The 266,548-nt window shown below is 40.6% G+C and overlaps 5 protein-coding genes, 1 long non-coding RNA gene and 1 other non-coding gene across 17 annotated transcripts; 2 read left to right on the top strand and 5 right to left on the bottom strand.

The window, feature by feature from the left end:
- The first annotated feature begins 39,332 nt into the window (after positions 1-39,332).
- AK3 (adenylate kinase 3) lies at positions 39,333-60,644 on the top strand. 5 transcript variants are annotated; one of them, XM_076008673.1, is made up of 6 exons: positions 39,868-40,184; positions 50,013-50,132; positions 53,314-53,486; positions 54,157-54,275; positions 58,700-58,839; positions 60,551-60,644. In XM_076008673.1, exons 1-5 carry the CDS (start codon positions 40,034-40,036, stop codon positions 58,818-58,820), a joined length of 684 nt encoding a protein of 227 aa, XP_075864788.1. In that variant the 5' UTR covers positions 39,868-40,033; the 3' UTR covers positions 58,821-58,839; positions 60,551-60,644. The 5 variants fall into 5 exon arrangements, with proteins under 5 accessions (XP_075864789.1, XP_012593248.1, XP_075864788.1 ...); XM_076008674.1 differs by lacking the exon at positions 39,868-40,184 and adding an exon at positions 39,333-39,395 and having other exon boundaries at positions 58,700-60,644; XM_012737794.3 differs by lacking the exon at positions 39,868-40,184 and adding an exon at positions 39,349-39,430 and having other exon boundaries at positions 58,700-60,644.
- A 3,384-nt stretch (positions 60,645-64,028) lies between these two features.
- CDC37L1 (cell division cycle 37 like 1, HSP90 cochaperone) lies at positions 64,029-89,892 on the bottom strand. 2 transcript variants are annotated; one of them, XM_012737746.3, is made up of 7 exons: positions 89,573-89,892; positions 84,802-85,083; positions 81,070-81,163; positions 74,648-74,763; positions 74,009-74,131; positions 69,791-69,955; positions 64,029-66,137 (listed from the first exon to the last, which is right to left on the bottom strand). In XM_012737746.3, the coding sequence occupies exons 1-7, from the start codon at positions 89,702-89,704 to the stop codon at positions 66,036-66,038; spliced, it is 1,014 nt and encodes a 337-aa protein (XP_012593200.1). In that variant the 5' UTR covers positions 89,705-89,892; the 3' UTR covers positions 64,029-66,035. The 2 variants fall into 2 exon arrangements, with proteins under 2 accessions (XP_012593200.1, XP_075864787.1); XM_076008672.1 differs by having other exon boundaries at positions 69,896-69,955.
- A 1,520-nt stretch (positions 89,893-91,412) lies between these two features.
- Positions 91,413-100,851, bottom strand: LOC105856250 (uncharacterized). Its single transcript, XR_001147047.3, has 3 exons — positions 100,732-100,851; positions 99,938-100,048; positions 91,413-92,477 (listed from the first exon to the last, which is right to left on the bottom strand). It is a non-coding gene; the product is annotated as an uncharacterized LOC105856250 (long non-coding RNA).
- Positions 100,852-100,994: 143 nt separating this feature from the next.
- SPATA6L (spermatogenesis associated 6 like) lies at positions 100,995-154,837 on the top strand. Of its 5 annotated transcripts, none has more exons than XM_076008668.1 (14): positions 100,995-101,129; positions 101,315-101,363; positions 105,541-105,678; positions 109,702-109,750; positions 113,278-113,319; positions 122,145-122,269; positions 127,900-127,977; positions 130,425-130,664; positions 133,047-133,149; positions 135,903-135,937; positions 136,735-136,922; positions 148,844-148,937; positions 150,496-150,598; positions 154,636-154,837. In XM_076008668.1, exons 2-13 carry the CDS (start codon positions 101,325-101,327, stop codon positions 150,583-150,585), a joined length of 1,221 nt encoding a protein of 406 aa, XP_075864783.1. In that variant the 5' UTR covers positions 100,995-101,129; positions 101,315-101,324; the 3' UTR covers positions 150,586-150,598; positions 154,636-154,837. The 5 variants fall into 5 exon arrangements, with proteins under 5 accessions (XP_075864783.1, XP_075864782.1, XP_075864785.1 ...); XM_076008667.1 differs by having other exon boundaries at positions 154,600-154,837; XM_076008670.1 differs by lacking the exon at positions 154,636-154,837 and having other exon boundaries at positions 136,735-136,798; positions 150,496-150,592.
- PLPP6 (phospholipid phosphatase 6) lies at positions 102,302-105,196 on the bottom strand. Its single transcript, XM_012737754.3, has one exon. It carries the CDS (start codon positions 105,186-105,188, stop codon positions 104,313-104,315), a length of 876 nt encoding a protein of 291 aa, XP_012593208.1. The 5' UTR covers positions 105,189-105,196; the 3' UTR covers positions 102,302-104,312.
- A 13,888-nt stretch (positions 154,838-168,725) lies between the features above and the next one.
- SLC1A1 (solute carrier family 1 member 1) lies at positions 168,726-250,296 on the bottom strand. 2 transcript variants are annotated; one of them, XM_012737674.2, is made up of 12 exons: positions 249,681-250,296; positions 209,966-210,106; positions 193,398-193,490; positions 191,648-191,762; positions 190,367-190,409; positions 188,773-188,871; positions 185,628-185,812; positions 184,344-184,451; positions 181,960-182,082; positions 181,401-181,595; positions 172,536-172,670; positions 168,726-170,928 (listed from the first exon to the last, which is right to left on the bottom strand). In XM_012737674.2, the coding sequence occupies exons 1-12, from the start codon at positions 249,769-249,771 to the stop codon at positions 170,682-170,684; spliced, it is 1,575 nt and encodes a 524-aa protein (XP_012593128.1). In that variant the 5' UTR covers positions 249,772-250,296; the 3' UTR covers positions 168,726-170,681. The 2 variants fall into 2 exon arrangements, with proteins under 2 accessions (XP_012593128.1, XP_012593129.1); XM_012737675.3 differs by lacking the exon at positions 249,681-250,296 and adding an exon at positions 244,967-245,230.
- Positions 250,297-262,674: 12,378 nt separating this feature from the next.
- LOC142874733 (U11 spliceosomal RNA) lies at positions 262,675-262,808 on the bottom strand. The gene has a single exon (XR_012922367.1). It is a non-coding gene; the product is annotated as a U11 spliceosomal RNA (small nuclear RNA).
- Positions 262,809-266,548: the final 3,740 nt, after the last annotated feature.

The raw sequence follows: 266,548 nt of genomic DNA, 5'->3' as shown, positions 1-266,548 counted from the left end.
TCAATTCAAGGTGGATAGTAGTAATAATTTCTCTCTCTCTCTCTCTCTCTCTCTCTCACACACACACACACACACACACACACACTGCTTTTTCCCCTCTTTCCCGTCCTCCAATCCTGCACACCAAAATCTTCTACATACTGGGTTATTTCACTCCTTTACTCAAAAACCTTCAAACATGCGCAGTTAACTATCAAACGACCACAAACTTGGGAGTTCAGTATCGCAATAATGTGGGTCTGCAGCCATTCTTGGGCACTGTCACCAGATTATGAGTTCCAAAACACAAGAGGGGTGAGTGTCAGAAGGGGGTGGCAGCTCGAGTAAGACTAAAAATTGTAATGAGCCTTATGCTGATTACAGTCAGTTATGGGGGACCACTAGAGAGGTCTGAACTCTCGTCCTGTGACAGGCTGGTGGAGATGTAGGTAGAACGTGACAGAATCAGCCGTGAAGTCTATTGAGGGAGGTGGGTAGTCCATTTATATTTATGCCATTTCTTGAGATTGCCTTTTAGGGGACTGACAGTGGTCATGCCGGGTGTGTTAAAAATCTCTAGGACCCCTGAGGATCTTCCCTCCAGAATGATGTTCTGAGGGATGCCAAAACAAGAGGAGGAGCTGTCACACTAGGAATAGGTTTTTATATATCATCTCATGTAATTACCCCACAATCTTAAGAAAATAACTATTATCCTCTGCAGCAGACCCTACCAGTGCCCTGTTCACATCATCCTTTCATCTGTTACTATTTTCAGTGAAAACCTGCTTAATTCTCTTCCATCAGCACCTATATCTCTTTGCCTAAAGGTATTTCCCACCCACACAGAACTCAGCATGCCAATAGCACTGGGGAATTAATGCGTCCTCCCACCCCCAGAGTCTTCAACAAATGACTGACTGAAGTTGATATATAAATAACCCAGCTCCCTTAACCTTTTGGGGTGAGACAGCTTTGAGATGTCCACTCTACAGTGTTTCCCCAGGATGCCCCAGCAGTTTTATGCTCCAGTTGCCCACAGTGATAACTTGCTTGATTAAATGTCTTTTAGCACCTTCTTTCCCTTTCCTGTATCACTTCCCAACTCCCTTCTGATATGTCCTGGGATTAACTCCCAAATAAACTACTTACACTCAGATTCTTGCCTTAGAAACTTCTGAGCAACCCAAAAATAAATGCTGACTTTTAAAATTTGAGAACTGAGGTTCAGAAAAAATAAATTACCTGCTTGTGCACACTCTCTTCTTTCCTAACTCTAACCCTAACCCTTCTCTTCCTCCTTCTCCTCCTCCTCTTCCTCCTCCTCTTTCTTCTTCCTCTTTTCTCTCTCTCTCTCTTTCTCTCCTTATTGAAGGTTCTCTCTGGCATGGTAGCTTCATGGTAGCTAGATTCCATATATATGTTTGGAGCCATAATCCTTCAATTAGAAGTCTAGCTACCATGAAGCTGCCATGCCAGACAGAGCAAGCACACAGAGCAAGCTAGCTGTTCCAGCTGACAGCTAGCATCAACTGCCAGACAAGATCAAGCCTTCAGATGATTCCAGTCCCCAGCCAGCCTCTGACCATTCTTTGGAGTCACCCTGGCTGATGCCATGTGGAACACAGATGAGCCATCCCCACTGAGCTCTGTCCAAATTTCATAGCCCTAAACTAAATAAATGATTGTTACTTTTTAAGATGTGGGTTTGGAGGTGGTTAATTACACAGTAACAAATAACTGAAATAGACTTACTGTATGTATCTTGTATTGTTTCAATTTATATAAAATAGAACTACATACTGCTTAATTCCCTTGCCTGCATAGTTCTGGGTTAGCAAATCACAAGAAATATCTTGCATAAGATTATCAAAGGCCTGCTGAGAGACTGTATAAGAGTCTATGCAAGGAATTTATTAATACATACACACTATCTCTAGTTTGGTCCTTGCACCAACCAGCTCAAAAGTTGGATTGTAAGTAAATAGGGGGTTAGGAAACAAATCTTTCTACTTTTGTTTGTATTTGAAATTGTTCATTACAATTTTTAAAATCTGATCATAGAATCTTCTTTTACACTAAATTATAAATAACATATGCTTGCTTTGTAATCACTTCCACAAATACTTCTATGTTAATAAAGCCACAGGGCATTGGATCTAGGGACTGGAGTCTAAATGAATTCTCCGCAGTCCACAGAGAAAGTTGCCCAAGACTACACTTCCACCCACCCTGCTATCTCATCATCTCCTTTGTTCAAGCCATCATAGATCCAAGGGCTTTTTTCTACCACAGCCTGGAACTAATGTTTACAGTGCTCTGGTTTTAGGATGAATTTCTGTGTTTAGTGCTCCTCCTCTGTGTCTCCACAATAAATATTCACACCTATATTTTCCACATTATACCCTTTTATAATCTGTTTGTAGGGCAGCCTCTCTAATAACACTTTGTGATCTGATGAGGGCAGGGACCATACTATGGTGTATCATTTAGAGCAGAAATAGTATCTTATTATATTCCCAGTGCTTAGCACCTATTAGGAGTTCAATAAAGGTATGACTAGAATTAATTACTTAATCAATTAATTGAAAGACACATGGCTAGGCTAAATCAGTGTTATATTAAGCTTAGCCTAAAGCTGCCTTCTTACATATCTTAAGTTTGACCTAAAGGTTTCTCCATACATAGTGAACTATAACCCAACTGAATATGTAAACAGACTGTAACCTGCTCTTGTAATGAGCAGCCAAGTGTCAGCCACTTACAGAAGCCATACCTCAATCACTCACAGGTGGTCAAACTGCTCAAAGGGTGTTCAAATAAGGCAAATGCCAAGCTGTTACCAATCTGGCTCTTTCTGTACCTCACTTCTGTTTTCTGTACATCATTTTCCTTTTTCTGTCCTTAAATCCTCTCTGACCCATGTGGCAGCTTCAGAGTCTCTCTGAAGCTATTCTGGTTCAAGGGGCTGCCCAATGCACAAAGTGTTCTTTGCTCAATTAAACTCTGTTAAATTTAATGTGTCTAAAATGTTTCCTTTAACATTAGTGAACTCAAAAATGTCTAAATCATTGGTCAAACTTTAGCATGCATTAAAATTGCCTAGAGTGCTAGTTAAAACTCATATTGCTGGGCCTCATACTCAGAGTTTCCTCAGTATGTCTGGGGTAGAAAATTTACATTTCTAACAACTTCCCAGGAGATGTTGATGCTTCTGATCTAAGGACCATACACTGTGAGAAACTTCAAAAAAAATTAAAGAAACGAAAAATGTACTCTGGGAGGCCAAGGCGGGAGGATTGCTCGAGGTAAGGAGTTCAAGAATAGCCTGAACAAGAGTAAGACCCTGTCTCTATAAAAAATGGAAAAAACAGCCAGACATGGTGCCATGCACCTGTAATCCCCGTTACACTCAGGGCTGAGGCAGGAGGATTACTTAAGCCCAGGAGTCTGAGGTTAAAAAAAAGAAGAAGAAGAAAAAAGAATGAGAAAGGAAGAAATAGACAGAAAGAATATTTGAAGAAATAGTGGGCCAAAACTTCCCAAATTTGATTAACTACATGAATCTACACATCTAAGAAGTTCAACAAATTCCAAATAGATTAAACTCAAAGAAATTCACACCAAGACACAACATAAAACTGTTGAGAGACAGAGTCTTGAAAGCAGCAAGAGAGAAGCCTCTCACTGTGCATGATGGATCTTCAATAAGATTAATAGCAGATTTCTCATTAGGAAATGTGGAGGCCAAAAAGAAGTGGGAAGACATTTTCACAGTGCTATTAAAAAAAGACTATCACCCAAGAATTCTCTATCCAACAAAACTATCCTTCAAAAATGAAGGAAAAGGCCGGGCGCAGTGGCTCATGCCTATAATCCTAGCACTCTGGGAGGCTGAGGCGGGCGGATTGCTCAAGGTCAGGAGTTTGAAACCAGCCTGAGCAACAGTGAGACCCCGTCTCTACTATAAAACAGAAATAAATTAATTGGCCAAATAATATATATAGAAAAAATTAGCCGGGCATGGTGGCACATGCCTGTAGTCCCAGCTACTCGGGAGGCTGAGGCCGAAGGATCGCTTGAGCCTAGGAGTTTGAGGTTGCTGTGAGCTAGGCTGACGCCATGGCACTCACTCTAGCCTGGGAAACAAAGTGAGACTCTGTCTCAAAAAAAAAAAAAAAAAAAAAAATGAAGGAAAGACTGAGTGCAGCAACTCACACTTGTAATCCCAGCACATTGGGAGACAAAAGCAGGAGGATCCTTTGAGGCCAAGAATTCCAGGCTACACTGAGCTAAAATTATGCCACTGCACTCCAGCCTGAATGACAGAGTAAGACCCTGTCTCTAAAACAAACAAACAAAAACAATGAAGGAAAGCAAAGCTGGGCACAGTGGTGTATGTCTGTAGTCCCCTCTACTCAGGAGACTGAGGCTGGAAGATCACTTGAGCCCAGGAATTCAAGTCCACCCTGGGCAACATAGAGAAACCCCATCTCCACAAAAGTAATTAATTGATTGATTGATTGATTGATTGATTAAAATAGATAAAAAATGAAAGGGAAAGACAGTAAACAAAAACTGAGAAAGTTTGTCACTAGCAGACCTCCCCTACAAGAAATGCTAACGAGAGTACTTCAGGCTGAAATGAAAGGACACTGGATAGTAATTTGAAACCCCATGAAAAGATTTTAAGAAACCAATAAAGCTAACCACATAGGTAAATATAAATGATAGTATAAGCATATTTTTGCTTTTTTATTTAAAAAATAACTGCATAAAATAATAGTTATAAATCTATGTTGATGGACACAATATATAAAGGTGCAGTTTGTGGCAATAACAGCATAAGAAGGAGAAAAGGTGCTATATAGTGTGAAGTTTTTATATACTACTGAAATTAAATTGGAATTAATGTGAACTAGATTGCTTTAAGTTAAGACGTTAATGTTAATCTCCAAAGCAACCACCAAGAAAATAACTCCAAAATATATAGTAAAATAAATGGCAAAATAATTAAAATGATACAGCAGAAAATACCTATTTAGCACAAATAGGCATTAGTGGAGAAATTAAGGGGAAAAAGATAAAGACATATAAACAATGAATAGCAAAATGGCAGAAGTAAGTCCTTTCTTATCAGTAATTACACTAAATGAAATGGATTAAACTCTTCAAATAAAAGATATTGGCAGAATGGATAAAACGCATAATTCAACTACATGCTGTAAGCCAAAGATTCATTTTATATTTAAGGACACAAATAGGTTGAAAGTAAAAGGATAGGAAAAGGTATTCCATGCAAACAAAAACCAAAAGAGAGTTGGAGGGGCTATAATGATATCAGACAAGATAGATTTTAAGATAAAAATTGTTATGACAGACAAAAATGGACATATTATAGAGATAAAAGTATCAATCCATCAAGAAAATATAATAATTATAAACATCTATGCATCTACCAACAGAGTCCCAAAATACATGAAACAAAAACTGACAGAATTGAAAGGAAAAATAGATAGTTGTACAATAATAATAGATGTCAATACTCCTCTCTCTCTCTCTCATCTCTCTCTTCTTTTCTTTTTTTTTTTCTTTTTCTTTTTTTTTTTTTTAATAGCGACAGAATCTCACTTTGTTGTGCAGGCTAAAGTGCAGTGGCACAATCATAGCTCAATGTAACCTCAAACTCCTGGGCTCCAGTGATCCTCTTGTCTCAGCTTCCCAAGTAGCTAGTACTATAGGTACACACTACAATGCTTGGCTAATATTTTTATTAATTTTTTTTCTGTAGAGTTAGGGGTCTCACTATTTTGCCCAGCTTCTACTCTCAACAGTGAATAGAACAACCAGGCAGAAAATCAGTAATAAAATAGAAGATTTAAACAATACCATAAACTGACTAGACTCAATAGATGTATATAGAACACTCCACCCAACAACAGCAGAATAAATATGCTTCCACATGTGAGTGGAGCATTCTTCAGGATAGACTGATTTTAGGCCAAAAATAAGTCTCAATAATTTTTTTTTTTTTTTGAGACAGAGTCTCACTTTGTTGCCCAGGCTAGAGTGAGTGCCATGGCATCAGCCTAGCTTACAGCAACCTCAAACTCCTGAGCTCAAGCAATCCTGCTGCCTCAGCCTCCCCAGTAGCTGGGACTACAGGCATGCTTCACCATGCCCGGCTCATTTTTTCCTATATATATTAGTTGGCCAATTAATTTATTTCTATTTATAGTAGAGACAGGGTCTCACTCTTCCTCAGGCTGGTTTCTAACTCCTGACCTTGAGCAATCCGCCCGCCTCGGCCTGCCAGAGTGCTAGGATTACAGGCGTGAGCCACCACACCTGGCCAATAAATTTTAAAAGATTTAAGTCATGCAAAGTATCTTGTCTGGTGACAATAGAATAAAATTAGATATCAGTAACAAAAAAATTTACGAACAATGTCCTCTTAACCAATCATTCAAAGAAGAAATTACAAGGCAAATTAGAAAATACTTTGAGACAAATATGAAATAAAACACAACATAACAAAATTTATGGGATGTAACAAAAGCAGTGTTCAGAGGGAAATTTATAGCTATAAATGCCTACATTAAAAAAGGTCTTAAGTCAGTAACCTAATATCCCATCTTAGAGTAACAAGCATTGATGAGGATACGGGAGAATTGGAACCTTTATACATCGCTGGAGGGAATGTAAAATGGTGTATCCACTGTAGAAACAGTCTGAAATTCTTCAAAAGTTAAACATAGAATTTCCATATGACCCAGCAATTCCACTCCTAAGAGATAGACCAAGAGGCTTAAAAATATCTGTTCCCACAATAACTTGTGCACTAATGTTTATAGCAGCTTTTTTCATAATAGCCAAGAACAGAAACAACCCAAATGCCCATAAACTAAGGAGTGGATAAATAAAAATGTTATATATCCATACAATGAATTCAGTCATAAAAAGGGATGAAGTGGCTGGGTGCGATGGCTTACCCCTATAATCTTAGCACTTTGGGTAGATCACTTAAGGTAAGGGGTTCGAGACCAGACTGAGCAACACAATGAGATCCCATCTGTATGGAAAAAATAGAAAAAAAAATTAGCTGAGCAGGGTGGCGCATACCTATAGTCCCAGCTACTTGGGAGGCTGAGGCAGGAGTATTGCTTTAACTCAGGAGTTTGAGGTTGCTGTGAGCCATGATAATGTCACTGTAATCTAGCCTGGGCAACAGAGAAGACCCTGTCTCAAAAAGGGGGTGGGGGAGTAAGTGTTGATACATCTATAATGCAGATAAACTTGAAAATATTATAGTAAATGAAAGAATCCAGACACAAAAGGCCATATATTGTATGAAATGTATAGAATAGACAAATATATATATACAGAAAGTAGAGCAGTGGTCCTCAGGGGAGAAGAGAAGAGTGAATTGGGAGGCATGAAGTTTCATTCTGGGGTGATGGAAATGTTCTAGAATTAAGAAAGTCATGATTGTTGCACAACATTGTGACCATACTTAAAAAAGAAAAAAAACCCACTCAATTGTATATTTTGAAATGTTTAAAATTGTGAATTTTATGTGCATTTTATCTCCATAGAAAATATAATTTGAAGGTCAAAAAATAAAATAAAACAGGAAAAACAATATCTAGTCTAATACTGGGAACATAATAAATGCTACATAAATATTTGTTGAATATATAAATGAGATTGTAAATGAGTAAATCATTACCATGGTGCAGCTTTCTATATTTAACAGTTGCTATGCTGGATGCTACCACAGAAATCCCACATTTGACTTGTATTTATGTGGCATTAATTTACATATTTTATTATGACAATAATGAAAAAAAGAAAGGAGAACAAATGCTAGATATACTTTAAGTCAAGAGTTTCCAGTCTATTCCTAAGGAGGGAGAAGGAATTGGCTATTAAAATTGTCTATGTAGTTTCTCTGTACAGCTGACAACCTTAAAAATAAAATTTCCCCTATCCTTGCCATATATGTTCTTGGTGATTTGGAAGAGGAATCTTTTTCTTTTCTTGTTTCAGATATCAAGACCTTTCTGAGTGAATTCTGATCTTGAAGTGTACGAGGGCAGTTTGGAAAGTATCCAGCCGTTGTTAATATAAGGAGAACAGTTTGCAAGACATGGATGTAACCTGGCAGCCAAGGCTAGTGGACCAGAATGCGCATGCGTGAACTATGACTACGTCATTGTACTAGAGTCAGTGGGATGCTAGAGGCCATTCAGTGAGCATGTGTACTGTGTGGCCATCGCATTCAAGATGATTGAGTGAGTAGAGCTACAGATCTGCATCAAATTTTGCATTAAGCTTGAATATTCCTTTGGATTCAGAAGGCTTTCAGGGATGATGCAATGAATGCAGCACAAATAAAAGTGTGGCACAAATGCTTTGAAGATGGTCGAGAATCTGTTGAAAGTGATCCACATTCTGGAAGGCCTGCAACAAGCAGAACACCTGAGAATATTAAATGTGTACAGGTTAGGTTAAGAGATACTGGGAGAACTGCGGGGTCCCAAGGTGCCTGCTTTGAAGGGAATCAAGGTATCATTTTCCTATGCACAATGTTTCTTATTTCTTGTATCTTCTTCAATAAATGTCTCTATTTTTCAGATTGCATGGCTGGATAGATACTTTTCAGACCTCATATTTCTCTATTTAAAGTAAGTCATATAGACAAAGCTAGGGTGTTCAATATAACAGAGAGTAATAATGTTCATCATTGTACTGATCATATCCCTAATAACTTTAAATATACGAAATTAAATTTTATTGTGCATATATATGATTACTGCCTTTCTGTTCTGTGCTGCCTAGGGAGACTAGATGTAGTAGGACCACTGATTCTCTGAACTGATGCTAAATTAAATGTCTGTTCAGAGAACTCAACAACTGCTCTGCTGATGAGAAACAAGAAGGTAGTCTCTTTGAATTCAGCTAGGTTATTCCTTTCCTTGTTAGATGCCTTCTTCCATTTTTACCTGTTGTTCTTTTTTTTTTTTTTTCTTTTTTTGAGACAGAGTCTCACTTTGTTGCCCAGGCTAGAGTGAGTGCCGTGGCATCAGCCTAGTTCACAGCAACTTCAATCTCCTGGGCTCAAGTGATCCTCCTGCCTCAGCCTCCCAAGTAGCTGGGACTACAGGCATGCACCACCATGTCCGGCTAATTTTTTGTATATATATTTTTAGTTGGTCAATTAATTTCTTTCTATTTTTAGTAGAGACAGGGTCTCGCTTAGGCTGATTTCGAACTCCTGAGCCAAAGCAGTCCACCCACCTCGGCCTCCCAGAGTGCTAGGATTACAGGACTGAGCCACCATGCCCGGCCTACCTGTTGTTCTTAGATTTTTTAAAAAACTTAAATAACACTTTGGTGTCAAAACTATCCTTCCATTGTCTAAATTTATTTGTGGAGAATACTATTTTTCAATAACAGTTGGAATGCAGATTTGACTATCGTAACAAGACCAAAATAATAGTGGCTCAAGCATAAGCCATCTAGAGTTGATATGGTGATATAGTATACTGCATTGTTGCTCCTAATTAGTATTCCCAAATCTATAAAACATAGGTTCTCATCATCCATCTGTGGGAGGCATATATATCTCCATCTTATTAGTATTTTGCTTTGCCATCTGACTTGCTTTGACCAATAGCATGTAAGCTGACATGACATTTTCCATTTCTGAGCAGAGGTTTTAAGAGCTTTACATATTTCCACTAGCTCTCTTGCTCTTTTTCGACTGACCGTGACACTATGTCCAGATTAGGCAATGTTTCTCTGGCCTGCATTCTAAAATGAAGAAGACAACATGGAAAGATCCGTAGCTAAACCACAGCAACACTCAGCTAACATATTCTATAAATGGAAAACTTTTACTATAACCCTCTGGAAATTGAGGATTGGTTGTTACTGCAGCAAAGCTGCCTGATACAGGTGACGCCATCCTTGTATCTTCTTGCTCTGCCATTCTCACAATGCAGTTTCCACCTTGTGGTCCAACACAGCAGCTCTAGCTTCCACCGTAGGATCACGTTCTGCCCAGTGGGAAGGCAGAATGGGAAGTAAATGGCACATACATTCTTTTCTTAAAGTCACTACCCAGAAGTTCATATATCACTTCTGCTCCCGTTGGCTAGAACTCAAGTCACATTGCCATGCCTGGCAGCACAGAAAGTTAGGAAATGTAGTTTTTAGCTGATCAGTCATGTGCTCAAATTAAAACTGCATGTTCTATTTTTCTTCCACACCCAGATCATCATGGTCCTCTACCTTGCCTATTATATTAACTTTTGTTATTATAATAGAAAGAAAAAAACATAGTAGAAAGAAAGAAAATATACATTCTGGTATTCTGTGAGAAGGTGAGAAACTAAAATGTACTGAACTCCCTACTAATAGTTTCATTTTTGAGTACTGGGAAGACAACAGAGAAGTAAACTGACAAGGTCCCTACCCTCAAAGAGCTTACATTCCAGTTAGGGGAGACTGATAATAAACAAGTATTCAAACAAATAACAGGATGTTTTCAGAGTGTGATGATGTGACACAACAAGAAATATATATTTGGTCTCTGCCTCCATTTTCTGACACATAGCCGCTAAAACCCTTGTAATTTCCTAAGCAATAGGAGTAATAGGAGTATCTTTTGTTCTAATATTTGGTCTTTGATCCTGGTGCCTGAAACAGAGCTCCTAAATACCTTGGCATTTCCTGGGTGCTAGGAGCATCTTTTGTTCTAATGAGGCAACTTTTGGTGGGCTTTTGGATGGGAGCTGTCCCCCAAAAGACAAAGCCATGATTAGAAGCTTGGAAATTTCAGCACCATTCTCCATTCTCCAGGAAGAGGAGATGGTCTGGAGATTGAATCAATATACAATCAGACTTACATGATGAAGCCTCCATAAAAATCCCTAAACTGTGAAGTTCAGAGAGCTTCCCAGTTGGTGAACATATTCAAGTGATGAGAGAGTGACAAACCCCAACTCCCAGGGGGCAGAAGCTTCTGTGCTTGGAACACCACTGGACCTCACTCTATGTACCTCTTTATCTGGCTGTTCATCTGTATCCTTTGTAATATCTTTTATAATAAACCAGGAAATATCAAGCATGTGTCTCCCTGAGCTCTGTGAACTGTTCTCACAAATGATCGAACCTGGGGAGGGTGTCATGGGAACCTCCGATTTGTAGCCAAGTCAGACAGAAGTTGTGAGTAACCTGGGAACCTACCACATGTGATTGGTATCTGCAGTGGGGCGCGATCTTGTGGGACTGAGCCCTTGCCTTGTGGGGTCTGCACAAACTCCAGTTAGTTAGTGTAGTATAGATAGTGCCAGAATTTAATGGAATTGTAGGACACCCACTTGGTGTTCACAGAAAACTGCACATTTTCTTGGTGTGAGAAAAACCCACACACATCTGGTATCAAAAATGTTGTGCGTATACTGAAGAAAACAGTTTGTTTCTCCCATACAGGTAAGTTCTAAGAGAGTGGTGGATGACCGGCAGGTTGGTCAGAGAGAGGTAACATCTGAGCTGAGGAATGAGTAAAAGCCAGCCATGACAGCCATGACAAGCCCTAGAATATGAGCATTTCAGCATCTGGAATAGCAGGTACAAAGGCCCTGAGGCAGGAATGAGCTTGGTGTGATCAAAAAACAGTAAAAAGGTGAGTGTGGCTGGACATGTTAGGCAAGTCATAAAAAATAAAGTAGGAGAAATAGGCAAGGGGTCAGGCCATTCCTGACATCAGAACTTCTTGGAAAATGGCTGATTCCAGATTAGGGACAGAAAATATACGATTTGAACCTGGAACATCATGTCATTCAAAAAAATCAAGAAAGTTATCAGGGAATATTGGACTCATTCAAAAAGGCTTATTAGGCCGGGCGCTGTGGCTCACGCCTGTAATCCTAGCTCTTGGGAGGCCGAGGCGGGCGGATTGCTCAAGGTCAGGAGTTCGAAACCAGCCTGAGCAAGAGCGAGACCTCGTCTCTACTATAAATAGAAAGAAATTAATTGGCCAACTGATATATATATAAAAAATTAGCCGGGCATGGTGGCACATGCCTGTAGTCCCAGCTACCCGGGAGGCTGAGGCAGAAGGATCACTCGAGCCCAGGAGTTTGAGGTTGCTGTGAGCTAGGCTGACGCCACGGCACTCACTCTAGCCTGGGCAACAGAGCGAGACTCTGTCTCAAAAAAAAACAAAAAACAAAAAAAAAAAAAAAGGCTTATTAACTAAGTTGAAGAGTCTCCTTCTGGCAAGAGAGAATAATTTGAACATTATTACTAATACTAACTGCAATGGATTGAAACACATGAAATATATTTAAATTCATGGGCTCATAAAGACTCACACATCCAAAAATTTCCAGAAGTTCTGATTTCTCATATCAGTCACATAGTTATTTCTTATTTCCCTTTACAGCTTCTTTTGTTTGAATGAACTATATTCTATTCAACAGTCCACAAAAAAATACACATTTCCAAATTTTATGATTACAACACTGCAGCAATTAATTGCTTAGCTCAAATGTATTTTCATATTTTTGCCAGTATAACTTTGGGAAATATTAAATGCATCTAGAAGTGGGATTGCTGAACTCAAGTATAAATACAAATGTAATTTTGCTAGATATTTCCAAATTCTCTTTCATACATGTATTAGTCAGGGTCAGCCAGAGAAACAGAACCAACAGGATACATACAGATACATATAAGAAGAGATTTACTATGAGAATTGGCTCAAGCAATTATGGAGGCCAACAAGTTCCACCATATGCCATCTGCAAGCTGGAGAACCAGGAAAGACAGTGGTGTAATTCAGGCCAAGTCTGAAGGCTTGAGACCCAGGGGATCCAATGTCCAAGGACAGGAGAAGATGAATGTCCCAGCTCAAGGAGAGAAAGACTGAATTCGTCTTTCCTCTGTCTTTTCACTGTATTTGGGCCCTCGGCGGATTGGGTGATGCCACCAATCTGCTCAGGTGAAGGAGATCTTCTTTACTCAATCTACTAATTCAAATGATAATCTCTTCTGGAAGGACTTTCACAGTCACACCCAGAAACAATGTTTACCAGTTATCTGGGCATCCATTAACCCAGTCAAGCTGATACATAAAATTAACCATCACAGTATGGGTGGTATCATTTTGCATTCTTACCTGCAACATAGAAAATTGCCTATTTCTCCACAGTCTCACCAAAAAAGTATATTGTTAAACTTTCACATTTTTTCCAATCTGACAGGTGATAAACAGTATTTCTGTGCATTTTTAATTTACCCCAAATTGTTTTCTCTCTCAAAAACTGTAAGGACATATTTTCAAAATAAAGTACAGCCCTTTGAATTGAATACATTTAGATTTACGCAAACCCCACTCCATTTCCATTTTTATCATTTTCCTCTGGACTGGTGATGACTTGCTCATAGACCAGCACCAGTCTGTAGAATATAGAAACCATTGCTCTAGCCAGTACTTGTCAACCACACATATAAACTAATAATATCTATAAGTACTCTGGGGCAGTAGGGTGAGGCTGCTCATGACCAAAGACAACAGGTTTAGGAGTTTGATCACCCCAAGAATCAGACATTTAATATCTCCACGTACCTGTAATCCATACCTGTTCGAAAACTCTGTGTTAGAAAAGTAACCTCATCCATGTCACATGGATTTTTGCTAGTTTCCATCTCAGAAGTTTGTGTTTTCCTCTCTGTAACTGACATCTTCCTCTGGGGACTACAGTCTTTTGTTCTTTAACTGCAATTATGTGGAAACTGCTTAAAACAACAAAGACCACGTTGTTTTCAAGCCCCATGAAGAATTTAAAAAGTTGTATTCACATCTAGGTTTTTAAAAATTATAAATTAGGCCAGGCATGATGGCTCATGCCTATAATCCCAAGCACTTTGGGAGGAAGGAGGATTGCTTTGAGTCCAGGAATTCAAGACCAGCCTGAGCAACATAGCAAGACCCTGTTTCTACAAAAAATAGAAAAAATTATCTGGGCAGTGTGGGGGGCACACGGCTATAGTTCTAGCTACTCAGGAGGCTGAGGCAGGAGAATTGCTTGAGCCCAGCAGTTTGAGGTTGCAGTGAGCTGTGAGGACACCACCGTACTCTAGCTTGGTGATAGAGCAAGACCCTGTCTCAGAAAAAAAAAAATTATATGTTATTTATGGTATAGATCTTTTTATTTGCCTATTAAAATTAGGCATATGCATCTTGCTGCCCACCTGATTTGGGGTGTGACCATTAGTTTTGCTTTGGCCAATGAAATGTGAGCAGAAATTACTTGTTTCACTTTCAAGCTAAAGCTCCTCTTTCCCTGTGCCATGGCAAACACCATTTTCCAGTTAGTAGCTGCTCCATCAGCCTGGATCCTGGAATGAGAACCACTACGATGTAGCAACCAACCCACCATGGACATGCAGCTGGAGTGAGAAATGAACCTGGGTTGTTCCAACTACTGAAATCTGTGGGTTGCTTGTTAGTGTAACATAATCTAGCCTATCCTGACTAATAAAGCAAAGAGTCTTTATTTGTGGCTCTATATTATGGAGACCTGAGGTTTCAATGCAGTTGAAGATATTGGAAAGGCATTAGTTTTGAAACAGTACAGAGGTACCAAATGATTACTCTGTAACTGAAAGAACTACATATATAATATGTGGAATTAATATCAGCTTACAGGTCAATTAAGTTATTAATTATTCATGGCATCATAGGTTTTCAGATCTTGAGGGATTCTAGAGATGACCAAGTCCAATACTCTATCCAACGCACAATACTCCCCTCTAAACACAATCACCAGAGAGAAATCTTCCAGGGTTTTCTTGTAAACTGCCTTGGGCAGACAGCTTATGTCACATGAAACGGTTTGTTCCATTTCTTATTAACTTTAATTGTTTAAAAGTGCTTCTTTATATACTGTGTTGACTTCTTTCTTCATTTTTTTTTTTAATGCATTGGTTATGGGAGTACATTTAACCTCTCATGGTACAAAACCCTAAAATGCCACATTCTTATCCTGGTGAAATATAACCAGTTTTTTGCACTATTCCTCAATGTCATTCCAAGCCATTGTCTTTCCCTGTCATTTAACCAGGGTCTGTTTGCAAGTCTGGCGGGTCATTCTGCAGTCTAATAACCAAGAAGACTCTATATTTGGCATGCATTGTTTTCTATTCCTACTGCCTTGCCTCCCTGCCAACTTCACCATCTCCCAAGCTGGTTGCTGGTAGAATGGAAGCCCACCACAGTCAAGCAAACCCTTAAAAGACACTTTTGATGTGACAGTCCTCAAAAAATCAAAACCACATCAAGAAGACTGCCTAATAGTTAGGTATGGAACTGTGATAACAAAAAAACACAAATCCATGAATTTTGCCTTCAGGGAGAAGTATTGAAACAATTGGCGTATTGTATAATTCTGGCTGAGTGATTTTTTTTAGACCAAGGCAGTCTGAAACCAGAAAAGGGAAACCAGCTGCAGTGAATTCCAAGAAATATCAACATGTGTGTACTACTTGGAGGGAAATTTCCAGGGATTTCTGGGAACATTTCATAACTTCTGTGCTCACATATGTTTAGTGTGTATAAAGCAAGAGTTTTCATCAAAGATATTCATTCAGAAATTGACACAGTGAGGTTTTTTTCCTTAAAAACTGTCCTGCTTTTTTCCTGATATATAAAAATACTACAGGCTGTCTTAGAAAATTTAGAAAACAGAAAAATACACAGAAGTAGGAGTTAAATCAGTTCTGGCAGATGCTCTTACAATAAAATCTTTGCATTATTTAATAGATAATAGTGTACCTATTAATGGTCATATTTGATGTAAAAAAAAATGTTACGGAGCTAGGTGCAGTGGAATGTGCCCATCTATTGTCCTAGTTATCTGGGAGGCAGAGGCAGGAGGATCACTTGAGCCCAGGAGTTTGAGGCATTACAGCACTATAATCACATTTATAAATAGCCACTGTACCCTAGCCTGGGCAGCACAGTGAGACCCTGCCTCAATAAAAAATAAAATATATATATATATATATGGTTCAAAGTTACTTTGGCTGTGTCCTATAAAGTTCTTTAGCAGGCTTTAGAATTTTTAAAGCTTTAACTTTCTCCTTTCTGTTAGAATTATAGAACTTATTTCAATTTCTTAACCTCACAGACAACGAAATCAAGAATAATAAATTCCACTATTATTTTGTGGCTGACCAAAATGTCAAAGAGGGTTCCCAGTTGGGCGTTTTTCAGTGAACCATAGAAAATATTTATATTCATTTCAAACTCAAGGTGTCTAAAAACTGAGCTCATCTTCCACTCAAACTTGAAGTTCTTCGTAGTCAAGTCATTTGTTTGAAGAGACGGGTAATGTCATTTTTGTGGTCCACGCGACTTACAACATCAATGCCTCTCTCCTCTTATCAACATATTCAAGAAGATAGAAATTCTGTTGATTCTTCTTTTAAACTCTCCCTACAATTCCACCCCTTCCTTTAAAATTTTATGTCACTGCCTCAGGCCTTATCAACTGGGAAACGGTTAATAAAGGACCCGAATTAATGTCCAGCCGCCTCTGTCATCTCCCTAAAGCATCCTATATGTCATCATTCCTTTTTCTGTAATGTGCGATAGCTCCTCAGTGCTTATTGACTCGAATCATTCATCTAAAACCCATTCACTTATCTGCCTTGTGCCCAGCCCTGGGCTTGGCAGGAAAGACACAATGGTGAACTAAACAGACAAGATCCCCTGCCCCATGGTGCTACAATATGCTGGGGGAGACAGACAATAAAATGAACAACAACTACATAAACATGTAACGTATGATGAGTGCCCTGAAGGACAGTGCTGTGCCCAAGAATCACAGGGACAGTTGTGAACTAAAATAAAATCTTACGAAGCAGCTATGTCTCCCTGAATGTAGCATGTTGTGTGGCCTCTGGAACCTTCCCCAGACTGGCTACTCTCACCTCCGCCACCAGGGCAAGGCCCCCAACTTCCCGGGGAGATATATCACTGCCAGTGCTGCTGCCATCCTCAGCCAGGCGGCCCAGAGGGTGCAAAACACACTCTGTGGGGCTGAGTGCTCAGTCCAGCCTGAGACCATCAGTGCTGCCGGCAGCTAGGGGAGGCAGCTCAGCTCGTCTGCTTTGAGAGACAGCTCTTTATTCCTGGGTTGGGGCAAGAAACATTGTCCAAATACAGGGTCATCTGCCATCTGAGATACTCCCAACCTCCTGGCCACTGACACCATCCAGAGATAGCTATGGGATGACCCCGTATCATGAAGACAATCAAACTGCTCACAGGAGGTACTTGGGGGCTTGCCCATGACTCTGGCAAGACTCTGCCTCCTGCTGCAACTAGAGTGCGTCAGTCAGGGTGCCCCAGAGAAACAGAACCAACAAGATATATGGATATATATGATGTATCATAAGGCATTTGCTCATGCAATTATGGAGGCTGGCAAGTCCCAAGATCTACATGGTGAGTAGGCAAGGTGGTGACCCAGGAGAGCAAATGATTTAATTCTAGTCCAAGTCGGAAGGCCTGAGAACCAGGAGAGCTGATGGTATAGTTCCTGTCTGAAGGCTGGCAGGCTCAGTTCCCAGGAAGAGCTGATGCTTCGGTTTAAGTCCAAAGGCAGGAAAACGCTAATGTTCCAGTTTGAAGAGAGTTTGCAGGAGGAATCCCTCCTTACTTGGGGAAGGGTCAGACTTTGGTTCTATTCAGGACTTCAACTTATTGAATGAGGCCCATCCACATTAGGGAGAACAACTGGGTTTATTCAGTCTACTAATTTAAATGTTAATCTCATCCAAAAACACCCTCACGGGAACACTCAGAATAATGTTTGACCAAATATCTGGGCAACCCATGGCCCAATCAAATGGATACATAAAATGAATATCAAACCTAAAGTTGCAGACCAACTGTCTCAATACCCACTAATGGAGATGCTGAGTATATTAGGGTCCAAGGGGAAAAGGTCTTACAGTACAAAAAAAGTTAGGCCCACCACAGGGGCCTGTGGAGGGATGAGATGGAGGGCATTGCCTCACTCCAATCACCTCAATAACTCGCTAGCTTTATTTTTGATATGTTAATTGTGAAATACCTGTGAGTCCTCCAGTGTAGGCTGTAGGATGTTTGAACCTGGAGGTCAGATGAGGGTTAGGTTGCAGATAGATGTACACATTTGGAGTCATCCCAGGGTATTAAATCAAAGGTCCAGAATGGATTTCTGGAGAACTAAACCACTTGAGATTGAACATGAAAGGATAGATATTGCTAGGGGAAGAAAACCAAGAAGTGCCAGGGAAGTAAGATGAGGAAAACTAGGAGAATATGGTGTCAAAGGAGCTAAGAGAAGTGTATTTTAAGAACAATTGTACCAAATGTTACTGTGAGGTCAAGTAAAGAGGAGAATACAGAGAAGTCCATGGGGTTTGACCATTTTTATGCTGCTATAATTTGTTTAATGACCCAATTGTTTGCAAAGTTCTAACTAGAGTCACATGTCCCAGATTGCTCAGAATGATCCCCAAAAAAGTCATGTTTTGCTTGTGCCTAAATGTAGTTATTAATAGTGCTCTCTTTTATTTTCAAAAGCACAGGAGTTTGCATGATAAATTATGTGGCCACCCTCTTTATAACACAAGTCTTTTGTAGCGGGTGTGAGGGGGTAATTTTAGTTCTGATTTCTCCCATTCTCATTCCTGTCTTGGGGCTTTTGCTCAGTGAGCTTCCCACATGTCAGAAATGTCTTTCTGTTCCTTTCTGACAAATTCAAGTCTCACGTCCTCATGATGCTCTGATGGGTCCATCCCACCATGAACCTATTCAATCTTTCTTTTTATTTTGTAATGCATTTTTATTCTGAATCAATATCAGATTGACAGAAAACTTGGAAATCTATAGAACAAAAGATATTTTTATTTTTCATCTGTTTGAGAATAAGTTTCCAAAATGGTGCCCACAGCCTCTAAATACTTTAGAGTGTGTTTCCTATGAATAAGGGCATTCTTCCTACCAAAATCAGGAAATTAACACTGATGCATTATTCTCTATAATTCTCAAACTGACTCATTCAAGTTTCACTAATTGTCCCAGCAGTGTCTTTCAGCCAATGGGTCCAGTTCAGAATCATGCATTGCATTTACTTGTTATATCTGTTTTAGTCTCCTTCAGCCTGGAAAAGTTCCTCAGTTTTTTCTTGACTTTCATGACCTTGACTCTTTTGAAATTACAGACTAGTTATTTTATAAAACGTTCCTCAACTTGGGAACAAACATCTTTGTCTGATGTTTTCTCATGATTAGATTCAGGTTAGGTATCTTTGGCAAAAATGCAAAAGAAGTCTTGTTGCGTTCTTCTCCTTGCATCCACATTTCAACATGTCATAGCAATGATGTTAATTTTGACCAATCATTTTATTAAGGTGCCATCTACCAGGCTTCTCAACTGTGAAGTTACTCTTTTCCCCCTTGTAACAAATTCTCTTTGTAGGGAAGAACTTTGAGACTATGTGAATTTTCCATTCCTCATCAAAATTTCTCTTTATTTATTTATATCACATTATATCAGTATAGACTCATGAATTATAAATTATTCAACGGGTATGTTACTATCAATGGATATATTACTATCATTAATGTCGATGTTCAGATTGTCCCAGATTTGATCAGCAGGACATTTCAGGCTGGTTTCAGTGTCCTTCTTTGACCACTTTCTTATTTTCTGAGATATCCCAGACTCATCTCTTACTCCCTTCTCAACTCTAGAATCAGCCATTTCTCTCTAAGAGGTCTGGGTTCCTTTTAGTCTAAAACGATATTTAGAAACCAGGATTTATTAGCTTGTATGCCTAACGTTAAAAAAAAAAAAAAAAAGAAACCAGGATTGGGCATCATTGATCTCAGGTCCTCTCAGTGCACAGAACTAGAGACTGTACTGATATATGCACCTAAACACATTACCACACATGCATTTACATTTACGTTTCCCTATATGTGTTATATATGTATGGATCTTGTTTGTGTGTTTATTGAAAACCATGAGTTCACATCGATACTTCCAATTCCAACCCAACACAGGTTCCCATCCTAGTTTTCTCTCTGTCCATTATTTGTTAAGTCTCTTCTGTAACAGCAAGAAACTCTGCTCTCATTATCCTTAATACATTTCCATCCATGTCTTTGGCGATACCCTCCTCCCCCAACGTGGACTCCAACACCCCATGGCAGCCTGCCTCTCTGCCCAGACACCCGCTCACCCCACCTGGGCTCTGACACCCTGGGCTGGACCCCGCCCCCATGTATACTTTCCTCTCCTGGTCAGGTTCTGGGCTACACCACTCTCCCTGTCCTTGTCGTAGCCGCCTACCTCACTTGGGCCCCCACCTAATGACTTTTGCTCTTGATTAGTCAATGAAGGGAAAGGAAAAGGAAGAGAAAGAGGAACTGGATCTTCTCTCTTATTACTTTTAAGCACTTCCATTTCATTATACTCGGTCATTCAGAACTCGATAGTTGTCTTTCCATCATGCACTGTCCTTGAATCGCACCTCCCCAGTGAGCTTGCATCCATGCCCAGAGCAGAGAGGTTTGCCACCTCCCAATTCTTCCAGCAGACCCGTGAGAGGTGGGAGGGCAGCAAGCCCTCCTCTGGCTCCCTCTGGAGGGCCTCTGGCTGAAAGCTCGGGGTGTCTGGAGGACAGCGGCCCAGCCCCAGGCTCTGGCGGGGCTGATAGCGAGAGTAGGGGCCGGGCCAGCCGTATCAGAGCTTTGCACGCGGATGCCCTTAGGGGCCGGGGAGCCAGGAAAGGGAGAAGGAGGCGTCCGTGGGGCCCTGGGCCTTTGCTGCGACGCTCACTTCCAGCAGCCCAGGAGAAAAGTCTCAGGCTTTCAGACTTTGGTTTGTGAGTGAAAATGATTTTAAAAGGTTAGTCACGTAGGCATTTGACAGCCTGGGAAGGAAACAGTGGATGACTAACAGAAATTACAGGACGGCTCCACCCTCTCGCTGAAATGACATATTCATTTAAATGTTTTGGGTAATTTCACAACAGGCAGAGCTCGCTGGGAGCTGCTTCCCATCAAAGAGGATGGAGACACGGGTAATTACGAATTTCACTCTCATCTCCTTCAGTACCTGCCCAGCCTCTTTCCACTGGCTCTACTTGCCTACGGCTTCATGCCTTAAGAAATCAATTTATTCGTGCAAATGGGACAACTGTAGACAAACTGAGCAGGAAAAAAATAAATAAATTCAATTATGCAGCGCTTGCGGTTTGAATTCCAGTAAAAGAACAAAAACTAACTTCCTGCCTTCCTCCTCCCCCACGCCCCGGAAAAGCATTTATGTTGACACCGCGCCACCTGCTGGCTTCTGGAGTCGCAGCCAGTGTTGTGTCTGACAGCTGCTGTGCCTTTCTCTCTCGTTCAGAGCATGTTCCTGCTGTGCTTATGCTAGGTGCTAAAGTTACAAGAAAACATGACCACTTCCCCATCCCCACTTCAGGGTCTCGCTCTGTCGCCCAGGCTAGAGTGCAGTGGTGTCAACCTAGCTCACGGCAACCTCAAACTCCTGTGCTTAAGTGATCCTCTTGCCTCAGCCTCCTGAGTAGCTGGGACTAGAGGCACGCACCGCCATGCCCAGTTACTTTTTCCATTTTAGTAGAGATGGGGTCTTGCTCTTGCTCAGGCTGGTCTCGAACTCCTGAGCTCAAGCAATCCTCCTGCCTCGGCCTCCCAGAGTGCTAGGATTGATTACAGGTGTGAACCACTCCGCCTGGCCTGTGGTGGTTCTTAAACTTGGCACAAGTCAGAATTACCTCCAGGAAGTTTTAAAATGCTGACTCCTAGGCTCTGCCCTGCAAAAGAGTTGGTGGGTCTGGGATAGGTTCTAGGAGCTTGTGTTTTAAACAAATTCCTCAGATGATTCTGAAACAGGGAAGCCACAAACCACATTTTAAGAAAAGCTAAAAATGGAGAAGCAGATGATAGAATCCATTATTGCACTATAGTCTGCTGAATGCCTCGAAGTATGAACAGGTCTGCAAGGGACATGGAGAAGGGACATCTCATCAGACTAAGGAAGAGAATGGAGAAGGCTTCCCAGGAGGGAAGACTCCAGACAGACAAGAGTTGGTGAGATGAAGAAGGGGAGCAGGGGAAGCAGACAGGGTGTGGGATACGCAGAGGCAAGAGGGCATGGGGACTCCAGGGGCCCTGCCAGCAGTGTGCGGAGCTAGAAGGAAGGAAAATGTGGCAGAGTGTCAGAAAATGAAGGGCCTTGAATACTTTATCCTCAAAGCTCCAGGGAATGCAGAAAGTTTTTAAGCAGGAGACTGACTTGACCAGATCTGCACTTTAGGAAGATCCCTCTGGCAGCAACACTGAGGGTGCAAGACTAAAGACCTGGAGCAGAGGCTAGGGCAGAGAATAAAGAGGAGGGGCAGGCAGGAGAGGAGTTAGGGAGGTACTGACAGCAGAACGTAATGACCCACACATGGGCAGGGGGTAAGTGCAAGGAGTCTCACAGATGCATATAAGGGTTCTGGCTTGGGTGATCCAGTGTCATTTTCTAAGACAGGGTTGGAGGAGGATGCCAGGGAAGAGTAGGAGAGACACAAAAGGCAAAGAAAAAATAAACAGTGTTCTTTTCTAATATGATCATCACTGCTCCCCTCTGTCATTCACTGCATGATCTTAATTCTTCCTTAACCCTGCTGTACCTTGGTTCTCGCCTCTGTAAAAGGTGGATCGTAATAGAATCTGCCTCATAGGGTTGTTGTGAGGATTAAATGAGTTGATTCATGCAAGGTACTTTTTAAAAAAGTGCTTAGCACATAACAAGATTCAGTAAATGTTAACTTTTGTTTTATTATTTTTATCTATTACAATAATGTTTATTGCCATAGTACTAGCTGCTTATGGTACATTGGCTGTTGTTCCCAGTGCTTCACTCCCTCCATTACATTCACGTCCTTTGCCAAGTGACTCTACAGTACCTCCCACTGGAGTACATTCTCCTGTTAGGCATCCATGACTGGCTTTGGCCCAAGCAGTGTTGTCTGAGGCTTTAAATATACTTGTGAGAGTTGGCTTACTCTCTTGTGCTTACACCATTCACCAGCCATGCCCTTGTTAGCCTCCAGCTTGGAATGACAAAGACCATGGAGCAGACCTGGGCTGGACCTGCAGCCCCAAGCCAGAGGGGGCCAGGCAACTCACAGACTTGTGAACAAGAGAATGATTATTGTTGTTGTTGTTGTTGTGTGCCAGTGAGATACAAGTGGTGGTGTTGTTACACAGCATTATCACAACATTGATATGGGACAAAATTCTCTGGCCAAAGTTTTACACTGACTCTTTTTTATATGTAATTTGTTGAGATGATCAGACACTCTTCTGTCTCTCCACTGGGCTCTTTGCAAGCAAAGGCATTCTGGATCTCTGACAACACACAGGCCTTCTCAAAACAGCAAGCATTTTATGCAGCTTCGTTCACAATAGCCAAGATATGAAATCAGCCTGCTTCCATCCACGGATGAGTGGATAAAGAAAGTGTGGTATATATACACAATAGAATATAATTTAGTCTTAAAAGAGAAGGAATTCCTCTTACTTGCGACAACATGGATGAACCTAGAGGACATTATGTTAAGTGAAATAAGCCAGGCACAGAAATAAGCCAGGCACAAGTATCATGTCTCTCTCATATGTGTAATCTAAAAAGTTGAACTCATGGAAGTAAACAATAGAATGTGGATCCCAGGGGAGGGGGGCTTGGGGAACGAGGAGGGGCTTGGGGAGATGCTACTCAAAGGACATAAAATTTTAGTTAGCCAGGAGAAATAAATTGAAGAGATCCATTGTACATTCCAGAGACTATAGTTAATAACAATGTATCGTATACTTGAAAATTGCTAAGAGAGTAGATTTAAGTGTTTTCACCACACACAAAAAAGTGAAAAGTATGTGAGGTAATGCATATATTAACTATCTTGATTAGATCATTCCACAGTGTGTGCATATATTAAAACATCATGTTTATGCCGTAAGTATATAAAATTTTTATTTGTCAATTAAAAAATTTCAAAAAGCAATCATTTTAGAGCTTTCCCAACTTGTAGCCACTAAGGGCTTACTTTGGGTGTCTTTATGTCCATGGGGAGAGAGACTGAGCAGGAAGAATGGCAGGTGCCCAACTCGCATCTTCTGCTTATGCCCTTCCTTCCCCATGACCAAGCTCAACCCACAGCCCTGACCACAGAATGACCCATCAAAGCTAAATTTAATTATGTGTTTGAAAACTAGGAACAAGTATGACTTGACCTCCACGCTCCCTAAGGGCAGCAGCATTCCCAAGGCCATTTGCTGTGTGTGGTGGACACAGGAGTGTGTCTTCTTCCCCTTCATCAGGGAGTTTGGGGGTCTGTATTTATTTCTCAGTTGTACTTGACAACCCTGTTTTTATTCTGGACAGCAGAGTGGGAGAGCACTAGGCCAGGAGCCCAAAGAGTGGCTCTGCTACCAAATTGTCTGACACTGAGTAAATCACTTAAGCTGGTTGCCACTCTGTTTTCTGTCTGAAAAATGGGAATAATAGGTCCTACCTCTAATCATTACTTGGTTGTTCTAAGGATCAAATGACAAAGTACTGTAGGAAGCAAGGCCCTTGGCCCCTTAAAAGTTTGCTGAAAAATCATTGACTTGAGGCAGATTGATTAATAAGAAAAAAGACACACAAATTTATTTAATGTGTATATACAGGAGCCTATAAAATGAAAACCCAAATACACAGGGGAAGTGGTCTGTTCTTGTGCTTAGGTTTAACAAAGTATAGACAGCATTGTAGAAATATGATTGGACAAAAAGGGTATGACCTAATGTTAATAGACTAGGTAGGGTGGGGAAACCCAGCAAGGGCTGTCTGTCTAGATTTTTCTTGGCATCTCTGAACATGCATTCCTACCTCCTCAGTGTGCAGCAGGACCCTCTCTGGAATAGGAGTCTTATGACCTACAGTCAAACAAGGTAGGTTAAATAATTTCTTTATGGCCAGTTTTTACGCAGAATAATTTTAGGTTTAATGGCTGGCTTTCAAGAAAAGGGGTTCTGGCTTTGGCTTTTCTTTTTTTCTTTTCTTTTTTTTTTTTTTTTTTGAGACAAGGTCTTGCTCTGTCACCTGGGCTAGAGTGCCATTGCACTATCATCACTCACTTCAATCTCAAACTCCTGGGCTAGAGCAATCCTCCTGGGTCAGCCTCCCAAGTAACTGGGACTACAGGCATGCACCACCACGCCCACTCTCAAAACTGTAAAATGAACATAAATGTTAGATGCTATAACTAGCAGGGTCATTACTGGGGGTTGGAACAGAAGGAATAATACTGGAATGGCGCCTCCCTCTGTGAAGCACAGGAACTGCAACACACCACTGGAAAGCAGCCTTTATCTCGGGTGGCAAGTGGAGCTGCAGCCATCACCAGGCTGAAGTCTTGTTTCAGGTCCCCTCCCTGTCAATTGTTTTATGACTTTCTTCCTGGCTTTATTTGCACCACTCTCCCTTCCCTCGGTGTGATCTCCGTCAGGGCACGAGATCTTCACAGCAGCTTAGAATTCTCAGGCATGACGACTCGGCCCTGTAAATCATGGTGGACCTTTCCTGCAGGAAACCCCAGATGTGATATTTAGGACAGATTAGATGGTAATAGAATTAATCTTTTTTTTTTTTCTCACCAATTAGGGCTTGCTAAGAATGATTTTGATTTTTCACCTGCTTACCCACAAATTCGGTGTCATTCTCAGGACACGTGAATTACAAGCCCAAGGCAAAAGCACAAAGAGGGCAAGGTTTGTTTGGAGGGTCCCTCCACTTAACCTTTCTTTACAGGGATTTTCTTTAATAGAATCTTGAGTGAAGAACCAGATTATTCTGGATGGCCTTCCCATCCCATTCAAATCCCAACCTCCCTGTGCCCTGAGGCATCGTGGTTCTGGTCCTGCTAGGACTAATTTGATTAATTAACTTCCCCAAGTTATCACTAGATGATAATATGCTAACATATTTGTCTTTTAATAGCAATCTTTAAAACCTTGAACCAAACATGGTGAGGGGGCCTGTGGTAGAGAGAAGGAGAATTCCAACATCAAATTATACAATTTGCCTAAAGGGATTTGTAGAGAGGGCCTTACATTCCCATAATGATAAAACATGCTGACATCAAGAACCTCAGGGCTCCCTCTGAGACAGGTGTGATCTCCATTTCACTGCTGAGACAAGTGCCGGTGAGAAAGGTCAAGTGCTTGCCCAGATCTACAGAGCTAATTAGTGATTGAAGCAGGACTAGGACGGAGCTCTTCTAATTTGCACCTCATTTCTTTGCCACTTCATTCTGCTCTGAGGGAATAGTTGATGAGGTGGAGGTTGCAAATATTGACTGAAATGAGATATTGATACATTTTTTAAAAATTGTCAGCAGATTTACAATTTTCATTTGCTTTTTTTGTTGACAGCACTTATTACTACATTGAATGAAAAGAAGGTGGGAGGAAAGGAAGGAAGGAAAGAGAAGCAGAGCAAAGGAATGAGAGGGAGCACCCACTCTATGCCTGGCATTTTACATATGTTAAATAAAAATTACGGGAGGCTGTTGTTTTGGACTAAGTTTCTGTTCTAGGCCCCCAACAGACCAGACCGAAAACCAAAATGGAGTCACCCGTATTAAAATTCCACATCATGTCACCAAACCCAAACTAAGCTGTTATCTGACCTTCTGAGATATCAGGAGAAAGAGATAACAGCCAATTTCTCAAACGCCCCAGTGTAAATCTTCAATCTCAGGATAATGAAGTTCCCTATCCTTACACACACACACACACACACACACACATGCTCAGGTAGCCTGAAGTAATCAGTTGTTAACAAATCCGTTATTTTCCTGTTGTTCTGTCTCTTTGTCCCTGCCTTACAAGGAAACAACAAGTACACTTTGTTGACTTTGAAACAACAAGTACACTCTTTGTCCTTTGCTTCTGCTTTCTTCAGTTCTTTTCTGTCTGTAAAGCCAACCCCTTTTCCTGAGCTCACTGGAACACTTATTCTATTTTATGGAATGAAGTGTTGCCCCATCTAGAATCACAAGTAAAGTCAATTGACATCTTTAAATTTGTTATAATTTTATCCTTTGACACATATGCAATCTTATTTAAATCTCACAACAGTTCCATAAGGTAGGTATTACCCTTCCCCTGTTTCTTAAACCGCAGCCTAGTGAAACCGAGAAAGGTTGGTTATTTTGCTCAAGATCACTCAGCTTGTAAAAGTCAGACTCAGCTGTGTGCACCTGCAACTCCTGTGATCCAGGGATCCCTTGAATTTCAAGGACGAGGATTAGCCTCATGGGAGTATGTGATTACCTCATACCTGGGTCCTGGGACCCGTATGCGGGCCACAGCTTCAGAACTGAAAGGGCATTATTAGAATAGCACGGTGCCTCAGGAGGGAAGTCAGTGCTTGGTGGGCGATGTTTCAGCTCACAGGACAAGCAATGCAGCAGGCTAGGAGAAAAGAGGCAAAGAAGTATGTTCCATGGCCAAGGTTAGTATTATTTGCCGTCTGTCAGGAATGCCAAAGATAGATGAGTGAGATTTACGGAAAATTCCAAGAAAACTTCAGAACGTGGGTTACTTCGGTTCCAAGGGAAGCCACCACCTATACTTAGGTTTCTGTAAGCTAATCTGTTAACCTGAAATAATTGAAAGGATCAGAACCCAGTAAAGAGTTTATTTAAGCGAAAAGCTGGGAATGACCATCTGGGAACATGGACTCCAGAGAAATGGGGTCAGTTCTCCAAAGTTAAGAGTTAAGGTCTTGCTTATATAGGCAAGTAATAAAGAAATTTAGTAGGATTGTAACAGTTTCTATATAAGGCTGATTTATGAGTTACAACAATTCAGTTACAGTTTTTTTTTTTATTTCCTTTCCAACTTAAAAGAGTGTATTTAACATTCCATCTTAGACAATGTAATAGTGGTGAAGTCTTTGTGTGATACAGGAAAGAGGGAAGTTAATCTATATTGAAGATAAACAGTGAAAAGGGAAGGGGTCTTCCTTGGCTCCTTAGTCATTTATGACATTTTATAAAACAATGTAGGTAGAGAAGGCTAATCTATAATCGGAGAAGCAAAGGTTACAGCTGCCTGTCACATGACTGAGGCCCCATAATCACATTCCTTTAAGGATCACAATAATTTAAAGTTCTAACAGCTTACAGTTTAAATAACTTATTTTCACAAATAAAAGAGCAATAGCAATGCATAGCACTAGACAGAACCAGATCATTACAACACCAGGTTTATTTGTTTCATTTTGCCGTGGACTTTTAGGGGTTGCTTTTCAAACATTTTAAAAAATGAAATCTTATTGCATAATTAATAAAGCCAAGTCTACAAAATATAGTTAGAGCCATCTGGCTTCCACCTCTATGCCTTAGCCCCATTTCTTCTTTCTCTAGAAGTAATCAGTTTTTTTTTTAACTTGTTTATTTTTGTTTTACCCTTTATTTTAAAAAATATAAATGTAAAGATACACTCATATCCTCTTCCTCCATTAGTTAAATAGTAGTATATTACCTTCAGTTTTTGCCACCTTACTTTTTTTTACTGGAGATCATGCCATAGCAGTTTATAGAGATATTTCTCATGGATTTTTACAAGTGCATAGTATTTTACTAAATGAATGGATCTTAGTTTATTCAATCATTACATGTTGAATGGACTTTGGGGTTTTTTAGTCTCTTGCTATTAAAAGTAGTATTCACTGAATAATCTTATGTATATATCTTTTTATATTTTTTTCTAGAGTATCTGAGATAGATTCCTAGAAGTAGAGTGTCTGAATTGATAGATAAATGCATATAAAATTTTGCTAAGTATTGCCAAATTTCCCTTGAGAAAGAAAAGAAGCTCAGAGGAGTCTGAAGAATGTGAGGTATGCAAAATTGATCAGGCCCAGAGAGACCTGAGAATGAGTCTTAAGTCATGCCGCTCCCTAGAATCTCCCCCACCAGACACCAGTACCCATGGAGGATTGTTTAAAGACATCTTGTTCTTTCTTTTCTTCGCTATAGTTTCCAGACTAGCTGATAAATTACCTAAAATACTATCATAAGTTGCAGAATGCGATCCTCATCCATTACCTTTTATGCTCACGGAATTTGTGATACAGAGAACAATGTATGGCCAACCAATAGCTTATGTTCAATTTAGGAACTGCCCCTTATTTTTTTTCTTTAAAAACCCATTTGTAACTGCTGCTAATTGGAGCATATATTCAGGGCAACTTGAATGTGTGTCTCCCAGGTTGCAGTCCTCAAATTTGGCCCAAATAAACTCTCTCACTTATATTAATGTTGCCTCAGTTTCCTTCTCTAGGTTGACACCCTCCCCATGGATTGTAATGTTGTTGCATTCCCACCAGTAAAATATGAGTGCCTCTTTCCTCCCTGTCTTGTAAACACATTATGTTGTCAAACTTTCAGATTTTTGCTAATCTGATAGTTCAGAAATAGTATCTCATTATAGTTTTAATTTGCATTTATTTTATTATGAATGTGATTCAACATTTTTTCGTGTAAGGGCCCTTTATATCCATTTCTTTTGTATGTGTGTGTGAACTATGAACTATCTGTTGATATCTCCTTCCTATTTTCCACAGGGTGGTTTCCTTTTCATCTCCATCTTTAGAAGCCCTCCATATATTATAGATATATTCAGAGATGTGTTGGAGCTGGCTAGTGTCAGCTTACAAGTGCTGATTGTTAATTTCGGGGGAATTTTGCAATCCAGTTGATGTAACATTAGTACAGTTAATATTACCTTGGCAAGTTAAAATTGGCTATGATGGGAGTATATACCCTATGGAAACTGCCAAATGCTATGACATACCCCCAACCCAATAATCCACCACTGGACATTAACCTTTTATCTATGACATAAATTGGAAATAATATTTCCAGTTTGTCCTTTTCTTTTTATTTTGCTAATGATATGCTTTGCTATGCAACAATTTTATTGTTATTTTGTATAGTCCAAATTTTTATCTTTTCCTTTATTGTGTCTGGGTTTTGAGTTACAATTAGAAAAATTTTCCCAATATCTGATTATAGAAAAAATTCATCACTTTCTCTTGTATTTACATAATTTTATTTCTTTAAAAAATTACATCTTTGATTCATGGAAATTCATCTTACAGTGGAAAAACAGATATGATTGTGCCATGGTTTGAATATGTTCCCCAAATTTCATGTGTTGGAAAATTAATTCCCAAATTTATAGGTTGATGGTATTTGGAGGTGGTGTCTTAGAAAAATAATTAGGATTAGATGAAGTCATCAGGGCAGGGTCCCTGTAATGGGACTGGTGGCTTTATTAGAAAAGGAAGGAAGATCTGAGCTGACATACTCTTCCCTTCTCACCATGTAATATCCTCTGCCATATTACGATGCAGAAGAAGGCCATCACCAGATGCTGGTGCCATGCTCTTAGACTTTCCAGCCTCCAGAATCATGAGGTAAATGAATTTCTTTTCTTTATAAAGTATCCAGTCATTTCTATAGCAACAATAAATGGACTAAAATAAATTTTTGCCTTCCTCAATTGGCTGGCTATCTATTCACCCTATGAATATTTAGTAAGAAAGTCTTCTTTTTCTCTGTTGATTTGAGATTCCACCTTTATCACTTGTTATATTTCCAGATGTAATTTATTTTTGGATTTTTCCATTCTGCTTTATTCATGTGCTGCTATGATTTGAGCGTTTTTTCCCCTCCAAAACTCATTTTAAAGTTTAATTGAAGTCGACATGATGTTGGGAGGTGGGATCTTGGGAGTTGGTTAGGCTATTGGGGCTTCCTTGGTTACCCTCCTGGGCCTTAATAAAAGGGACTTTCATGAGCTCTCTCTCTCTATCTCTCTCTTTGCCTTTCCACTTTTCATCATGTGATGTTGCAGCAAGAATGCCCTTGCCAGTTGCCGACACCTTGATCTTGGACTTCTCAGCCTCCAGAACTCTGAGCCGATAAATTTTTTTTCATTATAAATTACCTAATTGCAGATATTCTGATATAGCAGCATAAAATGGACTAAAATATGTGCCGATACTACCTTCTTATTACACAGACTTTATAATGTTTTAATAATTGGTAGGGCTAGCCCTTCCTCATTGTTATTTTTAGGGCTTTTCCAGATATTCTTGTTTATTTATCCTCCCCTATGAACACTGTGATAAAATTGTCTTAGCTCTAAGACTCTCTCTTCTGTTGCTTTAGCAAAACATTAAGAAAAAATATGACCTGTAGTTTCTGAGTTCTGCCTACTCTGCTCTGTTCTCCCACTTTCATCTAGACCTTATCTTTCTTTTTTCCCTAATATTTTGATTTGGACAATTTGAATTCTACTCCCAGAAGTTTCTCCTCAGTGAAGCATTTTCCATATTTCATTCAGTACTTTTTGAAACCACTAATTCAGTTGCTGAATAGCTATGGGATTTTGGGCAAAACTATCCTTGTACTTTTCATCTACAAATTGTAAATAAAACATAATCTATTTCACAGGGGGTTTTTGACAATTAGAAATAATTTTCTACCAGTTCTCAGTCCTTCCTATTAGCAGAATTTGACTCATTTAATCCCACCCTTCTTGAAATACATTTTTTCAGTTGACTTCCATGACACCACACTCACCAAATTTTCTTCCTAACTAACTGGCTTCTCTCTCTCCCAGGCTCCTTCAATGTTTCTTCCCCATCTCCCAAACTCTAAGTGTTGGAACAACTCAGATTTCAGACCTTTTCTCCTCTCTGTCTAAACTCATTCCCTAGTGAGTTTATTACCATCTCATGAATTTAAATATACTGACAGCTACCAAATTTATATCTCTAGCTTGGACCTCTACCATGTGCTCAAAATTTGCTCATCTACCTGATTCCTTATCATCTCTCCCTGAATGTCCAATAATGGACATCTCAAACTTAACTTACCCCAAAACAATTCTAATATTTCCCCCTGAGCCTGTTTCTCTTACAGTCTTCCCAACCTCAGTTGATGACAATTCAACTCTTCCTATAGCATAGGGGAACACTCTTTTTTCACTCAAATCCATCTAATCATCAGGGACTCCTATTGGATCTACATTTAAAATATAGTCAGGAAGAGAGCATCTGTGTAGAAGATCTACCCAGCACAAATGCCACTATCTGAGTAGGATGAGGAAAACGAACCCATGTAGAGGACAGTAGAACATGGCACAGGATTTTAGAACCTATGCTGGTGAGTTCACATGGGTAAGCAGCCTGGCATGTGGTGTCAGAGCCCAGAAGTGGTGAGAAGTATGTCTGTGGAGGGACTAGGCCAGTACAGAGTGTTAGAGCAAGATGAGGAGAGTGTCCACTTGTTGGGGGTGGTGAATGGTCCAGATGGAGTCCTGGAATCCAATTTAGGTGAGGATGGCCTCTGCAGAGAAGGGGCAGGCAGTGATGATGGAAGGTTGGTTATACACAGGGTGATATAACAGTTTTACATAACCACAATACAACTTTTAAATCAGAAAAATAACATTACTACCATCTAATTTCAGACCCCATTCCATTTTTTTCAAATGTTCCATTAATGTCTTTTATAACAAAAGTTATGAAATCACACAGTGCATTTAGTTGTGTGATTTTCAAAATCGCACATTGCACTTAGTTGTCATGGCTTTATTCTCTTTCAGTCTGGAATAATACCTTAGTCTTTTCTTGACTTTCATTACCTTGACACCTTTAAAGATTATAGGAAAGTTATTTTGTAGAATACTCTCTATTTGAGTTTATCTAGTATTTGCTCATGATTATACTCAGCTTATGCATCTTTGGTAGGGAATATCACAGAAGTGGTGCCGTAAGTGTAATACATAAAGAATGTAAGTGAATACATGAAGAAAATGAGAGTCAGTATCTCTCTGTCAGAGATACTAACTCAAAATCCAGAAGCAACGTGCTACCATGTGTTAGGTAGGTGAGAATAGAAGAATAGATATGTTCAGTGAATGGGGAGAAGCTATGACTAGGATTATAATGGGGTTAAGAGATCAGAAAAGAAGGCTGGAAGGGAGAAAATCAAAATAAATACTGGACTATTATATCAGAATTGAAGGTATCAGTGTGAACTCACGGTTTTCAATAACAGACACAGAAATAAATATAAATGTAAACATGTGTGTCAATGAATATATATAAACATATTTACATATTCCTTATCTATCCTGTGAGAGGGCCTGAAAGCAGTGACACATTAATAGTGATGAGCACATGTAGCCATTGGCCAAATCTGAAATGATTTGAGCATCAAGATAAATAATAGTGACAACAGATTATAATCAATTTAATAGAATAGGAAACTATATAAATAAATATAAGTGAATAAATGAAAAGTTTGATGAAGGATGCAGTATTTGCAAAATCTCAACTTACCTTCTCACAGAATACTTATTAATTACAAATGGAAAAAGAGTAACTTTACAGTGGAGAAACGTCATCAACATTAACATCATCAATAGTGCAACACATAAAAATCATATGCCACCTGACAGAATGTAACAAGAACACAGCAGCACTTCTATGCTGCATAAGCTGAATATAATCATGAGCAAACATCAGATAAACTAGAATGTTCCACAAAATAGAGAGTGTTCTACAATAGAGAGTGTTCTACAAAATAACTTTCCTGTAATCTTTAAGAATGTCAAGGTCATAAAATTCAAGGAAAGACTAAGGAACTAGGCCAGATTGAAAGAGATGAAAGATATGACAACTAAATGCACTGTTTGATTAATAAAAGACATAAGTGGAACATTTGGGAAAAAATAGAATGGGGTCTGAGATTAGATGGTAGCAATGTTATTTTTCTGATTTTAAAAGTTGTATTGTGATTATGCAAAAATGTCGCTGTTTGTAGAAAAGATACTTTAAAGTATTCAAGATTGATGGAGCATCTCAAATGGTTCAGTAGAAAATCCTTGTCCTATACTTGCAAATTTTCTGTAAGTTTGAGATTATTTCTAGAAAGTGAATACATGTATTCAGAATCCAATTAGTTCTCATCACCATTACATTTCCACAAAAGCCAAAGCCACTATCTTTTGCCTGCTTCATAGCTTAAAACCACAACAATCATTTTATTTTCTCTCATGGTTCAGGAATTTGGGAAGGGCTCAGCTGGCTGGTTTTGGCGTTAGGTCTCTCATGCAGGTGCAATCAGATGGCTTCAGTTGGAACACTGAAGGGATGAAGTACTGCTCTCTCCATGTAATCTCAGGGCCTTCCTAAGTGGTTTTGTCCATGTGGGCTAATTTGAGCTTCCCTATAGCATGGTGGCCTCCAGCCAGTCAGGTTCCCCATGTGGCAGTTGCAGACTTTCAGGATAACTGTTCTAGTGAACAAATCAGAAGCTGCATTGTGTTTTATGACCTAGCCTTGGAAGTATCATAGCATCATTTCCACCATGATCAATTGGTTAAAACAATCACAAAAGCTCACTCAGTTTAAAGGTGGAGGGGACACAGACCCCACCTATTGATTGGAGAAGTGTCAAAGTCACATGTAAAAAGAGCACATGGACTGGGAAGGTGGTGTTGTGGCCATCTTTGGAAAAAACTACTTGCCACAATGGCTTGTTAGGCCTATGAGTCTTCACCCTCACCACCTTCCTGAGCTCTCCTGTCATTCTCCTTCTTGCTCTTTCTGCTCCAGGAACACTGGCTTCTTTACTATTCTTTGAAAACCCAAGCACACTCCTCTGTCAGGGCTTTTGCACTTGCTCTTCTTTCTCTAGACAGTCTTCTCCCCAGATGTCTAAATGGCTTGTTCTCAGATTTCCTTTATTTTTATTTTTTTTTTAAATAGAGTCTCACTTTGTTGCCCAGGCTAGAGTGAGTGCCGTGGCATCAGCCTAGCTCACAGCAACCTCAAACTCCTGGGCTCAAGCCATCCTCCTGCCTCAGCCTCCCGAGTAGCTGGGACTATAGGCATGTGCCACCATGCCCAGCTAATTTTTTTCTGTATATTTTTAGTTGGCCAATTAATTTCTTTCTATTTATAATAGAGACGGGGTCTCACTCTTGCTCAGGCTTGTTTCGAACTCCTGACCTTGAGCAATCTGCCTGCCTCAGCCTCCCAGAGTGCTAGGATTACAGGCATGAGCCACCACCGCACCGGGCCTCAGATTTCCTTTAGGTCTCAAATTGTCATTCTCTCTATTCCTTTACCCTATAGAAGGGAAGTGACAGCCTTACCCTCACCCTGCTATATTTCTCTGTGTGGCACCTATAAACATCTGCCATAATATATATATATATATATATATATATATATATATAATTTTTTTTTTTTTTTACATCTTTTCTCTCTCCCCACTAGAAATGTTAGATCCATGAGACTAAGGACTTCATCTGTTTTGTTCAGTATTGGTACTGATGCTTGCAGCCAATAGTCACAGAAGGCCTGAGACCTGCCAACAGTCGCATGAATGAGCTTGGTTGTTTTTTTGTTTTGCTTTGTTTTAGAGACAACCTTGCTGTGTCTCCCAGGCTGGAGTGCAGTGGCACCATCACAGCTCACTGCAACCTCCAACTTCCAGGCTCAAGTGGTCTTCCTGGCTCAGCCTTCCAAGAAGCTAGGACTACAGGCACATGCACGTCACCATGTCTGGCTAGTTTCTTTAATTTTGTGTAGAGACAGGGTCTTGCTATGTTGCCCACACTGGTCTCAAACTCCTGGCCTCAAGTGATCCTCCAGTCTCAGCCTCCCAAAGTGCTGGGATTACAGATGTGAGCCAAGACACCTGGCCTGAGTGAGCCTGGAACTAACTCTTCCCCAAGTTGTGGCTTGAAGTGACTGTAGCCCCAGCCAATACCTTGACTGTAGCTTTGTATGAGACCCTGAGCCAGAGGTACCTAAGCTGGGCCCAGATTCCTGACCCACAGAAAATGTGAGATAATACATATTGTTACTTTAAGCTGCTAAATTTTGGGGTGGTTTAGATAGATAACTAATCAGCAATAGATAGATAACTAATACAGAGCCCTTCTGTGGTAGGTTGTTACAATAATGGTTCCCAATGAATCGGACCTCCCAGCATCCACATCCTTGTGCAGCCCCCTCACACACTGACTTGGGGTTTGGCCATGTGACTTGCTTTGTTAGGAAGCGTGAGGCAAGAAGAGGTTTGGGAAGTACAATACTTGCACACTGATGTCTGCCATCTAGGAGTCCTGAGACCATCGGCATCTGAAGAAGCCACAGACAAAAGGCCATGTGAGACGAGAGGCCCAGCTGTCCACACTGTTCCAGCCATTCCAGCTGAGCTGCAGGTGTAGACACGTGAGTGAACCCAAGAGAGACCAACAGAACTACACAATTGTGGTAAGTAATAAATCATGTATGTATGAAGCCAGTAAAGTTTAGGGCAGTTTTTTATAGCAATAGATATCTGATGCAACTTTCTTCTTTTTACTCTACTACAATCCTAGTCAGGACTTCTCAAACACTGAACCCTTCTATTCTGTGCTCATCAACCTCTGAGTGGACCCACATACACATACTTTCTAGAAATACACTCTATTAGTTTCCGAGGACTACTGTCACAAATCAGTACAAACTGAGGGGCTTACAGCAGCAGAAAGTTATTCTCTCAAAGTTTTGGAGGCTACAAGTTTAAAATCAAGGTGTTGGCAGGGTTATGTTTTCTCAAGGGCCCTAGGGGAGACTCACTTTGGTGTCCTTCTCTTGGCTTCTGGTGTCACTGGCAATCTTTGGTGTTTCTTCACTCTCTGCCTCTGTTAGTATGCAGCATTCTCTCCCTGTGCCTTCGAATCATGTTGGATTAAGGGCTGACTGTTCTCCAGTGTGACCTCTTTTTAACTAATTATGTCTGCAGAGACCCTATTTCCAAATAAGGCCATGTTCTGAGATACCGGGATTAGGACTTCAACATGTCTTTTGGGGGAATACAATTCAACCCATTACACATACCTATAGCTTTCCCCCTCAGTTGTACATTCTAGAGCCCTTAAGTCTTCAATGTAACAAAACAGTAATTCTTAGTATTTAATCAACAAACATTTATAGAATGTCTACTATGTGCAAAACACTCATTCGGGCTTTGATTCAAACTAATTTGTATAACACTTGGTCACTAAATTAGGGTTTGTATTAATTTGAGCTCAAGGTCTTTCCTTTTTTAGAGCACGTTAAGCACTGACCCATACACATGCCTGAGTATGGCGAAATGGCTATGCCTGGCACTGTTGCCAGATTTCCTAGGTCGGCAGTCACTCACTCACGTGTAATCAACAACCTTTCTCTAAGCCAAAGTTAGCTGGCATTTTGCAGGCCAGTTAATACTACCTTGACACTCAGTTTTTCCCTCTGCAATGACAGGATGATGTCTCAGCCACTTTTGTTTGTTTGAACAATTTTTTTTTTCCTAAGCCAAATTTCCTCGGGATTTTCTTTCAGATCTCTTTTGGAGCCGCAACCTCAAATGTTCCCAGCTTTGGAGATTAGCAGTACTTTTTCCACACCTTCGGGTTTTCTGGCATTGCATAACTTGTACTTGTCCAGACTTTTTCATTCTTTTGTTAGTTCTGTTTAAGTTTTCTCATCCTTTCATTTATACTGTTTACTTAATCCCTTCTTCTGCTTTCCTTATTTTGATGTCCTTTTTTCTAACTACATAGACGAAATGCTTAATTCATTTATTTTCATTCTTTCTTGCTTAGTAATGAATATATATGAACTATGCACTTTTTTTTTTCGTAGAGGAGGGTCTTGCTAGGTTGCCCCAGGCTGATCTCAAACTCCTGACCTCCCAAAGTGCTGGGATTAGAGGCATGAGCCACCACACCTGGCCATGCATTTTCTTTCTAAATACAGGGTTGTCTACCTATTAAAATCCCCCATTCACCAAGTTCAGATTTGCTCACTGAGTAAACCGTCCCTTACCATCCCTCCCTAAAATAATTTCTACCTTCTTTTAAATCAGTTTTGGAGCACTCATTTGGCAACCTTTGAGGAGGATGGCACCTTGTTTATTTTCACAGAGCTTTCTTTCTGCCTTAGCATAGTGTCCCAGCACAAAGAAATGATAATTCATGGACTTCACTGAACACTTACCCTGTAGCTGATATTGCACTAAGTACTTTACATACATTATTTTAACCTTTCCCTACCAATCTCCTACGTTCATTTTACAGATAAAATGGTACTCAAATGTTTGTCTTCTGTTTCTATGCTTGAACATGCTGAATATTCCCTTCCAGGGCCTTCCTCCCCTCTTGCCTGTGTCTCTCTCCCTCCATATTCTAATTCAGTGCTTAGAGCAAATGCCATCTCTGCAAAGCTTTACTGACCACCTGATCTAAAATAGTCTCCCTGGCCCAGCATGGTGGCTCACACCTGTAATCCTAGCACTCTGGGAGGCTGAGGCAGGTGGATCACTCAACGTCAGGAGTTCCAGACCAGCCTGAGCAAGAGCAAGATCCTGTCTCTACTAAAAAATAGAAAGAAATTAATTGCCCAACTAAAAATATATAGAGAAAATTAGCCAGGCATGGTGGCACTTGCCTGTAGTCCCAGCCACTCAGGAGGCTGAAGCAGGATAGCTTGAGCCCAGGAGTTTGAGGTTGCTGTGAGCTATGCTGACGCCACGGCACTCACTCTAGCCGGGGCAGCAGAGTCTCAAAAAAAATAAAAAAATTAAAATTAAAGTAGTCTCCCTCTACACTTTCATACATGCTATTTTATTTTATTCGCAGCATTATCTCAAATTATCTTGCTCATTTATTTGTTTCCTTGTTATGGTCTACCTCCACCACTAGACTTTAAACTTCAAGCACCCTCGGAGCCCCCTAGGAACAATATCTGGCACACAGTAGGCACTGAATAAGTACTTATGGAGTGAATGCATTTCTGAAGGTGAATCGCGAGATCTGAAGAGTCAGTACTTTTTGAGCTCTGCAGAGTAAAAATAGCAGCTACTTTTGAGTCTGAAAGTGTGACCCTGGGAGGTAAGAGACACCTCTCACTAGGCGTGTGACTTAGTGCACCTCACTTAATGAAAACTGGGCTTCTTCTCCCGTGGAAAGGGCAGGGAGACCCCTTCGGCTCATTGTCATTATCTGAGATTGTAGAGACCTAGGCGGAAGAGAGGGCGCTCAGCAGCAGAGCAGGAGGAAGGAGGGAGAGGACGGAAGTGCTGGGGGCGGGGGTGTCTGGTGTCCCTGGGGAGCAGAGGGGAAAGGGGATGCGAGCGGGCGTATCTGGCTGGCACTGGGTAGGACAGGGCCTGGCATGGACCAGGAGCGAAGGGTACGAAAAGAGTGTTGGGGGACGCGGGTGGAGTGCGGCGACCAAGGGGCGACTAGAGGTAGAGGGGACGCGCAGGGGTTGCCAAGGGTGAACTGAGAGGAGCGCGGTCTATCCGGTTGAGACCGGGCAGGACAGGACGCGGGACGGATCTGAAGGGAGTGAAGGGCATGCAGGGGTCACCGAAGAGCTCTCGGGGAATCCCTGGCGGCGGAGGCGGGCAAAGGGGGCGCCGAGGGGAAGCCGCGGGCAGCAGGGCGGGGCGGGCGAGTGGGGAGGAGGCGCGGAGGGGCGCAGGTGGACGCCGGGCGGCCGGGCGCTCGCAGGGGCGCGGCGGCAGCGCGGAGGAGGCGCGGCTTGCGCCGGCTGGGCCGGGCGCCGAGGAGGGGGCGCGCCGGGGTCGCGGCGGGCGGGCGCAGCGGCGGGGCCGGGCGCGGGCGGAGCAGCCCCGGTGGCTGTCGCCTCACTTCCGGGAACGCCTGGACGCCGCGGCCGCAGCCTGCTAGCGGCGCTGCGAAGCCTCGGCCCGGGGCTGCGGAGCGGGCGGGCGGGCGCGCAGGCCGGGCCGGAGCGCCACTGTCGCGCGGCGGGGGCCTGTCCGCGGCCATGGGGGCGTCCGCGCGGCTCCTGCGCGCAGTCATCATGGGCGCCCCGGGCTCGGGCAAGGGCACCGTGTCGTCGCGCATCACCCAGCACTTCGAGCTGAAGCACCTCTCCAGCGGGGACCTGCTCCGAGACAACATGCTGCGGGGCACAGGTGGGAGCCCTGGGCGGAGGAGGGCCGGCTGCGCGCGGTCGCGCGGGTCGGGTGTGCCGGCCGAGGGGCCCAGGTGGGGGAAGCGGGTCCCGAATGCGGACGCGGCATTTCCCTGCCGCTGCCCGGGGGAGAAACTGAGCCCCGCAACCTCTGGTCTCCGAGGGCAGCTTCGGGCCGGTTAGCGGGGGAAAGGGACTAGGAAGTTAGGGCACGCTGGAAGTTTCAATGTGAAAGGAAAGCACTCGGCTTTGTGTGAGAGGCTCGTCTGTCCGGGTCGCGGCCGCTCTCGAGGGTCCGTGGAGCCGGGCTGTGGCTCGTTCCCCACGTGCCCTGGCACTGAGGAAACAGGCGCACGCCCTGCCCGCGGTTGCTCTTTTCCCCGTACTTTGTGCAGTTGTGGCGCTCTGTGGGATCTTGTAGTTCTGACCTTTCCTCTGCTGTCTGAATGCCGAGCGTTATTATTTGTCCTTGTTGCAGTCACAGAATTGGCTTAGATTTTGACATCCCCAGAGATTTCTTAAACACGAAGGCTTTTCTTAGGCGTGGTTACATAAAAGATCGTTTATTACTCGTGCCAAATAAATGCTTGTAACTCAGCATAAAATCCAGTCAGCAGGCCCGGCGCGGTGGCTCACGCCTGTAATCCTAGCACTCTGGGAGGCCGAGGCGGGCGGATTGCTCAGGGTCAGGAGTTGGAAACCAGCCTGAGCAAGAGCAAGACCCCCCCCCCATCTCTACTATAAATAGAAAAAAATTAATTGGCCAACTAATATATATAGAGAGAAAAAATTAGCCGGGCATGGTGGCGCATGCCTGTAGTCCCAGCTACTCGGGAGGCTGAGGCAGGAGGATAGCTTGAGCCCAGGAGTTTGAGGTTGCTGTGAGCGAGGCTGACGCCACGGCACTCGCTCTAGCCTGGACAACAGAGTGAGACTCTGTCTCAAAAAAAAAAAAAAAAAAATCCAGTCAGCAATTTGTACATTTTACAATGGGTGAATTTGCGGTATATAAATTCTATTTTAAGAACACTGCTTTAAAAAAGTCAACAGCAGGATAAATTTCTTTTCTCTGAAGTGTTGACCTTTACTTTCCAAAACAGAACCCGTTGGAAACTCTTTTTGAAATCTGTTTACATAGAAATAATGCCTACACAAGGGTTTTTTTTTAAAGGATTGGAAACAGGATAGGATTGCATAAAATAAAAAGCAAAGTCCTTTTCTTGCCTCGGTCCCATTCTTCATAGACGACCAGTGTGTATATCCTTTTAGAAGTGTTTACTTATGTACAAGCACATATATGTGTATCCTTTATTTTATGTAATAAATAACCATGTTTTCACTTTATATCTGGGATATTTTTCCACATGAAGACCTAGAAATCCATTTCATTCTTTATGTTTTATTCTTTTTTTCCTTTATCTTTTTTTCTCCTTGTTGCATTTGTATTTGCAAAGTCGAGCATGTTCACATGTCATTAAGCAGTCTTAAAATGATACTTAATTTCATCAAGGTTCCATAATTATTAATTCAAGCATTTTCCTATTGTTAGCCACTGACCCTGTTGATCGTTCTTTGCTATAATAAATACTGCTATGACTGTCCTTGTAAATGTACATTTGGCTGCATCCTTGTTTATTTCCTTCAAATAAATTCCTAGTGTGGAATTTCTACTAGCACCATTAAATAAAGCTACAGAAGGATTGCACCAATTTACTTTCCAACCACCATTTCACGAAGGTGCTGTATTTTGTAACCCATGCTTGTATTTTATACCTAAAGTTTAAAATCATCTCAGAAGATATAAGGACAGTGGAAACACTGGGCAACCCATGACTGTAGCAAGCCTGGAGTAACTGTAGACCACCACTGAACCTTGAAGTCAAGAATCTTAAATCTGAGCTGCAGACATGTAGTACAATCTTTTCTTTGAAAGATGAGAAAACTGAGTTCAGGAGAAGTTAAAGACTTTGTTCAGTAGTAGAAGTATTTCATGAAGAACTAGGATGAAAACAACCCAGGTTTCTTTGTGTGCCAATTAAATACCCTTTCCACTCATCCTCTTCTTGTAAGGACACCAATCTTATTGGATTAATAGCCCATCCTTATGACCTCTTTTAATCTCAGTTAGGTCCTTAAAGCCTCTGTCTCCAAAAATAGTCACATGGGGGCTTAGGGTTTCAACATGTGGATTTGAGAAGCACAATTTAGTCCATAAAACATGTAAACACATAGTTTTTAGCAGTGTGATGTGTGTCCCAATAGAGACAAGTTTGTGACATCATGGAAGTCCTAGTTGCCTAGGAGGTTGAGAAACACCTCTCTATGAAGACCCCTTTAAGATGTATGTTGAAAGATGAGTAAGAGCTTATCAGGCCAAAGAGGGGCACATGGGGCTTGTGCAAAGACTGGGAGGATCCACAGGATGCAGAGCTCCTTGGGGGATGGGGGTTTGAGGGTCAAGTACAAATGGGGAGGATGGGGGGGGGAGGAGTCAGATGAGGCTGGACCCAGGTGGGCTTTTATGTAACTGAGAATTTATGCTACAGTAGAGTGAATGGGAAGGGGTGGAGTGTAGACCTGGAAAGGGAACTCTGCTTTCTAGATGCTTCACAGAAGAGGAGAAAGATTGGGTGATGGTTAGGGAAGACCAATGGTCAAGGGAGGCTTTTGTTTTCGATATGATTCTTGTGAAATGTCCCATGTCTCAAAGAATTATCAAGTCGACATATGGTTAGAAGAATAAATGAGCACCACTGACCCACGACCAGAGAGAAAACCAGGACTTCCACCCACCCTCTCCCATGCACATCTCCTTCCTGCCCCTCAAAGGTAACTGCTATGTTGACTCAAGTGTTTATTATTTGAGAAAGGTTTTGTTGTTTTTTTTTTTTAAAAAAAGCTAATTATTTAAGTCATTCCCTGACATTCTTCTAGTTTCATTTTGTTTTGTTTAGACACATTTTTTTTTTTTTTTTTTTTTTTGAGACAGAGTCTCGCTTTGTTGCCCAGGCTAGAGTGAGTGCCGTGGCGTCAGCCTAGCTCACAGCAACCTCAAACTCCTGGGCTCGAGCGATCCTTCTGCCTCAGCCTCCCGGGTAGCTGGGACTACAGGCATGCGCCACCATGCCCAGCTAATTTTTTTTTTTATATATATATCAGTTGGCCAATTAATTTCTTTCTATTTATAGTAGAGACGGGGTCTCGCTCTTGCTCAGGCTGGTTTTGAACTCCTGACCTTGAGCAATCCGCCCGCCTCGGCCTCCCAAGAGCTAGGATTACAGGCGTGAGCCACAGCGCCCGGCCTAGACACATTTTTAAAGGTAAAGTTTTACGTAGTTTATTATGTAATGATGCTAAAAGCAATTTTGGCAGGACCTAGGTTAATTCTCTGTAGCCCTTTCTGTTGTTGCATGTAAAAGAAAACAGTTATGTGCAGGTAGGTCACATCTGTCTTTTGTACTTCATAGCTGCCCAGACTAAATTCGAATAAGCTCATTCAGATAGGAGAGGTGGTTGGTTTGGGTTGCAGTGTGAGATGTTGTGAGAATGACCAGGCTTCAGAAGTAGATACAGAATTAAAAATTGTTTTTTATATAATACAAGCACTTATTCTCATACTAACGTCTACATATTTTAGGATTTCTGGTTATTATCCTTAAAAGTTAGTTTTGGGCCCGGTGCGGTGGCTCATGCCTGTAATCCTAGCACTCTGGAAGGCCGAGGTGGGCAGATTGCTCGAGGTCAGGAGTTGGAAACCAGCCTGAGCAAGAGCGAGACCCTATCTCTACTATAAATAGAAAGAAATTAATTGGCCACCTAATATATATAGAAAAAATTAGCCGGGCATGGTGGTGCATGCCTGTAGTCCCAGCTACTCAGGAAGCTGAGGCAGTAGGACTGCTCAAGCCCAAGAGTTTGAGGTTGCTCTGAGCAGGCTGATGCCACGGCACTCACTCTAGCTTGGGCAACAAAGTGAGACTCTGTCTCAAAAAAAAAAAAAAAAGTTAGTTTTGACCTTCCTTATTTTACTCTGACCTTCCTTTCTTGTTTTTATTTGTGTATAACTTTGTAGAAAAGGATTAGGATTATCTATATGTATACAAAACTCAAAGTATCTGGAAGTTTTTATACAGTAATTATCACTGAGTAGTGATGGGATTCTGAGTGGCTTTTCCTTTTCTTTTTTTTTTGTTTTTGCTTATCAGGAATTTTTCATCTGTTCTTTTTTTTTAAAAAAAAAATATATTGACATTTAATTTATATGCCATAAAATTAACCCTTGTAAAGTATATGTCTGGCTGGTTTTTAGTATATCCAGAGTTGTGCAACCATCACCTCGATTGATTTTAGAACATTTTTATCACCCCCCCCCCCAAAGAAACCCTATTCAGATTAGTAGTCACTACCCATTTCTCCCTAATCTCCCCAACTACTAATCTTCCTTCTGTCTGTTTAGATTTGCCTACTGTGCACATTTTATAAAAATGGAATCACATAATATGTGGTCTTTTGTTTTTGGCTTCCTTCACTGAGCATGTTTTCAAATTTCATCCATGTTGTAATGTGTATCAGTATTTTGTTTCTTTCTAGCGCTGGTTGATATTCCGCTATATGGATAGGCCACATTCTATTTATTCATCAGTTTATGGACATCTGGGTTGTTTCCACTTCTTGGCTATTTTGAATAATACTGCTATGAACATTCATGTACAGATTTTTGTGTGGACATGTTTTTATTTCTCTTGGGTATATACCTAGGAGAGAAGTTTCTATGTCACATGGTAACTCTCTTTAATCTTTTAAAACTACCAGAGTGTTTTAAAAATTGGCTATACCATTTTATAATCCTACCAGCAATATATGAGGGTTACAGTTTCTCCACATTCTTGCCAACACTTATTACAGGCATACTTCATTTTATTGTACTTCTCAGATCCTATATTTTTTACTTGTGGCAACCCTGTGTTGAGCAAGTCTATTGCTGCCATTTTTCCTCCATGTGCTCATTTCCCATTTCTGTGTTACATTTCGGTAATTCTTGAAATATTTAAAACGTTTCCATTATTACTATATCTGTTGTGATGATCTGTGATCAGTGATATTTGATGTTACGTGAAGGACTTAGGGTGCCAGGAACCAAGCCCATACAAGAAGGCAAACTTATGCGGTAAATGTTGTATGTTCTGACCACTCCACCAACTAACTAGCCGTTCCCCAGTCTCTCTCCCTCTCCTTGGGCCTCCCTCTTCCCTGAAACACAACAGTACTGAAATTAAGCCAATTAATGACCCTACAATGGCCTCTAAGTGTTCAAATGAAGAGAGTGGTACATCTCTCACTTTAAATCAAAAGCGAGAAATGATTAAGCTTAGTGAGCAAGGCATGTTGAAAGCTGAGACAGGCCTAAAGGTAGGCTTCTTGTGCCAAACAGCCAAGTTGTGACTGCAAAGGAAAAGTCCTTGAAGGAAATTAAAAGTGCAACTCCAGTGAACACAGCAATGATAAGAAAGTGAAACAACCTTATTGCTGATATGGAGAACGTTTTAGTGGTCTGATAGATCAAACCAGCCACAACATTCCCTTAAGCCAAAGTCTAATCCAGAGCAAGCCCTAACTCTCTTCAATGCTATGAAGGTTTGAGAGAGTTGAGGAAGCTGCAGAAGAAAACTTTGAAGCTAGCAGCTTGGTTCATGAGGTTTAAGGAAAACATCTCCAGAACATAAAAGCGTAAACAAGTGTGTATTAGAAGCTGCAACAAGTTATCCAGAAGATCTAGCTAAGATCAATGATGAAGAACACTAAAGAACAATTTTTTCCATGTAGATGAAACAGCCTTCTATTGGAAGAAGATGCCATTTAGGCCTTTGATAGCTGAAGAGGAGTCAATGCCTGGCTCCAAAGCTTCAAAGGACAGGCTGACTCTTGTTAGGGGCTAATGTAGCTGGTGACTTTAAGTTGAAGTCAGTGCTCATTTACCATTCTGAAAATCTTAGTGTCCTTAAGAATTATGCTAAATCTACTCTGCCTTTGCTCTATAAATGGAAAAGAAAGCCTGGATGACAGCATATCTGTTTACAGCATGGTTTACTGAATATTTCAAGGCCACTTTGAGATCTACTTCTCAGAAAAAAAGATTCCTTTGAAAATATTACTGCTCATTGACTCCACCTGTTCACCCAAGAGCTCTGATGGAGATGCACAAGGAAAGGAATATCGTTTTCATGCCTGCTAATACAACACCCATTCTGTATCCCGTACAAGGAGTAATTTCAATGTTCAAGTCTTATTTAAGGGTATAGATGCTATAGATAGTGATTGCTCTGTTGTGTTTGGGCAAAGTAAATTGAAAACCTTCTGAAAAGGATTCTAGGTGCCATAAGGAGCATTTGTGATTCATGGGAGGGGGAGGTCAAAATGTCAGCATTAACAGGAGTTTGGAAGAAGTTGATTCCAACCCTCATGGATGACTTTGAGGGGTCAAGAATTCAATCGGGGAAGGAAATGCAGCTGTGGGAGAAACGGCAAGAGGAGTAGAAGTGACAACAAAGAGTTTAGGATATGACATAAGCTTAGTTGATGAAGCAGTGCCAGGGTTTCAGAGGATGGACTCTAATTTCTAAAGTTCTGCTGTGGGTAAAATGCTGTCAAACAGCATCACATGGTACAGAGAAGTCTTTGTGAAAGGGAGACTCCATCAATGCAGCAAACTTCATTGTTGACTTATTTTAAGCAATTACCACAGCCACCTCATACTTCACCAACCACCACGCTGCTGAGCAGCCAGCAGCTGTGAACATCCAGGCGAGACCCTCCACCGGCAAAAAGATAACAACTTGCTCAAGGCTCAGATGATCATTAGCATATTTTGGAAATAAAATATTTTTAAATTAAGGTATGTACATTGTTTTTTAGACATAATGCTATTGCACACTTATTAGACTACAGTATAATGTAAAGATAACTTTTATGTGCACTGGGAAACCAAAACATTTGTGTGACTCAGTTGATTGCCATATTCACTTTATTGCGGTGGTCTGGAACCAAACCCACAAGAGCTCTGAGCTATGCCTGTATCTGTCTTTTTGATTAAGTGTGAGATGGTATTTCATTGTGTTTTAGTTTGCATTTCCCTAATGACTCATGATGTTGAGCATTTTTTATGCTCGTGCTTTTTGGCTATATGTATATTTCTGTGGAAAAATGTGTATTCAGATCCTGTGCCCATTTTTACGTTTTTTTTTTAAATGTTGCGCTATAAGAGTTCTTTAGCTATTCTAGATACAAGTTCCTTATCAGATATATGACTTACATAAATTTTCTCCCATCCCATTGATTGTCTTTTCGCTTTGTTGGTGTTCTTTGAAGCACAAAGGTTTTTAATTTTAATGAAAGTCTAGTTTATGTATTTTAATGAAGTCTAGTTTATGTATTTTTTCCTTTCTTGGCTATTCTCTTGGTTTTGCATCTAAGAAATCATTGCCTAAGGCAAAGTCATGAAGATTTATACCTATGTTTTCTTTTAAGAGTTTTATATTTTTAGCTCTTACATTTAGTCCTATGATTCCTATTGAGTTAATTTTTATATAGGGTATGAAGTAGAGGTCCAACTTCATTTTTGCATCTGGATATTCAGTTGTGAAGACTGTTTTTTTCCCCATTGATTTATAGTGGCATCCTTGATAAAAATCAGTTGAGAGTAAATTTGAGAGGTTATTTCTGGACTCCAATTCTAATCCATTAATCTTTATGTCTCTTATGCTGGTACCACACAGTCTTGATTGATGTTTTGAAATTGGGAGTTTGTGTCCTTCATCTTTGTTCTTCTTTTTCAAGATTGTTTTGATTATTTTGGGTCCCTAGCATTTCCATTTGAATTTTAGGATCTGCTTGTCAATTTCTGCAAAGATACCAGCTAGAATTGCATTGACTCTGTAGATCATTTTTGGAGAGTACAGCCATTCTAAGAATATTAACTCTTATAAGCCATGAATAAGAGATTTCTTTCCATTTAGTTAGGTCTTCTTTAATTTATTTAAACAATATTGTAGTTTTCAGATCAAAACTTTTGTACCTTTAAAAAATGTATTACTAATTTTCTAATTCTTTTTATGCAATTATAAATGGAATTGTTTCTTAGTTGCATTTTCAGATTGTTCATTGCTAGGTTTTTGTATATTGATCCTGTACCCTGCAACTTTATTGGATTCATTTATTAGTTCTAATAGTTTTTAGTGGATCCCTTAGGAGTTTCTATATAGAAGATCATGTCATCTGCAAATAGAAATAGTTTTACTTCTTTTCTGGATGCTTTTTATTTCTTTTTCTGGATTAATTGCCCTGGCTAGTATCTCTAGTACAATATTGAATAGAAGTGGCAAGAGAAGATCATCTTATCTTAAAGCTGTTCATGAACAGATGAAACTAAGTGCTTTATTAATTAATCTCATCATCTAAATCCATTTGTTGCAGTTGGTTGGGGGTTTAGAAGAGTTGGCCTAAAGAGTGAAAGTTGAGGGGAGGCACCAATACCAGTTTTTTCAGGACTCAGCTCTGGAGAATTGCAAGTTTTTATAGTTTTTCCCAAGTGCTGTTGATGAGGCTGGAGCTCTACCTCCTCAGAGTGGAGGTCAAAAGCCTGGAGACAGAGGGGTCCACACATTTCCAACAGGCTATTTTAGTGAGCCCTGAAAGCTCTGTCTCAGAACCCAGGCCCTTTTCTAAATGCAGTTTATAAATCCAGCAGTACAGCGGTTGAATGGCAGCCAGTCTCCATGTAGTTAAAGTTCTTGGTTAAAATCTGACCATTTCATGAATTTGACAATTTAGATTCTGTTTTGAGGTCAACATGGCAGTTCATACCAAGAGTTATGAAAAATGTTCAGATGTTCCGTGACCCTTTGATCTGACTCCTGGGAATTTATCCATTAGAAATACTTCAGAAAAGCAAAAAAGAAAGGGTGTTAAGATCATTAAGAGCATCAGTGATAAGGAAAAACCAAGACTAATTTACATAATTGAAATGTCCAACAGTACTGTTACGATAGTATATTTTTACATATTAATTTTATATATTGAAGGAATATAATATAGTTACCAAAAATTACTATATAAAATCACTGAAAAGTATTTACAAAATAATGCTAAAAATGGAGAAAAAGGATTTACGATGGTATGTGCACAGATTACAACAGTATAAAAATTCTTAATGTATATAGTTTAATAAGGGAACATGAGAAAATAAAATACTCTTGCTTAAGAATGACATATAGTTGTAGGTAATATTTTTAAATTGTTCATAAATCCTTTTCCAGGGTGTTTTATTAATAAAAGTGTAATATGATCACAGACCTAATCTGGTCAAAACTTGAATTGTATTATGAGAGCAGCATCTGTTTTACAGGATTGGAAAAATCTACATAGTAACATATGAGAGCAGGCACTTAAACTGAACCACTTCAAAATAATGACTATTTTAAATTCTTATTTAAAAAAATATTTTCAGTTATCCCATATATTTTTTCTGATAGAAAATTTAGAAAATACAGGAAAATGCAAATTTGTAAAGCAAAATCACTCCTAGTTCTATCACACAGAGATGACTACTGTTAACATACTGGACTATAACTTTATTTTTTTGGTTTATATATTTACATTTATATGTTTTTCCGTAATGGAGAATTTGAAGTAGGTTAGATTGTTTTGTAACCTCTGTTTTTACCACTTTCATATGGGTATGTCATCCAGAGGTCCCCTTTAGGCAGCCTGTTCCTAGGGACCCGGGATGGGATAAAACAAATGCACTTACTGATTTCTTCCCCCTCTGCTGCAGAAATTGGTGTGTTAGCCAAGGCTTTCATCGACCAAGGGAAACTCATCCCAGATGATGTCATGACTCGGCTGGCCCTTCATGAGCTGAAAAATCTCACCCAGTATAGCTGGCTGTTGGATGGTAAGTGTTAGTGTCGTGATCATTTCAGCTGCCTACAGTTATCAGTGCTGCCAGGACAGTGAGCTTCGCACAGACATCAAGGATGGCAGTCAGGTGGGGAGGGCCTGAGTTCTGCCCCTCACCACCCTGAGGCCTTGGGCCAGTCATCTCTGGCACTGGTTCTTTATTCGAATAGAAACACAGAAGTGGATTGCATGATTTCTCTGCTCCCTTCAGATGTCATTTTAGTTTCTTCCCCCCTCCTTTGAGAATATTCTATAATGAGGGAGGATCACCTCAAAAGAAGGAAGCTCAGAGTAACTTACAGTAAGCTGTAGACTTTCCCTAGCCAGAGGTGTGGTAGAATCCTTGAGGATAGAGTGATTTTTAGTTTTAATATAGAAAGGACACAAAAGGGATTTGTTTTTATAAAATTTATAAGCTTTTCCTTGAAGGAAATCTGAGCCACAATATCCTTTTGGGGAAGACAGTACACTAATCTAGCCTTGGTAGTTACACACCTTCTCCTACTCAGCCCCATTCCCCCCACGTGCACACACTCCACGCTGCCCTTGCCAAGCCCTGCAGCCCTGGCTCCTGCTTTCCCCTTGGGGAAAGTGCATTCCAGTAGGAGACAAGTAGTAAATAGACAAAAACTTGGCTAAGTACAGATACTACTGCGTGCTTTTCTTTTTTATAGAAAATAAAGTTGCATGGCTCAGAATTCATAACTTTATTTTAAAAAGTTTCAGTCTTGCTTCTACATGAGATGGAAGGGGTTGAGAAACATTCCATTTGTGGGAGGTCTTGAAGAATGAGTAGAATCATGTGGGTGGAGAAACGAGGCATTTCAGGCTGCAGGCACAGAGTTACCAAAGACAGAGAGGAGGTGCCACCGGCACAGGAAAGTGACAAGCCACCCATGAGACCAGCCATGGGGATCCACAAGGGGCAGAGGGGGAACAGACCACAGACCCAGATGGGAAGGGTTTGGAATGTGGAGCTTTTAACTTTTTTTGCATTTGTTGTCATTGTTCTATTGAAAAAATACCTTTCCCTTTTAAAAATTAAAAAGGATGTTGGCCTCCTGGAACTAATCCCCTACAGATACCGAGGGATGGCTGTACTCCTGCTTCTCATTAGAGGGTATTTTGATTTAAAACTTTTGTTTCAGTGGCTGTTGGATTCTACATTTATGAGAATTTCTGGGTTCATGAGTGTAAACATTTTAATCAGAATTATACCCCAACAGAGGTATTTTTACTTAGACTTTTTTTTTAGTACAAACCCCATGGTTATAAGCATAGTTGTTGGGTTAGACAGCTTGTGTTCAAATCCCACTTCTACCACTTAATTAGTATCTTTGAGAGCTATTAATAGAGTAAGTTACCTAACCTCACTGTGCCTCAGTTTCCTCATTTGGAGAGTGGAAATAATAGTAGTACCTGTCTTAGGCTTATGATGACCAAAAGAAGTGATCCTTATAAAACATTTCGCATACAGTGTCTGGCATCTAGAAAGTGCTCAAGAGACTTAGCTATCATAGTCCATTTGTTCTCATTAAATGTACTAAAATTATTTTCACCAGGATCACTTACTTCATTGTAAATGTTATAATAAATATTTGCTTTTTTTTTTTTTTTTTTGAGACAGAGTCTCACTTTGTTGCCCAGGCTAGAGTGAGTGCCGTGGCGTCAGCCTAGCTCACAGCAACCTCAAACTCCTGGGCTCGAGTGATCCTTCTGCCTCAGCCTCCGGGGTAGCTGGGACTACAGGCATGCGCCACCATGCCCGGCTAATTTTTTTATATATATATATCAGTTGGCCAATTAATTTCTATTTATAGTAGAGACGGGGTCTCGCTCAGGCTGGTTTTGAACTCCTGACCTCGAGCAATCCGCCCGCCTCGGCCTCCCAAGAGCTAGGATTACAGAAATATTTGCTTTTTTATTCAATTTGGGGGCTATATAAAATTTTATAGATTGAGCTTTTGCCATTATATGCTTTCTTTGGGGGCTGATTTTCCCCAAATCCAGGTTTCCTGGGTACAATTTTAGCTATTATCATTGTTATTTTAGTACATTACAAGGTCTAGGTCACTGGCAAATATTTCTACCTTTCAGTATTAACAAGAAAAGGTAATTTTTCAGATAGTATTTTTAGCTCTAACAAATTATAGCATGCGTAATTTTACTTTGTCACTTTTTTTTTCTTTTTGGAGACAGGGTCTTGCTCTGTCACCTCAGCTAGAGTGCAGTGGCCTCATCATAATACATTGCAATCTCAAACTCCTGGGCTCAAGCAATCCTCCTGCCTCAGCCTCCCTACTAGCTGGGACTACAGGTGCATGCCACCACACCCAGCTAGTTTTTCTACTTTTTGTAGAGATGGGGTCTTGCTTCTTGCTTAGGCTGGTCCTGAACTCCTTACCTCAAGCAATCCTCCCTTGTCAGCCTCCCAGAGTTCTAGGATTACAGGCATGAGTCCCTTGCACCCAGCCTTACTTTGTCACTTTTGGAAAATGTATTATTTCTACCAGTTTTTCCTGGTGTTCTGGACAAAATGTCCTTAATAACAATACTGAAAAGTCAAAAATTTGGGATCAAAATACTGTGATTTTCAATTCCCTAATATATATGGGTCTATTTCTGGATTCACTGATCAGTTACATTTGCCTGTCTCTCTATTTTTGAACCACATTATTTAGCCATATAATACATTTGTTTATCTGTTAGGGTTTGTTCCTTTGCATTAATAATTTTCTTTTAGCTGAACTTTAAGATCATTTTGTCATATTCCAAAAATAGCCTCTTGAATTTGAGTGAAGTTGATGAGTTCAGTTTGAGTCCAAAGTCAGGAAAAAGCCAATGTCCCAGTTAGAAGGTAGTCTGGCCACACCCACATTAGGGAGGGGAATACACTTTATTTACTCAGCCTACCTTTTTAAATGTTAATTTCATACAAAAACACCTGACAGACACACCCAGAATAATGCTTTAGCAAATATCTGGGCATTTCATGGCCCCATCAAATTGACACATAACCACTGTTGCCCTATAGCTGTGATCAGCCTGCCTGCTGTTATTCTGTTTGTTCAGGTTGCACATTAATTCTTTCTTCTTTCTCTCTCTTCCTTCCTTCCCCTTCTCCTTGCTTCTTTTTTTTTTTTTTTTAATTTTTTCTTTTTGTTTACTTTATAAAGGTTTTCCAAGGACAGTTCCACAGGCAGAAGCCCTAGATAAAGTTCATCAGATAGACACAGTGATTAACCTGAATGTTCCCTTTGAGGTCATTAAACAACGTCTCACTGCTCGCTGGATTCATCCAGCCAGTGGCCGCGTCTACAACATTGAATTCAACCCTCCCAAAACTGTGGTGAGTAGTTGTTGTGGAACTGACATATAGCAGACTACTGTCCTCCAGTCCTCTTGCCCTCACAAATGTAAGTTTCCTGAATTTGGAAATCCTCTGGTGACCAAAATTCCTTGGGGAATATTCTCAGGTTACTTGGTCTAGTCCAGTGGTATAGAGTCCACTCAACTTGCTGGTTTCGGTGCCTCAGGAGCAGGGGGTTGTTATTCATTCAAAACCATTCAGTGATTTCCTACACTGTGCCTGGGAGTGTGTTAAGATTTGGGGTGACAGATATATAACATCTTGGCTTATTTAGGGCTTATAATTGTGATTCCCAGTCTGTAGCTGAATCTTTTTGTATATGTATGAAATTACTTATAGGCTGCTTAGAAAACCTTTTAATCTAAGGAGAAGGTGACTGATAACTATGGAAATAATCCTGGGGTCTTCTGGCTCTGTGTTGCAATGATCTGTCTTTAGGTTGGACTCCATTTATTTAAAAGTTAGCACATTGTTGTGCTTATTGCTTTCACAGAGAAGATTTATGTTTAAAAAAAATAGAACGGTTTATAAAAACATCCTTCAATCCCCAGGAAGCCACTGTCAGTTGGGAAAAAAAAAAGTAAGAAAGAAAAAAAAAATCCTTCAAAAACATGATACTTGATGCTAGTCTCTTCTAACTCCCATTTAGGGCATTGACGATGTGACTGGGGAGCCTCTCGTTCAGCGTGAGGATGACCGACCAGAGACGGTTATCAAGAGACTGAAGGCTTATGAAGCCCAAACGAAGCCAGTCCTGGAATATTACCAGTGAGTTTTTGCTTTTCAGAACTTCTCTTGCATGATGAAGCACTACGTCAGTTTTTGATTTTCCATACTTCACAGCTGAAATGCTAACATACCAGAAGACCCAATTCAAATTGGCTTAAGCAATAAAGGAAATGTATTAGTTTATGTAACAGAAGTCCAGAAGGTAGGCTGGGCTTCTGTCCCTCCTAGGTTTGATCAGAGTTTTGCCATTCTCTTGGCTTTTTGTATTGGCTTTGTCCTCAGACTTCCTGAATGGTCACAGGCATCTGCAGGAATAGTCAAGCCCTCTTTCATGAAGGGCTGAGGGATAACCTTTCCCCCAGTGAAAACAAGCCCGAGCATCACTCAGATTGAGTCAGCTTTAACAGCCACTGTAGTCAGGGATTGCCTGGCACCGTTTTAGGCGTGGGTTACTGCCTATTCCTGAACCAGTCACTGGGGTGGCAGGCATTACACTGATTCCACTGATTAGTCCCCACCCAGAACTGGGGTGGGTCAGTCTCACCCACACTATGCTATGTGCAGGTGCTCCCCAATTTACCATGGAATTACATCCTGAAAAACCTATCATAATTTGAAAACGCCAAACATCATGTGATTTACTGAATACTATAATTACAGTAATAGTTAATTTATAGTAGGCTGTTACTGTAAGTGAAAAGCAGAATGCTTGCTTGTATGGGTACTCAAAGTACAATTTCTACTGAATGCATATTGATTTTAGACTATCATCAAGTCAAAAAATCTAAGTTCAATCATCATAAATTGGGTATCTTCTGTAGTGCAAGGAAGGCTGGAACGAATGCTGGGGAGGCAAACCTAATAATCCCATTGCCAACAGAGGGATGGTATAGCACAGAAGAATCTCAAATGGCAAATAGTCGCTCAGATCATTTATTTGGCTAGCAGGCTTTAAAAGCTTAAATGCTAACATTATTTTGTCTGCTTTTCAGGGAATTCATAGCACACAGGAAATATGGGAACTATAATGAGTTCATATCTGACTCAGGCTAAGAAACAGTCTAGTTCTTACTCAGCCTTTCCCTCTCCTTCCAAAGAGGGTTGATCGCCTTCCCTTCCATTGATTCACTTACTGAATAATGATTCAGTGTCAGGGCAGTACAGGTTATGGGTAGAGCACAGACTTTGGAACCAGAATGCCAAAGTTCAAGTCCCAACTTACCATTTAATTAACTTTGTCTTTACCTCTTGCTTAACCTCTACCTGTTTTCTCCTCTATAAATTGGGGGTGAGAATAGAGGATTGAATGACTAAGTTAATATATATAACTCTTAGAATTGTGCCTGACACATACTAAGCACTACATAAATGTTAGCTATTACTGTTGTTGTAACAGAGTAAGTATGCAATAAAAATCTGAAGCAATAGTCTCCAAACTGTTTTAATAGTTATTTCAGGATGGTGAAATTACAAGGGAGCTGGCAATTCACTTTTTATAGTAGCTGTTACTGTAATTTCGTGATTTGTATAATGAGCCTGGCTCTATAGATTACCAGCTCTGCGGCCTTGGGCAAAGTATTTAACCTCCATGCCACAAATTCCTTATTTGTAAAATGAGGCGATATTAAATAGTACCTACTTTATAGTGTTGTTAAGGGAATTAACAATGTGGGAGAATCCATGGAAAGACTTAAAGTAGCCCTGGCATCTATTACATCACTGTCAGTGATTATTATTTACTCTGTTGACACTGTGCTAGTCCCTTGGTTCACACAATTAGACCCAGTCCCTGTCAGGCCCCAAGAAACTCACCTTCTATATGTCGGTCAGGCACAGAGCTGGGTAAACTGTATTTATCATACAGTGTGATACATGCTTATATTAACCAGGAACCTAATTCACCTAGCTTACGCAAAAGGGGAATTTATTGGTAACTAAAAAGTCCAAAGGTAGATGACTAGGTCCAGGTGATTAAAAGGTGTCCTCAAGACACGCTCAGCTCCATCGTCCAGTGTTGGCTTCAGTCTCGGGGAGGGAGGGCCCTTCCTGTGTGGCAGCTCAACACTCTAGCTCACCTCCTGCCAGTTCAGTCATGCCAGCATAAAAAAGCCTCTTTTGCCAGCAAAAGTCCTGGGGTTGGCACTGATTAGCTCTGATTATGTCCATCCTTGAAGGCAGGTAATGGGGCAATCTCACCTGAACCTCATGGACTGAGTTTGACAGACTGTTTCCCAGAAGTAACCAGAAGAAGGGAGGGTGCATTGTTGCTGGGCAGGTAACACCACTGCAAGAGGCAATGTCTGAATGCAGAGGAAGTACCAGGGCTGTAGGAATTAGTTCTGCCACAATGTGGGAAGGGAAGTTAGAGAGGTCCACAGCGATGAAGTGAATGACTTGGGTTCCTATCTTAGGAGATATCTTAGTCAGGCGTCCTCAACCTACGGCCCGTGGGCCATATGTGGGTGTTTTTGCCTGTTTGTTTTTTTACTTCAAAATAAGATATGTGCAGTGTGCATAGGAATTTGTTCATAGTTTTTTTAAACTATGGTCCGGCCCTCCAATGGTCTGAGGGACAGTGAACTGGCCCCGTTTAAAAAGTTTGAGGACCCCTGTCTTAGGCGAAGTCTTTCTAGGCTTCTTCTGCCTTCTGCTAGTTCAAGCTTTTCCTTCTTAGTTCCCACACATAGAACTAAGGCTGGACTTAACTAAAAATTAAAAGTGGTATTTGCAAGAAACTTGGTAGTAGTCAGCATTGTTATTTAAAAATGCCAACAATTGTACTTGTTTTTTTATTTATTTTTTAATGTACTTGTTTTTTTAAAACTCTTCTCAGCTATGGGCCATTTATAAGTCTATGTTTACAAACAACATGATGCTATTTGTGGAGGACCCCTTGTTGAAGCTGGTCCCATTTTGTTATACAGAAATTAAAATGACAAATGTTCATCCTAAATGTACAGTTTTGGATAGAATAGGTGCTTCAGTAATTAGCCCACTTGTTACACTGGCTTGACTTAACATGGCTTTTCAAGAAGCTTACAACAGTCAAGAAGCTTGTTCGTTGGCCTGGCGCTGTGGCTCACGCCTATAATCCTAGCACTCTGGAAGGCCGAGGCGGATGGATTGCTCGAAGTCAGGAGTTTGAAACCAGCCTGAGCAAGGGCAAGACTCCGTCTCTACTATAAATAGAAAGAAATTGGCCAACTAATATATATAGAAAAAATTATCCAGGCATGGTGGTGCATGCCTGTAGTCTCAGCTACTCGGGAGACTGAGGCAGCAGGATTGCCTGAGCCCAGGAATTTGAGGTTGCTGTGAGCTAGGCTGATGCCATGGCACTCACTCTAGCCTGGGCAATAAAGCGACACTCTGTCTCAAAAAACAAACAACAAAAAAAGAAGCTTGTTCGCTTGAAAGCTGTGAATTTAGGAGGGCTTCTCATATCCAGAGAATACTGTATTTTACATAATCTCCCTCCTTAGCAGATGTTTGTTACTGTTTTAGTAGGTGTGATTTAACCATGGCAAATTGTATGAGGTATCAAGAAAGGAATGCTTTTGTCCCTAGTGTAACCTCTGAAACCTAGTAAGAAGGGTTACAGAGGTGTGACTGATCCTGTTGTCAGAAAGTAATAAACTAGAGTTCTTCAGTTGCTCTTATATAGCCTTTAACCAGTGTGTATATGTATAGGTGTGTGCACAGGTTAGAGGAAGGGTGTTAGCAAGAGGAATGCCAGAATCTCTCTAGGGAATGTGTGGTTTGGAAATAAACCCAGGATTCTGATCGTCACTCCTCATACTACCCACAGAAACTGGAGTAAACAAAATAGACTTTGGCTGCTGGTCTGCTGACAAGCCAGGCAAATCTGCCTGGGGAGAAATGGAAAAGCTCAATAGGAAAAACAACAAAAGCAACACTTTTTATTCCCCTTTCTGTTAAAATTCAGAAGGGTAGAAAAAAGGAAAAAACAAACCCAGGCAAAAAGGAAAGATAACCAAGTCTTAGGAAGCTGTTTTTGCAAAGGAATAAGTAGACAAAGCTAAGGGGTTTTCTGGTATCTGACAGGCTCTGTCTGGAACCCAAATACCAATGTGGTGATTTGAGGCTAAGTTACTTCACAAGAGACAATTTTATTAGTAAGATAAGAAACTTTGAGCTTTGGGAAGGATTAAATGAACTGGTATATGTAAAGCCTTTAGCACAGGGTTTAGCACACAGCACATGCTCAATAAATGATAGGTGCTATTATTTTTTTAAAAGCCCAACTGTGTAAGTCAGAGGGCACAACTAAAACTAAAATCTAGGTTTTCAATGCCTAGCCAGGTAAGTGCCTTTCTATCTTGATCACACAGATCTATACTTACCAAGAGTCCTAAATCTACATTATTATCATTTATAGAAAAGCTTTAAAAAAGTGCATTAGGAAGACTCAGACATGTGTTTTGTTTGTTTTTCATCTTTAGGAAAAAAGGGGTGTTGGAAACATTCTCCGGAACAGAAACCAACAAGATTTGGCCCCACGTATATGCTTTCCTGCAAACTAAAGTTCCACAAACAAACCAGAAAGCCTCAGTTACTCCATGAGGAGAATTGTGTATAACTAGTAAGATGAGCAAAACCTTCTTGTCCTTGCATTTAGAAGCTTCTTTTCTTAAGACTCTAGCTTGTATGAATATTCTTTTAAAATTGTTACTTTTATTTCTACTGATTTTATACTGGATACTAAGGAGGTGCCAAATGAGTCAGATACTAAGATTGATTTTTTAAAAAATCATCTAATGTTTTATCTAGTTACCTACTATGGGTGTACAATTCAAAAATATCAAAGATGTCTAAAGTTTTATAACATCTGTTAGAGCAAAATTAAAAGAGCAATTGGTAGTAATATAACCTTTTGTTCAGTAAGACTAAATGGATGATAAAATTTCCATATTTTTCTGGAAAAGTTTAAAAAATTACCTGTCATTTGGGGAAAATATCTCTTCAAAAGTTTTTGCATAGATTGATGCCAAAAATGACATTTCTAACATGGTGGAACATGATTTCATAAGATACCATATCTATAAAATTCCAGAAAAAAAGCAACTAGATTTACAGATCTATTGCAAGGTACAAATAAGAAGTATATAAGGTAGGCATGCTGTATTTTGTTGTTAAACATACCTTCAGTTTACTCAGAATTTCAATTTGCTATAAAAATGTATAAATTACCATACAGGAAAATATTACTTTAAGATGACTTGTTTTCTTTTCAAAATACGTATGTATTGAGGGATATGATTTATGTCAGAAATTGACCTTACAGATTCTTAGATAAGCACCAAAGTTGAATGAATTTTCAACAGAAAATGTAATTAAAGTCTTGTTTTTAGATGTAACTCAGGTTAAGAAATGCGTGTTTCAGGATATACTTGCCAGTTTTTCTCTTTGACCCAAACACATTCTGCCTTGATAAATCTAAGATACAGTGAAAGAAAAGGAAGGAAGAGAAGAAGAAAGGAAAAAAAATAAAAGAGAAAACCCATGGCACTATGAGCATACTTTAGGAAAGAGAAAGAGATCAGGCATACCTGGGGTGTATTCCCTTGGCATAAACAGCAAACATAATTAGTAAACAGGTGTAGCAATAAAAAGAATGTATATGATAGGGTAACAAGGACCAGGAGAGTAACTGAGTTTCCTGAAGGAGTTCTTTATTCCCAAAGAATTGGTATCTGCTAGCTTTTACTGTCACCCTGTCTTAGGGAGAAAGAACTCTGCTGGCAAGTGTCATGTGAGCAGCCATTTATAACTGTAAATCATTTTCAATTCCTTAGTGGGGCAACAAGGACGCATGCTTATGTACTGTGACCTGGAAGAGAAGTAGGGCAATTTGAGAGAGAGAAGAAAAACCTATGTCTTCCATAGGATACTCTTACTTGGTGCTAAATCAAATGAAACAAGCCCTGTACATGCTGTTATTAACTGCCTTTGAAAATCTGGCCCATTTTATTCCAGGCACAAACAAATACCAGCAAGTAGTTCTTATGTATCCTAGGGGGGAAAAACTTATTTTCCTTTTCCTTTGATTTTTCAAAAATTTATTGTTGATCTTTCAAAATGGACAAGGCTTTTCTTAAAGGATTATAGTAAATATTTCATTCTTTATATCCGTTTATACAATGCCTTATTTGGATGTTAATAAGTTTTCTAAAAATATTGTGAACCACTAAACTTATGAATTATCACTAGATTATCAGGCATGCATTAATCTTTATTAGAGTAAAATGAAATTTCTTAACTGAGGCTATCACTTTCTCTTTGGTCCCTCACAGAGCCTACTCCACCCCACCTTCCTTTCTGCTGTCCTGATGTCTCATTGGCTTCTGAGTGAGGGACTGTGTTCTAATAAATTGTCTTACAACAGTACACAGCCTGGTTTCATTTTACACAATACTTTATCTACTGCTATAGTATAATAGCCATACTAGGCCTTCATAGTACCCTTAGCAGATGTGGAAATCAAAGAGAAGGGTAGAAGAACATGGCTATGAAAATTAAGACTCTTCTTCCCTGTGACCATTCCCTAAACACTTAAACCAAAGTTTTGCAAATACATTTATTACTTTGGGAAATGCCTGTAATATGACTTTTTTTTATTAAACATAACTTTTTTTCTGCTGAATGAATTGATGTCACAGACAATGCTGTTTAAGAATATCATTGCTGGCCGGGCGCGGTGGCTCAAGCCTGTAATCCTAGCACTCTGGGAGGCCGAGGCAGGCGGATTGCTCGAGGTCAGGAGTTCGAAACCAGCCTGAGCAAGAGCAAGACCCTGTCTCTACTATAAATAGAAAGAAATTAATTGGCCAACTAATATATATATATAAAATTAGCCGGGCGTGGTGGTGCATGCCTGTAGTCCCAGCTACTCGGGAGGCTGAGGCAGAAGGATTGCTTGAGCTCAGGAGTTTGAGGTTGCTGTGAGCTAGGCTGACGCCACGGCACTCACTCTAGCCTGTGCAACAAGGCGAGACTCTGTCTCAAAAAAAAAAAAAAAAAAAAAAAAAAAGAATATCATTGCTGAGGAGAGCATCCTGCTTAAAAAAAACCATAATGCTGTAATGACCAACATTATGATTTATGTGCCACATGGAAATATGTCTGGAGCTGAATGTCATGGCTAGGAAAAGGCGCACTATGCTTTAGTTAAAAGCTAATGAGAACAGTACCTCAACCCATTACGCTATTTCCTGGAGTAACAATTATTTTGGTATACCTTTTGTAAGCAGTGTGTGCTGTGGGAAATGCAAATTTGCGACGGTTAACACCAACCATCCAGAAATTTTATTTCTGCTCTTAATTCCTTTTGAAATAGGTTAACTTTCTAAACCCTAGCCTGTGCCTACTTTTCCCCCAATTATATAATGGCATTCCAGCAAAACGTTTTGGACTCTCATAGTTGTGACAAAGCTGCCCTATACTCACAACACATCATTGTAATTATAGACCTCAAATTGTATTAAACTGCTATAAGACTTGCAACCAAAAGCAAGAATAAATTTGTATTTTAAAACATGTTTACACGGCCAGGCATGGTGTTTGCACACCTGTAATCCCAACACTTTGGGAGGCCGAGGTGGGAGAATCGCCTGAGCCCCATTTCTACAAAAAATAAAAATAGCCTGGCATGGTGGCACACATCTGTAGTCCCAGCTGCCTGGGAGGCTGAGGCAGGAGGATCACTTCACTTGAGCCCAGGAGTTTGAGGCCACAGTGAACTATGATCACAACACTGCACCCCAACCTAAGGAGACAGAGAAAGACCCTGTCTTTAAAAGAAATAAAAGCTTTTAAGTTGTGTCTTTCTCATTGACAAAAGAAAATATCTTCAGACACTGATACACTGTGGAAATAGCTTTCCTGTCTTTGCAATTAAAAATTTTCATTTTAGGCCGGGCGCGGTGGCTCACGCCTGTAATCCTAGCACTCTGGGAGGCCGAGGCGGGCGGATTGCTCAAGGTCAGGAGTTCAAAACCAGCCTGAGTGAGACCCCGTCTCTACCATAAAAATAGAAAGAAATTAATTGGCCAACTAATATATATAATATAAAAATCAGCCGGGCATGGTGGCTCGTGCTTGTAGTCCCAGCTACGCGGGAGGCTGAGGCAGCAGGATCGCTTGAGCCTAGGAGTTTGAGGTTGCTGTGAGCTAGGCTGACGCCACGGCACTCACTCTAGCCTAGGCAAGAAAGCAAGACTCTGTCTCAAAAAAAAAAAAAAAAAATTCATTTTGAAAATTATTAGCTGTGCTTAAGGTTCTGGTAAGAGCCAATGTGCTTTTGTAGGGTGTTTACCCTCCTCTGTATTTTTTTTTAGTTCACTAATGATGATGAGTTTTTCCACATATAGCATTAAGTAAAGTTAAATTGTCATGCCAAAAGTGTTTGTCATGGCAAAGTGTAAATCAGTCCAGCATTGTCATGTTTTTCTGAAGAATCTGAAGTATAAATAGCATGAAGAATCATGCTGTTTAAAGACACCAGGGGAAAGATTTGGAATTTAAAAAAAATCAAAGACCAAGCTTCAAGTCTAATTCTTCAAGGCTTATGAAAAGGGTTTCAACATCATTATTAGATGGTAAGCAATCCATGATCAACCTATTAATATGTTCATCTTTGTGCCCCTCCACCCCCACCCCATCAGCGTACATAGTAAACAAGCAAATACTTCTTAGATGAATCAGTTCTCAGATGACCTATGAAATATTATATACATGTCCATTACAAATGGGAAATGGATGCATAGGATTTAAGGGTCTTATTAAAGTATATATGATATAGCGGCAAAATTGAAACGGAAAGCCTCAACCCAGACAAGTATCGTTTCCATCCCACATCAATCTAAGAACTAAAATACATGACTTGGAGAACAGTAAATTGACATTTTTATGCTTCTCTGAAAGTACCCCAAAGTTAACTTTAGTATCACCTTGCCTAAACCTATAATCAATTTTTTCATCCTGTAAGAAAATCCACTTACTAAAATAGATTCATCTTCCTTGGGCAGTATGTTAATTCATTTTTAAAAGGTTAATATGCATGCTAGTCTGAAAGAAGAGGGCCTGATTTTCCTAACGAGAAGTTACAGGAGATTGTAAATTCATGAGGCAAAATTTGAAAGGGCCCAGTAATGGTATAACTGGAAAAGACTGTTACCCATCTATCTATCTTAGAGTAATAATTTTAAATTAGTATTAATATCTCCATTGCCATTGATAAAACGACATTGAGTTAACAGTGAATAAATGAATAGCTATTTGATTTTTTAAAAAATCTTTTATTAGAATATCAATCTTATCAAATGAAACAAGAATCTTTGATGGATACTTTGATGTCAAAGATGTTTCATTCATCTGTTTGGACCAACTGTGGTTTATTTTTTTTAGGGAAAATTGTCCAACCTAAAATATGAATTATCCTTTTGCTTAATACACTCTACCTTATTTCTTAAGAAACAGAAAAGAGGACATTTCATTTGGTAGGAGTTAGTTCTTAGTAATAAAGCAAAATAAAGAAAAATAAAAGAGATGTCAATTTACTGTTTCTACTACCAAAGTACTGCTATGTAAAAGTTATAGTCTTTAAGTGCAAATTATGCCATCAGCCAGTGGTTCCCAAAACGAATCCAATCACACTTTTACACACAAAACACAAAACACTTCCCCCCTTTGAAAGTAAAAAAAATATATATAGTCAAATTTCAAAGAACAGCTCTTCAGTAATTACTATTTTAGAAAACAAAAACAAAAATATCCTTCAGGCATAGTTTACTCAGTTTGTTGTTTCTCTCCCACCAGTCTTCAGTCATTGATATCTCAAATGTAAGGCAAAATGAAATACAAAACAATTTAGATGGTTACAGGCAAGTCATGGGAAGGAATGGAAAATAATGGTTCAAGTAACATTTCTGTGAAACCAGGGATTTTGTTTCACTCTCTCGATTTGGTAGGAAGGGAAAAACAATTTGCTCCAGAACAGAAAGAAAAAGAAAAAACTTACATGACTAGGTCATTGGTTTAAAAAAAAACATTACAGGCTGATGAATATTACTATATAAATTAGTCAAACATTTTATTATAGAGTATATATTTATATAAAAAGCACAAACAGACTTTTATTCTGAAAAGCAGGAAGATTATGATGTTACAGAAGTATGATTCAATAATTCCAGTCCATTTCTATGGGTACTAAGTGCCTGATTACCTCAGTTAAAACAAGGTACAAAAGAAGCCAAGGTTACAGGTCTGATCACCATAAGGGTCCCATAGCACTATTTGGTTTCTTAATTTGAGACATGTATTGCCAATCCCAGTTAGCCATTTTCCAAATGTTTGCTACTGGTCTCAATGGGTACCGAGCCAAAGGCTACACTCAAATATAATCAAAGCTCATGTTTTCATAAATCAGAAGATTAATCCTTGAATAAGGATAGCATAATTAGCAGTTACCTAAATAAAATGAATCATCAAATATTCTCATATATTTGAAGTGAATTATATAGGAAGTAATAAAGCTCAGAAGCGTTCTATGGTAACTGAGCTGAAGAGAGGAATGACAAACTAGTAAATGCTATCATTACCTGTAAGGGTCATCAAATTTTTTTCTTCTTATAAAGATACAGACATCATAGTTTTGGGGGCTTTTTTTGGCCTGGCTAATTTTTTTTTTTATTTTTTGTAGAGACAAGGTCTCACTCAGGCTGGTCTTGAACTCCTGGCCTCAAGTGATCCTCCCACTTCACCTCCCAAAGTGCTGGGATTACAGGTGTGAATACCTGGTTTCAAATTCTTAGTAAAAAGTTGTGGCAGTTCAAGGCAGTTAGCTCCACAAGATTCCTCTTGTCTTTTAAACAAACCATAACCATGATTTTAAAAGTCAGATTATTCTTCCTATTTGTTCTTAGAGGCCATTACTATTCTTTCAAAACTTACTCCCTGAGAGATCCCAGACTATGTCAAGTAAAGAAATTAAAAGTAAGTTTGAAGTTAATCTTATTTAAAAAGAAAATCTTTATTAGCTCATCATTTTTGATATCACTATAAGCCTTAATATTAAAAAGTCAACAAGGTAAAATAAACTTCTAAGGAATATAGTTTTTTGAGAATACTTTGGGGGTAATTATTATGTCTTTATATCAAATTTATTATTATAGTCAAGGATTTAAGTGATGGTGCCGAAAATACAAATGTAGTATTATTTTAAAAGGAAAGATTTTTAAAAATTTGTACCATCCAGCTTATTTAGAAAAGTAGATTACCAACTACTGATTTATTGCTTTTAATATGATGAAACACCAGATTTGACAGCTAAATTAGCAGTGGGATACAAGTACATTTTTATCTTTAATCATTTTTGTAGAGTAGGACATGTACATATCCATATAAAAAGAGACTGTAGCAGATGCCACCTAGAATCAACCAGTTCTTGTAAACATTACATTTGTGCAGATTTTCATACTTTGATTCCAAAATTGAGAACAATAAGATTAAAGGCAAATTTAGTAGCCAAAAAAAAAAAAAAAAAAAAATCCAGTTTCACTTCCTGCAACATATGGTACCACTCCTCTCTTCAGAAAAAAACAAAACAAAAAACCTAGCAGCACATAAAAAAAGTTATAAAACGTTTCAGTACTCTTTTTTTCCCTCCCATCAAAAACCAAACAAAAATAAAGTGCAGCACCCATAAAAGTGTCAAGAAAATAGCCAAGTTCTTCCTTTCTTGTAACAAAATAACACTTGGCCTCAGCAGTCTTAACCAAATTATACCGTGTCCATCATTTTGGGTTCATCATCTTCTTTATGTACCACTGAGTTTAAACTGCAGAGAGCTGTATTGATAGAATACTGAAGATAATCTGGATTCTGGGTGGCCGGGGAAGGGGAGGAGAAAGGTAGAGAAAAAGAACACATGATAACCAGTTTCGTGCCAGTACATGCAACTACATATTCAGTTTCACATTTTCTATTCCTCTGCAGTATAGTAGGGTAGGAAAGAAGATGGACTTTGCAGTCAAACTTAGGTTGAAACCCAAGAAAATAAAGAAAAAAATAGGATGTTATCACTTAATCCAAAAAGATGCAATAAAAGACAGAATGATACCTGTGAAAAACAAATGTAATAAACACTACCTTCTTTTAAAACTATAAATTGCTTAATCATATAAGGCTACATCTTCCTTGTGACTATATGAACATAGCTACTGGCAATTTAAATGATAAATATGGCTTTAAACCAGCATGTACTATGAAGTTTACTATCTACTTATAACAGTAAATACTAAAAATGCAAAACATTTGAATAAACAAAAAAACTCACTTATTGAGTAAAAATTATAGTTATCTTCAGGGTCTATTTTGGTTTTCCAAGATTAAAACAAACTCAGTGAGAAATCTTTACTCTTTTGAGAGATGGTACTTAGACTCTTATTTTCAAATTGAGAATAAAATAGTTTAAATTTTATGTATTTTTTAAACAGAAAGAGAATTCATAAATGTTATGTTTGCCCATTTCCAAAACTAGGAATAGAAAATAGAAAATCTTATTCAATAAATGCAAAAATATTTAGCCAGAATTGCAAAAAACAAAACAAACAATAATAAAAAGCAAAAATAAAACCATTATTATTTGTTAAAGCACCATGAATAAGGACATAGGCCCCTTAAGATCCAGGACTTAAAGAAATTCTTCCTAAGAATTCAATTTTGTCTACTCAGTTGATCAGATTATCTGCTAGTACTTAAGACTTTTACTACTGTATCCCATAGTTTATTTTATTTATTAAATATCAATTAGGAAAACAGTCAAAATGGGATAGATGTCTTAAACCTCCCCATTCCATAGGAAGGCAGAGTTTTCAAAAGATCATGCTAATACAATATAATTATAATTATTGTAAAAGCCAAAAAGCTAGCTAGAGTTTAATCAGGTCTTTATGAAGGAGGTGGTACAAATAACTGACTGAGGTCTGGGACACTCACCCTGACCTCATTTCTAATCCAACTCTATTTAGTGATGCATTCCTCAAAGAGAAACAGCTTCATCACAATTTAATAAAATTAAAAGCTAGTTTATAGGATAGACTGTTGTTACTTATATCTGTATCTATATCTTTTGTTTAGCTCTCTTAAAACTAAGGATAATGGTATTTGGCTTATTTCACATGATTATTGTCAATTACAAAAGAGAAATTAAAAGCTAAACTGTTACCCAAATTTAAGTTTTATAAAAAATGATCCATACTTTTGTTACATTATTCCATTTTCCACAAAACAATGTGAAGGCCTTTTCTGACAATCCAGGCTAAATTCCAAAGGCCTTCGGATCAGAGTTTACAATTACTCTATTAAGACTGGGCTCTAGTTTTCCATGACAGAATTCTGAGTAATAGAATTGGCTGAGTAAATTCTCCAGAATTCATCCATCCATCTCCCTAAGAACTTAGGTTAGACTTAAAAAACTTAACTTAGACTTTAAAAAACAAAAGCAATCAATATATCTCACCTAACATACAATTAAATTCCACTTATTTCCCAAGATTCTCATCTAGTAACATTCTCAATACATTTCTTGTCCCAGTGACCAGTTCTTCCCAAGAGCATATAATTGTTTTTCCTATTTGTAGTACAGCTGAATGAGTGAATAATAATAGTAATCTAGGATTAGAATATTAGCAATTATTGTGCTGACTTTAGGTAAATTAGGTAAATTCCATGAGTCTGTTTACTCATCTATAAAAATGAATGAAAATGAATCACAGGATTTTTGAGAAGATTAAATGATACATGTGAAAGTTTATACAATTTATAAACTGATATAAATAAAAATGGGATATTATTATGATCAGATTTTTCTTCTAAACCTCTAAATTGACAACTTGGTTCCTCAGGTGGCCTCTCATTTTATCCATTTCCCTCAACTAGTTGATAATCCCTCTGCACATCTAGTTGAAATTTTATCCAGCCCTATTTCCCTCAGGAGGTCTAAACCAAGATGCTCAAATTCTCCCACTATGAGGAACAATTCTGTTAGCCAGCTTAATTAAGTATGAACAACCCTGATAACGTCAGCAATTCAAAAGTGTATAAACCCTACAATCATCCCAGTCCCCTCGCAACTATAAGGGATGCCTAGCAGCTGGTATCAGTTGCTATTTGATATGTGTAACAAGAACTTCTCTCAAACCAGAGGCAACTTCTTGATAACAGTGGCCTCTAAAGATACTGTAATGTATATCTCTTCCCTCTTATGTTTATAATCAATGACATCCTCCAAATTTCTTTTTTCTACTGCATGCATATGTGACATTTTAATTTTAGGAGGTTTATATATTGGACCTGACGGTGATTTAGTCATAGAATTCCCTTGGAAAAACTACTTCCCTGTTAGGGAAGTATTTCTCAGCAACCGAAGAGAAAAATCATCACTGCATTTAAATAACATTAAGAGATAATCTATAGAAAATCTGTAGGGAAAATATTCCTTACATGTCTAAGGGGGAACATTACTAATAATTTAAAATTCAGAACTTTATTATTTCCATCCCTGAAAATATTTTTGACTGAATTGAGTACGATCAATTGCTTTCTTTAAAGGGCCTACAATACATGTAATTGGAATGGTGAAATTATAGTTACGTAAGGTCAAGATATTGGAAAACTCAATTTCTACCACATTAGAGGTTTAAAAATAAACAAAGGACTCTCCTCACATTGTCTTTTGAATGAGACTTCCCTTCTCACAATGTAGATAACAGACTAAATTGGCTAAAGCTGGTCCTAAAATCTTGAAGTCTGGAAATGAGAAATAACTGGGCTCTATTAAAATCAAAATGGGCAGGAACTATCTTATAAAAACTTAAAATTATAATCCTAAGTGGCATCAGGCAGACCAATGGTCTGATCCCCTCTTCTTTTTGATGTAAATTCTTTCATGGTGGTGAAAGAATTTACATGGTTAAAACATGGAATTTACAGCAGACTTTGAAGAGGCTCAAACAGTTGGCCAATATTTCCACAGATATATTATTACATTAATACATGTGTACTAAAAATGTTATATCTGGTAGGCAACACCAACATTTAACAAGATAATAAATAATACTAAAAATAAACTCATGCAACATATCACCTTGGTTTCCACTTGCACATCCACTTGGAAGCTAATTCACCCTAAAAAATTTATAATGGAATAGTTCTACTCAGAATGATATGTTCCTCAGAAGCCATCTTGAAGAGTTCATGATTGAGATAATCAACAGGTAACCCTTGCCCTTAAGAATTCTTAGGCAGGTATAGGGCACTGTTTCTGTAGTAAAAGGAGATGGCATTTGGTATCTAAGTACTTAAGAAATAAGAGAGATTCAGTGCCAAAACATGGCATGAAACGAGACTCGGGGTTATCTTCTGAGGCAAGAATATTTAAAATGGTCACACATATAAAAGAAAGGGTAAGCCAAAAGAACACAAAGTATGTGAACTAATACACTTACAAAGAATTATTTGCATTTCCAACTTACCTGTGGTAAGGATTCTAATAAACCTATAGATCCAATACCAGAATGGGGAACATGATTCTGAACTGTCATAGGCTGATAACTTTGTGATTGAGAATAAAGTCTTACTCTTGACTTGAAAGCTTCAAGTTCATTTTTGAATGCTTCAAAATAACCTTCTTCCTCTGCCTAGAAAACAGTAACACAAAGACTGTATTGTTCAAGACTTCTTTGACTGCAAAGTTCTAAAAAGCATATAGTAGGTTTGAGGTGGAGGAAGTAAAGACAAAGAGAATAGTTTAAATGTAGAAACCATGATGATCCTGTCATATTTGTGAAAACTACCTGTTTTATAGGAACATTAATAATTGGTTTATTCCATTTCCTTCTGCTTCAGCAAAATAAAACAAATAAAAAGAAACAACCCCTCCCTATACACTTACACTTGTTGTGTGTACAACAAGTATAACAAAAGAAAAGGAGGCTTTCTCTTTATTTCCCTTGATTTATCTGGATCCTTGATGGGATACAAAATAGTCCTCATGTAACCTCGCGCAATCATTCTATGCTCTTCCCACTGCCGAACCACCACTAAGGGATATTCTTAAAACCTTTCAATTTGGCTTGGCATGGTGCTTCCCAGAACTTTGGTAGGCCCAGGCAGGAGAATCGCTTGAGGCCAGGAATTCAAGACCAGCCCAGGCAACATTGTGAGACTCCCATCTCTACAAAAAATTTAAAAATTAGCCAGATGTGGTGGTACACACCTATTGTTCTGGCTACCCAGGAGGCTGAAGCAAGAGGGCTGCTTGAGCCCAGGAGTTTGAGGCTATAGAAAGCTATGATCACACCACTCCAACTACACTCCAACCTGGGCTACGGTAAGATTCTGTCTCAAAACAAAAACCACCCCCCCAAAAGCTACCTTTTAATTCTCCGCCAGTTAATGACGGGGGACTACTACCTGTTTCTAATATTTCTCTGACCCTATATTCCCTATTTGTAAAAGCCGTGAAAACCAAATAAAACTCAGCATTCAACTTCATTATGCAAATATCTTAGTGTACTAGTTAAGCAAATACCTTCTTTTCAACATCATAGAAAGAAAAAAGTATAACTTACGTTGAGGGAGGAGAACTAAGATCATCCAATGATTTATACTATAAGCAAAATTCTTGATATTCCCTATTGGAAGTTGCCTCTGCTTATGTTTCCTCCACAGATTAAGAAATGACACAGAACATATTCTATACTAACAGAATGGAGGCTTTAAGTTCAAGTGCTGGAAAAGATCTTGTCAGATGGAGTTTAGGTTACATAATCAGGTTAAAACTTATGGATTAGTTAATAGCATTAACCTTGCATTAGACAATGTTCTGTGCTGTCATTCTATCTTATGAATTTAGGAATAATTTCCTTAATTACATTTTAGCATCTCACTTTAGTCATATGGTACTTGAGAAGACATACAGAATGTCAGCCTTCACATCTTCGTATCAAGATTACTTTCTGAAAGTGAAGTAAGAAGCAGCACAACTGCTGACCTTAGTACATGCCTAAGTGACTTGACTGATTTTGTATTATTAAGTAACCTATGGCCCACTTGCTTAATTTCTTTATGCTAATTTCCTCACCTATACAGTAAGAATAGTAATCCTCATAAAATGTTACAAGGATTTAATGAGTTAATCCACATAAAATGCTTAGAACAGTACTTGGCATAAAGTAAGCATCTCATGAAAGTTATTATTTCTTAACTTAAAAAAAGAAAGTATAGTTTTTATTACTTCTATGTGTCAAGTAAAAATTTAAACTAGTCACTGGAAGCCTAGCTAAAAAATACCAAAGCCTACCAAAAATACCAAGTCAATCATTTACTCATTAAAACTCAACCATTGCAGGAAAATTTCCTATTTAGGTTACACTTCAGAAGAGTATAAGGCATTTAAGTTAAGACTACTGCCATCTTGATAGTTATCTTAAAAGTTAAAAATAAGTTTTTCCCCTCTATTTATAAAAAGAAATCATTTATAATTCCACCATCCAAGTATAAACAGTGTTAAACTTGTGGTACATTTCCTTTTAACTTCTAAGTGTATATGCTAAAATGTATCCTATATGTGAAAGAGTATGTAAAATATGTATGTATAGTTTATTAAGCAAAACTTCCATTATGTACTCACAGAAATTAAAAAATAGATCATTATTAGTATCTTAGTAACCAGGTCCCAAGAACATTCCTCCTCGCCCTCTGAGGTAACCATTATCATTAACTTTTGCCTTAACAATTCCTTTGCTTCTTTAGTTTTAACACTTATATATGTATCCTTCAACATTTAGTTTTGCCTGTTATAAAAAAATATTAAAAATATAAACTTTAAAAAATATTAAATGTTTTAAAAGATGATAATAAATAAATTATCTCTGTGGCTTGTTTTATTCACTCTCCAGTTTTCTTATCCATGCTGATGCTGGTTATTGTATTACCAAATGAATACTGTATTACCAAATGAATATCACAGGTTGAGTATCTCTTATCTGAAATGCTTGGGACCAGAAGTGTTTTAGCAGATTTTTTTCAGATTTTGGAATTTTTGCATTATCCTTTCCATTTGAGTGCCTCTAATTTGGAAAACCAAAATCTGAAATGCACCAATGAGTATTTCCTTTAAGTGTCACAGCAGTGCTCAAAAACTTTTGGATTTTGGAACATTTTGAATTTTGGATTAGGAATACTCAACCTATACCACAATTTATTCATTCTACTGCTGACAGACATTTGGATTGTCACTAGGCTTTTTGCTATTGTGAACAACTATACCGTAAACATTATGGTAAGCTAGTGCTCATGTGAAAGAGTTCCTCTGGGGCAGCAGTTCTCTTTATGGTCTCAGGACTCTTTCACACTTTTTTTTTTTTTATTTTAGCATATTAGGGGGGGTACAAGTGTTAAGGTTATGTATATTGCCCATGTCCCCCGCCCCCCTCGAGTCACAGCCTCAAGCGTGACCATCCCCCAAACGTTGCACATCTCACTCATTGAGGAATCTAAAGAGCTTCTGTTTACGTGGGTTTTATCTATCAACATTCACTGTGTTAGAAATTAAAACTGAGAAATTTAAAGAATATTAACTAAAAATGGTAGCAAACTCATTACTCACTACCATTAATAATATATTTTTATGTGAAAAACACTATTTTCCAAAGCAAAAAAATTAGTGAAAAGAAAGCCTTTTTTTTTTTTTCATTTTTGCAACTTTCTCTATGGTCCGGCTAGCTAGATTCTCACATGTGCTTCTGCATCAATCTGTACTATACACTCATGAGAGAATGAGAATGAAAATGGCAACTAACATCTTAGTATTATTAATATTATAAAAATAGTTTTGACTGAGTGCCTCCTGAAAGGGTCTTAAAGACCCCTAAACCACACACTGAGAACCAACTCTCTAGGGTATATATCTAGGACAATTTCTGGGTGTAAAGTATGTACTTGTTCAACTTTACTAGGAAATTTTGCAAAATGATTGTGGTTTTCCAATTTATACTCCTACCAGTGGTGAATGTGAATTCTTATTGCTCTACTTTTGAGGCAACTTTTAAATTATTACTAATCTAGTGACTGTGTGAAATGGTACTTAATCTTTCTAGATATATCCATTTATCTTTAATATGACCAACATCATCTTGTATGTATCATTTCTTTTGAATTTATAGCACATGCATTTTCTTAGATCCTTAAAATGTTCCATAAATATAATTTTAATGGCTGCATAATATTCTATGTACACAGGTATTTTTAACCATTCCTTTAATTACTGAATTTTTAGGTTTCCTATTTCTTCATTACAAAAGTCTGATTTCTCATTAAACTATGAGTTCTATCCAAGGAGGATCCTGTATATATATTATTCAAAACTGCATCCTGAGTATCTGAAATAGCTGTGCTTTGTATTATTAGGCACTCAGTATTTATTGAAAGAATAAATGATGGAACACTGCAAATTTCTGAATACATACATTCATTTGAATGGGTCAATTTCATATATGTGCTATAGTACAGTCTCTTATATAGCTCCTTTAAGTATAAATTAGCAATATAAATTTTCTTTTCACTAAAAAATCTACAGAATTTAGCCTGTCAAATCCTGGTTGGATGGCTCCTTTTGATATATATAGAACAAAGAGGTCTCAGCTACAGCCTCACCTTCCCATTTATCACTATATCAAATAACTACTTACTTTGGCTTTCTGGAAAAATAAACGAAAACACCCTCTTGGATCCACATTACAGTTTTTGGCCATTTCCATAATAAACTGCATTACAACAGCTTGATGTGCTATTTGTTCCATTAGAGCCCCTTTCTGAAAATAAACAGATTAACATTATAAGAAATACCTCTAGAAATACATTTGATACACTGATTCAAATTTTGAATTTTTAGAATACTTTTGATTTTACTCTCTTTAGCTAGAAATCAAATAGTATACATATAAAGGGTATATCTTAGTTTTGATTATTTGCATATGGACCAGAATAAGTAAAGGAGAACCATGCTATGGGTTTGATTTAATATTGTGATTACTGTTTGGATTCTTAAAACATGACTTTCTAATTAGTCAAAAAAGAACAAGGATTATAGTGTATGGGAATAAAAGAGATGGAACGGGATGTGGTGGCACTGAAAGCACATTGGAAAAGTTTCCAAATGCTAACTGAAACAACTAAAAAAAAATTCCCACATTAAACTCAAGTAGATCCATAAATAAATGTAATGACCTTCCTGCTTTCATTTAAAGAAAGTATTAAAATAAAACACCAATACAGTAAGAAATCATAATTCCACTAAGGTTCCCAGGAACTCAATGTTCACACAGTACCTGCTCAGCTTCTAGGTGAAAACACCATAAAATAAGATATTTAGCAGTTTCTTCACATACAAGGTATGGATGGTCTGACAAAAATCTCTGACTATCATCCCATCGACTCAACATACCTATAAAAAAAAGAATTAAACCATAAATGTCAAATATTTCTTTCTTCCTGTAGGGGAAAAAAGGCCATTCTTAATTAATCTCATATTGGTATTTTAAAATGATTCTCTTTAAATACAATTGTATTACCAGAGTAATATTCTATGGTAAAAGAACAAATAAAGAGGGATAATACTTTCAAATAATTTCCAGTAGGCTGATTCACAGAAAGTTTTATTTCAGGTAATTGGGATAAATTAGAATGACTAGTTTAAAGTTAAAAAGTCCTACACATCTTAAGCCCTGTATTCTATTTTTAAAAAATAAAAAAATAAAAAAAGTCCTACACATCTAGGAATGTCAGTAGTCTTGGGCAAATTTAGATAGTTAGTCATTTAGCCATTTACTCATTATGTCTGTTTATACATAAAGTAACACAATCTTATAAAAATTAGTTAAGCATATTTTAAAATGGCTGCCATTTTGTTTCAAGATGTCAAAGGAATACAAATACTATTTAAGGTGTATCTGTATCTTTCTCTATTAGAAATTTGGTCAAGGTTAGTAATCATGAAACCAGGAAAATATTGAGTTTTTAAGTTTGCCCAATTTTATAACTGAATAAATTAAATATAACAATGTGAGGTTTAGACTTTTAGACTCATCCAAAAAAGTTAGGACGTTCATGGAAATTTTATAGGGCTATCTCAATAGTTTGGCAGTAAACCTTTCCTCTAGACACAAAATGAACCCCTACACATTAAATTCCACCTTAGAACACAAGAAAGAACAAAACTGAAGACAAATGTCTTAACTGAGAAGACACAGGAACACATGGGAGTTGGCTGAAAATAAATGATTGATTTTTCTTCACTTAAAAAAAGGGGGAAAATATTTTAGCATTTTCTCATAGAGATGTATAAGCTTTATAAAGTTAATACCCTAACATTTTGGAGAAAATGATTAGGTCACTTAAAATTCTGAGAAACAGCATATTATGGAAATTACTTAAAACTACTTCTCAAGGTATAGAGTCTAATGACTCCAGGGGAATCAGATCTAAAGAAAGCATAATCCAGGCCGGGTGCTGTGGCTCACGCCTGTAATCCTAGCTCTTGGGAGGCCGAGGCGGGCGGATTGCTCAAGGTCAGGAGTTCAAAACCAGCCTGAGCAAGAGCGAGACCCCGTCTCTACTATAAATAGAAAGAAATTAATTGGCCAACTGATATATATATAAAAAATTAGCCAGGCATGGTGGCACATGCCTGTAGTCCTAGCTACTCGGGAGGCTGAGGCAGAAGGATCGCTTGAGCCCAGGAGTTTGAGGTTGCTGTGAGCTAGGCTGACGCCATGGCACTCACTCTAGCCTGGACAACAAAAGCGAGACTCTGTCTCAAAAAAATAAAAATAAAAATAAAAATTAAAAAAAAAAAAAAGAAAGCATAATCCTTATTTTTTACACTTGAAACACAAAATAAATCCTATGAAGCAGTTTTGCTTTAGCTTTCTTACACTTCTGAAGAGGTAATATTTTCAACTCTTTCTACCTTCCATAGAGCATTGCTTCTCCTGTTTTTTCCATGGCAGTATTGTAACTCACTGATTTACCAAAATCCTACCCATTTTAGTTTCTTTTGCAGGAAAGATAACATGAAAAGGTTAGTGACATTTGTAGGGCCATAGAAAGGTATCATTAAATGTTAAAGTTTTCAAAATACCTATTTAATACTTGGGACAAAGTTAACACTTGAAATTGAACATAGATTTTCTTTATCTGAGAAATACTTATCACTTGATTTCAAAAATGAACATCAAAGACCAGGCCCAGTGGTTCAGGCCTGTAATCCTAGCACTTTGGGAGGCTGAGGTGGGAGAATTGCTTGAGGCTAGGAATTTGAGACCAGTCTGGACAACGTACTAAGACCCCCCACCTCTACAAAAAACAGAAAAATTAGCTGGGTGTGATTGTGCACACCTATGGTCCCAGCTACTCAGAAGGCTGGTGCAGGAGGATTGCTTGAGCCCAGGAGTTTGAGGTTGCAGTGGGCTATGATGTCACTGCCCTCTAGGTAAGGAACAGCGTGAGACCCTGTCTCACCAAAAAACAAACAAAAAAGCCCCACCATTGAATTAGCATGAAATTAAGAAGTTAAATTACAGGTAGTCCACACAGACCTTTGTGGAAAGAGTATGGAATTTTATGAAAATATTTAAAAGACAATCAATAGCTGAGTGAAACAGAACATACCTGAAATTACTGATGTTATTTTGGGTTTTACAAACAAACTTGTAAACAAATACACATGCTCTTATTAATTTCCCTTTCCTCTCTGCATTATCCTTATAGAATGATACATTTTAACACCTTACACTATTCATTTAAATTTATCTATGTGCTAAAAATCTCCCAGCTAGGTTGTGAATTCCTTAAGGAAAGATACATGACCATTTTTCCTATATTTCCTGAGCCCCAGATCTCTATTCCAGTCATCTACCACCATACAACTATTTCTACTTACATTCCTATACATAAATATTTTATTTGAAACCAATCCCATCCTTTTCTCTTTGGCATCCTACAATGCTTCCTAGATTGCATGTTACCAGACAAGCTTTCTAGAAATTCCTCTGACATTCCCATTTCTCTCACATCAAATTGAGCACTAAGTCCTGTGGTTAACTACTACAATTTGCTAATATGGTGGATCATATTAATGAATTTTCCAATGTTGAATTAAGCCATCCTTGAATTCTTAGGATAAACTCTTTAAATTTGAAAAAATCCAGAAAACAAAAGTCTGTAATTCTATCACAAGATAATTATTAACATTTTGATGTATTTCATTCCAGGTGTATTTTTTAATAACTTTTAAAGAAACAAAACTAAAATCATATCATGTATTGCCTATTCATTTCACTTCATATTCAAATGTACTATATATTAAATGTTTTCAAAAATAGGATATTGATAGGTTTTTAAAAAGCAATACGTAAGTAATTACACTGAAGAGACTGTAAATATTCATCTTCAGTACAAATGAAAAAAATCTCATCATAGTTATTTGTGCAAATGTTCAAAGCTTTTGATAAAAGTTCGAGCAACAACATCCTAAACAGATACAAAAAAAAGCTGAATCACAGCTACTTTGGCTGGAAGTGAAGATGTTCTCTGAAAAACTGTGTTACATGATTCAAAAAGTAGCTCTAATGATACCAAAGACAGTGATGTCACAGATGCATATAACTTTGAATACAACTATTGTGAAGTTCAAGAGATAACAGGCTTTGTTTCTAAATTAATATTTTATATTTATAAAATATGAATTAACTAAATTAATAAATACAAATGTAAAAAAAATCAGATTTCAATGCTTCATAATAATCTATGACATACTGTACCATTTACCATTGGATGGTAAATTCCACTAATTATAAGGGTAAAAGCAACACAAGAAAATAGTCAACAGATAGCATAAGAGAAAGTTAGGAAGAATTCTGAAGAATATAATATACATAAGACCACAGAGAAGTACCAGTGTGAAACCCCTACAGCCCTACAGAGTCGCCCACACACCAGGCCCATGTCTTCCAAGAGTCTGGAATGGAATCCAAGTTTGGAAAGCCTCAAGTTGGAAGCTTTAATTACAGCTGCTATTCTAGACATGTTTAAAGGAGTCTATCAATGTAGTCCTCGTTCTGCCAATGCTTTCTTCCTTTATCACAGTAAGCATACAACATCAGAAACAACTGATTCCACCAAGCAGGGTCAGCATCAAACTTTCACTGTCTTGCCTCAGGTCTCTATCAATTCTGTGCCACAATTTAGTCAACAGGGATTTTGATTATCTCATCATCCCACATGTCTACAAGTTGGTCTACTCTACACTGATGGTACTTGGTGAGCAGGAAGTTGGAGGTACCTTGTTAAGATACATGCATACCAGACAGTGGGAAAAATTTAAAGTATGAAAATTTAAGAGCCTACTACCTTAGTAACATTTCTGGGGATCCAATGTGCTGTGGCAAGTAGGATATCTCCTCCAAAGTGAAAAGTTGTGCATTTCCACTAAGAAACAGGCACAATGTGAATCTGGGAGTGGCTATCTGGTCTGGTTGGGTTTGAAGACAGCAAGGCTCTGGTTAGTATTACAAGATAGTATACTGGAAGCTCACAACATACAATGGAAAAACGATTGCCTGTTAATTACTTGTGGATGTCAAGTCAGTCTTTCCCATCACCTATCTCATTAATTGCACTGTAGTATCATAAAATAAGGGGTTGTGGTGACACAAGTTTGAGATTATGCACAGATTCAATAGCATAGACTCTTCTCATCAAGGATGTCCTGTTATCCCACTCCAGCTTAGCCAATGAACACCTATATGCCGGTAGCAGAAACCAGTACTGAAGTCTTAATATGGTACCATACACTGGAGAGACCATCCGGCCATCAAGTAGCAGGTTGACTATCTGGGTCTCATCTCATCTTGGAGGGACCAATAATTCCTCACTTGAATGGCTCATTCTAGATATGGAATTACCCTCCCTCCTTGTCCTGCTTCTACCACTGATATATCTGTGGTCTTACTAAATAAGCATGCCACATTATTTTTTTATGCAGAAACTCATTTTACAGCAAAATAAATGAAGACTATGAGCTCATGAAATTCCCTAGTCTTATCATAAATATCACTACCCAGAAGCAGCAGGTTTTATAAAATGATGAAATGGTTTGTTGAAGACTTAGTTACAGTATCAGATGCATTAAAACACCTTCTGAGATTAAGATAATTTTCCCATGCAAAATTGCTTTTGACTATGGCACTCAGTTACAACAAAAACGAAGGAACTGTTTCCCACCTACTAGGTTTCCCATGGCTCCAAAGCAACCACCCTATAAAGTGTCAGCTGGATAAAAACATCTTGAGAGATGTTATTGCATCAGACATAGTACATACTCTGAAAGAGCAACCAGTATATGGCACTATTTTTCCTACAGCAGAAAAGCATGGGGCTAGAAAGCAACAATTGTAGGTGGCAGTGGCAACTCACATACTACAAGTAAGATTCATGTACAAAATTTCTGCCTTTTATCCTTATGACTTAAGGTTCTGCTCATTTAAAGATTTTAATATCTGTCCAAGGGAGAATTGTTTATTTGGTTTTTTTTTCTATTGTAAATAATACCACAATAATATGTAGAAAAACTTTGTCTATGTTTATTTTTTCAGGTACTATTCTTGAGTTAAATACACAGTCTATTTTCTTTTTTAAAAATAAGAAGTATGAGGAAAATGAGTATTTTATAAGTAAATCATATAAAAGGAAGGGAAAAAAATTAAAGTAATATCCATTGTCTTGACATAACTGACGCATAAATGAAATTCAAAAATCTTTGGGAAAAAAACACCAATAGGAAAAAGATTTCAAAATTCCATTTTAGTTCATGAACATACTACAAATAAAAACCATGTTTATTAAATTAACACATTACTTGGAATCAAAAATATGCTTTAAGCCTTAACTCATAACACTTCTCAGTAGCATTTTCATGCCAGCAGTTATTATACTGCTTATAATTCTCAGAGCACACCATGCTGTTTCCTAATTCTGTCTTTCTACATGCTGTTGCTGTTGTCTTGCTTCTCTTTTAGCTACATGGAAAAACTTCTATCTGTTCCCCCTAATCAACTCAGACGCTACCTCCTCTGGGAAGCCTTCAGTTTTATCAACCCCCATACTGCCCCTTTTCCCAAAGAGAAAAAACTATTTTTAGTTCTTTATATATACATTTCTATTCTATTATTACTCTATTATTCTATAATATTCTATTATTATTCTATTATTTCTATTATATTTACCTGAATAACAGTTCAAGAATCTGCCTGAATTATATAGCATCATATCCAAGACTTGAAACAAATGTATACTCATCTTTTAACCATGAGATAATCAGATACCAAGGAAGCAAAAATGAAAAAAGAAAAAAAGCAAAGACTAGATGGGAAATGGAAAGAGGAATAAAAAGACTGTCTTAGAGGGTAGCATTATATAGTATATATTACTATTTATTAGTAATTAATAATTACTATATTATATAGTAATAGATTGAATTTTGCTTCTCTTTACAATTTAGTTTGCTCTGTCAATCTATTTTATTTATGAACAAAAAAAGTCTAAAACAAGATCTATATAACTGTGCCAGAAGTAGCTAAACAACTGGAGTTTGCCACTTATATTTTTGGCTCACATTTTATAAATCCATATTTTGCACACAGAAATATGATATTAAACATTACAAAGAAGGAAACTCAAATAGTAGACTTACCAAAATGTCTGATTTTTTGCTCATATTTCTGCATAAATGATTTTGATTTATCTTCATCTTCTGTTTCTTTTCTTTTATCTTGATTAATAAAACTCTGAAGAAAAAAGTTTAGAAATCAAAATCAGATTTTATATTCTAATTTAATCCTTCTCAGATACTGAATGCATAGCAATCCTTTCTATAAACAATATAAAAATATAGTATGGTATCATACTGCTATTATATCATTAAATTCATCTGTTAAACTCTTTATTTAAAAAATCAAAAATTTTTTATATGGGAGTTTCATTAGTTTTGTTTAAAATGATATATGTGTGGGAAAGGTTTATCTAAGAAATCATACAGAAAAACAACTTATTTAACCTTTTTGTTAAACTAAATCTCCCTATTAAAGGTATATACAGAAAGATCTATTACATCCATAATTTATGTTTGCATTATTCATTTCCCATAAATATTCACAACTCTAGCCTAATCCTTAGAGTTCTTGCTGTAAACTAAGAAATTCAGAATATATAAAGTATATATACTATAAATTCTTTAAGACATAAACACAAAATAGACCTTTGTTGCATTTCTAATAAACTTTTCTTAAGAGTGGCCAATTTGATTCTTGAAATCAAGTATAAATTTCTATTTGGGAAGTGCTTATTTTCAGTTAAATAAGTCATAAAACAGATCAAGAATGAAGTTTTTATCTAGCCAGAAAAACTGGCAGAGCAGTTTCTTAGAACATTCTGTGATCACATTTATGCCCTGTCATCATTACTGCCAAAAATGAAAATTGCAAACCAGCTTACTACCACTTTACAAGAGGAAACACACAAAAGTTTATATATTTCAAAGTAAAAGCATTTTTTTCTTTTACAATCTGCCTTTATAGTCTGCCATCTAGACCAGCACTGTCCAATAGAAATACAATCCAAGTCACAAATGTAATTTAAAGTTTTATATTAGCCACAATAAAAAGTAAAAAGAAACAGATGACAATAACTTATTTTATTTAACCTAATATATCCAACATATCATTTGGACATGTAAGCAATACAAAAAATTGTTAATAAAATATTTTACATTTTTGGTACCAAGTGATTGGAATCTGGTATGTATTTTACACTTATAACATATCTCAATTCAGACTAGCCACATTTCAAGCGCTCAACTGTACATGTGGCTAGTTGGACAGCGCAGATCTAGACCGGTCCTCTCAAGTCTCAAGCTCCCAGACAAAACCAATGTACAATTTTGAGCAAATGACTGGAACATAAAGATAGTCCTAATTAATTTGTGGTATAAATGTAGGCTATGTTAGAACCAAAGTTTAAAAAAACAAAAGCAGAGACAATATGAAAATATTTTTTTTGTGAAGTTTATAAAACAAACAATGCTTTGATCATTCCCTCTGGAAGAAAAAAATTATTTTAAATACTTTTGGGTATAAATGCAAAGCAGAAAATAACACTAAAGATGACACACCCCTTAAAATAACATATACATATATAGCTAGTTATTCAGATAAAGAATGATCCTGCTGGGGAAGAGAAAAATTTATATACATTAGTACAGGCACAGAGAAAGTCTACAAAGATATGATTCACTATTAACAGAGGTTATTTCTGGGAAATGGAATTGAAGGTAAAGGGGTCCTTTCAATTTCTATTTTACATACTTATGTATTATTTTTTAATTTATTTATTTTACAATAAGCATGTTTTACTCTTAATTTTCCTCATTTAAAGAAGAAACTACTGGCCAGGAGAGGTGGCTCACACCTGTCATCCTAGCACTCTGGGAGGCCAAGGCGGGCGGATCACTCAACGTCAGGAGTTTGAAACCAGCCTGAGCAAGAGCGAGACCCCGTCTCTACTAAAAATAGGAAGAAATTAATTGGCCAACTAAAAATATATAGAAAAAATTAACCGGGCATGGTGGCGCATGTCTGTAGTCCCAGCTGCTTGGGAGGCTGAGGCAAGAGGATAGCTTGAGCCCAGGAGTTTGAGGTTGCTGTGAGCTAGGTTGACACCAGGGCACTCTAGCCTTCGGGCAACAGAGTGAAACTTTTGTCTCAAGAAAAAAAAAAGAAGAAGAAAGTACTGATAGAGCTAGTGGTAATGTACATTTATCTGTGTGTTACTGATTGCTGTAGTTGATGCTTAGTCCAGGAAAAGGAAAATAATGCCCAAGAGGGTAAGGGAGAATGGAGGCCAACAGGACAGAAAGGGCTGAGAAGTCTAGAAAACAGTGATTAAAGATAAGGTCAAAGTGGATTTAGACAAGAATAAGCAGTCTATCCTCCAAGGTTGAGAGTTAGGTTTAGTACAAATACAAAGAGGTTACCATTACAAGTTAGTAGAAAATGACTGAATTTCATTGCCCTAGAGGTTTCAGACTGAGGTTCCACATTACCATCTTGATAGGAATGTAGATTACACAAGTATATCTGTTAAAATTTTACACTTAAGATTTCCGCATCTCAAATGATGTAAATCTTACTTAAAAATTAAACAGAAAATAAGCAGGGATGAGGAGTAGGGGAAAGTATAAATGAAAATGGCCTAATGATAACAGTTGTTGATGTCAAACACCAGGTTCATCTGTTTACTTTGTGTATGCTGAAATTTTCCATAATGAAAGGCTAACAACAGGTCCAAATTCACACCTAAATGATGTTCATGGGTGAATTAAAAGAAATGATGACATTTGAAGGCCTATCCCTCCCTATTTTGTGCATGTTTCTGGCCTAAAGAACACTAATAGTGGATAATAAACAAAATCTACCTTTGTTGTAAAACTAAAAGCTTTTAGGTTCTGCAAATTGTTTCCTTTAGACACTTTGGCATAGTGAAAAAAAGAGAACACCAAAATATCAGCACCTGTCAGCATGTTCACAGATTTATTTATAAATGCTGCTCCAAAATAAGGCTTAATATAATTATTTTTCAATATATATCATTTTATTCCATATTAAAAATATTAGTTCATGAAGTTATCTATTAGGCTTTGCCTTTTTACCCTTTTCAGGCATTTAGAAATTGATTTCTAAAAACTCTGATTTTCAAATGGAAACAAAGGTATAAAACCCTAAAGTTTGAGAAACATGGGATTTTAAAAGGCTAACCAGGCCAATGATGTCCATTAATAATGGAGGTGATAATCTTCAGAAAAAACTATTATATGGACATCAAAGGTATCTTAATAAAGGATATTAAGATATCAACTAGTCTCTCAATTCCTGTCAGAAATAACCTCTCAATTCCAGTCAGAAGTTTTTTCCTCACATTTAATCCACCACTATGTTATCAAGTCACTCTACTTACTTTTCAGTTTCTTCATTTATAAAATAAGGTGATTGAATTAAAGCAACCCTAAAGCAGTGATCACCAGTGTAGAGGGTACAAAACATGAGATGTGGGGGAAAATACCTTATAATATTTTCTTATCCTTGTAAGTATCAATTCTTTGTGACTGTTTTCATATATATATATTTGTCCAGCAGTACATGTATATAAACAAATAGGTGAGACTGGTTAATTAACTTCCTGGAGTCCATAGCTCTAGAGCAAGAGCTTTTAAACTTTTGACTTTCATAAACTTTTCAAGCACTTTTCATAAACTGTCAAAATTGAACACTGTTTACAGGATTCAATTACATTGCTACCAAATATGCACCACTGGTTTGTACAAACACTTCCAGTTTTTTTTCTTTCATTATGGCCCAATAAAAGGTCATACCTTATTAAAAACATCCTTGCTAATGGCATCCACACTCCACAGACACATCCTTTCTCTTTGTACAAGAGCCTCTTCTTTCTGTCGCCATTCTTCTTCCCGTTGTCTCAGTTCTGATACTGCTGTTTGTGCTTTGGCGTGTTCCTGATCCAAGGACTCAGAGTTATGCAGTGCTAAGCTACCAAGTTTCTGCTGAGCTTCAGCGAGATTCCATTTGCACGCCACAGAGCTCTTCACAAACTCTTTCTGCTTTTGGCAAGCTAGTTCAATCCCATGGCTATATATCTGGATGAAAAAACAATATTTGTAAGAAATGAAGAAGACAATGAGGCCGGGCACGGTGGCTCACGCCTGTAATCCTAGCACTCTGGGAGGCCGAGGCGGGGTGGATTGCTCGAGGTCGGGAGTTCGAAACCAGCCTGAGCAAGAGCGAGACCCCGTCTCTACTATAAATAGAAAGAAACTAATTGGCCAACTAATATATATAGAAAAAAAAAATTAGCCGGGCATGGTGGCTCATGCCTGTAGTCCCAGCTACTTGGGAGGCTGAGACAGAAGGATCGCTTGAGCCCAGGAGTTTGAGGTTGCTGTGAGCTAGGCTGACGCCATGGCACTCACTCTAGCCTAGGCAACAAAGCAAGACTCTGTCTCAAAAAAAAAAAAAGAAGAAGACAATGACTATGGTTGTGCAACACAGTCCAGTTATTTTTATTTAAAGGATTTCTGTGCAATATTTGTGGTACATAGCATATCCTGTGTTCTGGGCTTGCAGTTACATTTGTATATTACAGGCCTTGTTTCATCAACTAGACTCTAAGCTTCTTTGTTAATCTATGCCCCTTCCCTGACAACTAACAGTAACAAAAAGCCTGGCAACAATCACAGTGTATAAAGCCGGTGCTCAACAAACATTGGATTTATAGTCTTTATGATACTGAGCCAGCAAAATAATGAGAACAGAGCCTAAATCTAGTTTATCACCTCAACATCCAACATGCTGAAAACAAGACCTCTAGAGTTTTGTTCATCAAGTTCTTCACTACAAAAACCTCCTTTTATTTAGAAGTAATCATTTCTTGGTTTCTATTTACTTTCTGTATTTTCCCAATCCTTGGTGATCTAAGAAGTTCTTATTGGAAATTCCTATTTGTAACTGATTATAGTAGACAACTATCCTTTAACTTATTCCTAATCAAAATAGGCAAAGATATATTTTTTTAAAGTGCTAATTGATACACCCTGGTGACTCTGTTCCACTCAGAAACAGTAGTACTTACTTAATACATGCAAAGCAAAGCACTGTGATAGGCGTTTAATTCCTTATATTCCTTGGCTCTATAAAACCAAAGCTAAAGAAAGGCACATTCTTTAGGATTTCTTACCCAAATGTAGATGAACTTCAAACTATTCAGAATAATTTCTCCCCAATCTGTTACCACAAGTGCATCACTATTCAAGCCCTTCTCATTCCACATGTGAATTATACAACTACAGCCTGTTTACCCCAAGGCATTTTCCACTCCACTAGCCTGGAGTGATCATTCCAAAAAAACAAATCTGATCATTTTATTAATTCTTAGGTCTTGGGATAAAGTGCAAACTCTGTGGCATGGCCCTTCATGACATCATCTCCAATTAATTATCTCTTTAGACTCGGTTCCAGTTACTCTTCTACTTGTTTATTTATTCTTCCCATCCCCACCAATGTCCCCCCTCTTCAATTTGGCAATCCTTCTTCCTCTGGGTAACTGCTATCTCCATACAGATTCTGGCATCACCTAAGTTTTTTCTTATCTATTTTCTCCCCACCCGAGTTATGCATATCTCTAAGGCAATGTTTTTCACACAATATCACACTTATCTGTTTACTCAACTATCAGCTTCTTGAGAGGCCAGAATTCAATAAATGTTAGATGAATAAATTCACTTCTTTTGAACAGACTGGTGGTGGTAAAGAATTCTGAGGCAAGTAGCAAGCAAGGCCTCTACGTCCTAGCCGAGTCTTCAGGAAAACTCAGATTTCTACTACGGTAAATGTGGACACTGTTGCTATTCAGATGTTTTATTTACTCATTCAGCAAGTTTGGAGCCGAGGTACTACAGGCCATGTCCTTAACAAACCAAGTAAAATATTTATTTTTACTTTTTGCTATCTTAGAATGGGATCAAGAATAACTGTAGACTAGCTATGCTTAAAATGGAGCCATGAAAAGGAGAAAAACAAAGCTATAAAACTTATTTTGTAAGAAGCTTTGTCTTCTTATATATCTTTGATATATCTTTGATATACCAAGAAAGGCAATACTGATAAATGGAAATATCTTGCATTTTTTTAAGTATGTGGGAGCAAATATTCATTTCTCAAATCAAACAAATTCTAAAAGTGATTTATGTTTAAATTCTCCACAGACTACCCAGACAACATTTGGCCATTTGGGCAAACATTCCAACACGTATTCAGATGGTTAAATAAAATATTAGGTCATATTTTAATCGATGTGCATACTGAAGCTTTAGAAAGACATTAAATATGATTATATTTTAATGAACATAAATTCTAAAAAGGAACTGTTAGCATTAAAATGTACCAATGTAACTTTACATCAAAAACATCTCAAAAAGGCAAGAGCGAGACCCATCTCTACTATAAATAGAAAGAAATTAATTGGCCAACTAATATATATAGAAAAAATTAGCTGGGCATGGTGGCGCATGCCTGTAGTCCCAGCTACAGCTACTTGGGAGGCTGAGGCAGGAGGATTGCTTGAGCCCAGGAGTTGGAGGTTGCTGGGAGCTAGGCTGATGCCACAGCACTCACTCTAGCCTGGGCAACAAAGAGAGACTCTGTCTCAAAAAAAAAAAAAAAAAAAAAACTCAAAAAGGATCTCTATATTCTGATCTGCCTTTATATTAACTGGATCTCAGAATTACACATCACATAGTATATTAAGATGTCTAGATTCCCATATTTGATAAAATTAAACAAAGCTGTTTTTTTTAAAAGATTATAAAATGTTTATCAGCTGCATTACACATTATATTCTTTCCAAATATTCCAATCCAAAAATTTCAGTCTTACAGCCAGGAAAACAAATAAGGTTTATAATAAATACATGAACTTAGAATTAGTAATCACTCTGCAAATTTTAAAACCAATTAAAGGTAGTTTCATCCAAAGTTTTACAGTGCTTCACAGGATGGGCAGTGCAGTAGGTGGGAAAATATACTGCACTAGGAGTCATGGGTGGTTTCTAGTTTTAATTCTGCCACTAACTAGTTACATGGCCTCAGGGATATCACTTTTTTTTAGGCTGGTCAAGTGAGGAAATCACTTTTAATGAAGGAAATAAGCCTACGTACTTCTAAACTCCCTTTCAGCTAAACAAGTATATAAGTGCACCAGTAAAAAAAAATGTCCAGATATTTTTAAAATTCAATGTTTCTCTTAGCTTATTTTTGTGATTCAACTACAACACGCTAAAATTCTTGAGACTTTTTCTCTCCAACTGCCTTCAAAATTGACAACAGCAGCTGCTGTTCATTATTTTCTCTCTCTGTAACACATTACATGCTTATAACACATTTTGCATATAAACATGACACTGGTGATCCACAATTAGTGGGTGACTAGTGACCCATCAACTTTCATTCTGCCCTCCTAAAAATGTCTTGCACTTTCCCAGTGACTAGCCAGCCAAACTGCAGTCTGTGGTTATGAAACAGCATTTTTCTCTGTGTGAAGCCAACTAACCCCATTAGCTGGGTATAAGATTGATGATTTTACACTTACTGGCAAACGATTTAAATCACTCATCTTCATTAACATCTAGCAGAATGAGTTTAGAGAAAAACTATTAATTCTATTACGACCTTGGGAACCCCATTTTCCAAGAACCTTAGAAGGCAGACACTTATAATCCATTGACCATATTACTGTTTGGTCAGTGATCCTGAAATATACTTCCAAAACACACTAAGATTAGGAGATAAACCAGGACACCATTACACGGTGATATTAATATATAAGCATTCCCTAAGACAGGGCCCAGAAAAATCCTAAATGGTATATCACATTTGGATAAATTTCAGAGGCAGTAAAGCTGGGTTGAACACCACAAGCAGTATCAGAACCCGAGGAAGAATTCTGTAGGAAAAGGGAAGCGTGAGCCTACTTGTTTTTACTGGGGAATGACGTGAAGCAAAACTAAAAACAAAACAGCTAGGCAAAGATGGTCACGTGCATGCGAGAGGTGTGCGAAAAGCATTAAAAGCGAGGTTTACAGAATTTTCTTAGATGTCAACGTGGCTGAAATAGCATGTGAAATCATCTTTACGTGAGGACTCAGTGTGATGTTGAACTACAATCATTCGCTGTTTCTAACTACCAACTATGCACAAGTATGTTGGAGCCTTGAACAGAATAAAGTGCTTGGAGAAAAGCACGCACGAGAGGACAAAGGGTCAATGTTATAGCGTGAGCCACCCAAATCTGGGTGCTGTCAGGAAGCGGGGAGGCAGAGGAATGTCTTCTAAAGGTGAGGAATCAGCCAAGGTGAAAGAAAAGGTGTGCGTGGAGGTGGAGAATACATACCCACCCTGTCTCCCCACTGAAGATGCTGTAATAGCGGGGAGACGGCATCGGGCCCCCGGCTCCCAGGGATGAGGTGAACAGAGAATAGAGAACACAAGAGGGTCGGGTGGCGGAGACGCGGCACTCCAGGGGGCTTGGGGACAGCACCTCTCCACCCCCCGCAGAACGCCGGCCCCCTCTCACCTGGGCGCTGCCGCCCGGCAGCTGCGGGCAGCGGGGAGAACCGGGGGACACGTCCAAGTCACTCTCTTCCTCAACCTCAGCCTCTGCCTGAGGCAGGCTCCAGGGTCCCGGCGGCGGCCACGGCTGCTCCATGCCCGGCTGTCCCCGGCCCTACAACCGCCCCTGCCAACGGACTTGGCGTTAAGTGGAACCCGCTGTGCGGAACCAGCCGCCCCAGCCGGCCGGGGCCGTTACCCACAATCCCCCTGCTAGCCTCGGCACAGACGCACACCCCGCGCCAGTCTGGGCCGCGCCTCCGGAGGACGGCGGAAGAAGTAGTCGATGGGAGCGTCACTTCCGGTCGGGGCGGGGCGGCAAGGTGCGTCCTGCGGCCTCAGTGTAGGGGGTGGGTTTGGAGCTGTTGTCTTGTTTAAAACTCCGTTCTCTGAAGCCTTTCAGCGCTGGGTACTTGCATCAGATGGCGCGGCGGGTGGTGAAATACTTGTTAAGTAGTGGTAGATATTTGCTATCTAGTGTTCCCTACGCTGTAAACTGTGGGTCCTGGCCGCCGCGAGGTGCACGAACCAAGTGTCCACTTTGCATGTTGTTTTAAAACTGCAACTCTAGTCTGAGGAGCCTAAGAGTAAAAAAATTAAAAAATAAAACTGCAACTCATTCCTGTGCATTGACATACACACCAGTAGTTCTAAGGCGGGGTTGAGACAGGGGTGGGAGGATCTTGAAAAGTGGAGCTCATTTTCCTCTCATTTCCAATTATAAACAATAAGAAAATTATGCAAAACTTGGAGGAATACACCAAAGATAAAGTACTGGGGCGAGCACGGCTTCAAGAAATTAAGATCAGTACCCTAATAGCGAACGTGTAGGGGGGGCTTCCTGTATTCCTACTTTTGTTTAATCCTAAAAATCTGTGCTCTTACTATCCCCTTTTTTGATAAGAGGAAATAGATCCAACACGCCCGAGGTCACACACTTTAAGAGCTAGGATACAGCCCAGAGAGTCTAACTTGCAAATTTGCACGTTTAACAATCAGGCTTTGCTACCCTACTCATAATTAAAGACAGCCAAATAAAAACAAGACGTCATTTTTTCCCTGTATTAGATTGACAAACTTGTGAAGTTTGATGTGAGGAAATGATGCAAGAATGTAATTTGTGTAACGTTTTGGGAGGAGTAATTTGACAATATGAGAGGCTTAAGTGCTTTGATTCAGTAATTTCACTACCAGGAAATTATGCAACAATTATTTTTGCACCAGTATCAAAAGACTTATTTACAAAGATGTTTTGGCAGAATTTTTTGTGGTAAGACAAAAAAATCCAATTGCCCATTAATAGAGGAACTTAAGTTATGGCATATTAATAACATAGAATATTAATTGGTCTCTAAAAAGAGTGAAGTAGATCTAAATATGCTGATATAGAAATATCTCCAAAATGTATTGAGTTATAAAAAGCAACTTGAAGAATTAGATATATGTATGTATATGTAATACATAGAAGGAAAGAGAGATAGATCCTATTCATGTGAGGACTAGTCCTTCTATGTGTGTGTGTGTGTGTAACATTCCTGGAAGGTATACAAAAAACTGTTAATGATTACCTCTGGTGGGTAAGGCTGGGGAGGAAAGTTTCTGAGGATCTTTATTTTCCACATTCAGCTTTCCTATATTGTGCTGTTTGAATATTTGCCAATGAATATATAACTTAATATTTATATTATATAAATAAATATAAGTATAAATAAGTATAAGTATAAATAAATAAGTATATTTATATATTATATAAGTAATATGTTATAAATAATAATTAGTAAGTAATTATAAATAAAAGTTGAGAAGCACTTTTGCATCTAAACCTTCTGAGTTTATGGGTGAAAGCCACAGGAGAAAACAAAGGGGGAAATAAGGGAAAACACTTTTCTTTTTGCTTCCATGAAGCCGCAAAGTGCTTTTAACAGTGTCTGGCATAAAGTAAGTGCTATATAAATAAATGCTAAGTGTTGTCGTTGCAGTTGTTGTTGTTGTTTTCCTACCTTACTACTTCTCCTCAGTCTCCTTCCCTTCTAGCTGACTTCTAATTTTAGATTTCCTCAGATTTTGGCAAGTGGGGAAAATCTTGTCTATTCCTGTGGCATTAAATGACATCTGTGTATCGGCAATTTCCAAATTGAAATCCAAGCCATAACCTTACCCCAGTGTTTCAAACTCATAAGTCTACCTGCTGATTTGACATCTCTTTTTGAATGGCTCATAGAAATCTTAAATTTAATACATCCAAAAAAGTACACGTGATCCCATCCTGTTCCCCAAACCTTTTCTTCCTGCCTTCTCTATGTCAATAAATGGCACCACCACCAAGTCCAACACCTAGAGGTCAGCCTTAATTCCCCCCTCTCCTGTACCTCTTATACAAACAGCAAGTCCTGTGGTTTTTGCCCTCCAATACATCTTGAGTCTATCTATTTCTGTCCAGCTTTACTGCTTCCTCCCTAGGCCAGGCCACTATGATCCCTCCTCAGGACTACTGCAGTAGTCTTCCATGCTTCTGTTCCATTCTTGCTCCTTACAATCTCTTCATACAGTTGCCAGAGAAATTTTTAAAATATATTTAAATCAGATATGTCACATCCCTGCTGTGTCAATTGCATGCTTTTAGTGCAAACAACTGAAACCCCAGCTAAAAGAGACCTAACCATAGGCCATTTATTGTCTATTGAACAAAAAGGATGAAGATAGGTGGTCCCTGAATAGGTTTAGCAGTTTGCCGATGTCATCAGTGACTCAGGTTCTTTCCATTCCTCCTCTCCGTCATCCTAAATATGTTGACTCTCATCTTTGTACTTGTTACATCATGGTTGCAGGATGACTGCCACAGCCCTGGACATCTCATCAAACTAAAGCAGCTAAAGCAGAAAGGGAGAAGAGGAGGAAAAACACTTTATTCACTTGTGGCTCTCATATCAGAATAAAAATCTCAAAAGCTTCTAGTGATTTCCCTTTATATCTTATTGGCCAGAACAGGATTATATAAGTTATGATTTGTTCCCTGGAGCTGGGTGCATTGCCACCCAAACAAAACTCAGGTTCTGTTGGCAAGGAGAAAAAGTTTATGGCTGTAAGGTAGGCAATCATATTCTCTGCCATAACTGTTTTAAGTTCTTGTCCAATCTAGTGTCACCTTAACTCTTGAGTATCATCTCTTAAACACCCCATCTCACCTCCCTCCAACCCCATGTCTCTCTTAGTATGTTCATTGGACTCCTTTCAGTTCCTCAAACATACCATTATCCATTGCTTTCCTGACTCATGGCCCTTTGCATTTGTTGTTTCCTTTGCCTGAGTATCTTTCCTTTTACTTCTTTGAAAGTCTTGCTAGTGGTCATGCTTCTCTTCTTAGATCTTAGATTAAATGTTAAACCCTTAGAGAGGCCAATCTGGCCACTGAATCTAAATTAGGTTCTTATTCCCTAACTGTACCTTCTATCTGACGACCTTGGATATTTCCTTCCTACTATTCATCATACTGTTATTTATGTTCACTTAGTTATTATGTGTCTTCCCCCACTAGAAGGTAAACTCCATGAGAATACAGATTGCTCGTGTGGTGACATTATGTAAGTATTGAGCCTACAGATGCCAGTGAATCAAAGCATAAGCCAAAGAGTAACATATGAGTCTGACTCATGAACCCTAATAAAGTTTTGGAAATAGATCCCATGTGTGGATCCAGATCCCAAATGACTTCAAGATTGTTAAAAGCTGTTCAACTGCAATTTGATTCCTTCCTTGGAAATATTCCTGATACTTCAGGAAAATTTTTGAGAAGTGTGTATACATAAAGAAATACTCAAATTGTCAGCTCCCGTTTTGGATATTCATGCAGAGATCACTTTTCTTATAATACAGTGCTACTTTTTTCCTTTAAATGGATTTCCTTCTGAATTGCTTGTAAGGTATTACACATCAAAATATTTTGATCTGCAGTGTGGTGAATAGATTCGCCATATTTTCTCTTTAAGAGAAAATGTATATAAGACATCTATTGAAGAGAATTTTATAGTGATGTCACCGAGAATTCTCTTGTTGAGCTATTTTAGGACAGAAAGAGGTCCCTATAAAGATATAATAGCTTTTTCTTATTTAAGTATACATTTTAAAAATTTTAATTGTTATTAATATTTTTAAACAAACGAAAATATAGAATTACATATCCATCACTGACATTCAATAAGTATCAAGATTTTGCTACATTTGCTTTGTCTATTCCTTTTATTCATTTGCTGGAGTACTTAAAAGCAAAATCTGGCTGAGAATGGTGGCTCACGCCTGGAATTCCCATGCTTTGGGAGGCTGAGGCAGGAAGATCACTTGAGCCTATGAATTCTAGGCTGTAGTGAGCTGTGATGGTGCCACTGCGCTATAGACTGAATGAGAGTGAGAACTTGTCTCTAAAAAAAATAATAACAAGTAAAAAAAATCAGAGCAAAATCTTAGACTTTAGGTCATTTTACCACTACATAGCTTAGTGTGCATCTCTAAATAATGTTAGTATTTGGCCGGGCGTGGTGGCTCACGCCTGTAATCCTAGCACTTTGGGAGGCCGAGGCGGGCGGATTGCTCAAGGTCAGGAGTTCAAAACCAGCCTGAGCGAGACCCCGTCTCTACCAAAAATAGAAATAAATTAATTGACCAACTAAAAATATATATACAAAAAATTAGCCGGGCATGGTGGCGCATGCCTGTAGTCCCAGCTACTCGGGAGGCTGAGGCAGTAGGATCGCTGAGCCCCGGAGATTGAGGTTGCTGTGAGCCAGGCTGACGCCACGGCACTCACTCTAGCCTGGGCAACAAAGTGAGACTCTGTCTCAAAAAAAAAAAAAAATAATAATGTTGGTATTTGCCTTACATAAACACAAGGGCATTATCATACCTATCAAAATTAATTGGTTGGTATTATCTAATGCCCAAACCATAATCAAATTTCTCTGATGTTCTCAAATATTATATTTAAATTGGTTTGTTTGAATTAGTGTCCCAACAAAGTCCACATATTACATTTGGTTGTTAGGTCTCTTAAGTATCTTTAAATCTAGATAAGCATCCCTCACCCCTTCTTCTTCTTCTTTTTTATTTAATGCCATTGACTTGTGGACTAACTTGATCAGTTACCCTATAGAATGTCCCACATTCTAGATATGTCTGCCTGCTTCTTTGTGGTGTCATTAGTATATTTTAAAATCCTCCATCTTTCCTTTAAGTGAAGTTACCTCTAGAACGATGCTGCCCATTAGAACTCTCTGTGATGATAGAAATAATTCTATCTGTACTATCTAATACAGTAACCACTAGACACATGTAGCCATTTGAGCAATTTAAATGTGACTAATGCAAGCAAGGAACTGAATTTTAAATTTATTTAGTTTTAGGCTGAGTGAGGTTGCTCATGCTTATAATCCCAGTGCTTTGGGAGGCCAAGATGGAAGGATCGCTTGAGGCCAGAAGTTTGAGGCCAGCCTGGGCAACATATTGAGACCCCCATCTCTACAAAAAATTAGCCAGGTTAGGTGGCACACGCTTGTAGCCCTAGCTACTTGGGAGGCTGATGTAGGAGGATTGCTTGAGCCCATGGGTTCATGACTATAGTAAGCTATAATAGTGCCTCTGCACTCCAGCCTAGGTGCCAGAGCAAGATCCTGTCTCAAAAATAAATAAAATTATATAGGCTTATTTCAATTTAGTTCATTGCCATAGCTATAGGTGGCTACCATATTGGACAGTCAGTTCTAGTGACTTGATTAGATTCAACTTCAACTTTCTTGGCAAAAGTGCTTCATTGGTGCTTCCTATAAATCACATAGAGAGACATGTGATGTTACCCATAGTAATGTATAGTCATGCTAATATTGATCAGTGAGTTCCTATGGTGACAACCTGATCCCTCTAATGTAAAGTTCCCCCAAAGAATGTGACTGTAACATTAACCATTTAAAAAAAATATATATATATAAACTTCTTCTTTATGCAGCTTTATAGAACCAAAGAAAGAGCCCAGTGTAGTTCATTGAGCTCTTTTATACATTCAAAGCAAAAGTCAGAAAGGTATATCAGGGTGTGAGAAAACTGAGCTATTAAAGAACATTTTAGAGAAAGACTTTGGAGAAGGCTAAATATAAAGGACAAGTATTTCTTGGGTCTTGAGGCTGGGTCTGTACTTAAAAAAAATCAGTGATCTCTAAATGCATTACTACTGAAATAATTCAGATTGTTTCTCATGCTTGGGTGTTTTTTGTTTTCCTTTTCAAGCATTTCTTTCAAATGCTAATGAATAACTCACTTTGGAAACTCAATCTGCTGGTGTTATTCACACTTGCTAATGAATAATTCACTGGCTCAAAGATTATAGGGCTTAACAAATAAATGAGTCTACTGAGTCCAGACACAAACAAGTGGCCTAGAATAGGATTTTGAAGGTCTTCTTATTACTTATTATGGAATACAGCTTCCCTTACAGAGTCAACCGGCTCTAATAAGAGAGTGTGAATGTGATGGAGAGAAAAGGTCCTCTTTTCTTACCTGTCACCTTGTCAAATAACCCAGGTGGCTCTTTTTTCTGCTTTAGGCAGAGCACTAATGGCAGGATAAGGGCTCAGCATGCATCAAACAGTGCTGTAAAACCTGATTTTGCCTGACCTTTCCCCTTTCAAACTCTGATGAAAGCTACAGGCTTTCTTCCTATTATAAGAAATGCACATATGCACATGCAGGAAAGGTTGCTTATCATTTCAGGGAGTTTCAGACCCCCAAGATAGCCAGAGATCACAGGATAAGAAACACAGTGGAAGTAGAAGTGGCAGAAACACTTGCATGGATATTTTTATGATGTGCAGTATATAGGATATAGTCCCCCAAACTGAAGAAGCCAGTTCCTGCTCCTTCCTATTTCTCAGATTTATCCTTTCTATTGTTTTATGTTTTCTACTTGTTTTAATTTGTTTTCCTTTTTGAACTAGATAATGCAAGTACTTGGAAAAAATATTTTTTAAAGGTACCTAAGGATATTCAATGAAAAATAAGATTCCTTTCTCCCTCCTCTCCCAGTTTCCTCCCCAGAGGCATCCATTATTAGCAGTTTCTACTGTATCCTTTCAGGAATATTCTAAGTATATATACGTACATATAATATTCTCCTTCTCTCCCAAATGACAGCATACTTACACATTTTTTTGCACCATGCTTTTTTCCCCTTAGTTCTATATTTTAGAAATTATTTACTATTAGGACTTATGACTCTGCTTCATTCTTTTCTCATGCTTCATATTATTCCATTGTGTGGCTAAACCATAATTGATTTAATCTGACCCTATTTATTAAACTTTTTTTTCAAGAGATGAGGTCCTACTCTGTCACCCAACCTAGAATGCAGTGGTGTGATCATAGCTCACTGTAACCTCAAACTTTTGGGTTTAAGCAATCTTCCTGCCTCAGCCTCCTGAGTAGCTAGAACTAAAGGCACATGCTACCATGCCTGGATAATTTTTTTATTTTTGGAAGAGATGGAGTCCCTTCCAAGTACTAACCAGGCCTGACCCTGCTTAGCTTCTGAGGTCAGATGAGACTGGGCACATTCAGGGTGCTATGGCCGTAGATAATTTTTTTAAAAATTTTTTTGAAGTGATGGTGGTCTCACTATGTTGCCCAGGCTGGTGTTGAACTGCTGGCCTCAAGCAATCCTCTCACCTTGGCCTCTCAAAGTACTGGGATTACAGGTGTGAGCCACCATGCCTACCTGTATCTAATGAACATTTAGTTGGCTGCTAGTATTTTTTTTTTTAACTACAAATAATGGTGCATAATGTGTTTTTGTGAAAGTATACCCATGGGATAAAATTCCTAACAGTGAAATTTCTGAGCCAAATGAAAAATTTTGATAGACATTATCAAATTGCTTTCCAGAGAAATTATATATGGTAGGCAAAATAATGGCCCCCAAAGATGTCCACATCCTAATGCCTGGAACCTGTAAATATGTTACTTTACATAGTAAAGGGGAAACTAGAGTTGCAAATGGAATTACTGTTGTTAATTGGCTGATCTTAAAATAAGGAAATTATCCTGGATTACCTGGGTGGTCCCAATGTAATCACAAAGGTCTCTATGAGTGGCAGAGAGAACTGGAGAGATGGAGTATGAAAAATTCTTGGCACTATGTTGCTGGTTTTGAAGAGGAAAGAAGGGATTTTGAGCCAAGGAGCACAGGCAGCCTCTGGAAAAGCAAGGAAATGGAAAAGGCAAAGAATGCAGTCCTGCTGGCACCTTGATTTTAGCCCAGTGAGCTCTGTGTTGGATTTCTGAGCCACAAAACTGTCAGGTAATAAATTTTTCTTGTTTTAAGCCCTTAATTTTGTGGTAATTTATTATATTAGCCATAGAAAACTAATACATTATATGTATTTACATGCCCACCAACAATGTGTGTTGCTTCATACCCCCCATTATAATGTGCCCTTTTTTTTTTTAGTTTCTTTTCTTCATATGAATACTTCTTCTATTATTTGTAAAGAAATGTTTATGATATTGTATTTTTTTAGGCAGGGTCACGCTACAAAAGCCAGGCTGGTAACTCTTGAGCTCAAAATACTCTCTCATCTCACCCTCTGAGATAGCAGGGACTACAGGTGTGCCACCATGCCCAGCTCTAATAATAGTTTTTGTGTCTTATAATAGTTAAATTCTTTTTAGTTAAAAGTAAGATATCAGCCATAATTATCTGACTGTCATATTCTTGTTTTTTGCGAATTTATTCTTTGGAAAATTCCCTTTTGGGGCATGTTTCATTTTCTTGTCTGGGGCCAGGAGGTGAACAGATCGTGCTGATGTGTCATTTCTGCAATGCTGATGTCACTGCTGACCAAACTGCACTGCAGAAACACTCTGGAAATAGAGGCTGTTCTTTGAATCTATTTGCTGCCATCAATAGTACCTACCCAGGTAATAAAGCCATTCTTTCTCCTTTTCTTTGGTAGTCATTCTCTCTTTAAAAAATATTTTTCATATATATTCATGGAGTACAAGTGCATTTTGCTACATTGATATATTTCATTATGGTGAAAGCAAAGCCTTCCTGACATCCATCACTGTAGCAGCACACATTGTACCCACCAAGCAACCTCCCATCATCCACCCCCCTTCTCCCCCAATCCATTATCTTGAAGTGGAGACAGTCTAATCCTCAAACATCTTTGCTTGGCCTCCTGCAGAGCTGGCAGCCTCAGTGATTAATTACTCAGCAAGATGGGTGAGAGATATTGTTATGTAGCAACTTCCATATCTCCATGGCAGCTGGGAGCCTGAGGTGACCATGGTGGGGGAAATTGACAAAGTGTGACTATTCCCTATCAACTCATTTAATTTAATATCCCCATGGCAGACTAGCAGAAGTAGTTGCGCCTGGTTCTTTCTCATTCTGCATATTTAGTTTGTCCTGATGTAGTAGGACCTCCTCTTGGTAGTACCTCCCCTTACCCATGTACATTAACCCCTACAGACTGGCTTGACCATCTTTGCATTTAATATCTATTTACTGCTATCTGATATTTACTGATATCTGCTATACTAGGTATTTAGGATACAAACACTTAGCCATGCAGAGTTTACAGATAGTAATCATCAATCACAGGATCAAATGTAAAGCTGCTATTGTGGCAGCTGCTACAAAGAGGAGATATATATATTTAAAAGAGCAAGATTTTACCTTATTGGGGGAGCAGAAGAGAGGCCTGGGTGGGATGTGTAAATCTGTGTATGTGTGTTAATCAATACCTACACTGGATGGCCCTGTAGGTAAAGGGTATGTAGAGTGAGGAAAGGAAAAGACTAGAAACATTGCTTAGCAGATTGAGGGGTATAAATAATGACAGAGAAAGAATGGCCAGAAAGTTGGAGGGAAACTTGAAGAGGGCTGTACACTAGAAGTCAAGCAGGGAGAGTCCAGTTATATTAAAAGTTAAGACTAAGAGGAGCACTGGATGGAACATTGTGTCTCTAAGGACCAACAGGATGTCTGCCTTGCAGGCCCAGTGATGTGATAGGGAGGGAGTCGCTGTATTCAGATGTGGCTGCTCCCCTTATTATTTGCATGGCCTTTGGCAAAAGGCTGTCTGGCTTCAGATTCTGCACCTGTAAAATAGGGATAATATCTCCCTCAAAGAGTTATCCTGGGGATGAAATTAATTAGCATATGCTATGTACCTAGCACCTTGCAGATGCTCATAAAGATTCATTCCTCCCTTCCATTACGTCTTTGGCTACTTATTAACCTGCTTTGGTTGTCACTTTCCTTGACAGCATTGGCGCTGTGACTTACCTATAAGGATCATCACAGGTCCACCCACATCGTTTTGAGTGCCAGTGAGTTGTGAGATGACAAGTCAGTGATCTAGACACTATAGGAAGCCAGGTGCCCATTTGTCTATCTCTTGGTATGCAGAGAGACAGAGCAATAGGAAGTGGATAAGGATACAATATACCCTTCTACAACATACTGAGTTTTCTGCCTTCCAGGGAAAGGAACTCCAATTACCAAAATCAATACCTGATCTTGTCTCCAGCCATCTTTCTGCACTATTTCCAATTGCATAAATCTCCAGTGCAAAACATTAGTAATAAATGACTGAAGACAATTTAAGATTTCTTTTTTGGGGGGGGGGGCACAGCACTGGCCCTCCCAGATTTCTTGGATTACTAGAAGCAGCCACTCCCTGCACCTTTCTTTCTTTTTTGTCTATCAAATATGGTAAATGGAAAAAATGCAATTCCCACCATTGGCTGGGAACTCTCGCTCTGCTCATCACCCTGATGGTTTTTACAGTGTTAACCCTGGCTTTGGCAAGCAGGGTAACTCCCCATTGGGAGATAAGGTAATTCAACGCTTGCCTTAGATTAACTAAAGCCCAGAAAAGGCCGGGGCAATGCCATGAGGAGAGAAAATTACTTATGTTTCTATTGTTGCTAACACGGGATATGTAACTTTTAAACCTGTTTAAGAATCATCCTTGTACTAATATTTCTAATTAACACACGTTTAATTTCTTGTTACTGACGGTTGCCCATGTTTTCCAAAACCAAACACGAGGGCATATTTAATAAGCAAGAAAGTACCTTAGGGACAGGCCACTACATTGAATTAGAATTGTTACAGAAATTCCAGGGCTTGGGAGACGTGTAGCTACTAAAAATGCGTGGTACTTAAGTTACAGCGGAGTTCTGACGTCATTGCACTTTTAGGATGGAAACTGTAAACATTTTAACATAGTGATTGGAGATAAAGAGATCTGATGGAAAGAAAACTAAGACTCTTAGCAACTCGGGACCCAGCTACCACGCCCAGCAGCCGGCGGGGGTCTCCCGGCTTGGGCCCCGCGTTCCAGGCGGAGCACACAGGGCGCGCCTGCGCCGTGGCCGCGCTCGCGTTCCAGCGTGGAAGGCGGCGCGTTTGAGCGTCCATGGCAACGCGACGACGCTTCCGCCTTCTGGAAGCCTACACTGCAGCTCTTGTTGTGAGAGACCTGTCCCGGTGGGAGGGACCAGGGCTGGGCCAGGGGGACGGATGGGGGAACAAGGGGGTGAGGGGCTGGGGAAGCTTCTGGGAACGTTTGCCCTAGGGATTGAATTAAACTAAGAAAAACTGGTCCAAAGCCGGGCACAAAAGGATCTTTTCATCCCAGTCCTTTCGCCCACGCAGGGAACGAACGATGCCTTTGGAGGTGGTGGTGGAGCTGCAGATCCGGGCGGTAAGAGATCCACGAACCCGCTCCTTAACCCAAAGTCGCACTCTTGGGTGATTTTCGCCACCCTTCCCCGACTTTCAACACACACATCGTTCTCTTTTGAGACAAATCGTACTTTTGTCCCTAAGATTTTCTACGTCGGTCGTCCCGGACTTCCTAACCTTTAATTCCGCTCAACCAGTTCTACCTTTTGTTTTTTGTTTTCCTAAGCTAACTTGTTTCTTAACGTTATCCTTAACTTTTCCGTCCTTTTAAAACAATCCAGCAAATAGGACTTTCTTTTCCAGGATGAAGACTTCTGAAAGGATTTTAAAAACTTCTTTAAATGACAAGGGAATAATTGAATTTTAAAAAGCCCCATCACTTCCTGATAATATGCCACCTCTGTGAACCAATCAAATATTTTCTAAGCTATTTCCCCTAGTGATGGCTCTGGCTTGCTATGTCCAAAGGGGAACTCAATCAACAAATATTTCGTAATTATCCACCAAATGCTCCTAAGTAAGGTACTGTGACAGAGTGCTTCCATTCTTCCTATTTGGGGGTCAGTCATTCCTGTTATTTTTAGCTTCCACTTTCCAGTTCTTCCATCTGTAGTGACAGACTATCCTGCAGCTTTGCCTCCAAGCTACTAGGGGCTTCTCTATTGGACACGATGACAAGCACAATGCTAACAGGTTACAGCCATGGAATCTGGTTAGCCTCCATACAACTGGCACATGCTGTGATTTCATCATACATGGAGCTGCGAAACAAAGCCGATCAAAATTTCCTGGATTTCTCCCACTTTGCTGACAGCAAATAGGACCAGACCATATCAGTTGTGCTACATCAATTTCAAGCTTTCAAAATTGTGCAGGAAGACGAAGGAACCCTTGAGAAGCTAAGTGATAAATCAGTCTTCCTCCTCAAGGCAAAAATTAAACAAGTTTTCATCTCACTTCGTTTCACATTACTGGTTAATTTTATTTTGATTTTTAAAAGGCATTCCTCAGTGTACAATTAACAAAGAAATCAGTTTTCTACTCTACAGTACTTCAGATGCTCCAGAAACATCAGGTGAATTGATCTTTAAAAGCCAGCCAACCCAGCCTCCAGCAAAGAAAACAGGGAATTCCAAAAGTTTAACTACGAACCAGAGGGTGAGCCTAATTTCAAGCCACCAATATCTGGACTTATGGACACTGCAAAAGGAAATATCATCTCTTCCAATTGCTTCCAAGTATCTGGCCTGAATACTGCTGCAATTAAAATAAAGGATCTCTCTAAGGTTAAACCTCAGATCCAAACCACTTAGAGTTTTACAGTTTGGCTGATTTAGCAAGTGAAGAGGTAGTAAGTGGTCAGGGTGTTGTGGGAATACAAATGATTTTATTTTGAGGAGTAGCTGTTCCTTTTTCACTGTGCCCTTCACTCTTAGGTCATGCTTCCACCCAATCAGAATCTGCTTCCCACAGCCCATTCTCTACGTTCCTATCTGCATCTCTGTATGTCAGATCAAAGTATATAATCTTTTCTAATTATAAATGCCAAAATAATCAGTCATTAAGATTATCTGAAAATAGCACTTCTGTAGTTAATTTAAAGGTTTTCTTTTCAGGTAGAGCAGCACTTAAAGCACATACCTTCTTCAGTCTTTCTGGGTCAAAGAGTAATGAGCAGAGTCCACCCTGTGATTGGTGGTCTTTGGTCTTAATAATTTCGGAGGCACCATGAATGAACAGCTTGAAATGTAAAAAGTCAATGTAAACAGAAGTTTAGGGGTTATGCCTTGTGCCTGATAATGGTGGCAGGCTCCCCTGATGAGTTTCAAGTTAAATACTATTACCTAAAGTGTGTATACAGGAAAATGGAATTTCATATGAAAAACTATAGTAAACAAGGTCATTCTTATGGCATACAAGAGAAAGCTTATGCTATTGCATTGAAAAGAATCATGTTATTTTCTCATTTATTACCCTGACAGAGGAACATTCTTCTTTATTCAGTAGGGATGACTGGCATCAGGGCCCCATCTCCTGCCATAATATGTGGTCATTGGCATAATATGTGGTCAGCCTATTCCCAAACTTTCAGTTCCTCTAACTTTCCCCAGCAACTTAGCTTCTCTGCCCTGTCATGCCATGTTATTGGTTGTCAACAGAATTAAGCATGAGGCCATAGTCCCATTCTTCCTTTTTTGGGGGGCACCTTAGATATGCCCACCTTTTAAATGTTTCTTCTTTAAGTAAGTTCTTGGCTTATTTTCTGAATGCTAAAAGACAGTATTAGGGAGTGGTGGGAAATAAATATCTATTTAAAGATCTTTTGAGGGGTAGAGGGGGAGGAGAGAAAGACAGTACTATCATCTCTTTGTCACTACCCAATCCACAAAAATGGAAGAGATAAAGTAAAAAAGCTTACCAAGAAAATCAGGATTAAGAAGAAATCTCCTCAACTGTGGCAACAGATCTTCAGGGAATAAGCTAGAAAAACCTATGTCTTAGACTTTTAAAATACTGTTTAAAATCTACCTCAGGAAGAGGACTAGGATTGGTACGTGGTTTCTTTGCATGTATATTTACAGAATGAAGATACGTTTCTTTCTCAAAGTTAAATTTACAAGTGATATGTTGATTTAGGGGATTACAACAAAACACAAATCTTACTGATGTCAACTTTTGAAAAACAGCAGCAGTATAACCACCTCGGCTTGGTTTCTTTGCAGTTGTCCTGGAGATACAGTTGCTGAATAAATATATAAATAGAGGGATTCGTTTGCTTTCCCTGTTATGGCCGTGTTCAGTAATGGCCAGCACGTGCTCCAGCCTAGCAACACATCAAGACGGTGGGACACCTGAAATCCCAAAGGAAGCCTGAAATGTCTAAGAGGGGCAAGCAGGATGGCCGCTGATTTAGGTTGGCATCATTGAAATGGTCAGCCCTCCTGGTGCTATAATCAATGAGATAGTGTCACTGTTGAGTCCACAATACAAAGAGGACAGGAGCATTGTTGGGAGAGAGCCAGAAATAGTCCACGATGCTGTACTGCATGTAGCCCAGAAAAAAGCCAAAAGCCACGTCGGTGACATTGTGCCGCCCCAGCATGACCCTGGAGAGGCCCAAGACGAAGGCCCACAGCACCACCAGCACCCTCAGCGGAATGGCCAGCACCAGGTGGTTCAGGATGAACCTCAACACCAGAGCGGCCCTTGTGGCATGGCCCGAAGGGAAGGAGTACTTGTCCACCGAGAGAGTGACAAACATGTCCATCTGGTTGTGGGCCGGGCGGCGCCTACGGACCAGCCCTTTAATCAGGGCCACCAGCAGCAGGTCCAACAGCAGGGCAAAGAGCAGGTTCATCAGCACCTCGCGCCCGGCCCAGCTGTCGCTCCTAGACAGGCAGTAGAGGGTGCCCAGCAGCCAGGGGATGCCGTGTCCCGAGATCTCCAGCAGCTTCATAAGGGGCCGCGCGCTGCCCCAGGACGAGCTCTCCCCGGCGCACACCCCCAGCTTCTTGGAGAGCCACAGGTCAATGGCCAGCAGGGAGCGCAGGGCGATGCCCAGGAAGGACGGGTTCAGGTCCATGCGGTCCTCCTCGGGCAGCGGGGGCGGGGCGGCCTGCGCGGGGCCGGCGGCGGCCAGGGGGAAGGAGCCGCGGCGGTGCACCGGGCTCTCGGACGCGCGGAGCCGGGCACAGGTGAGGTCCGCGCCGGCACCGCGGCTGCCGAGCAGGGACTGGAACTCGAACCTGCCGCCGCCATGGGCTGGGCTCCCGGGGCTGCTGCTGCTGCTCGAAGCGGAGGCGCCCAGCGGCCGTCCCTCGACGCTCCTGCGGGGGCTCGGCATCGCGGCGGGCGGTCCCGACCCCGGGACCCGACCGGGCTATAGACAGGCTCCCAGGGCCTGCAGCCTCTTCCGCTTCCGCACTGCCATCCTGGAGGGGCGGGGAGAGGAGCCGGCGAGCGCGCGATTGTGACACCTGGCGGAGACGTGCGAAGAAATCGGAATTTATTCTGAGGGAGGAGAGGAGAGAAGAGAAGAGAGGGGAGGATGTTGGGCTGGGAGGTACAGGTGAGGAAGTGCGGCGACGGGGGGAGAGGGAGGAATTTCCGTGTCAGTGGGAGTTTGGGAGAAATAGAGCCCTGTTTAACAAAACGAAGCAAACCCTGCTTTCTCTTTTGTTTTCTTTCTTTTTAAGATCTCTTGCCCAGGGGTGTTCCTGCCTGACAAACAAGATGTGTACCTCGGGGTCTACCTCCTGAATCAGTACCTGGAGACACACTGCTTTCCTGCTGTGTTCCCTATTATGATTCAGCAGAGCATGAGATTTGAAAAGGTGATTTTTGACTTTCTCTTTGGGTTTTGCTGCCTGAAGATAATCTAATAGTTCTAAGAAAGAACAGAGTTCTTGTTAAATTATTTTGCAAATTTCCTGTTAATCTTCAGCACAGTGCAAAACCACAGCCGGCCATTGTTGGAGCAAAACCATTGTTGGAAGACTTCATTTTGCATTGCAGATCTGAGCCAACTTCTGTCAATCTAGAGCTAAATACCCTGATAGATGTTTCCTATTCTTGGAACTCCCATGGCATTTTCTAACTGGAGCAGAGAGAGCATTTCTGAATGCTCTCAGAGGTGTTAGAGGCTATTGCATTACTTTTATGAAAGGGATTATTAATAAACTGCAGACTTTAGGGAAAAAACATTTTTAGATCTAGAAAAATAATGAGAAACTATAACCAAAGTAGTTAACTCCTGTTACTGAAATCCTGTAACAAAACAAGAAGGTTCTTAGGTTTACTGAATTTCCTTAGGTCATACCTGGTTTATTTACAATGTTAGTTACAATGATAAAGGCTAGATTCCATTCCAGTGAATACCATAATGATATAAATAGCCAAAACATAACCAACCCTTTTTTCACTAAAGTATTTAATAGAATATTAGTTTCATTACTATGCAATCACTGACAGTCCCTTACAGTTTTTGTTTTGGAATTTGGAGTTGAAATCAGTTTTAACTTAATAAGTCTAATGATTTGCTCCAAATGATGTCACAGAAGTGGATCTTTTGGAGAGAGAGAGAGGCACCATGGTAGAGCATATCACTTTGAAAGATCTAGAAGATGGTGCCCAGAAAATGCCCTATCTGTTTTGATCTGAGGTTGGGAGAAGAAATGAAGATCGATTTTCTGAAGGGCTAGGGTTATATGTAATATTTTTATAAACCACAGACTATTAATTAACATAAAGAATGTACCAAACTGGTTGGGTAAAAGAGGAAAGAAACAAATGGCTGTTACCTTGGAACATACAGTCAGAATCTAAAGGAACCTACTTCTCCCATTTTGATGTTGGGAGTGGGGAAAAGTAGGTGGTAACAATGCAGTCTTTTTTCCCCCAAGAATTTTTCTTACTAGTTTTATCAATTTTGAATTTCCTCTGTGGAAGCCTTTTAAAATATTTTAATAAGAAGCCCAAGGATATAAAATCACAGAAGCACAAAATGGTAAATCTGTAAATGACTGTGAAGGGTTATCTAGTCCATCCACGATTTGTAAAAGAGGGGGTCTGAGTCACATTTTAGATGCTACTACTGCTCTGTTGAAAAGCTGTACATTTGAGATTACTAGTCTCACATATCATGGAACCATCTCTTAATTTTATGAAATGCAACTAAATAATTGTCTCTTGCATGAGTTGTTTGGGTTTGTATTCCAGCTTTCTTCCAGTTGATTCTGCTTCTTTGTATCTGTTCCATTCTCTAGCTGCAAATACTTGCAGCAAGTAGGGAAAACATTTTCTTTCTTGGATCTTCTGTATAATTCAGAATTGGATGTTCTACAGCATGTGGATAAACAAACAAATTACTCATAAAAAATGCATGTTTGGGCAGTTCATGTTGATCATTTGCACCCCAAGAGAAAATCCTTGATATGGGTATATTAGTTTCCTAGAGCTGTCATACAAAAGTACCATAAATGGTGTGGCCTAACCAACAGAAACTTACTGTCTCATAGTTATGGAAGCTAGAGAAGTCTGAAATCAGAGTGTTGACAGGGTCATGCATTCACTCTGTGTGTGTGTTGTTAAAAATTTGTTTTGAAGGGGAGGCCATTAGGCTGGGGTGACTCCAGTGCTTTAAGTTCCTGTGTAAGCAAACTGACACTCAGTGTAGACAGTGAAATGAAACTAGATCAGATACCACCAACTAACCTCTAAATAGAGACTTTACCAATCAGAAACTGCCAGCTGACCTCTAAATAGGGTCTTTCCACTCTAACCAATCAAATATCTTTTCTTTGTCTTATTCCCACCTCAGCCTATAAAAGCTTATTACCCATGACTACAGCAATGGAGCTCTCTGAACCTGTTGTGGTTCTGAGTGCTGCCTGGTTCATGAATCATTCTTTGCTCAAATAAACCCTATTAGATTTATTTTGCCTAAAGTTTTTCTCCCAACAGTTTCTGTGCTTCAAATTTCCTTTTATAAGGACACCAGTCACATTGGATTAGGGGCTCACCCTACTCCAGTATGACCTCATTCTAACTTAAGTAATTACATCTGCAATGTAAATTTGTATTTGCAAATTAAGGTTACATTCTGAGAAACTGGAGTTAGGACTTCAGCCTATGATTTTGGGGGGAGAGGGCGGAATACAGTTCAACCTATAACAATGGGCGAAGTGAAAGGATGCAATTATTGAAATAATTTGGGCAAAAAAGAGTTACCCACATTTACATGATAAATCCAAGTTAGTAAGACAAAAGTGAATTACAGGCCGGGCGCTGTGGCTCACGCCTGTAATCCTAGCTCTTGGGAGGCCGAGGCGGGCGGATTGCTCAAGGTCAGGAGTTCAAACCCAGCCTGAGCAAGAGCGAGACCCGTCTCTACTATAAATAGAAAGAAATTAATTGGCCAACTGATATATATATAAAAAATTAGCCGGGCATGGTGGCGCATGCCTGTAGTCCCAGCTACTCGGGAGGCTGAGGCAGAAGGATCACTCAAGCCCAGGAGTTTGAGGTTGCTATGAGCTAGGCTGACGCCACGGCACTCACTCTAGCCTGGACAACAAAGCGAGACTCTGTCTCAAAAAAAAAAAAAAAAAAAAAAAAAAGTGAATTACAAGGGACAGGCTCAATTTTTTTCTTTAAAGCAGCCCTGGCTTTGAACCCAGGAGCATATTTTAACCATGCTTAAGTTAAACACCATTTAAATCAGAACTTTAAACCCTGAAATTAAACTCTGCTGAAAACTTTTTTTTTCACAGGGTGCTAGATTTCAGGGAGAAGGGCATGATATGCCTTTTATTTAGGTCCTATTATTTAGGTCCCTCTTATCACAAGACAAACTATACAGATTTGGCAATGGCTAGACAGATATCACAGTGTTTTTCTTGTGTTTCATGGTACACTTAAAACTTACAGCTGGGCTCAGTGCTCACGCCTGTAATCCTAGCACTCTGGGAGGCCGAGGCGGGTGAATGGCTCAAGGTCAGAGTTTGAGACCAGCCTGAGCAAGAGACCCTGTCTCTACTAAAAATAGTAAGAAATTAATTGGTCAACTAAAAATATATAGAAAAAATTAGCCAGGTGTGGTGGCACCTGCCTGTAGTCCCAGCTACTTAGGAGGCTGAGGCAGGAGGATCGCTTGAGCCCAGGAGTTTGAGGTTGCTGTGAGCAAGGCTGACTCCACAGCACTCTAGCCCAGGCAACAGAGTGAGACTCTATCTCAAAAAAACCCCAAAAAACAAAACTTACAAGTCTCTCTCTCTTTCAGATTCTTTGTGGGAGTGTAGCTACTAGTACTTAGCTTTTCTTTTGTGTTACACATAGGTAGAATTTCTATTTATTTATTTATTTATTTATTTATTAGCACAACCAATTGCTTGGGAAGAGAAGTCATTCATTCAGTTAACATTTAGTGAGTGTTGTCATATAAGTACTGCACGCTAACCCATTGCACTATTGGGACTCCAACATTTAGTGAGTGTTGTGTACAGAATGTTTTTCTAGGTATTCAAGATTCTTTGAGCTTAATGCATGATATGCTGTTAGCAACACACAATGGAGCTATGTCAAGTTGATGACATTTTTGGCATGTGGCAAATTTAGCTCATTCAGATTTGGTTGCACTTGTTATTGTGTTAATTTTCATTCATTTATTTTATAATCATTTGTTGAACTTTTAACCACACACCTGTTAAAGGGGCTTCTGTTGAATTCTCAAATATTATATGACTGTATTTTGCATATGCTAATTATTTTGAAGAATCTAAAATTTCTATGAGCACTTATTAATAAGTGCTCATAGCACATTATTAATTAAGATTTATTTTCCCCATTTTTCTCTGTAGGTATTTGAAAACGCAATAGATCCTGGAGCTGTAGCGGACCTTTTAGAAAGTAGGTATTCTCAAAAACAACAACAACAACAAAACAAAAAACAAGCCAAAAACCAAAATAAAACAGAACAAAAATAAAAGGCTACTGTGTATAAATCACAGAGAAAATTCTGCTGTTTTCTAAACTGTGATACTTCCATGTTTGATCCATATTTATACTTAATGAGTCTAATAAAGATTTGAATTATGTTCTTTATTCCATTGCAAACCCTTTTCTAAATATAGATAGGATATACTGGATGGCATGATTCTGTTTGTTTATATTTATAAAAATTTAGTGGTTTTTGTATATTCACAGAGTTGTGCAACCATCACCACAATATATTAGATCATTTAATTACTTAGAATATTTTCATCACTGCATAAAGAAACACTATACCAATTAGCAGTCACTTCTCATTCCCCACCAAACCTCTCAGCCATAGGCAACCACTAATCTTTCTGTCTCGATAGATTCGCTTATTCTTGATATTTCATATGAATGAGATTAGACAATTTATGGTCCTTTGTGACTGGCTTCTTTCACTTTGCATGTTTTCAAGGTTTACCCTTATTCAGTGTTTTCACATTAATTGTGGTGCCAGGTGTTGGTTTTACATAAATGCCCTATATCAGGTTGAGGAATTTCCCTTCTATTCTCAGTTTATTGAGTTTTCATCATGAAAGAATGTTGAATTTTATCACATGCTTTTTCTGTATCAAGGTGATCATGTGGTTTTTATCCTTTATTTTATTGATATATTAGTTGGATTTTAGATATTAAACCAACCATGCATTCCTAGGGTAACTCAGTTAATTATAGAGTATAATCCTTTCTATATGTTGCTGGATTTGGTTTGCCTATATTGTGTTGAGTTTATTTATTTATTTTTGAGACAGAGACTTACTCTGCTGCCCAGGCTAGAGTGTTGTGGCACCAGCCTAGCTCACAGCAACCTAAAACTCCTGGTCTCAAGAGATCCTCCTGTCTCAGCCTCCCAAGTAGCTGGGATTACAGGTGTGCACCACCATGCCCAGCTGACTTTTTTCTGTTTTTAATAGAGATAGGGTCTCACTCTTGCTTAGGCTGGTCTTGAACTCCTAAGCTCAAGTAATGCTCCCACCTTGGCTTCCCAGAGTGCTAGGTTTACAGGCATGAGCGGCCCGGTGTTGAGATTCTTTGAGTCTACGGTCATAAGAGATATTGGTCTGTAGTCTTGTTTTCTTATGATGTCTTTGGTTTTGGTAATACTGGCCTCATAGAATGAGTTGGGAAGTGTTCTCTCCTCTTTTGTTTTTTGAAAGAGTTTGTGAATGATTAGTAATAATTCTTTAAACATTTGATAGAATTCAGATGGTAAAGCCATCTGGACTTGCCTTTGGGTTGTTTTTTGATTACTAACTTAGTCTCTACTTGTTTTAGGTCTCTTTCAATTTTCTATTTTTTCTTAAGTCAGTTTGGTAGTTTGTGTCTTTCTAGGAATTTGTCCATTTTATTTATCTAATTTGTTGACATAAAGCCATCCATAGTATTCCCTTAAAAACCTTTTTATTTCTGTAAAATCAGTGTTAATGTCCCCTCTTTCATTTGTGATTTTAGTCATGAGTCTTTAAGATTTATCAGTTTTTTTGATCTTTTAAAAGAACCAACTTTTTGGTTTCATTGATTTTTCTCTATTGTTTTTCTATTGTCTGTTGCATTAATTTCTGCTTAATCTTTATTATTCTTTCCGTTTGCTTTAGGTTTAATTTGCTCTTTTTTTTCAGTGTCTTGAGGTGAAAGGTTAGTGGATGATATGATTGTTTTTGTTTGTTTTTTTGGTTTTGGTACGATTTTTAGTCATATTCTTAAGCTTTATGAAAATTTCAACTGAGATTTTACTCAGTTGAAAGAATTAGGACCAAGATCACAGATAATAGCAGAACACAGAGAAAGCATCAGAAGCAAGTACCAGGTGAGCTGAGGCAGTGCTAGGTAGAGGACAGAATCAGGAGCAGCCTAGGCATCAGGCTGATATATGAGGTGGAATAAGGAGTTTGAAGTTTTACAAAGAGTGAGTCAGTGCCTACAGATGTCTCGTGCAGGTTAGGAAAGTCACTGAGAAGTGTTCTGGAACACAAGCGCAGGGCAATAAGGCAATGGTTCAGAAAGCAAGATAGATTATAAGGAACTAGAAAATCTATAGTAATCAGAGGTTAAAGATAAAGTGGAAGAGTCAGAAACAGTGATTTTTCCAAAAGAAAAATTCAATCATTTTAAATGATTGTATAAGAATTGGGATATTTTCATTTCAGTTCCCAAATATTAATCAATATTATTAATTAATTATATCAATATTAATCACATTGATTTATTGATATTAATTATATTGATATTAATTATATTAATATTAATATTTCAGTTCTCACCTGAGTGGTGGACTGAAGCATAAAATAATATGAGAACAGTTCTGTAGGTCACTTACTAGTGATTTGCTCTGTCCTTGATATTTAAAGCAAGTATGAAGTATGTGATGCCATTCCAGCAGGCAATTAAAATCTGTAGATATATTATCACGTATCCTAATTAACTTGTTCTGTGGAAGAATGAGATTTTTCAGTGAAGTATCCTGTGCATAAGAAGCACAGGCCTTGATAACAGACTACTTGGGTGTCAGTGTTAGCCAGTGTGACCTTGCCCACATTACTATATTTTGCTCTTTGAGATTTAGTTTTCTCATTCATAAAAATGAGGATAGCCATTATACTGGACTCCTAGGGTTGTGATGAGAATTAATTGAATATAAGGAATTTAGAGCCTGAAACAAATTAAGGGCTTAATATTACCATTAGGGTGATGGTTGGCAAATGTATTTCCCCCTCCAATTTTGAAAACCTAAAATTTCAGGCTCTCTTGGCTTTTAAGTTTCTTAGCATTTCAAGTGTTACCCTATGCATTCATATATTTTTCATAAATTTACAAAGTGAGAATTTATCTTTTATTGTCTATTTTAAAATATTTTTACTTATAATATTATTTTGTGGGAATTATCTTTATTGATTTTTTTATTATATCATTTGTTTTAAGTTATCTCTAAGATTTAAATTTTATTCTTATCCTTATAGACATTGTATATGGGCTCACTATTTTTAAGTATATTTTGAACTCAAGAAACATGTAAAAAGTTATATATTTTATGTCCAATTTGCATAGCCATATAGCATACTGTCTTAAACAAATTTCTATGTGTTCATGGATAACAATTGAATCTTAATTTTTTAAGATGAAAGTGCATTGTTATTTTAGTGCTCTGTGAATATACTTTTAAGAGACAATATTGCATCTATTTTGCCAATAGTTTTCAGGAGGTGAAATGCTATTTTTATAACTCAGTTACTCCATTCTCTCAATTGATTAATTCTAGAAATACCCGATTTGTTGTTAGCATGGCGCTTATTTTTAATTATTAATATTAATGTAAATGGGTGTTTGACAGTTTTAAACTTAGCAATTATTGAAAATTTGTGGCAATTTTTTGAAGTGTTAAATCTCATATATTTTTTTTTTAGGCTTCCTAACCAGGTTTGAATTAATACAGCTAGTCCCTCCAGGTAATGTGCCATTAAATACATTTCTAATTTAGCTCAATATAATTTTAAAAGGATTTTGGCATGACACAATGGGGACTGGTACTTAAAAGTTGTGCTTTTGAATAACATATAACTTTATATGTATATAAGTTTATATAACATACACTTTTTTTTGCCATCTATTGAATTTTGTCCACTTTCAGAAGATTAACTTTATAGGGTTTGGTAGCACTGAGCATAAATTAAATAAAGCTCTTTGTCTTTCCATTTTTAATAACTTTAAGTATCATCAAATAATTTTTCAGTCCTGGCTCAGCTTGTTTCAAGTTTTGGCCTTTGGCTATGTTCTAATTTGTGGGGTGTCTGTGTGTGTGAAACCTAAAGTGATCTTATCTATGAGATGCTAGAACAGGGTTGGTAAACTCCAGCTCACAGGCAAATGCTGCCTGTAGTCTATTTTTGTATGGCCTGTGAGCTAAGAATGGTTTCTACATTTTTTATTATGATTGGATTTTGAATTTCATACACTATAAAATTCATAATTTTTAAATGTACAATTTAGTTGTTTTTAATATGTTCTCAAGGTTGTACAACCATCACCACTATCTAATTTCAGAACATTTTCATTACCCCCAAAAGAAATCCTGTACTCATTAGCGATCAGTCCCATTCCCTTCTCAGCCTCCCGAGTAGCACCTGCCACCGCACCTGGCTTTATTACCAAAGTTTTTAATCAGTTATGCTCAATACATGTATACTTCCCATATTTTGTTGCATTATTTTGATATTTTATTGTGTAAATTTTTCCTTTTCTTAAGAGAACATAGGAGAAGGAAGGTGAGCCTGGCAGAGGCCTCCAAGAAAGCAGAGGGCCGTGGTCCTGCCTGGTACAGGTGTCACTGGAGCAGTCTGGGGCCTAGTGAAGTGGAGTGGACCCGGAGTCTGTAGTTCTCTCCTCTGCTTCTTGATTCCTTGGCAAAGGCCTCCCTGGAAACAGACAAGAAGCCCAGTCCCTGTGAATCTAGGGATAGACGCTCTTGGAGATGTCATTACTTTCTTAGGTGGATAGAACTGAGCAGCTGCCTCCTTCCTGCTTTCCAGAAATTCTCACTGAATGGTTTTCAGCTTAAAAGTGACAGGCTGAAATCAGGGCACTGAGTTTTTTTCCATAAGTTTTTTTTTTTTTTCCTTATTTGACCCAGTTTTATGTTCAAATGTATATCACTACTAACTGGCAAATTATATTTTAGTATGCTAATAAAGAAGCAGCATGACTATTTTGGTCTCATTTAATTTTTACATGAATTTTTTTAAAAAATCACCCAATACTTAAATGATATTGCTATAAAAATTTTAACTAACACAAAAGTATATAAAATAAAATGTCAAAAGCCCCATTCAACAACTCCTAACAGTAATGAATAGTTAAGTAGTATTAATAATTTGATGTGTATCTTTTTTAGACCTTCTAAAATGCATTTAGTATATCCGGCCAACCCTAAAATGCATCCACACATGTGCATGCATACACACACACACACACACACACACACCCCTTATATACAGTTGATCCTGCATATCCTTGGGGTCCACATCCGTGGATTCAACCAACTGGGGATTGAAAATGTAGTTAGGCCTATGATGGTTACAACTGTATTGAGCATGTACAGATTTCTTTTTCTTATTATTACATAAACAATACTGTGTGACAACTATTTTATATAACATTTATATTGAATTAGGTATCATAGATAATCTAGAAATGATTTAAAGTATATGGGAGGATATGCCTAGGTTATATGCAAATACTATGCCATTTTATATAAGGGACTTGAACATACGAGGATTTTGGTATCTGCAGGGAGTCCTGAAACCAACTCCCTGCAGATACTAAGGCATGACTATATATTAAATATAGTATATGTAAATATAAATATATTTAGTGTTTAGTATATATAGGAATGTGTCTGTATATATATTTTAGGGTTGGTTGAATATGCTCAATCCTGGTTTCCTGGTCACATGAAAAACATATGGCAAGAAATACTAAGTTTTAAAAATCAGGGCCGGGTGTGATAGCTCACGCCTGTAATCCTAGAACTCTAGGAGGCTGAGGCAAGAGGATTGGTTGAGCTCAGGAGTTCCAGACCAGCCTAAGCAAGAGCGAGACCCTGTCTCTACTAAAAATAGAAAGAAATTAGCCAAAATAACTAAAAATAGAAAAAATTAGCTGGGCATGGTGGCACGTGACTGCTACCCGGGAGGCTGAGGCAGGAGGATTGCTTGAGCCCAGGAGTTTGAGGTTGCTGTGAGCTAGACTGATGCTACAGCACTCTAGCCTAGGCAAGAGAAAACGAACAACAAAAAAAATCTGTCTCAAACGAAAAAAAATCAAGTTGCAGAACATGCATATTCGACATACACATACTCATATATATGTTAAATATACATATTCTACAACTTGCTTTTTAAAATTTAATATATCTTGGACTGCCATATATTTTTCATGTGACTAGAAATCCATGTCTGAGAAGAATAGCTAGCAAGAATAGCTATTTGGAAACAATGATTGGAGAATATTTGAGCTGAGTGTGTGCACACTGGCTATAATTCAAAAGTTAATCAGATGCAGAATGGGAGCCTTGTTAAACTTGCTTTCTTTTCATCTGCAGTCCTTCGATTTCAGATTGCAATTTTAGGGAAATTAAATTTAAGTTGCTCAGAATAACAATTTTGCTTAGCTTCAGGTTCAGTGCAGATCAATCCATTAATTTGTTCAACACATGTTATTGTGGCATACCTTACACATGGCCTGCACCGTCTTCCTAGTTTGATGCTGGTGGCACCAGGCACACAGCAGTGGCAGTGAGCCAAGCCCTCATGATCTGCTGGTCTGTGATACTAACTGAGTAAAAGTGATTTGCTAAAAGTGTCATGTGGACTGCATTGTGGGGCCACATGGGCCACATTTGAGTTCTCAGGGACCAATTTCTTCATGGGCTGAAATTGTTACCTTTTCATTTTACGGTAGCTATTACTATATTGTTGACATTTTTACACTTAACTTTCAAGCACACTTGTTAGAGTCAAAAGATGTTTTATGACCATTAAGTTGATAATACAAGTCAGTTAATAGTAAGAGTAATAATACCCAGCTTTGCCAATGGCTTTATTGTTGAAGAATGAAGAGATCCAATGATTTTGCCGCTAGTTCTCCAGTTTTCAAAGGTGGGAAAAAATGAATGGACACAGGGGGGCAGCGCAATCCTTTTCGACAGTGAGCTTGGTGCTTTCCTTTTATTAACCTGTTAAATAAATACCTTCACTTTGGGTAAGTCACTTATGTTCAGTCCAACTGTAGAAGCCTATTTTAGCTTGATTTTACACTTCCATAGTGATGCTGACAAGGCATCAGCAAGGAAAGAACTTATGCCTCAGATAATCTGATTTTGAATTCCTGCTTGCCATGTGGCATCAGGACAAGTGTCAAACTCTCAGAGCCTCAGTTTCCTCAGCTGTGAAGAGGGAATCAAATGAGATCCTGTATCTGGAAGCAGGTTGTCGTTTCTGATATGCGGTATACATTTTAGATATTTTTCAAGTCGATGTTGTTATTAAAAGTATGTTTCTCTAAAAGTCTCATTTGTTTCCTTTTTGGGAGAGAAGTTGTTCATCGATGGCAATGATGATGTCACTGTCTATGCCATTAGTTTATTAAGAACCCTGAGTTCTGGCTGGGCGCGGTGGCTCACGCCTGTAATCCTAGCACTCTGGGAGGCCGAGGCGGGCGGATTGCTCAAGGTCAGGAGTTCAAAACCAGCCTGAGCAAGACCCCGTCTCTACCATAAAAATAGAAAGAAATTAATTGGCCAACTAATATATATATATAAAAAATCAGCCGGGCATGGTGGCTTGTGCCTGTAGTCCCAGCTACTCGGGAGGCTGAGGCAGGAGGATCGCTTGAGCCCAGGAGTTTGAGGTTGCTGTGAGCTAGGCTGACGCCACGGCACTCACTCTAGCCTAGGCAAGAAAGCGAGACTCTGTCTCAAAAAAAAAAAAAAAAAAAAAAAAAGAACCCTGAGTTCTTTCAGATACTTTGCTTGGCCTATGAGACTTGCTCAGCCTGTGAATATATTTACTATTTATAACTCAGCTCTTGCTGTAACATTCCCCGAGTGTGCTGCCATTTTCACACTGGGTGGCAGTTGGGATCTGTAGGAGATCATCAAACCAGAGAGAATATATTGAGAAGCTTCACTGCTTTCTATTTGTTTAATTGTAAATTGGCACGTCACTTCACATTTGTTTAACCCTGTTTCAGTCTAGTGTTATTGCTATGATTCCAAAGATAAGCTATGAGCTCACTTCCAAGTTTCTCATCTCTTATTTTTATGTAAATCTTTGCTAAATATAGGAATAATAATTTAGTAGCTATCATTTTAGATGCAGTGACAATGGCTAGCCAAAACTATATGAAAGGAAAGAGGAAAAAGGAACAGCCTACTGTGTAGAGCATCATACCACACATCCAGGTGTTTGTTCCCAGTGGGAACATAATAGTATTCACAGAGACCTGAGTAGTCCTGAGGTCACTGCGGGGCTGGTGTCAAGGAGCAATCTGGATGGTGGCAGGTAATGTCAGGCACTGTGCTCGGCACTTTACACACGTTTGCCATTGGTCCTCACAGTAGTCCTAAGGGACAGGTACTGTGATGATTTTTACGTTTTCCTGAAGAGGAAACTGACTTTAAGAAGTTTACATAATTTGCCTAAGGTCACATATTTGGTAAGTGGTGGGGCGTGGATTTGAACCCAGCCCTTTCTCACCTTAGAACCTGAGTTCTTAACCTCTATACTATAGGCTTCAGGGGAAAGTTGCATTTTGTTGTTAGGTGAGGAAATTAGCACATAATTTCCCATTTTTAAGTTGCACTTCAGAGTCTCTGGATGGAGGAAGAGTCTGTCTTTGGCCACAAAGGTGGGGGCAGTTATGCCCATCACAGGGAGCACTGTAAAGGGAGCATTGATGGAAAAGGAAGCCAGGATGAGCCTAGTACATGAAGCACAAGATTAATATTAGAATCGAACCCACCTTCCCACTTGCCTCCATCCTCTTCTTTATCTCTTTACTCCCAGAAATCTACTATCATGGAAACTACTTCTTTTAATTCATGGCACTTGTAATTTTTATTATTTTTTTTTGAGACAGAATCTTGCTCTGTTGCCTGGGCTAGAGTGTTGTGGCATCAGCCTAGCTCACAGCAACCTCAAACTCCTGGGCTCAAGTGATCCTCCTGCCTCAGCCTCCTGAGTAGGTGGGACTACAGGTGTGCACCACCATGCCTGGCTAATTTTTCTATTTTTAGCAGAGATGGAGTCTCACTCTTGCTCAGGTTGGTTTGTAACTCCTGAGCTCAAGCAATCTTTCCTCATTGGCCTCCCAGAGTGCTAGGATTACAGGCATGAACCACTGCTCCTGGCCTGTAATTGTTAATTATACATTTATTTGTATAATTATTTAATACTTATAGACTGTAAGCTCCAGGAAGGCATGAATCATATCCATCTTGTTTACTAGTATATATCCAGTGTCTACAACTCTTGGCACATAGTAGGTGTAGTACTGAATACAGTATTTCTTGAATGTATAAATGAAAAAAATATTGAAAAATGAATGAAGGGTAAGAGTTGGAAGAGATTTTAGAGCGCATTTTCTCTTTTTTATAGTTGGCATTTATTCTCTTTTTTATAATTGTGGAAACTAGGTCTCAGAGAAGGTTATTAATGCTTATTGAGTGGCTAATGAAAGCAGGCACTTAAGTTATCTCACTTTAATCCTCACATTAGTTCATTCCAGAAGCATTTATCAAGGACCCACTGTGTTCTAGGCGCTGTTTCACAGATTTGGGGGCAGTGCCCAAGGTATTCACCGCTTTTCTCTGAACGTCATTGAAATTCAATTTAAAAACGTCTGTCTTTAGTGATATTTCAAGGGGGCTATGCAAGATTTTGACAGTGTGGCACCTTTTCAGGTGTGATTATCTTGGCTGGGGCCTGTACTAGCTGAACTGCTCTGACTTCACACCTTTCTAGGGAGAGCCCTGCCAGAAGTAGAATGATGAACGGAAGAGACAAAGTCACTGCTTCCATGGAACATTCTTGGAAGCAGATCATAAACAAATACATGAACAAAAATGTCAGTGATAAATATTATGTTGAAAGTAAAATAGGGCGATGTGATAGGGCGTGGAAGGGAAAGAATGCTCCTTTGGGTTGGGTTGCCACCTTTCTGGTGAGATGACATTTAAACCAAACCTGTCATTCAATAGGAGGGACCCAGCCATGTACAGATCTGGGGAGGGAACATTACAAGGAGAAAAACAATAGGGCAAAACCCTAATGTAGAGACAAACTTGGTGTGTTTGAGGGACAACAAGAAGGGCAGCAGGGATGACAGGGAACGGCCAAGGGGGAAGGTGACAGTAGATGAAGTAGGAGAGATGATCAGAGGCCTGATGATACAGAGTCTTGATGTATCTTGATGGCTAGGGTAAGGTGCTTATATTTTATTCTCATGTGACGGGAAGCCTATTGGAAGGTTTTAAGCAGGAGAAAGGCACAGTCTGATAAAATATCACAGAGTGTGGAAAATGGATTTGAGTGCAGGAGAATGGAAGCAGGGAGGTCACCTAGGAGGCCATGGAGTAGTCCAGGAGAGAGGTAGGTGGACTGGAGTGGTAGCTATGAAAATGGAGAGAAGGTGTCCCCTGTTTGGCTTTATATTTATTTTGGCAATAGTGTCAACAGGACTTGCTAATGGATGGATATAAGCAGTGACAGAAAGAGCAGAATCAAGGATGGATCCTAGAGTTTTGACTTGAGTGACTAGTGCTGGTTCCTCTGATGAGAAGGCTATGAAAGAGCTGATGTATGGGGGAAAAAAATCATGATCTCTATTTTGGAACTATTAGGGTGGAGATACCATAAGATGTTTAGGGTAAACTTTAAAGATGAACAAGATCTCAACAAGATAAGAGAAAGGAATAGCATACACGGTGGAAGTACATTGCAGAGGAGGGAAGATACATCATTAATCATTTGTGGCTGGAGTGTGTCTGGAAGGGAAGAGTGGAAAGAAATGCTATTATGGCAAAAAGTATGGGGCTGGGCGCAGTGGCTCACGCCTGTAATCCTAGCACTCTGGGAGGCCGAGGCGTGCGGATTGCTGGAGGTCAGGAGTTCAAAACCAGTCTGAGCAAGAGTGAGACCCCATCTCTACTATAAATAGAAATAAATTAATTGGCCAACTAATATATATAGAAAAACTTAGCCGGGCATGGTGGCACATGCCTGTAGTCCCAGCTACTCGGGAGGCTGAGGCAGTAGGGTTGCTTGAGCCCAGGAGTTTGAGGTTGCTGTGAGCTAGGATGACACCACGGCAGTCACTCTAGCCTGGGCAACAAGGCGAGACTCTGTCTCAAAAAAAAAAATATGGAATACCTTCTTTTTGCACTTGGATCCTCTCCTCATTAGAACCCAAACATTCCATATTAAATGGAATAAGTAGGAAGAAGAAATTAGTCCATCAATTATTTTCTACAGTTGATATACCAAAGGAATAAAAAGATAACCTCATCATAATTCTTTGCACAAGTAAAATGGCATCACCAAACACAAAACCACTTCATTGGCTACTGTTAGTTTTTTGCTGGTTCTCCATGCAGGGTCCACTTTCAGTCCAAATCGCTGTGTGGCACCTGCCCTACAGTAAAGGATAGCTCAGATGGCAGCTTCTCTGTTCTTCAGCTCTGTAGCTGTCAATCCTGTTAGACCCAAGATCTTTTGGTAATGAGTATTTTGTAGCATGCCTTTTACCACACCGAAAATAATAGTCATAGTTAACATAATCAACTTATATAAATCATTGCAAAAAATCAATATAATATTTCAACGATAATATGAAATAGTAATAAAAGGAAAGTGGCTCATAACGAAATGCGCATATCAATATGTACATGTTGAACAAAATGAAGTACTGGATTTACGTGTAACATGGTTTTGAAAATGCCAAAGAGGTCTGGGTAAAGATTCAAACAAAACAGAGTACAGTTTCCTGATTTACACAGTACTTGCATTCCTGAAAAATTCAGTATATTTTAAAATCATTCAAAAAATACTTTGTATTTATGTGTAACATAGGTTCTAGGCTCAGATAATTATAAAATGGATTTTGGTCCACAAGAATGTCTGATAAGACATTAGAAAGTCATTGGGGGTGGGGAAAATTGTTCAATGTGCAGGAGTGTCTTGAGTGCTGCAGGATACCCTGGCACTTCCGGCTTCTGCCCATGAAATGTCCCCACAAATAACCCAAATGTCTCTGGGGTTGGTGCCACCCCTGCTGAGAACCACAGCTGTAGCTGTTCCCTGGGCCATTCGCATCCATGCATCACGGAAACACTGAACCCCAGTCTAAATTGTCACCATTGTGTGCATTGTTCCTGTCCTGTCCCCAGGCCCCGGCTTAAGGATTGTCTTCAGTAAACACTTGTTGAAGGAAAGAATGGATAGATAGCTGGAAAGATAGATTTTCTTCTTTGTCCTGTCTTGTGGAGCAACCCTTTAGTCTTTTTTTTTTTTTTCTGTTATGACTTGGGAAGACACTTAAAAATTATCCATGAGATAAAAAGTAGTAGAAGTGATTTTCCTTTTGAATAACAGGTGCTGAGATCGAAATGTCTATTTGTGTGTGAGTTGTATCTCTGCCATCATCTGTCTGAACTATTATTTTGTTAAACTTAGGGGTGTAGACATATATACTTATTGTTTTTCTCTTTTCTTTCTAGCGTGGGACGAGTTGGCCTATTATGAAGAAAACACACGGGATTTTCTCTTCCCTGAGCCCAAGCTGACACCTTCCCACCCGAGGATGTGTAGGGAGGTGCTCATGAAGACGGCTATAGGTTTTCCAGTAAGTGATCTGTGTCCATCTGGGCCTCAGTTGGGAGAGACCTTGGGACATGGCCACGTGTCCCTGACAGTTTGATCTTAGCTCGCTTCGTCTTGGTTGGTGCCCTTGTTGATCTGTTTAGATGCCCAACTCAGGATAACAAATTATGCTGATTTCTACTATTGATCTGACAGGTGGAAGTCTTATTATCTAATCAGGCTAAATAATTGCCAGATTCACATCGTCTCACATAGTTACAAAATGGTTGCTTTTTTCAACCTCCTCTTATTGCACATGAACAGAAAGATTTGTTTAGTCATAGCTGTTGAGTAAATAAAGTAGCAATGGTAGTAATGTTCTCTCTCATTTATTTTGTGCTTTCCATTTTTTTACATATGATTTTCCTCCTAACAATTCTCAAGTTAGCCAAGACCAACTGGTTATGGTCTCCATTTAACAGAGGGGGAACTAACAGAGGCTCATAAATTGCTATTACTGAAGGATCTTAAGAGATACAGCAGATATTCAGTTGATAGTCTATTTGGAGGGCATTATCTGAACCCAAATTCAAAATATTCATTTTGATGTTATCTGTGATGATTTCTATCTCCATAGCAACCCTGATGATTTTCTTGACTTTTATGTTGGATGACCTCCATTTGAAGGGCCACACCTTGTTGAATGATAAGAAGCATATTTAATACTTAGCGTTTCTCTGTGTGTTAGTTCATGTGCATTACTGTAAAGAAATACCTGAGGCTGGGTCATTTATAAAGAAAAGAGGTTTATTTGGCTCACAGCTCTGCAGATTGTACAAGAAGCATGGCACCAGCATCTGCTTCTGGTCAGGGCTTCAGGGAGCTTCCAGTCAAGGTGGAAGGTGAAGGGGGAGCAGGTGCGTCACCTGGCAAAAGCAGGAGCAAGAGAGGGAGGAGGAGGTGCCAGCCTCTTTCGAACAACCAGCTCTCCTGAGTTATAAAGCGAAAACTCACTCATTATCATGGGGAGGGCACCAAACTATTCATGAGGGATCTGCCCTCATGACCCAAATACCTCTCACCAGGCTCCCCAGTTTAAAACTGGGGATCAGATTTCAACATGAGATTTGGAGGGGCATAGCACCCTTATTACCCCATGAATTGCAATTATTATTGTTTGATGAAATGTTGTCTCCATTTTGAGAGTCCTATGCAGGATATATAATATGCAGGACCTCTTTTTCTATGAGGCTTATCAAGACAGAGCTTTTAATTCTAATACTTCAAGCAGCAAACATTCATCAAAGGTTGTCTTAATCAGAATTCCTAAGGGCTATAACTTTAAGTCCTTCATTATCTTTGAGGGTTTGGTGAATATCACTGAAACCATTTTGTTTCTCCAAGATCATCTTTGTGTATCTCTTGTATCCATGGTACATGTGAGCTGCTTGCCTTTATTATTTTGAATTATTGGGATATTGCTCTTCAGAAGCTGAAAGGGAATAAAAACTGATGAGAATCAGGTGGAGGATACTCTGTCATATTAATTTTGGTTTGCCCCAATTCTCTGTTAAATAAAAGCCATCTATAAACACTGAGCTGGTACCCAGGTAAGTATCAAGACAAAGAGAAACATACTTTCTTATAGTTTCTCTAGTGTTAACTCTATTTAACTTTATAGGCATAAATAGGAAGAAGAGCCTATAGGCCTGTTTATAGTTATTTATCAACACAGATAATTATCAGAGAAAGGGATTTAAAAATGTGTGAAAATATCCCTGTATATTAAAGTATTGATTCTTATAATTAAATCAATCAAACTATATTTTTTAAGAATTTATAAAACATAGGGGCTCAATTTCTCTCAAATGTTCTATAAATCAAAATATTTAAGACCAAATCACCATAGTTTTAATCATAGCTGATGTTTATTGTGTGCTCGCTATATACCAGGCACTGTGTGAGCTCATAACAAGGATTATCTTCAGTCCTCCTTCACTTTGCGAAGTGGCTACTATTTCCCCCCCTTTTTGGATGGGGATGCTGACGTAGGGGTTTCAGAAAAGTGCTCAGTGTCACAGAGCTGGTAAGTAATCGAGCAGGAATTCTCACACTGGCCTGCGAGGCTTCAGGGTTTACACTCTTACTCACTACATGATGCTAATTTTCTCATATTTATTTCAGCCCACTATCCCATTTCTTTTCATTAATATTGTGGGAAGTGAGAATGAATTACATGTGCAGGTGAGGCAAATCTTTTATTTATTTTCTCTTCATTTGCCAATTCATTCATAATTAGATTTATTTCTTCCACTAAAATGTAACTTTTTCTTTGTATTTTCATATTTTGTTGTTTTATTTCTCTGGATACCTTAATAGTCTCTCTCTCCATGTCCCCCACCACCGTGAAGTCAAGAATTTTCTTTTTGGGGGAAATAGTATCTGTTCTCATGTTAAAACTGAATTTGTAAAGTGAGCAGAAAGAGTACTTTTTAAAAATTATTTTTAATTGAAAATTTATTGTTTTTCTTTAGTGTAATGATAGAAAAATTACACTGTTAAGTCCTTTTATTGACCTAATCATTATCACTATCCCATTGCTAAGGAGATTGGAAAAGATACAGTTTCTAAATTTCATCTCTAAGCTATATTGCTATGCTAAAAACAGCCCTGTCTAAAAAGGAAAATACATCCATCTTAATTGTCTGCAAGTCACTGAAAGGAGTGGCAGTCATATAAGGCAAATAGGAGTCTTACAGGGTGTGGTTTCCTTACTGGCAGGAGACCTCCCTCCTCCTAAGCAAAGTAGGTCAGGAATTGGAAAACCTATTAGGCAGCTGCATGTACAGTGGTTAAGTATGGATTCAGATTGTCTGGGTTCAATCCCAGTTTTGTCATTAATGGCGGTGTGACTTGGGGTAAATTCCTTAATCTCTGTGTACCTTAGTTTCCTCATCTATAAAATGGGACTGTAGTAGTACCTCCCTTATTAGATGATTATTGTGAGTGTTAAATGAGATAATATATGTATAGTGTTTACATATATATATTTGTGTATATGATATACATATGTATACTTGGTATATAGTTATTAAGTACGCAATAAATATGGGCTGTTATTATTTATTATGCTGTCATTTGAGGGTTAATGCTGTTTCCCTATGAGGCAACAAGAACACTGCACAAGTCTGTGGCTCAAGAAATGACTTGTTCTGGCTCAGGCTACTGGGCCACAGGAGACCTGGGACTTGGCGCACATGTGAGAATCTTGTGATTCTACCAGTACCCACCTGTAGCACTGTGGACCCTGGAACTCTCCCCACCCTCTTCTTCACGTGGGTCATCTTGTTAACAGGAGATGAGGCTGTGCCAGTACGTTCTTTATCAAATGTCCCCTTGGATTGTCTGGCTCTGTATAACAACTGGGTGTTTATAAGCCCAGAAATATTTTCTTGAGTTGGCAGTCCGGGCCTTGCACTCTTGTGGGCATGCTGTACATTCTAGAGGCAAAAAAAAAAAAGGAACCAAGGATGTCAGTTGTGCCTGTAAGGACTCGCTGCAGAGACAAGATGGGTGCACAGGAATGAACGCATGCACAGGAAACAGGCTGACTAGTTGGTCCCTTAGGCTTCTGGAAAGAAGATGGGCTTTGTAGTATCGCAGAGTTTCAAATCCTGGCTCTACTGACCCAACTGTGTGACGCTGGGTGAACTATCAAACCTCTCCAAGCCTGTTCCCTCCTGTGTACAATGGGGACACAGCGATCTGCTACACACGTTGTGTGAGGATTAAATGAGGGCCCGCCTGTGAAAGCCCCTAACAGCACTTGGCACATGTAGCAAGCAGGTAGCATGTGTCTCTCTGGGGCTTCAGCTGTGCAAATCCTTTCTGGATTTGCAAATCCTTGCACTTTCAGTGCAAGTTATATAAATGAAAATGAAATACCAGAGACTGAAGGAGAGCTCTATGGGTGGGATAACCTGGAGGAGGTAGGGTGAGGCCAGGCTTTGAGAGATAGCCAAGATTTGGAGGGGAAACAAGAAAGGCGAGGTACCCTTAGGATAAGAAATAACTTGGCCAAGTGCTGTTCTCTGGGGAAGAGTGGAACAGAAGGGTCATGCTCAGAGGAGATAATGGAACTTGGTCAGATCCAGTTCCTATCCTTGTTGTGCCACTTATAAGCCATGTGACCTTCCTTGGGAAAATTGCTTTATGTTTCTCTAAGCCTCAGTTTCTTAAGAAAAGAATTATATTTTTTTCATACAGTAAAATTCATGCTTTTTTGGTGTACAGTTCTATGAATTTTAACATGTTGTATAGATTTGTAAAATCACTGCCATGATCAGGAGATAGAATAGTTCCATCACCCTCCAAATCTCCCTCGTGTTACCCCTTGAGAGGCACACCCTCCCCCACACCCTAACCACTAGTCTGTCCTCTATCACCATGGTTTTGTCTTTTTTGAGAATGTCACATCAATGGAATCATACAGTATGGAACCTTTTGAGACTGGCTTCTCTCACTTAGAATGATGCCTTTGAGATCTATCCATGCAATTGTTTGTGTCCATGGTTTGTTCTTTGTTATTGCTGAATGGATTCCATTATATAGACATACCATAGTTTATCTGTTCATCCATGAAGAACTTTTGCATTGTTTCCAGGTTTTGTTCATTTCTCAGTTTTATCATCTATAAAATAGAATGATGATGATAATTGTACCTACCTCATAGGGCTATAAAAACTAAATAGAATAGGAGGTGTGCGTATATATATATATATATAAAATGTTATATATATAACACAATATTTTAGACATTACAGTACTGAGCAAAAAATAGGAGTATTGATCAATGAAAAAAATGAGTTTATTAGCTCTAATGAACATAAATATTTGATATAAAGCAAGTTTTTCAAAGCAAGTAGGTAGAGAATGAGAACCTCTATCCATCCCTCCCCCTAGGTAATCTCATTCAATTCCACGGTGCAGTGTTTATTAAACAGAGTAGTTAAGAGCATGGACACTGGAGCCGGAATCACAATTACCAGTTCTGCCATTGTCAGATGGACAAGATACTTAAACTGTGTCTTATTTGATTCATCTACAAAGTAGAGATACTATTAAGATTTACCTTATGGGGTTGTGCTAGGATTAGATGAGTTAATATATACAAAATAAGGCCTGGGTCTGGTATATAATACATATTAATATAAGTATTTAGCTATTCTTATTCTTAATTACATATATATTTTAGATAATGTGTGTGGATTTTTTTTTAAGAAAGATCTTAAACAGATCTTTAACAGATCTTGCTCTGTTGCCCAGGATGAAGGGCAGTAGCATCATCATATTAATAGCTCACTGCAACCTCAAATTCCTGAGCTCAAGTGATCCTCCTGCCTCAGCCTCCTAAGTAACTGGGACTATAAGCGTGTACCACCATCCCTGGTTAATTTTTTTCAAGATAAGGTCTCACTATGTTGCCCAGGCTGCTCTTGAACTCATGGCCTCAAGTGATCCTCTTGCCTCAGCCTCTTGAATAGAATGTGTGTGGATTATATCAACCACACAGAAGAGCAGTTAGGTTATTGCACGATTTCAAGCTAGGGTGATATGGGCAAAGAACTATTTCCAGTAATTTTATTTGCTTCTTTTATATTGTTTTATTTTTAGGGCATTGCTCCCAAAATAGAGTTTTCTACCAGGACAGCCATCAGAGAATGTGTGTTTCTGCATAGAAACAGATTTCATGTAAGTATAATCAAAAAACTAGTGATAGAAATGACAGGAATTTTCTCCAAATTTAAAGAATTTTAGCCCAAACTCAGTTTACCAAGTTGAGGTGCAACTGAACAAATAGAAACCTGAAAAGTTTTTGCTGGGCTTGAATTTTTGTATTCCAACTGTTTGCTCAGCATCCCACAGGAGAGTGAATATGTTTGGCACACGTTTGGCAGCATGGTGTAGTTGGTAAAGTAGGGTGATTCAGAAGCTAAAATCACACATTTGGGGTAAGTAGGCTAGTTAGCATTTGTGATTGTTACTCTTGTTCCATGACCTTTATGGATCTTAGGAACAATAGTGTTTCCTTCTTTCTTTTGCTGAGGCTGACAGAGTTGTATTTGTGGTCCAGGGCACCCATGTGTGTGACCTCCATTTTACTCTTTTCTTTAATTCTAATTTAATTACCCCTTCACCTTGATTTCTTTCTGTTTTGCTTTTATCTTATTGAACATAACTTTGTAGCCACTTAAAATCCTTTCTAGAACAAGGTGGGGAATGAACAAAGGTAGTTGATAAGGCTTCTTCAAATACTTTGGGACAAGGAAGAGTAAAATGAGTAAGTAAAACAAAATGCTTATCCCAAATCTCACCTGTGTTTCTAGAAAATGCCTTGAAAATGTGGGCTGTGGGTTAAGGGGTACTGAGTGAGAAAGGCCAGTAACCTGTGCAAACCTATCAGTTTTTCTGGCATATTAACACATATAATGGGAGACCAGTGATTAACTTTAAGAAAGGCATTAGCTGCTTTTTAGTTTCTCCTTCTTTATCCTCTAGTCTCCAATTTATTTGTGATGTGTTCATGGTGATTTTTTAGTCTTTCTTTCTCTTCCATTCTACCCTTTTAATCTGATTTTAACGTCATAGGTCTTTTAAGTATTAACTTTTTAAACAAATAGCTTTTATTCTTTTATTATAGCAAAAACACCACTTTAGAAAATTAGAAAATGAAGATAAGCAAAAAGGTCAAAGTAAAAATAAAAATCATCGTCATTCTTGCCATTTAGAGATAAGCACAACTGATTTTTTCCAGTATATTCTACACACACACACACACACACACACACACACACACACACACATACACTTTTAAAAAAGATTAGGATCATATTGCACTGCATATTATTTTGTACCCTTCTTTTTTCACTTAATATGTCATGAACATTTTCTCATGGCCTTAAGTAGTATTATGCCAGACAATTTTTCATGGCTTCATAGTATTCCATTATATGGAAGTACTGTAATTTGTTTGGCCAATTGTTTTCCTTTGTTGGGCACTTAATGGATATACCAGTCAGAATCCAGTCAGGAAACCAAAAGAGACTTGTTATTTTAACAGAAAGATTTAATGTGAGAAAAAAATATGGCTAAATAGGAGTTGCAGGACTGAAAGACTAAAGGGGAACACTGAAGTGGCACAGTAACTGCAGGAGGCAGTTAGTTTCTACCCCTCAGGCTGGGTCATCAAGAACACAGAATGGGGCCTAGACCTTTGGAACAGGGTTGCCTTCCTGGGTGCTTCCTCAGGAGTTCAGAGGTGGGACTCTGGTGAGCTGGGACTTCAACTTCTAAGGAGGCACTGCTCACTGCCAGTGCCACAGGAGTTTGTAGGAAGCTCAAATATTCCTGTGGGGCTAGACTCAAATCTCTGAGCAGGCGGCTCAGAGAGAGCTGGTGCTGGTGTGCATGAAGGAGTGCAGTGTAGCTAGTTCTGGCATTATGGGGGAAAAACTATAGACTGGAACCATTTGCAGCTGCCAAGGTGAAGAATGGTTGCTGGGATGATGCTAAAAAGCAGAGTGCAAACCCAGAATTAGCCGGTCTCGTCTCCTCCAGCCTTGCCGTCTCTTTAGCGCCCCCCAGTGGCAGAGCCTAACAGAGACCAGCTAGAGAAGCAGAAAGAGGGTTTGCAGAGTCCCTGGCCCTGTATCACATAGCTGAGGTGGGTTTGCAGCCGAGAGGCAATTGCTTACTCACCAATACAGTTGGTTTCTAATTTTTAAACTATTACAACCATTTATGTAGCTATACACATAGACATAGTTATTTCCTTTTAAAAATTCCTTGAAGTGAAATTACCGGACCCAAGTATATGCCAAATTCTCTGTTTATCACCTATCTATGCCTGGGTGTTGTCTTGACACTTTCTAACTTTCCCCTAATACAAATAAATTTCACCGTTATTAGTTGAAATACATTATACTAGCAAGTTAGAAATACTATTGATGTTAAGCTGAACTGTAACAAAACTAAGTAGAGAAATGTCTTTAAGTTTATATTTTGTAAATCTGAGATGTTCAATCTTCTACCTTAGTTTTTAAAAGTTCCATTAAATATGGTTATGTTTTGATTAAATTTTCTTCCTTCCTTTCATTTTTTTATTTTTAAAAAATTATTCCTTCTTGTTTTGGTTTCAGGAAGAAAGATATAAATCACGAAGGCCTTTATCTACATCACGTGGACCAACATTCCCCTTAAATAATATAAAGACAAAGCCAAAGGAGAATAATCTCGACAGACTGCCCAAAGGCATGCAATCTTGGGCACCCTCTCCCTGCTCTGCCAGACATTGCTTCCAGGACCAGCCAGTTCAGATGAACCTTGGAAATCATTTCAAAATCCCTGGAGGAAACAAGCCTCCATTTGTAGTTAGACATGTAAGCCTAAAATTATTTTTTGGAGTACTTTGGAATGGGAAGGGTGTGGGCTATAAAGGTTGGGCTATAAAAGTAAATGGGTAATATTAAAGAGGGAATTCAAGTTGGATAATATTAACAACTGTGATTAGATTATGTTCATTTCCTAGAGTCATTATCAGAAAACTCCTATGAAGGTTCTTATATAGAGGACTTGCTCAGTGAATGTCAACAATCTATATTTAATTTTTGTTATTTTTTAAATTTCATAATATTATAGGGTACACATGTTTTGGTTACATAATTTGCTTTTGTAACCTATTTTTAATTTTTGAAAATTATTAATATAGTATGATGTCTACATATGATAACTCCCCATTATCCAGAGAAGTCAGTGAACTGACAGAGGTTGAAGACACACACCAAAGGCTGGCATGTCTTCTGTATCAACACAAAACTAAAGCTTCATCAGCTAAACTAAAGCTTTAATGAAAACTGCTTGAGTTTTCCTAATGAGATTGGTGCTCAGTGGCCATAACTTGGAAGAGGAAGAAAAGTATGTTTGCAGGAAGAAGCAATGATGTACCATACTCAAAGCTCTTAATTAAAGTCATCTTAGATTTAGTCCTCAGGAAGTAGTGGACAAATTTAGTCACACTAGTTCACTACTATAAAAGTAATGGAAAAATATAGACAACTTCAAGAAAAAACTACCCATTGGTTCACCAGCATAATAAAAATAATTGTTTAATTTGATGTGTTTTCTCTGCCTTTTTAAATTTATAGGCTTTATTTTTTTCCACAAAAATAATTATACTGCATATAGAGATTAATTTCCTTATATATATTTTCCTCTATATTCCAGTGAACATGACATTAAAAGCAGTTTCTGTATTATTTCATACTCTGTATGAATACCATTTTGTGTTCTAATTGATGACTTACTCTTCAGAACGTTTAACTGTTGATAGTATCATTAAGTTGGTATTTTGACTGAAAGTCACTAGAGGTGATGTTTGTGTATTAGATAGGCTATGAAATATGGTAAGTTTCAAAGTCGTGCTGTTGAGATGGCTGTATAAAATAGTTTGTAGGTGGAACAGAACTGTTGATTAGAAACTACAGAATAGCTGTTTATCTATTGATACTATCTACCTACAGATACAAAATTAAGAACAACTGTTGTCTTCTTGGTGGCTTGGGTAAAGATATCTGGCAAAAACTGATTTTTTTTCTTGGCCAATCTTTAAACATGGTGCTATAAAAATATTGCTGAGTTGAATTTCATTTTATTGAAAATAAATCTGATTTATTTCATTCAATTTCAATTTTTGTCCATGCATTATTAACTAAATAACCTTAAAATCTTGGTAGATTTCTTAAGGAATTAAAACTTGCTTGATACTTATTTTATTTAACAAATTCTTATACAGCTTTTACTATGTGCTTATACAGCTTTTACTTTTTGTGTTTTTTGGACCAAACTATGGAGGAATGCCAAGTATTTTTAAAAGTGATTTTATGTATTTAATTCTTTATTCAGCCAGGTTTCCTGATGGTACATGATGTTTTCTTAAGTAGAAGCATTACAATTTAGAGGACCTGATGTCATAAAGACTATAAACTCAAGTCAATGTATATCTTGAAGTAGAGTGAAAGTAACATTTTAACCTGCCTTATTGAAATAAAAAAAAAAAATAACAGAAATGAACAACAAGGTAAAAAAAAAAAATCCAGGAACTGTATGTTGTAGATATTCTGGAAAATTCCCTAATTTAAGTACTTTGAAATATTTGTAGATCATATTGCCCAATTTTTCTTTAGGAAAATAAGGTCAGTCACCTTAAGCAAAATCATATAGTTACCATTATTCTTTTTTCAAGAACGTAGACACTCACATGGGAAGAGAATATGGAAGGCTGAGATGTCACCTTGTGGCAGTCCCTGCTGTCAGAGAGGAGCCCACCTGGGCTGTCACTGCTTATACTGTTTAAGGAACATAAAACTCTGTCCTGTTCTTAAAGATCATGAAATAAAGGTTCACTTGCTCTTTCTGTGCTCTCTCCTTACCAGTTGTTAGAATATGATGTGTCCGACCTTGTTGGTTCTCTGTGCTAACATTTAGGCCATATTCTGATCTGGGGTCCCGGAGAACCTGTGGCCTTGGGGCCACATGTGGCCTTCTGGATCCTTGAGTGTGGCCTTTTGACTGAATCCAGATTTTACAGAACAAATCCTTTTAATAAAGGGATTTGTGTTGTCAAGTGTGGATTCTGCCGAGGGGCCGCACTTGGGGATATTCGGGGTGCCCCATGTGGCCTCGAGGCCACAGGTCTCGCACCATGCAGAGAGAGTAATAGAGGTGATGGTGGATTTAAGTCCAATTTCCTTCTTTACTTTCAGGTGGACAGCGAAAAGCCCTTCGGTGAGAATATTGCGGAGCATCATCTGCGGAAGTCTAGAAGAAAATCTAAGTTTTCAAACTTTCCGTTTCCATTGAGAAGAGGTACTCGAGTTTCTTGTGACTCTTGTACGTGTCCCCGTGGGAAGAAATGAGTCTCGCTTACTGTCTTTCATTCTGAGGAATCACAAGTTGCTTTGGAAACTGGGGGCCTGATTCTCAAGTACTCCCCAGCTGTGCAGTTGGTGCGGCGGCCTCATGAAGCAGAGTCAGCTGAGAAGCCGTCCGTGTGCGCTTTCCCTTCGCTGTGGAAGGGGACTGTTCTGGGTAGTGTCGCGAACCGATGTGCTGTGGTCGTAGTAGTTGTTCCTTGCTGGGCCGGAGAGGCAGAGAGCAGCAGCTTGTCCTGGTGCAAACTCCTTGCAAAGGCACCATTAATAGCTAACAGATAAGACTTTCCATTTTCTGGATGGGATAGAGCAGGAGATTGATGGCGATCAGAAGACGTAATATTTGCCTTAGAAGATTCCATGTCAGCGAGGAGGGGGCTCCAGTTCTATCTAAAGCAGTGAAGCCAGGGTGTCTCAACCTTTCAGATTTCAGGACGCTTTTGCCTGTTTAAATGTTACGGAGGACCCCAAAGAGCTTTTGCTGATGGGGATAATATTTATCGATATTTAGCATGTTATTAAAACAGACATTTTTGAAATGTGAGAATACACTAGCACACATTTAGCCATCCAGAACAGTGATGTCATGACAACGTTATGGTAACTTTCAGAAAACTCCATTGTAAAATCATGAGAAAACGACAGCGAGAAAGGCAAATCGTGTCTCAGTATTACTATGAAAATAGTTTTGACCTTGCAGATCTCCTGAAAGGTCTTAGGGACCCCTGCGGAGATCCCTGGGCCACACGTGGAGAGTCACTGGGTTAAGGAATCCCTTAGAGGCTCTTACCTTAATGACTGAAATACGTGAATCATGACAACAGTGAAGGTCGTGGCGGTGAAATCCGGTCTTTCCTGAACTTCATCAAAATTCTTAAGCTAGAAAGGGATGGTGGTGGCCTACTCTTTTGCCTCCTGGTAGAATTGGATTTGTGCTGTCCCTGACAACAGAGTTCCCTATTTTAGGCTTCGAAGTGTGTACTTTTAGGAGCTGCAGAGTCTCTTGTGATGACTGAAAGTCAGTGTTCTTAGCTTGTAGTGACTATTTGATAGCAGCTGACCAAGTACTGGGTTCTGAGTACTGGGTTTGAAGCAGAAAGTGCTTCATCACCTCTGATGCTTAATTTAAGTTCTTTGAATTGAAAATCACCCGCATAGCCTAGAACAGCAGGACTGTCTTCCCCATTATGGTGAAATCAGGCAGCACCAAATGTCCTTTCTCGGGGAGGACAAGTTGGGCTTAATGCTGGCTCTATTATGATGGGACTCATGTATCACAGTGGTCTTGGCCTTTGTCTTTTCTTAATCCTGGCAGGTGGAGAACTAAGGTTCCAGAAAGGTTACATGTGTGTACAGGGCACACATCGAGTTTTTGGCCATACCTACATTTAGAGAAGATGCTCAGGCCTCTGAGCTCAGATCCTTGGAATCCCTGTAGCTTTCAAGCCCGACCCTTGCTTAGGTCACCTGTCAGCTCATTCATCCAGGCCTAAGGTAGAATACAGCAGTGCTTCTCACACTTGAATGTGCATTTGAATCACCTGGGGATCTTGTTAACCTGCAGATTCTGATTTAGTAAGGCTGGGGTGGGATCTGGGATCCCTCTTTTCTAACAAGATTCCAGGTGATACTGATGCTGCTGGTCCATGGACTGCACTTTGAGAAGCAGAGGGAATACAGGCAGGGAATGAAGGCAAGCCTCCTGTGAAAGGGAGGGCTCAAAACCAGTAGCCAGGAGGTTACTAGGCCACAGGGCAGGTTGGTAATGATGGCTACAAAGGACCTTAGTATTGCTGATTCCCTACCCAGCTGGGACAAGATGGCACACACATACATGTATGCCCAGAGGATATCAAAATGACTAGGCTTTAAAAAACCCTTTTTAGATCTTCCTTCTTACTACCAGGGGGATGGGGGAATTAGGAGTCCAGGAAACATCTTTTGTCACTGCCTAAGCCCCAGTCTCCCTGGGGGAAGCCATGGTGGCCTTACCCTCGCCTTACAAATACTCATTTCAAAAGCATTTTTTTTTCAACCTGGAAAAATCCAACCTAGTCTAGGTTTTCTCTATGTGTATTTATTACTTCATTTGCTAGTCATCCTTACCATTCTCTGGCATTAGGGCTATTTGCTTATCATGATTACTTAGGTTAATCATAATTTCCATTTTTGCTGCATTATGTTTCTTCAAGCTCTTATGTATTCATTGACTCAATTTAACATTTGTGTCTACCTTGGACAAATGTACTCAAGAGATCCTGCATAAATAGGATTCCATGAAAACCGAGGAGAATGGCAGAAGAGGCAGAGTTTATAAATTTAATTTAGACCCACACTGCTTTCTTTTAGGCTCTGGGCACCTGGGCAAATGTGAGCTTTTTAGGCTGCTTAAGGGTTACTGCACTTACTGATTCACTTTGGAACTTGCTTTTACCCTTTCCCTTTGCATGTGTGCTGTAGTTAAAAATACAACCTCATTGTTGACCTCAAAAGGATGAAAAGCCTCATAGAATTGCTGACTCAAGGGAGACTTAAAAGTGATAGTGTAATTTACAAGGGAGAATTTAAGTTCTTTAATAATTCATTCATTGTCTAAAATTTTTGTACTGCTGTGGAATAAATGAACAGCAGTTTTAGGGCTAACTGGTAATAATGAGTCATTGAAACACCTGTTCCTCTTTCTTCTAGCTTCTTCTTTTGACAGCCTTGCAGCTAACGTAAAGGTAATTTTAGAAGTAGAATTTATAAAATGACTTATTTCCAGCTATCTTATGTCAATTATTGTGCTTTCTCCAATCAGCAGTGCAAAGTATATTTCTAGCTAGTGCTAATTATGTGGAATTGTTAACAGATTAACTAGCGTTTATGTAAAGAGGTGCCCGGGCTCCACTGTATACTTTGGGGTTAGTTGTTTGTGCCCCTCACATGAGCTCTTTTCGTTTGTAGGATGAATGATCAGGGGGAGTGTATCTAGGCCCAATAACTATCGGTAGTGATTTTCATTGCTTTTTCTCTAATCGAATACTTTTATACATAGAGGTGGTAAATCACTTACTTGTTCTTGAAGTTTAATTGGTTTGTCAAAGTGAAGGCTCCCACTTCTAGGTTACAAACATGAGAATAGATGTATGTAAAGAAAATTGAGTATACAGGCTTCTTATGCCATAGCATTTAAAGATTTTGTGTAAAGATTGTATTTTCCCTAGACCCAATAATCCCTCATTCTCAGAAATCAAAGTTCACAGCATGAGTTTATTTTGGCTTGTTAATATATACCAGACATAGAGACTTTTGGTTCCTTTAAGGTTCCTTCAAGGTTCCTGACCTTGACTCCTGAGCATTTATTTTATCACTAGTTTTTTCTACTCCACCTCTTCTTTTAATTGCAGAGGGTCCCTGGGACAGATAGTCTATCATCTTACTCCCAGTTCTCTTCCTTATTCCACCCCACCCCTAACTCTAAATTCAGCAAACAAACAAACAAAACTACAGCTAAAGAATAATGCACATTGTCATCCAGGTTATCAAAGAACCAGATGAACGGATTGTTTTAAGGAGTGAGTCACCATCACCTTTAGATTCAAGTAAGTTTGGAAAGCCCTCACCCAGTAATCAAGGGGATGCCCATTTCCACCGGGAAACTTCGTTTGTCACCACCCAACATTCCAGCTCTCAAAGCACTCTGGATCAGCCCCTTTTCCGAGAAAGGTCAGTGGCAAACACCCATCTCTTTGCTTGAACAGTGCATTGTGGCCTGTCAGAAGTAAAGCCAGGTCATTTATTTCTTCGGTTTGCTTTCTTAGGGATATTCAGCTAGTGACTTCATTTTTTTTTTTAGTTTGGTTTTAGTGACAGGGTCTCACTTTGTCACTCAGGCTAGAGTGCAGTAGCATCATATAAGCTCATTGCAGCCTAAAACTCCTGGGCTCAAGCGATCCTCCTGCAGGTGCATGCCATGACACCTGGCTAATTTTTCTTACTTTTTGTAGAGATGGGGTTTCACTATGTTGCTCAGGCTGGTTTTGAACTCAAGTGATCCTCCTGCCTCAGTCTCCCAAAGTGCTGGGATTACAGGTCTGAGCCACTGTGCCTGGCCTAGTGACACCTTGATCTGAAAAAAATGATTATTCTTTTTAAGAGCTACCCAAAAGCAGAGTCGAACCTTTTCTCTTGCTTCTGGAAAGCATATCTCAGGATATTTGTTGTAAATGAGATAGACAACTTTGGCATGGATACTGTTTACCCATTTTTTAGTGTCATAAATTTAAAAAATAAAGCTTTTGATTTCACCAATATAAAAATGTTCATTATAGAAAGTTTGGAAATTACAGAAAAAAAAAAGGAGTGGAAAAAAAATCACCCATAGTCCTGCCACCCAAAGATAAATGTTATTAACATGTAGGTTTATTTTCTTTTTCTAGACATAGTTTCTTCTTTGTTTACATTATTGTCAAAAATAATAAAAATACATTTGCATATGTCTGGAGGGCTTGGCCAGAGAGTGAGAGCAGGAACCTCTCTTTGCCAAATTATACTCTATAATTCGTAACCATTCAGTTTACCTAGATTTTGCCAGTTTTAACTTAATGCAGTTTAAGTCCTGCATTCCGGAAAACCTCCGAATTTCAGGCAAGCTAGGACAATTGGTAACCTTAACTCCAGGTAAGTGGCACTGAAAATAATATATTTAAAACAGCTGTTTTGAATGAAGGATATACCAATTTGCTTTTTTCTATGTTATTTGTGATGAGAATAAGAAATTTCCGTACCAGAATAACACAATTGCTCACAAAAAGACTCATAGTAAATATATTCTAGAAAAAAAGTCACTCTAAAAGGTTTAACAGGCATTATAGTAAGTTTGAAGTAGACTAAGAAAGTGGCAACCCATTCTTAGTGTTTTTCAGAAATGATAGGATAACTCTGTATTACAATGTTAAATCATGCATTTGAGGAAGCCAAATCAAGTATTTTAATAAAATCTATTAATATATAGTGAGATTTTGATTACTTAACTGGAAAAAAATAATACAACATAGGTAGTAATTGTCTGTGGCTGACAGAGACAGGTGGTCAGACACAGTTACACTCCTCTCTGTGCCGGGTTATGCTTATGCTCTTGCTGCCAGTCTGGAACACAGCAGGTGGGCAAAGCAGGGGAGGTTATCTGGGATTCAGAGACTTATAGAGAATTGATTTTAAACAGAGAGTAGGAACAACCTTCAGCTAGGGGTGTTCAGGAGACTTGGGTTCTAGTATTCATCTGTCTCTAAGTGATATGTGATCTCACACAAATACTTGACCTTTCAGACCTCAGTTTTCTCATCTTTGAAATGGGTGTGATTATCAAAGATCCATCTTACAGCTACAAAGTGCTTCTCTGCTGTCAGAAGTGGGGAAAGCTTATGGCTTTTGTCTGTGTGCTTTGTTTATAGACATCTCCCAAACTCCTTATAATCAGCACAGCAAGCTTTGCTGAGAGACTGAATTGAGTGTGTAGCTACTGGGCAATTACTATGTGCACTGCCCATGATCACGGCATATCTCCGCCTTCCAGTGTCTCACACACTAGACGGGAAGGCAGGCGTACCCCCATGTCAGTAAATATGCAATAGACTGCAGTGTGTACTTAACAGATGTGTCATCCAAATACAGGGGAAAGAGAGAGCAGTAGGAGATTAATTCCATTAGGAGGGAGATCTAGGAAGGCCTCGTTTCTCTTTAAATACATCTGTTAGATGGGTTATGCATTCATTCAGCCAGCCTTTCCCGAGCGTCTTTATGCGGCGGGCCAGTGATTCTCAACTCTGGCCAACGTAAGAATTGCCTCCTGTTTACTGAGTCTGGATCTATCGGGATGGAATCAAGTGTGTTGTGGGAGAATGTGGAATCTTTGCAGTTAAAAGAGTGTGTCAGAAGGAAAACAGGATTGATACTCAGTCTTCTAGACCTGGGATGGAAACACTAACATTGAAGACATTTTTCCTGGTCTCTGAAAACTTGCAACCTACCAGAGGATGTAAAAGGGGGGGGGGGGAAGCACACAAACAAAACAGAACTTTGTGAATAGTGAAGACCAAATACTACTGGAGTATAAAGAAGGAGGATGCCACTTCTAGAATGTTTTATGGGGGAGGTGCCCTTTCATGGGGTCCCTGAGAGGAGGGGATTGGTTCATGGTAGAGTTAATGAGGGTTCAGGATGGGAGGTGGGAGGCAGGGCCCTGCAGGCCTCTAACAATTAGACAAGTTTGAGAGAATAGTGGGTTTCAGGGCTCAAGGGTCTGAAGGGGACATGGAAGCCAAGCTAAGGAATTTGGGCTTTGCTTGGAAGGCCCTGGTGAGCTTTGCAAATTAGTCACAGGAATTGGCACAAGTGACTTTAGGAAGACAGGTCTGACTGCAGGCCAGAGTTTTATCAGCCATCTCTGATGAGGCAGCAAATTCCATGTGCCCAGCGTCACTCTAACTGATAACTTTGGACCTAATTGAACTGTGAATTTGTAAATAAGGCTGTGATCAACAGTGATACGGGGATGACACAGCCACAAGAAGGACACCCAGTTTGCTCGTGGCTGTCCTGGTTTTAGTTCCCAAAGTCCTGCATCCTGGGAAAACACTTGAGTTCCAGGTAAACCAAGACAGTTGGTCACCATAACTCCAGAGAAGTGGCACCTAAGACAGTATTTGTAAGACAGCAGTTTTGAATGAAGGACATGTGCTTCATATCTGTGGGGAGAAATCCATTCCCTGTTGACTTTAGAGTGATGGCAAAGGCACTCCTGGGACACTGAGGACTACCAGCACTTTGTCCCTGCCACTCACTGATCTTTTCACATCAGTGCCATCAGGTCCAGTCTCTGTGCCCAGATCACAAGGGTGCATGAAAAACACCTTTTGAGTTTCTCCTTGCTTAATACTGAGCTGGGAGACAAATTTGAGAGTGAGAGTCAACCCAATGTTTTACTAGAATAAGTGGAAATCCCTTAACCACCAGGGTGAAAATGGTAGTCCCAGAGGAGGAAGGAACCCTCTCAGGCCTGTTCCCTGTGTCTGCCATCTGGGTGGTGTCACATCCCTTCAACACACATCCTCCCTCTTCCCGCTGCATGATGAGAAGGTGGGTCCCACTGAAAAAGCTGTAACAAAGGCATAGCACTACTCCTGTCTGTTTATCCATCGTTCTCAGAGATCTTCACATGTAGAGTAGGTTGATGTGACAGCAATGGTAACAGACATTGGAATCACTCTGGTACTATTTAATAGTTACTCAAGGCCTATGAAAAAGTATTTACCATGTCCAGCTAGTGGCTATTTTTAAACGCTTTTATTCATAGCTTCAAAATATTTCTAGTCCTTCCTCCTAAAAATTCTTCAGGAAGTATAGAAATGAGGTACATGGACTTTTCTTTTTTTTTGAAACAGAGTCTTGCTCTGTTGCCTGGGCTAGAGTGCCATGGGGTCAGCCTAGCTCACAGCAACCTCAACCTCCTGGGCTCAAACAATCCTCCTTTCTGCCTCAGCCTCCCGAGTAGCTGGGACTACAGGCATGCGCTACCATGCCCAGCTAATTTTTTTCTATATATTTTTAATTGGCCAACTAATTTCTCTCTATTTTTAGTAGAGAAGCAGGCTCGCTCTTGCTCAGGCTGGTCTCGAACTCCTGACCTCAAGTGATCCTCCCACTTTGGCCTCCCAGAGTGCCAGGATTACAGGCGTGAGCCACCACGCCCTGCCAAGATGGACTTTTCTTAAATTTGCGCCAGTGCTTTAGGTGGTGCTTTTATTTGCTTGAGCTCTTTTCCTGGGTTGGTAATGGATTTGTGTAGATCCATTCATAACTCTTGGTCTTGTCTCCCCGGAAACCAGTGGGACATAGCAGTCACAGAGAGAGCTGGATGAGAGGCCTAGACATGGGTTGGAACCAAGCAGAAGGGCAACCACACAAGGGGTCATTTGTGTGGTAGCCACGGAAGCAACTGGATTTCCACATATTCCTGTCATTTCCATTATTTATCAGATATTAACTCAAGAGAATAATTATATCCAAATGGCTACAATTCATTAGGTATTTATAGAAAACAGTATCTGTGCTTTCCATTATCAAATTGATATGTATACTTTTAGCATCCCCCCCCCAAGAATTCTACAATCTTTCCTGATACACACTTTTAGCTTGGTTAGACCTCAGATTTTAGGATTCAGTGTCCATTTTCCTCCCAGATATGAATGAATAAATGAATGAGTGAATAAATTCAATCATTAAAGAAATAGTTATTAAATACTTACTATGGTATTCAGTATCTACTATACCCTGAAATGAGCTATTAATCAAAGAGTCTCAGTCCCAATTTCAGTCTAGGAATAAAGACAGACATTAACCAAATGATGACAGAATGTCCACTTGCAGAAGTGGTATGAGGGAGGCATAGGTGAATGAAACTTCAAGTGTGTATATTTGGGAAGCCGCTCTTCTCTATAGGAGGGGCTCAGGAAGTCCTCTACTGAGAAGTTAGCAATTGGACTAAGCTCTGAAAGATGGGTAGGAGTTAATAAGAGTAGGGATGGAGGTTGGAAGGTAAAGACGGAGCAGCGTTGGCAAATGTCTATGAAAGGGAGCAAATGCTCCATGCTTGAGGAATTGGAAGAGACTATCAGACCCGTGGCTAAATTTGGAGTCTGGATGGCCTAAAGTAAGCGAGATATAAAATAAAATCCTTGTGGTAGAAAACAACTGGGATTAAATTTTACATTAAAATTCTTTGGATTAAATTTTTTTTGTTTTGTTTTGTTTTTTTATTTCGGCATATTATGGGGGTACAGATTTTAAGGTTTCAATAAATGCCCATTTCCTCCCCTCCCCCCAAAAGTCTGAGTCTCCATCATGACCATCCCCCAGATGGTGCACATCTCACTCATTATGTATGTATATGCCCGGTCCCCCTCCCCCCTCCCACCTGCCCAATACCCTATTACTGTAGTACCTATGTGTCCACTTAGGTGCTACTCAGTTAATACCAGTTTGCTGGAGAATATATCTGGTGCTTGTTTTTCCATTCTTGGGATACTTCACTTAGTAGTATGGGTTCCAGCTCTAACCAGGAAAATATGAGATGTGCTATATCACCATTGTTTCTTAGAGCTGAATAGTACTCCATGGTATACATATACCACATTTTATTAATCCATTCTTGGATTGATGGGCACTTGGGCTGTTTCCACAGCCTTGCAATTATGAATTGTGCTGCTATAAACATTCGAGTGCAGGTGTCTTTTTTGTAGAGTGTCATTGGATCTTTTGGGTAGATGCCCAGCAATGGGATTGCTGGATCAAATGGTAGATTCACTTGTATCGCTTTAAGGTATCTCCATATTGCTTTCCACAGAGGTTGAACTAGTTTGCAGTCCCACCAGCAGTGTAGGAGTGTTCCTCTCTCTCCGCAACCATGCCAGCATTTATTGTTTGGAGATTTTTTGATAAAGGCCATTCTCACTGGGGTTAAGTGATATCTCATTGTGGTTTTGATTTGCATTTCCCTGATGATTAGGGATGTTGAGCATTTTTTCATATGTTTGTTGGCCATTCTTCTGTCTTCTTTAGAAAAGTTTCTGTTCAAGTCCTTTGCCCACTTTTTAATGGGGTTATTTGATTTTTTCTTCCTGATTTTCGTGAGTTCTAAGTATATTCTAGTTATCAGTCCCTTATCGGATGCATAGGATGCAAAAATTTTCTCCCATTCTGTAGGTTGTCTGTTTACTTTCATGACTATTTCTTTGGCTGTGCAGAAGCTTTGTAGTTTGATCATGTCCCATTTATTTATTTTTGTTGCTGCTGTGATTGCCTTTGGGGACTTCTTCATAAACTCTTTGCCCAGGCCGATGTCTAGGAGAGTGTTTCCAACTTTTTCCTCTAGAGTTCTAATAGTTTCATACCTTAGGTTTAAGTCTGTTATCCAGCGTGAGTTGGTTTTTGTGAGAGGTGAAAGGTGTGGGTCCTGTTTTAGCCTTCTACAGGTGGCTATCCAGTTTTCCCAGCACCATTTATTGAAAAGGGATTCTTTTCCCCAGTGTATGTTTTTGTCTGCTTTGTCAAAGATTAGATGGCTATATGAGGATGGTTTTATATCAGGATTCTCACATCTGTTCCACTGGTCAATATTCCTATTTTTGTGCCAATACCATATTGATTTAATTACTACAGCTTTGTAGTATAGTTTGGTATCTGGCATATTAATGCCTCCCATTTTGTTTTTGTTGCCTAGAATTGCTCTTGATATTTGGGGTCTCCTTTGGTTCCATACGAAGCGTAAAATTAATTTTTCTATATCTGTGAAGAATGCTGATGGGATTTTAATAGGTATTGCATTGAATCTGTAGATCAGTTTGGGTAGTATAGACATTTTGATGATATTGAGTCTGCCGATCCACGAGCATGGTATGGATTTCCATCTGTTTACATCCTCTGCTATTTCCTTCCTCAGTGTTTCATAGTTCTCCCTGTAGAGGTCTTTTACGTCCTTGGTTAAGTATATTCCTAGGTACTTTAATTTCTTTGTTGCTATTGTGAAGGGAATTGAGTCTTTGATTTGGTTCTCAATTAGATTGTTGTTGGCGTATATGAATGCCTCTGATTTCTGTGTATTGATTTTGTATCCTGAGACTTTACTAAATTCATTGATCAGTTCCAGGAGTTTCTTGGTTGAATATTTGGGGTTTTCTAGATACAATATCATATCATCAGCAAACAGTGAAAATTTGATCTCTTCTGCCCCTATTTGGATACCTTTGATTCCATTTTCCTGTCTGATTGCTGTAGCCAAGACTTCCAGCACTATGTTGAACAGAAGTGGAGATAGTGGGCAGCCTTGTCTGGTTCCAGTTCTAAGTGGGAATGATTCCAATTTTTCCCCATTCAGTATGATGTTGGCTATGGGTTTGTCATATATGGCTTGTATCATTTTTAGGTATGTCCCTTCTATGCCTATTTTCTTAAGTGTTCGTATCATGAAAGGGTGTTGAATTTTGTCAAAAGCTTTTTCTGCATCTATTGAAAGAATCATGTGGTCTTTGTTTTTGCTTCTGTTTATGTGGTGAATTGCATTTATAGATTTACGTATGTTGAACCATCCCTGCATCCCTGGGATGAAGCCCACTTGGTCGTGGTGGATTATTTTTTTGATAAGTGTCTGGATTCGGTTAGCTAAGATTTTGTTGAAAATTTTTGCATCTATATTCATTAGGGATATTGGTCTGTAGTTTTCTTTTTTTGTTGCACCCTTTCCTGGTTTTGGTATCAGAGTAATATTTGCTTCATAAAAGGTGTCGGGGAGGTTTCCGTTCTTCTCGATGTTGTGGAATAGTTTCTGCAAGATAGGTACTAGTTCTTCTTTGTAAGTGTGGTAAAATTCAGGTGTGAAGCCATCTGGACCGGGACTTTTCTTTTTAGGGAGATTTTTAATTGCTGTTTCTATTTCAGCTGTTGAGATTGGTCTGTTCAGGGAATCTATTTCTTCCTGGTTGAGCCTAGGGAGGCTGTGTGTTTCTAGAAATTTGTCCATTTCCTCCACATTTTCCAGTTTGTGTGCATAGAGGTTTTGTAGTATTCATAAATTGTATCTTGTATCTCTTTGGGATCAGTTGTGATATCTCCTTTTTTGTTCCTGATGGAGCTTATTAGAGATTTCTCTTTTCTGCTTTTCGTTAGCTTAGCCAATGGTGTGTCAATTTTGTTTATTTTTTCAAAGAACCAACTTTTTGTTTTATTAATCTCCTGAATAGCTTCCCTGTTTTCAGTTTCGTTTAGTTCTGATTTGATCTTGTTGATTTCACTTCTTCTGCTGGGTTTGGGGTTGGTCTGTTCTACTTTTTCCAGCTCATTGAGTCATTTCATTAGATTGTCTATTTGTGATCTTCTTGTCTTTTGGTTATAGGCATTTATGGAGATAAACTTTCCTCTCAGAACTGCTTTAGCTGTGTCCCAGAGGAGTTGATAACTTGTCTCTCCATTGTCATTTTGTTCATAGAATTTTTTTCCATCTTGATTTCTTCATTTATGAAGTAATCATTTAGTAGGAGGTTGTTTAATTTCCACGTTTTTGTGTAGAAATGTGAGTTTCTGTTAGGGTTGATTTCTAGTTTTATTCCACTGTGATCTGAGAAGGTTCATGGTATGATTTCTATTTTTTTAAATTTCTTGAGATTTTGTTTGTGTCCTAGGATATGGTCAATCTTAGAGAATGTCCCATGAGCTGATGAGAAGAATGTATATTCAGTGGATTTGGGGTAGAATGTTCTGTAAATGTCAGTCAGACCCAATTGTTCTAGAGTTTTGTTTAAGTCCATTATTTCTTTATTAATTTTCTGTTTGGAGGATCTGTCTCGTGCCGTCAGTGGGGTGTTGAAATCTCCGGTGATTATGGAGTTGGTATTAATCCATTTGCTTAGATCCAGTAAGGTTTGCTTTATGAATCTGGGTGCACCTAAGTTGGGTGCATATATATTTAAAATTGTTATCTCTTCTTGTTGAACTGTGCCCTTCACCATTATATAATGACCCTCTTTGTCTTTCACTACTTTTGTTAGTTTAAAAACTAAATCATCTGAAATTAGAACTGCCACACCAGCCTTCTTTTGGCTTCTATTTGCTTGGAATATTGATCTCCACCCTTTTATTTTTAGTCTATATGCATCCTTGCAGGTTAGATGTGTTTCCTGAAGAGAGCATATACTTGGCCTGTATTTTCTTATTCATTCAGCCAGCCTATGTCTCTTGAGTGGAGAATTTAAGCCATTCACATTTATTGAGAGAACTGATAGGTAAGGTAGATTACTGATCATTCTGTTGGGTTGGATGTTGTTGCTATGATTTCTGTCTTGAGCCATTGTAATATCTGGCCTTTAATATCTTTGGGTTTTGGTTGTTTTTATATTCATGGGTTATTATTATGATGTTCTGTGCGTAACGCTGTTTTAAGTACTTCTTGTAGGGCTGGTCTTGTCTTGGTGAATTCTCTGAGCCTTTGCTTGTCTGAGAATGTTTTTATTTCTCCTTCATATACAAAGCTTAGTTTTGCAGGGAATAATATTCTAGGCTGGGCATTGTTTTGTTTTAAAAGAGTGAGAATGGGACCCCAGTCTCTCCTTGCTTGTAAAGTCTCATTAGAGAAGTCTGATGTTATTCGAATTGGCTTTCCCTTGTATGTTACTTGCTTCTTTTGTCTTACAGCTCTTAGAAGGGCCTCTTTAGTTGATACTTTGGTCAGTCTGATGACTGCATGTCGTGACGTCTTCCTATTTGCATTGAATCTCCCAGGGGTCCTCTGAGCTTCTTGAACTTGTATGTCAAGATTTTGAGCAAGGCCTGGGAAATTTTCCTCTATTATATCTTCAAACAGCTTGTCCAACCCTTGAGTGTTGTCTTCTTCCCCTTCTGGTAACCCTATGACCCTCACATTAGGTTTCTTCACATAATCCCACAGCTCTTGTAGGCTTTGCTCTTTTCTCTTGTTTCTCTGCTCTATTTCTGTGACTGATTTATGTAATTGGAGGGTGTTATCTTCAAGCTCTGAGATTCTTTCTTCTGTTTGATCTACCCTGTTCTTGAGACTTTCCACTGTATTTTGTAGTTCCTTGAATTGATTCTTCATTTCCAGGAGTTCGGTTAAACTTTTCTTCATTGTGTCTATTTCTTTTTCCATATCCTGGAGGCTTTTTGTGGTTTCTTTGTGTTGGTTATTGAGTTGTTGTTGCAGCTGGGTGAGTGTTCTTATGATCCACATATGAAATTCCTCTTCTGTCATATTGGTTGCCTGATTTTGGTTGGTGTCCGTTTCTAGGGGGCTGGTGCTCCTCTTTGGGGGTGTGTTTTCTGTTTGGTTCTTCATATTTCATGAGTTCTTTCGCTGATTTCTTCCCATGTCGATCAGTTGTTGTTTCTTTCCTTAAATTATTGTTTGGGTATTCACACACCTTGTTTAGTTTCTGAGGCGTTAGGTGGTGTCTGTGGGTGAAATTGGACCACTCCCTGTATATTGAGTCAGTGGGTGCCGTGGAAAGGCTGTGCAGGATGCCATCCCTGTCAGTAGGTGGCGTTTGCTTGGCGGTACAGGCTATGCTGTTGATTTTGTGTCCTGTTGTCAGCTCTTGTTCTGGGCGGAGCTGAGTTGGGTAAGCCTGCCCTCAGGCCGTTAGCAGGGGTCAAAGTTCTGTTCTCTGCTTCCAGGGAAAGCTGTCAGGGCGGGGCTGGAATGGTCCCGCTCAGCCAGAAAGTCTGTGTGTGGGGGTGGGGCTGTCTGAGACCCGCAGTCTGAAGCGGGCCTCGCCACCCTCCCCAACTCCGCAGCTACTCCTGGGCCTCTGCCAGCAGGCCAGACCACAAGCAACCAGGCCTCCCCGGACTGTGATGCAGGCGGGGAGGTTCCCTGCGCAGGAACGCCACCTGGGTTGGGCGCACGGCCTCCTCCTGGAGGAGGGTTGCCCTCTAGGACGCCGATCCGCCCCTGGAGGCACACACACCTCAGTAGGCTGTTCACGTATAACCCTTCTGTGCCCCGGGCAATGCTAGCCCTCGGTGCAGGGGATCTGGTCTGCAGGTCCGACCTCTGGGTCCCAGAGTTCAAACTGTATCCCCACCAGGGAGAGGATTTCCGGTCCCAATTCACCCACAGGGAGCCCAAGCTGGGTCTGTGTCTCTCAGCCTCTGAGTCGGCACCGTTCTCCTGGGAACACTGTGCCAGCAGCACCTGGGAGGACGGGCGGGTCGGGAGCTCACAGTCTGAGTTCCCCTGAGTCAGCTGTAGGGTCCCAAAAGGGAAGGTCCCGTTCCCTGGAGGTGCCTCTGGCTGGTGGCTGTATTGTCTCTCTGGGCAGCCGCGGGTAGGGTCGGCAGAGGGGAGGAGGAGGCAATATGGCGCCTGCCGCGCGGCTCGGGTCTGTGCACACGGAGGTGCCCGGAGGAAGTTGGGAACCTGGTGCCACGTCTGCTACAGGCTCACCGCTGGCTGGCGGCGGCTGTCTCTGGGCTGATGACCACAGGTCTCTCCACCCGCTCGGGAGCCCACCAGCAGTCCCAAATGCAGGGGAGGGGAAACAGCAAATCCACCTACCCTTGCCGCTGGTCTCCAGGCTGCTCCGGTGGTCTCAGCCTCCAGTTTTCCTCCGCAGCCTCCTCCCGTGGAGTCTCCCGGGGTCTCAGGTACCCCTCCTTCCGGCCCTCGTCCGCAGTATGCTCATATTCTTGCTTCTTTCCTCTAATTTCTGCTAGAATCTGTCTTTTCCTCAGAGACACTCTGTCTGGCGGTGTTATTCATCCGCCATCTTGGATTAAATTTTTAAATGTAAAAGTGGTATTTGCTCATGAGAGAAATCTCTGAAAATCTCAGGAAGGTACAAAGAAAATATTCACTCACAGCCACACCTGAACACAAACCATTCTTAACATCTTGGTGGTTTTTATTCGCCAGTGCTTTTTCTTAATAAAAGCATTGAAATCACACTATGTATACCATTTTGCATGTTGCTGTTTTTTCCTTATGGTTAAGTTTTTATATCCATCCATACTGGTATGTGTTTTATGTAAGTGTTCTTTTTAGTAGCTGCATAATACTCCACCCCATTTAATCTGTTGAGCAGGTCCCATCCCAGTTTTGCATCCACCTGGAAGAAGATCCATGAAAGGGTATGCAGTCTTCTGTCATCCCACAGAGCTCAGCAGCACCCAAGCAAGGTTAGGGTTTCTGATAACACTAGATCTTCACTGACAAAATAACATGGGAACTGGGACTTTCAGTCTAGTGAGGGAGACAGACGTTAATCACGTAACCACAGAAATAAATGTAAAATGGCGATGGTTACCAAGGAGAGTACCTGCTGTCCTGAGAGTGTGTGGTGGGGGCTATTTGACTTGGTTGGGAGTTAGGGCGGGCTCCCTGAGGAGGCGACAGTAGAGCTTAGGTCTGAGACATGAGAGGCAGCTAATTTGGGACACAACGTTCATCAAGTAGAGGTGGGTGTGGGGAGTGTTTCCGATCCATTGGTACTGTGTTTCCCCGAAAATAAGACAGGGTCTTGTATTTGTTTTTCCTCGATGCCCCCCAGGGATTATTTTCAGGGGATATGTTATTTATTTATTTTTTTTAAGTATGGTATGGTACAACAATCTACATTTATTTGAATATAGTTAAGTCATCGTCTTCTGGAACATCATCATAACTTTCCAAATCCCAAATTCCATCGTGAATTTCTTGCGACTCTATTTCCTTTAGAACCATTGGCCCTGATCTCTCATGTCGAGCAATAGAGCTCTCATGGGGCAGATGAGAAGGGCTGCTCATCTTCTTTACCGCTGCCCAACGAAATGCATGGGTTGCATGATACGCTGTGTAGCCACCCCCATCACTAGGTCTTATTTTTGGGGTAGGGCTTATATCATGCAAATGCTTAGAAATCCTGCTAGGGCTTATTTTATGGGTAGGTCTTATTTTCAGGGAAACACGGTAGATATATCCAGGACTTTGTGTGTGCTACAGGTATACAGCTGAGAGACTTTTCACCATTTCAGAAGAATTCAAATGAAAGGTTAACAGTGCCCCCGGTGGCTGAATTTAGCCATGCCGGTATGGTTGAACTAGTCATCTTGACTTAGAGCCGAGGTCTTGTTCTGTTGCCCAGGCTGGAGTGCAGTGGTGTGATCATAGCTCACTGCAACCTCAAACTCTTGGGTTCAACCGATCCTCCCACCTGAGCCTCCTGAGTAGCTGGGACTACAGGTGTGTGCCATGATGCCTGGCTAAGTTTTCTGTTTTTTTTTTATAGAGACAGGGTCTTGCTCTTGCCCAGGCTGGTCTTGAACTCCTGGCATTAAGCAATCCTCTGGCCTCAGCCTGGCAGAGTGCTGGGATTACAGGTGTGAACTACCATGCATGGCCTAGCATCTTGCCTTTTAAATACTGGCATATGCTAGATTTATAGAATGGCACTTATAAATGAACATTGATTATCCTAGCTGTGGAGGTAGTGGATTACTTTACTTCCTTTCTGCAACGGCCTTGGCTTTGTTTAATTCCTAATCTTTTCAAGTAAGGAATCCCTTAAAAAAAAGTAGAAGAAGAAAAGAAAGAAAGGAAAAAAATAAAAAAATCTATATATACACATATATAGTGTGAACTCCATACATGGCATAAATGGGAGGCACAGATCTCTTAGATACAAAACCACACATCTGGATATCACTGATCTCTTTTACATTGTGGTCAATGCAGTTGCTGGATTTCTTTTTGTTGTAGGAAGATTCAACCTCTGAAGTAAATTATATCTGTGAAAAACCAGGCTACCCTCTGAAGAAATACTCACTGCATGAACAGAGATATTTTTAAGCTGCTGTCTTTTGTAAGTAAGCGGCTTAAATGCCTCTTCTTATCTTCATTTGCTAAAAGAATTTCAGCTTCCTGAGATCAATATGGACTAGACAGGGTGGTGGACAGGAGATGTGGAGGGGGCCCAAGAACCACGCGCCTCTTCCGTTCAGTATGACAGCGACAGGGTGCGTGTCTGCCAGCTCTCTCACCTCCTTTTCTACTCCCCACCCGCCCCACCTCACTCTTTTTTTTTTTAAACAAAGTCTCACTCTGATGCCCGGGCTAGAGTGCCTGGCGTCAGCCTAGCTCATAGCAACCTCAAGCTCACAGCAACCTCAAGCTCAAGCGATCCTCCTGCCTCAGCCTCCCGAGTAGCTGGGACTACAGGCATGCGCCACCATGCCCGGCTAATTTTTTTCTATATATTTTTAGTTGGCCAATTAATTTCTTTCTATTTTTAGTAGAGACGGAGTCTTGCTCTTGCTCAGGCTGGTCTCAAACTCGTGACCTTGAGTGATCCACACACCTCAGCCTCCCAGAGTGCTAGGATTACAGGCGTGAGCCACCGTATCCGGCCCCACCTCACTCTTAGCCTTCTTTCAGCTCCTTGAACACAAGCTCTTTGCTGTCTTGGGGCCTTTGCACATGTCGTATTCTTCGTCTGGAATACGTCTTCCTGACGCTGCCTGGGTGACGTCTGCCCGTCTCCTTCAGGTCTCGTGACTTCCCGTGAAGTCATATGCTTCCCCTTCAGCACGCTTCCCTTTTCTTTCAGAAAGTATGACACAAGTTATTATTATGTTTTTTTTAGTTGGGTTGATTGTTTAAAGTCTGTCTCTTCTACCAGAATGGAGCATTCATGAGATCAGGGACTCTGTCTCTTGCTCGCTCCTTCATATGCAGCACTCAGCGCACTACAGTGGGAATCCCACTTAACTGTTCAAACACACATACTAGGCGTGTGTCGTGAGCAGGAATCTGCCTTCCCACCCCCACCCTGCTGCTGTCCCTGCGTCACTGACCCTCCACCAAGGTTGGTGCTCAGTAAATATTTTTTTTTTTTTTTTTTGAGACAGAGTCTCGCTTTGTTGCCCAGGCTAGAGTGAGTGCCGTGGCGTCAGCCTAGCTCACAGCAACCTCAAACTCCTGGGCTGGAGTGATCCTTCTGCCTCAGCCTCCCGGGTAGCTGGGACTACAGGCATGCGCCACCATGCCCGGCTAATTTTTTATATATATATCAGTTGGCCAATTAATTTCTTTCTATTTATAGTAGAGACGGGGTCTCGCTCTTGCTCAGGCTGGTTTTGAACTCCTGACCTTGAGCAATCCGCCCGCCTCGGCCTCCCAAGAGCTAGGATTACAGGCGTGAGCCACAGCGCCCGGCCCAGTAAATATTTTTTGTAAGTGAATGTTGAATGAGGCGACTCTAGAATTCAGACGTGTGGCAAGTAGTTGGCCATACTGTGAGGTGTCTTCATTTCTTAGTATTCTCTTCCTTTCCTTTTTTGACCCAGGCCCAGAATGACAATAGTTCTTCCTCATTACATGCTTCCTAAGGGCCAAGAACTGGTCCAAATACTTCACATGTATTAAAGGAGATACATATTTCATTCTCAGATTAGCTCTATGAGATAGGTACTATCATTAGTTCCATTTTACAGTTAGGGAAACTGAGGCACAGAGAATATAGGGACCTTAAGGCGGTATGGTTAGTGAATGGCAGGTATGTAAAGGGGAGCCCTTTGGAACCCAAGCAGAGTTTGAACACTGTCCTTGGATGTCTCCCTCTAGGATCCAATATGTCATATTTGTATAGTCGTCATGCCAGCAGCATCAAAATAATTATGAGTGTTTTTAAACAATAAAGGAGGTGGCATGACCTGCTAGGTTTTCACTGTAGTCAGGCTCCTAAGAGTCTGGTTTGAGGCCATTCATGCCTTAGGGCACAAGTCGCCTTGTCCCAGGGCTGGCCAGGGCTCCCTGCCCTCAGCACAGAGGCTTGTGGAGGAAGCTTAGTAATTGCCCATTCTGTAGGCTTCAACCTTGGGACGTTCTGCTTGGTAGATGAAAGGATGGATTCTGGGCCACTCAATCTCTGGTTGCCAAAACAGTCATCTAGACATTTATTAGGTGGTTGTACAGAACATACCCCATGTAATTACCAAATGCCAAATTGCATTGAATTTCAACTTGGGTAATATCAAGTTACATAAAGCCCCGAACCAGCTGGTATGTGCACACTAATGTGAGGGGACAGAGAGAAGGTGAGAAAAAAAAGTGCAAGTTCTGTCTTGGAAAATAGGTTTTCCATATAACAGGCAGTTTGGACCAATAGTTTGGACTATGCGTATAGGGCTTCCCTGGTATCTCTCCATACCATCTTCCCCTAACCCCACTGCTTGAATCCTGGATTCCTGATAAGGCAGGGCTCCTAGACTGCTGTGTTAGCAGAGGCTTGTGTGGTTATAAGAAGCCCAGCTCACTCTGGCTAGTCTTAAGCAAAAAGGGCAGAAATTAGTAGAAGGGGTTGGAATACATCTACTTCTTATTCTGAATGTTTTGGGACTTGGGACTTTTGGTATAAAACAGAGTATTCCTTGTACACTTTTAAATGGTGAATTTTGCCACAAAACACCAAACACCTAAAAACAACGCCCCGCCCCCCCAAACCAAAAAATACCCATCCGATTATCAGTGCTCTTAGAAGGCATGATTGCCATTACCTCTTGGCGCTTACCAGGTGTGTGAGCTGACTGCCCGTGTCTGCTACACGCATACTGAGAGTCACTTTCAAGCCTGGGCTGAAAGGCCCCTCTGTGAAACCTCTGGTCCCCCAGGCAGAGTCAAGCCTGTGCCTTCTGTGACCAGACTGTACCGACTCTGGCCCACTGAGTTCTCCATCCTGTGAGCATCTCCCTGGTTCCCAGATTCCCCCAATGCCTGGCCTTCAGTGGGAGCATGGTCACCTTATAATGCTCCCTGCTGGAGGGCCAGCATGCAACTCAGGCCTGGATTTCCTCAGACCCAGAAAAGAACTGTAGCTCCAACCATTTCTAAAATTCCAGCTAAAAGGAAATAAACCAAGGGAAGAAAAAAATAAAGGACAAAAAGTAATTAAAGTGCTGGTTTTTGGTCCAGCATGGCTCAGGAGGTGTCCAGCTCCTATGACAATGGCTGGCATGGCTCCTAGCCTCACCTGTCCTCACTGGCAGGTGCCATTTCACATCCTCTCACTGGGACCTCTGCACCTCTGTTACAACCAAAGCCAAAAGCAAACCAGCCTGCAGATTCCAAGCCCCATCATTCGGTGCCGGACCCTCTGATTGGTCACCAGCCGCTGAGCGATTTGTCATGAGGTGGCTTGTGGGGACTGACGTGATGGTAAGGGTGCACCTCCTTTCGTCCCAGGAGCTCCAACAGACCACACGTGCAGTGACCATGCGCCCACATCACAAGGCAGGTCCCTGGGTCAGCAGTCCTCAGCACGCATTAGAGTCACCGGGGGAGCTTAGAAAAATACTGATGTCTAGGCCCCACTCCAGGCCAATTTAATTGGAATCTCTACAGGTGGTGCTGGCATTGGTATTTTTACAAAAGTTCTTCGTGAGATGCTGACACACATGTAGGATTGAGAATCTCTGCGGTTGGCCGAACACGCCCCCAACCCCATACTGATCCCTTCTGTGCTCAAAAATAACTGTTCTGTAGAATACAGTTGATTGGAATGTGTTTAACAATTCAGCTTAATGCCACCTAGCACTGTTTGGCACATTTACTGCATACCCAAGGGCTGTACGAACTGCTCACAATAATACTAGGAAGTAACTACTCTTGACTACCATGGTCCCCATATTATACATAGAGGTAACTTGCCCAAGGTCACATGGGTGCTCACTGCCTTATTCTGACCTGGGAATCCAGGGGAAAGGGACAGAGACCAGGCGATCCCCAGGCAGAACTACAGGCCAAGGTCAGGGTAGAATGAAATCATTCTTTCTCCTTGGCTATGTTGATTGTTCGCCTTTTTCTCAGCACCACCTGTGGTACGTGATGTTTCCAATTCTTCAGGGGAAAATGCATGGAAGCTGGAGGAGGATCATGAAGAGCTCTCTCACCCAGACAACTGACACATCCTTAGAGAAGTGAGCAACAATCTTTGTTGTCTGTATCGAGTCACCAGTGTCTAATCCCCTTTAAATCAAACCCTATACTCAATCTTTTGTGCCCATCCAGGTAAGAGTTGTTGATTAAAATGCTGTTTGGGGCTCACAATTTCTTGTCACACTGGAAAATGTATATTTTAGTTTGTGTGTTTGTTTTGAACATGAAATAGAAAATCACAACAGTTGGGTGGCAGGTGCATTTCCATTTGGAAGGCACTCCTTAGAATTCTAACTGAAATGTCAAGATGTCTTTTCAGGTGTTCTTCATTTTTTGCAGTGGATGTGTTCTTGAAAGATATTTTTTCCTCTTTTTTTTCTGCTCTCCCTTCTTCCTATCTCTTCCTCCCTCCCTGTCTCCCCTTTTCCTTCTCTCTCTCTCTCTCTCTCTCATTCACTCAACTTAAATTTTATACAAGCTAGAGTAAGTTGCTATGTAGAGGAATAACCTGATAAATCCTCCAGGAAAGATTGTCAAGCTGACTTTCTCTTTTTGATAAATTTGTTGGTTGTTTGTTTTTAGTGATTTATATGTAATACACTGGAAACCTAGGACAAGAGAGCAGTACACCTGGAGAATTTAGATCTTGTTTTAAAGGTTGAATTTTTATCATAAATTTGTAAGAGGGGGACAGTTTCTTTGGACTGTAGTGTAAACTACTCCTTCTGGTCCCTATCCCTCCTTTTCCCCAAGGAATTCTTAATAAATTTGTCAGGAGCAAAACCTTCCTCAAATATCTCTCTAAAAGAACTACTTTAAGTAAATAAGTTCTACAGATATGACTGGAAAAACCATATTTTAAATTAGTACAGTGCCTTATGAAATGTTTACAGAGATTGAGGGAGCAGGAAGAGAAAAGGGATGGGATGAAGGGGGACTAGAGGGACATTTGTCTTTATCGGCACAGATCCAGAGAAGAGTAGGCCTGAAAATGGAAATGTTCATCCTTCCTTCATGCTATAACCTTAGCATTTCCCTCTACCATGCCTGCTATGGTCTGAATGTTTGTGTACTTTCAGAATTTATATGTTGAAATCCTAACCCCAAGTTGGTGATGTTAGGAGGTGGGGCCTTTGGGGAGGTGATTAGGTGATGAGGGTGGACCCCTTATGCATGGGATGAGTACCCTTATAAAAAGGACTCCAGGGAGCTCCTTTACCCCTTCCACCATGTGAAGACACAGCAAAAAGACAGCTGTATATGAATCAGGAAGCAAGTCCTCACCACACACTGAACCTACCGGCAACTTGATCTTGGACTTCCCAGTGTTCAGGACTGTGAGAAATAAATTTCTGTTCTGTCAAAATTACCCAGTCTAAGATATTTTGTTATAGCAGCCTGAATGGACTAAGATAATACCCTAACACACTTTTTAGTTTTTACAAGATTCAGTGAGAGCTAAGTTTTCTTTTCTCATTATAATCATAGGAATTGGTTCATTAGATAAATTAGGAAAACAAAACTGAAAATTAAAGTAGAAAAGAAGCTCTAAAAACAAAAACAAGAAAAAAACTCATCTGTCCTCTTCTCAGAATTTCAGCCAAATAAAGGTATATACAGGTTGAGCATGACTAACCTGAAAATCCAAAATTCTCCAAAATCCAAAAATTTGGGGCACTAACATGATTCCACAAGTGGGAAATTCCACAGTGTGCAATTACAGAATGGCCAGTGACCCACTGCGCTGGGTCTCAGTCAAAACACAGTCAAATGCACACCTTATTTTTATTTTATGTTATCTTTTATTTAAATTTTTTAGAGACAGGATCTTACTCTGTTGCCCAGGCTAGAGTGCAGTGGCATCATCATAGCTCACTGCAACCTCAAATTTCTAGACAAGCAATCCTCTCATCTCAACTGCGTGAGTAGCTGGGACTACAGGTGTACACCACCATGCCTGGCTGGTCATGCAAGACATTATTAAAAATATTGTATAGAATTACCTTCAGGCTATGTGTATGAAGTGTATATGAAACATAAATGATTTTTGTGTTTAGACTTTGGTCCTGTCCCCAAGTATATGCAAATATCCTAAAGTCCAAAAAATCCCCAAATACATCTGGTACCAAGCATTTCAGATAAGGTCTACTCAACCTGTATTACCACAAGCATTCCACCTTTGGAAGGCACACAGCAAGCTTAAATTACATGTGCTTGTATGTTCTTAGTGTCTTTGAAATTATAGCTGTCAATTTCTTCTTTTTATGTCACCTCCGAGTAGTCATTAAAAACTAGAAAATACTGTGTTACATTAATGTTATGGTACAATTCTTGGAGGAGGGCCCCTTACATAAACAACTGAAGGAAATCAGCCCTAATGAATTGGTATCTCATTTCAGTTATTGTTAAAATATACACTGTGATGTTCAATGTTCAGGTTTTTCTAAATGGTTTGAGCATAACTCCTTAATTTGATTTAATAATATATTAAATGCCTATTCTTATTTAAAGTTATTTTTGTTTTCCTCACTAAATTATGATTTTTTTCCCCTTCACTTCCTGACCTGCTAACTCTTTTGTTTGAATTATTTCTATTTTAACTTTTTATTTCTTAAGGAATTATTTCAGTGTGGAGAAATCCTACTGGGGCCAGGGCTGCAGTTGAGGTATTTTGCTTTTGGAGTAGATAGTAGTAATAGCATGAATAATTTTGTGATGTATTGGATTTGGATTACTTTGGGAAGCTCTGTGTCATTAAACATCATAAAGAAGAGTTCCTACCTGTCTTGCTTCCATTTATAATTCATTTCTTGACTTTCACAGTTTCAGATCTGTCAAAGGTTAGACCATATTTTATGAGCATGTTTCATAGGGTCTTGGTTTGGAAAGGTTCCTGGGAAAATCTCCTCTGTGGGACATGGGCCCTCCAAACAAAAACTGCTGTACAATGAGGCCATTTCTTTATGGTCGCCAGACTGACTCAAAGTTAGCTGAAGCCTATAGGCCCTGGATTATAAGACAGATTTTAAAAAATGGGAGCATGAATGATATGTTTGACATAGAGGAGGTGGTCGGTTTTAGGTGTATAATTTGAGGAGATCGATGGGTACGTGTGTGAGTTCAGCCTGGCCCCTGAATGCCTGGCCACTCTCAATATAGCCAGGACTCCACTCAGTTCCACTGAAGGAGCCCTCTGGCCTCCCTGAAGGGCAGTCCGAGGAACAGGACGTGCCCTCTAGTGCATGCTGTGACCAGCGAATCTGCTAGCACTGCCAGATGATGAGACTGCTGTCCTTCCCTGATTAGGGGACCCAGCCCAGCACTTCCTGGGGGCATGCAGGTCTTAGCGAGACCCCCCACCCCCTTTCTTCCTTGTACTGGGAAGCCTGTGGACAGTGATAAGAGCTGCAACCCTCTGTGCCCTTGGGCTGGAACCCCGTGGTCCTCCACACTGGGTTTACGGCCACCAAATTTTATGACAAAGTTACTTTGTTTATCAGAGGAAAGAAGCTATGCTTAGTTTCACCTTCCAAACTAGGGAGTTTGGCCAAAACAGTCATATCCAGGTCAGGAACTCTTCTTGAAGGATGGATTGACAGAGCTTCTTCAGCAGAGTGAGGTATTCCCAGTGTAAAATTGTCTCCTCAGGATTCTGTATCTTTTAGAGTGATCTGCTAGCACCACTGTAAGTATAACATGCTTTTTTTTTTTTTTTTCTGAGACAGACTCTCACTCTGTTGCCCTGGCTAGGGTGCCATGGTGTCAGCCTAGCTCACAGCAACCTTAAACTCCTGGGCTCAAGCGATCCTTCTGCCTCAGCCTCCTGAGTAGCTGGGACTACAGGCATGTGCCACCATGCCCAGCTAATTTTTTGTATATATTTTTAGTTGGCCAATTAATTTCTTTCTATTTTTAGTAGAGACAGCGTCTCGCTCTTGCTCAGGCTGGTTTCGAACTCCTGACCTTGAGCGATCCGCCTGCCTCAGCCTCCCAGAGTACTAGGATTACAGACGTGAGCCACCACGCCCGGCTGGTATAGATATGCTTTTGTTTTCTTATCTTTAAAGTACCCTGTAGCCCATAGTATAATATAATATCAACCCTTGTCATTCACCGTAAGAATCACCTTCTGGAGCTCATTTGCTCTCTGTGGCTCTCCGGCGACCACGCAGCTCTGCTTTCTCTCCAAGACCATGCCAGCCGACAGGACACACAGAATAATGTGTACAGCCAGGTTTGCTTTCTGTGGGTGTGCACGTCACATGAGGGGTCTGGGGCTTATCTTCATCTGACACCAGGAACTCTGGGACGGCAGCACTGAGGGTACTGTGGCCTGCCCCAGAAATAGCGAAGGGGACTTGGGAGCTGCTAGGTCACCAAGATGCCAGGATTAGGACTCTCCCTAGCGAGTTGGAGAGTTTGCTCTAAGGTAAGAGAGTTGAAATACACGTGCTGGGCTTGTAGGCCTTTGGTTTGTCACTAAGGGATGCCAGGGTGTGTCACTGATATCTGCTAAGGCTGGGTGGGTGTGGTGGGTGATTTATCCTATATTCCTCCTTCCATAGAGGAGGCCAGGACAAGGGCAACTCTGGGTCGTGGGAGAGCTCAAGTCTTTTACAGACCTCACCATCTACCTTTGGGAGACCTAGAATGCCAATAAAGAGATGGGGTGAAGATTCTTTCTTTCTCCCCCTACACCACTGCTCTTGTTCAGTTTTTCCTTTGTGTAAGTCTCCAATTGCCTGGTACTGTATCAAGTGCTTCATGCGAACACAGTAGCGTAGATCTGTTAAGCCTGAGGATGCTGGGGCCAAAACACCTGGATTTAAATCCTGGTTCTGTCAAGTGCAGGCTGAGTGCCTTGGACAAGTAATTGAACCTCATTGTGCCTCAGTGTCCTTATGTATAAGATGGATAATAGTATCAACTTCATAATGTTATTATTGTAAGTAGATTACACGTTCAGCCGGTGCCTGGCACAAAATGAGCACTTGGTAAGCTTCAGCGATTCTTATTTTCACCTCATTTAAGCCTTTGAAGAAAGCCTGATTTCCTTCATTCTCTTGCTTAGGACACTGAGGCTCAGAAAAGCAAATGTCAGAGCCAATTGGCAAACCCTGGTCTGTCTGGTTTCCCAACCTCATGTTCTTTCTATCACTTTCTGCCACCGCTCTGTTGTTACCTGATTATCTCTGAGGCTAGTGTATTCTGGAGAATTCTGCCTGGATGGCTTGAAAAACATGAAATCAGAGCATTTCAGGGCAACAGAGAAACTCAGGCCTCTTTACAGAAGTTGGAACAAGGTTAACCACTTCTTGTTTAGGTCTGCAAGGGTGCTTTCAGTTCTTATTTCCTGTCATTGGAATGTTGTTATGTTTGTAAATAGCATTTTTAGGAAGCCACCTCCAGCCCCTGCCCCAAAATAAACCTCCCTGTTCCTTTTCCTCCAGGGACTGACACTCACTTAAATTGGAATTTTCAACTGAGATAAATATCACACCTGTTTTAGTGGGATGGCTTCCAGGAACACACTGTAGGCACTAGGTGTTATTGCTGGAAGTGCTGGATTTGTGGTGGGAACTCTTTGTCATGAAAACTCATTTGGCATTGCGTAAGGGAAGTTCAACTCAGGCACATGATGACATCCTTTGTTCCTTGGGTCACATGGTCTTCTAACCCTACAATTAACCAAATTGATTCCACAACCTTGCCTGGATCCACTCAACTTGCATTAATTAAGCTCCTACTATGTGCTCGGTGTTGTACTGGACCTTGTTGGGTAGGGAAGGGTCACACTAAGGGGTATAAAACATAACCTGTGCCCTTCCGGAGTTTCCAGATTTCCTGGGGCAATTAGATGTTTCAAGTGTGATTCTCTAAAGGTGTTACAAACTCAGATGTCTTCAGCACCAGGCAGGATTTGTGACCTTCAGAAGCAGTGGAGTCTGAAATAATGGTGAGTGGTGGGAAATGGAGTGAAATGGAGAGTATAACCCCCTACCCTCCCACAAGACGTTCATGTTCTTCAAATTCAAATCTAAAACAACCAAAGGCTCTATGGCCACTTAAAGCTGGTCTGAACCTGGGTCTTGCCACAGCTACCTGTTTTGACTCCTGTCTAATAGTATGAAATGATGCTACTGATTTACAGTGAAGTCTGTGGAACTCAATTTCATTACTTTATAATCAAGTCTCATATTGATTAACTTAATAAATTAAGGCAATTCTGATTATATACCAAGATACTGCTCCTTCTCTAGGTTCCAGGAGGTAAGAAACAGTGGGGTCTTGGGGCTGGGAGTCCGAGAATGTATTTTCGACATTAAAAAATAGGAAGACAAGGGGGAGGAGAGGTTTGAGAGAAGTGAGGCAATCAGGGAGGGTATAATGAAGGATAGGTATATGGAGTATGAGGAAATGTCCTCTGGGGATATCTTCTGAAGTGCCTTAAATATTAGGCCTGATAATTTAGATTTTGTGCTATAGGCAATATGAAGCCATTAGAGTTTTGGAGCAAGAAAGCAAAGCATTAATCTGATGATCTTGTTCAGGATGGTTTGGGAGTAGGTAGCAGCTGGTAACAGGGAGAGCTGACAAAGCCATTGAAGAAGTCTGGAAATTAGGGTATTAGAGCCTTAACTGAGTGGGAGAGTCATAGGAAAGAAAAGGGCTGATTAAACATCAGGGAGAAATCATAAGGCCACTTATTTTAATGGTGCTTTAAAACCTGTGGGGCTATGTGGGAGGGGTGGAGGGTGGGGGGAAGCATCTAGCCCCATTAAGGAAAAAGCAGATGAGTCAGGTGGCCTGGGCTGAGTTGCAAAGTGAAGGTGAGTTAATTAATAATCAGAAACGAAGTATTGATGGAGAGAATAACTGCCCCGCAGAGATGAGGACAGTGTCCCTCATTGTGTAGACTCATATTCTTCATGACATGAGGCAAGATGAACTCAAGGACTGAGAACTAAATAGGAGGTCAGATAAAATCTTTTGGGAGGGGATTTTTTTCATGGTCTCTTTTCGGCGGGAGAGACAGAGTAGGGAACACACAGAAGTACTAGAGAGTAGGGTGCTATTAGGCAGGGTGGCTGTTCAGAGGCAATGGAGGACTGGTCTTGGATTTAGTTTAGTGAGTTTTTTTTTTTTTTTAATTCCTCTGAATCTTGTTCTTACTATGAAGGTCTCATTGTTGTAAATAGAATTTAGTGGATTATCACAATATAAGCTGCTTATTCAAGAATTACATGAGAGGAGACAAACGCAGGAGTACACCATGTCCAGTTACTCATATCTGAACGGAGGCTAAGTCTTGGGTCACTCACTTCACAAAGACGCCGCACTGTTCACTCAGGGGCTACCCCTTGAAGCCCAGAGCAGAGGGATTCAAATAAATTATCTACCCTCTATAGACCTGCCTTGGAACCTCAAACCTTTTGGGATCAAAAGGAGGGAGAAATTTTTATGAAGTTAGGTTGCAGGGGAAATAATGGTGGTTTTGAAAACATAATACCCAATTTAGGAAAGAGAGACTATAGTAAAAATGTATGATGTTGATTTTGGATAAGCTTGGTTTAAAAAGATGGTGGAAAGGCCATCTGCAAATGCCCAACAGAAGTTGGAAATGGAGATTTGGGGTTTGGGTTGGAGATCCGAGTGGGAGAAACCAAGGGCAGCTACAGATATTGTGGATATACATATTCAGTAATCATCTGCATAGAGGTGGTAGTTGAAGCCATAATAATGGATGAGTTTCTGGTGAAGAAAGTGTAGTGAGAGAGACCAGAAGGATATGGAGCTTGTTCATTTATTCCACAAATATTTGAGGGGCCCCTGTGTGTTTGGCACAGGCAGAGAAGAGACCGACAGCAAAGGAGCAGCAGGAGGAGGTCACAAAGGTGATGGAAGAGAGGTGGGAAAGATCAGGGCGGGGCAGAACCTGATAATGTCTTGGAAGCCAAGGTTAACAGAACTCAGTGGAACACGAGCTAATCAATGGTGACAAATATTGCAGAAGAGTAAACATTGACTGCTGAAAAAGTGCCTTTTAGACTTGACAAGCAGGGCATTGATTGCCTTGGCGAGTCAGGAGAGTTTTGGGGGTGGAAGCCAGGCCGCAGGGGACTGCGGTGTTGGTGAGTAGGGAGGAAATGGAAGCAGAGAACCAAGACCAGTAAACAGCCCCCAACATTTGGGAAGACAGGGAAAAGAGACATAAGGTTCCAGTGTTTATTGTGATACCTTTTCATCCTTGATTTGGGAACAGAAAGGGCATCTTGAAAGAGTTGGGTTTTGAATGAAAGGTTTAAAGGTGATACGATGATATATATCAACCATGAAGGAGGTAAGGTAGGTAGGAGATAATAGAGACACATTTTAAATTAATCTTTTGTAGAATAGGAAAACAGGGAGAGGGAATTTCAGGGAGTAAATTTTTTTTTTTTTTTTTTTTGAGACAGTCTCACTTTGTTGCCCAGGCTAGAGTGAGTGCCATGGCATCAGCCTGGCTCACAGCAACCTCAATCTCCTGGGCTCAAGCGATCCTCCTGCCTCAGCCTCCCGAGTAGCTGGGACTAACAGGCATGTGCCACCATGCCCGGCTAATTTTTTGTATATATATTTTTAGTTGGTCAATTAATTTCTTTCTATTTTTAGTAGAGATGGGGGTCTTGCTCTTGCTCAGGCTGGTTTCGAACTCCTGACCTTGAGCGATCCGCCTGCCTCAGCCTCCCAGAGTGCTAGGATTAGAGGCTTGAGCCATCACACCCGCCCGAGGGAGCAAATTTGATTGTAGCCAGTGAAATGACATGATTAGAAAAGATGGACAGCCTTTAAAGAGGTGGCAGTGGGATATTGTCATGCATTGGCTTTTACTTTTTAGGCATCTGGAAGCACCATATCTTAATAGCTAGGGTAAGACTTAGGAATCATGTTTGAATCCCAGCTGTGAACTTTGAAAGTTACTTAACCTTGCTAAGCCATAGTTTCCACCTCTGGGAAACAGAGGGTAATATTACCTTGCTTAATAGGACTGTTGAAAAGAATACATGAGATGATGCATGTAAAATATTAATACTTAGTACAGTGCCAGCACATACTTAGCACTTGCTGTTAACAATGGTTCTTTTTTATTTTCTTAAACCACTTTATTGAGGTATGATTGACATACAAAAAGCTCTGCATATTTAATATGTACAACTTGATGAGTGTGGAGATAAGTATACATCTGTGAAGGGACCACCAGAGTCTATGCCATAAACCTATCCATCACCTCCAAAATTTTTCTTTCACCTTCTTTATTTATTTATTACTTCTGGGGGTGTAATAAGAACACTTAACATAAGAGTCATCCTCTTAGGCAATTTTTTTTTTTTTTTTTTGAGACAGAGTCTCGCTTTGTTGCCCAGGCTAGAGTGAGTGCCGTGGCTTCAGCCTAGCTCACAGCAACCTCAAACTCCTGGGCTCAAGCGATCCTCCTGCCTCAGCCTCCCAAGTAGCTGGGACTACAGGCATGCGCCACCATGCCCGGCTAATTTTTTCTATATATATTAGTTGGCCAATTAATTTCTTTCTATTTATAGTAGAGACGGGGTCTCGCTCTTGCTCAGGCTGGTTTCGAACTCCTGACCTCAAGCAATCTGCCCGTCTCGGCCTCCCAGAGTGCTAGGATTACAGGCGTGAGCCACAGCGCCCGGCCTCTCTTAGGCAATTTTTAAGTATCCAATGCAATATTAACTATAGGTGCTATGCTGTACAATAGATCTCTACAATGATTCTTATCTGACATGAAAATTTTAGGCCAGCCCAGACTTGAGTTACAATTAATATTCTAGCACTTCTGGCTCTCTCCGCCCTACAATGCCTGGTGAACACTGACACTGAAGCCAGATTGTTATGCCGCCTATTTGTTGTGTGATCTTTAGGCACGTGGCTTAACCTTTCATGCCAGTTTCCTCATCTGTAGAAAGGGTATAATCATAGTACCCACTTCATGATGCTGTTAGGAGATTAAATGACTTAATGTTAAGCAAGAACAGTGTTTGCCACATAGTAGCTGCAATGCCAGCGTTTGCCAAATAAATAAAAATGATTTTCCTCTGTGTCGTCGTTGCTGGTTTTCCTTCTGGAATCAGGACATCCCTTCCTGTACTCATCCTGGCAGGGAATCAACATCTTAAAGGAAACTGGATCTTTATTTGGCTTAGAGTGTCATCTTTATGAGCAGTAATGATGCCCAAGAATAGGGTAGGTGATTTGTCTGCCTGCAATGATACAGAAGCAAACTTTTCCTTAGTGGCAAGACAAGCAGACTAAATATCCTTGCAGCCTGAGTCTGCTTTGTTGTTTGCATGTCTAACTTTTTCATCAACTGCAGGTGGCGTGTTTTTCTAACCTAACTGGCCCCACCCGAAGAAGCAGAGAGCTGTGGGTTGGTGTGTGATTAATGTGAAGTTGACACAGTCTTGTCTGTCATAACCTTTCTTGCTAAATTAGGAAATGGAGGATTAGTTCCAAAGCCCTTGGGGGTTAAAGCCAATTTGGCATGCTGGGAAGACTAAAGCAGGTGTTAAGATCTGCCAGGGTCCCTGAGTTGCTGACCGCCATTGCTTTTATTCATAACATGAATGTACACACTGGCACTTCTCTGACACCTGTCAGACCCACCCAGTTTCCTAAAAACCTGGACATTTTATTATCCTCAGATTCATTTTTGGAGAACCTTTTTTATTTTATTTTTTCCCGAGTCCATAGCTCGGACAAACCTTTTGGCTGGCATTTTATTATTCTTGCCAAGCTAAACTGATAACCTTGGAAGCACAACACAAGGGCTCCTTAGATGAAAGTTACTCTTGAATGCTTGGAGGAGGATCAAAGATATCTTTAAAATGTGCATGCCTTCAGCACTTTGTGAAGGTGTGCCCATAAAATGGACCAAGGGGTACCTTTGCTCCAGTGACTGCCCTCCCAGGATGACTCAATTCATTTCAATCTGTCTTAACTTCTCCTTGGAGAATGTACCTTCCCACAGAGCGTGGACAAGATAAAGCAAATCCTGGTTAGTGTCAGATCCTCAGACTCTTCCTGCCTTCCCCTGGGGGCCAAACTCTTGACCCTGAAATGCCCAGATGATGCAATCCTGCTTTGCATTCCCTCGAAGGCCCTGAAGTGGAAAAATGTGACATCCTCCTGACACTTGCTAACCGCTTTCCCAGGTCATGGAGGAACGGCAGCTACCGGAGCCCGCAGTCTGTCCGGAAAAGGCAGCTTCTCTTGGAGGCATCCAAATGCTACTGCTCAGGAGCTTGGTTGATTCTGTGTTTTAGTTCCAGGGTTCTTTATCTCTGTTTTCTGACAAATGGCACTTTCTCAAGGCAAGCTTCTCTCTATGTCATACCCTAGTGCTGTCCCAACTAGAGGACAGAGCTCCTTAGCTCCAGGCTGTGGAGATCTAGAAACCAGCAAAGCTTCTCTAGAAGTGTTCCTTTCCCGTTTTTCTCCAACCAGAATAATAAATATGGATCTTTAACTTCTTTTGAGGGGTTCACTTAGAACTGTTCTGAATTTTGTGATACCTTAAAAGTGGCAGAGCAAGGGGAGATTTGTAGATAAAATCAGAAGTGTGTCACTAATTCTGCAGAAATGCCCTTGAAATCATATATGGCAGTGGTTTGTCCTAGGGAGGGAAGAAATGGGCAATTGTGTGTCTAGATCTCACTGCTTGCCTGGGAGTTTTGTGGCACTCTGTAGCCTTGGCCATTGAGAATCAATAACTTCATGTGCTTAGGTGGGCAGTCACTCAATTCCATATATGTGGACCAATGTATTGTTCCCAAAGCTAATCTGGCAAAGCCTACTTCTTGTTTATATATCCAGCTTGTACTTAAAAAGCCTAAGCTTGCAGGAGAGGGAATGCATTTCCTATCAAAGGGTGTATTAAAAAACCCAAGTTGGGGCCCAGAGTAAAGTCTACTCTGGCTGGTGGGGAAGAGTTTTTGAGGAGTCACATGAGGATTATAGGCCATGATTGCAAAAATGAACTTCATGCCCTGTTCTAATTTGGGGGATGTTTGAAGGGGTGTTACGTGAATGTACATCTCAGCCTCACACAGCCCGAGCATCTCAATCCCCTCTCTGTGTCTCAGACTACAGAAAGAAAGCTTGCAAACACTTGGGAACACTTGCATTTGTTTACTTCCTACATGATACTTTACAGAAGAAATTCTAAGTCTTATACTCTGTAGATTAAAATGTGCCATCTCTGGAAAGTCTACAAATGTCCCCTTTATAGACTGAGGGTTGTTTATGGAGTCTCATTAGGTTGGAATACTGTTTGCTCTAATAACCCAGCTAGCACCAAGGAGCTACAGTCCTTAATCATGTAGTGACGTGGGTCCTAAAACACTGGAATCACATCTCTGTGGATTACCCATGTAAATAAATGGGGGAGGGAGGAGGTTGTAAGGTTTTTTTTTTTTTGTGTTTGTGTGTGTGGGGGAGAGGCAATAGCATTCATTAACCATATTATATGACAGGGTCTCTGTTAAATGCATTTTTTTTTTTTTTTTGAGACAGTCTCACTTTGTTGCCCAGGCTAGAGTGAGTGCTATGGCATTAGCCTAGCTCACAGCAACCTCAAACTCGTGGGCTCAAGCGATCCTCCTGCCTCAGCCTCCCGAGTAGCTGGGACTACAGGCATGCGCCACCATGCCCGGCTAATTTTTTGTATATATTTTTAGTCGGCCAATTAATTTCTTTCCATTTATAGTAGAGATGGGGTCTCGCTCTTGCTCAGGCTGGTTTCGAACTCCTGACCTCGAGCAATCCGCCCGCCTCAGCCTCCCAGAGAGCTAGGATTACAGGCGTGAGCCACCGCGCCCGGCCTGTTAAATGCATTACATGCATTTTCTCATTTAATACTTAAAGCAGTCTCTCATGAGGCAAGAATTACTACCCCCATTTCATGGAAGAGAAGGCTTAGATTATTGGCAAAGCTCACAAATCTGAAAAGAAATCAGACCTGTGTGCCCAATCAATGTGTTCTGTGGTCCTTTCTGGGCAGCTAGAGAATACAGAATATCAATCCTGTCACACAGAATCTTCTAGCATTCTGCCAAGGTTGTGCAGGACTATTTCCTCTCTCTGCTCCAGGAAGGAAGAAGATTCATAAACCCATGCAAAGCCAGATTGCTGCTGGCCCACTACCTGATTATAAGCCAAACATGTTTCCCATGGCTGTTCTAAGAACAGGGGTGTGTTTTAATAAAGAGTCTTGTACCCAGGTGGCTCATAAAGATTTGTTGCAAAAATAAAATCATTTGCCAGAGCTGATGACACCATTCCCCTGTGCATGAGTGTACTCTGGGCAAGATCAAAATCACAGGGAGGCCCCCTACTCAGGTGCACCACCTCTTCCAAACAAATATTTCTTTTCCTAAGGAGTTGTGCTATTGGGTATTTACTCCCATGTTGTAAACGAACAAAACTACCCTGTATTCCTTTGGCCAGGCAGTGATAAGCATTTTTTTAGAGGAGATACTATCCTCTCTTAGTGGGGAATAGGGAACTGTCCATTCCTTTGCCGTGTATCACAACAAGTGAGTCCACTGTGCCCCACAGAATGCCCTCATGACTCAAGTATTCCAGGCCAGACCGTGCCATCCCTTTAAAGAGCACTCTGAATACAGTCATTTGTAGTTTGTAGCCCTGTTTCGGAGCACACGACTGGTCCTTCAGTGAAATCAAGTCACTGTCATACTGAGATAAGACTGTCTCCTATTATAGTAATTTCTAACAAAATCCTACTTTCATCTCAAGTCACAAAATGTGGGCACAACTCTTCATAATGGCATGGTATTTCTGCCTTGTAATTCCCATTGGTGAACATCAGGAACCAGATTATTTTTCTTCAAGCCTTGCCTTTTTATTCTTGAAGTATTAAGTTTTCAAAACAATAATTCGTATTCAATCTGATTCAACAGACCGTATCTCTGCCTTCCCACACCCGTCCACATAAGTACGATAAAATAACAGATAAGAGGAAGAAAAAGGAGGGGAAGAAAGAAAGAGGGAAATGTTTATTGAGACTCAAATGGAACATTGTTCTCTTTTATGAGTTAACAGCACACAGTGTTAAGAGGCTGGTTACAAACCGACTCCAAAATAAGGACGACCCGCAGTTCACGAACAGCTCAGCCAACTCCAGTGCCACTAACTGGAGCAACCTGATATGGGGGTAAAATCATTCAGCCCAAGAGAAATTACTGATTCAACTTCATGAATATTTAGATTTATTTCCTATAAATAATACCAATATTTGCATTTTAAAATTCACATTGAATCACTGGTCACTATTTCTGATGTTACATGGCAATTCAGTATCATTCTGTTGTAGATTTCAGGTGCAGATGGTCAATATTGAGCATTTATTTCCTTTTCTGCTATCTTTGGCACAATTTCTGGTTTCTTAAATATAACGGCACAGGTTTAAGTTGGCCACACAATACTGCAGAAACATGACTATTTTGGATCTCAGGGTAAGTACAAGTTTATGTTAAGCATTATTTACAAGATGAAAACTGAAGCACAGACTTTAATAAGCTATCTTCATAAATTAGCAGGAGAATGACAAGCAGAGGGTTTTAATGAGTAGGGCCAAGATTACTATTAATAGTTAGAACATTCCTTTCTGGAGGAGCAGACAAGTATGGTGGAATAGAATAATCTCCCCTGAACCACTGATACCAGTGTCTCATGTTGTGGTATTTACTCTGCAAGAATCCAGAGTAGGGACAGCCTTTTTTTCCCTGCAATGTAACTTGTTCAACCCATGGGATCTATATTAAAATACAACTTAGTTGGTAGTTTGCCACTGTTGTTTGGGCCCTGATGGGTACAAAAGCGCAACGGTGGCAAAGTACTGCCCTCTTTAAATGGATATGAATGAACTTGGAAGAATGAAGCCTTCCAGTTGGAAAAAAGAACATTCCATTCTTTTGCGAGTGACACCTTTGTATATAATCTTATATAGATTCCCTCCAGGTAGCTCGAATCTGGAAGTTGTAAATGAATAGCTATGCTACGTTGGAGTATCACCATAATACATCTCTGATTTAGGGCTGATGATACACAGATGTGAAAGGGTCACACAACATGATTTCTCATTGTAGCGCTCCTGAGAAAGGAGTTCTGATAAGCCCTGAAACAGACCTGGGTTGGAATTGTGGTTATTATTCAAGTACACGAGAGCTCTTTATTTCACATTGACAGTTCAATTCTGATCTCTGTCTGGCAAATTATATGAAAATAATAAATATATATATATATACACACACACATATATATAGCTCTATACTGAACACTGGGTTAACAGTTACCAGCGTCCCAATACAGTACATTGAAAAAAGAACCCTCTCCCTTCCCCCCAACCCTATGCCCATCTTAAAACTGTTATTGCAGAACTGTGCTGGTCTGTTTTCTTTCAAAGCAGTTTCTTTGAAATTGGCTGAAGATGAGTTCAAAATGAACAATTTGGCACATTAACTGGGGAGGAATATTTTCAGATGCATTATAATCTATAAAAAAATGAGAGGACAAAGAAAACCCATGCCAATAGAAAGCCTGAGTAAAAATTTGTAACCAACGACAGGATATTATTTTTTTAAATCCAGAACAATGGTCTGTGCATGAGAAAGCAATTTCTCTCCCATATCCAGTAGTAATTCCAAAAGTTATTACTGTATATACTTCCAAACTTTGTCTCATAGAATTTCTAAAACCCAGATAAAACAACCTTCCTTTTAATCAATTTCTTTTCATCGTATCCCACCCTCAAATCCCAAAAACTGGAGAGCAAAGGCTGTGAATCCAAATATAGAAAATAATCTGGAGATCTATCAAATCAAATGTACAATTGGACATTAGTGTTTTTCTTTTCCTTAATTAATGTTTGAATTCTCTATGAGATGACTCTCATGGGGATGTCCTTCATCATTCCCGGTCATCTGAAGCCACGGGTTCTAGAACTGTGAGGTCTGGGTGAACGAGATGGTGTCAGACTTGTCTACAGCAAAACCTCCATTGACGTAGGACTTCTTGGTGTCTGAGTCTTCGCTATCGAGGACTGTCGATTCCAAGGCAAATGGGTTCACGATGTTGACTTCAGATGAAACATCCATCTGCTCCAGCTCCTTCTTAGAGAGCTTTTCCACGATGCCTGTCCCAAAAGCATCACCAAGGACGTTGACCATGGTCCTGAACCGGTCCCTGAGGAAGAGACAGGAGGGTCAGACAGGAGTCCTAGATTTCATTTTCCTTTGCCTTTGAACGACCAAAGGATGTGCTGTGTTCAGTGCAGATTTAAGTAAATGCAGAAAATGCTGTCCTCGTGACCGATGGACCGCACGCTCCTCACCAGCTGGGGGCAGAAGGTCGTTTGGAAAGGCACAGAATGAGCACACAGGCTCCCCCAGGTCTGTGCTCCCAATGAGTAGCAACAATTCCCCTAAATCTCCCTAAATCCCCTCCTTTCCTTCCAAAGAAATGTAAATAGAGACTTCCCAGATATTTTGGGAGACTAAAGGAGGTTCAGAATTCAGTACGTCTTTCAACCCTAACCTCTGTCTTGGGGGTTTTCCAGTTCATTACAAATGACATTGTGGGTTCTCTTTTGGCTAAGGTGAGAGAACTCGAGATGTTTTGTGGGTGGTGTATGTGCCAAGTGTGTGTGTGTTCATGGCCCTGATGTACCTGTTTCTTTACCAAACTAGACAGCGCTATTTATGAACAAGCCAGTGGCAATGCCACAGAGCACAGGGTCAGAAAACACAGGTCAGCCCAGGAGTGCATTTCCCTGAGATACCCTCAGCCCCAGTCTTAAATCCCGAACTGCCTGGAGAAGAGGCGGGTGGCAGGAAGAAGTGTAGGGAAGGCACACTGCAGACGGGAGTATCTATTTTGATACCGGCTTTGTGATAGGAACTGTGTGCATGGGTCATCTTGTGAAAACCACACCTGCAGGGCAGAAGAGGCCAGCAGTACTTACATGTGCCCTCTGGATGCCCTTCTGTTATTCACGACAAGGCCAAGCATTGAACTGGCCCTCATGTCTTTCTATCCCATGAACTGGCCCTCATGTCTTTCTATCCCATGACCTCAGACTGGACCTTTGACTCATCTGGGTATCTTGGCAGCAAAGGGCACTGGTTCCAGGAAGAACCAGGGAAAGGAGAGAAGTGCAAATCCACCATCACTACTAGAAACAGAAACCAAACCTTGCCTTGATGGTAGGGTATCTTTGCAAGAAGGGTGCCCCTTGGAGGGTTCTAACTGCTGAAGTAGCCCGACATGGTACAGCTTCCAAGCCAGGTGCAGGGGCTTTTTGCCTTCTGGAATGTGCTTAAGGTCAAAAAGCAAGTAAGACAATGGATAGGGGATTTGAACCCAGGTCAGTCTTACCCCAAAGCCACTGCCCCTGATGGCTCTGAAGATGCTTGGGAAGATGGACTGGTTTTGAACCAGGTAGTTCTGAGCCTACAATGTTGAAACAGGGCTGGGATAGGCCAGGATGGCCTTGCCCAGCTTCATCACCTTATTATTCTCTGTTTATTTATCTCACCTCACATCCAGCTCCTAACCTTGAGCATTACCCAATATAATGAGGTGATACGGCTCACTGGCTTTTAAAAATCACTGTCCCAAGTTATGAGGAGTTAATTTTTAAGCACGTTATCAGATGGCCTGATCAGAGGGAAATTAAAGCAGCAACAGGTGGCTCATTAGGCAATCTGAGGGGACAATGATGACAGGCTGCAGAGTCTGCATGGCTGCCTGCCTGCCCATCCGGCTGAGGCAGTGCATTTATTCCAACTCACAGGAGCCAGTCGACAGCGATGATCAGGGTGACATCCTCAGCGGGCAGGCCCACAGCACTTAGCACGATCACCATGGTCACCAGGCCGGCCTGGGGCACACCAGCAGCTCCAATGCTGGCAGCTGTGGCTGTGACACTGTAGCCAAAACATACCAAAAAGAAAGGAGTTAGACACCCATCTCTCCCTTTAAAGCCTCTGGCCTGAAATCATTAGTCCCGTTGGCTGTTTCTGCTGTGTCCCCAAATTGAGCAGTCAGAATCTGTTATCTGAGGAGCACCAGCTCTGCCTCATTATAGGATGAGAGCTGTTGGGGGGCTGGGAAGATTATGATGGTGTCTCCTTGCAGGGGGAGATATGGCACATGGCTCTAATGCAAGGAAGAACTACATGAATGACACCAAAAAATGAGCAAGAGATATTCATGAGAAAAGGAAATGTTTACCCACTGGGGAGTATATAGAATGCCTTTATCTATGCCTCCGTGCATGCTTCCATCCTGAATAAGTGCCATGTACCTCTCCACCTGCCTTTCTCCTCCCTTCTTCCATCTACTCAGCCACCCAATCATTCTCTGAGCACCTAATATGTGCCAGGAACTTAGGTTGCCTTGAAGGATGGGTAGAGGGATGGTGGTAGGGGTGGATAGCAAGGGCATTTCAGGTGAAGGCAAAGGAATGAGGCAAAGGTTAAGCAGGTTTTATGTATTCTCTTGATATCACAAGACTCTTCACCTCTCTGGAAGCTGTCCTTTAGGGCACTGAATTGAGAAATAGCTATGACTCCTGTCCAAGGTACAAACATTTACTCCTGACTACTACTTTTTGCCAGAGGATGCACTTTGCACAAAAGGAAGAGAGATCTGGAATCCAGGACAGGCAGCCAGATGAACGTTATTACCATGTATTTAAAAAGATCACTCAAATTAGTAACATTCCTACACACCAATAACAATCAAGCTGAGAGTCAAATCAAAGACTCAATAACTCTCACAATAGCAACAAGAACAACCAAAAAATACCTAAGGATATATTTAACCAAGGAGTTGAAGGACCTCTATAGGAAAAGAACTATGAAATGCTGAGGAAGGAAATTGCAGAGGATATAAACAAATGGAAAAACATATCATGCTCATGGATCAGCAGAATCAACAGTGTTAAAATGTCTATACTACTCAAAGTGATTTACAGATTCAATACAATCCCCCTTAAAGCCCCAATGTCATGTTTTGCAGATCTAGAAAAAATAGTTCTATGCTTTGTATGGAACAAGAAAAGATGCCAAATAGCCAAAGCAACCTTAAGCAAAAAGAACAAATTGGGAGATAATACTTTACCAGACTACAAGGCTATAGTAACCAAAATAGCACAAGAACAGAAACTTAGACCAATGGATCAGAACAGAGAACCCAGATATAAAACCATCATTATATTGCCATCTGATCTTTGACAATGGAGGCAATAACATACACTGGGGAAAAGAATCCCTATTCAATAAACGGTGCTGGGAAAACTGGATAGCCACATGGAGAAGACTGAAACAGGATCTGCACCTCTCATCACTTACAAAAATTAATTCATGATGGAAAACAGACTTAAATCTAAGGCATGAAACTATAAGAATTCTAGAACAAGGAGTTCTAAAACTATTGTAGAAATTGGCCTAGACAAAGAATTTATGAAGAGGATCCCAAAGGCAATCAAAGCAATGAAAAAATAAATAAATAAACAGGACCCAATTAAATTAAAAAGCTTCTGCACAGCCAAGGAAACAATCGAGCAAATAGATAACTTCCAAATGGTAGAAAATATTTGCATGCTATATATCCAATAAATGGCTAATAACCAGATTCTACAAAGAACTCAAGCAAATCAGCAAGAAAACATCAAACAACCCATTAAAAAATGAGCAAAATACATGAACAGAAGCTTTTTAAAAGAAGATAGACTAATGGCCAATAAACATGAAAAAGTGCTCAACATCTCTAATCGTGAGGTTAATGCAAATCAAAACCACAATGAGATATCACCTAACTCCAGTGAGAATGGCTCTTATCAAAAAGTTCAAAAACAACAGATGAAAATGTGCATGTGGAGAGATAGGACCACTCATACACTGCTGGTGGGACTGCAAACTAGTACAACCTCTATGGAAAGTAGTATGGAGATACCTCAAAGAACTAAAAGTAGAACTACCATTTGATCCAGCAATCCTACTACTGGGTATTTACCCAAAGGAAAAAAAGACATTATGTAAAAAAGACATCTGCACTAGAATGTTTATAGCAGCACAATTCATAATTGCAAAGATGTGGAAACAACCCAAGTGCCCACCAATACATGAGTGGATCAATAAAATGTAGTATATGTATACCATGGAGGATTACTCAGCCATAAAAAATGATGAGCTAATACCTTTTGTAACAACCTGGATAGAACCGGAGACTATCCTTTCAAGTGAAGTATCACAAGAATGGAAGAACAAAAACCACATGTACTCACTGCTAAATTGAAACTTACTGATCAATACTCATGCGCACATATGGTGGTAAAAATCAATGGAAATCAAGCAGGTGGCAGGGGGCAGGAGGGGATGGGTAAATTCACACCTAATGGGTACAATGCATGCTATATGGGTGTTGGACACACTTATAACTTTGACTCAAACTGTACAAAAGTAATTCATGTATCTAAAATGTTTGTAACCCCATAATATTCTGAAATTTAAAAAAAATCACTCTTGGGCAGGTAAGATGTGACACTAGAGATTTTTCTCTTTGTAATGTGCAGGTTTTCATTGGCAATATCTCCCTCGTTTTAATGGGATCATTCTGGAGGAAATGAGGGCACAGAATGCCCTGAAAAGTCCCTCAATTGGATGAGCTGGAGGGGACACCTAAGATACTTTCTGGAGATATGTCCTCACCCTTGAGCAAGGCCTAAACTGATGTCCAGATGCCACTAGGTTGGAAGGTGAAAATGTTGAAACTGCCAACTTAAACTAGAGGAATCCCTGACTTCATCCACAAATCCATATTCTTCTGGGTTCAAAAACTCTGAGTTCTTAGGAAGCTGATTAATCTACCAACTGATGTGCTACAGAGGGCATTTGAAGGTACAGTCCAACGTGGACAGAGTTCTTTGACAAGTGTTTTCATTCAGTGGCTGTGGCCACTAATTTACAGTAACTTAAGAATTTCTGGGGCTGTACCAATTTCTCTAAAGGTTTCAGGCTCCTACATAATCCTTTAGATCTGTTCTGCCCTAAGTACTCTTTGGAAAAGCCAAGTTTATTTTAATGCTGGTTGAAAAAAAAAATTTAAACTGAATGCATCAATGGGTTTTCTTTGTCAGAAGTGATTTGTGCCCATGCCCATTGATCCCTCTTGGAAGCCCTGACATGTCACAGTTAACCAAGTCCCTATGGCCTGAGGCTGGGCTTGAAACTCAAAATCATGTAGTCAAAGAAAACTCTGCCCTTGAGCCTTGACCTTGCTTGCTAGGCCTTGGCAGTTTGGCTTTGGTCTGACACTCAGAACTATAAATCTTCAGATTGGGGAAAACAATATAAAAACGTATTCCTGCTTGAACATATCCTACTTTGATGTAGAGGGTTTTCACAGAAGATAACATAATAATCACCAGGACAAAGTGCTTTCCTCACACTGAGGTCTAGTGTTAGGACAGGCCATTGAACTCAGCTCTCTAAATGGGCTGAAGGTTGGGTTATGAACTAGAGTGAACATAGTTTTTTAGAGTCAGACCCATCTGAGTTGTACTAGGGCTTTGCCACTTTACTGGCAGCATTTCCCTAAGTAAGTCACTTCTCTGAATCTCAATTTCTTGCCTGTAAGATGGGAACAGTATGTGTACTTTGCAGGCTGCTGTGAAGATTAAATGAGATACTATATTTAAGCCATCTGTTATAGCACCTGTATAGTATATGCTTAAAAATATGCCATTCTAATGCTCCAGGACATTGGTCTGGTAGAAGATTTTTTGTGTAAGATCTCAAAAGCACAGGCAATCAAAACAAAAACAGATGATCAGCACCTAAGTGGACACATAGGAACTACATTAATTAGGTATTGGGCAGGTGGGAGGGGGAAGGTGGGGGCAGGTATATACATACATAATGAGTGAGATGTGCACCATCTGGGGGATGGTCACGCTTGAAGCTCAGACTTGTGGGGGTAGGGGGGCAAGAGCATTATTTGAAACCTTAAAATTTGTACCCCCATAATCTGCTGAAATAAAAAAATATATATATACACAAAAAAAACCCCACAAAGAAACAAAAATAGACAATTGGTATCACACCAAGCTAAAAATCTTCTGCACAGCAAAGGAAACAATCAACAAAGTGAAGGGCCAACCCACAGAATGGAAGAAAATATCTGCAAACTATCCATCTGACAAAGGATTAATAACTCTTAACAATGAAATAGCAAAAATAACTCAAACAACTCAATAGCAAAAAAATCATCCAATTAAAAATGGGCAAAAGATCTGAACAGACATTTTTCAAAAGAAGATATAAATGGCCAACGGGTATATGAAAAAATATTCAATGTCACTAAGCATCAGAGAAATGCAAATCAAAACTATAGTGAAATAACATCTCACCCAAGTTAACATGGCTTGTATCAAAAAGAAAGGCAATAACAGATACTGGTGAGGATGTGGAGAAAGGAGAACCCTCACACACTGTTGGCGGGAATGTAAATTAGTACAGCTGCTATGGAGAACAGTATGGAGGATCCTCAAAAACCTAAAAATAGGATTACCATTTGACCCACTAATCCTATTGCTGGGTATAGATCCAAAACAAAGGAAATCAATTATCAGAGAGATACCTGCACTTGCATGTGTATTACAGCACTATTCACAATAGCCACGATATGGAATCAAGCTAAGTGCCAGTCAACAGATGAATGGGTAAAGAGAATGTTGTACATACACAATGGAATACTATTCAACCATAAAAAGAATGGAATCCTGTCATTTGCAACACCATGGATAGAACTGGAGACCACTCTATTAAAGTGAAATAAACCAGGCACAGAAATACAAATATCACATGTTCTCACTCATATATGGGAGCTAAAAAAGTGTATCTCATGAAAATAGAGAGTAGATTGGTGGCTACCAGAGGCTGGGAAGGAGAGGTGGGAAGATGAAGGAAATAAAAAAAGGAATACAAATGTATTTTTACTACTGAACTGTACATTTAAAGATGGTAAAGATGTCAAATTATATATGTATATATCACCTCAATAAAAAATCCAAAAAACCCCATGCCTTTATGCTGCTACTTCTGCAACAACAGCAGTTGCTGCTACTTCTTCTACTGCTACTATTGTGCTGCTGTTAGTATTTACAAATTCTGCTAATCCTGTAGCAACAACCAAAACAACAACCACTATTACAATAACAACTACTACTATTACTACTTTTCTTCTCTAAGTTCTCTCTAGGCCCCAAATCCTATAGTTATCTTTTTTTATAGGAAATTTATATTGAAAACTTATCTACTTTTCAATCAGTTGTAACTTTCAATAAGTGAATATTATGATAAAAATCACAAAAGGGTATGTTTTAGGTAGATGGTACCCTATGTTTCTTTGATATGTCCACAGAAAGAAATATTCTATGGCTCTAAAAATCTCTTTAAGCATTAGTCACATGATCTATAACTATATACTATACAGTATATACTATAACCTGTAAAATTAAAACAACTTTTGTTATTTCCCAGGTAGAGCCAGAGAGGATTTTAAATTTTAAGTAGATGATTACTTTGGGCCTCACAGTTGTTATTGGTTCTGGGCGAGTAGTTATCAGCAAGTCTAATTTTAGAATAAGCCAGAGAGTAGGGAAAGAGGTTTTAATGTGAATTGACTATTTGGCCTCTGGACCAAAGTAGAGAAAGGAAAGGAATGGAAAGGAGAGGAATGGAGAAGAGAGGAGAGGAGAGGAGAGGAGAGGAGAGGAGAGGAGAGGAGAGGAGAGGAGAGGAGAGGAGAGGAGAGGAGAGGAGAGGAGAGGAGGAAGGAAGAAGGAGGAAGGAGGAAGGAAGGGAGGGAGGGAGGAAGGAAGAAAGAAGGGAAGGAGGGGGAGGGAGGAAGGAAGAAAGAAGGGAAGGAGGGGGAGGGAGGGGAAAGGAGGGGGGAGGGAGGGAGTGGGGAGGGAGGGAGGAAGGAAGGAAGGAAGGAAGGAAGGAAGGAAGGAAGGAAGGAAGGAAGGAAGGAAGGAAGGAAGGAAGGAAGAAAGAAAGAAAGAAAGAAAGAAAGAAAGAAAGAAAGAAAGAAAGAAAGAAAGAAAGAAAAGGTTAGAAAGATCTAGAAAACTTATGACTAAGGAAGAGGAAAGAAATTCATCAGAAAGTGGCAAATACATGAAAGAACTGGCACTTTATGCAACCACTCCTTGGACGTCAATGCAGTGCAGACTGGGTTCCACAGCCCAGGGTGAAGGGAGGTAGGGAAAAACCCTTGGAAATGTAAAAGTAACAACCACATACATGGTTGTGGGGCAGAAACTTTTTCAGGCATGATTCAAGCTTTTAATTTTAACCTACTCTCTGCTGTTGTAACAATAGGACTTTACTCAAGCTCTTTGGCTCAGGATTCTTTAGCCACTAGCATTTTTTTTTAATAGATCATGCAGTATCTGGATAGTTTCCCAGCTATTGTGCCAATTGGTATATTTTGTACTTGTCTTCCATTTCAAGCAAACAGCAATAAATACTTTATGATTTAGGGTTGGGGAGGATTTTTAAAATGTATCATTTTAGAACACATTAATTAACAAACTTACTTTATGCCTAGAATTTATGTCTAGTCTGGGGACACAGCAGTGAATTAACTCTAAAAAGGTTCAAATTCAACTTTGAGTTGGCCTAGGGACCCAGTTTAGTCTTACACTTCTACTGTACACTAAAGTCTCCAGGTTAACTCTAATCCCAGTTTATCACTCCAATACAGTGGTGTCCAGCAGAACTTTCTGTAGTGATGGAAATGTTCTAAATCTCTGCCATCCAATTCAGTTAGCCATTAGCTGCATGTGGCTAGTGGCTGCCATACTGAACAGCTGGTTCAACTCTGGCAAAATTCACCAATGATATTTCTACCATCTACTTGAGCCGACAATTTCTGTCCTCACTTGACCAGAATTCTCTGCAGTATCGGACTCTGTGGACCATTTCATTGTGGAAAATCTCTCTACACTAGGATTTTCCAAGGCTCAATCCTTAGTCTCCTTCTCTTCTCTACAAACTCTCCCTGCATCCTCCATCCATTTTCAGCATTCACTGATGCTCACCATGTAGGCACTGTTTTAAGCATTTTATACGCATCATCTTACTTAATCACCACTACTTGAATAATTGTAGGTATTCTTAGCATCCCCATTTTACAGGTGAGAAAACAGAAGCTTAGAGCATTCAAGTCACTTTCCCAAGGTCACAGCTGATCATGGTGTAGCCAAGATTGAAACAGACAACTGACTTGTGGCCCACACATTTGAAGACCACCATTAAGCTGATGTCCCTGATTTCTGTACCTGCAGTCCAGACCTATGTTTCTCGCTGCATATCTCCACTTGGAGGTCTTACAGCCAAATTCAATGTGTCAAAAAGTATTAACTCTTTATCTTTCCACCTATACTTGCTTCTCTTGTGCCAGTCCCTGTTTTGGTAAGACCTGTCCACCAATCCAGAATCATCCACCGATGCTGAGAGTCATCCTGGACCAGGGGTCCTCAAACTTTTTAAACAGGGTCCAGTTCACTGTCCCTCAGACCGCTGGAGGGCCGGACTATAGTTTAAAAAAAAAAACTATGAACAAATTCCTATGCACACTGCACATATCTTATTTTGAAGTAAAAACAACAAACGGGCAAAAACACCCGCATGTGGCCCGCGGGCCGTAGTTTGAGGACGCCTGTCCTAGACTTTCCCTGTCCCTCAGCCTGACTCCAATAGATGCCTCTTCCATTCTTAGCTCCTCTCCATCCCCAGTGTCAGGGCCTTGCTGTGGGCCTTTTAATACCTTATTTGGGCTTCTGCAAGTCTCCTAACCAGCCTTCTAGTTTGTGGTTTCTGTCCCCATCCAATCCATCTGCCATGTTACCAGTTACTTTGCTAAAATGCAGATCTGTCTACAATATGCCCAAGTGTCTGAGACCCTGCATGAGCTCCCCATACAAAGTCTTTCATGATATGATCCCTGCCTCCTCATTCCTGTATGTTCTCCACATTGTACCCTTCATGCAGGCCATGACAAATAATCTGTACTCTGTAACTAGGCCACGGCTACATCACAAGCCATTTCTGCTATCCAAAATGCTCTTAAGCTTCCTTCTTCTCCTGCTAAATGCCTATTCCTCTTCTAAGATTCAGATAAACTTTACCATCCTCTGGAAAGCTTTCCCTCACCTTCCCAGGAAGAGCTAGCCCTTCTTCCTCTGTACCCTCTGTGACCACCACACAAGGTTCTGTTACAGCCCTCATCACAGTCCTGAGTGTTCATTTGGATATCTGTATCCCTGTCTATCAGGGACCTCTTGAAAGCAGGGACTGGCCTTCATTCAGCCTTGAGTCTTTGCGCCTACTCTGGGTCCAGCACCTGGGCACACTGAACTGAGCACAGAGTGATGCCTTTGGCTACCTGGACCCTGAAGCAGAAGTCTTGCATATATCATGAGTCCACTACTTATAATACAGTTGTATTTAATCCTAGGAAGGGACTTTGTAGGCCAAGAAAAAAGATCCATCACTGGGCGATTCTTGGTGACCCTTTACGGACCATTGTTACTCGAGGCAATCCCAGTAACAGTGATGAAAAGTGAGTGTGACACCACACCCCACCTGATGGTGATGATCTGCCCAATGTCCAACTCCAGGTCATTCAGCTGTGCGATGAACACAGCTGCCACAGCCTCGTAGAGCGCAGTCCCATCCATGTTGATCGTGGCACCGACCGGTAACACAAATCTGGTGATCCTCTTGTCCACACGGTTGTTTTCTTCAGCACAGCGGAAGGTGACAGGCAGCGTTGCTGAACTGTGTGATAAAAAGAGAGGGGAACTTACGGTCTAGGACCATGGCCCTGGGTTCCTACCTGAAGAGACACCTCTTCCAAAAAGTGAGTGAAGGGCCGAAAGTGTGCTGGCCCTTTTGGAGGGCCCAGGAATTAGAAGGTGCTGTGCCCGCTGCTGCTCCCAGCTGCACTACGACCCCTTTCTGGGTGCAGGCCATGCCGAGATGGCAGGGAACAGTCATTCAGTAGGGTGCAGAGAATATGGAGGTAATTTCTCAAGTTAAAAGTAGCTACAAAAACCACAAGCTGGAGTCTGTTTCATCAAGCGAGGTGAGAGTTGATAAAGTTTGGCTAGAGGCTTCTTCTAGAAACCCTTTTTCTATTTACCTGGAAGAGATCATGAGAGCCGTCAGGAGAGCCTGGGCCATTCCCATGGCAAATTGGAAGGGGTTCTTCCTTACGACTATGAAATATATCAGCGGGAGAATCACAATGGAGTGGATTGCAAGCCTGTAACAGAAACAGAAACAGTTTCAAAGATAATGCCACCGGCCTCATACTTAACCCTTTTATCAAACGGCTTTTATATTCATGATCTTGTTCAACTTTCATAATGACCCAGTGAGATCACAGGAAGTGGGGCGGGAATATTTGTCCCCATTCCATGTACGGGGACGCAGAGGCTCACTCAGCAGATGAAGCATCTTGTCAGAGTTAATGGCAAAGCCAGTAGCTGAATCCAAATTTCCGAGCTCACAGACCAGGGTTACATCACGCTGCCACGCCTCGTGCATGCCATTCCTGCTCCATGTGCAAAAATGCTCCTCACTTCCTTCTGCTGCTGCTGAATTCTTACTCCTCCTCTAAGACGCAGCTAGACCTCCCCCCTCCTCCAGGAAGCCTTCCCTCACTGTCCCAGGCAGAGCTGATCCTTCCCTCCTTGGCACCCTCTGTGTCCCTATACTTGATACTTCATTACAGCCCCCCCACAGCCCCCCTCCCTCCATTCCCTGCACCCCGCCGTCTTGCTGGACAGCGCCCACTGTCCGAGAGGGAAGTCAGAGTTGCAGTAATGAAAAAGTGCCTGCATAATTTAGGACCGACCCTCTTTTCTTTTATTCCTATCTCCAAAACCATGTTCCTGTTTCACATGGAAGTGCACACGTTACACAAAATGGTGGGGAGGCTTAAGAACTGAGACCCATTTGACAGTATATATGTAAGTGACAATTTCTAGTTCACAGATTAGTCATGTGAGTTTGAAACAATAAGAAATGGGCACTGAAAATACAGATCCTAGAGGTTTGCAGAGAGAGTCTTGCCCATAGAGAGCTTATAGCTAAGAACTATGAGGAACTTTTTTTTTTTTTTAATTGAGACAGAGTCTCGTTCTGTTGCCCCGGCTAGAGTGCAATGGCGACATCACAGATCACTGCAACCTCAAACTCCTGGACTCAAGCGATCCTCCCGCCTCAGCCTCCTGAGTAGCTGGGACTACAGGTGTGTATCACACACCTGGCTAATTTTTCTATTTTTAGTAGAGACAGGTGTCCCTTTTGATCAGGCTGGTCTCAAACTCCTGAGCTCAAGCGATCCTCCCACCTTGGCCTCCCATAGTGCTAGGATTACAGGTGTGAGCCACCACGCCCGGCCCAGAACTCACTTTTAGGTTTCTAGAAACCTAGATAGGATGAGAGAATACAAAGCAGCAGAACTGCATTATGTAATGGCTCAGTATCCCTCAGACACGTCACTGCCTAGACACAGTCCCTGGTGCTGCCTATTTCAGCAGCCCCAGAGCATAGTGGCCTCTACTGAGGTAGAGGTCTCGCCTCCCTGGATTTGTCCCTGACCCTCACACTGTAGGAACCCAGGCTGCTTCTGTGTTTGCTAGCAGGGCTGTGCTTCTACCAAACACAGATTAAGAAGCAAATGCTGTGTGATGCAAACTGCCCCCCACCCCAGTGCAATCGAGGTCTAATAGGTGAGTTGATTAAGTTGGGAGTTTGAGGGTATTGGCCTGTGGGAGTCATATCGATGATATTTACTCATCCCTTGGTCCATATTTCTTAGTCTATGTGGCATGCTCTGCTGCTGGCTAGGTGTCTAGGGGCACATTCGTAACCTATTCCATCACATCTCTTTGAAGGAATCAATACCTGGGCTGTAATAAATACGCAAATAACCAATCCCCTGCTGCCTTCCAGTATTATGGCTTCTAAAAAGCCCCACAATTCCTCCTGGCCTCAAGATTTTCCCAGCATGCTCTCTGACAGCTGATGATGCAGGGCAGGTGGCGGTTAGCAGCCCCAGCACCAGTGTGGGAACCGGCCGGCCATCCTGCTTCTATTCCCTTGAGCTTGACTTCATTTAGGCCCTTCCTGATTTCTTTCAGGCTCAGGGTACATCGGGGCTATTCTTACTTGCTTGGCTAGTTTGCATTCTTGAAGAAGCAAAGTCCAGGAGAGAGCCAAGAGAGGCTACGAGTGGGTTTCTCTTTTGTTTTAAAAAACGATTTTAACACAACCAATAAAGGCAGTGACAAAGCCCGGTCCAGGCTGTTCTGCCAAGAGCTGGCAATTAGCGCAGTGTGATCCACCTACAGTACAGCTGTTAAAGGGCAGCCCTCCTCCCCTGCTCTCTTATCTCTGAACCCTATCTTCCCCTGCACATGGGAGAGAAGCTGACTTTAACCAACTGAAACCCAGCCTCTCAGCAGCCATCCCATTGCATCAGAGAAGCTTCTGTTTCTTCTCTTGAGTCCGACATACCCACTCAGGACTGTGGCCATGTAAAGGCCCAGCTTGCGGAATATTTCCCAGTCTTCAACTTCTATGATCTTCCCGGCAATCAGGAACAAAATACCGAGAGGCATGTAACTAGAAAGTAAGCACAGCAAAGACATGTGTTTTCGCAGGCTGGGGTTGTTGGGGGAAGAAACAAGGTAGGGCATGCACCCACAGCTTGGCGTGTGCACTCAGCTGGCGGGGCACAGGGAACATAATGCAGCTAAGGGCTTTTTCAAGTCCTGGGCGGACTCTGTTGGCTCTAGATTTTAGTACCTGCATGCACCTTCAATGTTGCCCACCTAAACTACCATAAGTGTGGTTTGCAAACTTGGTAAGAACATGTGGTCAGACTGGTGCATCCCCACTCCATGCTCCCAGTGCACATGTATCCTGCTGACTGTCATATCATCTGCTTATCCCATTTGAACTTGACCCTCACTGCCAAATATGGACACTAGCCCGTGGTCATCTTGTTTCCCAGGTACCAGCAATAGAAGCAACAGCGTTAGCAGTGGAAGAGGTCATAATAGCTCTATTTGTGGAGCTCTCATTACATTTTGTGTTGGGGAAAATATCTTACATGCATCATTTCATTTAATGTACTTCTCCTAACCCTCAGGGTGGATTTTATTATCCTTTTTCACAGACCATGAAGCTGAGGTTTCTGCAGGATTAAATGACTTGCCTGGCTGTTTTTACTGAGCCCTTTACGTCACCGTCAAAGTCTACACTTAGGATTAAATAATGTTGCTCTAATTTGATATGAGATAAGTAAAGCAGATGCTTCCTAGGATAGGAAGACTTCTTAGCATCTCCAGGGACAGGGCAGATACTCAGGTGGTGTCACTGGTACACTCACAGATGGCAGCTTTCACTCAGACGTGTCAGTGCCCATGCCACAACAGCTGTAAATATGTTGAATCTCACTTCTGCACGAAGCCTAATAAGGAAAGCACTTTGTGTTCCATTGTGCAAGGAACTTCTTCAAATCATCCCTTTAAGAATTCCTTCTTACATGAATGCTGGTTGAGAACAAGATGATCTCCTAGGGATTTGGGGGAAAAGACAATGGCTGATAACTAGACTTTTGTTAATGAACTAACTCCTGAGTAGTATGTGGAACTATTTCATACTCCAGTGACTTGATATTAAATGTACACCTTCTCTAGGATGAGGTCAGTGGAAAAACATAAGCCTCTTCTTTCTAATTTGAAGGAGACAGAATTGTCAGGGGAAGCAAAGTGACATTAAACAGTGTCTGCTCACCACATAATGATCTGAACGATTTTCATGGTAGCATCACTCAAAGCATTGAAGAAATCCACCAGAATCTGTCCCTTTTCTCCCATTTTTCCAATGACAAGTCCAAAGACAAGGCAAAAGACAATTAAGCCCAGGACATTTATGCCATCTGAATACATGCCTACAATTTTGTAGTCCTTTGTTTTGTTCTGTGGATCAAAACCAAGAAAATACATGGATGCATGATTATAATCTTGTTAGAATGCACAGGCCCTGAAATGAGAAGATATGAGAGCCATACATAATAAACTAGTGATCTACCAGAGTCAACAATACTTTAGGAAAGATAATAATAATAATAATACTTATGCATGTAACAGATTTTACCCCACCCTGAAATTTAAAGTTTTATTTTCCTCTCTCTCAACAAGTCCATATTTGAATATTTCTTATGAAGATTTCTTAATCAGGAATGTTTCACATTTTTATTATAAATTTTAGAATTAGGGCACTTTTCAGGGTTATTTTAACTACTAGCTACATTTGGAGTCTGCTTTAAAAAAAGAAAGGAATTAATAAATGCAGGAAGTAAAAAATGTTTGCCAGCATGAACTTTTTCAGGACATTTTATCATCTGTTTTATCCTGAGAATAAAGCACAGGAACATTCTTTACTGACTCTGGTCTTGGATGACCCATAGGGTTTTAGAGATATAAAAATTAACCAGATACGTACTACTGTGAGCCATTTCTTCACTTTATCCTGGGTAAAAATAGCATGAGATTTACCAAGTGATAACGTAAGTTGAGTGGTGCAAACCAAGTTTATAAAGAATTATGTCAAGGAGCCACTAGGCTACCAGTCGTTTCTTACTTTTGATCAAACAGATATTTAGGGAGCAGCTAGAGTGTTCTAACTGCACTAGCAACAGCATAAGGTCTTAAAATTCAGCTGGAGAGACAAGACTAACTGTGAGAAACATGAGCCAATAATAGCAAGACGGTATGTAATTAACCACACAGCCAAGCTATGAGTTACAAGCGTCATATGGAGACTGGGACACAAATGAGGGTTTCGAGGTTAGGGAAAGCAAGGCCTAAGGAGTTGGCAGGCAGGAGACAAAGCACATTCCAGAAAAATGGTAAGCCAAGGAAAAAGTCATCGTGTGCTGGGACTTTGTACCCTGCTTGAATAATTCATACTCATCCTTTTTTTTTTTTTTTTTTTTTATTTTGAGACAGAGTCTCTCTCTGTTGCCTAGGCTAGAGTGCCTTGGCATCAGCCTAGCTCACAGCAACCTCAAACTCCTGGTCTTAGGTGATCCTCCTGCCTCAGCCTCCCAAGTTGCTGGGACTCCAGGCATGCGCCACCATGCCTGGCTAATTTTTTCTATATATTTTAAGTTGTTCAGATAATTTCTTTCTATATTTTTAGTCGCTCTCGCGACTTGCTCAGGCTGGTCTTGAACTCCTGAGCTCAAACGATCTGCCCACCTTGGCCTCCCAGAGTGCTAGGATTACAGGTGTGAGCCACCGAGCCCAGCCTGTACTGATCCTCTATGGCCCCCAAACTAATCTAACCCCCACTGAATGCCCCCAAAGCACTCTATTCTTCCTGATGGCAATACTCATCCTTCTTTGCATGAGGACAGATGCCACATCTGTCTTTTCACTTTTATAATCCCAGTGCCCAGCAGGCCTGGCATGTGGAGGATGCTCAGAAAATATTCGAGAACCACATGGAAAGGCAGGAATAAGGAGTAACTGAGGAGGCAGATCTGGACAGACCCCACCAGGGAGTAAGCGGGAAAACCAGAGAGAAGCCAGGTTCTGCAGGGCCTGTGAACCTAGCTGGAGAGGTTAAGGCTTTCTGCAGTAGGAAGCAGGGGGCCAACCATGGTCTATTTCATTTGAATTCTTAAGGCTACTGATATTCTTTCTCCTTAAATCTTTCCTTCCCGTGTGAGGCAGAGAACATCTGGGGATTAATTAACTACAGGTGTACAAATGTACCTCTTCAAACCCTAATCCCCAATTATGAGATCCTCACAGCTCTCAAAGTCCACTGATTTTATTGCTACATAGGTGGCAAAACCCATGCTGAACTGAGATGAATCTACAGAGAATCTATTTCTCTCACTTGGCAGAATATTCTTGAGTTTGTTGCAGAAATACTGATACGCTTGATTCCGGAGTGTAGTTGCCAGTCCCACTTACGGATATTGCATAATATGCTGTATGTACACCGCACAGCCCTTCTGAAGTCTGAGAAACTCTGAGTCACATCTGGGCAGAGAGATTCAGGCAAGGAATGGTGGGTCTGCATTCCATGTTCATGCAGGCTTGCAACTCTACAGCGGTTCCCAGACGTGCCCAACTCTACCGTAAGCAGTGGCAGAAATATAGAGGCCACAGGGCCCATCCTTCTCTCTCTGTGGTATAGCTGATTCTCTTTATTCCCAATAGTTACGTTCTGTAAAGTCCTCGTGAACACTGAATTAGCGAATACTGAATCACTGCTCCTGGGGGAAATACAGGGCTGGGTTCCTGGGAGCCCTGATCACATCAATTTAATTAAACGATCAATACCTAACATCGTTTTGTGTGTTTCTGTTTAAAGGCACCTTATTTAATATATATTGCTGATTCATTAACATGGAATTCACAGCCAACAGCATTGTAAGTCATGCCTGAGTGAAGCTATCTAACAACAACTTTTCTCCGTAAGGCACAACACAGTCTTTTTGTGCTTAGGAACACTACAGAGCACTTCAGCACTACCCTTTGGTCCATTTTATACAGTGAAATCACCAAGAAAAAAAACACAAAAATGCAAAAAAAAAAAAAGGCATGCTAAAACACATTGCAAAATGGACATTCATTTATAATATAAGAACCAAAACAAGGAGGCAGAGCAGAGCCTTGTTTGGCTGCATGTGGGAACACGTACTTCACAGGACTCAAATATTTTGCCATTCTCTGTGTGCTGTAGATGATCACAAAAGCCCCGCAAGTATTGATTTTGAGATCAAAAATAAAGTTTAGCAAGTAGATGGATTCACAAATGTGGATTCTGCGAGTAACGAGGAATACAGTCATATTTTCATCTCCTGCTCACTCCTGACTCAGAGGCTGCCCTCTGGGGAAGGCGCGGGCCACAAGGACAGTACCTTGGAAATAGCAGTTGTCATGATGGCTGTGAAGCCCTCCTCTGTCGTGTTTACCTCTGGATCACTGGAAGGATTCACTTCTTCACGCTTGGTTTTGTACTGCATGTTGGAGAAAAAGACAAGTCAACAATAAAAAAAAAAGGGGGGGGGTGTTAAAGCTTGTGTGGGTAAACCCCGGGAATACGTCATTTTGGCCGAATAGGTGTCACTGTAGGGTTCTACCTCCGAGGCCTCTGCTGGTTGTCAGTGGTGCCTCCCAGGAGGTTCTGGAACTAAAATCAAGACTGAGAAACCCAACCTCTGACTCCCATGCCACCATTCAATAATGTCAAAACGTTCTCCCACTTTCACAATAAGGAACAAATTAATGGAGCAATAATGTGAAAGGAAGTATAGGTTTTATCTGTACATGCTTTCATAGACTCTTTACATAGCTTTCATGTAAAGATTCCTGTCCATGTTTGTTTCTGTTAATTAATGAAATTATTTTTAATCCTGGGAGGAAACGCTTCATCACTTTGGTAAAGTCACCACGATTTTAATAAACATCAAGAAAGGTTTAAACTATATGGTTGTTCCAAAAACAACAGTCTCTTTAGGGTTATTCAATGAGTGAGATTTCAGTTGAATTCTCTTCCTTCAGCTCTGTTTGGCTTTGTGGAGCTTCGACATGGAGGTTTAAGAAAGAGCTAGTATACTATGACACCAGGCATAAATAAATGTCCCTCCTACAGGGCTCTGCCAACACCAAGAACCTTACAAATGACCACTGTGGCTCATCTGCAAAGGTACCCCTGAAACAGAGGTGGCTCTGTGCCTTGTGGGGGCCAGTGGGGAGCAGCATAATTGCAGTTTTGTTGGTACACACAGGAGTCTCTGTTCATGCAATTTATGTAAATGAGTACAGCAATTTGTGATAGACTCAGCTGTCTTAAAGCACATAGATAAATAAGAGAAAAAGGCTCAAAGTCAATTAAAGAGATTGTTAAATTTTCCTAGAGGAAAAAAAAAAATCATGGCTTTGTTACACTGCTCGGTAGAGTGCCAGCAACGGGACATAATGATTAAGTAAAAGACCGAATCCAGAGTGTGAACCACACCGTGTGGGTTAGATCCCGGGCTCCAGCGTGAGAGAAAAAAGGGAAAGAGGAGGTGGAGAGCTGCTTTTCTTTTCTGCAGACAGATTAAGTTTCTGCACAAATATAACATGGTTCTCCAAAAATGGGTACGGGAGGCCACATTTTATAACATTTATTGTTTGACAGATTCCTGACTTGCACCATTTGAGCCCTTTGCTCGGGGGTGGGGAGGGTTGGGGGGAGTGGGAAAGCATAAAGGGAAAGGGAGCAGGGTAAGTTATGACATGCACTTCGCTGTGGGCTGCAAAGGCCGGGCACAGAACAGAGGAGTCCCCTGAAACTCCGCCATCCACAGATACACTTCCTGCTGCTGTTTTTTTTTTTTTTTTTTTTTTTAAGTTTCCCAAGAATGGAAACTGCTGCTGTTTTTGATGGGTCACAGTAGAAAAAAAAAAAATTCTTAATTGGTAATGGGAAGAGAGTAGCAAGTTAAGGGCAAAAGTCATTAATATTACCTGCTGAAAACAGGCTTGGACGAGGTTCTCAGGAAACATATTCCTGTTGGAGACAGGAAAAGCAGTATTATGTGAGTACAAAAAAGTGTTTTTTTAAAAAATCATACTCAATACGTTGGTGGAAATGAGCATAATATAGAATGAGTACTCTGGTTCCTCTTCTGGCCTTTCCTTTGCATAATACTTCCTTGTATTAAGGCTTCTTTTCTCCCGCTGAGCTCCAAGTGTAGAAAGCTCTCCTAATGAATCGTCACTTAAATGATTCACTGAACCACTGACACGCTTTCTATCCTTGGTGAAACACTGTGCTGGCAGGTGGACACTCACAGTCAACAGACTATTTCTTCTTTAAAATTCTGCACATTTTCTGTTTTCATCCGTGAGAATGAATGCATACCAAGAGTCCAGTGTATTTGTTCCCAAATTCTTTATGCCAATTGCAAATATCATCATAATCACTGAATTTAATATTATGCAAGCCAGTGAAATATGAGTATGAAAAGGAAGGAATGGTTTCTATAAAAACTAAGCTGAATGCCTGGAAACTCAATAAAGGCAAATGACTAAAAATTTTTATGGTTAAATTAGGTATGGGAAGACAATTGAAATAAAAAGATTTTATTTGTCTTTTTGGCATTCGGCTTTCTTTGCAATTACTAAGGGTTTCATTGCACTCATCTATGGAAACTTAATCTGGAAATTGCAAATAATGCATTTAAAAGGGCTGCATATACAACAGGAACCATATGAAATTATAAACTGACAAAGTCCAAGACAAGACCTTGGCCCTACACTAAAAAGTCAGTGAATGAGTACCTTTAAGTTTTGAGTGGAAACAAAATATGTAATATATATTGTATCATTTTTTTATGAATTTCTGTTTTAATTGTTATTTTTATCAACCAACCTATTTCTGGCTCTGATTGCTTCAGATAGAGAGTTTCTCATGTACAATTAAAAAACGTATTTCTCAAAGTGCACTTTGGAGCTGACCACTTGACCCAACCAAGCATCCCTACACAACAAGTATGCTTTCCGCACCTCTGTCCATCCTAAATCCTGACAGAGGAGCTTGTTCCTTCCATTCTCTCTTGGAACTATGACCTGGAAAAGCAGGATTGGCTATATAGTTCACAAGGTCCAGAACATAATGAAAATGCACAATTCAAAAATTATTAAAACTTTCAAGACAGCAACAGCAGAGCATTAAACCATGCATGGGGCCTGGTACAACTATACAGGTCACGTGCCCACGCAGCCACCTGCTGCCAAGACACTCACCTGATGAGGTCTAACATGGCATCCACTGTGCTGACTTCAGGGGTGTTGCCAGTCCTGTCGATTTCAGTCACCTTCTGGGTGACACCAGGCTTGATACTTATCACCATCACAATACCTGCGGCCAAGAACAGCACCCACAGAGCATTAGGAATTTCCAGGGCAGCTGGCACCCCTGGCACCCCAAGGCATCCTTCTTAGGCCCAGCAGGTATGGTGGTACCAGGGGATGCCATGGTGGGGAAGAGCCTGAGGGTCCAGCCAAAATGCTGACCTTCCCCTGGGACTTCAGCAGCCCCTTAATTACTTTTCCATTTAAATGAGAAAGCAGAAAGAACTCTTCCCTTGTGTTGTGTCTTTTTTTTTTTTAAGTGAAGGGGCTGTATCCCAGAATTGCTTCTGGAAACACCTGCTGATGAGAATATTCTTTTCTTTTTTTTTAACTATGAGATCAGCCTAGGCAGGTGTTAGGATGAGGGTGATTCATTTTCCATCCCAGGGAACTCATTCAATATCTTTTGTAACTTTTATCCACAGACGTGGTTACCCTCCTGAGGGTCACACATAACTAGCCTTGCCTTCCTTCCATACCACAGGCCTTTGAATATCTGGAAAGTTGCCATGTGGGAATATGTTGTTTAGCGGTGGAGTGAGGACAAATAGATGGGAGTTCCAGGGAGGGAGGGTTCATCTCGCCATAAGGAAGACCTGTCTACATGGTGGAGCATCTGAAAGAGCCATTATGGCCTTTGGGAGTAATGAGTTCCTATCACTCAAGTGTCCAAGCAGAGGTGGGAGGCTGTTTGACTGGAGGAGAGTGAGGAAGAGGAGGGTCCTCATGCTCTTCATTGCTTTCAACCCAAGAGGAAGTCATGCTAATCCGAAGGGTAGGACTTTGGGATGTTGAATGGGCTAGTTTTGCTAGAGGCAGAGTCGCTGGGCAATAAGAGGGCCATGAGTGGGCATGGTCCACTCTTCCCTCTTGGGGCTGCAGAAGGGATATACCCCCAGCTAGTGATAAAGCACTATCTTGCTTTCTCGCTGCTATTTTTTCTTTGTGTCTGTCTCCCTCAAGAACCTCATGAGGAGATGGGGCTTTGGTTTAGGGTAGGGTCCCACCATTTCTTATCAGTTCATTAAAGCAGGACTGCAAGAGTCAAGCTGACTGCAACATCTGAGTACATTCTTTCCTTTCTCTCCACTCTGGGCATCCTTCTTAAAATGTCATTCTGGGTCGCAAAGGGTAGACCATACAAAAACCCATGCTAGAGGTACAAGAGATGCTGTTCCCTTATTGGAAATTTCTCCCTCTTACAAGTGGGACTTATACTTGGCAAGGTTTTGTTAGCCGTTAGCTCTTGGAACTATGTGAAATACACAAAAATGCTATCTTTCTGAAAATATTTTATAATTATACCCAACCCCACTATTATAGACGAATTATCCAGTTTAAGAATTATATAAGCTCTTGGCTTCACTTCCTTCTACCCAATGATCCTGACGAGGCATAAAACTGTCACTCTTGAGTGACAGTTGAGACTTTAATAGGCAGTACCATGGCCCAGATTCAGTCAGTATTACATCTGCTTCGCATAGAAGGTGCTATGTAGACTTCAAAGGAAAAAGCTTCACGGTGGTTTGACAATACTATTTTCTGATTTAAAAAGAAATTGTGCATTTTATAAAGCCCAACTACTTTTTGAATGAAAAGTGGCAATTACATAGAGGAAGAAAGATTCAAAAATAAACGTTACCTAGAATTACAGCGATGACAGTGGTACAGAAATAATACATGACGGCACGCAGACCAATTTTTCCAGATACGTTGGAATCCAGCGCAGCGACACCTGAGGGGTGGAGGAAGAAGTCAAATTACATTAATTTTAATAAACAGATTTCCAGGACTGGTGATTCAATCCTCAAAGTGTGAAATAAAGTGCTGAAAGCTGTTTTCTGCATTTACGAGGCCCATCTCGCACAGCTTTGTTTGGGTAAGACGCAATGAGAAAAAGCATCACTCGAAAACTCCACACACAGAATGAAGAGCTGGAAGCACAGTGAGGGGCAAAGTCTCCTGTGGGCTAATCCCACCGCCTTAGCCTAGAGCGCTGGGCCTTTGGCTCTAATCCTTAGGGGTGGTCACGAAACAGTCATAAGGAGACCCCTTCTGCATTCACACTAAGATCTTTACCAAGATTTGGACATTTTATCACTTGACATCTCTTATGATAACCCCCCTTTTGGAATTCAGTATCCCGGAAAAATTTATCTTGAAGAACTGAGGTCGTTCTTTTACCACGTAATGAGAATCATGTAACTCATGTAACCTTTTCTCTCAGAAAGCTCAGAGTCAACTGAAGAAAAAAAAATAACATTTATGTGTAATTATAAAGTAGTTAATAGCATGTATTCATTACTATTATCTGAAAAAAGAGAAAATACAAAGATGAAAACAAAAATCACTTCATCTCACCAACCACAGCTACTATTCTGGTGAATTTTCTTCTGATATTTTTTTTCTCAATTTTTTATAAGCATAGCTGAGAGAATTTTGTAGTTTTTAACCCTCTCTTTTTCTTAATTTTGTATTATGAGCATTTTCCCTCAGCATTACAAACTGTCTCTGAGGATAACTTTAATGGCCACGTAATCTTCTGTCATGTGGCTGTGCAAGAAATGTATTTAATCATCCACTTACTGCTGGATCTTTAGATCATCTCAGGGCCAAATTTAATAATAAATCTCAGTAATGTCATTATCCATCCTGGCTAGCATATTTCCTTCCTCTTTTCATGATTTTCAAATTGCTTCTACGTGAACAACCTTACCGTGTGTGGCTTCTTTTATGGGATACTTTAAAATTTCTGCTTGAAAGAGGAAGAATATAAATAATATTGTCTGAGGACACGGGTAATTTCAGAGACTTGTGGTCGCATACATCTAGTTTCGAATGGTCTTTGGCTGCCAATAAAATGACTGAGTGTTGAGTAGACACGAAAGGGTTGTCTGGAATGCCAAGGACAGCCGTATTCAAGAAGGAAGGCAGGATTTCTTCCTCGGTAAAAACTCGTGCTTTTTATCAAAGATGCTCATACAAATGGGGTCAAATGCTGCTTTCTAACTGGACTTCTCCATGGGAGAGGGGGCAAGCTGAGAAGCAACCAAATCATCTTTCAAGCTGTCATTCAGAGATTCCAGAAGCTACCCTGCCTTCTTTCCAAAATGAAGGTCTCACCTGTTGAGTTAAATCATAATCAAGGAAAATGATTTTGTGTCTTCAACATACATGAGTTGTCCCATAACTGTTTGCAGAGCATAAAGCACAGGAAAAAAGTAGCAGGAAAAAAGGACGAGGCTATCACAAGGCAACCCATAGGAAAAGGTAGTAAACCTGTGCAGCTATAAGCAGGCTATAACAGGTAGCTTTTATATTCACTTCTCACGCCATAAAAGGCCTGTCCCTTTTTTTAAGTGACTGGGGGATTACACTCCTCACCTATAAGCATACATGTTTGATGTGCAGGGAAAATCTGCGAGGAAACTATCGCCATCATGATGACAGGACAAGTCAATCCTCAGTCTAAACACACCACTCCTGAGGCTGCTGATTGCTCTTTTGGGAGTTAATATTTTGAGGACGGGGCCCTGACCTCTGCAGTGACTCCCGCAGGATGTTGTTAAGGGCCCATTCACCGACCTCCGGGACAGGACTGCAATTACCATATGGTGGGCATATTGCAACACTCACATCCTAGAATAACTCTGATGACAGATTCTGTTCTCTCTCTCTGGGAAAAATGCGGTTTGGTGTGCTGAGGCTTTCTTTCCCTGATGGTAAGACAATTAAAAATACCAATTACGCAACAAACGACAACAGCAACAACAAAAATATCAGGAGGAATCAAAGGCCAAAATCCAGAAGCAAATGAACTATCTCATATTCAGTTTAGGTCTCTTAAAGAAAGAGCAAACCATAATGCAAATATACAAGTTTGCTAAGTATATTGTATGACTATAAAATGTGCCCATTTCATGTTAGAGCTCAGTATATTACATTGATATGCAGCTATAATTATTTATAACAGTAATGGTAGGTTAAAAATAAACTGGAAAATCACCACCTTAACAGACACTAAGTAATTTGTATAAGCACTTGTAACCCTCATCTCACACAGGATCTATTTTCAGATATATTATCCTTCTTTGGTAGGTGTCCAATTTAAGTAGATTTTAGCCCCTAAAGTGCTCACAAGTGACAAGAGTCACAGGGTGGCTACAGAACGGTCCTCAGGTATGTGTTTGGTGCCCTCTTAGGATTTTCTTCCAGCAGTGAAACAAATTAAACCTATGTGAGTAATTGTTTCCAGCTTATGTTAATATGTCTTAATTTGTCGTAATGATTTGGCCATGGGCTGCTGCATCTGCCTGCACTTCAGGACTCAGCTGGCAATAAAAGGCTTCACAATAATGAAATTCGTGGTGGAAATATCTTAAACAAATACATCCCCAAGCAGTCAGCCAGCTCCTCTCTGTTGCAGCACAGCAACTATCTTGTAGTCACTTTTAAGGAAGGGCTTTAGTTCCCATTCTTCTAATCCACCTCTGTCCTACACTCTTCCTGGAGACATCGGAAATTTACTCAAGTCAACAATCACACTTCTCTGCACTCTATAGTTACCCCTCTCCCTTTCTAGTCATCAATGATCAGGGACACAGCTGGTCCCCAAATCCAGGTTCTTGGTGGTGACCACCATACAGGGAGGGAACAAATACAGGGAGACAGCCTGAACTTTGAAAACCTCTATCATAGGAACATCACAAAACTGAATGACTATAAAATGTCTGTCTGGATTAGTGTAAACACACTGCCTGCCAATTATATCCATAATGATGAGGGTGATAATTATAATTATAATAAAAATAGTGATAATGATGACAACAGACACTATGTTGAGCAATGACTGCATGTAAATGCGTCATCTTTAATTCTCATCATAACCCTAGGGGGCAGGCAGTATAATCCCCACTTAAAGAGGAGAAAGCTGTAGCTCAGGAGGGCTAACCCACATACTATGATCATAAAGCTGGTGAGGTGAGTGGTGGAGCTGGAATCCCAACACAGGTGACCCCACAGGCCACATTCGTAACCATTATTCCCTGCTGGCTTGCCCAGTAGAGTTTCCTGATGATGGACGCGTTCTATATTTGTGCTGTCCAGTGCAACAGCCATAAGCTACATGTGGCTTGTGAACACTTGAAAAAGTTGCCAGTGTCACTAAGGAACTGAGTTTTAATGTTATTTAATTTTAATTAACCTCAACTTAAATAGCCACAGGTGGCTAATGGCTATCATATGGGACAGCATAATCTCTAGACCCTACCAGAGTGCTTAACATTTAGTAAGTGCTCAACAATGTTGAGTAAACTAACTCAAGCTTAACCCCATGATCAAATTCAGTAAAAAGTTCTTTACCTTGCCAGCACTGGGGCAGGGAGGGGAAGACGATAAACTAAAACCTCCTGGCCCATAGTTCCATCACCGTGCTGACTGTATTGCTCTAAGCACTCCACGTTCCACGTAACAGAAAGAGCTGAGCGTATAACAGGTAATTCTCCCCTTACAAACAAGCCCATTTCAAAGGGCCACTTGTGTGTAAGAAATCTGGAGCTCAGCGGGTGGTCTGGTCTCTTAGAAAACACACGTACACAATGGTTTAGTTCGGTTCTCAGGGCAGCCAACGAAACCACTTTTCACCCATTAAAGACCACCACATGAGAACATATTTAGCATCTTAGTGTTTCTCAACCTTTTTATTTTTTTATTATCATGGCCCACCCTTCCCCACAAGCCTTTTAAACATTTTTCCTAATCACCACCCCTGTGAAATTTTAATACCACAAACTGAATATCTGTTTATATACTAGATGAGTATATGTGGGTTTTTTTTTTTGTTGGTTTTTTTTACATAAAAAGAATAAGATTCTCTCCCCTCCCCGCCTCCCCGCCAAATAAAAACAGTTTTAGCTGCCTTGGGGGTCCTACTCTTCAGGCATCTATCTGAGGACAGCACCTCTCCATCTCTTAGTGGGGGGAGGTCAGACGGCGTGCCCACCTGAGTCCCAAATGAGCGAGCCCCCACTGAGCTTTGTCTGGGTTTTTACTCTCAACAGTGCAGCACCTGAGTTTCTTGCTGTCAGGACATCCCTGGTGCCTGGCGAGGTCTAGAGGACCCCCTCTCCTTACAGTCCCCTCCTAGAACTCATTTCTCCTGGGAGCTGACAGCTGTCCTGTGGGAGGTGACAAACGAGAGGGAACCGTGCATTCCTGTATTACAAAACAGGCATGACGGGATCCGCACAGAAATCAATAATGTTTAAAAACGTTTATAGTAATTGGACAGTAATGTTATTTCTGTCGAAGGTAATGATAAAACATAGGGCCAGTATTTTGTATGTCTATTTTTCACATCATTTTTCTAGTGATTCACTTTTTTTTAAAGAGACAGGGTCTCGCTGTTGCCCAGGCCACAGTGCAGCTGCACGTGCATAGCTCACCGCAGTCCTCCTGCCTCAGCCCCCAGGTAGCTGGCACTACAGGCACACGCCACCATGCCTGGTTTAGTAATTCCATTTTCTTATCATTTACAAAGGCTAGTGATCTCTGACAGATTAGCAATTTTAACAACTGGATTTCCCCCATGCAGTTTGAAACATGTTTTGTGAAGCCCTGGTGCAGAGAACAGGTACTATGGACTTTTGGAGGACCCGACCCTGCACTGTCACCAGATTGAGATGCCTGGGAGGGACTTGATGGAGCAGGTGGCACCTGAACTGGGCACAAAAAGATGAGCAGGATCCCATTTACCAGTGAACCCAGGATTGTCCTTTAGAACCAGGGACAGTTTTGAGGCTGGACTGTGGCCTAGAAACAGGGATAAAACCCAAAGCTGTCCTTGGAAGTTAGGGACACCTACCTGCTAGCTCTTTATTTTAGAAGAAAGCATTTGCTTTTTTCGCCTCAGGAGAAGGCTCTGGCAAGCTAGGGTGCTGGCTCCTAGCCGGAGAAGTAATCAACTGAACTTTTTATAAAAAAACACTACAAAGGAAGCCGTTGCTTGGCTAAACAATAGCATGTTTTAAAAATAAACATCCTAGGGCAAAAGACTCCTCCTAGAGCTCTCTGATTAAGCTACCACCCACTGAGAACAAAGTTTCCTTGACAATCTCTCTCCACCTTGCTGTTTAGGTAGCAAAATTCAATCCTGTATTGGAAGTTCTTTTAGGTCTGACATTTGATGGTGCTTCACCATCGAGAGTGGACATGAGATCCAAGAAACTCACTGTTGCCTGGGGGTTAAAACCCACTGCGTGGATGAGTCCCATCTCTCTGTCATCAGCAGAGAGGCCACCTGTGCAGACAAAAAGAAGCATGGGCTCTGGGGGGATGGGCTGGGCTCCAATCCCGGATTCAGTTTCCCCATCTATAAAATGGAGATTTTTTAACGCCTATTTAAAAACCCCTGGGTAATTGAGGGGAGCACAGTGAACAAACTCAGCTTGCATGGCTGTTGTGAGGATTAGAAACAACGTCCAATAGCCGGGTGCGGTGGCTCACGGCCTGTCATCCTAGCACTTTGGGAGGCCGAGGCAGGCGGATCGCTCAAGGTCAGGAGTTCGACACCAGCCTGAGCAAGAGCAAGACACTGTCTCTACTAAAAATAGAAATAAATTAATTGGTCAACTAAAAATATACAGAAAAAATTAGCCGGGCATGGTGGCACATGCCTGTAGTCCCAGCTAGTTGGGAGGCTGAGGCAGGAGAATCGCTTGAGACCAGGAGTTTGAGGTTGCTGTGAGCTAGGCTGATGCCACAGCACTCTAGCCCAGGCAACAGAGTGAGACTCTGTCTCAAAAAAAAAAAAAAGAAAAGAAATAACATCCATCATGTGCCCAGTGCAGCACCTACGACTTCGCTGTGCTCGGTCAACTGCCCAATAGCCCCATTATTACTGAACGGGTGATAAGGGGCCGTGTGTCAACAAGCACTGGAAGGCCCTCTGCGAGCATTAACTCATCCATTCCCTCACTCACTCATTACATGGTCACTAAAGAGATCTTTTAAAAACACAAATCAGGTCATTTTACATTCTGGGATAACCCTCCAGTGCCACTGAAGATAAAAGAAAAAAATCCTCACCCCAGCAAATAAGACCTACAGGGACCTTCCTGCCTTCCAGCCCACCCTGTGCCACCTTCCTGTCTTAGCACCTTCCCGAGCAGACCAAGCTCCTCCCCACTTCATGGCCTTCGCACAGGCTCCTCCCTCTGCCCAGGCTGCTCTTCCCCACTCTTCCCCAGCACAGGGGGAGACGCCCCACAGATGTGTTGATCGAATGAATAACATAGTTATTTATATACAGTCACTTGCCCCAGATCCCATTCCCAGGCTCTGGCCCTTAGGCAGCAGAATGTTCCAGAATAGAATTTGTCAGTCCCAGGTGCTGCCCCGTAATCTGCGTGATCTTAGAAAAGTGGCTTAATCTGTCTTCAACCTCCTGTTTCTTTATATTTAAAGATGGAGTTAAGGTCTCACCTACTTCACATACTTCACAGAGATCCTATGAGGGTTAAATAAACACATTCACAATTTTTTGATGGAGGGGGACTGAGTCTCTCTCTGTTGCCTGGGCTAGAGTGTAGTGGTGTCGTCATAGCTCACTACAACCTCAAACTCCTGGGCTCAAATGATCCTTCGGCCTCAGCCTCCCAAGTAGCTGGGATTACAGGCACCCAGCACCACGCCTGGCTAATTTTGCTATTTTTAGTGGAGATGAGGTCTCGCTCTTGCTCAGGCTGGTCTTGAACTCCTAAGCTCAAGCAATCCTCCTGCCTCGGCCTCCCAGAGTGCTAGGATTATAGGTGTGAGCCACTGCACCTGGCGCACAATTTTTAAACCACAAAATGTTTTTTATTCCCCAGGAAAAATAAGGCTGGCTAGGATCTCACTTCATTAATCCAGGGCACAGGGATATCTCTGTAGCCTGCCTTAGCACCCCTTGGATGTCAGAAGAGAAAAGGCAGAAGGGATCATGCAGAATATACTTCCGTGCACGTACATGACATCTATTTTTCTTAAAGACACTAATACCAAGAACTCCCTTAAAAATAGGTTACATCCCCGTGCTAGACAATTCTGTGACGCTGACAAAATAACCTGGTCCTCAAGCAGAAGCAACTAAAGGTCCCTTTGCAGCTACTGTCTGCTGGTCCATATCTGAAGTTCAAAACACGCATCAAGAAGCAGTGAGCTGGTGTCCTGGTTCTTCAGCAGTCCAGGAGCTGTTTTAACATTTTTTATACCATAAAGCATGGTGGTATTTGTAGTTGAGACAAATTTTTCAGAAGATTCCATGAAAAAAAAAATAAAATTGTTCAATAAAAGCATCAAACACACCCCAGAGGATCCGAGGAACTCAGCTATTCCCTTCCAAAGTCTGTAAGAATGTTTTGACATCAGCGGCTAGCTAACAGCTCAGGGAGACTTTTCTGATTTTCTGCCACAACCTGAATATTATAGAGCTGTCTCTATGCATCTCCTTAGCCTATAAATTTGGTACCCGGGCTTCAAGGTAGAAGTTTCTTATAAGCTGGTGAACTTTAAGAACTTTAAGACTAGCAAGTCTTTTAATATTGCTTTCATTTCCAGAATGAATACAGTTGGTGCACTCATATGTGCGTAGCTCAATTTGAATATTGGCCCTGTAGCTCCTGGTGCCAATTCAGGGACTTTCTAGAAACTTCTGGAAGTATCCGACAAAAAAGAGTAAAGAAAAAATTACATAGCACTCTAAAGGCACTATGACTCAGTACTATCATTATCTCTATTTTATAGCTAAGGACAAGTTAAGTAACCTTTCCAAGGTTTCGTAGCTAATAAACAGCAGAACCGGGATTTACACCCAGGTAGTGTGGCTCCCAAGTCTGTGCTCTTAACCACTAGACTCTCCTGCCCCTCAGCTGTGGATACTTCCCCACCTGAGGCTTGTTCAGTGTTTCCCTCTGTGGAGGATGGCACAGGTGGGAGTCACTGCTATCACTTGCTTCCTGTGCCCACAGGGTCCCCTCAGCAAGGCACGTGAAGCCAGTAAAGCCACATGCTCACCCCATCCATCCCATTCCTCCTCCCCAGGCTCCCAACATTCCAGTTAACACCTCACTGTCCTCCCAAGATGCCAGCTAGGCCTTCTACTATTTTCTATACCCTGGAAAAACCCTCCTCTCCCGTTCACTCAATTCCTTTCCTTCCTTCAAAATATCCCCTCCCGATGTCCTCTCCACTGTCCTTCGTCCCCCAAAGCACTTGTCACGTAATGTATTCTTTCTGGCTGGGATAGGGCTTAATTTTATATCTTGTGTGCCTGAGACAGCCTGGTTCACTGAAGAAGGAATGAATGAACAAATGGTCTCCCAGGTTCATGCACTCAACACATAGGAGGATCCTTCGAATCCCTGCATGGTTTCTCCTTCCTTTTTAAAGAAAACAAAATCAGATTATCGTACAGCTGAACAGAGCTGTGAGCCAGTCTAGCACCCGTTTAGGCAGAAAGAAGGCTCATGCATGGTTGATTCTCTGGGCCTCATTGCCTCAGGGAGAGACTGAAGCAGGGCATATTTATCTCCTGTCACTTTTTATTTTATTACTCTTAAGTGGCACATTCAATAGGGGGGCTCTGTTCCTTATACACTATGTGCTCCTTTCATCTCTGGAGGAAAGGCATGGTAGAAATCAAAATAATACAGTGAGTCCTCTGGCTTTAATAGCTGTGATCTAACTCAACACAAATGTCTTGATGATCCTAGGGAAATGTTTAATTCATGGGAGCAAAACTGCTTAGGCCATTTTATTCTCCTGGTTCCCAAACAAGGCTGGGGAAAGGGAAAGGGGGCACTTAAAATGCAGGAAGAGCCCACTGGGTCCAGATGTTGCAAGTGAGGCACGAAGTTCATGCTCAGACTATCTGGTCTCAGGCCACAACCTTGTCTTCCCCAGCGTGGAGTTTTAAGTTTACAAACCACCTTGAAATGGCAATTTTCATAGAAACTGAGCTGTATGTAAAAAACCACCAATGTTTCAAGAAAAGCACACATACTTTCCTGCCAGCTGAAGTTGACACTGAATGCTCTTAGCCACCTATGTTTATGAGCAGCGGCTTTTATTTGATAGCAAGTTGTACAAGGAAGTAGTATGTGCATCTTCAAGTCTGCATCTTCTTGCCAATAGGGGGACTCCTGGACCCAGCTGTCAGAAGACCTCAGCTCCATGACACTGTGGGTGGCAGGACCTCACCCTCTTGGAGGTGGTTTTCTGTTAGTCTGCTTTCATGCAGTTGGGGTTAACAAACATCAGTTGAATAAAACTGAACTCTGTCTCAGGGAGGCACATGGATGGCATGGTTATTTCCATAGGAGGATGTGGGATTGTTTCCAGACACACAGCTGCCTATGAGTAAATGAATACATGGCCTTAGAAAAACGCCTTCCCCAGCCTAAATGATCCAAGTGTGTCATCTCCTGTAAAGCCTGAATTTTAAAAAAAAAAAAAAAGGTCTCCAAAGACTTCTACTGACTTCATGCTGCTCCTTCTCTAGTCTTCAGTTTCTTCAGGGCATTTACAATGCATTGCTTGGAGTGGTGGCTTATTGTGTCACCTGTATTCAATCTCAACTAGATTGTATCTTGAGAGTCAGAGTCAAGTCTCATCTTTCATCTAAGGTAGGGGTCAGCTGCTGGCTGACCTCCTGTTTTTGTAGATAAATGTCTTTTTTTTTGCACAGAGTCACCCCCAGTCATTTACATGTGGTCTGTGGCTGCTTTCCCATGACAACCAGAGTTGGGTAGTTGGGCAGAAACCGGATGGCCCGCAAACCCTAGAATATTCACTACCTGACCCTTTAGAGAAAAACCTTGCTGCTTGAAAGGTAACCGGCTCACATACGTATTCTACATTTGGCTGCTGTTTAACAAATCCTGTTTATAGATAAGCTTTTAGAAAGATTTAACTTTTTTTTTTTTTTTTGGTTAAAAAGTGGTGAAAATCCTCTGCTCTTATAGTTGAGGTCAATCCCTAAAAATGTTGATATCCTGATGTAGAAGCTGGAATAATAATCATTTAAAAGCCTGGAACAATTTCTTTTTTTTTTTAATCTTCCAAGGTTAAAAATGTATCTTAAATTTATCTTTGGAGAAGCTCTCTACAATGGTAAATCCAATTACCCAACCAGTCAGTGCTCTTGTGGATACAAGTTATTGATAAATGGAACGTAAACATTTTCTACTGATGTCCTGTGTTTGGTAATGAGACTTGCCCAGGAAGTGGAACTGGTATGAGGACTCACACTCAGTGGCCTGGGGGGCGGGGGAAGGGAAGGAGGGTGTACTCTGGGCATGGTATAAACTTGGAATATATTGAGCCATGAATGGTGCTGCTTCTTGAAGAGCTGTGTGTGCTCTTGTTTCAGCAGGCGTTTGTAGGAAATCCAGGGCTGAGATGCCACAGGAATGGTTAGGAACGAGCTTCTCCTTGCTCTGGAGGAGCAAATGTGCACGGGAACTAGCATGGACTTGGCCCAGCCCAACCTGGACAGAATCCAAGTTCTATAAGCTGGGTGGGTAAGCAATAACCCAGCAGGTACTAGGGTACGGATTCTACCCAAATCTCCGATGGGTTCCACAAGGCAAGACCATCCCCTGGTGGCTGCGAGGGGGGTTTCTCTGACGTGGATGTTCCACAAAGCATCCCAGGAAGATGTCACTCCCAGTCTGCGCAGCAAAGCCTGGGCGACAGTAAAACTTTCCCTTCTTAAAACGTGGTGTCAGGTGCTAGGGTTTGGGGTGCAGCAGTGCTTGGAACACCTTCATGTGGAGACAGAAGCTAGCCTGCTTAAGGGACCCTGGGAGCCCCTTTAGGGGGAGGCTGGATGTCGCCATTGGTGCCACATCTGCTTTTGGTTATTCCCAAACCTTTAGCAAAGCTTTGTCCCAAGTAACAGTCTGGTCTCTGCTAAGCTATGGAGAATCAAACTCTCGCTCTTAGGATGGAGGAGCAAAGCGAGGAGGCCCTAAGGTCAGAGTAGGTGGTGGCAGCACAGAGACACCAGGAGCACAGCTGTGCAAGTGGAGCACTTCTGGCCCAGGCAGTGGAGGCAGAGAGGCTGGAAGAGACCAGAGAGGTGTGGAAGAGCCAGGAAGGACCTCTTCCTGAGCCTGGCTAAGAGCATCCGGGAAGGATGCTCAGGATGATATGGAAAATGTCGGGCGCTGAGACGCAGCTGCTTGCTGCCTCCTCATTGCTTTGCATCTCCGTGGGCCAGCGTTGTTTGTGGCCAGTTGGAGGGCACGCTGCCGGGGCGGGCCCCATGGGAGAGAGCCACCGGGGCACTGTGTGCCACAGGGCCGGCGTGCCAGAATGCCCCCAGGCCCACGTGCCGCTGCCTGTTTCTGGCCACGCTGCTTGCGTGATCCTGATTGGGTAATTTTTGAATCCCACTGTTTTTGATTGGATGTTAAAGCTTGTTGTTGATTGGATGTTAGAGCTTGTTGCTGATTGGATGTTAAAGCTTGTAGTTGATTGGATGCTTTTTGAGCCCTACCAAGGGTATAAAAGCAGAAGGAGAACAAGGAACAAGGGCAGAAGCTCAGAAGACAGAAAGAGAGCTGTAACACTAGGTGTGCTGAGCCTGCTGCGGAAGAATAAAGGCTGTTCTCCAACTCTTCTTGTGCTGCTCGGGTCTTTCCTCGGTCAAGAGCCATAACACTAGCTGTACATGTTGCCACAGCAGTAACAAGGGCATCTTTGGGAGTGGCAACAGAGGTGCTATCTGTTCCTATGCTGGTCGTGGAAGGCTGCAGTCATCATAATTTGGGCATTAAAGAAAACGTGACCTGAATTTAAACACACTGGCTGATAAGACCTGGATCAGGATTATTTCAGAGCTACAATTCTCAGGCATGTTCATAAGCTATTTCCTCTGTGATTTCTCTGGTGGTTTGACATAAATTCAGTGCACAAACCTAAATGCTAACAGGTCCCAAACAGATATTCCTGAGCATGGCAGGAGTATGTTCTACAGGATGTAAATCATAGGTAGGATTCTGTTAGTGCCCACCTGTCTGTCTCTGAAAACACCATGAGATTATACCTACTGTGCTGTTTTCCTCTTTTTTTTTCTGTTTCAAAGAAAATTCAAGACATTATGTCATTTCATCCCTGCATAATTCCATATGCATTTAAAAAATAAGGACATTTTCTTACACAACTGTATGCCATTATCATCTCTAACAAAAATTATCAACAATTTCTTAATACCATCTAATAGCCAGTCTATATTCAAATTTCCTTGATTGCCATGACTTCTTCACCTCATCATCAGATAAAAAGAGATTCTTCCTGTTTTAAAAAAAATAGCTATAAGTTATTTTTCTGTCACCAGAGGCTGTGATGGCAGAATTTTTTTCTACCTGCTAAAGTGGCAAAAGAGTTTCCTTTATGCAGAAGCACAGATTATTAATCTTGGGTCTCAATTTTAGCCGTTTTACTGCCTCTAATTTATGTATCCTTAGGGGATTCATTCAATTCTCCCCAGTTTCCCACAAGCATCCTAATAAATGGCCTATGGCCTATTAGGCCTTTGGCCTAATAAATGTATAAATTAAGCTATTAGCCTGCTGGACTTATGAAGGCTTTTGCAGTGTGAAAACAGCTCTTCCTGAGTATTTTCCTTGGCCACCTTCTGGGAGGGGAGGCTGAAGACCGCTGCAAGGCTTGGGGGAAGGAGCCACATACCTGAATAATGTTGGCACTGAGCTAACAGGGACAGGGGGCAGAGGTGGGAGGAGGGGAGCATCATGGAGCAGAATCCACTCCCATATCTTTAATAAAATACATAAAACAAAAATGACACATAAGTGTAAAGAAAGCATAATGGATCATGTTTTCTTACCATCCAGACTGAATCATTATTAACTGTTTGGTTTTGGTCCCAAATTTTAAAATTTTAATGAAATTTGGATTGTGTATAATATCTGGATGTATAATTTGTTCTATCCTCCCACTTTATACTGTATCAGGAATATTTCCGCATGTCATTAAATATGTTTCCAAAACAAGGTCTTTAACAGTTGCATAGTCTCCTAATTTAAGGGTATACCATGGATTTAGATTTCTTATATTTTATTACCATTATTAAAAAATGCTACCATGAATATCCTTGTACCTAAATCTTGGAATATATCTCTGACTATATCTTTGTGATAAATTCTGAGAAAAAGAATCACTAGGTGGAAGGATCAAAACATGTTCCAAACTGTCCTCAAGAAAGTTTGTTCCAATTTATATGTTAACTAAAAATGTATAAATGCCTCATTTCCCCACAACAGTGCCAACATTAGTATTGTTGCTTTTCCCCTTTAATCTTACAATGTGAAGCATGAATATGGCATCATTGCACCCCCACTTCATTCATGTCCCTTGAATCTTTGACTGTTTCATTGCTCCACATCAAAAGAAAGGGTAATGGTTTTGTTCTCTCTCTTTCTAGCTCTTGACTAGCTGCTGGAAGCTTGGTGAAGGAAAAATGTAGAAGCTATTGGACCTGTGCTACAGCTTCAAAAAGCAGCTGGGCTAATGTCAGTGAAATGCTCTGAGTTGTAAATTATTCTCCTAGATTATTTGCAAGGCTGAGCTAGCACACAAAACATCCAGACTGCAAAACTATCAAGAGTTATTGACTGCCAAGAGTGGCACATATTTTCAAACATCTAACATCATAGGGCTAGTATATTCATTATGTATTTTTACCTATTCTTCCACAACCTGATTTACTACATGAGGTTTTGGATTTGCTGCCTAATTTCGATCAACCTTGTATACTTTCTCCTGTAGACACAAGAATTAAATAGTATCACTCTTCACTTGGTTTATGCACCTTGTGTAGCTGTATATATGTAAAATTGTGACTATTTTTCTTGGGACAGAGTCCAACGCTTTCATGTTCTTGAAGGAGCCCATGAAAAGATTAAGAATCTTTGGTATGGAGAAAATTCTAAGAGATTATAAATGAAATTTCTGCAGGGGCCATTCAGGTGACATAAAATAGCAAAGTGGACAAAGTATTAGGCAATAGGGAGTAGTGGGGACTGTCGCATCCTCAAATGCATTTGATCCAACTAAATGGAGTAACTGTGTCTTGGCTCTAAACCACTGTTAATGTATGGAAACATGGGTCTAGTGTCAGATCTTAATTTTTTTTCAGAGAAATCCAGAAATCTGAATATCTACATGAAATTTTCCAAATTTTAAATGCATATGACAATTTAAAGCTAAACAAATAAACATTATATGGGGAAAACAACTGGTTTGCTGCTTTGTCCTTCAAGCTACTAGGCTTAAATGAAACCAGGTATTTCCAAACATAATTAAATATATACATAAAAATTATTAAATGCCTTCTTTAGATTTCTTATAAGCCAAGAACACCAAGACCATTTAAGAACGAAGCTACCAAGGTACTCTAGTCTGACTGGAATTCGGCACTTGGGAAGTTCTACGGCCAAAGTGACAGCTCTTCAAGCAATGCCGTTGCTGAGTGCAGCAGATCCTGACAACCACCCTCCCTTCCTCTAGCCCAGGGGTCCTCAAACTTTTTAAACAGGGGCCAGTTCACTGTCCCCCAGACCGTTGGAGGGCCGTTGGAGAGTGCAGCACACATTCCACGCATGCGCACTGTGGGCCCAGGACGAGTCAGTCGGCTGCTAAGCAGGACAGGCAGCGGCGGCAAAAACACCCAGCAGGCTGGATAAATGTCCTCGGTGGGCCGTAGTTTGAGGACGCCTGCTCTAGCCAATGTCTAGTACTCTACAAGGATCAGTCCCAGGCCTTTCAGTGGCAGTGGAGACAAACATCCTAGAAGAGGAGATGTCAAAATTCCTCATTGTATGTTTACATACAACCTTGATTTCAAGCTGACAACACTAGTGATTGTCATGCCACATTTTCCCAATTGCCAGAATCAAGGTAAGTACAAGAAACGATCAAATACACAGAGAAACTTACACTCAGACATTTTTGTAAACCAGCTTAATCTCTATCTACATGATGGAGCTTGCTCTTTAAATGAACCCTGCAATATCATGATCAATAAGGGAAAAGTCATTTCCAAATTTAACTGTATCACAAGTTCTGATTTAAAAATACCGGGCTTTGAAAATATGGCACATGACCGGATTTAAACCTTTCTCATAGAACCTGGCTGCTGGTCCCCAGGGCAGATTTCCAGGGCAGGTACATAGCAAGTCCTGAGGTCTGGGGAGCGGTGGAAGTAGGCGAGGAGTGAGGGGGAAAGGGTCCCTGCAGACAGCTGCTGAGAAGTTAGGGGCAGGACGGGGCCTGGGCAACAATCCAGTGCACCACTGAGAACTGAGCAAAATTGACAACCACATTTTCCCTGAGGACACTAGCTGATGCTGCCGTGACCAAATATGCCTTTTTTCCTTTTGTGCCCTAGATAGCATGTTATGTATGTTTGAAAATGGCATCTTCCTCCCAAGTCATCATATACTGGTCAAATGAAGATTTGAGCTGTGGCAGACAGTACTGTAGACACAGCCTGTGACAGAGCAAAGCTACTTTGAAAATAATGAAATTTCTCCACCTAAGCAAATACCGTGTTTCCCCGAAAATAAGCCCTACCCATAAAATAAGCCCTAGCAGGATTTCTAAGCATTTGCGCAATATAAGCCCTACCCCCAAAATAAGACCTAGTGATGGGCGTGGCTACGCAGCACATCTGCACAACCCATGCGACAAGCAGCCCTTCTCATCTGCCCCATGAGAGCTCTATCACTGGACACGAGAGATTGGAGCCAATGGTTATAAAGGAAATAGAGTCGCAAGAAATTCAGGATGGAATTTGGGGTTTGGAGAGTTATGATGATGCTCCAGAAGAAGGCGACTTAACTATATTTGAATAAATGTGGATTGTTGTACCGTACTTAAAAAAAATAACACATCCCCTGAAAATAAGGCCTAGGGTGTCTTGTTGAGGAAAAATAAATATAAGACCCTGTCTTATTTTCGGGGAAACATGATATACACTTTCCAAGTGAGGAGTGTGTGTGTGTGTGTGTGTGTGTGTGTGAGAGAGAGAGAGAGAGAGAGAGAGAGAGATGTATCTAATGCATTTCAATTTTTCGCATAATTAGAAAAGAACAACTTAGGTGAAGCCTCCTTAAGTAATCACAGAGAACATCCATTTTCTCAAGGTACCTGTAATCATGCTGGATATAATTAATGGCAAAATGATGAGTTTCAGCATCCTCATTAGAATTTCTCCAGGAAAAGCAAAGTAGAATTTCTCCAAATTTGACAGCTTGCTGTGTTCTCGAACCAAGACTCCTATGGCAATGCCTAAGAAAGTCAAGAGTTGGAAAGAAGAAAAAAGAAAGATTGTTGAGTTCTTCTGCATAAATTTTGATGGGAAAATACCAAAAAATGCAAATGTTAATGTCAAGAAAAACAGTAGATAATCTCCCATGAGTCTATAAAATTAAGACTTTTTATAGTCATATTTTAAAAGACAGTGAGCAGAAAGTACACATTAGTCAGTTAAGCTGTAAAAAAACATTCTTAACATGAAAGCTTTGTTGTCATTTCTTCCCCATCAATTATATTTATTATGACAAAACATCAAAGGATGCTGTGAGAAAAAAAAATGCACCACCTCAGTCAACCCAATGTAACTCTTTTGTTATATAATATAACAAAATATAATATAATATAACTCTTTCACATATTACCTTTATTTTTTGTCAACTTGCAGAAATATTTTACATATTTTATAGCTTACATGTCAGTTTTTATTTTTCTCATATTTTATAATAAGTACTATTTTTATCATAGATTTTTATGATACTCTTCCCTCTTTATGCAACCTTATAATTTTAATAGCAACATAACATTCTGTTGATTTGATATATTCACCACATTATCAAACAACTATGCTCTTTAATTCTTTGCATTCTTTTCAGTTATTTCTAGATAATGACCTATACAAATATATCTGATGAAGAAGCTTTTTATGAAGTTTCTGATCACAAGTATCTTGTATGAACACGTTTATAATTATGTGACTGTAGAGACACGTTCACTTTTATGAATAAGAAATGCTGTACATGCTCCAAAAGCTTTGCCTTAACAAGATGCCTATATGAAATCCTTCAGTTGTGTGACCTTTTGATAACTGAAAATCACAAAGTTTTAATATACACTAGGGAAAAGAATCCCTTTTCAATAAATGGTGCTGGGAAAACTGGATAGCTACATGCAGAAGATTGAAACTGGATCCCCACCTCTCATTTCTTATAAAAATCGATTCTAGATGGATAACAGACTTAAATCTATGGCAGGAAACCCTAAGAATCCTAGAAGAAAATGTAGGGAAGACTCTTTCAGACACTGGCCTTGGCAAAGAATTTATGAAGAAGATGCCCAAAGCAATCACAGTAGATACAAAAATAAATAAATGGGACCTGATCAAATTAAAAAGCTTCTGCACAGGCAAGGAAACTATCATTAGAATGAATAGACAACCTACAGAATGGGAAAAAATATTTGTTCTCTACACATCTGATAAAGGGCTGATAATAAGAATCTATCTAGAACTCAAAAAAATTAACAAGAAAAAATCAAACAACCCCATCAATAAATAGGCAAAGGACATGAACAGAAACTTTTCAAAAGAAGACAGAACAATGGCCAGCAAACATATAAAAAAAATGCTCAACATCTCTAATCATTAGGGAAATGCAAATCCAAACCACAATGAGATATCACCTAATCTCAGTGAGGGTGGCCTTTATTAAAAAATCCCAAAACAACAAATGCTGGCGAGGATGTGGAGAGACAGCAACACTCTTACCCTGCTGATGGGACTGCAAATTAGCGCAACCTCTGTGGAAAAGAATTTGGAGATACCTCAAAGAGCTACAAGTAGAACTACCATTTGATCCAGCAATACCACTATTAGGCATCTACCCAAAGGAACAAAGTCATCCTATAACAAAGACATCTGCACTTGAATGTTTATGGCAGCACAATTCACTATAGCAAGGATGTGGAAACAACCCAAGTGCCCGTCAATCCATGAGTGGATTAATAAAATATTGTATAGGTACACAATGGAATACTACTTAATTATAAAAAACGATGGTGATCTAGCATCTCTTATATTTTCCTGGATAGACTTTGATCCCATCCTCCGAAGTGAGATATCACAAGAATGGAAGAATAGGCACTACATGTACTTGCCATCAAACTGGTACTGACTGATCAACACTAAGGAGCTCACATGGTAGTAATATTTTTTGGGGGTTAGGGAGCTTAGAGGTGGGTAAACTCACAACTAATGCATGCAGTGAGTGTTGTAGAGGGGGAAAGGGTACGTCTCAAATCATGGTTGGGATGTGGCAAAGTCATAACATATAACCAAAATGTTTGTACGCCCATAATTTCCTGAAATAAAAAAATTTACAAAAACCCCACAAAGTTTTAATATTTCTTCTTTAATCTAACAGCTTCACTCATCCATCCCCTCAATACACACACCCCCTTTTAAAACCAAGAAATAAATGAGTTGGGATGACTTCCACATCTGTTTTCCTTCGTCCTCGTCCTCCTCTGATGCGTGACCTGCTAATGGAGTAAATGGCAGGAAGATTCAAGGAGGGAGGATATCACTAGATATGTGAATTCACAGACTGAAATAATTAGTTTGTGAAAACCCAGAGTTGTATGGACACAGTTAAAAACTCTAGGGCAATGAAAAGAGATACGAATTATAATCAATACTGTAAGTTTCATATAAATTCAGGTATCCTTCCCATGCCCACTAGTCAACCAAATAGGTGAACCTCACAAGATCCATTTTCTATAATAACCTTATACTTAGCTTAATTTTATCTTCTTACATATTCTATTAATACCTTTGCCTTGATCTCTTTATGTTGTGCATACGTTACTAAATGCATTTCAGTATACACTACCGAATTGTGAATGCATAATCCTAAATCATTTTTGGAACAACAGTATACACATAAACATTTGCCAAATTGTAGCAAAGACAAAGACAAACAAAATATCTCTATTATCAATCCTGTTTGGTTCAGGTTTTAAAACCTAGTGTTAGAGACTCTTAAATGGCTAAGAACACCAAGATTCAAAATATTTTAAGTAAATTTTAAAAGCATGATGCGCACACTTCTTGCTTTATAAATTGCCTGTGTTCAGCTGTTCTATATGAACATACCTATAATATGCTGTAAGGGTACTCTGTAATGCTCAGGGCTTTTAAAAACAAACATTCTCCCTCACACTATTTAGGTTGCTTCAAGTAAATTTTTGGCTTCTGTGTCAAAGAAAGCTCAGTCTGTAAAAATAAAGATGTGTCTGTGCTCAAAAACCAGCCACAAGAGCACTCTGTTGAGTAGCAAAAGAGCCTCATGTGTCCCAGTCCTAGGGCTTATATTACTAATGATTAACTGTGCCTCTAATCATCCCCACCCCCAAACGAATGCAGGGCAGTTAGAAAGAAATGTGCTTGCTATTTTTCAGCCTTTAGCCAGGTATGGGTTTTTTTTTATGGGAGAAATAAGAGTTGCCAGGGGAGAGGTTTGAAAGAATCAAAGGTGACATGCACAATGAATAGGTTCTGCACTTGGCAATTAAAACTTTCTATCAAGCTTGTTCTCAAAATTGAGTACCACAAAGTGCACTCCAATATTTCTCTCTCTGTCTCTCTCTTAAATGAAAAGAATAGTGGAAACACCAACCTAGTGCTGGAAAAGCAGTTGGGAGATTCAGAGATAATTCACCCAGGGACCCTCAAGAACAAGAAGTGGCTGGTGAGCGACCTCACCTAGGAGTTACACCTTGTAAACAGAGGTGCTTTATCTTGGTCTCAAACAAGTTTGGAAGTAGCAGATTCAGGACAAGGAAAATCACTGGAAGATTTTTCAGGCCCCAAGATGAGGTTGGGATCCCACCCCTAATCATTAACAGAGTCAGAACCTTGACTGGATTAAGGAGTGTGGAGAGGTCCCCAAACCAAAAGCTTCTGGGAAGAACTGTCCTCCTGGGGGTGTACAGGCCAGGGCCACTCCCAGAACTAGGGAAGGTGAAGACCAAGAACCTCCCTGAATGGTATCATTCTACACAGGACTTCAGCAGGGCCAAAAAGGAACTCCCAAAGATAAAGTAGTTACCAGACCCCTAAAGCCCTAGCAATGACCCAGGACACCATTCTTGGGCCTCCTTCTCCCACCAAGCAAGATGATCCCAAGCAGGTATAGGGGTAGCTCGGGAAGAACACTGGGGTTAGACAAGCAGGCTCAAGTTGTGGTTCCCACCACCTGCGAGGTGTGTAACCTGGGCCATGACTTCAACCCCTCTCCTCTTGGCAAGGGGTGGGGAAACGGCTGGCTTAGCTGCCTTCAGAGGCCCCTTCTAATGCCCAAGATGCTGTGATCACCCCTGAGCCTTGGTTTCCTCAACTTTAAAATGAGATCACATGACTTCAGTTCCAAAAAAGCTGTCTATGCTTTCTCTAGCTTTTATGCTAAATATAAGTAAGTTGGTAAAATAGGCAAGAAAGAAACACAGGAAGAAAACAAGCAAGACATCAGCTGGGGATTCTTCTTTAAGTTCAAGCTCAAAGATGCAAGCTTAAAATAGAGGATGCACAGAATGTCATCTCTTGATGCCCTTGATGTCTGGAAAAACTGCCAGTCCAGCAGCCTTGTCTCAGAGGTTCTAAGGTGATTCATTTTTTATTTCCAAGTTGATTAAAAAAAATTATTGTTCAGGAAGCAATACTGGAAATCAGAGAAGAACAAAAATGTCACATACAGTATCATTATATCAGCCTATGTCCCCTCTCCCCTTTTTTCCAAGTCTTAACCAGTCCTGTTCATATGCACACACACTTTTCACAGTTATATTAATAAAATTAACCTGGGGATAGTAGTTGAATTGCATGTGACTCAGATTTATGAAAACAGTATTGTTCCTGTTTGGGGGTATTTGCAGAAAAGACATTAAAACCTTCTGTGCTGTTCTTAATCAAAGCCCTAGAATAATTCTCCAGTACACAAATACATTTTGGCTTGATTAAATAGGAATTACTGGAAAAGGAAAAAATATTTTTAATTAGCACTTTAGCAGTTATCTAGCCAAACCATCATGCTAGGCACTATATTAAGCAAATTAACTATGTATCCTTTTGCCCTTTGGGAGCTAATATAAGATGAACATTGATGATGAGAAAATAAGTACAGAATGAATATTTATTAACAAATGACTATATGCAGATGCTGAACAAGTGGAAGGATGGTTTTTCTATCCTGTTCTCATGCTACAATATATCTGTATCCTTTTCTTATCTTTTTCTCCCTCCCTAAAGAGCTGAGTAGCTCCACTAATGCAAGCTCTTCACAAGAAACTTTGGCTCACAATGAGATATCACTTAACTACAGTGAAAATGGCTTTTATCAAAAAGTCCCAAAGCAACAAATGTTGGCATGGATGCAGAAAGACAGGGACACTCATACACTGCTGGTGGGACTGCAAACTAGTACAACCTCTGTGAAATGTAATATGGAGATACCTCAAACAACTACAAGTAGAACTACCATTTGATCCAGCAATCTCACTAATGGGATTACCCACTAATGGGATACCCACTAATGGGTATCTACCCAAAGGAAGAAAAGTCATCCTATAATAAAGATATGTGCATTTATATGTTTATGGCAGCACAATTCACAATTGCAAAGATGTGGAAACAACCCAAATGCTTATCAATACATGAGTGGATTAATAAAATGTGGTATATGTATACCATGGAGTACTATTCAGCCACAAAAAGCAGCGGTGAATTATCTCTTTTATTATCTTGGATAATACTTCATTCTTCTAAATGAAGTATCACAAGAATGAAAAAACAAGCACCACATGTACTCACTATCAAATTGGTACTAACTGATCAACACTAATGTGCACATATGGAAGTGACATTCATTGGCTGTTGGGTAGGAGGGAGGGGAGAGGAGGGGATGGATAAATTCGCACCTAATGGGTGCACTGTCTGGGGATGGGCACGCTTGTAGAATAGCTCTGACTTGGCGGTGCAAAGGCAATATATGTAACCTCAACATTTGTACCCCGTAATATTTTGAAATTAAAAAAAAAAAAACAAGAAACTTTGGCTTAAAAACCATGTTTGAGTCTGCAAAGCTTTTATTTTTTGTTTTCAAATCCTTAAACAAAGTATTTACTATACTACCAATATATGATCACAGCTGTAATGGAAATAAAAATAAGTGCAAACATTCATCTACAACTCACCAACCCAAATATATGCACGGTGAAATTGTTTTTATTTTCCCATAAACTATTATAGCTAACCATAATAGTTAACAATACTGAGCACATTCTATACATCAGGCCTTACACTAAAAAATTCAAATGAATTATTTCCTGTATATTATCTTTTGTAATTTTTTTTTTTTTTTTTGAGATAGAGTCTTTCTCTGTTTCCTGGCCTAGAGTGCAGTGGCATCATGATGGCTCACTGCAACCTCAAACTTCTGGGCCAACCCATCCTCCTACCTCAGCCTCCCAAGTAGTAGCTGAGACCACAGGTGTACACTATCACACCCAGCCAATTTTTCTTTTTTTCTTATTTTTAGAGATGGGGTGTCACTCTTGATCAGACTGGTCTCGAACTCCTGAGCTCGAGCAATCCTCCCACTTCGGCCTCCCAGAGTGCTAGGATTACAGATGTGAGCCACCTCAGCCAGCAAATTTTTCTATTTTTTGTAGAGATGGGATCTTGCTCTTGCTTAGGCTGGTCTAGAATTCCTGGCCTCAAGTGATCCTCCCGCCTGGGCCTCCCAAAGTGCTAGGATTACAGGTGTGGGCCACTATATCTGGCCTCTTATAATTTTTAATGGCTATGTAACTATAATTTTTACATTGAGATAAAATTCACATTACATAAAAATGTATCATTTTACAGTGTACAATTCATTGCTTTTTAGTATATTCACAATGTTGCATGACCATCACTGTTATCTGAAACAGTTGCTTCACCCCAAAAGAAACCTCACCTCCCGTTTCCCCAAGGACTCCTGGTGACCACTTATCTACTCTCTGTCTCTATTGATTTGTCTAATCTGGCATTTCACACAAATAGAATCATACAATATGTGGTCTTTTGCCTCTGGCTTCTTCCACTTGGCATAATGTTTTCAAGGTTCATCTATGGTGTGGCAGATAAGTGGTTTTTTTAAAATTTATTTTTAAAGTATTTTTCATTTACCATTATAGCATAAGCATTTCCCCCAAGTTAAACATCTTCATCTTTTTAGATGTTTGGATGGACTTGCTTCTTGACCATCAACCAACTGTTAAACACTCCAATCCCTGACAATTCTGCTGAAAGTTGCTGACTTTTCCTAACAACCAAAGGAGACAAGCATGAAATATGATGCTTTTTCGGGTTTAAGGGAAGAAAATGCATTAAACACATTCTTTGTAGTATCTAAATTCAATAAAAAGCAATAATCAATTAACATGTATTAACATCCAACTATATGCCAAGCACTATGCTGGGTGCTAGAGGATTTGAAGGGGAGGAGTTAAAAAAGAATACCCTTTTGTTATTATGGCCATAAGAAATGTTTTCCTGCATGGATGACTCTGTCCACTATCAACAGGAAATGTGGTTTGCACTGTTTTGCCAATAACAGCGATTGTTTACACTGAGTCATCTATGCCTTTTTGTCTACCACCTACAATTAAGAATTCAGTCTGACTCAGGAAGAAAGTTGATTTTGGTGAGGATCTAATTGGTTTCTCCAGGAAAATATTTGGGTTTACAGGAAGTACAGTTTCTGTCTGGCACATTACTGTGCTAAACCAGCACCTATGTGCCCATTAAGAGTAGCTGCTTCTCCCCTTAGAAGCGGCTCCTGAATCAAAGGTTGCCCTTTATTCTGCATCATTACCGTACTGAATACACGTACTTGTGCTTTCAATGTTTTGAAAAATCAGTGGTCCATCCTGGAGAGTTTTGACATTTCAATTATCCAGATTTCTGATTATCCACAATATTCCATTGTCCACCATGTCAGACATCAGAGCTTGTTATATTACGGAATTGGAGAGGAGGGAAGAGTTGGGCCCTCTTCTTGTCTTGATCCCTAATCCCTTCCTAATTCCTCTCCCTCCCTAAACCTCCTCCTTGCTGTTAACCCAAATAAAAATAAGAGCAAAATAAGGGAAGGAGTCAGGCCATTCACTTTCCATTATTTATGGTGCATTTTTTAGGAAGACACTAAATATTCAAGTTATTCTCTCAGTCTATTTGGTCTAAATGAATAAGAAAATTCATACACAAAATTTGCCTCATTGTCCAACTCCACTTTATTATCTGAGAGCACTCAAAGCATTCATCTTGCAAAGGACTCAGAACTCTAAAAGGGACTAGGCCCACAGATCATGAGCAAAACAACCCTACTGTGGTGAAGTGACCAAGTAAATATACATTTTAAAAAAATGAGAGCTGCATTTTGACCTAAGGCGGAGGCTACTGCTTATCTAATTCATCCTTCATTCCTTCCTACACTTACTCATTGCATAGTCATTGGTTCACTCCTACATAGGTTTACTATTCCACTCTCTAATAAGCACGCATCAAGCATTTGTTGGGCACCTACACACACAGGTGTTGTGACCCTCTGTGTGATGCACGGCCCCACCCTCAAGGGGTCACCTCTGAGAGGCAGATAGAAAGCATTTTAACACAATGGTGAGAGAGAGTGTAAGCATAGAGGTAAACATGGCCTTTTCAAGAGGGCAGAGAGATTTGTCAAAGAAAGGAGGAGTAAGAGTTAATAAGATCAAAAAGAAGAGTGGACACATTCTTCTTAAGTCTTAATTCTTCTTGCATTAACTTCCCTTAGAGGCAGAAATAAAAAAAAAAAAAGAAAAGAAAAATTAAATTTAAGTAAAAAAAAAAAAGAAGAGTGGAAAAATAAGCACCACATGTACTCACCAGCAAATTGGCATTAACTGATCAACACGTAAGTGGACATATAGGAATAACATTTATCAGGTGTCAGGCAGGTGGGGGGGAGGGGATGGGTATATACAAACATAATGAGTGAGATGTGCACCATCTGGGGGATGGTCACGCTTGAAGCTCTGACTCGAGGGGGGAGGTGGAGCAAGGGCTATATACGTAACTTTAACATTTGTAACCCCATAATATGCTGAAATAAAAAAGAAAAAAAAGATCAAAAGAGAAGAGAAAGGAAAAGAAAAGAAATACTTCAGAAAGACAGAACACCACAAATGCTTGGAGGCCGGAAATCTTGGCATATTTGAACGACTTCACGCAATTCAGCACAGCCAGGATTAGGTAGGAGGACGAGAAGCTGCACAAGTAAGAAGCAGCAGCTGGTGAAGGACCCCATACACCAAGCTAAGGATTGATTAGAAGTTGATCCTGAAGGCAGTGGGAAGCCACTGAGGATTTATTCCTTCACTTGAAGGAGTTTTGCATTAGACATCCTGGAATCAGGGACACCAATTAGAAAGTGGCTATTGTGATTCAAGGTGAGAGGTGCTGAGGAGTAGAGAAAGGAAGAGATGAGGAAGAGAGCAGAGCTCTGGGATTCTTGCTAGTTTTCTAGCTTGGGCAACAGTGTGGGTGGGTAACACCAACCGTGATGTAGGATTAGGGTAATTCTGGAGAAAAATGATGCATTCACTTTTAGATGGGACACTGAGGGGAAGATGTTTAATGAACAAGGGATACGTGAGCATGGAACACAGGAAGGAGATGTGGACAAGGCATGCTGATACAGGTGCCAGTGGCAGGAAGGCAACTGAAGAGGCGACGGTGGAGAGGCCAACCCAGACCATACACGGAGGAGCACGCCCTGTTAACGTTAGTGGTCCATTTATCAAAGATCTGGCATCATCTCTGTAAATTAGACCATCAGACAGTTTTGCTTCTTCCCACCTTCTTAAACCACAATAATCTCAAACAATATGGAAATCAAACTTGCATTTTTAATAAACATCTTATTTATTAAGCATCTTGTTCCTGGAGATGCCTTTCCCTTAGGGAACTCTCGCTAATTAGCACTATTACCACGACATGGCCCTATGCACGAAAGCGTCCATTCTCTTATTACCCATAGCACAGTGGAGAACAGACTAGAAGGTTTAAATGAGACTTTACTAAAAGATAGGGAATGATAAGAGGGAAATAAATATAAAGGGTAATATGCATGGGATAAACTGGGTAACAAGATAACAGTACTCATTCATTCTTAGTAGTGACCCCAATAAGAAAGTCTCCAGATGTGCTTCTGGTCTTACTCCAAGAGTAGCTTCATTTCTTGCATGTGCTAAAGTTCAAGTTCAAATTCCTACTTCTTTTCAGAAGACTCACCACTTCACCTTGATGGATACCCAGAATGTCTACTCCTTCAAGGAGGTAAACCCCACAGTATGGCTTCAAAGCAACAACATGTAACACAAGCATCCCAAAACTCCAACTCCAAATGAGGGAGACATTTGCACAGACATTAGTTTGATGTCTGCTGTCATTTTTGTTATACAAACTTAGAAACAATTTTTGTGGATCTTTTGTGGGAATTTTATTTAAAATGAGAGCCTGGTTTGATGATCTCACTCCAAATTGAGATCCAAGAGAAGGTAGAGAAGATAGCAAATGTAGTACACTGTAATAGGCTAGTTTATTGATCATAGAAGCTCAGATAAAGTGTGAATAATCAATCCCATAACAAAACCCAGCACTCTCTGTTTATAGAGCATGTCACTTTATGAGCTGTTTTTTACACAACAGGGTAGATGTACCTGCCGTATTCATTTTCTATTGCTAGGTAACAAATCACACATTTAGTGGCTTAAAACAACACACATGTATACTGTTATCTCAAAATTTCTGCAGATCAGGAGTCTGGGCACAGCTCTTGGGGTCCTCTGCTCAGGGTCTCAGAAGGCTGCACTCAGGTGCATTCCTTTCTGGAGCTCAGGACTCTCTTCCCAGCTCCTACGCTTGTTCCCAGGACTCACTGCCTTGTGGCTGCAGGACTGAAGCCCCTGGTTTCTTACTGGCTGTCAAGGGGGGCTACTCTCAGCTCCTAGAGACCCCCACTCTCCCCTGCCAGGGGGGCTCTCCAACCACAGGGAGGCTCAGTTCTTCAGAGTCGGTAGGCGAGTGTCTTCAGAATGGGCCCAAGTTCTCCCTTCACCTGATCCAGTCAGGCCTACCCAGGATACCCTCCATTTGCATAACCTCAAGATCAGCTGATTAGGAACCCTAATTACATTTGCAAAATTCCTTCACCTTGGCCACATAACATAACCTAATTACAGAAGTGAAATGCCGTCACAGCCACACTTAAAGGAAGATCTCGTGGGGCATGTACGCCAAGGGGTAGGAATCTTGGGGACCATGTTAGAACTGCCTATGGCACCTACTTCATATCCCTCCACACCGAGTAAAACTCATGCAACACTGGCATGAACTTTATTTCTTGACAGTAATTTTGTCAGAGTTCTATTCCATGTACTGTTCCATGAATCTGAACTATGGATTCTTTGAAAAAGTTATTATTCTGAAATATGTCAGAGAAAAGTAAAATAGCATAAAACATGCACACATCCACCATCTAGACTGACCAACTTTTTAGCATTTTGCTAAATTTCCTACACATCTTCCACCCCCCCCCCAATAAATCTTTGTGGTTGAGAGGCCATCCCCCAGTACCCAGAGGAACTGGGTACCTCCCCCAGTCCCAATTTCTCTTTCCCTCTTCACAGATAATCACTATTTTGAGACTATTTTTTGGTCCATGTTTTTATATATACACTACATATATCTCTATTCATTAAAATGTATTATGCTATTTGTGTTTGAAAATTCTGACTCACATAGCATTAATTTGGATGTATTCCCTTGAGTTTTTTTCATTACGTTTTTGAGACTTATTAATATTAATACAAGTAGATCTAGTTCACTTAAAGTGCTGTTCAGTATTCTATACCACATTCCCTATTTTGTGTTCTATATTATTAAATCCTGCGTCTCCAATGATTTCTTTCCTTTTAATAATTTTTAGGCTTCCTCTGTCTGTTTTTTCTAACTTCCTGAGTTGATTGCTTAGCCCATTAGCTTTGTTTTCTTTATTAAATATATGCATTTAAGACATTTCCTTCTCAATTCTGCCTTGGTGTCCCGTGAATTATTATATAGCATTTTCACTATTGCATAGTTCTAAATGTCTTATAATTTCTTTTGTGATTTCTTCTTCGAATGGTAAACTCTTCAAAAATATGCTTTTCAGTATCCAAATGTATGAGGACTTGGGGGCTTTTTATGTTCCTTCTTTTTATCTCCCTGTGATTCATTTTCACTGATTTTCTCAGCCTTGTCTTGCAGTTTACCAATCCTCACATCAGCTGTATTTACTGGATGTTTAATGCATCCACTGAGTTTTAAATTCCAGTCTAAGTTTCATTTCTAGAAGTTACAGTATCCTTTTCACACTATCATTTTTCTATTTTCCACTTTCTATTCCATCTATTTTTCTTTAATCATTTAAAACATATTTAGTCTATATTCTTTCAGATTGTTCTATCATCTCCAGTTTGGGGGATGCCTATTCTCCTGCTATCCTTTCCTGCATAGTCCATAATTTTTGATTTTAGGTTTATCTTGGGGGGGTGGGAGCTATTATGAGTTGTGAAAGTCCCAGTAGGCTACTTGTTTTTGTTGGGGACTTAGGAGTTTCAAGGCTTCCATGACGGGTTTTCACATTAGTTTTTCAGCTTCGGACATCAGCATTATATGGTGGTGTAAGTGTAGACTATGCACTCAGGGAAAAGGATAAATTTGGGTTTTAATTTTCTCCTAGGTACCCTCTTTGCTCCTTACTCTTAGCCACAGACAAATGGTAAGCTTTTGTGAGGTTTTCCTGAGTCACTTGGGTAGAATTTTTCTGCTCTTCTTCCTAAGGACAGGGCCAAATTTGTTGGTTCTAGGCTTTATGTAAAGGTCCGATTCTCTCACTCATATGGGCCAAGAGCACATCTCTTTTCCCTATAGGGATATTAACATCTCTTTCTCCCATCATTAAGGCTTATGATTGGGTCTTTCTACGATTTGGAAATGGTTTGTTTGTCCCCACCAAAACTCATGTTGAAATTTGATCCCCAAGGTGGAGGAGGTATTGGGAGGTGGGGCCCAGTGAGAGGTGCTTGGGTCACAAGGGCTGATCCCTCATGTGTGGCTTGGTGCCATTCTTGGGGTAGTGAGTTCTCACTCTGGTCAGACTGGATTAATTCTCCTGGGAATGGATTAGTTCCCTTAAAGTGGGCTGTTATGAAGCCAGGATGGCACTCAGGTTTTGCCTCTTTGCACATGTCTGTTTTGAAACCCTTTGACTTTCTCTACCATGTTATGACACAGAACAAAAGTCTTTGCCAGAAGCCCTGGCCATGCCCTTGAATTTCCCAGTCTACAGAACTGTGAGCTAAATAAACCTCTTTTCTTTATAAATTACTCAGTCTTAGGTATTCTGTTCTAGCAACACAATACAGACTAAGACAGGTCTAGACCTTAGCATCAACTCTCGTTTATACTTCTGGCTTTGAGTTCCCTTTTCATTGTTGGCACATGGGGATTTTCCTTTACTTCTTTTTAGTTTGGGTTTGGCTCTATAATACTTTGTCAGGGAGTGTTATATTTCTGTGTGTTTGAGATGGTAGGAGAACCATCTATATTAGCTCAACTACCATATTACTAGATGTAACACCACTATTAATTATTTATTCCTTACCCTTTCCGATATGTCTACTTTAATATGGATAGATAGATAATGGAGTTAATGAAGATTAAAATTCAGAGTTCCAAAATATATAGGAAAGCTCTTGCTATATCAAGGACTTGTTATATTAAAGCAATTATTGCTTTTCTAAGCACTCCCATGTAAGCTCATGAAATCAATTAGCCAACAATCATTGATCAATTGGAAAATATGGATGAGAGTAGTGCATAATCAAAGGGCCTTTAATATTCATGATGAACTAAGCCATGCTAAATCACATGAGGCATTTGGAAGGAAGACACTAATTTAGCAGCAACTTTTCAGGAGGGATCTCAGACTATCTGTGATCCGATCCTGGCCTCAACACTTTATCAGCTGTGCAATCTTGGGCACAATTAGCCTGCAGTCTGTGCCTCTATTGCCTCATTTAAAGCAATAGGAATAATAAAATATCAACCTCATAGAAGCATTGAGAGGTTTAAAAATGAGACAATATGTAAAGTGCCTAGAATAAAAAGTACCTGGCTCACATAGTAAGTACAGCTATAAATGTTTGCTATTATTATAGTCTCTACACTATGTACATTTTTCTCACGAAATGCTCAAAACAGTTTTGGCTCTGATGGCTAAGTCATGGTTATAGAGATAAAAAGCAGCAGAGTTAAAAGTTGAGGGGAGAAATTAATGTAACATATTTTCAGTGTAACTAAATTTACAAAATTCTTCTTTGTATTGACTGCATTTTATTTTGGTGATTAAATATTCACTTTTATTCTATAAATTAAAATTTTCAGAGTTAACATTATGATACATAAAAGATCCATGAAATGCTCTGAATGTAATGTTCACTAATCTCTGTACCACTCATATCACTGAAGTAAAAGTGATACTAGGAGAAAAGGCATTTAAAATTTTTTGGTGTCTTCTGAAACAATTTTCAATGTGATTCAGTAACCTAATTAAATTATGCATATATTTACTATGTATGTTTGGTCCAGCGGTGGGACCAGCGGTGGGAGTGAAGACTTAAAAATGCATGATATAAGACCCCTTCCCTCAAGGAGCTCACATGCAATGAGGGCCAATCGTAGATTCAACCCAGCAGAGGCAGGAGTCAGAGTGAGTCACAATGAACAATGAAAGGTGGAAGCATCAAGCTGTGGGAAGACGGGGAGAGGGAGGAGGAGGAAGGGGAGACAGCTGGGGAAGGGCTCCAGAGTAAACACAAAGAGGTACCTATCTCAGGATTTCTATAGAATTGTTTACAAGTCCCAGAGCACTTCAGGGAAATGCCAATCGATCAAGAGATCAATTTTCTTCATCTAGTAATAAAAGGAAGCTGCAGTCAGGACTAGGATGGCATCCAGAGTACACCCGGCCAAATCTATGAAAAGAAAGAGGAAGGCTGATTCTTACAGACATAGATTGAGTAACCACATGAGATGGGCAGGAATAGGGAAAATAGAACATGAGTCTATGTGCCTTAAACTTTGATGTGCACACAAATCATCTTGGGATCTTGTTAAAAAGCAGGTGCAGATTCAGTAGGACCATGCTTGGAGTAACAAAGAAGTAAATAAGCCTACCACGGCATGCATAAAACCTTGCTACTAATGGCAACATCCAGAGCAGAAAGGTCCTCCTGCGAGCCTCGAGCAACTGCACAGTGAGGAAGGGCTCACCCAGCATGCCAACAAGGGGGCCACTCCTTTTGTCAATGTCCTGAACAAATAACTAAATGGGAGAGACTCTCTCTCTCTCCTGCTTAGCCATTTTCTTCAACTGCACTTCCTCCTTCCATATTCTGTCTCAGGGTGGGGTCCCAGGCATCCCACAAGGTGTGTGGGGCTAAAGTTTCAGTGGAGTCCAAATGAGGGAAAATGAGACCAGCCAGTCATTACAAAACTTCCAACCACAGCACCTCACACAGGCAAACTCATCTTGACAAGAAGAAATGTGCTGTAATTACTCTTCCTGGATGAGGGTCGGGGCTCATCTGCTCCAGACTTTTTCTTTAAGAGCAAGTTTGAAGCAAAACCAATGTCTCCATCCCACCACAGATAAAAAAAGTGGTAGACCCACAAGCTTTTGCCATGATATACATCCTCAACCTGCACAGCACTTTCTACTATAGGAGATGGTGACTGTGGCTTTCCTCAAGGTGGTGGGGAGGATTAATGTATGACTCAAGAGAGAACCCCCTGAAAACAAAATGCTTCCTTCTTACCCCAATTCCCATGTTTAAGGATAAATTCTGGTGATCTTCCAAATACTAGTGGGAATTGGCATCTGGTAGAGACAACTACAATATGGCAGCAAAATACAGATTTTCTTGAATTTGCAATTGATTCAAGAAAAGCAAATATACAAATCATATATCTCACAAGGACCTAGAATATATAAAGAACTTTTACAGCTCAACAATAAAAAGACAAACAACCCAATTTTTTTAAATAGGCAAAGGATGTTAATAGCCATTTTTCCAAAGAAGATATACAAATGGACAATAAGCCCATGAAAAGATGTCCAACATCATTAGTCATTAGGAAAATATAAATCAAACCCACAAGGAGATACCATTTCCTTGTCATCAGGATGGCTATTAAATAAAAACCCTACAAAACCCAGAAAAAGGACATGTGTTGGTGAAGATGTGGAGATACTGGAATCCTCCTACATTGTTGCTGGGAATGTAAAATGGTACAGCCTCTTTGGAAAATTATTTGGCAGTTCATTAAAAAGTTAAACACAGAGTTACCATATGACTCAGTAATTTATTTCTAGGTATATGCCCAAGGCAATTGAAGACATCCTCACACAAAAACTTGTACAAGAAACATTCATAGCAACATTATTCATAATAGCCAAACAGTGAAAACAATCTAAATGTCCACTAACTTATTATTGGATAAATAAAATGTTTTATATCCATCCAATGAAATACTACTTAGCTATAAAAAGCAATTAAGCTACAGCATAGATAAGCCTTGACAACATTATGCTAAGTGAAAGAGGTCAGACATAAAAGGCCACATACTGTATGATTTCATTTATATGAAATGCCCAGAACAGGCAAATCCAGAGGCAGAAAGTAAAAGAACAAAATTGATTTTAAAAATGGCAAAAAGAACCACTGCTCCACTTGACCAGCCTTTAAAAAAAAAAAATTAAAAAAAAAAATGGCAAAAAGAAAAGTAGACAATAATAATATTAAATGTAATTCATTTCCATTTTGATTGGTTAACAACTGATGGCTTTATCATGGGGTGGGAGAAATGACAAAAACATAGGTAAACTTCTTTCTTTTCTTTTCATCACTGTACTAACAGCACAAATATTGTCAAAGATGTAGCATTCTGTTCAAACTTCCATTTGGTAGGATGTGTGTGAGCTTATCAGATCCGAAAATCTCGTCATCTGGAAATAACAATTTGAAAACCCAGATGAAGCCAGACATGTTTATTAACAGCTCAAAAGAAGATGATCAATTTAAAGAAAAGTTGTGATTACAGACTGTGGTTCATAGCCCACACAGGAGATGCCTGAGAGCTTCATTTTCAATTACAGTGTATAAAAATGAATCCAAACAGCCAACAGAAAACCAGGATTATTCTGAGAACAGTATGATCCGAAAATCTCTGTAGGAAAAGAAAACTCAAAACTATCTGCCTAGAAAAAAAAATCATCTGTTATTAATGAATGACTTGCATAGCTGCATATAGCTATTTTGCTAAGCTCTGTGGAAGATACATGGTCCAGGTTCTCATGTGGTTTACAATCTAAGTGCAGGAAAAGACATAGCTGACATTTCTACGAATCACCCAGATCTGGAGTTGAGTCTTCCCAACCAATTACTGGCAGTGTGACCTTAAGTAAGCTACTTAACCCCTCTAAGCCCCAATAATCCTCATCAGTTAAAGGGGGAATATGAAGGGCACCTACATCACATGGCTGTTGAGAGCAATAAGTGAAATAATGAATGCAGAGGACTCAGCCCCGCCTCTGGCCCACAGGAAGGCTCAGTAAGTGCTAGCTATTACTGAATAATATGGACAGGTGATAACAATAACAGCAAAAGTAGAGAGAACATAGCTTTCAAAATTCACACATGCCCTGGTGGAAGTAAAAACTAAGCAGGATCAGATAATGGAAAGACGAGTCAAGAATCTGGATTCTAGTCCATTTCTTCCACATACCTACTTAGCTATGTCATTGAATCCTTTTGCTTTTTTATTGCTTTATCTAAAAACTTCAGTGAGGGTACCTTAAAAACGTCATGAGAACCAAATGAGAGAATTTACATAAGAAACACTTTGTGATTTTTTTTTTCACTTTGTGATCTAAACTAATGTCATGCATTATTCTTATTTTAGAATGTATTTATCTGTTATTCTTGTTTGTTCTCATTTCCTTGAAGAGCACTCAAATCACAGGGATATTTATGGTGTAAAATTTGGAGGCCTAAAGACACACTCCCAGAGGATGGTTGAACTTCTCTATTTAGAGCAGGTAGGAACTAAAGTTTTATTTCAGCTCAGCTTGTAGTTGTCATCAAACTAATAAATAGTTATGCAATTATGAGTCTTAGAAACATACCAGAAGGGGTAAAGACCACAAGGCAGACAGAATAGTGGGAAAACATGACGGAAGCGACATAAGACTGGGCCCAAACTCCACTCATCATTTATTGTCTAGCTTTGACACAGGGTAAATGACAGCCTCCGTGTGCCTTAATTTTGTCCTAAGTCAAGAAGGGATGATACCTGACCTTGAGACTTAAGAGTATGAAATGTGATAAATCATAAAGTGAGAAAATTCTCTTCTTTTTCCCTGCCACTTCTGCCTCTCCCCTCGGGGACTTGAGGGACTCGTGCTGAAAGGCCATAGAGGCAGCAGGGTGACCCGGCATTTTTCACTCTAGCTTGATGGGCGGAATGGGACTGATGGCTCTTCCATCTGAAAGAAGCCACAGATACTGTGTTGACAGGTGGCTGGAGTTGGGACTGGGCGTGAGGGCCTCCATCACTACAGACTCTAAACAAATGAAGGATGTCTGCAGATGGAGAGCACAAAGGCATTTATAAAATGGGCAACAGAAGAAGAACCTTTCCAGCACTCTGAAAAATAAGACCTTCTTGGTCATCTGTCCTAAAATCAAAAAGAGGAACAACCATGGTTTTAGAGTTTAAATACATTTCAAATATTTTCACAGTTGACAGCAGAGATTGCAAACGTCCAAGGCTACAGGGGTCAGGGCAGTAGTCAGGGAGGCAGGCCAGTGGGACCTGCGGTGGTCCTGACAGCTCCGGCCACGCACCGTCACATGGAAGTAAGGGGCCATGGGGGCCTCATCTTCTGAATTTTTTTTTTAAGAGAAACTAGAAATCTGGGTCTTTGTGTAAAACTAGCCAATTTTTAAAATGTTTAACTAAAGCTTAAAAACAATTGTTAAATTCTGTGAGGTCGTCCCAAATATCTCTGCAAGCCAATTTCCTCCTAGGCTGTTGTTTTTCATTCTGGTACACAATAACAGAACCGGGAAAACAACCAGTGTTCAGTTGAAAGCAAATTTGAAAGCAAATATCACAGCAACCAGGAAGTGAGCGTGATGAACATGTGAAGCCTCCCGTGGTCTCGAGTCCATCTTACAAATGTTATCTGGGTGACTTCTTTGCGCCGGCACCACAAAAGTGCTACGTGGCGAGGCCAAGGAGAGGATGCTGCTCCTGCCACTGAGAACTTATGATCCGGCAGGCAGGGCAGGGCAGGACATACAGGCGACAACAGAGAATGTGCTAGTCTGTAAGAACAAGAGGAGAGAGTGGGGAGAACACCCAGACAGAGGAAGAAGAAACTAACATGTCAAGTGTCTATTGTCCTAAACGCTTCTTAATATATTGTTTTATTTAATTGTCGAATCTAACCCAACACGCCTGTAATTTACAGATAAAGAAAATAATGCAAGAAAGGTTAGGAAACTTGGCCAGAGGGACAGAGCCCGCCTGGAGACCCAGGTCTGCCTGACCCCAAAGTTCATCTCCTTCCATGAAGAGGCGATAAAAGTGTGTCAGTCAGCAGTGTGGCTGGTGCTCGAGGGGTGGTTCAGAGAACCCAGGAGAGACACATCACTTGGGGCATAACAGGAAAGGCCTTGAAGGTCAGGAAGGAGAATTTATGCTTTTCTGACCCTTAGTTCCCTTCCGTATGAACAGGGTCCTTGTGACGATTAAACGTGATAAACCAAGTGTTAAACTATGCAGTGATACGAGAAGATTAGCTATTAGTAGGGATAATGAGTAGCCATTGAACATGTTTGTGTCAGGGCCAGCCTAGATTGGAGATAAACCTGGCTGAGGTGTGTAGGATGGATTAGAATCGGGAGATCAAGCAGTTTGGAGGCTATTCATGGGCAGGGAAGTGAAGCCCATGGGATTGGAAGATGGAAAAGGAGCTTCATCAGGAGTGGAAAGACTGAGGGCAGGAGAAGAATGAGAATCCCAGACCCATGATTTGAGTCAGGGAAAGGTTTGGTGAGATGATAAAAGGGGGGTTTATGTCAGAGTCTGGGTGAGAGGGAGTATGAATCAGTTCATCAATTCATCTTGTTCCCAGAGAGAAAGGGAGGTTGAGAGAAGCCACTGCAACTCATGTCCCCACAGCAAATCCTGTCAGGAGCCCACTGGGGTGTATTGTATTCAGCTGTCAAATGTTCAGGCCCATTCCCGGTAAGCTCTGCTGCTGTCTTTTGGAGGGGTGCCGCAGGTGAGGCGCTAGGCTCTGAAGTCGCACACACCTGTCTGGGAACCTGCTCTTTGACAGATCGCAGGTCACTTCCTCTTTCCCTGTGGCAACTCAGGAAAGAGGAACCTGGCTAGTCCTGGCACCACTATGGCTCTCTAAAAGGATCTGAACTGAAGGCTAATTACTGGGATGTGGCTTGAATTCAAAGGAACATTTTGAAGTGGCTGGAGAGGATGAACTTTCCTGTTCAAAGACTTTCACTTCAGGGAAAACACCTGACTGCAAGGAGAGCAGAGGATTTCTTGTCCTATACTAGAAGCACACAGGCAGAGGAAGTCCCCAAGCCCCCTGTGTGACATGGCCCCAGCTCCCGGCAACCGCAAAGGAGACCCCAAGGGAGAATTGCCTCGCTGAGCCCAGTCAGCCTTCAGAACCAGGGGCAATAATCATATGATCCTTGTTATTTTAAGCATCTAGATTTGGGGGTGACTGGTCACATAAAAATAGATATCCCTAAACTGTGTTATCTGCAAACATTTTTTCAGGGTTTACCCGGTACCAGGCACTGGGCTAAGAATAATTGACTCTGATCTTCACAACAACCCTATGAGGTGACTTCATGTTCAGGAGAGAGGCACAAGTGGGTGATGTAATATGTCTAAGATCCCACAGGAAATAAGTGATACAGCTGAGATATGTAAGCAGTTTGGGTCCAAAGTGGTACACTTGGGAGGCATTCTAGATGACTCTGTGTCTTGTGCCACATGCCAAGTTCTTCTGATTTTACTGGCCAAATAACTCTCAGATCTGTCTCTCTTTCTCTCTCTCTTCTGTTCTCACTGGCATTGCCTTGGTTCAGGTCCATCTTGTTTCTCATGAAGACTAATTTATCAACTTCCTCAAGTTCTTCTTGCTTCCAGTCTTGTTTCTGCCAATTCATTCTGGAAACCAAAGCCAGAGCCATCTTTCCAAGATGCAAATCTGCCTGAGTCACTCTCTTGCTAAAAGTCATTTCACTGGTTCTCTGACACAGGGTGGCACACCAGCTCCTGGGTCCACCCCGGCCTCAGCCCCACTGTGTTAGTTTGGCCCTGTGCCCATGTCTTTGAGCAAAGGGGTTATTGCTCCCTTTGCTCTCCCATTTACCTGATTACCATTTCACCTGCTTCAAAACTCAGCACAAGGGTATTAGAAAGCCTTCCCAACCTCCTCCATGACCCATATGACACATGTGTCCCCAAGCCAGAAAACCAGGGAGATACTGGCTGGCCCTGCAGATGTTGAGTTAAGAAGTTCCTGTATCTTCCATGCCCAGCAGTACCCAGAATGATTAAGTCACATATCCTCAGTGGGATTTAGGGCAGCATCAGGCCACTAGAAACTTCACTCTTTGCAGGGATGAGGAACAATGAGAAAGCAAGAATTCCTCATCATTAAGCACCACCTCTTGCAAACACTGGATGTGTATGGACCGACTCACTCTTATGGGGTATGTGTGCATGTGTGTGTAAGTGTATTTATCATGCAGTAAAACTGACTTTTTTAGTGTATATGGGTCTATGGTTTTTCATATGTGTCAAAATTCTTACAACCACCATCAAAATGATTATAGACAGTTCTATCACCCGGAAGAACTCCTTCATGCTATACCTTTACAGCCACACCCTTTCCCCATTCCTAACCTCTAGCAATTGCTGATCTATTCACCATCACTATGGTTTTATCTTTTTGGGACTGTCATGTAGATGGAATCATATTCCATGTAGCCTTAGAAACTGGGTTCTTTCACTGAGCACAATGCCTTTGAGATTTATCCAAATTTTGTGCGTAACAATAGCTGCCTTGTCCCTTCTGGCATGTGAGGACACAGCTGGAACATGCCATCCACGAACCAGAAAGTGGGCTCTCCCCAGACACTGAATCTTCTCACACCTTGATCTTGGACTTCTCAGACTCCCTGACTGTGAGAAATAAATTTCTGCCGTGTATAAGCTACCAGTCTATGGTATTTTGTTATAGCAGCTCAAACAGACTAAGACACCCTCTCTCAGACTTTAAAGTGGTTTCTGCCTAAATTGAATCTATTTCAAACTATGTGGTTAATAACTAAACAACTTTAGTGGTTTTTGTATCCCTGTGAACTGAATAAAATTTAACCTATGAGTGTGTATTGATCGCTTTCAGGAAATAGCTCAGGAACACAACAGGTAAAAGGCAAGGACTTTGTTGTCATTGGCACCCATATTCATTATCCTTGCTGTGAATAGTACACTTTCCATTGCTCAATCTGTCTCAGGTGGAGCTGAACCTGTCACTAGTTCAGAAGTTTGGGGGAACAGGGTAGGATAATGGAGTCACTTTGGTCTGGCCGGTCAGATTATCACATTCCTTTAGTCCTGATACTAAATTATTGAGTGATGGGGCTATGACCCAATTAGGGCTGAGTTAGCCTCAGGCTAAGGCCCAGGAGCCTTGTTTGAACCGATAGGGATCAGAACCTTTCTCTTGTCTGCTGGGCATGGAACTGGAAAAAGGAAACCTTGAGCTGTGCTGGCAGCTATTTTGCCACCAGAGAAGAGTTCTTGCCTGGGTGTGAAAACAACACAGGAGTGCAGAGACCATATGTTAAGAGAGAACAGGTCCGGATGATATTTTATGGACCCCTGAATCCAGCTGTACCTGAAGCCAGGTACTATTGCTGGACCCTTAAGTTATCTGAGCCATAAATTCTCTATGTCAACCCCAACCTTACTGGCTTAAGCCTGTTTGAACCAGATTTTCTGTTATGATTAGAAGAGTCCTAAATTAATAGGAGCAGAGACAGAGAAGGTGTCACTGGTATTCTGGGTACCTCCTCCGTCAACCACACCTGCTCTCTTGGCATGAAGGAAGGTTAGTTGATGTGGGGCAAGGCCCTCAAGACGTGGAGGCCAAGGGGACAGGCCTGTGGGATGAGGCAAGGGCAGGAGAGGGGTCATGCTGGGAGAGAGCCACAGAGCTTGTGGGAGCCATTGCTACTTCCGGTTTCCCACAGTGCCCATAAACAACAGCCACCAGGCTCACAGGACATCATCAAAATAACTTCTCTGCTGTTGTTCATAGACCTTGTATCTTTTCAACAGTTCCTTTCGATGTCCCGAGTAAACCTTTCAGTGTGGCACTCCATGCCATACGCCTCTGGGCTGGTTATTCTCCGTGTGCCCCTCGGATTCCCCCTCTGTCCTTCCTCGCCCGCTCTCTGTGCAGGGGGCTGACCCAGGGTTCCTCGCCCTCTAGTTTGGGCTGGGCTTAGCCTAGGAAGGGCACTGGCTGTAGATCTTAAGCACGGAAAGAGAGGAAGGTTGGGGTCTTTATTTTCGCCCTGCCTCACCCTGCTCTGGCAGTAGCTGATCCTCTGTGGCCAGGCAGGTCCTGTCACTGGGTCCCTGCCTCAGGACTGTGCTAACACTGCACCCGGCCTGCTCACCCAGGCCTATGGGAACTAAGCTCCCTACGGCTACTCGTCCCTGGGTGCCTCGCCATCCTTTGCTGATTCCCTGAACCCTGCCTAACTCTATAAATAGTCCCTTGATTAAATTTTGTTCGGTGTAACCCTTTTGAGTAAGCGCGCCATCTGTTTCCTGCCAGGTCCCTAACTGACACAGGCCTGTATGTCCCTACCACCCTCAGTCTCGGCGTATCCAGTGACAGCAAACTCCCTGCAATTTCTTAAAGACACTCCATGCCTTTTTGTTTTCATGTCCTTGTTCACAGGGATGCCCCCTCCTTGGAATCTCTGCCTAATGAACTCCTACCCACCCCTTAAAGCCCAGTTAGCATGCCACCTCCTCCAGAAGCCTTATCCAGGCCCTCTCCCCAAGTGGAAGGAGTCTCTCCTCTGGAACCTACTAAGCTTCATTTATTACCTCCTCTGACAGGCCTCTGTCTTGCTCTTATTCCCCTGCGTCTCCCGAGGCAGAAGCATCCATCTGCCCGTTCCTGAGCCCCATCACCCCCGGCACTGAGCCTGACACACTTTAGGTGTTTGAAGGACACCTGCCATGTCGAACGGAACCAGGACTGCATTATAACTGCTAGTTAATGCACGTGCCCTGGAAGCCACTGCATTGTCTACCCTTTGCTCATCAAACCTGTTGATGAAAGGCAGGAGAAAGGAGCTGAGGGAAGATGCCATTAGCAGAGAATGAGAACGGGGCCACAGGAATGGGAGTACAAATTCTGACACATCATCCCGGGGCCATCCAGTCCAGAAGTGTACTGTAAACAAGACCTTTCCGATAACTAATGACTTGCGGGAGCGTTCTCTTTCCACGGTGGCCATGGTGCTGTACTCACAAGAAGTCAAGTGCCCAGTTCCTACACCTGGGAACTTCCCCCTGGCTTCTGAGGAGCCCTTTGGGTTCAAGCAAGGATGAGGTTGGTTGGGAAGTTAGGACCAGCCCACAGGAATCCAGTCTCTAGAGCAAGGATCCAACTGACTTAGAGCCCGGCAGCTGGGTGACTCTTTCAATCTCAGAACAACCAGACTCTTGCTCTCCTCCACAGGTATCTTGTTTGAAATGACCAGTGTGTCAGTCCCACACATGTGTGGTGGGGTTATTTCCGGAGACATGTATCTATGACTTGACTTGTGGGTTCTAAAATCTCCCATTTTCTGCCTGTGTTCGACTCTCTTGAGTCTACTTTTTTCCTCTTAAAATGGCTCATGTCTGATAATCATAGATGAGTCTATCTATCAGCTCGTCTTATGCATACCTGTGAAATACTTTTACCTACCTTGTGGTCACATTCCACTCTCTCCCCTTCTCAGTCCCTGGACAAATATTTGGCCCCCAAGTCACTGAAAGAATTAAGAGCCCTTCACCCAGACTTGTATGGCTTGGAAAGGCCCTGAAACTCTCTGCCTAAAGCATACAACTTTTCCTCAAGTTTAACACCAGGTCTCAGAGCACTGCCTCTTCACAACAGCCAGTTTCACAACTCCTGTAGACACCTTCTTGGTTTACCACACAATCTTAGGAAGCTTTCTCTGCATGTAAACAAGATCTGTCCATCTCCTCTGCAGCAGGTGTTAGTCAGGAGCAACTTGAGATCAGACTGACCTCAGGGAGAAAGTGGCAGGTAGGTCATCCTGGAATTTCTAGACCCGTCACAAGCCTGGAATTCCCAGTCTGATGAACTGTGAGCCCAAAATGCAGAGTCTAACTAACAGGGACTCCCAGCCTTCCTCAGCCTGTTCCTTACCTCCGCTTACAAAACCTGTGTCACCTTGAACTCTGTTCTTCATGACTCCTAACCATGCTGCCTGACAACTATTTGCCCTTCTTTCCTTACTTTTATGGAGTTGCAACTCTCCTCTTCTTCCCCACTCCCAGAAGGACCACAGAAATACTTATTTTTATCTCCAAGTGAGTTAAGATGAATTTTAGGAATTGTGTGATATTTCTTAAATTAAAATGAAGGTGGTCCCCCAGTGTTGAAAGGCTAGGTTAGAAATCTCTGCCTATGATACCTCAATGCTTCTCTTAATTCTCACCGAAGAATAAAGGCAAAGACAGGCCAGCTTATTTGGTTATCATTTATCAAAGGAAAAGACACCCATGCATGGAATATTAAACATATCACATGACACTAAAAGGGGCCCTGACACCTCTTCATACAAGATGAGAATAGCCCCCCAAAACACAAAGATGACATCGTCTACCAATGTCTTCAAGGAATAACATTGTATCCCAAATGCAAATCTTACTATTCACACCATCCCTCCTTGTTTATCTTTCTGGGAAATGATAACAAACATTTATAAGGCACTTTACCATTTTATAAAGTACCCACACATGGATTAGCTCATCTGGTAACAGCTATGGATTAGACTTAGGTCCAGAAATGACTATAAATGCATCTAAGATGACCACCAGGGACCAAAAAATCAAACATGGTGAGCATAATCTTTTCGCAGTAACACTTGAGGATATCTTTTACTCTTGGGATCTTTTATGTTTGTGGAGATCTTCAGCCCCCTTTCTTAGTATTTCACTCATGGACAACAGATATTCCCTGGAACATGAGTGAAGGTTCTAAGAGGGGAGAAAGAGAGAGAGAAAATCTAAGCAAAAAGTTGCAACTGCCTAACCCACCCATACCAATCACCCAACCCTTTCCCCTAGCGCACAGGGTCCTGAGCAATATTCACGAGCCTGGGGCTGAGCATTGCTTTAGACAATTTCAGGATTCTGGATCTTAAATACAGTTAAGTCCAGTCTCTTGAAGTTACTGACTTGAGGTTAAAAAAGCCAGCAAATCTTAATTATTTCCACTTAAACAAAGGTGGATGTAAACATCTGACTTTGTTTTTCAAAATAAACAAGCTAGTTGGAGATTATTGGAAAATTCTAATATTCAATGCAAGTGTCAAACCAGTTACAGAAGAAACCTGGGCATGTTTTGCAGGGTCTGTGGCTTCTGAGCTGGCAAGAAGATCTTGAACTCTATCACTCCATAGAACTCAGAATCTCCTTGGTCTGCTGAAACCTCAGGAAATTCTCCAGATACAAGAAAGAAATCCATGAAGAGGCAGCAGAAATGGAGCAAGTCTGTTACATCTCCTGGTTGACAATTAACTTTTGTTAATAAAAAAAAAAAAAAGTAAAAACTGATCTTTAGATTCTTTAATGACCAAGTCTGGTGTTTACAGAGGCAGTTGCTCAAGGTCTACTGGAACAGATAGCTCAGACAGGCTAATTAAATTCTTATCATAGAAATAATCTCCAGACAGAAAAGGACATGGGCAGAATTTGGAAAAGGATGTAAAAGGATACTTTGAGGAAGAAAACGTAGAAGTAAATTCACTAAAAGATGTAGGAGTTGCTAAATACCACGTCTGAAAAGGCTCTACTATCCAAGGGCTGATTCAGCTCCAAGCCAAAGCCCAACTATGGGAAGCCAGATGGACCTTCCAGATGAGATTTGCATCTTATCAATTAGTGCAAAGAATTCTCTGGAGATCAGGATCATTCTGGTGCTGGTTTCCTGAGAAGTCAGATCTTCCTTAGGGTAAAGAGACACTTCAAGTCTAGGAGCTTCAGGGCCATCCTAGGTTCACACTAAAATGGCTTTAGAACTGTTAATAACCAGGCTTTTCTCCCCCATCTAGGAGTAAAGTATGTTTGGAATGACTTGGGTTGGGATAAAATTCCTCATGGTCTTCACTCAAAAACCCATATGACTGAGTGGGTAACTAGGGTATCAATAGGGGTTGGCTCAACAAGGATTTACCTCTTTTGTTCTTCAATGAAGAAGGTTTTATAATCAGCCAAAAATATTTGGGGGCACCTCCTATGAAGCAAGTGCAATGCTAGGTGCTGCGACGTGCCAGGCCTGTGCAGGACAGCCTTCTCATCCTCAGGACACTGGGGGGAGACAGAGGAGTGTGAAAGCACGGCAACACATACATTGAATAATAGTTCCACATAATTCCGACATTGGACGTAAGAGAGGATAAGGCCTCATATCACCTCTATCTGGACTTGCTCCTTCCAATCTTCAATCCCAGAGTCCTACCACACCCATTCAAGGCCATTCCAACTCCGGGCCTTCTCCAGGGACTCTCCCAGGTCCACCCCCAAGACACATCATAGCTTTCTGCCAGCCCTAACCATGCTCAGGCTTATTTAGTGATATTTGTGCATGTACTGCTTCCGACACACTGACAGGCCAAAACACACACTTAGACTCTGCATTTCTTGCTAGTAACATCAGTACTAGCAATTGTTCAATATAAACTAAGTTTTTCATTGATTTCCAAATGCACAGATTTACCCAGTAATGTACAATACTTTTCATCCTACGTACCAATTCTGTTTGGTTAATGGGGGTTGCCTAGAGCATAGTTTCAAGGATTCTAAGGCCATGACAGAGCTTGGTAGTAAAGAGTGCTGCAATCAATTAGTGATGTCTGCCACAGGGCAGGCATGGGAGTGGTGGTGTGAATGCTGATGTCTTGTGAATATAAATTAAGGGCTATGAGAGCACAGAGAAGGGAGATTTTCTCCAACTGAGCAATGAGAGAAGCCTATAGAAAAGTGGGAATTAGATCCATCTTCCAGAATGGGTAGGATAACCATGGGTGAAACTTGAGCAAAAGCATTAGGGCAGGAAAGTATAACACACCCTGGGAAAGCAACTACTAGACAAGTTCCACTAGAATTCAAGCTCACACAGAAGGTTTCTGTATGAGAAGAGAAGGGGAAAGACCTAACTACGGAATGCCCCAAGTTAAGATAAAGAAGAGCTAGAGACCAAGAAGGGATGGAGCAAGAGGGAGGATAATTGGCTTTATTTAGCTACTTTGCAAGAACAAAGTCTGTCTGCAAGAATGATTTCAACTACCAATTAGGTGTATCAAAGTTTGCTGGAAGCCTTGCTTGATGGTTAATAACCTAATTCTTGGAATCAGACAATCTAAGCTTTGCTGGGTGCAAATCCCAGCTCTGTATATTCAGCCACGTGACCTAAGCCTTGTAAGTTTCAGTTTCCTCATCTGCAAAATAAGAACACCTCCCCCCATCAACTTACTGTGTGAGTGTTAAAAGAGTAATAAATGTGCACAAAACTAATAGTTAAGCCCTCAATAAATATTGGTATTAGACTTGGTTAGCCACAAGAGAGAACTTTACAAAGGAGAAAATGTGTCTTTGTCTTGATGTCTTATCATTTGAAGAATCTTATTTGAAACCTGTTAAGTAGCTAAGTGGCTCAGAAAACAATATGTATATGCGATGCCCATAGAAATTAAGCAAAATCAGTTTATTTTCCAGTAATGGGGAGAGGCTGAGAGATTAGGCTTTCTGCAGTTTATGCATTTCTGGTGACGGTGCATTTTTTTGGTTAACTTAATTCTTTATTAATTATAAGTAACTAGATAACTCTTGAGGAATAAACAGTGGTAGAAAAATAATATAATAGTACAATCTCACTGAAGCTCTCTCCTGTAAGGATTTCTTTCCCCCTTGGTTGAGTGAGTGCTGTAGTTTTCATCATCTGAGAGCAATGAACCCAAATAGTTGTCTCAGAGTGGTTATAAGAATGAACACACTGTGTAGACCCTCTCTGAGGGTGTTTTTGAATCAAAGCTCCAGTCCAAAAGGCCACCACTTTGCTTCAATGTGCAGACCAAGCAGAGTCACATGATGCTGGTATCTAGATACTTCCTAGACACATGGAGATCTGCTGTGACAACTGTCCTGTCTTGGACACAGGTAGGGACTCTGAGACTAAGAAGGGGCCTGGGAACAAAGACCTCAGCCTGAGTGCAGAGGGACTGGTAGAGGGTCCTATCTTCTCAGTGCTGGTTCTGGGTCTTAGTGGAGAATGAGGCACAGTGTCCCTCCCTGTCTTGGCTGAGTGGGGACTCACTGACCACAGCTCACACAGCTGCGGCTGGGCCTGGGACAGGAGTGACACAGGACACACGGAGTGAAGCGTCTGTGAGCTGGGACAAGGTCCATCCATCCCGGAAAGTACAGGAGTATTTGCTGGAAAGGAAATCATCTACCTCTGGTAATGGAACAGGCAGTCAGCAGATATTTTTCAAAGTAAAGTAGTAAAATTTCTGGCAAGGAGTGAGTCACCGAAACACTTCCTCTCCATTAACAGAGGTGTTACTGTGGAGTGTACTAATTACAACAGAGCACTCTTTGTTGCAGTTTAGGGCTGTTCCCTCCGCAAGTATAATGAATTAGCGCCTTCTAAATCTATCCATTGAGCTAAACTATAGCTCTGAAGTGAATTATTGGCTTCAAAGTAACTGTCTCCAATATTGTCTTCTGTTAGAAGATGTATGTTTAACATCCAAAATAGGAAAGGCCATTTAACTCTTGCTACTTTAACAGACACTCCTGCAAGAGGCTTTAAATGGGCCACTCCGTGTCATCTAAAAGGAGTGCATTTTCTTCGACAGTGCTGCAGTCCCCAAGTGTACGTGACCCCAGATCTCCAGAGACACAGGGGAGATTTGCGGTTCCTCAGGCGAACGAACGCAGCCTCCCTGGCGCCAGGCCAGCGTGCCGCCAACTCCCTAGGACAGTTATTTGCGGTCTTGGCTCTGTTAACGGTAATCACAATTTCTCGCAAGTAATTAATGTGGAAAGCTTTCTCTCTTCCTAGGCAAGTGCAGTGCTCACACATGCATGCACATGCTTTCTAACAGCTAATTCCTAATCCCACCTGTTTACACCTTGTCTGGTATAACCCAGAGTGTTTGCCCATCTGAGCTACATATATGAGCTCAACCACATCCTGAATTAGCACATAAACACTTTCTACATAACGTGTCTTCATGTGAAGCTTCCTTTATTTCTTACGCCCAGTGCTCAAATTTTTGACAGATGGGTAATTTTGGTTCTGTAGTTTTATTGTACTAAATAAAACACTACATCTTACATTATACAACATCTAACAATAGATTTAATATATTGTCAACCATTAGCAATTTATATTCAAAGTCCTCCCAATAGGTGACATTAAAAATGTATATACCAAGCCTGATATGTAGAGTCTGGTATGTAAAATAATTTTTTAAAGATTAGTTTTATAATTTTGTGTTTTGAAAATTTTGTTTGGGATTTTGATTTGATAGGATTGAGGTATATACCTTGTAGAGAACAACCCCAAATCAGAACCTTTTCAGGGATGCCCCAAATTTGGTTCTGACTTGGTTTCAAAAATGAAAACACCAGGCACAGGCATCAAAGCCCAATTTCTTTTTTTGATTCTTTAATATGTGGAACTTGGGCCAAGCCAGCTAAAGGACCTCTTCTCTAAAGTACTTAATAAAGGAGACATGTGAAGGAGATACATAGATAGATACGTGATTTTATACATACACACACATATATAGAGAAAGAACGAGAGAATGAGAGAGAAAGGAGAGTACATATCTATTTAAGTACCTTAGGGAAAGGGAAGATACGCAATACCTTATAGACATATGTATAAGTGTATATGTGTATACATTCAGTCACACATAAAGTGACTTAGACAAGTCTAACACACTGTCAACTCCCAAATTTCTAGAAAATACCATGGAAACCAATTAATACTGATTATTATTTTGTTAATCATCTTGTGTCTGTGGCATGCTATGGAAATACAAATAATTATATATATAAAATATATATGACTAGGCTGGTTGCAGAGGCTCACGCCTGTAATCCTAGCACTCTGGGAGGCTGAGGCGGGTGGATTGCCCAAGGTCAGGAGTTCGAAACCAGCCTGAGCAAGAGTGAGACCCTGGCTCTACTGTAAATAGAAAGAAATTAATTGGCCAACTAATATATATAGAAAAAATTAGCTGGGCATGGTGGCGCATGCCTGTAGTCCCAGCTACTCGGGAGGCTGAGGCAGCAGGAACGCTTAAGCCCAGGAGTTTGAGGTTGCTGTGAGCTAGGCTGACACCACGGCACTCACTCTAGCCTGGGCAACAAAGTGAGACTCTGTCTCAAAAAATATATATATATATATGACTAAACCAGCAACCTTATCTGTTTTCAGAAATATATAGACATAAAGCTATATTCTTCATTAAAAGCAATAGTTTCCACTACAGACAGACAAGTACACCATTTTTGTTTTCCCTATGTCAAACTGATTAATAATTGTACGCTGTGGAAATGATTGATTTTGAAGATATAGGAACTAGACTATTTCTATCATTTTAAAGAAAAATTTTTAAGGAAACCATTATTTTATTTTGTGATTTTGGAATATTCTGTGCTTTAAAAGTATTTTAACTTAGAGACATATACAGTCCCAAAACATACATTTATTAGACTTTCTATTATTGCTATTGTAAAGAACAATGTAATCCTGGCATAGAACATTACTCTTGTAATTGCTCCACATACAATTTACATTATCACCCCCAAGTCACTGATTGGCAGCTCATACGTAACAGTTGACTCAACATCAACGTCATTTCATCTTCATGTAATGTCCTTAAACCCTTCCTTAGCTCACCACAGAAGAGTTCCTCTGGCTCCTGGCAATGAACTGAGGAATGACTATACAGTCATAGAGCTAAAGGTTCTTAAAACTACAAGAAACCTCAGAGATTTTCTAACCCAGGGTCAACCTCTATGCAGCACACATACCACTACATCCTGACCTTGGCAGACGGCAGTAATCCATTTCAGAACTTTTGTTTCCAACTTTCCTAACAGACATCATACCAGACAGCCCAGCTACCTATAAATGAGAATTGGCGCACGAATGGAATCCTGATCTGAATCCCTTTCTTTCTGATGAGAAACAAAGGCTCGGAGAGTACAAGTATCAGATACACTGTTTTTTAAACATAGCTTTTAAGAGTCAGTCTCATTACTTGGTCTCATTTCATTTTCCAGTGCCTACTAAATATGATAGGAGGGCCCTCAAGGAATCTATAATCTAGTTTTGAGGAAGAAAAGATGCTTGAGAGATATATATGTAGACAAATTAAATGTTAATCTGGGTTGCTGACATAATTACAGGGGGCTGAAGTAGGCAGAGAAGAATTTAAGGAGGAAATGGAATTTCATCTAAGCTTTGGGCTCATTGATTCCCTCAACAAACAAGATAATGTCTTACTAACTGTCGGGGTCACAAATGGCTCAACAACTCAACAAATGTATGGTGGGTGCTGTGGGCACAGAGAGTAGCAACGCAAAATTCCTTCCCTCGTGGGTTGGTGAGGGAGGCAGAAAAATCAGAATATAGGGTAATAAATACCAAGAAGATACCAGTTCTGCACAGCAGTGGAGGAGCATAATGGTTAAGTGCAGAGCGTCTGGAGCCAGACTGCCAGGGTTCGAATCCCAGCCCTGTCCTTGACCAGTGACCTTGGGCAAGTTTCCTAATGCTCCGTGCCTCAGTTTCCTGAAAATATGCTTGATGGCAAGGTCAAATGAGTTACCATACTACTATATATAGCACTTGGAACAGTATTTGGCACATAGTTGGTGATACATGAGTCTTAGATCTTATTATATGTGAAACAGGACGGGAGGGCGTTTGGTACCACCTGGGAGAAGCGGGGAGGAGGAGAATTACCCAGAAGAAGGGGTGTTTGAGCCGAGTCTTGAAGGATGAGTCAGGCAGGCTGGGTGCAGGGGGTGAAGGGTTTTGGTTGCCATGCTAAAGAGATGACCTCCCCTCACCTAAGGGCAGTGGGCAGCCATGAACTGTTTTCAGCACCAGAGTGATGTGATCCAATCCGCATCTTAGAAAGGTCACTTTGATAGAAATCTGAACCCTTAACTGTTACCCCTTGCAGTGGTTTGAGTGCTGGCCCCCAAATGAATGAATATTACCTTCTATGGCAAAATGTGATTTAGTCAAGATCTTGACAGGAGGGTTATCTGGGCAGGCTCTAAATGCCGTCACAAAAAGACAGAGCTAGAGGGAGACCACAAACATAGGAGAAAGGGACTTGGAGACAGAGGCAGGGGTTAGAGGAGTGATGTTGCCACAAGCCCAGGAATGCTGGGACAGCTGCCAGAGGCCAGAAAGAGTCCAGGGACAGATCCCCCCCCCCCCCCAGAGCTCCCAGAGGAGTGTGGCCCTGCTGGAGTTTGGACTCCAGGCCTCCAGAATTGGTGAGAATACATTTCTGTTGTGGGGCAGCAGCCACGGGAAATGAATACAACCACTGACCCTTAACGCCTCCCCTTCCACCTCAGGGCCATGAAGTCCTGTCGCCTGTTCAGGGTAAAGCCCTGACCAGGCCCCTCGCCCCGACACTCCCCTGGCCTCCCTCCAGCATGTCATTCACGGTTCTCTCTCTTCGGCCTTTTTACTCTCAGTGATTGCTCCTCTTCAGGTTCAATCAGACTCAAGTCTCCTTAAAAGCAAAACAAACCAAAATAGAAAACCCTTCTCTAGACCTCACACATAACCACCACTTCCTCCCGATTCCTTCACACCTATGCGCCTCCAAAGAAAGGCCCAGAGGGTCAGTCTGGTCCTCCCGCACCAATGCTGTTGAACACCCTCCCCCACTGAGTGTCACCCGCCCTCCAGTTCTTATCACTCTACCTGATTCTCCTCTATGTGCCTCCTCTACCCCGACCTCCAAGGTTGGGGTTCTCCAGGGCTCTGTCTTTGTTCTTCTCTTCTCCCAAAACAGGTTCATTCTTTTTTTTTTTTTTTTTTTTTTGAGACAGAGTCTCGCTTTGTTGCCCAGGCTAGAGTGAGTGCCGTGGCGTCAGCCTAGCTCACAGCAACCTCAAACTCCTGGGCTCAAGCCTCCTGCTGCCTCAGCCTCCCGAGTAGCTGGGACTACAGGCATGCGCCACCATGCCCGGCTAAGTTTTTCTATATATATATATTAGTTGGCCAATTAATTTCTTTCTATTTATGGTAGAGACGGGGTCTTGCTCTTGCTCAGGCTGGTTTCGAACTCCTGACCTTGAGCAATCCACCCGTCTCGGCCTCCCAGAGTGCTAGGATTACAGGCGTGAGCCACCGCGCCCGGCCAAACAGGTTCATTCTTTCCCAAAGCTTTAAACACATGCCCAACACGCTCAGTACTCCATTCCACATCTGTCTGCTGAGCGCCAGACCCACTCACCCAGCTGCCTGCTGCCCACCTCTGCCCAAGTCCCCTGAGGCTCCTCAGCCCCACGTGTGCACACTGGAACAGGCCACGTTCTTTTCCAAGCTGGTGTCCCTTCCAGGACTCCGTATCCTGCTAGAGATGGCCACCGCCTTCTTCATCAGACCAAATCCAGTTCAGCCCTGCCAGGTTAACCTTTTTCCCTTCTGTTCCACTGCTGGCTGCTCAGTCGAGGTGCCCGTCTCCCCTCGCCTGGACCTTGGACCTGAACCACCCCATTGCTCTGACTCCCTCCTAACCCACCCCAGCTCCTCTACTCTCTCCCTCCCTCACGCCACTCCTTGATGTTTCTCAAATGAGGCAAGATGCTCCCCTGCGGGACTTGTTCCTCCCCTTCTTTGCAGTCTTGATGCAACTGTCACCTTCTCGGTATGGCCTTCCCTGTCACTCTATTTAAAGCTGCAAAGCCTCACCTTCCCAGCCCCTTCCCCGGCTCTATGTTAGTGCACGGCACTATTGCCCTCGTGCATACTACACTGTACTTTACCTATTTATTCTATTCACTGCCTACCTCTCTCCACTTGAACAGAAGTCCCATGAGGGCAGGGAGTTTTGTTCACTGCTGTGTGACCTGGCCCTAGAATAGTCCTCGGTTCTGCAGGGATATTCCTAAACACCACTGAGCCAAGGCTCTGTGCAGGGGAGGGGCTGGGCCCAGACCAGTCTGAGCCTCCAGCCACCCTGTCCTTAGGGGTTTCACAGACAGAACAGGGAAGTATATACCACATCACAAATTAGCACTGCCAGATATAGGCTGCAAGGGCTCCAGGGCAGGAGCCATGAGGCAAGGCAACGGCATTACTGAGAATGTGAAAGAATCTTTTCAGATTTTGAAGACAATGGGATCAGAATCTATAAATGATTGCTTCCTTAGCACTCCAAAGAAAATGATTTAGAATGTATAAGCTTGTCAGTTCCGTGTAAATACTGACACCTATTACCCTTTCTGAGAATCCCTAAGCTTGAAATCACATTTTCAAATGACTGAAATAACACATAACCCATCTGGAGAAAAAGATGAGGGTTTATGCTGTGAATATAGGGTGAGGATGTCACAAGTGCCTTAACAACATTATCGTCACATGATCAGCACCGGGTGACTGGAATCAGAATGCCGGCAGAATTCTCACACTCAGTAATTCTGCCTGGACGGAACTCCCACTTAGAGCACAAAAATCCTTCCTTACATAAAATTATATATTTAAACATTATATTTAAATGACTTGAGGATTAGACTGTGGGGTACAAAACAAAATGATTAATGCCTTCCATTTCCCTTTTAAAAACAATAACTACTACTACAAAGGCCGGGATTGGTTTAGACAGCGCATGTCATCAAAACACTTGAATCTCCCTGGACTCGAAATTATAGGCTGGACATCAAGCAGAACGGTGAAAGAAACACAGCATGAGAGCCTTTATTTTATAAGAAAAAACTAATTTTCGAATAATAAAGTTAACCAGATTTATCTTAAAATAACACCTATTGAGTACTTATCATATGCCAGGCACAGAAACTGGGTATTTTCACATTATCTTAATCTATTCTAACAAAAAATGAGGTAATGACGAATAGTCCCATTTTCCAGATGAAGAAACTGAGGATAGCAGAGAATAAGCAATTTGTCTAAACAGTAGGGCCTGATAGTGCTAGAATTCAAATCCAGGACTCTTGACTCCAGGCTCTGTGCTTTCTACCACACTACAGAAGCAGGGAAAAAGCTTGTAAGAAAAGTAATGAAAGCAACGAAAGTGTTCCTAATGGTATTGTATCAAAGGCCTCTCCTGTGAAAATCCAAGATATTATTTTCAGGATCTTATAGGGTTTCACAGAAATTAACAATGATCACCTAGCTATTCAATCCCTTTATCATGTGAATAAGAATTTGAGAAAGGTTTACTTCTCAGCATTTCCTTGTCCATGAGAAGAATTAACTCAACTCCTAATTAATAAAGATAATCTTTAACTGCATTTCTCCTAGAATGTTGTATCTTGAAAAATCAGAGGTTTTAAGCTGGCTCATAAAAATCTTTGCCCCTCATTTCAATAACCAAAATATTTTAAAATGTCAGGGCTGCTGCGTTATAGCAGGGACCAAATATTTCAATGGCTGTAATTAGAAGATGATGTTTCTTCAGGGTAGTTAATAAACTTAACAGTTTTTTATTCTTTATAGGCCACATGGAGAAAACTCCAGAAGGGAGGCTGTGTGAGAGATCTTGTGATTTTTCTGGATCAATTAAGACAATTATAAAATCAACTCTTCGTATTATGCAGGGGCTTATGGAGAGACTCAGTGCCACCGTTATTGTAAGTCGCTGGAATTTCATTGCTGGTTAAACAAATGAGCCCTTGCAGACTACGCAGAGGTCTGACTTTCCACCCAGGCCCAGTACACTCTGGAGAAAGAGGAAAAGAGAAGGACCCCAGGAAGTGGCTGTTGATGGGCACAACAGAGTGGCCTACACTTGAGACTTCTCCAAGGAGAAGTGAGAATCAGGACTGCCTTGTGTTGGGACTGCCCTGAGTCGGGACTACCCTATGTTGCCATCTGGAAGAGGAAATGTCCAGGAAGACTTCAGCTGTACACTTAAAAATGTTTCTTTTGGTATTTTATTTTTATTTTATTTTATTTATTTAGAGACAGTCTAGCTCTCTCAACCAGGCTAGAGTGCAGTGGCATCATCATAGCTCACCGCAAACTCAAACTCCTGGGCTCAAGGGATCCTCCTGCCTCAGCCTCCCAGAGTGCTAGGATTACAGGTGTGAGCCCAGCCTTACAGTTTTTAAGTGGTGGTTTTCGTTTCTGGAGAAAAGTACCCGAATCAAGCTCCTGGGGCTCGCCCCCATTAAAACTGGAGGAAAGTGCCCATCTGAGACCAAAGGTGATAGCTAGCAAAACAGGCATGTAATGCTTCTTCACCAGGAAGGATTATGCAGCTGGTTCCAAAGGCCAGGAACAACTGCTCAGAGTCTTTCCCAAACCAGCCTCCAGTGAATCGGTGCACTGAGCGGTAGTGTGCAACACTTGGTTAATAAGTGAGTCTCTCTGGAGAGCCCAAGGGGCAAAACGGCAGGATTATGGCATTTCCATGGGGAATTGGGAGGGAGACACAAGCTAACATGCACTCCCAAAGTCTTTAAAAAAAGAGATTCAGCAATTAATTCTGGATACCTATCACTAGGAAAACAAATAAGGGCATCTCTTCTATTTGGCTAAAAAGAAATCAAATAGCTCTTTGTAGAGTCTGCTATTTAAATGTGGTGGGGCAGGATGAACCTTCCCTATAAATTCCCAAAGCCACTTGGCACTTCTTGGGAGTAACAGTCAACACTTGCTTCTCTACTCTCTTTTTCCTCCCACAAATGGCCTCTGCCAAGGCAATCCCGGATGTTATTTATTTACTAGAAACCTGACTTTTCTTTGCACAAGGTTCTGGACAATCTGACCCCAAGGATCCCATTTACTTTCAATGGTGGTTTTTCCAGGGGGTGGGGAGTAATCCGAGGGGGAGAAGACAACACCAAATATTCTGAGATTCAGAAGTGGCAGCTGGAGAGAAAGGTGCAAGAGGCTGCTCCCACCTGCTTTTCCAGCAAACCTAGGGGCAGTTTCCAAAGGGAAAGTGGAGCCTGCCTAGGAATCCACATTCCCCAGAGAGTGCATCAGCCCTCACCTGCTGGGAGTCCCCACCTGTATGAGCTCACATGGAAAGAGACAGACATGGCCCCAACGGCAAAGAAGTGCATCCCGGGGCCCAATTTGGAAAACAGACAACCTTGGCAGAAATTCAGAATCCAAATAGGAATAACTCATACCTCTGAGCAATGAATGGCTGAGACATCCACCTAGTGCAGTGATCTGCCAGAGGTGAATCACTTAAATACACCCTCGTTTAAAAACAGGCTAGGATGTGCGTTAAAATGATTTTTAATAGAAAAACAACGTGGAGAGCAAGAATGCTAAGGAGGAGGAGGGCCCTCTGAGTTCCCTTAGTTCTCTTCCCCTGTGACCTCCCGCTGGCCATAATGGCACGCCCCTGAATTCAGGCATGAATTTGTCAGCTTTTCAGCACCCGGGTGCAGGCAGTTGGCGCTCGCCGCGTGGGAAGATACCTTCCCAGGCACTGCCCGGGGCGAGCGGTGGCGGCAACGTCCCTAGCCTGTCTACCCGGGGCATGGTCTTCCCGGAGGCCGAGGCGCCTCTTTCGGTGTCTGATTGAGAACTGAAATCTACATACAGTCTGCTGGGGCAGCGCGGTCGTTCAAGAAAAAAAAAAAAAAAGGAAGTGGAGGGGGAGCAGATAGGATTAAAAACAAGATTAAACCCCATTTGTTTCCAAATGGGCAGAGCCTAGAGCTACTTGCTTCCCTTTCCACCTTCAAGCCCATTTCCACCTTCCAAGATCATTTTGTGCAAAGCAGGAACCAGCGGCTCGTGGAGCACCCGAATGGGAGTCCCGGAGGAGCTTTGTTCTTCGTACACGCAGTAATTTGCGTGCTTGGGGGGAACCCCCCGCGCGGGGTCCGAGGCCGAGGCCGAGGGGGGCGCCGAGGGATCGCGTGCGCCAGCGCCAAGCCCACCCTCGCACCCGCGCGCCCCGCACGCGGCCTGGGCGCCGGGCGCGCGTGAGGGTGCGCGCGTCGCCCACCCGCGGCGCGGCTCACCTAGCACCACCGCGGCCACGGTGGAGAGCAGCAGCCAGTTATTCTTCACGAAGCGCTTGCAGTCGCGTCCCTTCCTCGCCGGCTTCCCCATGGCAGGCGCCCGTGCTCGGAGCCGCCGCCGCGGTCGCCGCTATTGTGCGCGGGGCTCGGGGGTGCGCTCGTGGGCGGGGGACACGGGGACCGCAGGCTGCTCCGCGGCGCAGTGGAGCCGGGATGCGGGAGCACAGGGAGAGGGTGAGCGTTGGCTGCCGCTGTTGCCGCCGCTGCAGCTGTCACCCCGCCGCCGCCGCCACCTGGGGCCGCGCACCGCTCCTGCCGCCCTGCTAGCCGGGTGGCTTTGCGTGGCGGGCGCGCCCGGCTCCTCCTGCCGCCGCCGCGCTCTGCGGCGCCCGGGCCAACCAGCGAGGAAGGAGGGAGGAGCGGCGGGCCCGGGGAGGCGGGTGGGTGCGTGCGTGGGGCGCCCGGGGTCCCGGTGGAGCGGGCGTGGGAGGGCGCCGGGCGCTGGGCTGGAGCTGCGGTGTCCTCTCCGGGAACCCTGCGCCCCGCTCCACTGCCCTCAGCTGGAGTCGGTGTCGCTTGTCCCCGCACGCCCCTACCGCGGGAGAGGTCTTCGGATTTCAGGTTTTCTTCTGCACCTAATCCAGAGGGGCGGAGCCACTGCCCGGGTTGGCGTGGACTTCATCCTGCAGCCTCCCTCTCCTTTTCCACACCAGCCACTCCCGGTGCCAGCGCCAGGAGAACGCAGTGTCCTTTCGAGTTGGGGGAAACTGGGGCTACCTTGGGTCCCTCTTGCTCTCCTGCGCAGGCTGGGACCTGCCAGCAGCCGCGAAAGCCTGAAGCCTCAGGGAGGAGGGAAGGAAAGAGTGCCGGGGCAGGACAGGACTCTGGGGAGTTTCGCACAGGTCCTCTCATCCCACGGGGTTATTAACTCTTCTCTCCGAGTCCCGGGAGGTGATTTGTCTGTGGACACTGGGCTCGGAATGCTCCCTGACTATGGAGGTGATGATCCTTCTTACACATTCACTACTGCTCCTCGTGACTAACTCTGTGGCCGCCACAGGCCCCAAAGTGTTAAGACTATGCAGAGTAATTAGGACTGGGGACCGGGCTGGTCTGGGGAGACGGTGGACGGGCCCATCCCTAAAGCCAAAGGCAAACCCAGGAGAGTGGGAGAAGCCAGGTTAATGATGCCGAATAGATTCTGCGCTGCTAAGTGAATTTTCTCTCTTCCATTCTTCTACCCAATTTTTTCCACCCTTCCTTATACAAACGCTTTCCCTCTTCCCTTTATCACATTGGCACCTCGGCAGCTCTAAGCTAGCTGCTCATCCGCTTTCCTAAAATTAAGTGAGCCCTGCACATTTTTTGCTATGGTGGAGTCTACTTTCTGATTTGGGGGTAGGGAGAATTTCCTCGACTAGATTTTCTGATAACTAAAACCCTGTAAATAGAGCTGTGTTCCTTTGGTTTAAATTGATACAAGTATCCTTGAAGAGATAACAAAATTAAGCTTTATCAGCCACGTACACTTTAGTATGAATGAGTTTAGCAGATCCTTTCCAGAAAGCAAACTTTGAGAGACAGAAGGGTAGAAGGATATCAAGGTCATTGGGTGTCTGAGGAAGATTTGAAGAAACGTCAGAAGAGGGGAAACTATCAAGGAAGAAAAGACAGATTCATCCCACAGTAAAAAAGTTGGAAAATCTCAAATGTCCAACATGAGAAGAATGGTAAATATATTATGGAACTGCCATGTAACAATACATTATGCAGCCTATATAAAGGAAGTTTATGAAGTTTTTAATAGCATGGGATAGCACATGTTATAATATTATAAAAGGAAAAAAGAAGCATTAAAATTATGTATACAATATAATCGCATATATAAAATAAACATATACAACACAACCATGTGCTTAGAAAAAAGACTAGAAGAAAATATGCCAACATTTTAGCAATGATCATCTTTGGATGATAATACTTTGTTTGAATCTTTTTGCTTTCTATCTTTCTGTATTTCCATAGTGTATGCCATAAACACACCCATGCTCATTCAGTTGTAGATAGGGCTGTATTTACAAAATAAACAGGCCCTGAAGGGAAAAAAGTAGATGAACCTAAGAAGAACTTTGTGTAGAGCACAACTTTTGGGGTTGTAATAAGGCAATTACATCTGGGTTCCGGGAGTAAGATATTTAGGTTTAATTCCCAGCACCACTACCTAGTTGGGTGACCTTGGGCAACTTGCTTAAATTTATTGTGTATCAATTTCTTCATCTGTAATATTGGGACATTAATAATCTTTACCTCAAGGTGGTATTGTAAGAATTGAATATAATAACATGCTTGAAAGGCTTAGAACAGTGTTGGCATATGACAAATGTTATTGCTACTTGGAGTTTACCTGCACGGGCTTCTTCTATCTCCCTCTCTCTCGAGGCTGCCTGTCGTGAACTCATCCTGAACCACTTCAGACCCGTGAGAATCCTTGCATTTTGGTCAACGGTAATTGCCCTTTAGATATACAAGAGCCCTTATATCATCCATTGCACTTTCACACCTAAAGCTTATGTAATGCACACTCATTGTATGCTCATTGAAATTATGCAAGTTTAAAATAATGCAGTATAAAAGACTGGTGATGTCTCAATATATACACACATTTTGAAATAATAAAAACCTTCCAGACTAAAGAAAAAGTCAAGAATCTTTAAAGTTCAAAGCTGGTGGGCCAAGTAAATTGTAAACTGTTTATGCTACTGCTACGTGCCAGTTCCATTTTGGCTGGTAATCAAAAAAGAATCAATGAGCAAACACCTACAAAGCCCTTATGTACCAGGCACTGTGTTAAGCACTTCATACATATAAGTTTATTTGGTCCTTTCAACAACTCAGTGAGGTAGGGATTATTGTTACCTCACAGGGCTGTTGGAAGAATCAAATGACATATTGTCTCACTGTCCTTGTCTTACAGCTGAGGAAACTGAGGCACAAACAGGTTAAGTTACCTGTCTAAATTCCCTCTGTTAGTAAGAGAAGGATCAAGGGTTGAACTAGGTGGTCTGGCTCTGGAATTTGTGCATTTAACCAACACCTCTTATAAAAGGAATAAATAGAAAATGTTATGGGAAAATTACTCTTGAGTTACTTGTTTTACTTTCTACAAGGTCTGTAAAGAATCTGTTTGCCCGTGTCCAGCAGACACGTTGGTGTTCTGACGTGTTCTGCTTAAGTGGACACAATGCATTTTATGGGGCAGTCGGTTAAACTCCTAAATTCTCTGTTCATAGCCGCTGGCACCTACTTCTCTGGGATTTCTCTGCCTTAGATAAGAAATTGTATATGAAGCATCACTTTGGGGAGAGGGCAAGTTGGAGACCCCTAGTGCTTAACTTCTGTTCTTTTTTACACTCTTTGCCTGTGACAGTCATGGACACAAATGATCTCAAATTGGACAAGAGGTAAGAGGCATGTCCTTTGTGAGTCTACCTAAGGAGAACTTGACCACTCAGTTCCTGGAGGGAAGAGTTCCCTCTCTAAGTCAAGTAGGAACAATCATTAGGATTTTTTTTTTCCTGCCAATAAATGTTAACATCTCCCTTTTTTTCTTTCCCTTTTTTTCTTTCTTGAGACAGAGGCTCACTCTGTTGCCTGGGCTAGAGTGCCGTAGTGTCAGCCTAGCTCTCAGCAACCTCCAACTCCTGAGCTCAAGTGATCCTCCTGCCGCAGCCTCTTGAGTAGCTGGGACTACAGGTATGTGCCACCATGCCTGGCTAATTTTTTCTATATATTTTAAGTTGTCCAGATAATTTCTTTCTATTTTTTTTAGTAGAGACGGGTGTCTCCCTCTTGCTCAGGCTGGTTTTGAACTTCTGACCTTGAGCAATCTTCCCTCCTCGGCCTCCCAGAATGCTAGGATTACAGGCGTGAGCCACCACACCCGGCCTCCCTTTTTTCTAAGTCCCTCAAATTCCTTTATCCAAATAAGCCTCTGGCTAATTTTTATTAGTCACATTTTGCTAGTGTGCTGCTTCTACATTTTGAAGGTTTAAGTAACTCTGGTATTTCCTTTATTGTTATTGTTTCTTTTTTTTTTTTTAAATGTTGACTCATGGACTTTCCCGTTAGTTATTAAAGAAAGGAGACTTTGACTTTGCCACACAAGGTTAAACCAGCAGGTGACAGCCTGGCCTTATATATCAATTGGGATATAAATGGAAAAGGCGTTTAGAAACAAAAAATGAGGCATCAGCTCCTGAGCATCTCTAGAAATAGTGTGCTAGTTTTATTCTGCCATCATAAAACATATGCAGTTGGTTGCTTTGTCCTCATGCTGTGGCAATGGACGAGGTCATGGAATGCCAGGGTCTCCTTCAGCATCTCAGCTGCGCAGCCTTTCACGACCGATGGGTGGGGAGGAGTTTGCTGTCAGCATATCCAGACACCCTTTTTAATCTCCTCTTTATTTTCCAATTGTGATTTGGAGCTAACTTACCTTGGAATTATAAATCAAAGAGGAAAGGAACTATAATTTGTTAAACCGTCACAATAACTCTCCAAGCAATAGCTTATAAAGATGATTTGGCCAGATGAAACTTACCTGTTAGTAAGATGTTCTTGAACTCTTGGCTTCAATAGAACCTTGCCCCATGGGCTTTATTGCTCACTCTTACAAACTGAAGAAAAAATTCCATTTCATTTAAGAATATGAAAAAAAAAATTCTCGATCTGCTTCACACAACCTGTGTGTTCTTGAGCAAGTCATTTAACTTCTCTGAACCTGTTTCCTCATCTGAAGACACCATTTGAAGTAATAAATGCAAATAGGCAATTCATATTTGAAACATAGGGAAAAAATCCAATCTCATTAGAACCATAGGAAATGCAAGTTTAAACCAATATTTGTTTACCAGCTGGGTAAAAATATTTTAAGATAAAATATTTTAAAATTTGCAATTTAAAAATGTATACTTTTAACATTATAAATTTTAAACTTAAGAGATTTGGAGAAATGGACGGTGTCACACCCTGCTGGTGGACCTAGAAAATGCTGTGACTTTCCTGAGGACAGTTAGGCAATTTCGTAACATTATCAAAAGTGCTTGTATTCTTTAATCCAACCATTCTAACTCTAGAAATTTATAACAAAATAATACCCAGTGATGTGCACAAAGACTGTTTACTCCAGGTCAGCCAGAAATAACTTAACTGTCTAGTAAAATGGATTATCTAAGGATTAAATGTGTAAAAGTACACTGGACAATGGAACACCATTCAGGGATTGAAAAGCATATTTTAGCTTTGCACTGACTTACATGGGAATTACATGGGAAGCTGAGTTACACTGAAAAATGGTAAACACACACACAATTGTTTTGCAAAACTAAATTATAAAACAGTAGGTGGATTGTTTTTTTTATAATGAAGATGTAGTAATTTACACTTGTATACTTGAAAATATAAAACTTAAAATATGCATTGTATAATCCAATTAAATGTACATATGAGTGTGTAAGAATAGTAACATGAAAACTATTAATATGCTTTTTTCCGTTGCCCTTCAAAGCACATGCTGTCTGCCCTGCTAGGCCAAGGTGCTCACATGCTTGGGAGATTAGGATTTGTTACAGAAGGAATTTTATTTATTTATTTTTTTTTCTTGGAAGTAAACAGCGAAGGAATACAGAAGGAATTTTAAAAATGCAGTGACATTCCACTTCTGCATGATATGCAGGATCGTGTAGCAGGAAAGACTACTATGGAGAAAGAATATTCTATATTCCGTCCTTTCACCATCAGAATATAAAAAGCCGAGGCTGGGAAACTCATCTCATAGAATTCTTCTGTAGTATAAGAAAGACACCCCTTCATCTATAACAGCTGTCACTCTGTCACAGCAGGAGGTTAAGACTAGGCAATGAGAAGAAAAACAACACTTTCTGGTTAAGAGAATGGTGGGAAGAAGAGAAGGGAAGGAGGAGAAGAGATGGTGGTCCTGTTTTCTCTCTCTAGGCTTTGTCCAGGAAGGGGATGCATATTAGAAAAAAAGAGGGTGGCAGCTCTGTCCCCCACTCCCCATTTGGGAGGCTGGCTCCTAGGCTGCCCTTTACCAACCTGGGGTGTGGCCACATCAATGCAAACATGCCAGATCAGGCTGAGAGAAACTCTGAGATTTCATTTCCCAGCCACCCTTGGTAACTGGAGGCAAGGATGCTGAGTAGAGAGCCACAGGATGGTCATGGCTGGGCAAGGTGACCCTCCTTAGAATCTGGGAGGAACTGTGTGAACTGGCCTGATGCATAGACTTGCATATTGTTATTAGCAGTAACTGAAGTTAGGATGAGGCCGTGGGTAAATGCCCCTGGGCTCTAGCCAAGTCCAAGAGAGAGGACAGAATACATCTTCCCAGCAGCCGATTGCAACCTCAAAGGGTCTCAGAACAAGCTGCAACCAGGTACACAAGGGACAGTGCTCTGGACACCGAGATCTAAATATGATTAAGTCCACACATTACGTTTGGTTAAATTTTACCAAGTCCCATTTATTCTACAACAGATCTCCCACATTTCATTTATTTGTTAAAGGCTCTGGGTCATTTTTCCTGTAAGATTTCCCACCACATTCTGGATTTGGCTGATTGCTTCCTCATGGCGGCAATTAATTTGTTTCTTTAGCCCCAATATAGCCTACTAGCTGGTAATTAGATCTAGAGGTTTGATATTTGGTAATGCCAGGAACAGTGGATTCTGATATATGTCAGCTTGATTCAACTGTGAAGAATTGACCAGGGACCATTCACATGTGGTTTTAGCATCTGTTGGCGATGGTTGTTTAAGACCACTTTATTTCATTCGTTCTAATTTTATCATTCCTTCTGAATACATTGGCTGGAATCAACTTTTTGGTTACCCTGAAGTAAATTTTATACAGAAAAAGTAGGATGAATGCTTAATTCTTTTCCTTTATTTGTCTTTTCAATAATGATTTAGTACACTAGCAACTTCCATTGGTGATCTCTCAGGTTTTTGTTTTAAGTATTATAAACCCCATGGATTTATATGTGCTTTGGATAGATTTATGTGTTCCAATCAGTTACAGTCATGATTCTTTTCCACGTTCAAATTGTCCCATCTTTGGCCAATGGGAGCCTCTTCATTTTGTCTCGTGTGTTTTTTCCGACAATGATTTGTCTTCAGTGGTGTCTTTGCTTTCTGGCTCAACAAGATGTCCCAAGACTATCTTGTATATTAATATTTCTTGCCCTGGATTTGGAATCAGCCATTTCTCCAAAGGGTTTAGGTTTCTTTTCATGGGGAATAGTATTTAGAAACTATAATCTTGGCGATAAGGGGCTCATTGTTAAGAGGTTGGCACTGTTTCTAGGCCTTTTCAGTGGACAGAGTTCAGAAATATGTACTTCATATTAAGAGACAGATAAATAATAAATTTATACTGTTATTTCCAATGCAATTTTTAAACAATGATATAATATGCATAATGAACTTTTATTTTAACCATTTTTAAGTGTGTGGTTTAGTGGCATCAAGTACATTCATATTGTTCTGCAACTGTCACCACCATCCATCCCCAGAACTTTTTTATCTTCCTAGACTAAAACTCCATACCCATGAAACACAAACTCCCTATTTCCCACCTCCTACCCATGTTGGCTCCATCCCAGGAGCCAACATTCTACTTACTGTATCTATGTATATTTGTTCTCTTATGACTTGCTTATTTCACTTAGCATGATGTCCTTTAGGTTCACCCATGTTGAATTATGTGTCAGACGTTTCTTCCTTTTTAAGGCCGAATAATATTCCATTTTATGTATTTACCACATTTTGTTAATCCATTCATTGGTTGATGGACACTAAGGTTGTCTCCACTTTTTGGCTATTGCGAATAATGATGCTATGTACATGGGTGTGAAAGTATCTGTTTGAGTTTCTGCTTTGAATTCTTTTGGGTATATACCCACAAGTTCAATCACTGGAGAATACGGTAATTCCATATTTAACTTTTTGAGGAACCACTATACAGTTTTCCATAGCAGCAGCCATTTTACATTCCCACCAGCAATGCACAGGAGTTCCAGTCTCTCCACATCCTCACTAATGTGTATTATTTTCTGGTTTTTAAAATTCTGGTTTTTAAATACCAGCCATTCTAATTGGAATAAAGCAATTCAAATTTAAAATTAGAATTAACATGATTTCAAATGAACTTTTTTTTTTTTTTTTTTTTTGAGACAGAGTCTCGCTTTGTTGTCCAGGCTAGAGTGAGTGCCGTGGCGTCAGCCTAGCTCACAGCAACCTCAAACTCCTGGGCTTGAGTGATCCTTCTGCCTCAGCCTCCCGAGTAGCTGGGACTACAGGCATGCGCCACCATGCCCGGCTAATTTTTTCTATATATATCAGTTGGCCAATTAATTTCTTTCTATTTATAGTAGAGACGGGGTCTCGCTCTTGCTCAGGCTGGTTTTGAACTCCTGACCTTGAGCAATCCGCCCGCCTCGGCCTCCCAAGAGCTAGGATTACAGGCGTGAGCCACAGCGCCCGGCCTCAAATGAACTTTTAACATTTTATTCTTGTGTTTCTCTTCTCCTTACTTCAAAAATCTTTGTTCTTAAAGACGTTAAGTACATATTCCCTAATCCTATAATATACATGTAATAGTTAAAGAAAACAACAAGATCTTTATTACTTCCAATAATAAGACCACTGAATGAAATTTAAGATTTCTTTGTGGTTCTTTTGGCCCCAGGATATACACCACTAGAGATATACAATCAAATTACTGTATTTAAAAGTCACTTGAAGTAATTCTTTTCCCTGTGTGGTTATTCCATCAATTTGATATGCAGTTAGTATCATATTCATCTATTTGTTTTCAAATTTCAGAAATAGTTTTTTTAAAAAATTTAACAATTTTTAAGTTATATAAAACACTCATGTAGTTCAGTCAAAACTATCGAACAGTAGCGCTATCAGAGAATTCACACTTTAATCTCCACGCCCTCTCTTTTACTACCCTCCTTCCCACTGTAGGTAACAATTAGTTAATCAATTATTAGTGTTTGGCATATCCTTCTATTGCTTCTTTTTAGAAAATATAAAGAAATATTTATGTTCACATTCCCCTTCCTTGTACACAAAGTGGCAGTTTACAAGCCCTGTCCTTTGCCTCACTTTTTGGTTGAACAATACATCCTGGTGCTTACTCAATATCACAATATAGAAATCTTCCTCATTCCTTTTCTACTTAATACTCCTCTGTGTAGATGTTATTATAAAGAAATCTTCCTCATTCCTTTGCTGTGCTGCAGAATACTACACTGTGTGGCTATATCCATAGTTTATTTAACAAGCTCACTGGTGATGGACATTTGGTTTGTTTCTAGTATTATGCTATTACACATAATACAACAAGAAATAGCACTGACCTCACTCAATAATGCTCTGGTGAGTGTTTACCAAAAACTCTCTGGAAACACACCCCCCAAAAAAATATCACAATTCTGATATGTAATCCTTGCCAAATTCCATGGTGAAATACTCCCACCATGGCCAATTTCAAATTACCAAATTATTGACTGTGGAGTTAGAAAGAGATGTATGGTAACACACCATTATGTAGCGTTTCTACCATACAGGCAGAACAGCTGCAAATAATCTCAAGGCCATAAAAGGTAGTAAAATTAATTACAAAGTAGTGAGTTTTGATTATTTAATACCTTGGTTTTATCTCATTGTGGTTTGTATTTTTATTTTGAGATGGGGTCTTACTATGTTTCCCAGGCTGATCTGGAACTCCTGGTCTAAGTGAACCTCCTGCCTCAGCTTCCTGAGTATATTACCTTTGTTTTAAATATAACTTATTTAGTTTTATGTTTATATAATTGATTTTGTTGTTGTTTTTTAACGGATGAGGGTCTCCCTATGCAGTTCAGGCTGCCTCAAACTCCTGGCTTAAGGGATCCTCCTGCCTCAGTCTCCAGAGTAGCTGAGACTATAGCACACACCAACACACCCAGCTTATAATTTTATTTTTCTAGATGCAAATGTTTAACAACCAGCTCACAAATGTTCCTGAAAATTTAAGAGTTGGCTCTTGTGAGCTGGTTTGAGCCAACACATCAATAAATTAATACCTTGTTTTTATACCTGAATAGAAAGTTCTGCTATCTGCCTAAACTAGCTAGCACTAAGATTGTATGCATATTGTGGTATGTGTAAGGGCCTATTTTCTCTTAGGAAAAGAAGTCCAAAGGCAGGCAGCCTGGGATCTGTGTGGAAGCTCCATGACTATCAGTGTCCCATGCTCCTTCCTCCTTTCTGCTCTGCCATCTTAGTGAGCAGCCTCATGGTCCTAAGTGGCTGATGGAGCACCAGGCATCACTTCCAACTGTGCCAGACAGTTGGAAGGAAGAAGTGGGAAAAGGTAAAGTGGTTGCACGGCTCAGGGGAGTCTGCTACCTTTTAGGATATTTTGTGTAGGCCCCATACAGCATTTCTGCTTATAATTTGCCAGACAGCACCTAGATACCTGATCACACATAAGGAGGGGCTGAGAAGTGGCATCAACTATGCAGATTGCTTCCCCAGATAAAATCAGGATTTTTTGGTTGGTTTGTTTCAACATAATAAGTAAAAAAATGGAAAAAATGGAATATTAGGTAGGCAACTGCTTAGCAGACTATACCCCTCTATCTAATTCTTTTAAGCCACTCCCTTTATAAGGCACCTCTGACCACATCCTCTTTATTAAACTACAGCATTTATGCCCCAGTGATCATTTTGTGTACAATATCACATTCTTTCTTTCTTTCTTTTTTATTTTTTACAGAGATGGGTTCTTGTTATGTTACCCAGGCTGGTTTCGAACTTCTGGCCTCAAGTGATCCTCCCACCTCAGCCTCCCAAAGTGGTGGGATTACAAGCATGAGCCACCACACCCAGCCTTATTTTACTTTCTGATGAAGTCCTTTGTCAGATTTTGATATAAAGGTTGTGTAAATGTCATAAAGTAGGCTAAGAAGTGTACACTCTTTCTTCTCCCCCTCTTGGGAAGAATTTGTGTAAGATCTGTTCTTCTTTTATTTTTAAGTATTTGGAAGAATTCACTAGATGTCTGTTTTGTCATTTTTTTCTAACTCATTTCTACCGGATTCATAAAACATACTCTAATTGATTATAATATTTGAAATTTGTTGATAATTGTTTTATGGTCCACTATATCGCCAATGTTAATAATAAATATTCCCTATGACCTTTAAAAGAAAGATATTCTTTCATTGTTTGGTTCTGTGTAGGTTAATTGTATCAAGCTTGTCAATCAGGTCATTCAGATCTTCTGTACCTTTACTGACTTTTCCATGCATGTTCTTTAAGTTACTGAGAAATATATGTTAAAAATCTCCTATTGGAGTTTGGATTTGTCTATCTCTTTTTAGCGCTGTCAATTTTTGTTTTATATACTTCAAAGCTGTACTGTTAGATGCATACAACTTTAGAATAGTTATAATCTTGTGATATATTGACCTTTTTCCCTTTATGAAATATCACTCAATCTTTAGTAATGCTTCCTATCTAAAAGTCTTCTTTATCTAATATTAGTATAGTTATATCATCTTTATTTTAATTAGTATTTGCATGATGTATACTTCTAATAAAAATTTCTGTGCCATTATTTAATGTGTGTCTTGTGAAAGCAGGAAACAGTTGGCTTTTGGTTTTATTTTCATGCTGAAAATATTAGTTTTTACATTGGAGTATTTAAGTCATTTATATTTCATGCAATTACTAATATATTTGGGTTTATATCAACATTTGTTCTACCTGTTTTATGCTTCTTTACCCCTTTTTTCTCACTTGCCTCTTTTTGGCTCAATTAAATATTTTATAGTTATTCTAAACAACTTATTGGTTATATACTTCTTAACTATTTCTTTATTGGTTACACTGGAGATTATTACATTTAGTCTTGAGTTATTAACGTCTCATATAAATTAGTATTCAACACTTAGTGCTAGAACCTTAGAACATATGAGCTCCATTTACCTTTGGTGTATTTGTTGTCATGCATTTTAATTTTACATAACTTTAAAACCCCTCAAGACAGAATTAGTATTAATAATAGTACTAGTGTTTTTCACATATATTTGCCTTTTCTGCGGCTTCTTCTTACACTCTGTATTTGTGCCTGGGATCATTTTACTTTTTCCTCAAGAATCCCCTTTAGTATTTCTTGTAGTACAGATCTCCGGACAATGAATTTCTTTTTTCTTTGTCTGGAAATGTCTTTATTTTGCCTTCACTTTTGAAGAATGATTTTGCTCTCTTCTCAGCTGCTGTTCTGGCCTAGGGCAGACACTTCATGCCTCAGGCCTTGTGCTGCCCCTGGTAATGCTGTAGGTCGAGTGTGTACATATGGGCAGAGTTTCCTAAGAGATATGTCACTGAAATTTGTCATCTCTAACCCTGTGGTCATACCCCTTTATAGCTTATGAAAATGTATCTGTTCAGAGGAATTAACTACACTAGCTACCTATAACCAGTTTGTGTTTTATCTTAACATTTTGGGGGTTTTCTTCTTACATTTGCACATACCTCCTGCATTAGATTTAAACTCAAGTGTGAAGTTCATTCAGGCTAAGTTAGTGTTCCCTGGCTTCAATATTCTGTATACAACCTTCATAACTCTTTTCCATATCTATCTGCCACTTACATTATTTACCTAATTTTTTTTTTTGTCTTTTACTGTACCTTTTCCACGTTTACATACACAAATTTTTATTGTTGTGCCACAACTGCCTACAGCATCCAATACAGAAACATGCTGTACAGGTGTGCAGCCTGGGACCAGTACACTATACCACATAGCCTAGGTGGATAGTAGGCCATACCATCTAGGCTTGTGTATGGAATCACCTGAAAATATATTTCCATCATTAAGGGACACAGAACTGCATTCTCGTATTTGGACAATGAGTAAATGTGTCAGGACCAACAATCACCAGCTGCCCAACTACCAAACAATTATGTTTCCAAAATCTCTTCATGTCAATTTCGCACGAAGAGCAATTGAGTTGCCCTACATGTGCTACTCATGACAAAAGCCCTTTTTACCTTAGATTCGCTTTGAATTCATTTTCTTTTTCTTAAATGAACGTATTTTAAAAGAGAATTAATATCACTATCACAAATTGAAAATCAGTACCACTTGTCAAAATCATGGTAAAAATAAAAATAGTGAAAATAAAACATTTCTATTAAATGTTACAAAGAGACCGTTGCCCATTGGAGACTCTGAGCCCCAGGCCTGTTCTCTATTAAAATAAACAACAGTTAGAGAGGCTTCAAAGCCAACATAAGCTGAACTATTATTGTTGATATAATTTTAAAAAACATGAAAGGGAATAAAATATGGAGTGATTTCCTCATTATATGGTCCATTTTGCTTAATGACTTTCTGGTGTACCCCCTAAAGGCATCTCATGCACCACAATTTAGGGCACACTGGGTTGGATCATCTCCGATGTCTCTTTCAACTTGCAGCATCTATGATGTTATTAATATTTTTCCTTCTAAGTGTTTGTGTATTTCCTCCCTCAGTTCTCACTCGGGCAAGCTGTCCTGGACCTACACCTTATATATAAATGGCTCCTTCCTACCAATGATCACCTCCATTCTTAGTGCTCAACATTGCTATTAAAAAAAACTTGGGAATTGTATGTAAGAAACAAAAAAATGGAGAAAATTGTGAAAAGTAGGAAGTGATTGGGAGACAGTGACTCAGACAAAAGGCACCCTGCATTCTTGACCTAGAACATTTTCATCTGTTTTCCCAAACATTTTCTTTTCTCTTCCTTGCACTTCCCATTTGAGGTTTATTTGGGTTAAAATAAGAATATTGTCCTAAAAAGGCAGATATCTCTAGGAGGATTAAGTAGCCTCAACTACCCACACTTTAAACACTTAAATTAATCTAATCAGCTTGCTTATTTCCTTGATACCGGAGACTGCCTATATTAAAAGAAAAGGAATGAAATAATTTTGATGAGCAGTACATTTTAGGGGACTGGGTAGCGTAAGAGGAGAGAGGGTTGGTTGGGAGGTCATGGAGAGGTAGAGGAGAAATAATACAGGAAGGGGAGAGAGTCTCACCCCAAAAAAGTTTAGCATAGTTTAACATTTTCTCTTTTCCCCCTCCTTCTCACTCTATTCCCTTAATTCCTGTTCCAGAGATCTAGAAGTCAGATTAGTATAGAAAATGATACAGTTCAGCTAGTTTTTAGATTAGGTCAACTTTTATAGGCTAGGACTCTCCCTACCATTAGTAAAATCGCTTCTAAGGGAACAACATACTCACTGAGTTTCGTGACACAGTTATTGGTAACCTGAGAACAGTCTGTACAGTACTCTACATACGATTCGTAACTAAGCAATGCTATTGGAACCCTTTGCTTTTGTAAATCTCCAATGAGACGGAAAAATGCCAGGAAGGTGGTTAGTACAGAAATAGATTTCCCCGAGAAAATGGTTCAATTTTTAAATAAAAGTGTTCCTGTGCCCTTTAGGTCCTATTAATATATTAGGTTTCCCATCAAGTGCAATAGTTCTACTGATGACTTTCGAGCAGGTTGTAGGCTAACATTTTTGAAACTATCGGTAGTGAAGGAGCAGGCTGATATTGCTGTTTCTTTATCTTTCTTCCTTCTTCTCCTTCTTCCCCTTCTTCTCCTCCTTCTTCTCCTTCTTCTTCTTCTATCTCTGATCTGTGGGAGAATCCTAGAATGCAGTTTGTGCTACATGTGGCTCACAGTCTGACAACACCCAAACTGATCTCTTACGTCATTCAACAAGACAACTCCTCCAATCTTGAGCTTGGATGTTCTGGAAATGTCACATTTCTATAAAAGTATCTAAACACTCCTAATTTCTGGGTTTATTGTATTGCAGACTGGTGGAAAAAGTGTGCAGACCATACTTTGAATAGATTGGTCTGGCCAGTGTCCTCTGAGTGTTCCTCCTATGAAAGAAAAAGACCCCTACAGCCCTGGGGAGTCCTTTTATTGATTTGGGTTTAATGTAATCTAACGGCGCAGTCCATGGACAGAAATAATCTGAGAATTACTGATTTGTAACATAAATTTGCCAAGTCACTTGACATGCAGAAGATCGGAAGATGCGAAGAGAGCTGTAACACTAGGTGTGCTGAGCCTGCTGTGGAAGAACAAACAAAGGCTGTTCTCCAACTCTTCGTGTGCCGCTCGGTTCTTTCCCCGGTCAAACAAATGAGAGCTGTAACACTAGCTGTACACATTGCCGCAACAATACTAACACAACTTGTGCCTGAGGTTTCAAACTTTAAAGTCTTTTTTTTTTTTTTTTCAAACATGAAACGAAGTTTATTGAGGGAGGGCAAGATAGGTTTACAGAGCAAGAGCAAGATACATTTGCCACAGACAATATATGCCCCCCCACCCCCCATCATAACAAACAGGCCTCAAACTTTAAACTTCTTTTATCTTGATTTGCATGGTTCACTTAGAAGGTGAGAGTATCAAAGAAAAAGAGTAATATATTGATGCTCTGAGATTTGTCAGAGAATTCCTCATTTGGCAAAATAAGACAGGACATCTCCAGCTCCCAGAGACGTCAGACTGGTTTTAGTAGTCCTTAAAAATGCTTAACTCTCTGTGGATGGAAACAAAATTCCCTCACACCTTTATTCAGATAGGGTTTATTTTGGTATCAAAGAATTAGTAAGCCTCCTTAAGTACCTAACACACAGCCAAGGAGTAATTGGGCTCATTTGGGGTTAGAGCTCTTCAAGATTTCTTTTTGTTTTAAAAACACTTCAGATTTGAAATGCCTTGTCAGAACTAGAAAGAAAGAGCAAGGGAAATCCCCAAGACAAGCAGCCATGTAGAAGGGAAAAAGGAATGAAAACTTCTTTATTTGCTTCTTTCTTTTCCTTCCTTGCCAATGATTTCTTATTTTTCTTTCCAGCCTTATATTGCTTCTCCTTTAAGCTCCTCTTGGGATGGCTTTTTCTACTTTCTGTTTTATGAGATGCTAACAAAACATTTTTCTATGAGCTCCCCATATTTAAACTCAGGGGAAAAATTGTGTTGTTCCAGCCCTAGCCAGAATATCCAGCTACATTTGTAGTATATGGCTTCTTCCTGGGACACAGTGTAGCCAGGGAGTGTGGCTACAGAAGTACCACGTGGGTGTGGACTTCCATTTTGAACATGATGGTAACCCACTATGCTGGTAAGGAAGTTACAGTATATGGGGAGTTCATTCACCATGTTCTCTCGTTTGATCTGATTTTGATACCAGCTCTGTGAAACCAGGACTTTCAATCCCATTATATAATTAAATATTAAATGTCTCACACCTGTAATCCCAGCACTTTGGGAGGCCAAGGCATGAGGCCAGGAGTTCAAGACTAGCCTGGGCAACATAGTGAGACCGTGTTTCTACAAAAAAAAAATTAAAAGAAAAAAACAATAGCCAGGCATGGTGGCAGACACCCATAATCTCAGCTATTCGGGAAGCTGAGGCAGGAAGGTCCCTTGAGCCCAGGAATTTGAGGCTACAGCAAGCTATGATTGTGCTACTGCACTTTAGCCTGGGTGACGGAGCTAGACCTTGTCTTAAAAACAAACAAACAAATAAATAAATAAAGACTAAGTGATAAACCCAATGTGGGGGAGATCCATGGTGACCTCATCATCCTCTTCATAGGAACCGCCTCTTTTCTCCCTCCACATATATCTCAGGCATGCCCATTATTTTACATGACAGCCTGAGGTCCCACACTGTTGACTGCTCCACCACCAAGAGCCACCAAAT

The sequence above is a fragment of the Microcebus murinus genome, chromosome 12 (assembly GCF_040939455.1).
Source record: "Microcebus murinus isolate Inina chromosome 12, M.murinus_Inina_mat1.0, whole genome shotgun sequence".
NCBI classification, from domain to species: Eukaryota; Metazoa; Chordata; class Mammalia; order Primates; family Cheirogaleidae; genus Microcebus; species Microcebus murinus.
The sequence above is the reverse complement of the archived record's forward strand: the minus strand, read 5'-3'. Positions and strand labels throughout refer to the sequence as shown.

Bases quoted from the DNA above. Each gene is read 5' to 3' on its own strand.
- AK3 (XM_076008673.1), top strand. From the start codon at position 40,034: ATGGGGGCGTCCGCGCGGCTCCTGCGCGCAGTCATCATGGGCGCCCCG. The intron at 40,185-50,012 runs GTGGGAGCCCTG...CCTCTGCTGCAG, and splicing joins CAACATGCTGCGGGGCACAG to AAATTGGTGTGTTAGCCAAG. The intron at 54,276-58,699 runs GTGAGTTTTTGC...TTTCATCTTTAG, and splicing joins CCAGTCCTGGAATATTACCA to GAAAAAAGGGGTGTTGGAAA.
- CDC37L1 (XM_012737746.3), bottom strand. From the start codon at position 89,704: ATGGAGCAGCCGTGGCCGCCGCCGGGACCCTGGAGCCTGCCTCAGGCA. The intron at 74,764-81,069 runs GTAAGTCTACTA...TTTTTTTTATAG, and splicing joins GCAAAAAATCAGACATTTTG to GTATGTTGAGTCGATGGGAT. The intron at 66,138-69,790 runs GTAAGTTGGAAA...CCGGCCACCCAG, and splicing joins TATTAGAATCCTTACCACAG to AATCCAGATTATCTTCAGTA.
- SPATA6L (XM_076008668.1), top strand. From the start codon at position 101,325: ATGCCTTTGGAGGTGGTGGTGGAGCTGCAGATCCGGGCG. The intron at 105,679-109,701 runs GTGATTTTTGAC...TTTTCTCTGTAG, and splicing joins AGAGCATGAGATTTGAAAAG to GTATTTGAAAACGCAATAGA. The intron at 130,665-133,046 runs GTAAGCCTAAAA...CTTTACTTTCAG, and splicing joins CTCCATTTGTAGTTAGACAT to GTGGACAGCGAAAAGCCCTT.
- PLPP6 (XM_012737754.3), bottom strand. From the start codon at position 105,188: ATGCCGAGCCCCCGCAGGAGCGTCGAGGGACGGCCGCTGGGCGCCTCC.
- SLC1A1 (XM_012737674.2), bottom strand. From the start codon at position 249,771: ATGGGGAAGCCGGCGAGGAAGGGACGCGACTGCAAGCGCTTCGTGAAG. The intron at 210,107-249,680 runs GTGAGCCGCGCC...TGACTTTCTTAG, and splicing joins CGTGGCCGCGGTGGTGCTAG to GCATTGCCATAGGAGTCTTG. The intron at 172,671-181,400 runs GTGGGGTGTGGT...TTTTGGCTACAG, and splicing joins GGGCAGATCATCACCATCAG to TGTCACAGCCACAGCTGCCA.